This window comes from Platichthys flesus, chromosome 18 (genome assembly GCF_949316205.1).
Source record: "Platichthys flesus chromosome 18, fPlaFle2.1, whole genome shotgun sequence".
NCBI lineage: Eukaryota > Metazoa > Chordata > Actinopteri > Pleuronectiformes > Pleuronectidae > Platichthys > Platichthys flesus.
Genome location: NC_084962.1, coordinates 11,232,919 through 11,506,977, shown reverse-complemented (window position 1 = coordinate 11,506,977; position 274,059 = coordinate 11,232,919). Strand labels below are relative to the sequence as shown.

General features: G+C 42.2%; 12 protein-coding genes and 2 long non-coding RNA genes across 26 annotated transcripts; 7 read left to right on the top strand and 7 right to left on the bottom strand.

The window, feature by feature from the left end:
* Nucleotides 1–25,962: 25,962 nt before the first annotated feature.
* Nucleotides 25,963–48,034, bottom strand: LOC133973135 (uncharacterized). Its single transcript, XR_009924534.1, has 4 exons — nt 47,858–48,034; nt 47,075–47,165; nt 36,218–36,337; nt 25,963–26,023 (listed from the first exon to the last, which is right to left on the bottom strand). It is a non-coding gene; the product is annotated as an uncharacterized LOC133973135 (long non-coding RNA).
* A 12,034-nt stretch (nt 48,035–60,068) lies between these two features.
* Nucleotides 60,069–64,242, bottom strand: aldh8a1 (aldehyde dehydrogenase 8 family, member A1). The gene is made up of 7 exons (XM_062411742.1): nt 64,013–64,242; nt 62,876–63,023; nt 62,344–62,499; nt 62,098–62,247; nt 61,590–61,846; nt 61,011–61,172; nt 60,069–60,927 (listed from the first exon to the last, which is right to left on the bottom strand). Exons 1-7 carry the CDS (start codon nt 64,151–64,153, stop codon nt 60,475–60,477), a joined length of 1,467 nt encoding a protein of 488 aa, XP_062267726.1. The 5' UTR covers nt 64,154–64,242; the 3' UTR covers nt 60,069–60,474.
* A 1,188-nt stretch (nt 64,243–65,430) lies between these two features.
* Nucleotides 65,431–85,045, bottom strand: hbs1l (HBS1-like translational GTPase). 2 transcript variants are annotated; one of them, XM_062411740.1, is made up of 18 exons: nt 84,878–85,045; nt 84,184–84,252; nt 83,579–83,704; nt 83,189–83,428; nt 74,475–74,583; nt 73,977–74,203; nt 73,112–73,277; nt 72,464–72,581; nt 71,465–71,611; nt 71,037–71,111; nt 69,765–69,882; nt 69,223–69,291; nt 69,019–69,123; nt 68,524–68,614; nt 68,219–68,327; nt 67,981–68,081; nt 67,569–67,713; nt 65,431–67,027 (listed from the first exon to the last, which is right to left on the bottom strand). In XM_062411740.1, the coding sequence occupies exons 1-18, from the start codon at nt 84,918–84,920 to the stop codon at nt 67,016–67,018; spliced, it is 2,070 nt and encodes a 689-aa protein (XP_062267724.1). In that variant the 5' UTR covers nt 84,921–85,045; the 3' UTR covers nt 65,431–67,015. The 2 variants fall into 2 exon arrangements, with proteins under 2 accessions (XP_062267724.1, XP_062267725.1); XM_062411741.1 differs by lacking the exons at nt 65,431–67,027; nt 67,569–67,713; nt 67,981–68,081; ... (9 more) ...; nt 73,977–74,203; nt 74,475–74,583 and adding an exon at nt 80,160–82,722.
* Nucleotides 85,046–90,618: 5,573 nt separating this feature from the next.
* myb (v-myb avian myeloblastosis viral oncogene homolog) lies at nt 90,619–99,252 on the top strand. Of its 2 annotated transcripts, none has more exons than XM_062412129.1 (15): nt 90,619–90,700; nt 92,654–92,771; nt 93,001–93,072; nt 93,336–93,428; nt 94,372–94,592; nt 94,895–95,123; nt 95,222–95,290; nt 95,398–95,502; nt 95,899–96,168; nt 96,800–96,906; nt 97,000–97,114; nt 97,205–97,300; nt 97,461–97,559; nt 97,746–97,829; nt 97,930–99,252. In XM_062412129.1, the coding sequence occupies exons 1-15, from the start codon at nt 90,678–90,680 to the stop codon at nt 98,038–98,040; spliced, it is 1,812 nt and encodes a 603-aa protein (XP_062268113.1). In that variant the 5' UTR covers nt 90,619–90,677; the 3' UTR covers nt 98,041–99,252. The 2 variants fall into 2 exon arrangements, with proteins under 2 accessions (XP_062268113.1, XP_062268112.1); XM_062412128.1 differs by having other exon boundaries at nt 97,927–99,252.
* Nucleotides 99,253–127,061: 27,809 nt separating this feature from the next.
* Nucleotides 127,062–149,855, bottom strand: LOC133973385 (cAMP-specific 3',5'-cyclic phosphodiesterase 7B-like). 2 transcript variants are annotated; one of them, XM_062411207.1, is made up of 15 exons: nt 149,736–149,855; nt 146,064–146,124; nt 144,588–144,671; nt 140,479–144,042; nt 136,024–136,113; nt 134,664–134,827; nt 134,480–134,543; nt 134,267–134,362; nt 134,001–134,101; nt 133,480–133,611; nt 133,227–133,318; nt 132,388–132,532; nt 132,082–132,178; nt 131,457–131,537; nt 127,062–131,308 (listed from the first exon to the last, which is right to left on the bottom strand). In XM_062411207.1, the coding sequence occupies exons 4-15, from the start codon at nt 140,807–140,809 to the stop codon at nt 131,103–131,105; spliced, it is 1,599 nt and encodes a 532-aa protein (XP_062267191.1). In that variant the 5' UTR covers nt 140,810–144,042; nt 144,588–144,671; nt 146,064–146,124; nt 149,736–149,855; the 3' UTR covers nt 127,062–131,102. The 2 variants fall into 2 exon arrangements, with proteins under 2 accessions (XP_062267191.1, XP_062267190.1); XM_062411206.1 differs by having other exon boundaries at nt 140,479–144,671.
* Nucleotides 149,856–152,649: 2,794 nt separating this feature from the next.
* LOC133973384 (uncharacterized) lies at nt 152,650–154,839 on the top strand. The gene is made up of 5 exons (XR_009924570.1): nt 152,650–152,838; nt 153,554–153,649; nt 153,792–153,838; nt 153,924–154,019; nt 154,252–154,839. It is a non-coding gene; the product is annotated as an uncharacterized LOC133973384 (long non-coding RNA).
* Nucleotides 154,840–155,572: 733 nt separating this feature from the next.
* On the bottom strand, nt 155,573–161,398 carry mtfr2 (mitochondrial fission regulator 2). The gene is made up of 8 exons (XM_062411204.1): nt 161,259–161,398; nt 159,906–160,089; nt 159,671–159,775; nt 159,363–159,487; nt 158,684–158,892; nt 158,307–158,586; nt 157,807–157,990; nt 155,573–156,658 (listed from the first exon to the last, which is right to left on the bottom strand). The coding sequence occupies exons 2-8, from the start codon at nt 159,975–159,977 to the stop codon at nt 156,605–156,607; spliced, it is 1,029 nt and encodes a 342-aa protein (XP_062267188.1). The 5' UTR covers nt 159,978–160,089; nt 161,259–161,398; the 3' UTR covers nt 155,573–156,604.
* A 113-nt stretch (nt 161,399–161,511) lies between these two features.
* Nucleotides 161,512–164,076, top strand: armc1l (armadillo repeat containing 1, like). Its single transcript, XM_062412100.1, has 7 exons — nt 161,512–161,589; nt 161,897–162,069; nt 162,370–162,461; nt 162,604–162,787; nt 162,870–162,986; nt 163,319–163,393; nt 163,504–164,076. The coding sequence occupies exons 2-7, from the start codon at nt 161,917–161,919 to the stop codon at nt 163,696–163,698; spliced, it is 816 nt and encodes a 271-aa protein (XP_062268084.1). The 5' UTR covers nt 161,512–161,589; nt 161,897–161,916; the 3' UTR covers nt 163,699–164,076.
* Nucleotides 164,077–164,138: 62 nt separating this feature from the next.
* map7b (microtubule-associated protein 7b) lies at nt 164,139–188,985 on the bottom strand. Of its 8 annotated transcripts, none has more exons than XM_062411145.1 (19): nt 188,829–188,985; nt 176,343–176,504; nt 176,136–176,213; nt 175,349–175,512; nt 174,335–174,452; nt 173,333–173,443; nt 172,699–172,794; nt 171,187–171,306; nt 169,806–169,978; nt 168,742–168,884; nt 168,305–168,555; nt 168,049–168,199; nt 167,793–167,961; nt 167,600–167,704; nt 167,452–167,502; nt 167,327–167,360; nt 167,064–167,169; nt 166,667–166,848; nt 164,139–165,919 (listed from the first exon to the last, which is right to left on the bottom strand). In XM_062411145.1, exons 1-19 carry the CDS (start codon nt 188,872–188,874, stop codon nt 165,909–165,911), a joined length of 2,271 nt encoding a protein of 756 aa, XP_062267129.1. In that variant the 5' UTR covers nt 188,875–188,985; the 3' UTR covers nt 164,139–165,908. The 8 variants fall into 8 exon arrangements, with proteins under 8 accessions (XP_062267129.1, XP_062267124.1, XP_062267125.1 ...); XM_062411140.1 differs by lacking the exon at nt 188,829–188,985 and adding an exon at nt 183,726–183,909; XM_062411141.1 differs by lacking the exon at nt 188,829–188,985 and adding an exon at nt 183,726–183,909 and having other exon boundaries at nt 168,742–168,881.
* Nucleotides 188,986–203,582: 14,597 nt separating this feature from the next.
* Nucleotides 203,583–223,834, bottom strand: ppp1r14c (protein phosphatase 1, regulatory (inhibitor) subunit 14C). The gene is made up of 4 exons (XM_062412012.1): nt 223,510–223,834; nt 208,599–208,682; nt 207,877–207,909; nt 203,583–206,069 (listed from the first exon to the last, which is right to left on the bottom strand). The coding sequence occupies exons 1-4, from the start codon at nt 223,741–223,743 to the stop codon at nt 205,995–205,997; spliced, it is 426 nt and encodes a 141-aa protein (XP_062267996.1). The 5' UTR covers nt 223,744–223,834; the 3' UTR covers nt 203,583–205,994.
* Nucleotides 223,835–225,529: 1,695 nt separating this feature from the next.
* iyd (iodotyrosine deiodinase) lies at nt 225,530–228,538 on the top strand. Its single transcript, XM_062411912.1, has 5 exons — nt 225,530–225,765; nt 227,478–227,675; nt 227,792–227,951; nt 228,060–228,216; nt 228,313–228,538. Exons 1-5 carry the CDS (start codon nt 225,585–225,587, stop codon nt 228,493–228,495), a joined length of 879 nt encoding a protein of 292 aa, XP_062267896.1. The 5' UTR covers nt 225,530–225,584; the 3' UTR covers nt 228,496–228,538.
* A 2,003-nt stretch (nt 228,539–230,541) lies between these two features.
* sec63 (SEC63 homolog, protein translocation regulator) lies at nt 230,542–242,352 on the top strand. The gene is made up of 20 exons (XM_062410918.1): nt 230,542–230,840; nt 231,860–231,959; nt 233,320–233,434; nt 233,619–233,731; nt 233,858–233,919; nt 234,077–234,135; nt 234,256–234,306; nt 234,428–234,536; nt 234,733–234,827; nt 234,950–235,082; nt 235,514–235,606; nt 236,116–236,261; nt 236,349–236,496; nt 236,915–236,997; nt 237,178–237,246; nt 237,389–237,544; nt 237,645–237,857; nt 237,978–238,178; nt 239,401–239,505; nt 239,958–242,352. Exons 1-20 carry the CDS (start codon nt 230,717–230,719, stop codon nt 240,093–240,095), a joined length of 2,313 nt encoding a protein of 770 aa, XP_062266902.1. The 5' UTR covers nt 230,542–230,716; the 3' UTR covers nt 240,096–242,352.
* A 951-nt stretch (nt 242,353–243,303) lies between these two features.
* On the top strand, nt 243,304–257,239 carry scml4 (Scm polycomb group protein like 4). Of its 2 annotated transcripts, XM_062410668.1 has the most exons (8): nt 243,304–243,507; nt 244,205–244,278; nt 247,089–247,336; nt 251,543–251,745; nt 252,375–252,501; nt 254,608–254,820; nt 254,993–255,138; nt 255,323–257,239. In XM_062410668.1, exons 4-8 carry the CDS (start codon nt 251,548–251,550, stop codon nt 255,446–255,448), a joined length of 810 nt encoding a protein of 269 aa, XP_062266652.1. In that variant the 5' UTR covers nt 243,304–243,507; nt 244,205–244,278; nt 247,089–247,336; nt 251,543–251,547; the 3' UTR covers nt 255,449–257,239. The 2 variants fall into 2 exon arrangements, with proteins under 2 accessions (XP_062266652.1, XP_062266653.1); XM_062410669.1 differs by lacking the exons at nt 243,304–243,507; nt 244,205–244,278; nt 247,089–247,336 and adding an exon at nt 250,654–250,774.
* A 334-nt stretch (nt 257,240–257,573) lies between these two features.
* LOC133974025 (mitoregulin-like) lies at nt 257,574–258,618 on the top strand. Of its 2 annotated transcripts, none has more exons than XR_009924633.1 (2): nt 257,574–257,895; nt 258,329–258,618. XR_009924633.1 is itself a non-coding variant. In XM_062412119.1 (2 exons), exon 1 carries the CDS (start codon nt 257,659–257,661, stop codon nt 257,827–257,829), a length of 171 nt encoding a protein of 56 aa, XP_062268103.1. In that variant the 5' UTR covers nt 257,581–257,658; the 3' UTR covers nt 257,830–257,832; nt 258,329–258,618. The 2 variants fall into 2 exon arrangements, 1 of the variants encoding a protein (XP_062268103.1); XM_062412119.1 differs by having other exon boundaries at nt 257,581–257,832.
* The last annotated feature ends 15,441 nt before the right edge of the window (nt 258,619–274,059 follow it).

Genomic DNA, 274,059 nt, shown 5'->3' with positions numbered 1-274,059 from the left:
TCAAAGATGGTAATAAAGGGCAAGTGCTTATTCTTTAAGCTCATCAACTAGATTTACCCTGACAGTCTGGGTTCCAATCGGCAAATTCAAAGGTGAGCAGAGGCTAGTGTGTGATTTATAGCATCTGTGCGACAGCTAGCCTCTGTGTAATCATTCTCAGAATGTGATAAGGCAGAGCCAAAGACCAAGGCTCATCCACAAAATCCACAGTCAGGGAAATGGCTGTGTATGAGAGAGAGAGAGAGTTTGTATATATTACCTCCTGACCTCAGGACCCTCTCAGAGAAAACTCTTTGTGAGGCTGAATGTATGACTTTTCAGCTTTTAAATATAGCATCCTTTCCCCCCCACTATTGTCTCTTGTACTCCCTTGATATTCATTGAAAAAAGAAAATATTGTTGGAGCAGCTTAAAAAAATCTTCTTTTCGTCACAAACAAATTAAATTAGTTTGTCACACTTTCAACTTACAAGTTCAACTAACACAATTGCAAACTTTTAAGTTGAAAAAAACATAACTTGTGCATGACTTAAGTTGGTCCGACAATTTCTGACTCAGATTTATCATTGATCTGACCCACACAATCATATGATGCACACACACTCTATGGATACACACATGCAGAGCTGGAGGGCAGAACACACACTCATTCACTCACACACACACACGCACACACACACACACACACACACACACACACTGCTTTATTTAACGGAACAAAAAGGAAGATCAGGTATTTCCCAAACTCCCTAAAGGTCTGAGCGCTGCAATGCTCCAGCAAGCATTTGTTATCTACGATATCCGACCACTGACTCTACAGTGGCAGCCTGGGTGTGACACAAACCGACATCTCTTATCAGCACTTGAAAGCATCATGAGCCAAAACAAGCGAAGACCTTGTCCATGGCATATTGCTTACCCAAAAGAATGCAGTTAGACGGGGTCATGAATCTGTAGCAATGGCGATGAAGAAGATTTTACGTTTCCTCTGCAGGGATGTAATGCATCTGTGGTCATAACCCAGAATTGAATGAAATGAGAGAGGGGTGCTGAGAGATGATCAGAGGAGAGGGAAGAAAGAGAGAAAGAGAGAAAGAAAGAGAGGGAGAGAGACACCAACAAAAGCTTTACTCAGTGTTTTTCCTCTCTGGCCCCATTTCCCTTCTGGATTTAGAGGCTGCTCGAGGCTCGGACCATGAACAAGAGGAGGCTCCACAATACTCTATCTGTGTTAGTGTGTGTGTCTGTGTATGTGTGTGAGTGTGTGTGTGTGTCTTTGTGTGTGTGTGTGTGTGTGTGTGTGTGTGTGTCTGTGTGTGTGTCTGTGTGTGTGTCTGTGTGTGTGTGTGTGTGTGTGTGTGTGTGTGTGTGTGTGTGTGTGTGTCTGTGTGTGTGTGTGTGAGAGAGCGAAAGAGAGAGCGAAAGAGAGACATGACATTTCATACGTTATGTAACCTCCTAGTGGCACTGCCATGATGCCAAAGACAGCACTGACTCATACACACACACACACACACAGGCACTCCAGGGGCCATTTTACTATTCCATAAAAGTACAGGGGTAGAATTGCAGGATATTAGAGTTGTAGTATAAACACATACAAACAAACACAAACACACTCCCTCAGCCCCCTCACCTGCAGTGTACCCACACACACACAAAGACCAACGCATGCCCATTTCCACGCTGTCTCCGGCAGATGATATCCATCCATTAGGTCCGTCCAGGTCTGCCGTCCCTCTATGTTTTAGTGTCCATTCTCTGTGGCGGCGCTGATGCGTGTGTTTGCTGCCAAAGTTGATCTGGTGATGAATGTGAATGAGCCTCTGTAAGTGAGGAGCCAAATGACGGCGTTACATAAAGGCCTCGGCTATTCAGAGAGGACAGCCGGCCTTTCATTTATCAGTGTGGCCTGCTTGGCGAGCGAGGCTGGGCCTACAAGTGACACACTTCTAGAGAAGTGGAGAGAAAAAAGACAAATTGCATTCTGAAATCCAATCATCTTCTCTATGGCAGCCCGAATGGGAAACTTACAGCCCACCGTGTTGTCAAACTAAAGTGAGTAAGTGCACTGTTCAGAAGAGCTTCATCTGATGTGGCAGCAGGATGGGGCAGGTGCAGACAGAATAAGCATGGACAACAAGGATATCATGCAAATATGGACTTTATGACATGCCCATAAGGTGAATTAGTTTTCCATTTGTTTAGAAGTCGAGCAGAAGTCAGTGTTGTGAAACCAGTTGTGGCTCGTTCCCTATTACGTAGATGAGGTTCTGGTCTTGTTTTCCAAAATAACGAAATGGTGCCAGATGATAAGATCTCTGATTCTTATCCCTTCATCTACCTCTTTACCCAGTCATATAGAGAAATGGAAGTGTGAGGCCAACCTGAACGAGTTGCAATGTAAGAAGGTTCTTTGGTAGTTTGTGTGACCAACAACTGGGCAAACAAAAATTGTGCATTGTGTCCAAGAACAGCCGTCCTTCCAGGTTTCAAGGACATGACAACTAAACAAAGGAACCAAACAAGTTTAATAAGCCGTTTAATGAGGAACCAGCTGATGTGTCAAACAACCAACTACATGAAATCATTGAGCTGCGAAACGACCACAAACTCAGAGCCGAGCACAACAACCCTCGGCTCCCGTTCAACAAACTGTACAACCACTGAGTACTAAAGTTTGCATCTGATCATCATCATCATCATCATCTCTACCATCTGACTTCGTCTGACTCTCGAAGGCCCTCCAAGGATGTTATTATATGATAATAATATTTTTGGTCTCTGTCATTTTCTCATGAATGAATTCTGAATTTCCGATCGTCCAATGAAACACCACAGGTTTTAGTGATTTTAGGATTCAGGGGTTTTGAAGATGAAGAATGACAAGCAACAGATGAATGAATGAACTTTATATTCACAACACATACAGCTTCACAAACACACAATGCTGCATGGTCAACAGAGTCAAGTACATATCTGAATAAATCTGTCTTGTTTTTCCTAGAATATCATTGTGAGAAATGTGTTTTTTAATTGTGTAAAAAACTGTTTATCTCAAAAACCTTTACTCAGGTAAATCCGATTTCGAGATGGAGTGGTGATTACCGGGAGAGGAGAGCTCTAAACTCTGTGTTACAGTTGTGGTCTGGAAAGGGTTAAAGGGAAATGTCAGATCCTGGGGAGGAATTTCTAATGAGGAGTTTATTTAAAGACATTGAATGAAAAGTGGTGTTGAAAAGGTCAGCTGGGATCCGGTCAGGAGAGCAGGAGGAGGGTTTCATTCTGGATTATGTCAAAGAGGAGGAGGGGTGGCCATTGTTTCCCGTTAAATGTTCAGCATAATATTACGTTTCTCTTTAAAGAACAAAGCAAGTTGTTTGATTTTAGTGGAAGAGGCTTGGACTAGTGGACGTCTGTATTGAAGGTTATAATGCTATTTATTTGTTTTATTTATTAGGTATTAGGTATTAATGCAGAAAACGAATGGACCCGTTCATTATGCTAATTTCATTGCTACTGTGATGTTACAACCAGCATCACCAGCTTCAGACACGTTACTATTGAATGCACCAGATGAACATCCTCATGGTTCAAACATCACATCTGCAGAGATAAGAACTACAAGAAACCCTGCAAGCCGAGAGAACTCAGTTTCTGGAGAGACCATTAAGGCTTCTGCTTCCTTTTCTTCTTCTGTCGTTCAACGCTGTGGTTGGTCCAACTTAATTTCAATCTGAGGCTCATTTAATACCCGTTGTTTTGGCTTGGACTAAACGGGAGAGTCAGAAAGTCAGGACCAAACGAAGTAGGTGGACTTCTAGGTTGTGTATGCATGTATGCAGTTGCGTGTCTTTGCTAAGGTGTGTTTGTCCGTTAAGCTCTGAAGGGCAGGTTGGCACAGGTGAGGATGACGATCAGGATGTTTGGATCCCATTTATTTTCTCTGAGAACAAAAGGATGAAGTTTGACACACATGCACGGACACAAGCAAACCGAGGCTAATCAGATGTTCACATAAAGCTGTTGGCATCTGAGGGAAAGAACAGCTGAAGAAGTCAGTGTGTAAATGCTGTTTAGTGGCACTGTGGCAAACAGATGATCTTGCTAATGTAATGTAATCAGAGAATCCGCAGCAGATGCTTTGTTAAGAAAGGCCATCCTTTACTTTTTTCTGAAGGAACACAGACATCCTTTGCTGTTTGTTGTTCTGTGAAATGAAATGGTCAAACTCTGCTCCATACCATTATTGTTAGGGGATCCACACATCGCTCTCTACTGCTCCCTGTGTCGCACACAGCTCACTGCATCACTGTGAACGACTGCGAGCCACATTATCTGCTCCTGAAGCCAGTAATTGCTGAACTTGGAGCAACGGGGTGTAGCAGCCAAGGCTACAGGAACAGCTTGTCACCAGCACGGCTAATTGCTCTGATTTCTCTCCCCCGAAAACTCCCATAATTAACGGGGGCAGACTACTCCCAGTGAAAAGCACGTTTGCCAGTAAAAGGGTTCCTGTCACTTTTGTCTCTTGGCTATGCTCCAGCAGCCATCAGGTACCTGCACAGCTGCCAAGTGTCCAACTGTGTCCAGCAATTCAGTACTTTGAATATGTCCACTTAATGCCTGTATTTTACACATAAGCTGTGTCACAAACACATCGATAAGTCACAGAGGCATTTTACTTGTTTTTTACTTGTTAAGGATGAGTCAAGGATTTCTGAATACTTCCTCAACCACTAATCCATCGGACTTGTACATAAGAAATGAATGGTTTCTATGTGAAAAAAGCAAACTAATATTGAACTAAAGTTGTTAAATGTTAGTTTCCATTTGCAAAATGGGGTTTTAATTTTACAGTTTTTGCTAAAAATGAAAAGTGATCTCTCACACACTCTGACATATATTCATGGCGCACACACACACACACACACACACACACACACACACACACACACACACACACCACATTGTGCCAATATCGGACACATAAAGTATTATCTTATCTTATACAGTCATGAGAAGACCTCATGTCTGCAAGGTGCCTTGCAAAGGTAAAGGTACCAATAAAAATGCTGCAGATAGGCTTGCTGCCAAAATTTCACACACACACACACACACACACACGCACACACACACACACACACACACACACACACACACACGCACACACACACACACACACACACACACACACACACACACACACACACTGTGCCAATTGGATTGGACTCTGGTTTGTTGAACAAATCATGAGCATGATGGAAAATTAAAGTACAGTCGTGTTGGCTATAAATCCATTCTGACCTCTCACCCAGTGCCACACACAAACACACACACACACACACACACACACACACACACACACACACACACACACACACACACTCACACACACGTAAACAAGTACAGAAACATACAAATGATCAGTCCCGTGTTTTCTGCTTGTAACCACTGTTTTACTGGTTTCTTCATAACAACAAATAGTAATATTGGTTTAGGACACTGGTCGTTATCCTGTGATAAGGTGGGATTAGAGGCCCCTGTGGTGAGGTAAGTGTGTGTGATTCATTTCTGCTCCCACGGCCATCAGCTTTATACGGCAAAGGAAACGACAAACAAGAGTAATAGAGGAATAAACGGCAGAGGATAAATTTGAATTGATGTGGAAAAAATAAACAAAGGAGCAGATAATGAAGAGAAATACGACCCGGCAGTGACGTAGGGACGTGACGGAGACTGAGTGAGCAGAGGACTCTCAATGTAAAGTAGAAGGAGAAACAAGAGGAAGTGGAGAAATACAAAAACAACCAGCTTAGTTAGGCGGTGACTTACTGTTGTCGCCGGGGCAACAGTAGCTGTCTGGGTCTGACTCATTGTGGTAGTACAGGTCCATCGCCTGGGAAAGAAACACAGTATTACTTAGTCAAAACAGGTCACACTCTCAAACAACAAAAACAAATGAAAACTTTAATTCCATTTCCCACTGTTAAATTGTATCCCCTCCTTAACTTCCCGGTGTTCTGCCGTCTCCTAAACTCAGGAGTTATGTTCACTTAAATACAAACCAATATAAAATAAACACAATATAATTAAAAACTATACGAATTGTAGAAACCTACATAAATCATTTATTGATTCATTTTACAACGACATTAGAGTGCATCCAAACCTACAAATTCAGTTTGTGCAATTTCCTGTTTGAATGCAGTTAAATGGTCGAATGGACTTCTTGTGCAAACTGTAAAAACCCTTTGGCTTTTAAGATTTGTTCAATTACATAGCCATTAAATGATAAAGGCTAAACACAAGACACAAACAAATCTGATGTGAATTAAAAAACATACCTTTGCTGCACTAAATTATATTGGATTAACTTGGTTTAAATTACTTCTATCTATTACTTCTCAAAGACAAAGTTTGAAAAGCACGAATCTAAGCTGCTCATTCTCAGCTCCTTCAAAGTTTTGGTGTCCCAGTGACAACATGAGACCTTTTTGGACAGAAGAACCCTAAATCAGCATTTCCCGACCCGGACTGGTCCGTGCCCCATTTTCGGTCGGTTCACCAGAGTGACGCGTTTTCATGTGACCGAGTTTCCAGGGTGAGTCTGTATTAAATCACTCGGGCCACTGGGCTGAGAGCGGTGAGAACCCTCTGCTCTATAACATGACGACACCGTGTGAGACCTAGCGCCAGATTGAAAGATCAGCTCGGGCCAAATGTTGAAGAGGATCATCAGCCACAATGTGCTCTTTTACACCTGTATACTAAATGTGGAGAGTACATTATGAATCCATCAGACATCTTTAACATCACAAATAATATAAATAATTCTGTTTTCTATTATCATACTGCTTTTGTTTAAATGTTTGATTTCTGGATTGTTTTATTCCCTGATCTTATTAACCTTAGTCCTGAAATGTCTACAAACGTCTGAAGCACTTTTTTTTTAAAACCCTAACCCTTGATTTTTATTTTATTGTTCTGTATGTTACATTTTAGATTTAGACTGCAGCTGTTAAGTAGATGAAATGGACTACAAATAAATATTTCTCTTGACATATAATGGACCAGAAGTATCAACTCAAAATGTGCACTTGAGTGAATGTATATACTTTGGATGAATGCATGTATGTGTGTAGTTGTGTGTATGTGTGTGTGTTTGTGTGTGTGTGTGTTTGTTTGTGTTTGAGAGTTGATCTTATACATGTGGTCATAATAATCAATCCATTGCTCTTTCCGTGGCTAATTGACTCAGGAGCATTCAAGCAAACATGTCTCAACAGGAACTACTTCAGGTTGCTCCACTTTTTCACTTCACAAACAGGCACAGCGTGTTTTGGCAGCTGTCACAGGACCCGCAGCATTAGCATCTCAGGACACTCACATGGAAATGCTCAGTCGTGTCAAACATTTTATCATTTTTTCAGGCGTTTCGTTGTCAGGCGTCAACTTTTCTAAGTGGCTCTGTCAAATACAGTCTTAGCCTAGTTTGCCGTTCCCCGTTGTAGCTCGGGAAAACTTATCGCAGCCCTCCGTGTTCTCCCAAGGGTGTTTACTGAGAGTGGTTCAAGCTGAGGCATGAGCGTGTACGCCTGCGTTTGTCGGTTGTTTATTCATTGGGAATCGTTGTCAATAATCTGCCCATCATTTTGGTCATTCAATCTCTGTGTAAGTCCAATAGCTAACAGTGGCCTTGTCTGTCTGTCTTTTCCTCTCAGTTACCCTCACATAAACACACACACAAACACACACGCACACAAACACACACACTCACTAAAAATCGTTTGTCCTTTCCCATTGACTTTGCCTCTCCTCCGTCACTGCCTTCCTCTCTCTTACTTCAGGATGTTTATCGATTCAGTCCAGAGACTGGTTGAAGTTTTGATGGTGAATCTGTTCATTAATATTTCATGACGGATTTATTTTCCCAAAAGAAGAAGAAAGGACAGTTTGGGTTTTTCGTCAGAGGCAAAGAGAGACAGAGGGAGGAATGGTTTAATTTTGTCTTTGTAAAGGTCAAGAGGAGGCAGAGGCCTGAATGACTGGACTGTGAGTCATAATATGAAGACGAAGCTCTTTCAATTTAACCATAAAAGAAATTTGAACATTTCTCTGAGTGATTTTCATTGGCTTTTGTCGATGGAAGCACAAGTTTAAAGAAATAAAAAAAGGTGCAAATTTACAAAGGAAGAGACAGGAAGGAAAGTAAGAAAAAACTTTGTTTTAAACTATCAATGTGGAAATGTTCTTTTTTTTATTAAGATCTTAAGATATTTAGGTTTCTTACTTTGCATATATTGGCATTATATTTTCGTGAATAGTTTAATCACCATTCAAAGTGATTACACTTGACTTAATGATTTCTAATTTAATGATGCAAGAAAGTATTTATGCTGTAATTTTGTTAAGAGAGCGACAGATGATTTATATTACTCAGTCCATCTGTTAGTCTGTCACACCTCATTTGCCTGCATTGTACTTAAAATGAACATTTTCTTTGATTTGCCATAATCAAGTCATTTTCTGATGCAATGTTAAAGAGTTGTGTTAAGTTAGGTTGAATGTCAGTGAACACTTATCAACTGATCTGTGGTGAAATCGTGGGTGAAACAGACAAAAACTGCCTTTAAAGAAGCATTCTCTAAAACCAGGACACACTAACTGTACCACGCAAGAGGATCATGAGCTGAAACCAGTGTTTGGACATAAACAAACAAAGTGTATAGTATTTGCGATAATTACAAAGTTGCTTCAAACTTATCATCCCGTGACGTGTTGTCATCTGAAACGTACCTTTAGTATTTTGTCAACTGTCAATTTGTGTTATTATATAAATGTTTACTCAACACAACTCAGAGAAAAAAAGAGTAACAGCCCTGTTTTATTTTATTGTTATTGTTTTAATGGTTTATTATGCAATGTATCTGATTTTTAATATTCATGCAACCAGACACGATAATGAGATCATTTCTCTGTGGATTCCCTGAAGTCCCCTGCTTCCCTGGGCTGTTTACAGTTAGGAACGAGTAGTTGCTACCTGTGATTGAATTAGCAGCAGAGGGGGCGAACTTGCCTGTGTGCGTTGGCGCGGCTGCCAGATGTCCTCCATGGTGTAGCTGATGTAGGGTCCGCTGCAGACGGAGCACTCCAGCATGACGGGGCTGGCCAGGCGGGGCGAGGCGTGGAGCCCCCAGGACTGACAACCCCCCAGGTGGCTGTCCGACTCGGCCTCCCTCTGCCTGGCTGTGCCGTCCTCGTGGTGGCGACCCAGCATCTTCCACTTCCTGACCTGTGAGGACGCAGATGTGTGGAGAACACGACTCAATATCGCTGAGAAAGTTATCCCTACGAAATGATTCGCAATCACATAAGCACACAGCCATGATCCACAGTGCTACTTCCAACACAAATCCCCAAATGGGAGTTTAGATTGAATGTAAGGACGAGCTCAAACTGTTTAACACTTACAACAAGCATCTTAATTATTATCATTATCCATCTGCAGAACTGGAATCAGATCTCAACTTGCTATCGAGGGAAACACGTACAGATAAACTTCCTCCTGTATTTATTGTCACAACATGTCCTTGAGCTGATTATGGTCTGTTTTCCTCATGAAAAAGTTAGCGTCAATCCTAATTTTAATTATGTCAGTTTATTCCAACAAGAACCCCAATCCGAGAGGATTCTCCCTACCCTGTCTAGTGCCCCTGAGCAAGGCACCTTACTCCCCCAGCATCGGCTCCCCGTGCGCCGTACATGGCTGCTCACTGCTCTGTGTTTCCTTTACCAGATGGGTTAAAAAGCAGAGGTTCGATTTGCCTACCTGCATGAGTGTGCCTGTGCATGTCTGTGCATGTGTTTGGAACAAATAAATGTATCTTAAAAAGAAAAAAAAAAAAGTTTTATAATCTTAAAATACAGCAATACCCAATCCAGCTGTGTATTGTTAAAACAAAAACTGATCTTACTCTACTTTACACTGATCTGAAGGCCTCTGGCTTAGTTTACAATTACCATTACATTACCATGAATCAAATATGGCTTAAACAACCTCCCACCAATCTCCCCAATAATCATACCGTCACACTGAATGAAAACACTCAACTGTTAAAACATTTCTCTCTTCAATTTAATTTGCAATTTTATTGTAGCTGCTTTGACCACAAGCTAGTTGCTATTATCTGGTGAGTATGGTGTTTTAAATAGTATATTGGTGTATCAATATGAATTGGCTCTGTATTTCTCAACCCCCTCAAAAATTGTTGAAGTCAGATGTGAAGCCGACTTTAAATTTATATTTAAGCACCCACAAAGGTCTTATTTGATTTGAAGCAGAAATCAAGATCAGCAGACAAAATAACTAGCTTCAGTCAACATCATCACTTTATGAGGAAGATAAAGGAGGCTCATTGTTAAAGTGCACAGGAGGCAGAGAGTGAGTCAGTCTGAGCCTCAGCAGTAATCTCCTCTCATGTGACACACATATACACACACACACACACACACACACAAACATAGTCTTAATCATTATTTAGCATATGACTTGCATAACTGACAAAATCTTTATCGCAAGCATAACAGCACCCTCAAAGCATACACACACAAACATATGCACACAGAGAGAGAAGATAAGGAACAGGGAATAATGGAAGATAAGGTCAAGATGCACATCGTTCCTCAGGGAAGCCAGTTGCACAGATGGATGTGTTAGTGACCCAGAATGGCTGTTTGGAAGGTAATTGGTGTCCTTGGCTCACCGAGCGGACAGGTTCATTGTCTGCAGCCATTTTAAATGACTCGTATCAAGGCCTCTATCAGCGGCTGCTGCTCTTCCGGGCCTCCACATTACCAGAACGCAGAGTGCATGGGGAGAGGTTGTGTGTATTTTAAGATCGCGTGTGTGTAATTGAAATTGTGTCGCTCGTGCACGTGTTTGCATTTGAGTCCAAACCTGCAACTTGGCAAAAAGCTGTGTGAATAGTTGTTCACTTGACTATAATTATAGCTCAGTGCTAGAAGTCAGAACCTGATTCAAGCAATTATAGATGGTGTCAAGTACAACGTGACACAAGAACAGTGTGCGGTGAAAATCAAATTGTCTTTGACATTCAGCCAAAGTTGAATACGTTTTCATAATATAAATACATTAAACAATTCACGTGTTTAAAGGGTAGCGCTGTTTTTTTCATTATTTGTATGTTGGTTTTTGAATGAGAGAGGAGTAGCAATCCAAATTTCATTGTTTAAAGCAGTTACATGTAATAACATGTCATGCCTTGGCTTATAAAAAAAGTTTATTTGTTTAAGCTTTATGTAACTAGTAAAAGTGAAAGGTTAACGCCTACAACCGGTAAACACAGATCAAAAAAATCCATGACAACAATTAGAAAGTGGCAGTCAGAAAGTATGTGGTTGTGCTGCACCCCTTCACACACAAAAACACCAAAAAACATATCCTCCTCATTGCAGGTAAGTACAGAAGAGGAAGTCCTCAGGGCAGAGTGATGGTGTCTGTGTGTGTTTATGTATACAGGTCATAAATGTACTTTTCCCTAGGCAACATTTCGTCACAGTAACGTATGTACAGAGCCATAAACTGTTCTTTATTAAGATGAACTGCAGCTCCAATACATCATCCTTTAGTCTGAGGCCTCTTTCTGAACCTTGCTCCAAAGAGGGAGCCATGTATTCTTTCAGTGGGTAAGAAATATGTCCACAGGAAGTACAACTCTCATCCATTAACACACACACACATATATTTGCAAGCCATGTCCAGACTCCCCTTCCTCTTAACCCCCTTCCCTGCCCTTTGACCTAGTTTCCTGCGGGGTATTATTTAGATTACCTAAGACCTCTCCTCAAGATCTGTCCTCTCCCCTCATTAAATCCGGATGTAATATAGTGCAGGGAAATTCTCATACCCAGGCCAGGATGTACACATCAGCCACAGAGTCCCATAAATCAAGGAATGAAAACATCACATGCTCCGGATCCAGACCTAAACAGACCCCTGTATTATGTCGTCTCCTCACTGACCTCTTTAACAGCCGTGTGGCTTTTTGATAACAGTGTTATAGTCAGCAACAAAGTTATGTAAAGCATGTAAAGAGTTGCACTTTGCTCTTATACAGTAGATTATAAACCGTAGGATAAAGCTAAACAGTGTAATCCTGTTTAACAGGGTTTTCTGTGGAATTAGGCACGAACCACAAAACAAAGTAGATTAACATATGAAATCATCAAGTCTAAATATTTGATATAGAATCAGTTGAGTATGCCATTAAAGCAGTTTGTCAATTTGAATTTACCTTTATTGTACTGAATAACACTTCCCTTATTTGTACCATGACACACGAGCAACACCCCTGCATGAGGCCTTAATACAATAAACAGCACATAAGGAAATCCTCCATGCAGAATGGCCCTCTATCCTGGTAACCTCATATCATTCTTGAAATCCCTGCCCTCCACCTGCTCCCCTCGATGCATAACTCTCCACCTCCAACGCGATGTGTGATGTCCCACATATGTCTGAGCATCAAAGGGTGATGCAATGTGGGGGGGAAAGCGAGAGAGAGTATCTGTGGGGATTGATGCAGTAAAATGAGGGAATAGGGAGCGAGCGGAGACGTGAGACGTGAGAGACAAAGAAAAAATTGTTTCAGAGACAAAAAGATAAACGGAGAGAATGGAAGAGCAAGATAGTCTTACACGCGCCGTCCTGTTTTCTGTCAGAGATAAGACCTGTTCATTAACACCCAGGTCAGTCAGCTCCGGTCGCTTTCTTTCCTGCTCTGCCTCTGTTCCTAGATCCCAAACGCAGCTCTTAAAATGAATGAGCAAGGGGAAAAGTCGGATTGCAAAGGTGGCGAGGCAAAGTGCTATGATGCTGTGCAAATGGAATACAAACACCAAGTGTACAGTATCTCCTGTGAGAGATTAAGGGCCCGTCTCCATTCACCCCTTCGCCCTGCCACTTAACCCTACCTCTTCTTTTAAGCGTGGCCATGAGTGTTGTCCAAGTTCTCTATTTGATGTAGGGGTATTGACCATCTAGCCCAACAAACACCTCTTCAACTGTAGTGTATTCAGGACCAACCTTTTAAACAAGGGGGTGGGGGGAAATTCCTGAATGCTTCACGACAAGGTAAATCAACATAGCGACTGCTGCGGGCGAATTGCTCATCAAATACTTATGACATAAGTAATACATCTTGCAAAATAACCCTGAAAGAATCTTGAAATCCAGCAGAAAATCTGATTTTAATCCAGAACTGGATGTGTCACTATGTAATGTTGGTTGATAATGGTTTTTAATATAAAAATATCCATCATTTCATAATAATAATATCTATTTGTCACTGTAATAACATTGGTTGGTTGCCGATGACATAGCGAGTGGTGTCCGGACTCCTAGGGGAAGATTTTCCAGCCCTTCCCCTCATTGGTCCATTTGTAGGGGACACTACCCTGACTGGGGCACTTCATATAGGGGTACAGCAAAGGGAGAGGAATATCGTATTAATCATATTGGGATATGGACCCTAAGCTGCTTTTGGTTTTGCAGATACATTCACCCTCCGCTGTCAGACTCTGACCGTATTCATCTTCAAACCTTGACTTTCTAGAGAAACATTAATATTCATGACCGGCCACTGTGCCTCAACCCATGCAAGTCCTATTAGAAATGAAAAAGCCTCTGCCCTCTCCCTGGACTTCTTTTCCTCCATCCTCTCACACATTTCCCTCTCATCTCTATAAATAGTAAATGACTATATCTGCGTGGCACGGAGCCTATTTACTCGCTGCAGGGGCTATTATGAGGTTTGTTTCGCTCTCCTTTGTTTTGACACTAAACCCTCGTCTTCCTGTCTCACTGAGATAGTCATAACAACCCATACATTTCAAATGGTACTAGCACAGTTTGACTAAATAAAACCATTACAAAATATGCACACAGACCAGGCATTTGAGGATGTTTGAGGTTAAATTGATTTGTTACAGGAAATTAAACTTTCTCTTGAATTATAAAATTGTGTGCTAATGTCACAGATTTGCGATTGAGCTAAGAAATCAACAAGTCATTGATCTGATGATGGCGCAAGAGGAAGTCAGCCAAGTGAAGAGTCCAATGGTTGTTGATTCAAAACCAGGGGATCTCCTGCAGGTAATGAGCTATTTCAGTCTGGACCAAAGTGGAGAAGCAACCACTGGACCTAAAAGACCGAATCTAAACTTGAACCAAATCATGTATTTCAACAATTAACAGATATATTTGTTTCATCACATCTTAAAACACTGATTTTAACATATTTGTTACCTATGTTATGATAATTTCTCCTTTTTTTTTGCTACATTGTAACTTGTTCATGGTCCTGCCAAGAATTTGTGACCACATTATATGTATCTATTATTTTACTGGAAATGGAATCCCAGTAAGTATCAACAGAGCCTTTTTACAGGACCACAGAATGCAGTGTGCAGAAACTCAACCATAGTAGCCTTGTTGTTGTGCTTATTATGAGTAAGCATATTATCCACGTGGAAGCAGATCAGGTCAGCTTAAAGCTCGATTGTCAAGTGTGTTCCATAAGCCTGAAAACCACAATGCACAAAGCAGTTTCAACAGAGACGAGTATGAGCATATGCACTGCGGACTCCGGCTGCTGCTGAAGCTCCAACTGTGGTGCAGCGGTTTCAGAGGTTTTGCTTCAGCTCAGGAACATCAAGATGGAGGATGGGATTAGCCGGGTTCTCAGGGTAGATTAGAGCGACAATAATTCCCAAATTCCCTCCGAATGAGACTTGGGACAGAGGATGAGAGAGGGTGAGAGAGAGAGAGAGAGAGAGAGAGAGAGAGTATAACGTCCATTTTTCATCAGTTAATATAACGTGTTTCTCTAATGTTTAATCGGTGTTTCTCTAATGTTTAACCGGATTCTTCAATGACTCTGGCTTTGAATTCTGAAATAATTGAAACCAAATTGACATATTTCCCTTAAAAAAAACATATCTTATATTTCAATGTACAGCCATGCAGACGCGAACCTCAGATACCTTCTATATCCCTAACACAAATTATTTATGAATTAATAATTGTTTTTTATCATCTAAAAAAAAATAAAAACCCTGTCTTACTTTGCCCTCCTCCGCTCTCCTCTTTTTTTCTCCCAGCTAATTCACACATCCGGCTGCATAACCATAATAATCCGAAATAATCTGAGAAACTGCTTGCAGTACAAAGAACCTGTGTAATCCTGTGGGAGCAATTTTGAAAAACAAAGGCACTGTGGCGTTTTGAGATGTATACGTAGACAGTATATCGACTGTGAGCAGAGAGGAGAGCTCCTGAAAGAGAAACAATTCCAAGTGTATAACTCCAAACCACATTCTTCCACTGCCAGAGCACTTGGCTTCGAAACAAAAGCATAGTTAAAGGATTAGCGGTTCCCCTTTGCTAAGTGTATGCTAAACAGTGGTAGCTTAGATCAGCTTTCCAGACCAGAGCAGAGTTTCCTCATGAAAAAATGTTTAATCAGAGAAAGGTTGGAACAATAAAGCGGAAAAACAGCTGATTGCAGGAAAATGTCAATATTGTGAAGGATTCCGGCATCTACATGGAGAGAATGTGAACACCTGCTGAGGCCTTCAACAAAGAGAGAAGAAAGTTTGAAGTCAATTAGCTGATGGATCAAATGAGCACAAACAGACGTTAAGAGTGAGAGGCTTTCCTCCCTGGTATTGCTACAGTATGCATGACAAGCCTGGGAAGGGATTTTGGCTCCCTGTGCGCTCTGTGTAACTCTTTGTATAATTGGATCTTGTGGGTGGTTCCTCTTAATTCCGTTTCATTCCCAGTACTGGCTAAAAAGCTGTTCTGACAGTCATGCGATTCATGGCAGATACTTTTTTGCAAGGCTGTGTTACATGTTTAGCATTTTAAGTGCTCTCCACTTTATCAGCTATTCTGTTGACTGCAACTTGTGGTGTTGCACTAGATGTCATTATATTGAAATATCTTTCCACAATCTTGACCTAAACATTGACTGATGCGTTTTGCTGATCAAGATCCTTCCTCTAGTGTCCAACAGTTCAGATTTAAACAATCCATGTGGGTCCAAAGTTCGTGGCCTTGCCTTGAGAACGTCACCGGTAACCCGGCGCAATCTTTGACTCTGACACGCAAGTCATTAACCATTAGCTCCATCAAGAGTTGAACTCCCCGAGATCTGCTGCTTCTCAGAAGACATCAGTCAGATAAGGCGACATCAGGGGGTCAAAGACTGGAGAAGCCAAGGTCCAGCCTCTATGTCATTCCAACAGAAGAAAAACTGAAGCGCCTTGTGAGATGTATTTTCATAAGAACACAAAAGCTCAAATGTTAAGTTGTCTTAAGGTGTGGGCATTTCCACTCAGGGATTTTGCAACTAGGTAGGCGAAGCAGACAATTGCTTGAGACCCAAAGCTGAGAGCTCCCCCCCCACCCCCCCCCCCACCCCCCCCCCCCCCCCCCACGGACAATAAATCTGTTCCACGGCAACAACAATTATGTAAGAACCGCTTTCAAATCCACAATCGGCTTTTTACTGGCGATTGCAACAACACCAACATCTCTCTCGCCTTCTGTTATGATGCACGTGACCTGTGTTTTGTATTTGTAATGGTCACACCCCCCCTTCACCAACTCAGACAGACAGGTCGTCTCCTCCTGTTTTCTTTCAGTGGCGAACTCAAGAGAGGCATTTAAAAACACCGCTGACCCACTGATCATCTGAGCCGTGGCCACTTTTACTGTCTGGACAAAGGTTTGATCGCCCTTTCAGATGAGGTGAAAGGTTGTTCTCTGCGTACAAACTAATTTCCCAAGAATTCAGACTCCCTTTTTTCGTGCCACTCCTTTGAGCTGAGGTCTAATCAATAGTCGGCCACGTCTCGCAGGCTGCAGGGGGAGTAAGTAAAACTGACTGTTCTTCTTGGACACGCTTGGCTTCTCCCGTCTCTTTGGATTGCTTCACTCATCGTCTCCTCTGATTCACTTCCTGCCGTCCCTCCTCCCTCTGTCCTAGCCCTTTTTCTGTCCTTTTTCTCAGTAAACACACATAGGACCAGAGAGGGCAGCTAAAGTTGGTGTTTAAACTAACACAGAAAACATTGACTGATTAACACTATCACCTGATCCGCTTGTTTTAGAGTTAGGGTTTATGCATGTGTGTGTATTTGTTAACTGCTTTGACGGCATGATGAGAATGAGTTATGTATCATTTACTTTTTAATCTATGAAGAGCTTAAAGGGGTCAGAGGGAAAACCTTTAGGCAAATATCCTGTCTGAAAAGTACAGGTGCACACGGGTGTTCTTGCGACATCAGGAAGTTAATAATTGTAGTTTGGTGGTTTTTCAGCACATCAACCCGGTCAGTGAGTTGGAGCAAGGCCTCCACTCCCTCTCCTACTCCCAACTCATTCAAATCCGAGCAGACGTCATGAGAAACAAACTCAAATGTGTTTTGAGTCAGAGTGTTTTAGACCTCTGGAGGTTATCAGGGTCAGAGTAATCTAATCTGAGATGTCTGAGTCCAAACAGGACCGGCTGTAAACTTCCTGTTTAGAGCCGGCAGATGGCAAAATGATGGGTGTAGTTTTAAAACTGGGATTGGGTTTAACCCCCAAACTAAAATAAGACGGATAATAATTAAAAACTTTTTATACAAAATATACTTTTTAACGTAGGGGTCAGTTACCTCAGTTTTGCCTCGTACAAAATGATGTTTCTATATCTATTAGGTGTATGTGCATGTCATTTTCTGTGTTCTCTGTGAATAATGTCTCTACATGCAGCAAGCCCAGCTCAGGTAAAGGATATTACCCTTGAGTTCTTTAGGAGGAAGGCAGCGAGTGTGTCACGCCGCTCCGCACTCTGCATGCGGTGAAACAACAAATGTGAAAGTGAGTGGTGTGTGGGTGGGCTGAAAAATAAAGCTGTAATTTTGGCACCATTTTTAGCTCATGTTGGTATTTCGTTGGTACCATTTGAGTACAAAATAACCCTGGTGGCCTGGGAGGGTTAACGAAGGTCCGGTAAGATTGAAGGAAAAAAAAATATAATGTATGACGGCATATCTTGACAAGCAGCCAGCAGTCAGCAAAAGTTCATGTCCTTTTTTCATTTTCGATTAAGTAGAACAAGAACAGAACAGGCTTGATGGGTGAGATTAGTGGCAAGTTTATGTTTGCATTAGCCATATGTGTGTGTGTGTGTGTGTGTGTGTGTGTGTGTGTGTGCGTGTGTGTGTGTGTGTGTGTGGTTTGGGTGTCTGACAGTGTGTGGCAGGGTACAGGACGTCCTTATCCAGAGGATTTATATGCTTTTGATTTCTGGCCACGCTCAGCCAAGGGGGGGGGGGGGGCAGATGCTCTCACCTCATCTCCTCTATCTTCTAATAAAACTGTCCTGTCAGCTCTTCTCCTCTCTGTCTCTCTTCCCCCACTGCTGCTGTACCCTCTATTTATGTCTCTTCCCCCTCAGCTCTATCACTCCCTAATTTCTCATGTCAAGCCATAATGTTTTTAATTATAATTTCCCCAAAACACTCCTGCCCTGTCCACCTGAACTTACGGTAGACCACTCTGTACACAGCACCGTTATCATCCCCCCCAGGATTAAAAAAAAAGATGGTGTCATAAATGGGATACACCGATTTCATCACGAAAATGACCAGTGCTATAAAGCTTGGCAAATACAGGCCTATATTTAGCTGTGGCTCTGATAGACTTATCGAAAGTGGCGGCGAGGTGAAGGCTGTGCAAAGCGCTGGGTCAAGGCTAAGCCAAAAGAAGAGGTGCTGTGATAGATTTTTAATAAGGCGACGGTGGCAGAGGAGGAGGAGGAGGAGGAGGAGGAGGAGGAGGAGGAGGAGGTGGGCAATCTGTCAAGGACTTTTTGGAAGGAGGACAACACTCAAGTGTCCACGAGGGTTGAGCAAATGTCCTTGTATTAATTCAAGTATTGCCGAGTTCATATTTTATGCATGGCGCGCCTCGCAGGGAAAACTTTAATTTCAGTTCCGATGCAGCTCCTCTGGCAGCGAGCGACTGCAACGACGTTTCGCTGCCGAGTACAGATTAACAGTGTCTTGAACAAAAGCCCCTGCGCTCTGCGAGTGTAACGCAGTAACGCTACAGAGAGCAGGACAAAAAGCTGAAGGCTCAACAACACAGGGGCACTTAGGGCGACATGATATGCCTCTGCTTTAAACGACAGTGAGGAAGGGAAAGAATGAAGAGCAACACATGAGACTGGGACAAATATCCCCAGAGCTTTCAGCGTCTGACGCTGTCTGTCATCATCTGACGTCTTCGTCATCTCCCCCTCCTCTACGACGCGACAGCATCATCCCCGACTCTTGCAAGTCCGGGACGCTTGCTTGGCAGCGGCTGATGCTCCTCACTTTGACGCGGCTGACATATATCCCAGTTTGGAGCATTGCTCATTTGCATTCCAGTCGGGTCGGGGCCTCCTCCTTCGGCGTGCAATGCGAGGGGAAAGTGTTTGTGCGGCTGATCCATTTGTCGAACAAGCGTCAAGCCTGTTCGACAAACCGGAGTTGGGAGCTGTGAAGTGTTTGGACAGAGTGTGCCGAGATATGGTTCAGCACTGTGTGTAGGGGGGGGGGGGGAACACTGCAGAACATGACGTCTGTGTGCTGAACTTTGTCGTATTTTGCAACGCCACACGAAATGAAACACGGGAGGAATGTGTTACTGTCTCTGGTGTTGTAAGTTTCCACTTTAATCATTCATGGAGCCTTGGTTCACAGAACGTCAGTGAAATGAGTAAGCTACTGAAATCAAGTCTGTTTAACTCCACATCGGATTTGCATTGACACACACACACACACACACACACTCTGCAGTGAAAAGCAGCTGTGACTCACCGCTGAGCCCCCACCTCTTTAACCCGTCAGCCTGCTCCCACCGCACCACAACGCCCATTAATTCCACACACACACACACACACACACACACATCGGTTGTCTCTACCGAGACATTGGTGACAGATCTATTGGTTGAGAGGGCAAGAGGTGGAATTGATGGAGAGATAGAGCGAGGCGGAGCGGCAGGGAAGAAAAGCCAGAGTCATAATAACATGGAGGGAAAACTAAAAGGCTGCAGGGGAGAAAACAGAGGGACGGGTAACTACACGTCCCTGTTCTACATTCGCACACACCTCAGTGTCGTTTCTCAGCACAAACACCCGCATGCAAACACACTGAGTAGTCCGTGTGGCATTGTCTTGCCGGGGGCTGGTGATGACTCATTCTCTTCTGATGGCAGATTGGGACGGGATAAGTAAACACACAACCACACACACACACACACGCAAACACGAGTGGGGAACAGAAGGGTGTGATGATTGATAAGGAGTGGGATAGCTATTGTGTTTGCAGTTGCATAACCAAGGACAACTTGGGACACCTGCAGCATTAGTTAGACTCTAGCGTGTGTTTGTGTGTTTGTGTGTGTGTGTGTGTAACAGCTCCGTCTTCCTTCCAGGCTATGTTTTCTTTATTTCTCATGTTTCATTTTTAATACAAACTTTCAAAGTCGAGTTGTCTGCTGACGATCTGCCTCCGTCTTGAATTTCAAAAACACCAGCTCATGCTGAGCAGCAGCGACAAGGGGATCTTTAATATTGTTACGCAACAACAGCGAGGACGGGCTTAGAGGCAAAAAGGACACCCGTGTTTACAGAGTCCTTTTTATACCTTATATACTTGGTGTGGATGTGATTAAGGGTGGATCCAGGCTTTGTTTACTGTCAGAATGAAATCTGAGATCCCTGGGGTGAGGATTTATTGGATAGGAAAACATTAAGCTACTCAAAATTGTGTCGGTTGTTGATCTTTGAGCTTTTGTAGGCATCAAAATTAGAACGTAGGACATAGGTAGTAACACTCATCAACATGCACATATTCTCTGTTGGTTTCTCCTTTTACCTTGCAGCCCTTGCTCTTGTCATGGCCGCTCGTTTGGCCACCGGCAGGGCACGGCGAGCTCGGCTCATGGTGGTGGTACTGGCCACCCTGCAGTCCGGCGTAGTGACAGCAGCCGTACGGCGAGGGAGTGTGCGTGTACCACAGGTCCTCGGCCAGCGGACCCTTGGCACAGGGGTAGAAGTGGCCTTTCCCCTGGGCCTTCTCCACGCTCACCTTGGGGTTCCGCATCCATCTTCGTACCTGCGCGGGAAAGAGCAGTTAACGTCAAGAAATATCTCTGGAAAGATTTGATCTCATTGTTTCTCTTCTATTTAGGTTCTCAGCAAACACACGTGCACAAACACACAGCAGACTGTCAGCCCTGCCATCTGCAACCTTTGATCTGAGAAGGAGCAGGAGTTTCTGTTATCCCTAATTACCTGTGAGTTTAAGTGGGGCACTCGCACACACACACAAACACACACACAAACACACACACACAGTCGTGCACTTCATAGACCCGCACACTTTGCTCTGCCACACTTTCAACACATGAATCCGAGGGGGGAACACGCGCAGCATGACACACACACACTTGTCACATATGTTGATGACACAATAAAACGCTGATGGCACCTTCAAGACTGAGAGCAAAGTCTGTGTCATCTCACCTGACGTAAGTTCCTGTGAAAAATATTACACTTTGACTGACTTTAATGTCAACGACACCACTTGTGGAAACTGGTGCAGAGAGCAGGCAGATCAATCTATATCTTTACCATGATGATAAATGATCACAGAGTAAACCCCTCTACGGCGTCGATGCTATAGCAGATGTTCACATTATGCAGCCATGATGCAATAACAGTGAGTGAGACGTTGTATTTAATGGTGTAATTTCCCCCACACAGACACAAGCTGATGCATGCAGAGCACAATTCGAACTGTATGCACATCACTCCTGTGGTGACTAAGACTCCCCAGTCACTCCCTACTGGCACAAACAGTATAACTGAGCGTGTGAGTGTGTCTGTGTTTGCCTGTGTGTGTGTGTGTGTGTTGGGAAAATGCAGGTACACGCGCAAACAGGTTTGCACCGCTTTGTTCAGTTAATTATTTCTATTGAAATGTTATTATTGATAATAACTGTTGTTTATAATAAATGGTCATATTAATGGCCTCATGTTTTAGGCCTGCAAGGGGAGAGGCCTCGGTGGTTGGGAGTATTTTTATAAGAAACAAAGCAAACCTAAGCCCAACCCTGATCCCTCCTAACTGGTCCAACCCTGAACCCTCTTAACTAGTCCAACCCTCACCCTAAAAGGAAGTCTCAACCCTCAAACAACCCTTTGACCTCGTCACTTTCTCAAAATGTCTGAACTCCATAATGAGAATCCTCACTATTGTCATCACAGAGATATAAGTACAAGAACACGCACGCACACTGAGATTAACTGCCTGAATCGAAGGGCAGCCTGACAACACGTCGAGGCATGAAAAAGCACACTTGTAAAAATGCTCCGACAGCTCAATACAAAAACAAACCAGTCAGTGTCAACATCACATTGGCTCGGTGACACACACCTCAAATGAACCAACAATACTTCCACAGATAGAACATGAACCGAATGTGTGAATGTGTGATCGACGTGTGATCCAATTAGACAACTTTTCCTCCGGTTGTTTATCATCCGATTTTAAAGAGGGTGAACTATGGCGTCATTATCTCGTGGATCAAACAGTGTGCCGTCACACAACTTGTTCATCAGGTTGGCCCAGCAATAAAACAAACGACAAAAAGCTCAACACTTACTCACCTCCTGAACAACCACACAAGCCACGCTGAGCTCGCAGCAGCGCTAGTGTGTTTTCTTTCTATCTGGCCCACTCTCAAATTCAGGTAGCATATTTTACCTCTGTGATTTCCTTTAAGGAGGTCTGTTGCTTCCTTTTTATTTCTAACTACGCAGTTGTGCGTCTTCTAATGAGGCGCAGGCAGAAGTAAGCGATTGCCCTCGCGGAGCCATAGATTTTATATTTCCTCTCGTCGTTTCCTTCAGTCATTTGTATGACACAGAGCTCGGTCTGGTCCCGAGCGCTCCCCATTATGTGATTAGGTTTATTTAGACACAAGTAGAGAGAAGAATAAACCTTGAAGAGCAGCACACATTCACTCAGATTTAAGTCTGTGTGCTGCTGTTCTATTGTGTTTTCCTCACAAGGGAGAAAAGTGAAGGGTAAGACGGATTTATATTGAGGAAGAATGGATGGATAGTGTGAAGGATGAATGGATGGATAGTAACAGAGGTAGGTAGGTAGGATCGATTGGTTGTTTGGTTGGTCGATGGATTGATTGATTGATGGATTGATTGATACATAGAAGGATAGACCATAGTGAGATAGATAGATGGACAAATATAAAAAACAGAGTGTGCCTGTGGAGAGCATGTGTGTATTTGTTTGTGTTTGTGTGTCTCTTTGTGTGTGTGTTTGTACGAGTGGGCGTTCACAGTCTGCTCATATCCACCAGGCGCCTCATCGGCGATCCACACCATACTGTACGCCATCTGAGACCGACACTCGCACACACTCTGCACAACACACATGTAACACAACGCACACTGAAGACATCCATACTGTGAGCAGCAACATATGGTGATACATCCACACTCTAAAACAGTTTTTTAAATCTGCCCAGCATCCCCTAAAGCAAAGAATGTTTATCAAGTCCGAACTGAAAGCGATCGTTGGTTGTTGCCAGTTTGTTTTTATCGGGGAACATTTTCACTCCGCAAGGCGGAAAATGTGTTTGCATGGACCTGTGCAATTAAACCCTTTATTTATTATCTGCTTTGTTTTATTAAATGTGTTTGTGTGTGTGTGTTAACAGAAAATTAATGCTCTGCTATACCTTCCAAGCATATATAGTGACCAGATATTGAACACATCAATCCGCCCTCTCCTCAACAAGCTGGAGGTTATGTTACTCACTTCCTCTCTGTTAAACCCTGCAGTCTTAATGCTCTGTTTGTCGTAAATCTTGTTTCACTGAGCATTACCAATTATGTGCTATAATAATAGAGTAAACTCTTCGTACATAAAGTATTTAACAGTCTCGTATTAATTGCTTGTGTTTTTATGGATTTGTGTCTATTGATAATGTTAGGGTTTGCCCAACCCTTTTTTACAAATTATTCTATTGTATTATATTCTATTTGCAATTCTACTTTAAGAAAGACGTAATCCCTAATTCGATCAGACTTTATTTGTATAGCCTATATTTGCAAATAACAATTTTTCTCAGGTGCATTGTGCTCAATATGGTGCAACATCCCCTGCCCTTAACAAAATAGTTAAGCATCAATTTACTTTTGAATGTATCAATGTATTTTACATATGAATACTCTCAATAAAAGCTCCTCAATAAAATACTGTATGTGAACATATTATTGAGACATACAATACTCTTGAAAGACTTTGCAAATTGCATTTAATGACCTTTACCTATGTTGGTTATTTATTAGTTGCTTTTCAGAGCAGAAATAAGCAATTATTGATAACAACTTTTTTATGCCTGCCAGTTGAAACCTCCATATTGCTGCTGTCTATCATTCACCGGCAACGCTTACCTTTCCCTCTTTGCTCACTCTTTGGCGTCTCATTTAAAAGAATGGAAGCCATCAATTACCCTTTATCTGAGACTTGAAAATAGCTGCCCCCCTGATGGGATGTTGGAAAGTGAGTAAGTCATTAATAAGGATTAATGAGTGTCTCGCTCAGAAATAAGCCCCCAGGCGTGCAGTTTGAAAGGTTATTTGATCAATAAAGAAAGTGTTATTCCACTATAACAGTTCAGGAAGACTGGAGTTTTATAATTTAGCCGTAACTCTTCAACAGAATCATCCCGGATTCATATACACTGCAAAACTGATTATAATATTAAAACTATCAAAAAGTATTGAATGAAAATTCATCTTTCAAACAGTGTGATAAGCGACAACAAACTCTGCTTCTGTTAAGAATATACTTTGCTTAAATCTTCTGCAGCAATAAGTCAACTGCCTATTGATGAGATTTGATAACCAAATAATATTTTGTAATAAATTATACATTTGCCACTGATAAAGCTGTAAGTTATAACTCCTACATCATTGTAAAGTATGTTAAAAGTGGCACTTAACGAAACCTCAAGTGCAGTTTTGTCGTCCAGTTCATTTCTGCATTATGGCTTTGTTTTGGAAAAGGCTGCACACACACACATCTATCACACCAACTAAGGAATCCATTTAATGCAAACTATTAACATTACAGGGGAAATGAGCCTTGTGACAGCAATGCAGCATAATGCAGGATGTGCTGAGAAGATCCTGAACTAAAATGATGTCATGCTTTCTGCACAAGAGACACTTGTAGGTCTTGTATTGTAAGTGCGCACACACGCACACACACCCACACACGCACACACAAAGAGACAGTAAACACAGATTCACAGGCAGATCCACAGGGAGCCGATTCTTGCGCCTGATTAGTGCAGCTTAGCTTCTAATGCGATGACATCATCTCTGGCACACGCACGCACAAACATGCACACACATACAAATACACACACACACACACACACACACACACACACACACACAGAAAGAGAGAGGGAACACTCCGGCTGTGTCACCTTCTCTCTCAGCCAATATATCTCACCATCTGTGTGTGTAGGTGCATGTGTAGGCACAGATGCACAGATGCACCCATTGAATATTGTGAGTGTGCTTCTGTGTGTGTGTTCGTGTGTGTGTGTGTGTGTGTGTGTGTGTGTGTGTGTGTGTGTGTGTGTGTGTGAATGTGCGTGTGTGTGTGTCCCAAACTCACCTTCCTCTTGACAAACTGGAAAGCAGAGCACTTCTTAAAGGAAAAGGCAGTCTTCTCGCCACCTCCTCCCACTCCTCCTCCCCCTCCTCCTCCTCCTCCTCCTCCTCCGTTCACCAGCTTCATGGCCGACACCGGCACTCCGCTTGCCTCTGTAGATCCCAGGATGACGGACAGACTGGTGGGGAGTTAAAAGAAGAAAAGAGGTGGAGAGTTTTGTCTAAGGCATGAGGAGAAGGTCCTGGCTCCAGTGGAGACAAGTGCTGGAGTGCGAATGAGGGAGGGTGCTGCTTCTGTGTGGCAAAAAAAGTGATGCAAGGAGGAGAGCGGGAGAGTGAGAAGAGGTGGAGTTGGAGGAGGCAGATGGACCCAAAATGTGCGGGAGAGAGAGGGAGGATGCTGCAACGAGAATGAGTCTACTGGAGTGACGAGGTGCCAGGGCAGGGATAAGGGTAAAGTAAGGAAGGAAGTGAGAGAGAGACAGTAGAGAGCGAGAAAGATGCTCTTAAAATATGAAGAGAGGAGGAGGAGGAGGAGGAGGAGGAGGAGGAGGAGGAGGAGGAGGAGCAGGAGGCAGATGGAGGTAGGTGCTCGCTCCTGTTGCTGTGAGGAGGAGAGAGCTCTGTTTACAGCTCAGAGGTCTCAGAAGGCATCTCTTTGAAGTTACTCTATTTTGAATTTACTCTATTATGAAACATTTATGGAGTTCAGGGGTAAACAGCGTTAGACCCTAATCCGATCTGATTAAAGTAAATGGCCACCACTTCTTCAAATGTAAATGCTTTTAGTTCTGAGTGACTAGGAGGAAGACAACATGGTGTAAATGATAACATTTCGAGTAAACATTTTGCGTAAACTAGGGTTAGGGTTAGGCAATTCGTTTTGATGGTTTAGGTTAGGGTGGGGGGCTAGGGAATGCATTATGACAATGAGTGTCATGATTAAGATAGAAGTATAATGCGTGTGTATGAACTCCTGCACTGTATGCACACATGCTCGCCTCCATCTGTACCTTTATGCCGGTGAGATGGTTGGTTCCACTGATCCTGCTGCAGCCGCTTTTTGTCCAAGCGCTGATCCCGGATCAGAAGCGCCAAACTGCTCAGTTACAGGTGTCCCCTTCCAAGTTGGCACTGAACTAAGCCCACGTTAGTTGCTGGTAGGGATGATGCTGTTATTGTGGTTTTCCGAGAGCATGTCACCGTGTGATTGTTGTGTGTGTGTCTGAGAGCCGTTGTTTTGCGAGTGAATGCTCTGTTGCCTCCTTGGTGTCAGCCTGTAAACAAACCAATGACTTCTGTGTGTGCATGTGTGTGTGTCTGTGAGAGAGCATGATGAGGCATGTGTGCATGTGTCCAGTTCCAGCACCACTTTATCAATGAAAGGCTCTGCAGTGAGCTGTTGCTGCCTCCTCTCCCCTCCCCTTCTCTCCTCTCTCCTTCCATCTTTCTCTCCGGCTGCCTCTCCGTCCCTCATCACCACTCTGCCCTCCCCCTTATCCTCCGCTTGCTCATTTTTCTGCTGCAGATGATGGTGGCTCCTCCCTCCATCTCTCTCCCTCTCTCTCTGTCTCCCTCCTTTAATCTAATAACACAGCTCACCCCTCCTATGATTTCCTTCGCAGTTCAGTTGTCCCTATGAGGATGGCAGAAGACAGGGAACCCCAGGATGTGTCTTGTCTACTCATTACACTGTGTTTATTGTAGTGAACCGTTCCTGACAGCTTTAGTCCACCTGGAGTTGACACACGGACACACACACACAGACACACACACACACACACACACACACACACACACACACACACACACACACACGCACACACACACACACACACGCCTCATCATATCTGTGTGTGCCCTTGCCTCAGTATACCTATAACACTGGGGCAGTTTAATTTCCTGATGTGACACCCAAACACGATAAAGCTGAGTCATGATCCTGTTATCTATCCCGGCACATCACATGGGCAGTAAATGTGGCAACAAAAATAGAACAAATCTTCCATTTGCGAGCTAAAGGCTATATATCCTTGAAAATAAAAGATAATAAATGAAATTTGAAGCCAAAGGAAATGACAGTTTACTTTTGGTTACAATACTTCCGTCCTTTTTTAGTCTTTTCCATCGAGAATAAATATAATAGAGTTGATAGATGGACGGATGATAAAACAATTGAAAGAACTGCAGCTGTTGTTCTCGTATCATCTGTCCGTCTTTATTAGAAGATTTGTTTATGCTTCTTCTCAGCTAGATTTGACCTTGTTTAAGGAGATGTCTGGTTCATTGAAATATATCTGGTCCATGGCCAGATGTACCACTGTAACATGCCACTTTATCTTACTCAGCATCATACAACTGTGCAGAAATGACATGTGCACAATCTGTCTGAAAAACATGTTGATGTCATTCAAGAAATCTGTTTGCTAGACTCTTTTATTTGTCGGAGAACAGTAGCACAATAGTGCAACTACACAGACTGGCTGTGTATTGATCACGCCAGAATCCAAAGTAAAGGTCAAGAAGCTGATAATTCAATGATAACAATAGACACAGTGCAAATTAAAAGGCATAGATAAGAATGCTCTGCTGCACATGTGTTGAACACCCAGTGAAATGAAAGTCTCATCACACAGCAAGCGAGGCAGTTTGCCCCATTCTCAAACAATCACTGTGCTGTATCCACTGTAATCGGAATCAGTAAGAGGCCCAATCATCTGTGACTCAGCGGTAATGGCATGGGACAATGATTGGTGAAATCAGCTCTGCACGCAGCTTCTTGAAAACAGAGTGGAGGCTGTAATTTGCAAGAGGAAAGAAAAACGGTGCATTTGCATCTGCGGGAAACCACAAGATCTGTTCTTGGGCTTAGCAGCATCTCTTATGCTTTACGCCTCCAAACTATTATTTCAAACGAATTGTTTTTATCCAAGACGATGACCAAGAACTCCATCCTCAGAGTAGTTTCATTTGTTGCCCTCAAAGGCTTTTTGTACAGAATATAGACCTACTGCAGGAATAGCAAAAAAAGACATAGGTTTGAGCTTTTTGAGTACATTATTTATATTTCCCTCACTGCTCCTTGTAAATACAATAAAGGACGTCAAAGTCCATTTTGACTGTTTGCATTTAAGCACCAGTGGCATGCTGCATTGAATCCAGTAAGAAGAGTGAAAGAAGAAGATAAAGAATATTTTTCCTCCAAAACAATCTCGTCATCGAGCTGTGAGGGCTCCAGGGTGCGATTACATTGTGTGACACTGGTAACGCTTCTTACATAACCACAAAGAATTCCTGTCTTGAATATATAGCTCCACATCACATGAATTATTCTGTGATCTCCCAAAAGACCGCAAAGATTCTCCGCTGCTGCTCGTGTAAAAATCCAAATGCAGCCAATAAATAATTAATTACAAAGTTTCTTAAATGGTTCAGAGAATCGCCAAAATGATCCGAGAGTCAATAAATTATGGATTTTCTTCTGGCAGCCGGCCACAGCGGAGTATTATATGGAACAAGCCCCCCTCATAAAAACACAACCTCCAACTGAAATGAGATGTAGGGGTCGTTGTGTTTATGTATTTCCATGCTTTACATGTACATCAGAGACTGAGAACTTTTCATTTGGAGCCAAGTGAGGCTGTATTACGCCTTTGTGATGGTCAGAGATGATGTGCTCTTACCATCTCAGACTGCTAATGAGGTCCACTGGGCATGTTTGGATCATATACCAAACAAGACCTGGAAAAAAAAAGTTAGATTGAAAAGACAGCTCATTACTTGACTCCACTCTAATATAATCCAGTGCATCTGAGAGATGATACAAAACTAATTTTACAGAGTGCATACATCTACATCCAACATTTCCCTTATACAACCACATTTAAATTCCCTTCATCCAGATTTTTAAAGCAAATAGCCCAAACTTAAAAACACCAGTCCCCTAAATATACCAGATTTGCATCAAGATCCATGGATTATTCTCTGAGAAATCAATGAAAATGTTTGAAAAAATGCCAAAAGAAAAAAAGTTTGCCTCTATCTGCAAAACCATTAAAAAGTATTTCCCATGACCCATATTGCATCCATCCACCAAGTTTTGTGGTAATCCATTAAGTCGTTTTTGTGTAATCTTGCATCAAAACAAACACAAGGACAGGGTGGAATACACAAACGCCTTGCCGGAGGAAAAAATACAAAAAAAAACTCTACTTTTCTATTCACAACTTAAACGGTTCATTGTTATACATGGACTCCTCTTTGCAGCCAAAAGTTGAATGGCAGTGTAAAGGGCAGTGAAAACTCATCCATCGCTCATGGTTCTGTTCATCCTGAGTCTGAATACTGCTAAAAAGTATATTATTCAGATTTTCCCCTTTGCAAGAAAGGAGCTAATCAACATTGCAGATGTGAAGACAACGAGAAGATGTCTTTTTTCCCACTGTCTCTCTCTATTTTCGACTTCGCCCTCTGCCTCCATTGTATCAAACACGATTGATTTCCACTGTCCTCCCCTGGTGCTGTCTCAGGGACAGGCCGGCGACTTACGACCCAAATGTTTGCCACCATATGCGTCTGACTGCGTAGTGGGAAAGCGGCTCTCTGAGACACCTTCACACCCGCAGCCTCTTCTCGCTCGCTTCCACTTTAAGGAACCTGCTCTTCACTCCGAGTCACTTTCATAAATTAACCATAATCCTGCTCTGCCTCCACCGGCTGCAGCAAAGAGCAGCTATAGGGGGAAAAGTGATTCTTGCTCGCGGCTCCAACTTCTCTCCCACACTGAAAATAGTAACTCTGACATGCAGACGTGTTGCCGCAAAGCTCCGGATTTCTTCAAGCGTGGTTCACTGGGATAGAAAGTGTCCATGTCTGTGTGTGTACAGGTGTGACGCATTGTGCTTGTGTGTATTTGCATGTAGGATTATTTGCATAGAAGCACTGATTGTTGATGAGAAGGGTTAGGTGTGTTAGGTGTATCTGTCATACTTTCTCATTTGGTGCAGTTTACCTCAAGGCTCTCCCAGGACTCCTTAAAGTCAAGCTCCCTGAATCTATCAGCGCCTAATGAGCACCACACACAGCCACATGCCTACTGTTGGTGTGTGTGTGTGTGTGTGTGTGTGTGTGTGCGTGTGCCTGCGTGAGTGTGTGTGTATGGGTGTGATAGATGCGTGGGAGTTTGCAACAAGGAGGGAGGAGCAGTTCGAATTTAATGGGGCGCATTTGTGTGAGGTACTTTACTTGTGTATTTCTGTTTGCCAGGGTACAGTATTTTGCTGGTGTGTGGGTGTGTGTGTGTGGGTGTGTGTGGTAGGGAGTGCAGCCACGACACAACTCCCAGTGGGACTGACGACTCTTCACTGCTGAGCTACGGAGACAGAGGGAAAGAAGTGGAGAGCAGAGAACCAATTACAAAGGCTCAGTGGCCGACTCTCATCACTGTGCTCAGTCAGCTGAACCGGGAGCAGCGATTGCGCCGCGCGGCGATCGAGGCTCACCCGCACGGGGCTTATTCTACACGTCTCATTTGGCGTGACGCTTCAGAGTAAACATTTTAGCTTCGGAACTTACCGGAGGCATGGTGATGAGCCTCTTGACTTGGACTTGAGTCACAAATCAAAAAATGAAATGCAATTCAAATTTCAAGGTTAGGGATTGTGAAATATCCTCACACACTGAGAAATGTGAGTAAAACTATATTTTTGTCTTTACTGCCCCCTGTGGCTGGCTTCAGTATAGGTCATAATCCCTGCCTCATCCACGTTAGTTGATGGGACAGGAACCTGGAAAAAAATTAAAGTGCTATTTTTCTTAAAGACGATTTCTTTCACTTTGTATCACATTGATTTATGTTCCAGTGTTTCCAGTGTGTTTGATCTAAGTTATTTGATGCCATAAAAACCGGGTGAACGTTATGATTGACAGCTGAGCCTAGCTTGCTATTGGCCGAATGTGTGTATCGATACCGCAGCTCCATATCCAGAATATTTAAGCTCAAACTTTCGTGTGATAGAAGAAAGTGGAGATGCGATGCCGATCTTTATATACAGTCTAGAGTTATTTTATGTATGAATGGACATATCAATGCATTTCATACTATTTACACTTCAAAGCTTCCCTTGCAGAGCCTTGTGTACAATGTCAAACCAAACTCAACCCAGATAGAACTGGGGCAAGTGAGAAAAAAGTTAAAAGAAGAGAAGCATTACAGATCCATGGCAGTGAGGTACGCTGTGAAGCCTTGGATGGGTTGACAGAAGTGTCAAGGTTGAGTCACCTGACGCCGACATACCTCGGGAATGTGACTTGGTTTAAAATATGTGGCGTGATCAACAGAGCTGACATTCCACAGGGTTGACATTGTCATACAGAGGGCGTCTGAAAAAGGTTTTCATTGATAAGTACTTTCATATCTCCAATTACACGGAACACCTGGCTCCTCTTCCTCCTTTAATTCTGCATGTGTGTAAAGTACCTGCCTGTTTGTTACCTCCCCCGTCACCAACACGGGAATCTCGTGGCCAAATGGAGGCAAGACATTGGCGGCGCTCGGCTGGTGCCACATAGCTGCACACAGGTGACTCACCTTGTGGGCGGCCTGGGTAGACATCCAAAAAGGTACATTCTGTTCTCGGCAGACGCGATGTTACACAAGCCAGGAATGTGGAGAAGCAGCTTGTGAAATGTCGTCCGATGATTTACAGTCAGGAACTGTTGGGTTTCTCTTTCAATTTTAGGGTCTTGATCTTATGTTTAGATTTGGCATTTAAAATTGAACTGAAGTAAATACCTTTTATTTTACCTTAACTTATACTTTTATTATTAAACTAAGCCTAAATGTTGACTGTTATCTTCCAAAAAAGAAACGTGCGCAGGTGGATACCAGCGGACAAGATAAATTAGTAGATGATGAGTGAATTTTTATTTTTGGGTGAGCTATCCCTTCAAGACGTGGTTGGACGAACTCAAGAAAGGAACTTTGTAATTCTGGAAAAAAATGAAATGGGTTTGATTTATTTATTCTTCTTTTGGTTGAAGGCGTTCATTTCTTTTTCTTGTCTGTCTAATTAGGTTGCAAAGATATCTGAACAGTTCTCTCAGCTTCTCCCTGACTGTGTTTAGCAGACACCATGTGACCTTTTCACTAATGCAGTCTTCAATTGATGATTGACAGGAATGAGCCAGGGGACACAGGGACATATTAACCTGTTTGTGCACACACAGACACACACACACACACACACAGACACACACACACACTCAAGTCTGTAAACCTGAGTCACATGTCTCCAAGGACACGGTGTAAAGGGCATTTTATCATATCCTTTCATCTTTTGCTCGATACAGATCATATTTTGCCCAGAAAATACAAAAGAAGGAATGCGGTTATATATAAACACCTGTTGGTTGCACAACATGCAACTCCAGATTTGGGTCTTGAATCTTAACTGTGAAAAGTTAAGATTCAAGTTTATTTTTTCATCATTTTTAACTTCTTGTGTAGTCTGGAAACAAGGCAAGGGCAGGAAAAAATCAGGGAGATATAGAGTTCGCAGGAGTCAGAAAACACACCAGCTCTGCTCCTCCTTTGTAAGAGCAGCAGACTACTTCCTAATGAGTTGAGGAGAGGCTCCAGACTTTATATTACAGCCATCTTTATAACAGACCCTCTGAACCTTTGAAAAAGTTATGAGGCTAGACAAGTTTCTCACCAGACATGAACAAGTGTCTTTACTCAAATGGCAGGGGAGAAATACTCAGCCTGCGTAGTCTTCTTTTACAGTGAATATTAAATCGATGCATCACAAGTTCACTGCTCAGTAGTGTCATGTGATTTATAAATAGGTGTGAAGTAAAATGATTATAAGATGATTAATAATATTTTAAATACATCTCTTTACATAATTGTTTTTGGCTTGTTTGATTTCAAAACAGGAATAGAATTATCATTTCATGTATTTCTTATTTCTCATAGTGGATTCAGGTAAGTGTACACACACGCGCGCAGACTGTCTAATGAAACTTAACCTTTACTATAACCACATTCACATGTTACCTCTAACCTAAAGGACTTCAGAAAAGAGGTTTTGCCTCATTAGGACCAGGATTTGGTCCCCCTAAAGAGGTAACAAAACGAGTACACACACACATACGCCCATCTGGCTCATAGCTTGCTAAATATGGACCACACAACATGGCTACAATAAAACGTATTGAGCACTCAATACTTCCCCTGTTGTCTGCTCTCCCACCATATAAGGCCCATATCAAACCTTAACTTTGCCCCATGTCCCTGCTCTGTCAGTCCCATTGTACCCGCAGTGGAATTCCAGTCTTTCCAGGAACAATGGGAAGCGTTGACTTCTGAGGAGCAATCCACGCGATGCCTCTCAGATAAGGAAGTCTGCAGGAGCCACGGGGAGCACACAGACGTACGGCAGCACTATTTACAGACGCGCTTTGTTTCTGTCTTTTGTCTCTTGGGCGGCTCATGGCATGCCAACCGTTTCCCTGAGCCCGCTTTGAGTTTCGGGTGAGAAATCCCAGCGGGTATTTACTCTGTTTCCTCTCAGTTCATCTGTGAAACTCATATGCACTCGTAAAAACGCCTATGTTGATTGACAACTGATGTTAGTTAAATGGAAGTCAGGTTAAAATATTATGTTATAGGTTTATGGTCATTCTTAGCAGTTAAGATGCACATTGTGACGAAAAGGCAACACCATGTTGTGATTCTTCCTATTAGTATTTAAGCCCTATATGTACTTAAACCTACTAAAATATAATTCAGGAAAAAAAATCTGGATACAGGAACAAATCATTAGTTTGTTACCATTAAGGTTGTGTTATTAGTTGTTTATACTCCTAATAATATATGATATATAATTAATTATTAATGAATCAAGAGACCTTTTGCTGTCAAATACATCAATAAAATAAAAATGTAAATGTCCTAATCAATGTATTTATTGTAATTACACTATAACCATATATTATTTTATCTAATGAAATGTAATAATGTGGAGGTTATAAAATTTAGTTAGTTACTGCCCTTCACTTACTCCATAAATGGCACCAAAGAAAATAATGGTCTGCATATTAACACAATGTGACTCTCTCTCTCTAACACACACACACACACACACACTTCTCTTCTAGCCTGAGGTTCAGTGTGTCCTTCATTGTCCACTCCCTGCACAGCGGTCAGCTGCTTCCTATCTGGCGCCAGACCAATGAGCAACTGCCGACCCCCCATCGCCACAGTAACACCATGAGGAGGTGGGGGGGACCAGATGAGAATGTCGACAGGAAGTGAGGAGGGACATTCCCTCATTCAAAGTTGTGTAAGTTGCAGATATCGCCGGGGGATTTATCATTGCAGCAGGTGCTTTGGCCCTGAAAGTTATTAGATCATGTCCGAGGATAGAAAATCCACACAAATTGGTGATTGTTTTGAGAATTTCCCTTTGTTAGTAGAAACAGCATCATTCATTGATTCACCAGTCACACTTGGTGCCATCATTTATTAAAGCACACAGGCTATTAACTCATCTTCTCCTTTCTGGTGTGATTTTTATTCGGCGTGAAAGATAAATCACAAGTCAGCGCATCTGTTCTAGCCACGGGGCAAGAATTTCAATTTCATCATGAATACCACAGACATGTGCGGAGGGAGAGGGGAAACCAGTTCAAAGTGAATCCTGATAGAGTCGGCGGGAGCGATGCGGAGAGCCAGATGAGTGAAATACAGGAGAGTGTGCTGGAGGGGCGAGTAGATGTGAAAGAAAATGAAAAAAAAAGACAAATATAAAGAGGAGAGCGAGATGAAGGCATGGGGGAGAAGAGAGATACAGAGATCTGACAGGGGAGACAAGCCTCTTTCATAAAGAGCATTGAATATGAGCCTCGGTCTGTCTCCCCGGGGGATGAAGCCTGGTTTTTCCCTTCACACACACACACACACACACACACACACACACACACACACGCACACACACAGACACACACACACACACATATGTAGTGAGCTGTCAGCTGAAGCCAACACTATATTAACTAAGAGAACACAGACAAAACATTTGTTGAGAACCTTCTGATTAATTCATGTATTTAAGCCCGGAGCCAAATTAGTTTCTCTTGTGCTTCTATACCCCACCTGACATATGGCTTAACCAAACACTTCTACAAACTTAAGGCAGACAGACAAGCACCAACAGAAAGTGTCTCCCTTTTGTGCCAGTTGCTCAGCGTCAGGGGCTTCACCAATTCAATGGGATGGAGGTCGAGGTTGGGTGATGGTGGTGGAGGGTCAATGACACACACTTGGCTTGTTCCCGTTATCCTTCATTTATGTTTGTTACTTTTCTTACCTTCTCATAACTCTGACAAAGAACTTTGTGATGCTCTTCCTCAGCGACAGCATCTGAGAAAAACTCCTCATTGTCCTCTCCGATTCCAGTGTCTCCATTTCATCCAGAGAATCTGCAAAACTGAATTAAAAACACATTGCTCAATATACAGGTTCCAACTTCAGTCTTAAAAGGAAAAGATATACAGCATATGTATATGCAGACGTAATATATGTGTACCTTGACGACACATCAGCACAGTAAACTATAGGGATCACATATTTGTGTACTGCAACAAACGGCTGCACCATTTATCCAGGGACCATCCTCCCTTGTAGCACTTAACAAATCACCTACTGAGATCGACAACCCACATTGTCACATGTACAAGTAGTGTGCTGTTATCAGTTCTCTCTCTTCATGGTCCGAATGACCCTTAAGAGTCGACCTAAAAGTTAATCCTTTTTTTTGTTCTGGTATTTCCTGTCAGGCTAAAAATTCTAGCTGAGCAGGACAGATCCACTGCCTGTTCCCCCCGGGGGTCGACCGGACTGATTTATTATTGGGAGGTACCAGGGAGGTACATCCTGTAAAGTGCAAGGATTTCAGCCGTTTCTTCTCTTTCTTCATCGCACTTCAACTGAATTATTCATTCCAAAATAAAACACAGAGGATGAATACACAGTCCACTCAGGGAATGGCATCTACCACAATTAATAACATAAGCCGAAAAGATAAACACAATTTTTTTTTTCTGGGAAAAATTCAAGACGGACTGAGTTGAGCTGCAGCCCCCAGCGGAAAACACTTCATCTCTTCCTGCTTCCGTATTCTCTCTCATCTTTCAGGATCACTGTTTTACTCCCTCTGTTGTACATGCATTTCTTATGTATGCAGTTTTTTGGGGTAGTGTGTGTGTGTGTGTGTGTGTGTGGGGGGGGGGTCTTATATAACACACACTCCTACCTCCAATTCTCACACGTGTATTTCTTCTTCTGCCTCAGATCACACACACACATTCATATTTATTTTAAACACCTTCACCATTCAATCGTGTGTATTTACATATTTCAGCTGATGGAAAGAGAAACCTAAACTCAAAGAAGTACAGGATCATTCCCCATAAAGTTTGTTTTGTCAACCGAATAAAAAAAAAATAAGCCATATATATTTACATATATTTATTCATTTATTTGAATCATTAAACTCTTGCTGCATTTACAACAAGCAATTGGGCTCATGACATCGTGAAATGTGAATGTGATATGGACTTTTAACCCTAAATAAACCTTACTGGTTTTCAACAGACAGACAGATAGATATTTCCAAATCATGCTCGTATACCTCCACCAATCAGGAAATATGATCTCACACAAACAACGTATTGTTTTATACGCAAAATTAGCTGAAGCCTTACCAACAGGCAGAACAGGTCTTACTTTAACATGGACGATGTAAAAAGGTCACTGAAGCTGCTTTCAGACGAGCACTGAACTTCCTTGAAGCTCCCAGGTCTGGAGGTGAGAATGCACATGTCGATGAGAGAAAACAACAGGAGATTCTCCACAGGATTCACGAGCCAGTGGCTGTTTCGATGACGGGTCTAACGTGTGGAAAAACTCAATTCTGTGGACATCCTCCAGAATTCATGTCTGTAAATGGCTTAATTTAAATAGATAAAGCAGTAAATCAAGCTTCCAGCTCTTTCTGATGGTTTCACTGCAAGAAAAGAAAAGCTGACTTAAAGAAAACTTTTTTTAAAGTCGGGAGAATAAGTTGCTTGGGAGTAATGAAATAAATAAGTATGGCAGAAAAACATGAACAAAAGCAGGTTCATGACTTTGAACCAAACATTTTATTTCCAGGGCATGTCTTATTTGTGTCATTAGCGCATAATCAGTTCATGGCTGAGAACATAACCTTCTGCATTAGCCTTGGCCAGGTCATATAATGTGTATTTAAAACACTTATTTCATGACCATTCATACTCATGGTTTGTTCTAAGGCCATGAACGCATGCAGCACCACTCACCTACAAAGCTCCCGCAATTATCTTTTACCTCTTCACCTTATTGACTCTCTCTCTCTGGGGGGAAAAGTGCATTTCCTCCTCCTGTTTCTTTGAAGAGTGCATGAAAGAAAACAGTTTTTCTTTTGGGGTAAGAGGCAAACAGAGATGCCACTTAACATTTGAGCAGGATATTTTTCCGAAAGCTGTCCTCGTCACGGAGTTCAGCCGTCTGACACACATGCATACTCGAGCACAGATGAGCACACACACACAGACACACACAGACTCACACAGACTAACACAGACACAACGATATAGACACTCCAGCAAGGCTTTGAAATGGAAATGTTTCGGCCGTGTTCTAGTGAATACGGAGCCGAGCGGGAGAAAAACACTCCCCTGACACAAGCGCTGGAAAACAAAAATACACAGAAAAAAAAGGGAAATTAAATGACATGAGAAATTCTGGCACATGCAAAACAACTCCTGAAGTCACTTTGTGAATTTGTAAGATTTGCAAGATTTGTTTGTCAAAGAACAGTACGCATCAGGTTTGCGAGGAATCATCGGGATATTTTGCAGGATCTGTTGGATTGTAATAAATAACTGAAAACGTCCGTGAGCCCTGAAGTGTCAATACAAACTCCACAGCTGGTCATCCTCTCATTTTTCAAGCCGCTAATAGATGAGTGGGCAGTGCACTCTCCTGTGGTGGCAGAGACATTTGGTGTGGTTGTCTCCACACAGCGTGAATAAAGTGAGAGTGCGACAGTTGTGTAACGCTGTCGACCTCTCGCATTGTGAGAGAACTTTGAACAGAGCAGTCGAGACGTTGCCCTCATCTTGACCCAAACTCTGCTATTGGGACATTTCTTATGATGTTGACTTGAATTGAAATGCACTTTTAGTCCCTTAGCATTTCAACGATGCCTGAACAATTGAGACTCTCTGTGGCTTTATATACACAGTACACAATTTGAGTAGTTATTATATTGTCATGATCAAGAGATTACAGGCACTGTCCCTCAACAATATATGTATAGTGTAAATTACTTTAATTGTCAATTGGTTTAGAAAAGTACTTTTGAGGGAGCACACACAACACAACTGCTGAAATCTTTGAAGAGATTGGTTATTCCAACAGATTATCACCACCCTGACATGAACTAAGTGTACTGTGTACTTTGACTTTTTGGTTTGGTCCAAGTCCCATCCACCAACATGGAGGATGTTCATTACGTCTACTGCAAAGGCGACTTTGAACGCACTTTAGAGGAGTCGTAATGTTGTCCATATTTACATATAGTCTATGGTCTGAACAGCTCAATGATGTGAATGTAAGCACACTATAATAAAACTTCCACGAAGAGCAATTAGGAACTGATAGCTGATAACATTCATATCTGTTGCATTCAACCGATTTTATATTTCATCCATTTGTTAAATTAATTTCTTGGAACCTGCAGAAACCATGTTTTAATTTGTAGTCCTGTACTGATAAGACTGCAAGGTGTATCAATCCAGCAAAACCATACTAACCACTGTGTATATAACATCTGCTCACCTTATCGTACTGGCACAATTCTTAAGGTCTGCACTGGAAGAGTATTTGCCCCCCATTAACCCACAGAATACCACAGTAATCCACAGAGTACCCACAAGTACAGTGAACAAAGCACCAGATACTGCCGACGTCTTTAACCCCCGAGGTCAGTGGGACTCCGGAGGAGATTCTTTCTTCTCCTTCCACCATTAATAAGGAGGGATGAGGAGGAGGTAGAGAGTCGGACACAACTGCATGCTGATTGTTCCCGGTGCCTCAGTGGAAGCATTACATTGCTTCTAATGTCTCATCATGCAGAATATTATCTTTCTCACTCCGAGTGTCCACGGTAACACAACAGAACATTTTGTACAAAGACAGACCGGTTTAATATTGTTTGGACCATTGTACTCTCCAGGCACTCTCTCTCTCTTTCCACACGCCTAACTCGACTGCTAACACACACACACACACACACACACACACACACCAATGTGGCCATAAAATCCTTCTGCAGTGTCATTGGCTGAGGCAGTACATCCCTGCAACCAATGAGTGGGCTGAACAGGTCTGTGTACCGGTGGCCTGGTGAAACTCCTCGGCGACTGAATCATCCTGGTATGCTGATGTGTGTCCATGTACACAGCGCACGCACGCACGCACACACGCACACACACACACACACACACACACACACACACACACACACACAGGGAGGATGAGGGGAGGTGGGATATACGTCTTGCATGCAGATCAGCCACATTCATCTGAAAGAGGAAAAGCAATACAGATATTTAAAAAAGGATGAAGGAAATGTGGACATCACTGTTATTACTTATGACTTCTTGACTCTATCTGCATGTGTGTGCCCCCGGTCTCCTGTCTGCTCCGTCTCCTCCCATTTTCCTCCTCCTCTCATCCCCCCTGACTAATTGACTCCTCAATGTCAGCAGCCATTTCTCTCCTTCCCCCTGCGTCGATCCCTATATTTCTCTCTCCCGGCCTCATTTTTCCTCCAAATAGTTTATTATCTTGGCTCAAGTCCTCCCTATGTTCTCCTCCAGCAGCACGCTCCTCCCAATAGTCATTAGCTCCTCAGTCATTAGCTTTTTAACGGTATGATATATTAATTATATCTGATTTATCCTCCCCTATATCTCCTGCCTACAAGTTTCCCTTTTCCCTCTCCTCCTCATACCCTCCTCCTCCTCCTCCCTGCGTCTTGCATGTTGCTTCCAGCCGTCTGAGTAATGAGCGTCTCTGTTCTGGCGATCAGCCCAATGTTCCCAGCGAGGATACACACGTTCATGATTCAGCTTGTGTGCCTAGATCTGCAGAGGAAAGCCAGATAGGGGAGATGAAACTGTAGAGGAGCAGATGTAGGATGTGAGGGAATGATAGAGTGGGAGAGGCTGAACGGGATTAATGTGTGTGTTTTATTTTGCCAAAAGGAAATGATGTAATCTGACTCTTCTTTTATCCATCACCTGTTTTTGCGTTCGTTAAGAATCCGATTGGATGCAAACAAATGCAGAAACACCTCTAAATTATAATGATACTCAAGCGTAATCATTTAGTCACTTTGTCCCTCTCCTTGTCAGCTATCACTGTGGTTTCGAAATGGCTGCAGTTACTGTAGTATTACATCACTGCCCGCAGGGTTGCATCATGGGCACAGGTTGGCTCGTTCTCGGGTCACAGAGAGGCAGCCATGTGTCTACATATGTCTGTGGAAGTCGGAACAGACACAGCGCAACAATTTGGCAATCGTGCCGCCTCCGTCTCCATTTGTCCCAGTCACACGCTGGTACCACTTTGTCATCAGACACCATTTCTGAAATTTTTATAAATGTCAAAGCTCTTAACATTTACATGAAAACAGTTTTTAATCTATTTATCGATGTCAAGTTTCAACAATAGCCAGAACATGCACTCTGATTCTAACATTAACACCATTTGCATATTATTCCTGAGCTGAGATCAGGTTTTTTACCTTTAATGGAAACTGGACAATACATTTATTGCAGACTATGTAGAAAACATTTCATTTTGTTTTCGACTATCCATTTTGTTAAGACCTGTGTAATGTGTAATGTTTTGTAAGATAAAAAAAAAGTTTTGTGCTGCAAGGATTGAGTTGGCTGTTAATAATAATACTAATGTTCTAGTCAGTTATCTGGAGAAAACCTGGGTGAAGAGAAACAAAAGCTTTTATATGTAAGAGTAAGTTTTTCTTTCTTTTAGTGGGTGTCTTTTTCACATATTTGGTATGGAGTAAGTAATATGGGAAGTTTCCAGTTATTATGAATTAGGGATGTCCGGTAATTCCAAGGTGAGACGGGCCAAATGCATTGGCATGACACAGAACTAAAAATATTATATGCAGACAAAAACATATCTTCTTTAGCGAAGGTGAAATTGATGTATGTTCTTCACCCATAATGTTTGCTTTGCCTCAGTCATATCACAGTATTTTTCCTCAATATTAAAGATATCATATCATCAATAATTTATGAAGCAGTCACATGACACACAATCTATGTTTCATTTCCTGCTTAATAACATTCAATCTATTGAACCAGTCACTAATTATTATCAACATCTCTCATGTTTGTTCAATCGTATCAGTCAAACAGCTAAAAAAGAATTTCCTCCTGATAGGCCCGTCCTGTTCCGTGTGCATGTGTGAACGACTGTTTGACTACTGAGGTCATTTTTTAAACCGGCTGCCAAAATCGGCACAGATGCTTTTTTCACATTCTTTTAAAGCTTCTATTAATCCTCCTCATGGTGCAGGTGGGGGACAGTTTGCTTCTCGGACATTAACAATGAGTCATAAAGACGAGACAATCGCAGGAAAGCGCTCAATAGTCGATTTATTTATCACACCTTTCTTTGTGCCGGCACTCAGAGGAGATTTGAAAAAGACCCTGAAATCAGTATTTCAAGTGGAGCTCGGTTCAGGTTTGAGTGGCTGGTTTTAAATTGCAGGATGACACTTCTGTCCGGCCGGTTTCCTTTTTATCTAATCTCAGAGTGGGCGACAGGCTTCTGGATGAAAACACACTTTTGTAACTCAGTCATCCCCCAACATTTTCTTTTTGGTATCTGCTGCTGCTTATAGAAAGTTTGAAATGGTGGCAGACACACACACACACACACACACACACACACACACACACACACACACACACACACACACACACACACGCACACGCACACGAACACGCACATTCACACACGCACACACAAGAACTGCATTTCGGATAGTGTGTGTGTTCTCCAAAATCTTGCCACTTTAACCTCTCACTCCATTCTGCTATCTGCTTTTATGCAAAGATATAGAGCTGCAGCCACAGACTGCACAGTCACTGGACCTATGATCTATTAGTTTTATCAGACCTGGGTCATATGAGTGTCAGTGTCTAGGTAAATCTTCGGGCTCAGAAAACTCTGCCCGGCTGAATTTTGAGTTGAGTTTTCTGCAACATGAAAAAACAACAACATCTCTGGCTGCTGCTGCTTTCGTCAAAAAAACTTTTTGACACAAACTTGTTCGTGGCCCCAGGGCCGTACAAGAGAGAACAGATTCCGAGACAAACGTACACAGATTCTAAAGGGAGAGAGAGAAAAGTCAGAAAGCCGTCAGCACTTCTTCTCCATCCGTCACAAATGTCAGACGGAGAGCTGCAATATCTCAGCCGCTCGAAACTCAGAGCCTCTGATGGACAGAGGGTATTTTAAGGATTTACAGCTTCACAGGCGAACCAATGGGCCGGTGTCCTGCAGGTGTTTATATATATTGTGTTGTGCTCAAAAACGAATTTCAGATTTGAAGAATTCAACTTAGGTAATATGATATGTATCACTGAGGCCCTATAAGAATATTAAGTTGCCTATGAAACCTCTACCAAGTTCACTTTTGGAAGAATTTGACACCAACATTGTTCGCTCCACTTCCCCACCACTTGCTTGGTTTGTGTGTTTGTTTGTAAGAAAGTTTATGCAAAAACTATTGGAGGGATTATTACAAAACTTGGTGGATGGATCAGTAATGATCCCAACAAATGTTGGTGCCGATCACGATCAGGGGCCGTTTTTTTTCCTTTTTTTGCCAGGTATATTAATAGCAGCTAATATCTACGAGTGTGGGAAATTTGAGTTTTTTTAGGACATTGTTGGGCGTTGGCTTAGGTGTGCCCATAGCGTGCCATTCTAGTTTTAATCTGTGTATGCTTAGTCGTTTTCCTCTGCCATGCCTTGTGCGTCTGATGAGATTAGCGAGTATGTGCTTGAGATTCAAACAAAACTCACGGTAAATCTCAGCGGACAAACACAGAGGACGTCTCATTATTTGAGCACTACGACTTAAAAAACGCATGTCCATTACGGGGGAAATGTGTGTGAGTACCGACAGTCAGGACTGTGACCGAGACACAAATCCTCTAACCTGCCGTATCGAAAGTTACAAAATAGTTTTGAGGCTGCAAATCTGTTTTTGTGCATGTGCTGTGTGTGCAGGTGATGTAAGCACTGACAATCCATGATGACTGCCGTGTGGAAGGTTCCAACTTCAAGTAGGAAAGGTCATTAGCATTCCTAACATTCCCCTGCTGATGATTCATCGTCAATGCTCCACGGGGAGAAGGGGTCAAACTTTGGACTGATGCTGAAAAAAGATAGTGGATGTTGCACTTGTAATACACTTTTGCAGCACAGTTGAATGAAACAACACAGTTATGAAGACTATATGTACAATAACTACAGAGACTATATACTAGTTTGCATGATTTGAAACCTATTAAACATTATAAAAGACAACAGAAATATTGAGGTAGATACAGACTAAGGAAGAGTCAATGAAGAAAACTGTCTACAAATTGAATCAGCCTCCTATTGTCCCTTTGCCAATGGCTAATAACAATAGCCGTCCTGAAAGAATAGCGCGCAGCACAATAGCTTCCTCCCTTGGTGCCTGTGTGTCTGCTGTCCACTCGGTGTACTGCAGGGGTGTGGCGAGCAGGGGAGGGCGCAGGAAAAGAACAGACACTGGAACGGCTCAAACAATGGCTTTGGCCTGCATTTGCTATTTCGAGAGGCTTCCTCCACCTTTAGCCTCGCCCCAAACTTCACCCAGCCTCCGATGCTCGACTCGGGCGCTATCGCTTTTTGGTCTCGTGCGAGCAAGGGGTCTAATCTCGACATGTGGGTGAGTCACAGAGCGGCCTGTGGATTGAAACGGCTTCCCGGATGCTGTTTTCTGTGTCCCCGACCTGCTGCCACGCGAACAATAGGGTGAAGAACTGACGGGGTGGTTTCTTGGATCAGATTATCTATTTAATCTGCTGATGCATACTCTCCTTAATCACATTTTAGTCCCATATTAAATTTATTTTCTTTTTTTATTATTTATATATGCGCACATTTCCCTTCTCTGGTTCTGCAGTGTCTCAAATGGGAGAAATTTACTGTACACACACCAACTGTAATGGCACCCTCGGCACAGGAAGCCCAGCTTTTCCGATGACAGGAAGCAGCCCTCGCCATGGAGACAGCAGTCTGAGCTGGTGTCCTGCAGGTCAAACACGAGCACACACATACACACGCAATCTGATGCCTTGTATGGTCCACGCAGCGAGGTAGAAATCTATGGAGCGAGAAGGACTCAGGAAAGGACTGATGCACAAATCCCTTCCCTGTTTATACAGACCATAACCTTTAACCACTGGAGAACACACACACACACACACACACACACACACACACACACACACACACACACACTTTCACTCTGACACACCCTCAACCCTGTGGTCAAAGCCGGCACTTTAAATAGACAGGAAGCACAGAGCCTCTGTCCGAGTATGAGGAGGTGATGACCCGCTCTCCATCCTCTACTGTCTCATTGTCTTTTGATCTTTACTCTGTTGATCCTCACTTCTTTTTTATTACATTTCAAACTGACTGCATGAGGCCATGTGGCTTCTGTTGTTAGTCACATGACACTGCAGCCGTGTGCAGAACACGGACATGTTTCCCTCAGCATCTGGGAGGACCCGTCAATTAAATTACGGACGTGTAAAACTCAATTAACAAAGTCAGTAGTGTGTACCTCCAATATTAAGATTTAATTAATGAGATATAAGCTGAGGTTGATATTACATTACCAGCCAGCAACACAACAGTACACTATACCATGTTCTACCACAAGTCTGTTGTGGCGAGCACCATCTTCTTTACTGTGGTGTCCTGGGGTGCGGGCATCAAGGCAAAGGATACCAACAGACTGAGAAAACTCATCAGGAAGGCAGAGTCTGTGGTTGGCTCTAAGCTTGTCACCCTGGAGGAGGTGGTGGAGGACAAGATGCTGGCAAAACTGCTGGCAATCATGGACAATCCCTCTCACCCCCTCCAAAAAACATTGGACAAGCTAAGGAGCAGCTTCAGCCACAGACTCATTCAACCCCGCTGCTCTAAGGAACGATATAGGAAATCCCAACCGCAATAAGACTACATATTCTTACACTCATAGTATATTATATTATCTATTGTATAGTCAAATACTTTATATTTATACCGCTACTATTTATCATATCATATTCTTTGTATAGTCTTTGTATATATAAGTCTATATACACATATTTATACATGTGTACATGTTATTATTATTATTATTATTATATATACTGTTGCTGCAATTACTACTATATACTGCTATTATATTGGTATAATTACTATCAAATATAAATATATATTATGTTATATTATATTATATACTATATATACTGTACTATTTTTATATACTGTCTAACAATAACATCACAATCATATCATCAGTACTATTACCATCATCTTGCCACTGCACCTTATCTACCTATTTATCTTGTGTTTCTGTTTTTATTCTTTCTACCTACCTCAATATGTTTTTATTTTTATTTTTTTCTATTGTATTGTATTTTATTGTATTCAAATATGCCGGCTGCTATAGCGACTTAATTTCCCTTCTGGATGAATAAAGTAGTCAATCTATCTATCTATTCTGTACAATGCTTCTATATAAAGATTATATTATATTAAATTAATACAAGAGTTATTATGCTACTAAGGATTACACAATATAGTAGAAAGCAGGAACAAAAGAAGGAAGGAAGAAAAGAAAGAACTAGGTTGACACTCGGTAGAGTCTACCTCCTCTAAGGCTGAAGAATCCTACGTATGATTGTTTAATTATTATAGTGGAAAAATTTAAGTAAAAAGAAAGTGACAACATAAATGACAGATTTGTCATTAAACCTATAAAAAATAAATCATTCTTGATCTTTACCTTATTCCATCTGCACCCATATTGTACGGTTCTTCTCAGGCCGAGGCCTCATCCCTCCACCAGGCTTAGTCAGAAGTCTGTTTGCATAATCCTGCAAACAGATGAACCAACAAACAGACATGGGGGAACCATAACTTGGATAGAGGTGGTGATACAGGTGACTGAGCTCCAGATTAATGTCATATTCCTCATATTACAGTAAACCCTCACAGCTCCTTCAAGCTACAGAATAGCTGCGATATCATAGTAAATCATTTCGCTGTCATTAGATGCAACACCACACTAAAGTTCTTCATGCCACACCACTTTAATAGTGTATGATAACATATATTTAATTTGCCTATACTGTACTTACTTACTGTGAATACAAATTTATGATCTAGAGCCATCAATTTGGAAGCACAACTCACAACTTATTATTATGCAACTTGTGATGAGAGAGTGACTTGTGATGTTGCAGTAAACTTTCATTCTTTCTCTCTGCTGCCTTAAGCACTTTTACTTATGTGACAAAGTCAATAACTTGTTGGAACATTAGGCTTTAAATTAGCGTAAATGATTGTGAGTGTGTGTGTGTGTGTGTGTGTGTGTGTGTGTGTGTATGTGTGTGGGTGTGTGTGTGTTTGCATTTGCACTATAGTAAACTCAGCCCGGCGTTCATTCATCCCTAAATAAGGGCGTACACACATCGTTTCCTCCGGCATGTTTATGCTCATGGCTCCACGCTGACCACCGAACCGCACACACACTTTCCTCACACTCCCTCCAAACCAAAACACTTACCTCGTTCTCCTCCTCCTCCTCTTCCTCCACTCCTCCCTGTTCACCTCCATCCAGCTGAATCCTCCCCTTCCACCTTGAAACTGTTCTCCCGCAGAGTGACGTCAGGGCTGTTATTTGACTTCTTCAGGGGAGTTCTGGGTTGTTTGCGATGCAACAGCATGTAGCAGACGCAACAAGTTAATAATCGACTTGGTGTCGGGGAGGAAAAGCCAGGATTTGGACACATTAAGTCGTATAAATAAACACAAACTAATACCCAAACGTGGGCATTTATTTGGGGATCAAATCAATTCCCGACCTCGCTTCAATTAGAAAACACATGATCATGAAAACAAGCATGGGTTCAAAGCATGGGAACCTCCCTTTCGGTTGTTATTGGTCAACTCCAGCCAATCAGAGCGGAGCAGTGAGGGGGAGTCAGTCAGAAGCAATAAGGTCAATTGATTGTAACCTGTGTGTGGAAAAACACGTTTAATGCTGTGTCACTGATGACTGGAACACTGTGGATATAACAAAGTAGTATAAACGGACATGATGTGACAGCACAACACTGTGGCATCAGGTCCACCTTGAGGGAGAAAAATATCATGTGACGTGTGTTTGTCACGGAGCTGCACCTCACGCTTGTTATGTGAAACAACCAATTTCCAGACTTAACTACACACTTGTAATAGAAGCGAGTGGTTGATTTGACCTTCACTTTTCATTCTCTTCCCTTTCTTACTCCGTCTCTGTGTTCGTTGCCCACACATCCCTCCATCATGCTCAACAGTGACATTAGGACCAAAGCAGCTTTGTTCATCTCGGCCTCCAACAAGTAGAGAGTGACACAGCATCACACCACAGTGCAGCAACTGGCTACACAAAGTTTCTTTTTGTGCTCTGAGACACTGATAAGTCAAAGATGTATGTAGAAAAACAAACAAATTAATAAATATGACTTAAGGCCTCTGAAAACTTTGTATTGTTTATCCTTTGAGGGTCACTCTGGACGGATAGCCAGTCCATTACAAGGCCAACATTCCGAGACATACAACCATACCACCTGCAGTTAATTTAGAGCAGTGGATCCTGAACTAGGGGTCTCGGACCACCTGAGCAGTCGCAAGACTCGGTGCCCAGATGGCATACGGATGTGGGCCACTTCAGGCAATCATACAGCATTTCTGGCCTCTTGTGGCCTGGACCAAATGGATGTGAGCCTAAAGTGTCCCTCTTGTATAACAGCAGATTTGGACCCACACAGAAAGACCCTGGACGACCAGCAGGTCTGCACCCAGTACCTTGATTCTGTGCCTCCCCCCCAACAACAACAATCCAAGTTATCATGTGAAAAGCTATTACGTAAACTGTGTAAGTGTGATTTGATCAGATTTGATTACAGTGACCTGGAACGCAAACCACTCTGAGACTCGACACATGAAATATGTTCAAAAATACTTTAAGCTTCTTTACGCATTCCTTGAATCCAATAGGCTCTTAGACGAAACAAAAAATATATTGAAAATTGTGACCGTTAGCTGTTAATGAGGTTTAAGCAGAATGTTATGTTGTTGTGATCAGTCTAACATGAGGTCTCATTACAATGGGACCGTAATACTGACGTGTGGATAGCTGGATATGCAGCCCAGTTTAAAACAACAGGCTGACCAAGGTACGGAAATGCATATACACCATCCATCCGTCCATCCGTCCATCCGTCCATCCGTCCATCCGTCCATCCATCCATCCATCCATCCTATTATCTGAGATCGGGTCACGGAGGCAGCCAGTTCAGTAGGATATTCTGGACATCCCGCTCCTTGGCCACTCTTTCCACCTCCTCCGAGGGGATCCCTCTGTGTTTCCAGACCAGATGGGATATTTAGACCCTCCAGCTACTTTTGGGTTTACCCTGGGGTCTCCTCACAGTGAGGTACGCCTAGTAAACCTCCAACAGACGGTACCTAGGAGGTATCTTGATTAGATGCCCGAACTACCTCATCAGTCCCCTTTGGACGTGAAGGAGTAGCGGTTCTATGTCCAAAATCCTCACCCAATGTCAAAGGATGGGCCCAGCTGAGAGAGAAAATGGCTTCTTTTATATGCAATCTGGTTCTTTTGGTCAATACCCAGAGCCTGTGACCATGCATCAGTAAATCGAAAGCATTGCCTTACATCTCAGCTCCTTCTTTACACAACAAATTTCAAGAAAACGACTTTAGGCTGCTCTGCCACGTGAGATCTCATTATAAAGGACGTCACTAATACTCCAGGTATGAAATGTAAACCTTGTAGCTCCTCTTATCTACAGCTAACATAAATAATCCAATCCCAACAAGTCTAATGTCATATCAGTGATATTTAACATGTATCTCCCTCCAGTTGGTCCGTGAACCCTGCAGTGACTGTCACACAACACATTGTGGACTAGAGGTTGATTCTAATGAACCTCTGTTGGAAAAAGACCCAGACTTCAGATCGTCACTCCTCTGTGTGTCTCTGCCACTTCCTCCCTCCCTCCCTGCCTTCCTCTTCCTCTCCTCGTCTCCCCAGCTGCTCCTGCTGTATCCTGAGCTCAGCATCCCGGTGGGCCGATGCACTGGCAGGCCTATGGGTGTTGTGACGACCTGCTGTGCATTAACACAGCCTTTTGGTCTTTCTGCATCTCTCTATGGATCGTCTCTTTCTCTTTTTCTGTCCTTATTTAATCCCAGAGTTGGTTTCAGTGGCAGGACTGAAACTGGCTGTTTTCAAGCTCTCCTCGAACAGAGGGTTACGCAATGAACACCCACAAAGTCAATGAGGACCAAGACACATCCACATGTCCAACTAGCTGCAGAGAGGAGAAGAGATGATTACAATTTTTTATTTTATAGTAATCCACGGATGAGAATAGTCTGCAGTTCATTATTTAATCCTGTTTGAGTACTGCAGTGCCTGGCTGTTTAGAAAATTATGTTATCTTAATAATTATGAAAGAATGGGCTATTTTCTGATATTAAAGATTTCAGTTTTGAGGAATTACTAGAAGCATTGAAAAATATGTAAGAGTGAAATATAGAGTAACAGACTATTTCTTTAGAAGTGCTATGCAACAACATCAGAAATGGGTTGCGTTATAGTCGTTCTGAACAGCCACAGCAGAGGGGGAGGATAAAAGTTGGCCGTTATAAAGAGTAGGGGAGAAGCAAAATTGACAACAGAGCATATTTACTCTTCAGGGCAAACAAACACGTAGTTGAGTAACACATTTTAAATAGAGAGCTAGAAAGAAAAAGCCATCCCTGACTCTTCTCTCTTCTTCAGCACAGGTAACCAATAAATGTATCATGGTGTTAATTTTCACCCTCCAGCCATCATCAAGAGTTGTACCAGTGAATAGTATTATAATTTTAGATGAATCAATTAAGGCACCTAAACTAATATCAGAATGTAGAACCCAACTAAATTGTTAGAGAGCTGCTGTGACACCAAAGGAAAACTAGAGTTGAGTGAGCATGGAACACGAAGAGGCTCTTTGTCCATCTACAAAGCATCTGTGACGTCATATGAATCTACAGTGAAATTTAATCAAACCATTTTATAGTCCCATGGGGGTGTTCAGTTGTGGGCCGAGAACAAATGTGTGTGCGTGTAGGTGTATTCATGTGTATGTTTCAAGGCCAATGCAGCTGAAGAATCCCCGGAAAGTGTCCCTTTCTCTCCTCAGCGAGTCAGGAAACACACAAGACGAGGAGCTATTGTCACGAAAAGACGCTTTAACAAGCTGGCGAGGTGTGTGTGCGCATGTGTGTGCGTGTGTATGTGTGTGTAAGAACAATGCACTTGAAATAATATTATGAACTGACTTTGGGTGCAAACCATCTCCTGTGATCCTGTACCAATATGGTGTTTTTTATGGGTTACATAATAAAGAGATAATATGTAACAAATCTTCAGCAAAAAGTCTACAAACAACCCGACCTATATGTTATGTATTTTGTTGACTTGTGATATTACATAATCTATAATCATTCCATCAATTCACCCACAGAAACCTTAAATATTATTCAAAGTAACAAGAAACTAGGTCCTTTGTTATTGTTTGATTCTAAGACCACCTGTGGCCTAAGTTACATATTGTCGATTAGGTAACGGGGTGGACACGATTTTAAATTGATAAATGCGCAATCATTTACTTGTGCGCTTGTATAGTTGACTCGAGTTATGTTAGGAATTTCCAGTATGTTCCTCTGCCTGCGTCACCCGTGTGAACAAGGATCGATCTTGTCAGACGGAGCCCCGATCGTACTGTCGGTCATGGACGAGAAGCAAATGTAAACAGACGGCGAGATCACCCAGTGCTTCTCTTGTCATGTGTCGGGATGGGTCAGGAGTTTTTTTGTGTGTGTGTGGGGATAGGCACGTGTTCGATCTCTTATGGCTGCGTTCCCAGGGGTGGTGTGTCGCCGGCTATCCAATGAAATGGCAGGAAGGATGTGCAAGCCACAAAAACAAAGGACAGGAGTGGGGTGAACTAACCTGTAGAGGTAATATCAGGGAAAAAGAGGAAGGGGGGGGGGGGGTGACAGGCACAGAACAGTTACTGTTTATTTGATAGGAGAGAGACAGAGAAGGTCAGGCAAAGGCTACAAATCAGAGCTCTGACCACACCAGTGTATTGGCTCAGTTTCAGTTTTAAACCCCATCCAGACTAGCACACCTAAAAAAAGGATATTATTAATGTTGCGTCCTTCACTGGCAGCTGAGGCTAATGCTGTTGGTTTCTTCCAGATGGGTGTCATGTGATAGGAGACTGACAAATGAGTGAAGGCTAAGTATCGACCAATCAGCAAACGGTTGTGGGTGTTTACGTCGGACTAAAATGCAGCGCCGGAGTTTTCAAACAGTGTGTCTAAACTTCTCAGTTTTAGTGCTTCTAAAACTCCAGAGAAGTTTTCAAATGAAAATGTCATAATGTGGATGTAGCCTGAAAACAGCACTTGAACACACTGAACCCTATACTATTGATTATGTGGCACCATGTTTTCACATTACTAAACACTTGACCAGCTAAGTCGGGCAAAGAGGATCAATAGTTAGAAATTAACTAGTGGCAGGAATTTACAGGCAGCACCCACTAAACATTTTTGCCCAGAAAAGATATTTAGCCCAACAAGGTCTCAAGCCCGGGCCTCGGTGCCACATGAGGATGTATGGTTTCCTTTCTCCACAATGGCTTCTTTATAAATATACTTCAAGGCACTGGTGTCTCTCTAGAAATAGACTCGCAAAGCTTGATTTGATTTTCCATGCACAGGGAGAAGGATGACACCGAGTCCTCGCCTGAAAGTAGAAATAACGAAGCCAGCATGTCACGGTGGAACAGTGCGCTGGGCATGTCGCCTCCAGCATGGCTGCCTCACAAAGGCCATCAGAGCTCCACTGAGACCGAACAGAGCCGAGGCCTGTCTGTCAGCGCGTGGGTGGATGACTGGATGCAAAAGGCAGCGGAGAAGGGGGGGGGGAGTTGCCGACTTAATGCTGACTGGTCGGTTACTGGCTGCGGTACCATATGGCCCAGTTTGTCCTCAGATTCCCTCCGGCCATGGTCCAGGTGGACATTCGTCTGCAAACACACACTCGGTGGAAATGTTTAGAAACGCACTTTATCCCAGAGCTAATGTTTATTTTGTTCAGATTGACTGTTCAGATTAATCATGGTGAATAAAGAGATCAAAAGAATAACCGAAAATTGAACTTTAAAGGGCAAAAGAGCTTCATGTCAATATGTGTGTGTGTTTGTGTAAGAGAGTTCAAAGCTCATAGGATACTGAAAGTAGATGGACTATCTGAGGTCTAAAACTAATAAAGATTGGTAACATTTTACTTTGAACCTGCAATTTATTATTTATAAGCTGAATTCAATCAATACTTTTTATGTCACACTATAACGTAGTTACATGCATATATATAAAATTACCTTTTAAAGTGTTCTATTGATGTTCAATGATAACGATTCCTGTGAAGCATCTATAAAGATTTAAGAAATGATTGATTAGTCAGTATAATGTGATTTATCATAGTCCTATGTAATTAAACACATACCACAAAAAGTGTTACTAATAAGTAAGTACATATAATTATATTCGTATAAGTACACAAGTCAAACAAATGAAAAACAAAGGTCTGTTTGTTTCTAGCCATTTTAATGAAGAATTGTTACATATTATATATTTAATGTCGTTATGCCTCTCTCTTTAATTAGTTTGGATCTAGGAAGAGCGGGTACAAAGTTACTGGGGTCATGTCGGTGTAGCATAATAAAAGAGGTACATCTCAAAACATCTTCAAATCAGTGTAAAAGAAATTAAAGTATTTTCGGTGTTCATAATAAATCCTTTTTTCTTATCATCTTATATCATCCTCATCAACTCTTGTATCTTTCATCTGCTTTCACCTTTAAAGACCGAGTTACTCCCAAGTGAAAAGACCACCGAAGCAAATATACTCACCTGAAAGGTCAGTCGTCTGCTTCTATTCACACTCTTTAATTAAGGCTCGATAAATCTAGGTCACGCAGGCACTCAGGGCCACGGTCTCAGCGCTGAATAGATCCAACTGGGTTTGACGGATAAGAGACCCTGATTATTGAGAGACTGAAACTGAGCCTCAATGGTATTCTTTTATACACAAATGACATATGCTGGGACTAACAAAGACAGGACCCTCAAAAACTAGAGGGTTTTTAGTCCATGACACATTTGTCCAACTCCTCCATCGTCTTATGTGAGCCTTTCATGCACGGTTATGAAAGCACTAAAAAATCAGGAGTATCAACCATAAGGGTTTTGTGACAACCTGTACTGACATAATAGTATAAAAAGCAAAATATAGGAAACTAGTTTATGGAATTTTGAAAAAGGCCTGGAACATGAGAAATCTGCAGCAGACCATCCCACGCTGAGAGCTCACAAACACACATACATACTTTTGTTACATATAAAAAATATTAATAATATCCATAACTCTGCATCTGTATATTATCAAATGGCAAAACACTGTGATGTCACAGAGTTGTTTGTGAGCTGACGTTTAGAAGCCTATTTTGTCCAGCTCCATCTTGGTTGCAAGGACACTGCACGCCCACCTACACCTGCGACCTGCACCTATTGGACGGTACTACCCATCAATCATGTGGTGTCCACACCCCAGTTAGAGAGCGGATGGGTCCAAATGAGCCAGAGAGAAAACTAACTACACCCGATCTGAACCCAACGAATGGTGAATACAGGCATGTGCGCTGATAAATAAATAGATAGCCAACGTAACCTGACCTGACCCAGGCTTAAATATCATCTAAAGTTTATTGTCCAAATTCTGCCCGAATTATCAGGTCCCAAAATGTCTGGACAGCTCCTGACCGGGTTGAGTCAGGTATCCACACTCGACCCAATGGATACCATGAATCAAATAGGACCCGCATTTTCTAATTGTTAAAAATCAAGGGTGAAGATTTTTCTTGTAAAGTTCTCTAGAAAATGACATATTTTTGCAACCAGTGAAGATGCCCTCTACTGGTAAACTGAGAGAATACAGGTTTTAAGGCACTTGTGCATAGGTTTCACTCTGTGGAACTGGAGTCCATGTCCCTTTTTATAAACAGTCGACTCAAAATCTGTTTAGTTTTGTATTTAACTTTTGTAAGTTCATATGTGAGACTCTTCTTGTGTTACCAGACTTTTCACAAAAGTAAGAAAACCTGTTCTCGTCTTTTAGATTGGACCGAGCATTTTAAAAGCTCTTTTGTGCTTCCTCGTTTCTGGACTCTTCTCTTATTTCAGACTGAGCCTTGTGTCAATAAACGCCCTCGTGTAAACATCTAATATTTCCATGCTGACCTGGTTTCTCTCTATTGTTTACTCTGCTGTGGCTGACCAATGCTTTTGTGTCCCCTTGTTACCCGATGCTATGAAAACTTGTCTCAGACATCCTTTGCACTGGAAATTAGACAACATGGCTGCAAATGGACAGTCTGTGCAGTGAGTGTACAGACCAGGGTCAGGTCATTCTCCCTTTGTGTGATGTATGACAAGGATGAATATGGGAGCATGAGGGCGATCAGAGCCCGAGCTGCACCACAGCTTAGATCAATCTCGTATAGCTTCCTCTACCTGTTCCTCTATTATGGTATTGAGAGAATGAGATATGAAAAAGCTCCTCCTAAAGGGCTGTGGAAAATTCCCAAAGGCAAAATGCTTGAAAAGATAATGAGCGGGGGAACCTTTAAGATACAGGAACTATTTATTCAAGCATGAATCATTGCCGCCTGAGGACTCCAAATGAAATGCCTGAAAATGTGCTGTGAGTTCTTGGGGCATATTTAAACATTAGGGAAACACATTGTTATCTCTGCAAACTACCTGGACCAGTAACTTTCTTTTAATATCCTCCTTATTGATGAAAATAAAAATGTTTTTTTTTTTTTTATATATACAATCCTGAGGCTTGTTTGTCTCTATGATCAAACCTTGTGTTATATCTTAATGTCACATTGCCGCCCAGAGTTCTAAACTGGATTGGCAACAAGAGCTGTTACCAAAATAAAAGCCTCAACCCTTTGCTCTTTTCTGTTTGACTAACAATCTGGCACAGACAAAAGGCCAGTATTGACAGGCCTTTTGTTTTTATTGTTTGGAGCATGGAGGTAAAAAGAGGCAAAGTCCTGCCCCACTTCTGAGCTGATCCTCCGGCTTCCCATGAGCCTTTGGCACACATGCACTGTCCAACCTGCCAGTGTAGTTATTGAATGCTGAAAAATAATCCTGGCACCTATTATCAAAATAACAAAGCGGTTATATAATTTCGTTAAAACAGACGAGAAGAAAAAACTTCTGCAGAGTCGCGTGATGTCATTTCACAATATGTGTACAATGTGGACCTCAGCCCGGAGGTAAAAAAGGGAGTTTTCTATTAAATATACAGTCCAGATGGCATGAAGCACAACACTGTAATTGAAGTATAATCAGGGTAAACACACAGTTCACTCAGTTTGTCGGGGAGAGTAGATCTAGGCCACAGTGTTCTGGCGACTGCAGGAAGGTGAAGCAGTTCAGGAGGAATTTAGCATGTTAGCGTTAAAAAAGTTAAGGATTTCGGTTCCTATTACATGGAATACTTTACAGACTGATTTTCAGACTCAAACACCAGTATCATTGGTAAAACCTCTCGAGTCCACGTTGTCTTATCTTTGTCTCGCTGCAGTTCTTCACCAGGTCTTCCTTGTAAAAGAGATGATTAATCTCAATGGGATAAATAAAGGCTGAAAACAAAAACTGAAATAACAGCCAAAGCAATTTAGGGTATGGGTCAAAATAATAATGTAATGCTGACTCTGATATGTACGTATTTCCATGTTGACGTCAACCAATAGCAAATAAATGTTTATACATGTTGAATCTTCTATTTATATTCAACACGTCATATTCTTAAAGCAAATAAGAGATATTTACATAAAATAACCTATGTCACTGTTTCTATGTTCCACCTGTAGGCAATATTTTTATATATATTTTCAAATATTTGTATCAGTTTGAATAAATTGGATTCCTCTTCTCTGTATAAGTATTGTCGGATTCATGTGAATGCAGCGACAATCAAGGAATTAAAAAAAAAACTCAGTGTCCTTCTCCTTTACAAGCCATTGTAACATCATTAAGTTCAACATCATTAACTCCTGAACAAGTCACCAGAGTTGTTGCAGTCACAGCAGCAGCCTGTTCAAAACCAACGGTAAAGTTAGTTTAACATTTATTAGCCAAAGAGATGTCCCTGAGGTTGTAGGTGTGTGGGGGGGGGGGGGGGGGTCACGCTGGACTTACATTCAGCAGGTGGACAGAAACACAACATCACACATTTGCTTATGAGCCTACATGTGTGCTCTTCTTTGTCTCTTACAATTTGTTCCCACTGCCCTGAAGTGGACAAGTAAGAAGCTAATGTATGAAAATGAAGTACAATTCAACTTAACAAATGCAGCCTGTTCCTGAAAAACTGGTTTTAGAAAAAAGAAGAAAGACTTGACTGTTCCTTGAGGTCTCTGTAAGAAAACTATGTGACGGAACAATGTACAGAATGCTGAGGTTGCAGATACTCCGGGTGGCTTTCCGGTGGCTCCAAGCCAAAAACAAGTCTTTACGCAATACAATAAAAATACCTGCAATAATTCGATTTATGCAGTCTCCTCTTTTTCTTATCATAGGAAGCAACAACTGCAACCAGTGCAATTTCTCTTTCTAATCAAATGATCTTGATTATTTACTCATCTTTCATCCATGTCCCATTTTTCACATTCTGTGTGTCTCCAGCTTCAGCCATCATCTTACCTTTCTGGTAAATACACAGACATGACAGCTGCAAACATTTGGCTCGCTGCTGCCAAGTAACACAGACCCAGGGAACACTGGGTTTTCTTGGCTGAGTTTGCTTAGCCTGCTTGATCTGAAGTGTTTTCTCAGGATTCAGCTTCGTGCAGGGCTTATCTGCTCAGGCCGTCCCTGCAGTGGAAAATTCCCTGAACCCTGAATGCGAGACAGGGGCTTGGTGGTAAGGGAGAAAGTCTGCGATACGTGACATTCAAAGAGACATGAAGGGAGAAGCAGAAGTGACTCAGACGGGATAAAGGAAAGAGAAAGGACGACTGGTTTGGTCTTTGCTGCTTTATAGAATTCTCAACTAACATAATGTGTTTTTTCCTTTTTGTTTCAGGTACTGACCTACTAGCCCCACCTGATATCCTATTCACCCCTGAAGTGCCCCTGTAGTCTTTTACTAATAATACCATCAATAAATATGACAGGTTGTTGAGTTCACAATGTGCTCGAACAAGGAACAAATTTCTTAATATATTCAACAACGCTTGGCTTTGCTTAAAGCTATAGCACTAACAAGGAATGACTTAAATGTGAACCTTACTAAATCAGGAATCGTGAACATATGTTGGACATATAATTGGCCCCCCTGAAAAAAAAGGAAATCCTTCATCCGCCCCTGGAACTTGCTCATGCTTTCTCTGTCTTACTTTCTTTCTCTTGTTATCTTTACTCCACCTTTGTTGCTCTCTCTCACACGCACCCACACTTTCTTTCACATTCCTCCAAACGTTCCAGCACACCCATACGATTAAAACGAAGATAACATTTCACTTATTGCACTTGGCCATAGGGAGAGAGGAAACGTCTGTTGACTGTGGCCGTTCTCTCCACATGCATATCAATGAGACAACCCTCTGCAGGAGTAGCAGCCCTGCAGCCAGCATGAGAACAGATACTGATATGTGCCAGTGTGCTGATGGATAGAAAATGGAAGGATGCTCTACTACAATTCCTCCCTGTGCCCGATAAACGAGGTGAAAGCGAAATGCTTGGTTTGGCCGAAGCCCCTGGCGGCGTCCTGACAGTCACGTAGAGCCGGGAGGGAGAGACCTTCTCAATGAAACACTGTGGACGTTTCATTGAGAAGGAAAAGAGATGAAAGATAAATGAAGAAAAAGGGCGGAAACGGCGGAAAATGAGAGAACTGCTGAGTTGCTTTGTTCCTGTTCCGAACGATTTTAACTTTGTGAGTGGGCTGCTGCAACAGAGCACGTTTCTTCAGACCTGCCCAACCTGCCATTTGGGTGGTATCCATTTCATCACACGCTATCATAAGAGGAAGGCACAGGAAAGTAAAAGTGTGTGTGTGTGTGTGTGTGTGTGTGTGTGTGTGTGTGTGAGTGTGTGAGTGTGTGAGTGTGTGCAGCTTAACACAGCACAATACCCAGTCCCTAGCCAAAACACAGAGGGTGGGACACACACACTGGCTCTGTGGTAAATGTTGCCTAAAGCACAGATCCACCGGGGGGGACGTGATTTCACACACTCGCTCGACACACACACACTCGCCTCCCCAGGTACCCTTGGTTTCCTTAACTGGCTCAGTGGCTCACATGAGGCAGGGTGACATGTGCTCATCTGCATGCAGGGTCCGTCGGCCACATCAGTCTCGTCTCACACTGCATTAATTCATGATCAGATGTTTAGCAGGGAGAGGAGGCCTGTTTAATAAGAGAGCCAAGGGAGGGGGGCTGTAGCAGGATGCAAGAAACACTTCATCATGAGATGATGAACAAGCTGTTTGTGTTGACATAATTAAAATGTAAAAAAAAGTTCTGATTATTTCTACTTAAATACTTTACAAATGATATTTTGGGGACTATTGAAAAAGATTTTTATTAAACCACAACGTCATCCATCAACCTGTTGGTCACCACCTTGGTCCATTCTGATAAACATCAACATCTATTTCATTGTTTACAATGAAGTCCAGTTGTTCAAGGGTCTCAGACAAAGACAGTAAGTAAAGCTGGGCAACATTATGCAAAAGTAAAGCCAAAGGAACTTTATCGCCCTCTGCTGGCTGGCTGATGTATCTGCTACTTTTTTTTGTGTCCAGTGTTTCATGTCACTCTGCCATGTTGTCCAATCTTTATATACAGTCTTTGGTTAATACTTTTTTAATAGTTATAATATTTAAAACCATGCATTTCCTCTTTGCTAAACATTTCTTTGGATCTTTACTCGTCTGTGTAATTTCTTTAAAATCTCTTGTTTGATCGATCAGTGTTTGATCGTGACGCTCTTCACCTCCGTGAAGAAATGGTAGGAATCCTTCCCTCCCTCCCTCCCCACACCAGAGTTCTTCATCCCTCCGAAGGGCAGGTTCAGATCTCTCACCAGCCAGCAGTTGGTCCACACTAAACCCGCCTGTATCCGCTTGGCCATCCGGTGAACCCTGCCCACGTCCTGGGACCACACCGTGGCGGCCAGGCCGTAACGCACGCCGTTGCCCTTCGAGACAGCCTCGTCCTCGGTGTCGAAGGGGCTGACGCAGGTGACGGGGCCAAAGATCTCCTCCTGCATGACGCGAGAACTCTCGGCTATGCCTGAGATGACGGTGGCCGGCATGAAGTAGCCAGATTTGTTTTTTTCGGGCAGGTGCAGCTGGTCAACTCCCTCACCACAGTGGACGACCCCACCTTCGCTTTTGGCGAGCGCTACAAAGCCTCGCACCTGGGAATCAAAGCAAAGATGGATTTCATCTCAAAGGACATAAAACTGTGTCTTTCACTGTGTCTGAAACTTCATGCAACCACCTTCTCCAGGTGCTCTTTGCTGATGAGAGCCCCGTTGTGGCTGCTGGGGTCAGAGGGCACGCCGGTCTTCCACTTCTTAGCTGCAGCCACAAATCTTTCCAGGAACTCAGAGTAGATGCTCCGCTCTACGTAGATCCTGCTGGTGCACAGGCAGATTTCTCCCTGAAAGCAGAAGAACGAGGAGGGAGGATGAATCAGGACAGTGAGTCCATGCATGTTTCACGATGAGATATGGGGTATAGTGCCCCCATGTGGATAATCCCGCCACTGCAGCCTATTCGCATGCAGCTACTGTATATACTGCAAATTATTCTTCTGTAAAATGATTTCTATTTATGTATCACTTTCAAAATACACGTTTATAAAGAGATACATTGGTTAAAACAGAAAAAAAATTGACATTATTATTGTTATAGAAAAGGTCTATAATGAAAAATCTATTATGAGGATCATCAATTTCACTATTTCATGTTTATTTCCAAAAAAAGAAACAGGAACCAGTTGAGACCTGGAGCTTCAGCACTTTACGAAATAATCCATTCTTTAATGTTGTGTTTTTAAGTCTTCTTTCTTTCTCACCTGGTTGGAGAAGCTGGAGCGAACCGTGGTCTCGATACACTTGTCCAGGTCTGCGTCGGCAAAAATGATGGCGGGGTTTTTACCCCCCAGCTCCAGTGAGAGCTTCTTACAGTAGGGGGCGCTGCGCTCTGTGATGTGCTGGGCGGTTGCTGTGGAGCCAGTGAAGGAGACCAATGGGACGTCCGGATGGCCCACGAGGGCGTCGCCCGCTCTCGGGCCAGTGCCAAACACCATGTTGACGACTCCTGGAGGAACGCCTGCAGAGACAAACCACATTTATGCATCAATTATTCATTACTTATAACCAATTTAAATAGAGGTAACTTTATGGATATTTAAACAAAAGTGTATAGTAATGCTTTAAAGTGAGTTTTATTATTTGCGGAAACAGTTTAATGGCCTTTTATGAATGATCAATCTGTACAGTAATGCATGTGAGAATTCTTCTAACTTCAGTGTGTATGTGTGTGAGTGGGTTGCTGTTGCATTGTGGGTATTGCGGTCCTACCAGCCTCCTGCATCAACTTGCACAGCATCCAGGCCGTCACAGAGGTCATCTCACTGGGTTTGGCCACCACCGTGTTTCCCATGGCGATCGCCGGGGCAATTTTCCACGTCAGCAGGTACAAGGGGAGGTTCCAGGGGCTGATCAGACCCGCTACACACACACGCACACAAAGACACACACAGTTTCAAAAACACAACTATAAAATGAAGCAGGCTATAGTTACAGGTTATAGATTATAGCTCTCACCCACTCCCACTGGACAGCGGATGGTGTAGTTGAGGCAGCCCATGTGGTCCATCTGGCTGCAGTCAGTGGTGTGGTGCTGCACCGACGACGCAAAGAAGCGGAAGTTGTGCGCTGATCTGGGAATGTCCACAGTCCGAGCAAATGTTACTGTTTTACCTGTCAAAATATGAATGCGGCAGGTGTTTTACACTTTACTGTCCACTGGGAAGAATTTGATATACAATGCATTGTGCTCTTTGCTTGTGTAATGTTCAGGTTATCAAGATTATTATTGGGTTTCATTATGTTTCTCTTAAATTGGACTGTGCGTTTAAATATAAAATATACACAAAACAAAGAAAATTAAAGAAATGGGGGAATGAGGGCATAATCAGTTTAAGCAAGTGAAAAGTGATGACTTCTCATATTGACCAAACGACTGTAAAAAATATTTTATCAGCCTGTGGTGATTACTGCGCTGGAAGATAAACTAAAGTATTTTGTTCTGATGGTCTGGCTGAATCTTGGGTTGTTGCAACAAGTGTTAAAGCACCTTGGTCTCTGGACTCCGCCTGGGCGAACTCCTCCAGATGGGAATCGAGCAGGTCGGCCAGCTTGTTGAGGACCTGCACGCGCTGCTCCACGCTGCGGGCGGACCAGTCGGGGAAAGCATCTTTAGCTGCTGCCACCGCTGCCTCCACCTGCACAGGGTCATACACATGGGACAGGGTGGGACCATTTTGGCATATTCCTCAACCTTAGTCACCAAATAAAGAAGGAAGTTACATTTAAGCCTTATAAAGGCCTTTAAATATGTAATTCTGGGGAACAAAGCAACATTTTAGGTTGTATAATAAGCTGCTAGAGGAGGACTATTAGTATGGAGTGTGCTGCACTACACATCAGACCCACCAGGGGGGTCTCAAGTAAAATTTGTGAAAGTAATGAGTGAAAGTGCACAGACATTTTAAATGTTGCTCTCTGATGACACACTGGATACCTTAAGCTCTTACTACCTCGTAAAAATTATGAATGAAACATGAATTTAAAAAACTCACTTTGCTCTGTGGTCACAAGTAGAAGTACACACATTCCCTCTATATGTACATACTGAGTGTGTATGTTTGTGGCTGAAAAGTTTGATTTCACAATTTCCTCCCCACAACGGCCACACTCACATAGTAACACCACCTAAAATATAGTCAGGGTAAGTGAGGTGTGGATGTGCACTGTGCTCATACTTGGTGGTTCTGACAGAACTGTAGAAAGCGGTGCATCTACTGTGTTTGCTGTGTTTTGTAAGCCTGTGCAGGTTTAATGATTTCTAGACTGTGGACTCTGCGAAGGGCAAAGGTGCTTCGGGCAGAAACTGCTTCGAATACCTGAATACGACAGGAAACCACTTTAATGCTGCACTACTTTAGCCACGTGCTGATTTGAATAAACAGTCTGCATCATAAAAACCATAGACAATATAACACCTTGAAAAAATGTATGATTCCAATGGAAATTAAATAAAAGAAATAATTGAAAACGTTAAATATATTAACTTAATAGCAGCTGCACACGAGTCCTAGTGTCATTCAATGCTCTCAAATATTAAATCAAGTGCATAACCTCATGTCACTATGAATAGAGTGAGTGCAGGCTGCAGTATAGGACAAATAGATTCATGATATCCAGGTCCCACCTCCTCCTTGCCGCTGTCCGGGACTTTGCTGTACACCTCCCCGGTGGACGGGTCGAAGGAGTCGATGTGGCTCCGACAGGACACGAACTTCCCTCCGATGAAGTTCTCCAAGACCAGGTGCTGCCCCGATGCCTTCGCCATGACCGACCGCTGCAGCTCACTCTTCTGACCGAGCACGGACCGTCAGCACACCGCTGCATGCACAAAGTCCAGAGGAGCAGGAAGGTAAAAGGAGATGTTACCTTGGCCCCTTGCACTGAACCTCCCACTGCACATTTCACAGTAGCACACACTGGTGCACAGAGGTCATTATTCTCCCAGGAACAAGTGCCCATGGCTACGGGCAGGATAAATAGAAGTTCCAAAGCAGTTTTAATTTACTTAACTAAAATTAAATATACTTTAGTGGCCTGTTTCAAAAGCATCTCCAGTTATGTTTGTTGGGACGTTTTCTGTTCATTGTGTTCAGAAGGTGTAACACTCTCCAACTTGGCCCTATCCATATTGTGTTAAACTGAAGCGATGACCATGGATCCACAAGTGGACGACACGTCACAATAATATGTCTGTGATATGTCTGAAAGCGCCACTGAGTAATGCATTCCCAACATGCAAGAACAGTGGAAAGCCAAGAACTCCACAGGCAATGGTGGCTACATTTACATGGACATAAATAATAACAGCTGATAAAAAAAACAGTAGAAAAGGCGGTTCACATGACAGTCTCGTATTCAGACTATTTTCATGTAAACATTTTCTGCTCACCTTATAACCAAATGAGATCATACTTGAAGCGATAATTAAACTTAGACGCAATAAACTGGAAGTGCACTTGAAAGGCACATACCTCCACTGATTAACAAAAGTTGAAGAGTACTTCCTTGACCCCTTACCTTATTCTCTCAGTAGTTTTAGCGTAATCCTGCTAAAAGACAAACAAATAAAAAATGCACGTGTCCAATCAGTGTGTGGAAATTGACACACAAAAATCTGTGTGAATGGGAGGTATGTGGAAAATATATAATTGTGATTAAAAGCATAGGTTTGAAGGGTTTATACCTGAAGCTCCGGCAGTTCAGGCATTCATTCATCAAATAATACAGAAACTCTTGTGTGAAAACCACCACCTCATAACACTACTTCACACTTAGCACCATTTGCATTCGGGAAGTGAAGAGGTTGCACTTTGTTTATCAGATCTGATACCTACGTCAAACATTTGTAACCGACTACCACGTAAACGATATCTGAGAAACACACAACTGCAAACACACATCTGTATCATAGACTAAATTAAGATGGACGACATGACAAAGTGAATCCAGTGTCTTGATCATCCCCTGACGGTTGGCGGCAGTACGCCATAAATCTCCTCCTCCACGTTAACAGAATGGACATGGGCCTAAATAAAGTCGAAATTCATAAAAAAAATTTCCTACGATTTTAATTATTGCACTTACACATGCTGTACAAATGGGGAGAAAAGTAATTATTGACAGCTGAGACTGACTCACGATTGGTCGATTGCCTGTAATGAAAGGATCCCGATTACAATGATCTGTCTCCTGATCGCTATAGTGCAGATATCTGGCTCCAAATGACATCGCCGTAAGAAGGCAGCATTCGTATCGGGGACATTGGTGAATATGATCAATATAAACATCTGTACCCGTTCATTATAATGTCTCTTTACCTCTACGTGTGTGTTTCTCCGATACAGGAGTGTGTGTTTTGGATTCATTTATTTTCAATGATCTTTCATGTTTTTCTCACTCGACCTAAACTGAAAACTAGAAACACTCACCTCTGCATTTTCACTGTCCACTTACTTTCTGATTGGGATTGAAAAATTGAAAAAACCCAGTTGGTGTTCACTGTAGCGCCAGAGATTTTAGTGGCATTTAAAGATTCTTATTTTCACCGACCGCGTTTTAAGGATTTTCACGGGGTGGGCACACACGGGATCCTTCAAAGTGCTGAAATCAAAACTCAAACCACAGATTTCTGATGTACTGTTCATTTCGCATCATCTTTCTTCACCAACATGTCCAGTTTAACACAAGAACAAACACACATACAGCTCCTTTGACCTCCCAGCTCAATTCAGCAGTTCCTTTGTCAGAAAAAAAAACCATCAGCCCTTCCGACAGCATGTAGCTGCTTTCCTGAAACTCTCCTTTATATGAGCATTTCAAGTAATTATCTATTGTTAGCATAAATCATTATTCCGTCTCTTGATTTCAGACGGAATTAAAAAATTGAGTTTCCCTTTTTTGTTCGCAAACTACTCTACGTCATTTAGAGTAAACATTTAAATGTGTTTGTAGACCTTTTCCCTCAAGCTATGGAATTTGAAGTGAATACATTTAATGATTTAAAAAAAATAGTTTGCCCTCAACTCTCACATGACCTCGCATTCTTTAATTTCTAACATTAAAATGAATTTCTTGAGCTTGCAGTTTTGATTAACTGAAAAAAGTTTCCTGAAACTGAATCCTCCTTCTTTAACTTTACATACAGAGAGGGAGAAAGGTGGACTTTTAAATTACTTAAATATAGCAGAAACACAGCTCATTTACTTGTCCTTGCTTCGTATCCTTCAGCCAAATTCATAACAGCTCCTCCAAAGAAACAGTGAAAATAGCCACTGTGGAAGTCTCAGTGTGGTCAGATTGTCTTCCAGGGTCCGATCAAATTATCGATTTGGTTTGATCAGACTGAGATTTGGGAGCAATCGAATTTCACTTTCACGTGCAGGGGGGGCGGGGGGGTTGTTAGCTGGCTGCTTAGCGTCACTGTGTGAGGACCTTGGGCCCCTCGCCTCAGGGTCGCTGTCTGATCGGCGCGGTCGGGTGAGCAGCTGCTGCGCTGGATGGAGAGATGGAGGGATCGGTGTGATGCTCTGAGTCCATGAGTGACATGACTTTGAGGAATTGCACTTTGTCTCTGGCTGCATGCAGGCTCCAGAGCGAGGCCTGAGCAGCTCTGTGTGTTCACAGCTCTTCATTCTTTGATCTGAAAAACAAAAAGACAGGGCAGGGACACGTGAGCTAAGACGCTAGTGACATCTAGTGGCAGTTCTTGATAACACGAGATACAGTGAACAGTATTGTCTGACAAATATGGGTTTGATGCAAACGTAGGTATTTAAAAATTAAATATATAGTCAATATTGCATTTTTATTATTATATTTTGCATCTTTCAATAAAAATTACAAAATTTAATTAACATTAATTTAACATTATTATAAATATTCAGTTTAACAGTTTACAACGAACTATGATAGGTGTGAGTTGTGCCTCAGACGAAAAAAGTGTCCGACCGTTAAGGGTGGTCTCGGTCTGTCTGAAAGTTCATACTTTGTAAGTTTTCCATTCAAACTGAAAGACTATTATTAAACAGGTCATACCCACCCGTCTACAAACCTGTTAATGTCAAGTGTAGGCAGACGCAGGAGTTTTTGTATCTAGTCATTTAAAACACCAACTCGTTCTGTGGCGTAACATATCTACACAACAATGTGTTGGCTTTATCCTCCTTCATGTTGCTCTTTACCTCGGTGACGACCCCCGCAGCAATGGTGGAGCCCACGTATCGCAGCATGAAGCGCCCCAGCTCCTTGTAGTCCTTGTACAGCTCTAATGACACCGGCCGCTGGGTCTGGACCTCCACGATAGCGTTCATACCTTTACTCAAACACCTTAACGAAAACAATGTGGATTCTTACTAAGTAAACAATCTGAATAACATGAAGCACTTCTTGAAAAGGAACTACCGACTGTTCTACGTGTTTAGATGACTTTTCCATTTAAGACAAAATATATATAAACTGTGATTCATTTGCCAGCTTCATTTGTTTTTAAGACACAACAAATCATAAACACAGTATACATGAAGGGAGATGCTGACGTATATATATTCATTCTAACACCATGTAAAAAATGTGTCCCCCCCTCCTAACACTCACTTTGGTTTCTTCTTGAGGACTTCACCGCTGCTCTTGTGTAGAACACTGATCAGTTTCCTAATGGTGGCTGGTTCACTCACTGTCTGGTAATGCAACAACACCTAAACCGAGCAAACACACACACACACAGCACCCTAATTAACAAACATAGACATACAACAAAAAACCTGCGTGCAGTTATCATGAAAAAGTCTTTATGTAATAGTTTGAGTGTCAGAGTGTGTTTGCCTGAACTCACTGGGAAGCCTTTTGTGATGGGCACCTCGATGTTGAAAAGGAGGATTCGGGCTTTGAATCGAGTACAGACGCGAATCGGCTCCTTGGGATTACAGAACACGCAGCCCACGCTGGAAGGAAGCACACATCAGAACATATAGCAGATAAACAACATCTAAACAAAAACAAAACACTAGTTTTTGGTAAAGGTTACTTATACAGTAATACTGAGTGATGTGTAATTAGTAGCATTCATCATCACCATGTTTTAACAGAGAGTAAAGTAATTTTTTAAAATTACAATACTGTCATTTGTCACTTGTTTACTTCATCTTGATGATATCCATGCCGGTGACCGTCAGACTGACATGGTCTCCTGCTGCAGCCCAGTCCAGAGGCTCGTCATGGAGAGTGATACCTGCAGTGGAAGAAACTCAGTTACTACAAGTGTTAACAACATACTGAGGTGTTTTATTGTAGCCTAGCTTAGTCTTTGTTTAACATCCTGTCTAATGAAATGCACAAATAAAAATAGAGCTTTATTTCAGACTCAGGTCTATGTATTATGAAAAACTAAAGTAAATAAAGGACAAAATGCAGAAAAATATTATAGAAGTACAATCATCACGCTTTACAAATCCACAGGGATGAAAACTGTTTGTTCCAGTTTTGTAAACTACTCTCATTAATGACACTCTGAAATCATGGCTTTAGAAACCTCATTGGCTTCTATAAAGAAAATGCGCTACATAGATATTAAAACTGTAGTACCAAAGCCTGCCTCAACAGGAGAAAGGGCAGCAGAGACACACGGGTGTTTACCTTTGACAGTGCAGGTTTCATTGGGAGGCATGGCCAGTATTCTGTCCCCAGTCTGAACATAACCCGCCTCAATCTTCCCCGTGACACAGAAGCCTGAACCCTGGTCTGAGGGAGAGAAGGCAACATCAGTTATGACTTGAATTTAAAAGAAAAAGAGAAATGAGAAGGGACATGATCAAAAATCGTATGCGTCAGTGACTTTACCTTTGAACACGTCCGAGACGCACAGTCTGAAAGGTTTGTCTACAGACCTCTGAGGAGCTTTGAATGCATCTGAAGAAGAGGAAGAAAACAGTGAGAAGAGCAAAGGCCAGTACATTTTCTGAGAAGTCAAGTGAAGGGCGTGATGAATCATTTTCACTGGTACAGGATGAATTAATCTATATTCGTCTTCCTGGTAATGAGTCTAGATGATCAGCACTTTAGTGCTGAGTGAAATACAGAAATACAGAAATACAGTGCATTAAACTAAACTAAAGAAACTAAAATCAGTTTGTTTACAATTATCCACCTGTCACTCTGTGCCCTAGTGGGATGTGGGATTATCTGCAGCATTTTTAATGCAAGTAAACATAGTTTAGTTAAATTAACCTTTGTTTATTTAATATCCATCGCTGGGACCAAATTGTAGAAAACCCTCTTGAGTTTGCCAAAAAAAGGCAGAGATTGTCCTTTATTTCCCCTCAAAGAAAAGTGTCAAAGGGTTAAACACTTTGGGCAGTGTCATCCATGCCAGTGTGCATTACCAATCTGCTCCATCAGGCTGAAACCAGAGTACCAGGAGGTGAGCTGGGAAACTGAACTCCTGGTGGCAAGGTTTTCTCCTGATAGGCCGCTGGTGGGGACGTAGAAAACATCAGACTCCTGCAAAAACAGATAAACACCAGTTTAGGCCAAGAGTCGTCTCCTCAAATATATAACAGACACAGTTAAAACACGTGAATATCATAAGACTGAAATGGAGCGAACGCTGGCGAGCTAGTTCTGGCAGGCAACTTGAGCTGCGCTGCTTCAATCATGTGACATACATCATGTGACATACTTCCCTCGCCACAACCATCCACACTACTCATTGACTTCATTAGGCCGTCTATTTAAGCACAGGAAAATCCCATCACTCTCTCGGCTTCCTAAGTGCTACGCAGTACCGCAGACATTTGCCACAGCCCCTCCACCACCCCAGCATCCACCTCTAGGCTCAGACGGGGGGGTTCCAAGTATTTGCTCATCACTCCCATCATTCCTGTGTAATCATATGGGGGAGAGATTAAGTTGGAGCCTAGACGCCAAACACTAAAACCTGTTCTACTGTTGAATAAACATTCGAACGCGAGTTGTCTGACTGAACTACTTTTCCTTCCAGGGAAAGGCTCTCCCACCCACGAGCTGACTATTACCTTTGACAGCCCCCACCCAGACTGCTAGGAACCTGGGTGTGACACTCGACAGTCAGCCCTCCCTTACTGCCAACATTACTGCAACAACCCGTTCGTGTAGATAGATGCTGCATAATATCAGGAGAACACATCCCCTTCTCAATCAGAAGGGGGCACAGGTTCTGGTCCAGGCTCTGGTCATCTCACACATAGACTACTGTTACTCCCTCCTGGCAGGTCTACCTGCTAGTGCCATCCGACCTCTGCAGCTCATCCAGAATGCAGCAGTTTGAGTTTGACAATCAACAAAATCACGACTCTTTAATGTCACCATTGACATCAGGACAGCAGAAAGTCTAAACATACTAAGTCGCAAACTAAAAACATCTCCTCCGACTATACCTTGATATAAAAAAATAAAATAAAATATATATAAAATAGTAAATTTGCGATTTAGTAGCAGTTATATGGCACTTACATATAGCACTTTATAGTTTCGCTTTCTTGAAGAAAATGTATTTATTCTTGTTGTTCTGGGTTTGTACACTCATGGTTGAATGCACTTACTGTAAGTCGCTTTGGATAAAGTGTCAGCTAAATGAAATGTAATAAGAAGTCAATATGTTGTGTGACCCGACTCACCTTGAATCCAGCCTGCTTGAGAAAGTGGCCGAGTTTGGAGATGATATCTTGGAAACGCTCTTGTTGCCAGTTTACCTGAGGATTGTACACAAAAAGAAGAAAAATGTTCCCCTTAAGAAACGCTTTGAAATGGAAATGTGTCAGCAACAAGCCAGCGTAGAAAAACATACACAATCACATTGGGTCACATTCTCTACTTATTTAGGTGTATTCAGTCATGGATCTATTCTATGTGAAATTCAGGACCTCACTTGATTTTAACAGCAAATCCTAAATTCTTAGATCTAAGGTTAATATATCTAAAATACTGCCCTTAAATGATTCAATACTATATTTTTTTTCAAATTAACCAAACAGCATACTGTATGTGTAGCATTAACAATACATTGCCCTCCCTCTATGAGTCAGTATAGTGTAGCAGGTCTGACCTGGTCCATCTTGTTGACGGCGACAGCCAGCTGAGTGACGCCCAGCGAACGCACCAGCAGGGCATGTTCTCTGGTCTGACCACCCGACTCAAATCCGGCCTCAAACTCTCCTCTGCTGGCATCCACCACGAGCACGGCCACGTCCGCCTGGAGACCGAGCAGACATAAGGGAAAGATTAGGGGGTTTCCTCCTCAGGAAGTGAAATGCTGTTCTTCGTGCATTAAACCTTTATCTAGGCTGAGATAATCTGCGGACACATTTTTTGCTCTGCTTTGATGATGATGGGTATTTTAACTTGTAATATGTGCAGCAGTGAAGAGAAAGATTGGAATTCAGTTCTTCTTAAATGAATGAACAAGTTTTACTTACTAATTACAGGCATATAAATATACCTCTTTACCTTCAGCGCGTATGTCTGACTGTTACACGTTTATTTGCCTACAATAGAAACCCCTTAGTCACTACATGAGGAGATTGAAGGTGATACAGTCATATGGTAAAAAGAGAAATTACATTTGTGTCCCAAAAAAGGAGACAGACGCACACGCCCATGTCGATAAAGACACGTTCCGACACCAACACCCAAAACCACAAATGTAACTTCAAATAATGCCGATGGGTGTGTCAGGCTGAAGGTACAGTGAAGCAGGGAGAGGATTATTATCAGCTAACTAAAACAAGTATATGCAGAGGTTCTAGAGGAGTCTCAATGTTTTATAAACTATTGTATCGGCCGATATCGATAACTATCACGATAAATGTCACAATATAATTTTTGTTTAAAGTTGTGGAGAGTGGAGGTTGTACTTTAAACTTTTTTATATGAGCAACTCCTACACTATCCAGTTCATGTATTAGGTCAACGTAAATTCTCTTGTGTGGTTAAAAAAAGTTTTTAAAAAAAATGTCTTCATGCAATTAGCATTTCACTCTAATTTCTATCACTTCATTTAATCCTGTTTGAACAGTGCAAGCTGCTGGACTTTGACATAGTGCACCTGTGCAGCTCCAGTGATCATGTTGGGGATGAAGTCTTTGTGTCCGGGTGCATCCATCAGAGTCACCACCTTAGAGTTGGTCTCAAACTTGGTCATGCCGACATCCATCGTCACACCTCTGGAGAAAACAAACAAAACTAAGATAAGTGTTCGGCCACGTAAAATGTGAAAATACATCATCTTTAGAGTAAACAATAGTAAAACAAAATATAATATTTTACTGTGAACATATATCTGGTGGACGGTGAACTGAGTACTGCCCAATCAGAGGATATAAATATGAAGCTTTGGTCAATTTAGGGGCAAAGCTCTCAGTCTGTCTTTGTGCTGTGCATTTGCTTTAGAAGACGCAGATAAGTGAATTTACAGTAGATTCCCACCAGTGACTTTCTGCTTCTGGCATTTCTCCCTTCTTTTTCACTATGGTGACAACAAAGAGGGGGATAAGGGACATGTATTCTTAGATGTGAAAATGTATACAGTTACTAATCAGCCTAACACATAAGAACTAGTGTAGGCATTATTTGATTCCACTCAAGAGGAAACTAGCTCGGGCAAACCATTAATTGGAGAAAAGCAGGAAGAGATCATGAATTTCCCCTCATGCGTGTTTTTCTGTTTGTCTGTGGCTTCACACTCAAATTGTACCTGTCCCTCTCCTCGCCAGTTTCATCCAGAACCCAAGCGTAGGCGAAGGAGGCTTTCCCCGCCTTCTTCGACTCCTGCTCATACTTGTGCATGGTGCGTTTGTTGACGTTGCCCAGCAGATAGAGCAGGTGGCCCATCAGCGTGCTTTTACCTGCGTCCACGTGACCTGCAGAAAAGGGAATGATGAAACTCAGGTTTATCAGGATGTAAAAAGAAAGAAACCAATGAGAAAAGGGAGCTTGGAGGGTGGGGAGGACAGGAAGACTGTAACAAGAATGATAAGACAGGTATGGAGGAGAGATAATGTAAGATATGGCAAAGGGAAGCAACAGATGGAAGAGCGAAAGAGGCAGAAGTAATCAAGTGGAGGGAGGCAGACGGAAATGGGGGAAAAGGATGGAGCGTGAGATGGGGGAGGGGGAGGTAACATGAAAAGGTTTCACAGGCTGTGGGAAACTAGAATCATCTGCAATCCTGAAACTAGCAAGTCACTTTTTCTAGTGTAACTGAGAATGAGTGAATATGATTGAGCAACTTTCAACTCATTCAACTCGTGCTCCTCAAGTGTATTCGTACCAAGCAGGGAGACTCAAAATGATTCAACATTACGTCTTAATATCAGAGCAATTTCTCCAAAAAAAAGGATATTTAATATGTTGTCTGAGGCTGCAAGGAGCAAAACTTAATATAAATTTAAAAAAGAGCTTCGGAAAAAACATTATTATAACAAACTTACAAACTTGCTGATGGTAAATAAAATGAAGTGCAATACATCCTCAATGAATTTTACTGTAAGCCAATGTGTCACTGTAGAAAACCCCTAAACTGCTATCACATGTTGAAGTGCTGTGAACTTTCTTCCTACCTATAACCACCAAATTTAACAGAGGCTTGCCGCCCTGCCTCTTCTCCAGCTCAACCTTAACGTTGATGGATTGCCGGGACTTTCCAGTTGAGCGGCCTGGCGTGGAGGTCTCGTCTCCATTGGACCCTTTGGACGGGGTCTCGGGACGTTTGGGGGTGCCCTCTGTTGCGTTTTCCGGACTGCCGCGGCGGCGAACTGAGGCGGTGACCACGCCGTTCTCGGTTGTGCTGAGGAGAGAGAATGGACGAGTTTAATCACAACGAAACACGACAGATGATAACAACTCACGAAATTATTAGCAGCACTGATGTATTTCTAAAACAAGATAGATGCTTATCTAAACTACTCCCACTCTGGGTGAGGTGTCAGAAATGTTGAATAGAAGTTTATCCTAGTTTATCAACTATTTTAACAAAGGCTAAAAGATTATCAGTGTATGTAGATGAAGCCATTTTTATTAGATCACTGAGTATTTGAATGTAGCAAAGCTTTAAATACCTGGGAACGTCGAAGCCCATGGTCTGCTTCTTGCCAGAGACGGTCATGCGAGCAACTTTAGGAACCACTTCAGGGTCCAGTTTACTCTGAGACACGTCTCTGCTTTTAGCTGAGGAGGAGAGAGGAACAAAACGCACAGTTGCTCACAAACAAGGCAAGTCATCATTCACCCTGCCCTCTAAAAACAGACAAATATTGGATTGTTTATTTAAAATTGGCATAGAGGGGACCTGATACACACGTCTGAAAGGTCCCTTCAACTTTTGACACTAGCAAGACGATTTTTTATAGATTTGTAGGCGACACCCGCTTAGACAAGGTTTTCTGATTTAAGATCGTGCAGATGTAGAAGTTCACTTTTCAATAATCACATTACAGTTAAGTTGATGAAGCAGCAGATTGAGCATGAGCCTCAACTTTTTCATAACTCTTCTGTTTTAAAATGCCACATCTAACACTTCTAACTTTCTTTCCTGGTGATAGTTGCCAATTACTGGCATGCAAAAGCATTTGTTCATTCTTCAGTGTTAGCATATGATCCAATCAGTTTCACTCTCACATGCTGCAGCAGTGAGATCTGCTGAGGTCACTGCTTTGTCATCCCTGTCCAAGTGACCACAAGTCACAGTCATATAGACCTGCTACTGATTCATTTAGACTGGGTTGCATAGCTCAGCCTGCTGCACCCTGTGTACGCCTGTGTGTGTGCGACGCCGTCGTCCTGGCTCACGAAGGGTTAATTTCTGAAGTGGCAGTTACATCCCATCTCCACGTAACGAGAGCGGTGTGACGCAGCGTTTTGCAAAATGAATCTTCCAAGCAGGTGCTGCCTCAGCTGAGTGCAGGGCTGACAGTGAGCGTGTGCGTCCTCTCGCACAACCGATTAAAAGAAAGTTGCAATTATAGGAACTAGGAGGCGTACAAATACCCCTAAATGGTTGATATGTAACAAGTTGAAATTGTTGTCAAATGTAATTTCCATAGGTTTTCTGTTGGATGGTATGAAAACAGAACAAACTCCCACACACTACAAACCACATTTCAACCTTAAAGCAAATAAATAAAGTCAATCTACCACTTGTTAAGGTTTACAGATATGCAGTCGTGGTGTTAAAGGTTTGGTTAAGCATGCAATTTTATGCTTAGCATAATAATGCCCCTGCAGGCTTCATGCAGTTTATTCATCTTTTTAAAAAAATACCCTGGGGGAAAACGAGAGGAAATGGAGGTATGAATCAACAGAATTATTAATGGACTTTCTCTAGCAGAGCTCTTCTCTGAATGACTGGCTTTGCAGTAAAAAAAAAAAAAAAAAGTCCCTGTCATTCTGAAACACTGATATACAAGCCTGGCAGCTCACTGCACTCTGAAGAGGCTTTAGCGCCATTTGAAGACAGTTTATTTTCCATGCACTGATCCAGACCAGTTAGAAAAGCTGGGAAACAGGGAAAATAAATGCAAAGCTGCGTAAAATATATTCTCCTTATTTTTGAACTAAGGTTAAACCTTTGAAGCTGCACATCATAAACGGTGACGGATAAATACATTTCTACACAGAGAGTTTTGAAAACTACCTGTGCTTGTAAATGATGGACCCACGCAGACAGGCACTTAAAAACAGCTACAGATCTTCAACATCATCACTGAATTCTTCATCTGATGGCGTTCCTTTCTGCTGTAGGCCACAGCATGAAGGGCAGCGGCAGTAAGAACCCAAACTCCTCGTCCCTACGACACTGATGTTCAAGATTCTACCATCTCTGTTAAATGGGACACCAGCTGCCAGCTTTTGAATATATATTATGTTATATATAACATATTAATATAACATAATAAAGCAGTTGGGATCAGCGAATCAATATTTTAACCTGGGGTGAAACAGACAGGTGCTTTATTACACCCCGGCTGAGATCTTCAGTGATTGACACCTAGCTTTTGAACCAAAGGAAAAGGCTGCTCTGTAATAACACTGGAATACATTTGCAAACAAGAGACATGCAAGATAATCTTTCTTCGGTCCTGCCTGGGGGCAACGTTAACAGTGGGGGTAGCCTCAGAACCACTTAACAGGGCAATCCGGTAGTAAGGCCCGGAGCAGGATCGCTGCACTGTTTAGATTGGCAGGTAAACAGTTAACGTCCTCCCATCCAGGATTTCTCCAGCATGGTGGACCCTTGCAGTGACAGGCAGTGAGTGAGTCATTTGTACACCTTAGCCCGAGGGCCCAACTGAGCACAAAATAAGGAGTCCGCCCAGGATATGCAAATACGAACACTTCCACCACTACCCCCCCAAATACAAACAAGTGTCTTTTAATCTCTACTTCACTGTTTCAACAGCATCGACTACACATGCTCCGGAATTTGCGGGGAAACACACTTTCCTAAAACAATATTCAACACACAAATTGAACACTAATCTGTTAATTAAAAATTTGATGTCTTGGATTGTGAGACTCCCCACCACTTGAGGCCGCTAAAGGCTGTGAAAGGTAAGGTTTATGATCATGGTAACTTCAGACGTCACAGTCCCCATGTTGGGGAAAAAAAAGGGGAAAACATTTCAATTGGTTCAAGAATTGTATCTGAGCCAAAGCGTTGCAACATGACTGTGTTAGAATAATCTCAAGTTCAAGATTAGTTTTGTTTCATTATTACTAAGAATCGTCTGGTTCAGTATAAGGGGAAAAATGCACCAAATAAAGCTTTGACAAGAAGTAGACCTCAGCCAAGGCACCAACAGTCCTGTTGTGAAAGCCCTACTTGCCATTCCACAGTCCCGACTGAGGACCAAAGGAGATCGAGCCTTTTCTGTCAGGACGCCCACTCTTTGGATCAATCTCCCTGAGGAGATGGCAAACTCCTTATACTATTTTAAACCTCTCTTAAAGACACATATTATAAGTCTGCTTTCTCTTAGTTATGATCTTACAATTTGGTTTATTCTATCATGTTGTAGGAGGGACAAAGTAGCATTGCCTTTTAGAGAACTAAAAGACACATTATACCACTCCATTGCACATTAGAGCTTATTTTCTTTTGAATTATCCAAATACCAGTCAACCCGAAATAGTAGTTAAGATTCCATCATTTTCTTTAAATCATGTCATGAATGAAAATGACTTTAAAAGGAATTGATAGTGCTGGCTGAGGGAAAATCTCACAGTAGGACCCACCAGACCACTGTCAGTGCCACCACTCCCCATTTCATAAAGTATCGTCTCATGCTCTAAAAACACCCACTCAGCCGTCTTGACTCACTACAGCTTCCAAAGAACTCTCACCTACTGTTGTGTTCTCAGACACGCTACTATTTCAAAACACAGCTATACTGAAGTCTCCGGTCACCCAACCAAAGCACACATTTCTATCATGTAAAGGCACATTTGGATTTATATTGTCCAGCAATCTAATTAAACAAGTCAACCGGTTGTATTTGACACTATGGTGCAATCACTTTGCTTTACTTTAAGATTGGCGGTGGATTTTAAGAGTGACACATCCAGAGCCTCCAAAAAAAGCTAAATGACTGGTATAAGCCCAAAAGATGATGCTATATCCATTAATAATCTTTAACGCTTGTCCTCTCACACAGAGCCGACTGCATTCTGGAAACTCAATACAGATTTATCAACCAGTGAACTACATTTCCCATAAGGCACAGCAATCATACCGTGAGATTTTACTTTTAGTAGCTCTGCAGAAATATACTCTTCTCATGTACAGCACGGCTGCAAGGTCAGTGCTACTGAGATCTCAGTTTTTGACTCATACCTCTGTGTAATCTCATTTGTACAGAGCCGCGTCTCAGCGGCAAGAAGCATCAGAAAATCCCTCTAGCCTGGGGAATTTTACCCTTTCCAATTCACGGGGGGACAAAGGAAGACATCAGCTGCTTGTATTTTAAAGACCAGGCTTAAAAATTCCGTAACAAGTCCTGCGATAAATATTACAATAGGGACTTTGCAAGATTAAACTTCAGCTGAAACTTCAGAATAAGATTTTTAACGTCTAACAACCTAGAGCTATATCTTTACTCAACCCAATTTCATTGTATTCAGGTCAGATATGTCGTAGTACAGAAAAATCCCCAACACAAAACTTATAATCTAATTTACTCTCCCTGCTTAGTCTTGGCTAGAAATTAACATCATGCGCTAATGGGGCGTTCAAATAATGATGCAAATGAATCAGATGGTGACCAAAATCTCAAATTATTATCGCTGTATTATTATTGCTGTACCCAACTCTACATGTCGGGTGTGTACAACGTAGGGGAAAGCGAACAAGTGACTAAGTGAACAAGGAAGCATGTCTCTTTTAATCTGACTGAAAAGCGACAGAATTGCTATTCACACAAAAATGTAAGTAAAGCTACAACTACTGGGCCTCTAGTGACTCAGGTAATAATTCAATGAGAATTATCTCTTAAGAAAATGTGCAAAAGGCACCTATTTAGATAAAGAGCTATATCTCTTTATTTCCCTATAAACATATGATAGACTCAAAGCAGTCATACTATTGACTGTCCTTATGCCTTATGCCCCTGCTTTCATTTGACCACTTGCTGTGACTAAAGATGGTATTTTCCAGTGTCTGCACCTCTTTACAAAAAATAAAAAAGTTGGTGTAACAAGTAGGCCTTGTTAAAGACACAAAACTATTTGATCTGTCAAGGCCTCTGACAAAGCTGTGAAAGTTGAGATGTGATCAGATTTTTCCTACGTAGGTGGTGTCAAAGAGACGCGGGGAGTAAGATGATCGACGTGTGTGTCGAGTCGACGTGTGTGCTTGGGGTGACATTTTCTCCAAGAGTGCAGCTTCCTGCTCAAACCCACATGCTGGCTCCCCTAAAGAGAAAAGGGACAAAACTGTTTATGGGCAAAACCACAAGATAATAAGAGTATGTGATCATTTCTAGATTTTCCCCAATGCCTAATCCAAAAATACTCCGGATGATATATTCATTCTGAAAACAGAACCACAGCATCCCTAATGCATCTGATTATTTCCAAATATCATGATGCTCCCAGCACTACACAGAGAAACCTGTTTGACTTCTAATATTTGACTTGCCATTATTACTACAGTCTGCCCTTTGTTAACTAGCACTTCCTCAGGCTCTTCAGACTTTGTTTGACACCCTGAGGGTCCACTTCACTCTCCTTTCTACACCTGAATTAGGTTTGCAAACATCCGACTCCAACCTCGTCACTCAAAAAGTATTCTCCGTAAAACAATTTGAATTGCTCTATTCTTCTTCTGCTGCCTTGTAACTATAGTACACACCAGCATCCTAATATAATGGTACTTTATTAAAAATATGTATACATTTATAAAAAGTCACTTCTTTAGGGGCTAAATTCTACATTCAAACCAAAACCAATGACTCACACCAGAAATATGAGATGACTTAAGAAGCTCTGGACTCACCTATAAAGTGAAAACACTGCACCAGATACATAATGCAGGATTTTAATCTTAAAAATACCCTCAACTCAACCCTCTAAAATAATAGCTGTCATAGATATTCTGTGCGTGAGTTTAACAAGTAAGAAAGAGAGTGCTAATTTGACTGTAGGATCCCTTTAACATAAAACTATATGCTTTCACACTATTGACACACAAATGCAGACTGACACACAACCGGGGGTGGGACGGGGGGGACACCCAGACAGAGAGTACATAAATTCAGTCATCTTTATTTCAAAATTAACAAATTAACCTCTGGCAGCAAGTGATGACAAACCCAGTGTAAATCAAACAAATATGTACATTGTATATGAAAAGCTTTGAAGAGCAAAAAAAATACCGCAGCTCTGAAGGTATTTAATTTGACTCATTCTGTACACTCTTTATTCATAGTGCTTGAATTCATATTCAACACAGTCTATTCCAAGCAATAAAAACATGCCTGTGTGCAAGTGTGTGTGTGTGCGTGTGTGTGTGTTTGTGTTCTCACTCTCTCATGGGAAAATCTCCAGGTGTTCTCTAAACCAAAAAGTCAACCCCATGATCTCAAACACATGCAGCAGTAAACCAGTACAATGGTTAACTGATCCATATTCCAATCGCTGCAGTGCACCTGCAAACAAAAATCAACCTCTTTTTCTCTTGTGAGGGTTCATGCAGCTCAGAGCGAGAAAAAAAGAGGCTTTAAGAAAAAACACATACATTTTCTTTCATTTCTGCAGATTAAGCTTAAACTAGTTTACTATCATACAAACATTTAAAAGCCAATTGGCCATTTAAGGATACAAAATAAGACTCAGTGTTTAAAATATAAAAAAGAGAAAAAAAGGTTAACTAAAGTAAATTAAGAAAATCTCTCTAAAAGTTGTTAAAACACTAAAAAAATATTAGCTGCAATTCATTTGAAGCTGCCAAACTGGTTCGGAGGAGTTCCACTATTAACCATAACATTGTTGTTCTATGTGTAATACAATAGTAAAAATTTGTTTCTGCGCCTCTATAAAAAAATGCATATATTCTAAAATAATACGGTTTGTATCAGTTTTTTTGTGTTTGTGTCTCACAGTTGATCACAAAAGTTTGTACACAACACATGACTGATTGAGGGACACAGTTACAAAGACTGATGACCCAGAGTTTAGTTCAGTTCAGGAGCAAAAGATGCCAGAAAGTTTTAGGTTTTTCATCCCAAGTGCGTCAGTTTACACCAGCCACTAATACATCTCAGTTAGGTATTTTTTTATTACCGCTCCTCTACCTGGTGAAAGCCTTTTGCTGATTGGCACGGACGATGTCGTCAGGAGACAACGTGTCAAAGCGGAACGGTACAACTGGTGAAAGTGGGGTGAGATGCTCTTTGGAGTCTTCCTGCGGTTTACAGAGGAATGCCTGGTAAGCAATTCCTGTCCGATGACATCCTATTTTTCCCTTTAATACGTTCCTCGTCCTCTTCTGTTGTCTGCGTCTCTGAGTCGACATTGTGATCGCAAACACTGAAGGTGTTGCAAAAACAGACGGATTTAAACCCAAGGCAACTGGAGATGAGGATGGTGAAGGGAGATTGTTGTCGAAGAGACTAGGGCCCACATCATGTGATTGAGCCATGAGTGTGCTTAAATCAATGGACTCGCCCGGTTTATGCGGCCTGGAGTTCTGGTGGTATGGTTTGTGGTCGAGCGTACACTTGACGCCACCTTCTAAAGTGCTTTCTCTGCTCTCTGGTTTTGCTGGTGAAAAGAGGGAGCTGAGGGAGTACTGTGACCCATATGAGGTGGTTGAGGTTTTGTCTCTGTGTTCAGACGCCAAACATGAGAAAGAGAGCAGCTCGGAGAGGCCAGGTGGTTGTTTCTGTGCATTTGCAGGAGATTCAGTGCTGATGGGTTGAGGGGAGGTTGAGGAACTGTTAGTTTGATGCGGAAAAGCTAGCTGCGACCGAGACACTGTCCCACCCAGGAATGTTGGAGTATTGTTGGTTGGTTTAGAAAAGCTAAGTGTGTATGCCAGTCGTTCAGTATTCTTAGATGGACAGTGAATGTGTGTACTCATGTTTTGGTGCTGAGAAGCTAGCTCAGACAGTGACGTACCCGCACAGTTTCCAGAAACAATACTACTGTGTGGAGTAGGGAAAGAGTCACCGATTCTTGGGCTGTGATTTGAGTGCTCCTGGATTAAATCCGCCAATGAAGGGCTTCCCTTAGGATCAGCCCTTGTGACTTTGCCTCCAGTCCCTGATGCCCCTAAGAGCGGATTGTTCTGGAGGACAGAACTGAGAGTCCCAAACCCAGGAGGAACAGCCATAGAAGAGCTAGACGTTGTTAGTTTAGGAAAGTTTAGTGACAGACTACTAAGTGAACCTGAAAGGAGCGAGGGAGCTGAGCTGTTAGATGCTGAAGACGTATTTAAAGACGCCAAAGTTCCCAGTGAAAGACCACTGGGATTTAACATGCTGGATGGAGGGGAATTAGGTCCCATGCCGAGAGCACTTAATGAGGGGACACCCAAACCTTGCTTTGTGTCAACAACTGCTGTTCCCTTACTCTTCTGCTCATACTCAGACATGAGCAGTGCCAGACTGCTAACACCTAAAGCAACAGTTTGACGGGTGACATTTTGATTTTCAGAACTGCTCAACACTAGGTCAGGCTTATGTTGCGATATGAGGTCATGCAAGCTAGGAAAACTTGCTGGCACGCTTGGTGTTGTACGTTTGCACCCATCAAACTGAGATTTGTGTTCCTTGGGTGTAATGTCAGTGTGAGAAGCAGACAAAAAGGCTCCTTACCTTACAAAAGCCAATTTCATGTGTCGTAGAGGAGAGACAGGAGGCCAAATGAATCACATTATAAAAGTGAGAAGGGAAAAAAACAGAAAGAAGGCACTTTGTTAATTAATTGCATTTGAGTGACTTAAATTCATCATCCCACACATTTGTGAGTAGAGAACAGTGGTAGCTACACTTTCATATACACAATGCTAATGAATGCAAGTTTAAATGTTTTTTCTTCAAGTTTCAAGAAGCCAACAATATTCAGTCAAAATATCATGATACTGCATTAAGATTTCAACAAGAAAATACATTTATTATGAGCCAACTAGCTGTGAAATATCTAAATAATTTTTAAGATTGAAATGTTCTGTAGAACCTGTGCCGAGTTTGGAAATTCTCTGACCAACATCGAAACAACCATTCCCTAATATAAAACTATTTTAGACAAGTCAGGGACCAATAAACTCCAGGTGTACCTTTCTCAGCCGTGGCCGCTTGTTTGGTTCTTTGTGGAAGTGGAGATTTCTCCTGGCCAACTCTTGCTACCACTTCCGTCTCATCCTTAACTGGGGCTGTTTTAACGTCTTCAGACAGGACTGCATCCAGGGCCTTCTGTGGGTCAAATCCATGTCTTATGGCGGCCTGGCTCAGGACTGAATCTGGTACTGCTTCTCCCAGCACTGTCCGCATATGGTCCAGACACGAATATAACTTGGCTACAAAGTCACAGACATAAAATTTGTTATCAAGAAATGCATTACAGGGTAAACAAGCATTATTGATTTATTAAACCAAGAAAAATAAAAAGATCGAATTAAATGATCTTTGTCATTTTTCAAATCCTCGCATGAACTCAATAACATTACCTTGATCAAGAGGGTCAAGGTTGTGGATGACAGTAGGGGAGATAAGAGCCTCTTCATCTTCTTCCTCTTCTAGAGGCTCCTCCTTTGGCCCTTGCTTCTCTTGACGTGAGTAGATGAACTGATTTGCTGAATAAACCAAAAACTTTCTTACTTATTTGACAAACTATGGGATGTGAAGTCAGATTAACACAGTCAGACAAGATTGCATTATTTACATTAATATGTATTGTAGTTGTTTCTAACTTTGAAAATTATACTGACACCTTAATATTGGTTGTTTATCAGTGAAGAAATGTACATGCTCATATTCTAGTTTATATTATTAGCTGTTCCTTTTACTGGGAGGGAAAAAACATCCTCTTGTGTATGAATGTTGCCAGTTCATCAGAGAACATTCATACTTGTTGACTTCAATAAGGATTATCACACACTGCAATTGAGCTAGCAGAAATATCATCCGATTCTAAAAAGATTGTTTTCACTTTAGTTAATGATGTGTCTATAATATGTAAAGTGTTTTGAAGTGCCCTGTAACATAATTAATTCTTGTTTAATTACTAAAGCTGTATAAGTTCACCAAGAGCTCTGCATTCACGGACACCAACCTGTTGCTGGGGATATGCAGCAGTAGTCATCGTCCACAGACTGTCCGTACACATCGTCATCATCAAGGTCTGGAAAAAATAAATTAATCAGGGCATCAAATGTGTTTCTTCTCCTGTGTCTGACACAAATATTCACGTGTACAAATGTATTAGTGGTAAGACAAAGACTCCTTTGTGCCAGCTGTAACTTTGCCTTGTCAGCAGTTTTACAGAATGCACAACATAGAGTAAAGGGGGAGCTAGGTGATTATCTATATCCAATAATTGTACAAAATAGGAGGCTTAATAAGTTATTGAAAAGAGGGAGTGTCTATATATATTATCCTGCAATGAATCAGAACCTACCACAACACTGGAAAGTTATCTAGTTAGCTGGCTAGCTCTCATTTACGTTAGTAAACAAATACACAATAATACAATAATGACTAGCTTATTATGCTATTTTGAGTGCTTACATAAATACGTTAGCCTCACAGCTTAGATATTTCAATGTATTCTAGGATAACAGAGAACATTATCTCGTGCCAGGTGCCAGAAGGGACGCGACAGCAACATTATGTAAACCAGCTAGGGTTAGCCGCTAATGCTACAATTGCCGAACAGCGTACTGTAGCTTAGCGGCTAACGGGCTAAGCACTTGGAGGCCTAGCCGTGGCGCTCAGCACGTCACCAACAGCTCGCTCAGGTCGTCTACCTTCATCGTAGTTGTAACCTCGGACATTTCTGTGCCGAGACATGTTGGCTGTGTGTCCTCTCTGGGCTCCAGTGACAGTGTGGGGCTCACAGACTCTGGGGACATGTGTCTCACTGCCCGGCTGCCTGAGCTACTGCGGCTACTGCGGCTTCTGCTACTGCTGTTTGTTTGACGGCAGCAGCCAGGAAAGGGTTAAACTCCGCAGCCTCGGACAATAATGCATTAAATAAATAAATATTTTAAATTGATTCCTTTTTGATTTGTATCTTTGTGCTTGGTGGACAGTATAATTATTAATACAATTTTTAAAACTTTTTTCTTCTTCGATTACATCACTTCCGGTTGAAGTTCCACCAATGTGGCCTGGGTCTTTACTTACATCCATCCATCCTCAATCTATCTATCTACCTATTTATCTATCTATCTATCTATCTATCTATCTATCTATCTATCTATCTATCTATCTATCTATCTATCTATCTATCGCCTATTCCCATTGTTTGTACATTGTAAGAAATAGTTTGTAACTAAATTGGATTTCAATAGTACATACATAGAATCCTTAAAGACTACGTGAATTAACTGTATGTAACCAAATGTGACGTGTAGAGTGTCAGTTGACTTCTGATGAATAAAGTGTCTATATTTTGATACTGTTACTCTTGGGTTAAATCCGTGCAGAAGCAGGGTGAGCGCGAGGAGTGCAGCGAATCCGTCCGACCAACTTAATATTTGAGTGCAAGCGCTCAGTCTGAGCACAAGCAGAGTCAATCTGAGGTGTTGAGTGAGATCATTACAAAACCTGAAATTGAAATCATTAAGTCCTGATCTCAACCACGCTTTAGATAGAAAAAAAAAAACTCAAACAAACAAACTCAAACAAACACTGCTCCTTCTTATGAGGAGACAGTTGAATTTCATATTTGTGACCAGGTGTTATTAATGTGTCAGTGGAAGCACAATATCACAGGTGAACACTGAGACGTGTCCCCTCTGCACAAACCGTATTTCAGTTAAATTGTTCACAATCAGGACTGAAAGACAGCTACAGGTTAAAATCCTGCCAGTGATCTTGGATTGTGAATGTCTCAACCATTTTGTGTTAAAGGTTATGCCCTATGGTTAGAGACCAGCCCATCTGAGCCCACACTCTACACCTCACACACGCACACAATGAGTGACATCATGATTTCCTCCTATCTTTGTACCACAAGAAAACTATAGCCCATCTACCAGAAAGAGGAAATAAACAAGATGTGTGTGCTTGTGCATTCACACAAATGTTTGTGTACACATGTTTTCAACTCTTTGCACATACATGCACCTTTTAGTCACACATAAGAGTGCAGATGTACAAAAGTAGGATTTTGGATCCATTGTGTCATACTGAGCTCATTTACAGTGGCTCATGTGCCAGTGAAACAGAAGAAGATGAAAATGTCAAACATTAATCTGATACCAGTGACACAGGTGAAGCAGACTTACGTATCTTCATGGGGAAATTAAATATGAGGTTTGGTGTGTCTCCCCGAGCTAAAAATAGAGCAGTATAAAGAAACGCAAGTGCTTAGGTAATTGTAAAGACCTTTTCAAGATGAATGGCTCATATTGCAGGTGGCAGTTTGACGGGGAGCAACTTGAATTGAAAACAGAAGGGTATATCATTCGTATCAGGAAGGAGGGACGTTAATTGGGGAGCTTCTTTATTTATTGTGCCTTAAGTTTGACTTTTGGGTAAGCGTGTGCATGCCTGTGTGTCTGCGCGTGCACAGAATGAGTGGGTGGAGGTTTCCCCTCCAAAATTCCACTTCCTGCGTTTTGAAGTCTATGTTGCACATCTACATTTCAAAACAAACAACTGCACATGTACACATGGAACCCACACACACACTGAAACACACAAACACACACACACACACACACATATACACACACACACATACATAAAGATGCTCATGTTACAGGGTCACACAGGTGACAGAGAGGGAACTCTTTCTCTGCATCACTCAAATGTTTCTGGGACATTTTAAAACCAGAGGCCTCAAACGGCATCTGATCTGTAATGGAAATGGAACATTTAGCTTAAAGTACAAACAGTCTTATAAATTGTTACAGGGTTAGTAAATTTTCCCTTTCACTGTTCTCTTTAGTCTCAAGTGACCAAAATAACTTTTTTTCTGTTTTTTTTGTTTGTTTTGTCTATTGAAGAAGTCTCTCTGCTTTCTTTATGCTGTCAATTGTCGAGATGAATTGAAATTGTGTTTGTGCAGGCGGAGGGCTGACGTGTGATTTTTCACACCTCTACTCAGGATCTGAACATTTGTTTCCTCTGAACATCTTTGAAGCACACTCTGGTCAAATCTGTGCTGTGGCCGCAGAGTATGCATAAAAAGTCTGTTCTAGAGCGGAATTGGTGGCAGGCAAGACGGATTTAAGAGAGATTTAATGTCCGACTGATTAGATGGATTAAACAGATGGATGGACAGATTGGTAGAAGAATGACCGGATCAGTGGATAGACGTTTTTAAAAATAATATGTATTATATGAATGTATGATTAATAAACTTGCTAGTTTTTAACAATCACATTTTCTTTGTAACTGAAGTCTATGCAGTTCAAGGAGATGTCAAAACATGGTTGCCAGCAGTTGGATGGTGATGGTATCTATGGAAACAAGTGAAAGCAAAGGATTGTAAATCCGTCAACAACAGCATGTAAATTTGAAAAAAAAAACAGATTAATCCTGGGGTAATTGTAGGAGACAAAGCATTGAGTACAAAAGGGGGTGAGGGGTGAGCTCCTGTCCCAAAAGTTGGCAATGGGTATGAGGTAATGCTTTACATAATTTTCCAAAGGCACAAGGCATCATGGGAAGAGGAACTCACCTCCGGGGGGAAAATGCAAAACCTACAGCCTGGGTAGTCTTGGACAGGTGGTTCACACAACTGTAGCCAATAAAGAAACTCATGTGAGGTATTTACAGTAACATGTTGTTAAATTAAATTGAATCAAAACCAAAATAATCAAACTAGATTTATATCAGTAGTGATTTGTTTGAAATCTTTTCACATGTTTACTTAAGAATAACTGAACATTAAAAATGCACATAACCAGACAGGATCACATTTACTTTGTTTACTATTCAGGGGTTCAGGTTTTTCTCAGTGCAGGCCTTTACATACACACTCACAAGCAAATACGCACAGCACACGCACCGAGGGCCTTCCCTGGATTTGAGAGCCTGAAGGTGGGACGACATATCTCAAAAACCCAGGGGCCGTCATTAAGAATCATTCAAATGAACCAACCTGTGCACACAAAGCTCTACAAAGGGGGCAGCTTTCCCAGTGCCTGCCCTTAACCTGTCCAATCGCGCCCATGCAAATGTCCCCCCTCTGGAGTCAATGGGTCTCAGGCTTCCTACTACAACCTAGTATGAGGGTATTTGCATACGCTGACTCCCTACCTTTTATTTGGTTTCAGATAACCTGGTGTTTTAATGCTCTCCTCGAGGGAAAACACACATGTGGGGCCTGTGGAGAAAACTAAAGACCAATATGAAAATACTGATCACATGTGAAGTATGTTCTATTACATGGACCTATTTTACTCTCTACATGGGTCCACTTTTATTGCAATGCTGTCACGTTTGATAAAATAAAGATAAAAATGACTGCAACAACGTCTGCATGCATAGTTTTGTATAGGATTTGTAGGCGCAGGTTTGCAGGCAACCATAACATCTCGGGCCAGCAGTTGTAGAAGTAGCACTTTAAGAATAACAGTTGAAAAAGTGTGTCAAAAATGAGCAGCCTTAGAAAACTAATATGGAAATTACACATTTTACAGCTATATTCTTAAAACTGCTATTATCGTTAGACAGATATAAGTATCCATCTTTTTATGCCGTGTCCAGTCCTGACAATCTTCCTTTTCCTTTCTAATTGCTTCACTCCAGTGATCACCCTGTCCATGCTGTGGCATAAAATAGGGAAATGTGCAGTGTGTGTATGAGTATGTGTGTGTTTGTGTGTGTGTGTATGTGTGTTTCTTTATTAGGCCACTATTATGATGACTGCCCAGGGACAATAGGCTGGTCTGGGGCGATAGTAATTACAAGTGACCAGGACAATACGGTCGCGTATGGAGGAACTAATACAATAAGAAGACACATTTATAAAGTATTAGCCCCCCTCCTCCTCCTCCTCCTCCTCCTCCTTCCTGCAATGAATGGTTCATCGACTACAGTCTCGGCACAGGGAGGATGGAGAACTCAACCAAAACAAAATAATAATGGTAACAAGCTGCACAGTTCCCTAAATACAAGACAGGGGAGCAGTTTTAACTTCTCATCTTTAGAAGAGAGATGCTGGGAAAAAGCAGGTTGAACTTGTTCCTGATTTCTATGTGGCGTGTTAAGAATGAATTCATCGGGGGCGATTAAAGAAAGACAAAATGAAACTTGAGGAACAAGTTGGATGTACTCAACTTGCCCTTTATCATTAGTGCAATAAATCCACTCACACAGAAAGAGCTGGAGTGCCCGTGCGCATTTCTTTAACTGTCTTTGTCTGGACGAGCACAAAGGCTCTCTTGGACGATAAGGGAACGATAAGGCAAAGTCTTGTTGTGTGTGCTTTTATTATCACTTGGACACATCTGTATGTTATCTGGAACACCAGCAGGGAGTCCACGCGCAGCACAATTTCGCTTTCACCCTCACGTGTAAAAAAAAAAAGAGAAAAATTCCGCAATTGATAGATTGTCCAGACACAGGCTGCGTTTCCTTCTGCTTTTTACCGCAGAAGAAGTTACTCACGAAAAGTGTTTAGCGCGGACGGACGGGCAATACGCGCCCTCAGCGTGGAGGACACTGTGGAGTGTTTATGCTGCGTTCATGGACGCCTCGTTCAATTTTCGTTGCATGCACTTCGAAAGAATCAGCTCTGTACAGTGCAATACTTAAAGCAACTAAAATAATCTAACCACTTTTAACTGATTCATAGCCATTTACCATATATAACACCATTGCATCAGATAGTTCTTTCAAGTCAATTCCATTTTGTTTGCTTTGCCTTTTATTATATAGAATATTACTAATTACATACACTGCACAGTTACTTTCACTCTTTCCTGTACTTACTTTTTTAAGTCTATAATATAATAATAATAATAAACTTTATTTACGCAGAAGTTTAAAAAAAACACGTCTACAAAGTGCTCGGCCACATACAATATTCTGGACATTTACACATTTGAACACAATTCTTTTTTTAAATGATTTTCTTGTATTTTGTTAAATGTTTTCAAGTTGCATTATCTGCTTCTGTGGATTTGTATCTCTTTTAATATTTACAAATATCTGACATTTGTGAAGGAGTTTAAACAGATTTAGGTGGATGTGGTAATTTTCTTTTTTTGGGATATACATCAAGGGTTTGGTTTCATACTTGCCTTAAAATTTGTATTTGACTCTGTTTATATTAAGTTCTACTAAATCATGGCTCTAGTCGCACTGCTGAACTTATCTGTCCTCCTCGTCCAACAATTGTCAATAACTTCCATGTGAGAAATAAAACTCTTCTCAGACATCAACCAAAACGCTGGCGTCCGACGCTTTTGAACCGCTCCAACCTCGCGCAGGCGCACACGAGGAGCGCCAAATTGACCGGGATGCTGGAGGAGGGCGGAGCAGCGGCTCAGGCTCCGCAGTTTAAATGAATGTCAACCTGCTGCTGCCGGGACAAGTCACTCAGAGCTCTAACCTGCACACACATACACACACACACACTTCTTCAACATGGCCCGGCGGCCGAGAAACAGGTACGTTCCCACACACGCAACTTTATCTGTCTCATCCGCTGTGGATCTACTTTGTTCCTCTCGTTGCTCCTGGAGACGCGGGGTGGACGCGTTAAAGCCGCATGTTGTTGACAGTGTGCGTTTCATTGGTTGCGTTTCTTATTTGTTTCGTGTTGTTGTTGTTGCGGTTGTTTTTGTGTTTGCGGAGTGGTGTTGCTTGGTCCCGTTAAAGCGGAGCGGCGGAGCGGGTGTCCTCGCTCGCGCGCTCATGACAGGTGGTGGTCATCTGGCATGTGCGCCGCTCGCTGCTGTCAGTGCACAGAGAGAAAGGAGCCGCACACACACGCATGCATACACACACACACACACACAGACACATGCATATACACACACATGCATATACTTACATGCACACGCATTACTATCATTAGGCGGGTGGACAGGCGCGTGCCGCGTTTGTGCGCTTCCAAGGCGCGTGGACCCTGGTTTTAATAGGAGCCTATAATAAACCCAAACTAAGCGCAAGAACACAGTCGTGCACTTTTGCAACAAGCGATCTCACATCGTAGAATTCAGGTTTGTTAAGGTTTAGAAAAATATCAGTATTTCATTATGTCCTCTGAAGGAACCACATCCTCAGTGGTCCACAGTGAAACAGTTTTTATTTGGACTTTTTAAAGTGAGATTTGATCTCAAACAAGAATGTGAATGGCTCATCTAGATGGTATCGGGGCTGAATGTTGTCCCAGATGGACGCTCGCACTTATTTGGGAAACTGCGCTCTCCCCGCGTCCTCAGTGTGCACTTGACTTGAGGGGAGGCTGCACGGGCGTCCTCCTCTTCGTGGACTTTACTGGAGGGGAATCGCTTCGTTTTTACGTCCTCACCCTGAAAAAACATCTTAAAGTCTCTAAAGGACGCATCAGGTTGGACTGTAGTTGTAGCACCAGTTGGGTTTTTGGTTTATCCTCATGCTTTGACGCAGGAAACCTGACTAGAGTTTGAGTGAAATGTCTCAACTGAAGTGGTCATGATGATTTCATTTCATGGGTCACACTTTAGAGTTGAGTTTGTTGTATTCAACGTGTTTTATTTCCTCATATGTACACACTACAATGGCTTATTCTGTAAGTAACTTTTTTTGGGGATGTCATAGTTATTATAAAATAAATATGTATATATATATATACGTAAGTGTATCTTTTTAATTCGGAAATACACAAGGGTGGTGTGGTGATTTAACATTTATTTTTACATTTGAATCTTCTTTGCTGCTTTTATTCTCCTTATGGTCATGGCATTGGTGTTGCTGAGTTAATTTACAAAAAATAAGGAAGATAATCCACATTAAATATCATCTTGAACACACTCACACACACACACACAGACACAAACACACTCACACGTACACACCTCAGTGGGGTTCCTGTTCACCTGTTGCACTGAACCCTACCTAACTTCCACCTTGCGCACACTCTACATTACCTTTGTTTAAAAAAACTGTGTGTGTGTGTTTGTGTGTGTGTGTGTGTGTGTGCGCGACTGTGCATGTGCCTGACTGTGCTGTACAATGCCACTGCAGGTCTGAACACGCAAGGGTCATGAAATTATGATTGCATGTGCCAATCCCAGTATCTGTGGAAACTAAAAACATTGGAACCTGTTCATCCGTACCCCCCCTCCCTCCCACTAGTTCTCTCGCTCATTCGCTCCCTCTCTCTCCTTCTCTCTCTCTCCCCTTGTGGGTGTTTTGGCGAACAGCCCGCCTGCACCCAAACCTTCAAGAATGACTGGTTCTGTCTGTGTTGACACCTGATGAGTTAAAGAGTAGGCAGAGTTCTTTATGCACTCTGCAAAGAGATGATTAGGGAGTAGTTATTGTGCTTTTATTTGCCTTTCACTGTTCTTTTTTACACAGCCACCACCTCTTTTTAAAAATGCTCTCTCTCTCTCTCTCTCTCTGTGTGCGTGCAGTGTTTACAGCAGTGAGGAGGATGAGGAAGAGACCGAGATGTATGAACATGATTACGATGGATCAATGGCCAAGGCAGGGAAACGCCACCTCGGCAAAACGCGCTGGACACGAGAAGAGGTACACACACATTCAATATGTCACACAACACGCCTCAAGTGTTAAACACAGATGACGTCACAGGTGAGATCAGTCCCCACCAACTTGGCAACCATATTTTTTTTATTAATGTCTGGTCAAACCACATTTGCTGACTGTTATACTCCTTTTTAAAAGTGCTGCCGGCGATCTATTTCTTCGCAGCAACATATTTTATATCTAACAAAGTGCAACATCTGCTTTTTTTCAGGATGAGAAGTTGAAGAAACTTGTTGAGCTTCACGGATCAGAAGACTGGAAGCTAATCGCAAGCTTGTTAACTGTAAGTAACAGATCTGTGGGTACACACGGCCTTGCACATACTACAGACACACAGGCTCACAGACAAGGGGAAGTTAACACAAATGTAAACAAAAGACAGTCTTGCGGTGACGAACTGGGATGTTTTGCTTCATTTCGGCCAGTTCTCTGTGAGCACCAAGCTTCTGCTGATTTATAGTATTTATATATTCACACATACATGTGCGTTTTGTCCTCCCAAAGGATACGAATGATTATTAATTCCCTTGTTCTCTGACATACCAGAATCGAACAGATGTGCAGTGTCAGCATCGGTGGCAGAAGGTGCTGAACCCAGAACTCATCAAGGGGCCATGGACTAAAGAGGAGGACCAGAGGGTAAGAAAACCTTCTTTTAGAAACAGGCCACACTGTACTGTAGTAGACACATGAAATTGTGAACATCCATGCAAAAAGTATATGTTAGAGTTAGGGAGCACAGTAAGTGTGTTCCTCCACCGAGGCCGAACAATCGATTCATGGTTCTTGTAGCAGGAGGGGAAAAGAAAGTATTGTTAAAGAAAGTGAAAGAATAAAAGTGTTTACTTGAAGGTGCTTCTCTCTGGAGTGCCGCCAGTGGTGACCTTTAACACCAGGGTTAGTTAACTTTAGTGTAACAGAGTTGAAGACAAACACAGGAAACAATCAAGTCCACATTTCTATATGTTCCTTGGTGATTAAGGCAACTATTCTGAAGCAAGTGCTTTGCCGCTGTTTCACATTTTTTGGTTTCCTGACAAGTTGCCCTTACCCAACGAGAAATGTGTTTAGTCTCCTGCAAGCTGTGCAGTGTATTTATTGAACTAGTCTGAAGGAGTTGTATTTCCATCCAGATGCCGCTGTAATGATTAGCAGAGCGGCTAACGTTCCACTGGAAACTCCCTCGGTGCTCACCAAGCAGGTGTTCTCAATCACCTCCTCAAAGGGGAGAGATAAAGAAAGAGGGAAGGAGGGAGAAAAGGAAAGACAAGAAGGAGAGGGGATGTGTCCAGTGTTGCAACGTATGGAGAAACTAATGAGTCTTACTTTGGTTTTCTCCCTATCCCATCTATTCTACCTCACATTTACCTTTCACTTCTCTACCTTATTCTCTTTCTTTCTTTGTACTTCTCCCTCTCCTCACTGTTATTGCTCCTTCCTTCCTCTTTGCTCATGTCTCTCTGCCATCATTCACTTCTCTTCCCTTTCAACACTCTTCCTCCTCCCCTCGTGCCTTTCCTCTTTTACCCCCCCCCCCCCACACACCCCCCTCCGAACACACACACAAACATTTCCACCCCAGGTGATCGAGTTGGTCCAGAAGTATGGAGCCAAGCGCTGGTCGGTGATCGCCAAGCACCTGAAGGGGCGGATAGGCAAGCAGTGCCGCGAGCGCTGGCACAACCACCTGAACCCGGAGGTGAAGAAGACGTCGTGGACGGAGGAGGAGGACAGAATCATCTACCAGGCGCACGAGAAGCTGGGCAATCGCTGGGCGGAGATCGCGAAGCTGCTCCCTGGCAGGTGAGGCCGAGAAAAAGATTGAAAGATTAGAAGCTAGCTAGGCGAGGACACAAGTAAAGCGCCAAAAGCACTGAACATGAAATAAGATGGATTAATACAGGAAATATTACCCTTATTTTGAAAGATAGGACTGAATAGGATTACAGAATAAAGGGAGTAAAAATATCAGAACTGGATGGGGTTTTTGTTTAGAGGAAACCTAGAATCAAACCTGGCAAACAGATGCTGTCGTTACGATTGTAATAACTCAGTCCTGATCAATTGTATAATCAATAACCTGTAAGTTGTTATGTGCCATGCAGGACTGACAATGCCATAAAGAACCACTGGAACTCCACTATGAGGCGAAAGGTGGAGCAGGAGGGCTACCTCCAGAGCGCAGCCAAGAACGGCACCTCTGCCCTCTCCCTCGGTCACGGCTACATCAAGGCCGGGAATCACATCATGGGTTTCCCTAATCACTCGTCCAGTCAAGCGCAGCTGCCTCCCCTGTCACCACACAACTACCCCTACATCTCCAACACACACAGGGTGAGTGGGCTATTAAAGTCGGAATGGCGGCAGGAAAACTGAACGACGTAGCGGCAGGAGATTCATTCATGTGGTTTGTTTCTGATTGGGTTTAACAGGTGCCTTTCCCCATGGCCTTGCATCTGAACATCATGAACATTCCCCCGCATGGGACCGCTGCTATACAGGTAAAAGACAAGCAAATGAACGCAATGTAATCGATCCCTATGAGGGGACAAGCGAAGATTGATTGACGATGAGTGAATAGGCACTAAAATTTGGCTTCCACTCGTAGAGACACTATGGTGAGGAGGATCCTGAGAAGGAGCAGAGGGTGAAAGAGATCGAACTGCTGCTCATGTCTACAGAAAATGAGCTGAGAGGCCAGCCATCACTACCAGTGAGTCATGTGAGCGTGCGTTTGTATGTGTTTCTGCGTGTGCGTGTGCTTGTGTGTGTGTGTGTGTGTGACCCTGGCTTTAAGGACAGTGGTTAGATGTGTATGTGTGAATAAGGAGGAGGAAACATCTGGGGGGTCTGTTTCTGCTGAAGTGATGAAATAGGACCTTATCACCACTTTAGTGTGTGTGCGTGTGTGTGTGTGTGTCTGTGACCCTTTGTGGAACCTTCGACATTTCTGTCACCCACCCCTGAGATTAAAGTTCCCTTTCTCCTTCCTGTACGATTTGACTTGCATTTTCTCACTTGTCCTCCTATGCTGCTCATATTCTCAGAAGATTATTGCTCGTCAGTTATTTCCGGCGTCTCAACCTTTCTCTTCATTTTTCTCCCCCAGATGACTTTGCCCTATCCAAGCTGGGCTAGCCAGAGCTGCCTGACAAACAGCCCGGACGGTGTGGCTTTGTTGCTACCTCATCACCAGGCTGCTGCCCCAGCGCTGCCCCTCGACCAGAGCTGCCTGCCGGAGGAGAGCGCCTCGGCAGCACGTGCCCATACCAACAACAGCAGCAGCAACAATAACAACAACAACAACAGCAACAGTCATCACAGCAGCCCAACGTTCTCGAATGCTCTTCCAGAGTTCATGGAATCTGTCATTGATTCAGTAAGTATCTGCATGTTTTCAAAGTGAGTTTTAATCTGTCCTCAGGCTTTAAGTTAATTATTTTCATATTTGTGAAACATGTATCCAGATGAAAAAAAGAAAAAAAAAAGCTCAGCAGGTAGTAAGGTAAATCGTTCCCAGCGGTCGGCCTTGACCCTATTTTCCACGCCCTTTCCCCCAGAGCCTCTCCTCATTGGGTGAGGCCACTGCCAGTGAGCTCATGGATAGGAGCACTCTCAGAACAGACAGGGTCTCGCCCAATCAGGGCTCCAGAACTGCTCACGATGCATGGGCTGGTTTCATCTGCTCCACTCCCAAGCCTTCGCCAGTCAGACATCTTCCCTTTTCGCCCTCGCAGGTAGTTCACGTGGCCGAATGTGGTTAGAATCCATCCAATCACCAAACTGCCATCCAATGACAACAACCAATCATTCAGAATTAGTGTTTCTGCTCCTAACTTCAATCATTCCATCCATAAATCATCTTTTGATGGACCACTCTTTTCTCCCTCTCCATCTCTTTCGTGCTCAACTTGAGAGTCCTTGTATGATCTGCCCGATTATTATTATTCTCTAAAACTCAGCCTGTCTGACCTCGTTGACTGATCATCTCCCGTCCTTTCTTTTCACAGTTTCTCAGCCAGTCGATGAGCCCAGGACACTCGGACAACGACAGCTTACCGATGGAGTCCAAGCCTCAGATCGACCCCTCGCTCAGGCCACAGAAAGAGAATGAAATGTAAGCGGCTCTGTCTCTAACCTTTTGAAATTATATGAGTCAGATTTTTCCTCTCTAAAAGGTTTTAACAGCTCTCTCTCTCTCTTCTCTCAGGTTCAGAACGCCAAACATTTGCCGTTCTATCATGGAGTCGTCACCTCGCACACCCACGCCGTTCAGGTCGGCTCTGGCCCTGCATGAAGCAAAGTACGGACCCCTCAAACTACTGGTAAGAGAAACCTATAAAGTAGACTTCTAAACCACTGCTCTTCTTGCTGTTGTTTGGCTGAGACTTACTGGGGGCTTGTCTCTTTTCCAGAATACCCATTTGGAACATCAGATGGTCAACTCCATCAAGCAGGAGCCGATGGAGTGTTCCATCGAGCAGCCTCCTCTGAAGAAGATAAAACAAGAGGTAATTATCCATGACACATGCACGTACAATAGAAGATATCTGACGTAGGAAGTTTGACTTTTTCATGTCGCGAAAGCAAAATAAATAACTTCAGTATACTTCAGTTTAAATAATGTTAGTTTTAATTTCGTAAGTAACCATGATGTGTTTTGGCTTCTAGGTGGAGTCCCCGTGTGAGAGGAGCCCGTGTATGCAGTGGGAAGCACAAGACCTTCACACGCAGCTCTTCTCCCCCAACGGCCCCGCACAGGAAGTACCTGTAAGTTTAAATCTGACCTTTAACACCACAGTGCATGTTTGCTAATGTGAAACCATCCCTGGTCACACATTTCCTCAAAACTTGATATTTGCCTAGATTAACAATAAACGGCTTCAAATTACATTAAATACATCCCCCTTTGCAAGTTTGACTTGTTGCTGATGTGTGTTTTGCATTTTAATTCAGGACCTACTTTCCAGCTCAATATTAAGTGAGGAAGGACACAAAACCTACACCGTCCCTCGCAGAACCCTGGGCAGCCCACTACAGGTATGTGTATTATTTTTTTAGCATATATAACTACTTATTCATGTGATTGCACATTTGCTAGAAAAACTCATCTTCATCTTTCATCCTTTGCCAACAGCAGCTCAGTACCTGGGAACATGCGACCTGCGGGAAAACAGAGGAGCACGTTCTGGCGTCAGAGCAGAGCCACAAGTACATTAACACTTATCCTACAAGGACACTGGTCATGTAGACACATGTGACACGTGTTGATCCGGAAACATCAACACTCAGCGCGCTGGACGCAGCGTGGCAGGGTTTCGTATTTGTTGTGGTACAACAGTTGGGAGAGGCTCTATGCCACTGGTGTTTTTACACTCACACTTGTTGGATTTCAACCAACCAAAGACTATAACTCCTTTTTTTTGTCTTTTACATAGAATTTGATTTGGGTTTCTTTTTTTCTTTTTTTTTATATATAAATGTTCATCCTATCTCTTTTGGTCTCGTCATTGTATCATTATGGATGTTATGTATCATAAATGGGATATGGTGACTATATAATTTGCGTTGGGCTGTATTAATAATTCTGAATTTTTATATTAATATAAAGAACAAGTTAATTAATTTATTTCTTTTGTTTTTATGATGACTTTCTAATGTTTTTTTTTCTTTTCCAATTGGCCGACAGAGCAGTGTTGTAAGTTAAGTATTTAAAGCCCTATTAGCATTATCGCATATCTAAAGGCATAAAACTGACCTCTGAAACTTCTCTGTTGCTTTTTATCTTTGTCGTTAAATAGGATATAATGGGTCTACTGAAAATTTCAAGTGTTTGCTCTGTGCCACCTCTTTTTTAACCCCGAACTACTGAGCGAGAGAAGCTACGTCTGTTGTTACGTCATTATTAAATTATGAATTATAATGAGTCGCAATAAAGGGGCCAGACTTATTAGTATTACCTGATTACCACGATGGCACCTTTTATTTCTATATATATATATATATACATATATATAAATACATAGTATAATTATGAATTCAAACTATGTTAAATTAATACTGTTTGAAATGAGCTTTTACCCTGTAAAAGTAAGACCAACCTGCACTTGAGTTTTATGTTCTCTATATAAACAAGCCAAGACTACTAAACACTGATGTTTTATATGATGCTACAAACAAAAGCCCGATTGAAACCTATGTGCTGTTGTCGTGTCTTTGAATAGTTTTGTACTTTTTTTTTATATAATGCATATTCAATCCGCATTGTGTTTTCATACTAAGACTGCAGTAGCCCATTTCAGACACTGAGCAGACAATCCTTTTTTTCTACATGTTTTTGATGCCTTGTTTTTATACTAGCTTTTGAGCAAAAGTGATTTTATAAAAAAGCATGCCAAGTTTTTATGTTTTTTTTATACTTTTCTATCCTGCCTATTAAATAAAGTGTGTTGTTTTAATACAGCCTCGTTTTCAGTGTCATATCATTTTCAAGAACACAATGCAGGTTGAAGCTGTAAGCCCAAAGCTGTCCCTCTAAGACAAACACGGTCACATATCTTTAGGCTTTAATTAGTCAAAACTTGCACAAATATCCCACAGTGGTTTGAGTTGCAATGTAAATAGCACACAGAAGCTGCACTATTGGCTGGAAACATTTACTGTTTGAAGTGAATGAAGTTGTTTGCTCTCTTGTGTGTAATAAAGTTGTACCCACCACTCCCGCCCTCATACACACACCGCTCTACAACACATGCATACAAAGGATTGTGTGTATTGTGCAGAGTAAATCATAAAACTTTCTTCCTGATCTGTCAATTACTATGCCTGTGGCATTTTATCAGCCAGTGAAGGTTTTAGGCAAATGTTTTCAACCGTTCCCCTTTTACACGTGTGCCTTCTTTTATTCTTCTTTTATACATGCAAACATATATACATTTGCGACAACATCGAAAACTGTGGCTGTTGCAAAAGGCATAATGTCCTCGATGGTTTACTTCAACTCATAGAGGCTCAAGGCCAAAATGGTCTCAAATCCTTTTCTTGATCATCTTTGAAAAAGTTCTCCAAGCAAGAAAATATTAAAAGCCATAACTTCGACCATTATGGATTTAGTGAGAGAAGTGATAGACTTCCAAAAACCCAAAGCCAAAATGTTCCTTCTCCTGTTTTGGATCTTTGACAGTTTGGTGAATGATCTTTGGAAATTGTATGCACCTTCATGGGAATGAGATCAGATGTATGAATAAGCTTGAAGTTTGCTTCTTTCACTTTATAATGTTAACATGTATCCTTTCACAACGAGCTTGACACTTAACTTCAGAGCCGTGCACAGTTCTAAAAGTCATTATTCTCCAAAAACACACATGTGTATGAGCTCCATGTTCGGTCTCTTGAGGGACACTTGTTTTCCTGTGAGGCTGTGAAAGCCAAGGGGCCCAGACTTTGAGTTATATTTAACCCCCCCTCATCTCCAGCCTGCACCCCCACCTCACATATATCCACCACAGTGCCCTCAAACATAGATCCCCATCTGAAGTGGGGGCCTCAGGGGGACATATACACAGAAATGATGGTCATTGGGACAGAAATAGTTTCCTGAGGGATTGCAGTTGCTTATTGAAAGTGAAACTCATACAGTATAAAATCCTATTCTTATATTGCAACATTAATAGTGTAAACTGATGAGTTGATAGATGATAATGAAGATTCTATGTGTGTGTGTGTGTGTGTGTTTGTGTGTGTGGTTGTGTTTGTGTGTGTATGGGAGTCAGTGGGGTCGTCTTGTGGACAGAAGCCAGAACAAGCAGCAGACTTTCACATTGGGAATTTCATCATCTTCTACTACACCCAAAGAAAAAAAAGAGAAAACCCCAAACCCCACGAGATTCACAGACACCTGCTTCCACTGAGTGTGAAGGCAGCTGCCCGAGTGTGTGTGTGTTTGTGTGTGTGTGTGTGTGTGTGTGTGTGTTTGTATGTGTGTGTTTTTTTTTATTGGAAAAAAACAATATAGAGCCAGATGAATATTTTAAGACAAAACATGCTGAAGTGTAAAAAGTGATGGATGTGTGTATCAGGGTATTGCAGGATTTAAACTGAACCATTAAACTCACAGCTCTTCACTATTCGCTGCTTTTCTATCAAGAGACAAATGGAGCAAAGTTTACAAGGAGCGTGTTCATGTTATTAACAGCAGTGCAGCAAACAGTTGTTTTGGGCTCTGTAGTGTTTTCCTTAGTGCTGATGAGATGCCGCCACTTGAATCCCCGGATTCACTCAGATTCTGGTTTAGCTTTTGGTCCAGGCTGCCATGGCATGAAAAAGGTATACACTTTATAATGATGTAAGTTTTTTAATGCAATCCTTTATGTCAGCTGCAGGAATGGCGTCTTTCAATGTGGTCTTTTGAGAAACATTCAGCTCCAAATGTCACTCTCACTTCAATTTGTTTTCCCTTTTCAAATCAAAGATGTCTGTCGCAAGCAGATTGGCTCATAAATTCAGTTTGACGTGTCACAATAGATTTATAGCCGGATGTTGCAGAAGTGGCGGGCTTGTGAACATGCGCGTGCATACTCACAAAAAACACACACACACACACACACGCACGAGCACGCTCCATGCACTCACATGGTGGCCAGCGTTCTCTGGGCCCGCATAGATTACTCTTGCCTGATTTCCCCATTCCCTGGGTGATGTTGTGGTTGGAGATACTCGGGCAAGAGCAGCCGCTCCCTGCTGGCAGCGGTCAGGTAGGAGGGCTGGGCTGGGCTGTCCGGGCCTGATAACTACCCTACCCATCCGTGATGAGAGGAGCCGGGGGCAGAGGAGAGGAAAAGTGGCGAAGAGACATAGAGACAAAGAGAAAAACAAAGGGGTTCACCGGGTTTGACACGGGGTAAACCTCGACAAACCCAGAGCCGCCTGGTGTCCCCTCCACATAGTATTCTGAACCAACAGAAACTGAACCAGAAGTTATGCATTCAAAATAGAAGTAGAAATATAGGGTTGTGGGTCTAAAAGGTGCTTTTGATGTAACACAGCAAATAATACAGCTTGTTTTAATGGTGTAGATTGATGACATCTTGAGAAATACAACTATGCACAAAGAAGATTTATTCCACTTTTGTGACTTTGCAAATAATGGATTTAAGAATTACATATTCTAACATATAACTTATTTAATGCTCAAATATGCATATTATATATTTTTAGATATTTGCTATCTTCATCTTATTTTTTATCTATGGGAGGATTTTTCTAAACACTCAATCAAATGTATTATTATTTTTGGATTATATCCAACATGCCATTACAAAATTTGGTTTACATTCAAATAAACTATTTTATTTAAAGTTATACAAAAAAGTTAATAATACTATTGTTAACAATCCAAAAATATGACCCCATGCCCAGATACGGGGAGTCTCGGCCCAAAGTTAAAAGATTTGGCAAATTTCACCAGCAAAGCTCACGTTGAACACAAACATTTACCTGAGTAATTCTCAGTAAACAGCAGGTGCCAAACCTTCTGGAGTCTTGTTGACTCTGCGAGGATAGATCGCTGTAAAATTACAAATTGACATTGTTATGGCTCCGTCTGTGTACGAATTAAACAAAAGACATGAATCATGCTTAGTAGAGAGATTTAGAATTCATTTTTTTTACTTTTAAGAGAGCCAGACTAAGGTTCCATTCCAGCTCTACAGCTTTATTCTCATGGCAGTGGTTTCAAACGTCTCACCTAACTCTTGGCAAGAAAGCAAATCAGACAATTTCCCAGTGTATGTAAAGTATGAGAAAAGCTTACAATGTGAAAATGAAGAACAAATGAAGACCTGCTAATTATAATCCCTGTAGGCTAACACACATAATAATTTCAAATACCATCTCAATAGCTACACAACTTGAGTAAATGAGTGTATTCATTGAAGATAATTCCTCTTGTTAGTTCTATTGAAGTGACCAAGTATAGGCCAGATGTCGTCTGGCACATCTGGACGGGCGCCAACTTGGGCAGCTATGGCTCAGGAGGTAACTCCTCCAGTAACCAGAAGGTTGGCGGTTCGATCCCAGTCCGTTCTAAGTGCCTGAGTGTCCTTGGGCCAAACAATTAACCAGAAAATGCTCCTGACGGATTGACCGGCATTGTGTGAGAGTGATGTGTGACAGATGCACTGTGGGAATGGTTTTTTTGAAGGTTCATATGCATATGGAGTGAAATGGTTCCATTGAAGTCTGGGTAAATAGAATAAGACTATACCAGATAAACAAGGAGTAGCTCCCACAGTAGCTGATATGGTGTGAATAAAGATCAAGAAGATGAACCTTCTAAAGTTTTGGGTTGGAAATAAGTGAGAAAACAAAAAAATGGCTTAGAGGACTTAAAAGAGAAGGACCATGGACAGTTGTCTCTGGCTCCATATGCAGCATGTTGTAAATACGATATGATCTTGATCTTGATTGCAGAAACGTATAATGTTAAAAATAAATAAATAAAACGTGCTGTAGATAAACAATAATGTGCAAGGCTGCTTTCCGAGGGCTCAGTCAGACACACCTTATAACCGGAGTCAAACTTATTTGTCCAATGAGACCAATTCTGATTCTATATGTAGAAGTGTGTGTTTGTGTGTGTGTGTGTGTGTGTGTGTATATGTGTGTAAGGGTGTTGTTCATCCACAGTAACAAAGAAATGGGTTTAGAACATTGTTTTCTGTTGTCAGTTGTCCGTTTGCAGATAGAGGTGAAGGTGCAGGACCCCCCCCCCCCCCCCCCCACAAAACGTCCAAGTTTGTCTGCAGCCACGTGACGACCATAACACACGGACGGCGTGCAACAGGAGACGCAGGCGGCCATTGGCAATCACAAAACGCACATACATACACACATGCAGCGACTCGCACTCAACCAGAACACACAGATTGAGCAGATAGACCCCTGCCGTGTGGAAAAGAGAGACTGAGGGTGGAGAGATAAGTGGTGAGCACATCGAGAGAGAGAGAGAGAGGGAGAGGGAGAGAGAGAGCCACAGAGAGATGGGGACTGTTAGAGCTGCTGCTGCTGAGGTGATTAGACTCGTCGCTAACAGTTACTGTGTCCCCAGATTTGGCTGCCAATCGTTTGGCCGTTTGTTTGTTGTTCTTCGGCACCGAAATGTATAGAGCAATGTGCCTGCCGCAGATAGCCCATAACAATAACTGTACACATTTGAAAAAAAAAAAAAATGGGTCAGGGCTGCTGAAGTAATGCCAACGGTGTCAAAGAGCAAAGAAAAAGAAAAACAACAACCGTTTGGACATGTGACAAAAGGCTGACCGAGAGGGTAATTACCAACGAATAAGTGTGGAGGAGAAAACAAGATAAATACTTGGATTGTTTGAATACCTACAAAACAACACAATCAGATTCCTACTCATGGTTGAACAAATGGTGATGGCATATGTAATTGTTGAGTAGAACCTAGACAGACTTCTACCTCAAGTTTCCTTGAAAGATTTCCAAAGTAATTTTTTGGAAGTAACAGGTTTTGGATGAAGAATAAAATTAAAACAACAGTCTAATCCTCATCATTTAATGCAATTGTTTCCTTTTTTTAATCCTAGTTTAACCCTTTGGTCCAAAAAATGTATATCAATTCTTGAAATTCAGTCTGAACACTAAAGATAATCAATCAACGAGCTTCAGAGACAATTAAAATCAACATTAGTCAATCAGACCAATGTTCAGATTTTGTGCTTTGATTAAACGTCTAAACTAAAGTGGAAAAATTTGCAATACATACACGTATACGACGTAATATATATTGATATGAGTAATTATATATGAAGCGAAAAAGCCAACTACATTAATGATTCAAGATAATTTCATATTGTGGAAATGTATTTAGGGCTCTCATTTATTTGCATTCCTTTATATAATTTAACTGGATTACAGCATAATATCTTGTGATTGGAATAGTCATCACCAGGGCACAAAGTAAAACTGAATTCCACTATCTTTTACATGCAAATTTGCTACGATATGCATGTATATTATTCTATTCATATCCTCTGATGATAATTCACCTGGAGTTATCTGGCACCTTTTTAAATCCCAGTTAGATTAATGTTTGTATGTGACCGAAAATCCGGAGAGACTTCAGAAACATGATGCTTCTTCTACAACTTTCTCTTCATGAATAGAAAAGGGAGATTCAACAATGCTGCAAGTAAATCTAATTCTTGGAGGCAGGTGTCGTGAGCTCAACAGGATTAATAACCACAAACACACACGTACACTGAAAACTTAGCGCACACACAGCAGGTATCCCCCCAGCCGTCTGGTGCTGAATGTGTGGTCAGGTTTATCACCCATAGTTTCCTGGCTCGCTGGGGCCTTTTCCCTGCAGCACCACACCACACACACACACACACACACACACCCAAACACACACATGGCTGACACTATAACCTAGACCTCTTTCTGTCTATTTCACATCTCAGTTTTCTTCGTTACGCGCATGAAAACAGAAAGACAAAGAGAGAGGAAGAGAAGGAAAAAGAATGGCACTGAAATGTAGTTTCATGGATCTAAAACATGTCTGGGAATTTCTGTGATTCTCATGTTTATGTGTGTGTGTGGTGTGTTTGTGTGTGTGTGTGTGTGTGCCTGTGCATGCAATTGTTTGTGTGTGATTCTGGGTTCAACATTGGAAGTGGGGGGTATGGGGTCATATGGCTCGCTTTTTGTCTTGAGAACTTGTGCTTACATACAGTCACAAGTGCTTAACCATTCTCCCACACAATCACACTCTCACACACACACGCACACACACACAACCACACACACACACACACACACACACACACACACACGCACACACACTATGTTTTTCCCGCTCAGGCTTGGTGCAGCTTCCCTATTCACCTGGGTAAATAGAGCAGAAGGAAAGGAAGGGCCTTTCAGCGGAGCACACACCACACACACACACACACACACAAAAACATTCACTTACGCACACATACACTTACACACACACATATCCCCTAATTCCACCACTTACCAACACTCCAAATACATTGAAATACTTAAAGTTCTTACTCAATCTGGCATCTAAATAGCACTCACATTCATTTCCTAAACCAACTCTCTCCTTTCCTTTCCTTTCCTCTCTCCTCTCCTCTCCTCTCCTCTCCTCCCATTCGTCCACTCCATTGTTTTCACTAAGTGATGCTGACAGGTCGATTCACATGGCACGATCACGCCTGACCGCCCCGATTTAGGACACTTGTCACCGGGCTCCCCCAGCCGTCAATAAATCTGCCCTCCACCCCTCCAAAACACCCCTGCACACCCCGTTAAGATACACCCCCTACTGCCCTTGAACTCATTTGGAGGGTGGGTGTGGTTGGAGGTAACGGGGTGAAAGTTGTGTGCATGTGTGTGTGTGTGTGTGTGCGTATAATTGCACCAATAAGATAACAATACTCAGACCTCAGGCTTGTTTGTGGTCTGTAGTTCAAAACACAGACAGCCTGGTAAAGGCAAACACATATTCACACACCGATAGGCGCAGACACTTGCTCTTTGTATGTATGACACCTGTTGTGAAATAAACGGGTGAGCAGAGCCGTGACCGTCCCGTTCAGGCATCATCGTGGTTCCAAGTTGGACAGCTGAGGCAGACAAGTGCTCCTCTGTGTGGCCACGTTACCCTTTTCCTCTGTTGGAGAGGACATATGGGAGGACAGTGCACCAGGAGGCAAACAAAAACAAAACACAAAAACACAGTACAGCTGGCAGTGAATGCATCACGCAGCTTTATGGGACAGTACGGGAGTATTCAATGTCATTGTTAAAGGGTCATTATGAATACACACTTTGTTACACAAGCATAAAACAACATACTGTATATCACACAATTTTGTGTATGAATATATAAAAAGTTGTGTGTATATATACATATGATGCTTGATACAAACTACGGCAGATCATGAAGCATTGAATATGGCCATAATGACTCATCCTTCCATCGAGAATAAACTGTAATGATGAATATTTTTGACAGCCAATTTTATTCAGGTCAATCTAAACATATTTCTACAATCTGTTGTTTTGTTTAAGGATGCTGATGTTCAATATTTATGTCACTGTCAAATAATCATACATGAAGAAAAACCAACAATTTCTTGGTTCTTCTCTATAAACGTTGTGACTTCCCCTTTCTGTCTGTGGCTAACGGTGCCAAATCCATTCTGCCTACTGAAGATGTCAATCTATGAAAGCCATGAATCACTTGATTGTATTGGTCAGTGGCTTCTTTCAACGTTTAATACACACGCTTAATGATGAGGATGTGGGACAAGGATAGGATCTCAGTGATCTGGATTGAGGCGTGATGAGTCGACTTAACGGTCTCTTTAGAATGTTGATGGGAGAGGTCGGAGACTGGTTGAGGCTGACAGAAGAGGCTGCAGTAACTCAGACGACAATGCTTTACAACCCTGATGAGCACACAACTTTAACCATGTTGTGCCATAGTACGTTTTTACAGCTTTAGGATGGTTTATGTTGAGTTGTCGTACAGTGGCCGTGTTGCTCAATGGCAACCCTCAAAGTGTATATTGAACGGATGGATGGACAACGCACACCCAATTCCTCACCTCTCACCATGTCTGCTGATGTAATTTAATTTCGATCATGCCATTTCTATGGAAACTAAGAGGAAGAAGAGCAAATGCTGACAATGTACAAACTGGCAATAGTGTGAGTGTGTCAGTGGGTACAAGTGGTACATGCCAATGATGTTTTGGTCCATGTGTAACATAAGAAGAAAAGAGGAAGAGTAAATTGAAGTCAATAAAGAAGCTTATTGCAATAAACATATTTTCCGTGTCAAAAATTGTGCCTGAAAGAGCTTCGGAATGTAGTCAAATACATTTAATCTTTTTAGCCGCATGTTTGTTAAAATGTAGGGAACAGGAACGAACAACAACTTGCATATGGAAAATTATCTAAATTACTATATCTCAAGCATTGTTCCCTGCGCGTGTTATCAGTACCACTCCCGCGCAGAAATTATGTTATCAATGGCGGGAACTTCTGACCAAACAATTCTGCATGTGATTGTGTGTATGTGTGTATGCGTTTATGATAAATAAACTGAGTGATGCAGACGGCAGGTTTTTTTGCGGCACCTGTCCCCCTTAAGATAAGAGCGTCAGATATTAGCGAGGTGTGTTTCGGAGGTCTTATCTCTGCCCGTGTAGTGATAGTGCCGACACATATTTGTACACACGCAACGCACGAAAGATGATGCAACATGGGGATCTACCTATCCATCTATGAATGAGCAGCTGACAAATGGTGGAAAGGTTTTAGACGTGTTGCAGAAACCATGAGACAACAACCCAAGGCTGTTCTGAGAGGAGAGGGAGGAGCCATCCACAACTGCATGGTGTTCCTAATAAAATGCTCAATGTATATAATTTACACTGGCTTATGGGGAGGTTAGTGTAGACTGAGAAAACTTTTTAGGGCTGTTTATATAAACCCCTACATATTATGGACACTTTAAATATGACAAATATTATTTTCTACAGATAATACCAATACATCAGTGCTCAATAGCCGATAACTTGACTATCATTGAGAACTGTATTTTATGGATTTGATGTGTGAAAATGTCCCGTATCAAATTGCTCTGAAACGGATGTGCTTCGTCAGCATTCATTCTTCAGCCTGATGAAAAAAGATGAAGAGAAGTAAAACAAAAATCTCAACAAAGTTTTATATTCAAATCCGTTTATTAAGGTCGCAAATTAACAGCATCAGCAAATTGGTTTTCTCTCTCTCTTTCTCTCGAACTTATACCCACAAACACACAAACACACACACAAACACACACGGAGAGAGAAAACCACAGGCTTCACAGTGTAGTTATCTGGAAGCAACATTGGGGTAATGTGACCAAGCAGAGGCATCTTAGCTCATCAGCAGAATAAGAGGGGTTTGAGGTGTACAAGTGCACGTGTGTGTGTGTGTGTGCGTGCGTGGAGTGTGTGAGGGCAGGGGGGTGGGGGGCAGGAGCACAGCCGTGTAGTGAGATAAGAAGTTGTGGGATTGTAAAGTCGAGGAGGAGAGAAAAAAAAGTAGCAGAGACAACAGATGGATGAAGAAATGTGTGTGTCAAATGGATGCGTGTGCAAGAGAGAGAGAGCGAGAGAGAGAGAGAGAATCCATACCACAACTTCGAGGTCCCATTTTGAGCACTCAGGTATAATAACCAACTTATTCCTGGTATAAAAAAAATTGTTATTGTTGGACACAGTTACACTTGAGATTCTTTAATGATTCCGGTGTTGCTTTTATAAACAGAAAATGATTGTTTACAGTCAACACGAAGCTCAGAAATGATTTTTGTTGCGTATACAGAACGGGAACACTTTGTAGTGGCTCTGCACATCGATGAAAATAAAAGGACAAAAGAAGATCCACATGCCACTCCAATAAATGTTTCGAGCCTTTTATTCTGCAGAGCACGAGTTAATAATGTACAACTGTCAGCCTCACCACGTACCATCTGCTGAGTGGGTGCAGCCCTCTACCTTTCCTTTATCACAAAAGCCGTTAGCAGGGGGTTCCCAATTCCTGCCAGAGTCTTATTCCCGTGATTTCTAAGGAGGAGAAGTCCAGTAAAGCTTGATGGTGGTTAAAGATGGTGGTGGTGGTTGGCGTTGCCGAGTATTCCTCGTGGAAGAGACGGTGTTAGAGAGCTGGAAGCAGAGCCTGATTGCAGCTCCACATGGCGCTGATATCCAAATGAGCGGTGAGGCTTATGGTGCAGGTAGCGCATGCGTGTTCGCACTGTTTCTACAATTACATGGACACACATCGGTGTGGGGAAGCTCACGCAGGACGCGGCATGTGTATTCGCACACGCACACGCGCACACAACAGGCGAACAGTCTCCCACCTGCTGATCGTGTTCATGTACAGTGATGCTGTAAAACCAAAATGTGATAAACAGCACAGCAGAAACAGTGGCGTGCGTTCACACGTAATCCTCACCAAACCGAGGACCCGCAGCACGCCTCAGCTGATGTAAGCACTTTTTGTCTTTGCTGACAGCCTCCTCACACCCCACAGCACACACACACACTGACACACACACAGAGTACCTTTCATTTTCTGTCCTCCGGAAGATACAAAAGCTGAGTTTACCCCTGAAGGATGGTCCACACTGTCGCACACACAGCGGACACTCGGGCAGCGGACGCCACGAGGAGCGAGACGAGAGCATGAGTGAGGAAAAGAGAAGCAGGAGTTATGCAAAACCAGGCACGCGGCACAAATTCGTCACACAATCAGCATGCCACTATTTGAATGAGCTAAATTGGCAAACAGTACTTTTGGGATTGTGATTTTAAGTGTGTGTTTACTATGAATGTGCATTTGTCCAAAAATGTATAACGACACACATTTAATTTTGTGTCCAGCACAAGAAGTCAAATCATATTCTGAAAATGTACAAGCTTACATGAGATACATGGGCCAAATGTAATATAGAGATTAACAGTATACACACATACACTGTACACACAAACACACACACACACAATCTGTCATAAACAAATAGTCCTGTGGGAGGAAGTGCGACGGAGGGAAAGTACCTCTTCAAGACAACAACAACAGCAGAGGTGCAGGGAGTGACAGCTGCTCTCTGAGAGATGGAACCCCTCTGCACCATAACAACAAACCCGGCGCTGCATAGCATGGCGACCATGCACAACTCCTGGTGACAGGCAGAGGACCAAAATGTGTGGGACAACCTCCTGTTGTTGAGGGGTGGCCTCTTCCACATGATGCACAGCAATTTAGGTTATTTTCCAAATCGTGATTGGGATGAGAAATGAAAAAACAACAACCTTTGAACGGTTTTAATGCAGAAGTTCCATTCTGCTCATGTTCAGCTTTTTACATTTTTCGCAGTTTCGACCTCACTCCTCCTCTGGTCGAGCTCAATCTTGCTGGGTTGAAGTGAGGGAGGGCGAACCCGGAGATGCTAATTAGCCAAATTACACTGTAGCTTAAACATGAGTAGCCTACATCTGCACTGAAGGCCGAAAGGCAGAGAAAGTCATGTTTCACTCGGGCCTTTGCCCTCACACATCCACCTCCTGACACACACTGAGGAGGTGCAAAGTTCAGACAAAGCACACGCCACAGACTCTCTGCACTTTCTTTTTCGCGACATCACGTTGCTGCTTTGACCTTTCACTTTTGATTTCTCAGTAAAGAAGCCCCAGTCTTTTGTGGGTATGATAGGAGCAAGAAGCCCTGCCCTGCCACACCCATCCTGAGCACAAACCACACACGCACACGCACACACTTACACTATCTGACTACAGTAGGTACATCTCTTGGCCACAATTGACCACAATCAAACCTAGCCCACCGTGGGCCATGGCCACACCTATAACCCCCCCCATCCCTGCTATTATGCAAGACAAAGGTACTGCCTATTTAGAAGTGACATTTCATTTCAATGAGGGTACATGTTTTGTTGTTACAATGGGAATCCCTGACTTGGTGTTTAGCTGCATGGACATTCTGTGTGTTGCATAGTCATTTGGTCATTCATAAATGGGGACTATTGATAAGCGAAAGTTGTAAACTACTTACCTCTGGGGAACTCATGAGTCAGTCTCACACACATATGCAAACAGGCGCACATCTGCCTCCAGGGGAAACCACCTCAACGTGCGTCGCCTTAGATAAATTGACTACTCATTGTAATACACAAAATGGCTCCAATAAACATGGACAGGACCCCCCCCCCCCCCCTTGCCCAGTAGTACATCCAACAGTGGCCCCCGCGTAGAGGTATTTGATCTGACTCAGTGTTATTGTTTGATGCGTTAGTCATGTGAGTTATAAAGTTCTGATCCGCAGCCTTCTGGACAGATAACTTCAGGGCACGGAGGAGTTTTTCATATGCAAACACACACACGCTCATTCTCATGCACAGGTGCTTCCAGGTAGATAACACAGTGCCTGGCAATTTTATCATCTAGGACGTTACAGTTTCTCACCTGCCAGTGTGTGAAACTACTTTCCTCCCCATTCTTTAGAGCAATAAAAAGGAAAATGCACGATTCAGACCTCTTCCTTTAAAGGGAAGTCTCATTAATGCAGAGTCATATCATTATGAGCACATTAACTACAGATTTGTTTTTATTGAAGCCTGACACTACTTGATGAAACAAACTGATTTGAATGATAATACCTGTCTGTCGCCAGAGAAAATGCACTGTGGCCTCGAAGCATATTATTAAAATGTTTTCGTGTGAAACCTTTTGTTAAAAGATGGACGTTTAAGGAAGCTGCATAAATACAGTCCATGTATCATAGTGCTAAATGTCCCCTCTGAGGGGGGCAGAAAAACACACTGTTCCTGAAGCAGCTAGAGGCAGACGTTTTCTGGAAGGACATGGTGAGGATTGCAAAACAGGAAACACAGGGCACACACACACACACACACACATTGAGGGCACATACAAAAAGTGTGTGGGGATGTTGCATAGGGCATTTGGAAGGAGAGTGAAAAAAGTGTGTATATGTGTCACAGGGGGGCCCTATCTGACACTCCACTCTACACACCTCAGTAAGTATAGTGTGTGTGTGTGTGTGTGTGTGTGTGTGTGTTTGTGTGTGTGTCTGTGTGTGTGTGTCTGTGTGTGTTTAAGATGTGTTCAGGGCCTACGGTCGGTGCCAAGATGATCACCCGTCCTGCAGGAAGAACATGTATCAAAGGAGGGAGGCCTGTGGGTTAAAACAGAAAAACGAAAGAAAGTAATATGAGTATCTCATTAAGATGGATGAGTACCTCCTCTTCGTCTCTGTGGAGTTATACATATGAACATGCACATTTGACAGGACCTTGTCTTTTCTCTGAATCGTGGACAAGTTTGAACACGCAGCCGTCGGCCCGTGATGACACAGTACACACAGATGCTGAACCGGTCAGGCAGCACTTAGAGCCGCGGTAACACTTCATCAGAAATATGATATGGTTGTGTCATGAGCGAATTATTGTTGTTTGTTGTGAAAAAGGATCCTAAATCCATGTTCCATGTTAGCATAAAAACTAAATTATTGTACATAACTCCATCACATTTTGGAGGTTTCCTCTTTCTTATGGCATTTTTCCTGGCTCATTTCTTTCATCCCATAGGAATCAATGTTTGTTGGAATGTATTTTGCTAATTTGTTATTGTTCGTGTAACATGCAGCAGCCTTTCTGATCTGCTTCTCTTGCTGTATTTCAGTGGAGCTTTTAGCTTATAATCTGGTCCCTATTCAAATGTTGGTAGTTGTTTTGATGAAAATAAAAAGGTAACCCCAAACTTGGATTCATAATAAACTCAAATTGTCACATAAAGACCTGAGCAGATAACTCATTACATGCTGCAGCTGCTTCACAGTCAAACACCCTTAGACATAAAAAAAACACACAACAGTAAAATAAATGGCATTTTGTCCTTCAGATATTGCTATCTGCTGTGTAATTGTTTGTTATGACTTCATCCAGACACGACAATACAGATTCCAGAAAGAGCCACACCGCTCATGTGATGTTTGGCACATGTTTGAGGGAGTGGTGTCACTGCTGGAAAACAGCTGTGATGAAGAATGATTTATTTTTTCTCTCAGGGTTGAAATTAGGTGTGAAAATGTACAGCCAAAACAGTCAGACTGGTACTGCTTTCAACTTGTGACTCATCATGGCCAAACGTGGTCCTGGAGACACCGACTGTAGCTGTAGCTGCTACAAAGGAGGGTACAAGAAGTACAAGTGCACGTACAGGTGTGAAGCTGAGATCAAAATGAAGTCAGGAGTTTGAACAAAGGTGTGGTCCACTCGTGCAATAATGTAGAAATGTCTACTGATATCTATGAGGCTGTTCCATTGGTGGAGATCCAGACAAAATTCTGGATCTAGAGAATGCAAATGTGGTTTTATAAGGGGACTATTGTGTCTTGGCAGAGGTATGACCGCTATGGAGTGCCATTCTAGTTAAGTGTTTTATCAAAAACAACATGCTGTGTATATTGTCAGAAAGATATCTGTAAACTGGCTTGTGTCTGGTGAAAGGCAGTGGGTAAGGGAGAGGTTAATTTGAGTTATTGCAGAAAATTGCTGCTGCTTTTAAATCAGCTGCAAAGTATACAAAAGAATAACTTCATAAGCTGGACCTCGCAACAGTATTGATATGGCCACTGTTACTTAAGAGAAACACTATAAGCAAATTTTGGGTTTTGTCTTACAGTATGCTGTGGTATGGATCCATGAATATGTGAGAGTGTGCTTGTGTGTGTGTGTGTGTGTGTGTGTGTGTGTGTGTGTGTGTGTGTGTGTGTGTGTGTGTGTGTGTGTGTGTGTGTGTGTGTGTGTGTGTGTGTGTGTGTGTGTGTGTGGGGGGAGAGGGGGTTCTTTGGAACAGGATGTAGCTGTGCAAACACCTAAATGACTCTTTTGCTTGTGTTTGCACAAGAGATGAAGCAGCAAAAACAGCAGTTCCTTCACTGTGAGCCTCAGGTCCACAGTGTACCCAGGAGAGGGACTTTACCACAACCTGTCAGTCTGAGGACCAGGAGATACAAATCTGAGTTTGGGATTTACCTTATCATAAGATAAACCTCCAGGCACACGTTAAAATAGGGTTAAATCATTTTACAAAAATAAAACTTAATGGATAAGTTGGCAAGCAAATAAAGCAGAATGCAAAACTATGCAAATAAGATGCAAAGGGTGAGTCACTGCTGAAGATGGAAAATTTCTTTTTGGCCCAGAGACACATAGGGTGATACTTAGAAATCATTCTAAATGTGACTGATCTTAATGTTTCCATTATGATTATGATGAATGTTATGACAGTTACTAAGTAACGTGATGAGTAACTAAGTAACTTTACTCAAATGCTGTTTCAGTACGGTTTTCATGCAGTGTACTTGCTTTTGTACTTCACAATACTCTACTCCACTACATGCCACCACATGAATTTAGACAGCATGTGAACCCTGACCCTTATTTTGGGAGATACTTCTTAAATATTGACGAATCACTATCAGTCCTAGGGGCACTTTTTCTGAAAAACTTTTTATATCTTAACCCTCCAGTTATTCTCAAATTTACTAACACTGTTTATCCTGGGGGTCATTTTGATTGGTATCTTATTTTTCAGCACAACGTTCACCATATGACAAATCAATTAGTTTTTTTCACTTTGATGAAGTGTATCAACACATTGCACCCAAAACCTAATATCAGATTTTTTTTTAGATTATGTGGCTTTTTTCTTTGTAAAAGAACCAAACATTTTGAAAGTTACCTTTTTTTTAAGGTTTTATATTAGAAAATATATTTGTAAAATTGATTAAGTAAACTATTTACTATTCAAAATAACTAAGCAGGGGTAATCAAACTCATTTATGATGTCCTGAACTAGTCATTTGATCACAGAGGCCTAATCTGCGACCCCTGAGAGTTAATCACACATCACGGGTAGTTTTGTACATCTCTTACACATAGCTTCACTCGTATTTCTACTCCAGCGTTTTTGTTTCAGTTGTTCCCTCCAGAGAGGTCAAAGGTCAGGGTCAGTCACAGTAAGGAACCTCGCTGTAGGACATGTCGGCTGTGCACGTATGCGTTTCATCAGCTCAACCCCTTGAAGGGTGCACATGAATTATAGTACTCACAGGGATTAAAGATCTAATCAACTTGTTGTGCTCCCACTCAGCTCATGACTCCGCTGTTCGTTCCTCAAAAGAGGAGGAAGAGGCGATGGAGGAAATACATCCCTTCAGATCCAGCTGATAAATGGTGACAAAGAACAGGTTTGGCAGCTATGACTTTATCCCCGCAGCCAGGCATGGATGGATGGAGGCGTTGGTAGGAAGACAGGAAGATGAGAAAAAGAAAAAAGAATTCACGTGACTGGCAAGTCCAAGTACTTGAGTGGGTCACATGAGATTCAGCCGGCGAACCACACCTTGGCATTTTGTACAAATATGCGTTTCCACATGAAGCGAGGGTGCATTTAAGCTTTCGTGCGGAGTCAGTTGTTTTCTTGGCATTAAGGTCCTGTCTCCAAGCTGAACACAGTAGACAGTTATGGAAAGAGGTGGCCAGCCGATGCCTATCTGGCCTTTTTTCTCATGAATCCCAATCTTAATCTCTCTGACTATCAGTTTCTAGATGTAAGGCTGCCAAACACCCACCCTACCCACCTGCAATTCATCGAAACATGCCCCTAGTGTTCTCATGGCGCTCCATACAGTATGTATCTATATATCCATCTCCCCGTCTCCCTCACCTGTGCCGTTCTTTCTTTTTTTCCTGGACCGAAAAACGCCTGAGGTTTTTCTCGTGGGAAACTCTCGGCGAGGTATGTTGCTCCGTGAGCAGGGAGTGAGAGTGGAATCCCGTTTTTCCGGGTTTAAACTCATCACTCCCTGTTCCGTGATCCCATCCCAAGCTCGGTGTCACAACCGGCATCGTGTCAGGACTCGCCGCGGTGTTAGGAAACTCTCGCCCTGTTCTCGCTCAGCCGGATCGCGTGGTTTTGGTTGCACACAGTAACCTAAGCACTATTTCCCTCAACTCTGATCAACTTCTTAATCCCTTCGTGTTTTTCTTCTCCATAATACAGCGGAATTTCTGATCTGCACTTCCATGGAAGGAACATATTGGCATTTTTTAACATTCCAACTATCCGATTTGTTTAATTCATGCAAAGGTTTTACTGTCTGGGAAGCAGTTTACAAGGATTTTTAAGAAATAAAAGTTTGTATTGATGAATATTAAATAACTTAAGCTGTACTTTTAACAGACAATAAGAATCATAACTTTAATAACTGAGATCCTTCCCTCTGTTGTTAGACCAACTTATCAAACTCCCCATTCAAGTCAAACAAGGACTTTTCCAGAAGTCACATGGTTTCCAGTAAGGAAGTTTATTACTAAGGAGAACAAACAACTCTGCCGCACTGTACGGATTTAGATATGGATTTATTTCAAATGTAGAAAAGATGGTTAAGGTCACATAGTTTTCACAAAGTCCATGTAATGATGTTTTTCAAGGGATATTGTCAAATAGGTAAACAATTTAAAAAAAATGTAATGCACATGTAACCACCCACTATGAAGAATAACATATTGTATTCATTTCATGGTTCATGACCACATAGTGTCAGCAGATAATACAGGTTGTGGCAGAATTGAAAAGATTAATTGTCGGATGAACAAATTTGAATCTATACCACGTTTATTGTTGATCAAAAGAAATGGCCACAGTCAGAAGAAGATAATCTAATTTTTGCTCAAAGGATCTTGGTGTGCTTACTTACTAACACTGAAGAAAGTCAGTGTGTCAATGAAACCTTTTTACACCAGGCCAATCACTGCGTCAAATGGTTGTGCTCTGCTTATTGTCGATTTTTCTAAAGTTACAAATATCGTTGAGATGCGCCTCCTACAGTAACTACCTGAGGGAGGTTTAGGGGGGAACGTTTTACACCTTGTGCAGAATTATGACATGCACACTTGAAATCTTCACACAACCTTTTCTTCTACATCCGCTAATTCCACTTTCAAAATCTTCAGGGCAGATTGCACTGAAATGTATTTTTACCATTTGAATTCCTGTCTGCATTCAGAAGTCACATGTGTTAAATGTGGATGCAACAGTTGAGTGATTGAACCAATCTGGATTAGGGGATTAGATTCACACAATCATTTAATAGTGCCTGCTCCTACAAATGGGACCTTTCTGATAGTTGATTAAATCAGACAGGTCAGTGTCTGAAAAGATTAAGATCTGCAAAACAAGACTTGGACACGTCATGATATAAAAAAATATGGAAAAAAAGATGATAGTCTTTCCAGCTAACTTCCTCATTCCTTGACTCCTCTTGTTTCCCAGAAACAGAAACGAGGATAAATGGTAGAGGAGGATCCCTTGTGTATGTGTGTGTGTGTGTGTGTGTGTGTGTATGTGTGTGTGTGTATATGTGTCTTTCTGTCTGTCTCGCTCTCTTTTTTAAAAAGATTTGTTTGTGCATTTAATTATAATCAACCTTGAATACGAAGGTTGAATACCTAGGTTGATTATAAACTTTGTAATTGTTCTGGATTTTTAGAATAATATTTATCACAAAAGGTCACTGTAAGTTTAACACAACTGAAAGGAGACCGCAGACGTTAGCCACTGATGTATTATGAAATATATTCAATCGAAATTTATTTTTAAGAAGCAGAGCCGGTTCACATCCCCATACTACTTTCAGAATCCAATTGTGTGTACGCAGATATACTATTAGTTTCTGTTTAGCATCAAAATTATATTAGCCATGATAGCAAGGAGATAAACAACCAATCAGAGAGCTAAACACAGAGACAGAGACAGGTGGAGCGGCAAGCCAGCTGAACAGCCACATGGAAAGTGGGACACTGAAAACTCAAAAAGAAAACGAAGAAAGGAGCCAAAAGTGAGGACGAGGATGAGAGGAATGAAAGAAGCGAACGCGACACAGACTCACACTGAGATGACACAACAGCAGCCGACGTCCTCATGCTTCGTAGTGCCGAGATGGAAAAACGGCAGGAAACCGAAATATTACTCCCTGGCCTTGAGTAGAGCTGCGGATGAACGGACGAGTAGAGAGTGGACCAGAGTAGACAGCAGGAAGTGATTGAAATCCGCTGGGGGAAGAGTATGACGGAGCAGCGCTTCCTAGGTCACTCACACAAACACACGCGTGGGCATACATGCACGTTTTGTAGACTAACACGACCGATGATGCAAGCGACGCCGTGGTGACATAACCGCAGTTACACATCCAACTTACATATGATAGGAGGTTGTTTTCTTCTTCTGATATGATTTCACACATTTTGAATATTTGTCATACACTTACATATTTCACGTGCAGACCAGGGCCCATCGAGGGGAAGGTCACAGGAAAGGTCACGTGAAGAGCTCGGGAGCTGCTGGGAAATACAAAATTAAAATCAATTAAGGTTTTATCTGGAGGCAGTTTGCTCAAAAAGAGGGAACTATATTGATTTTATTGTTTAATCAGCTTGTGGAGAAACCCTTATAAGAGGAAGTTTGATACAGTGGGGGGAAGAAAAACTAGACATCCAGCTTTTTTTTTATATGTTTCACATTAGCAACGGAGTACTGGGTGTATCCATCTTAATGCAATACGCACGCAATAACAATACACACACAAGTTCACCCGCCCTGTGGCACATGCACAAAAGAAAAAGAGGAAATTCACTTTCAATGAGGTGAACAATACTTGACATATCTTGACATACTTTTACTACACACTTCCCTTCTTTGTGACAACTTCCCCACAGTTTTCACTACCCGTACTACTACAAGCTGGATATCAATGAAGAAAGACGCACGCACACTCACACACATATGCAGCGGGAGAAAGAACGAGAAGAGTTGTTTTGCAATTGGAAAGAGGAAGGTGCATGTGTCACTCGTTCTTTTGTGATGCAACATGCACAACTCAATGAACGCAAACACACCAACACACAGGCACACATTATCTCCGTCTCTTATCCAATCTCATATGCAAAATTTAATGGATCCCCTGGGTACACTTTCATGACAAAACGCCCTTGTTAGCCCAGGGACAACGAGGAATCTGGGGAGGCATGATGGAGCATGCAAGTAGGAATCCCTCCACACACACACACACACACACACACACACACCTTCGTTTGAGCTGACCCACCCCACTGTGTGTGCACTCAAGTCACACATCTCTGTCTGTGTCCACCTCACGGGCAAGGCAGATTTGCATAGAAATTTGCAAGTGAAATGAGATTCATGGAAAAGGAGGAGTGTAGCTTTGTGGAGAAAACTCCCAGAGAATTCCCCTCATCCACAGGCCATTTCTTTACAAACCAAAAAAAAACACTGACACACACACTAACATCTGGCTTTTGCCTCCATTGTGAGAGGGCACAACCAGCAAGACTGCAGTAAAGTCACTGGTATTTATCAGCTCGAGACTTGACTTGCAGTGAAGTAAACATGACGACCCATGTGATATTAAGCAGGAATTGCAATTATCGAGGAAACTTCAGGTTTAAATCTTTTTTAAAGTTTTCAGTCCCACAAAGCTGTTCCATTTCTTAATGGTGTCAATCTCCACGGTAACTAAGGACATGGTCAGCCATATGCAAATGCTTCAATGGCGAACCCTCCACTCAGCGAGAGCCAAGGGGCAAACAAAACATCTGCTTCCTGCGGCAATGCAAATGTGCAGCATGTCCTTGAGTGGAGTTCAAGTTTGGCGATCTTTGACCTCACTTGCATTCCTGCATCTGTTAACATGCCCTGATGCTATCTATATAAAATAATGACCAATCAGATCACTGGAAAACCAGAGTCATCAATCTACAGGATCCTGTCAGGGATACAAGAGTGTATCTGTCAGTAAAGAGACAAACATTAAAGAGCAGCAGGTATGTTTATAGATCTTTGGACTTGTGTGGCTGTTCAAGACTTGTTTGTGTAACCTTGTAAAACAGAGCTCCAAGCTGACAGAGGGAGAGGCAATCCTACTCATTCAATAAATATGAGATCTTGTATTTAAATTGCACCAACATTTTCTGATTTTGAATCCGATTTGTTTCGATTTCTACTCCATTACTGCAGCTCACAACAACATAAGTGTCAAGTATATTGGTTGGTATCTTTTGTCAGATTCTGAAATAAAATTTACAATGTTTTCCGAAGTAGCACCTCTACTTTTGCGATACTGCTCAGTATATAAACCATAAACATGTTGTTCATACATTTATATTAGCCATGACTATAAATCTCTGCCTGAATAACACAAACAGTCTTGACATTATCTGAACTTTTATTCATAATACTCAAGTAATAGTACTCATTGTAATCAATAATAACCTTAATAAATCAAGGACCACTGCTGCGGTCACATCGTGGTTAATGAGAGCGGATCATGGATCAAGGATCAAGGAGGTATCTAATCATCGACTATGATCACAACAAGACTGCTTGACACACAATACGCCTGCTCATATATTCTACCATTACTGACACAAACTCCTCAATTCATTTGTCCATGCTGCTCCCTTCATCTCTATAAAACACTTTATAATGTATAAATACGTCAAACCTTCACACACTTCTCCATTATTATTACAAACTGTTTCTTCTGACCAATGTTGTAAATACTATTATTTTGTTGATGGTCTCAGTGACATCTGTTGCTCTTCTGTCGGTCCTGGGAGAGGGATCCTCACACGTTTCTCTCTCTTGAGTTTTCTATGTGTCTTCTTCCCCTGTTAATAGGATTGTTTTCCCTACTCTTGTTTTAAGGACACAGGATGTCACATCTTGTTAAACCCTATGACACAAATTGTGATTTGTAAACATGGGCTGTACAATACAAATTTGATTGGTTGATAAAGCTCTAGCAGGATCTACACTTAGCCTAAATGTGGAGTGGTTCTTCTATATTCTAGTCATGTGCTTGTGTTGTTTACCTTTCACTTTGGCCTGGATTGACCTGGAGCCGTCAGGGTTTCTTCTCAAATCACATTAACACATTTATTCATTGTTTTCACTCAAAATGGATGACTCACCTCTTCCTCACGAACCAGCTAGCCTGTGGTCGGGTATTAAGTTGGCGCTAATTATCAAACTTCTTCCGCAATGTCTCCAACACGCGTGTCAACTGCGCACCGTGGTGACGTTAATCTATTCACACCGCCACGACACACCTTCTTTAACCGGCTACACGCCTATGCTAATGACGCTAGCCATGCTAACCAACTGCTAGCCGCAGCATGGGCCTGCAGAGTGTGTGCTATTAAACAAGATTTTTCCTTTAAATGTATCGGCCTATGAACTGCGCATAGTATGGGACCGCTGTGCTAACAATGCTAACTAGCTGCTAGCCGCAAATTGGGCCTGAAGACGAAATGGGACACCTACGCTAACGACGCTAGCCATGCTAACTAGATGCTAGCCGCAATGTTTGCTAAAGTCCTAAATGAAGACCTCACATAAGACAACCTCCCCTGTGTGTCTGTCTGTCTGCCAGCTGCTCACCATCAGTGGGGTTGGGAAGACAAACTGTGTCCATGAGGTCCATCACCTCTTTGCCGCAGGTTTATAAAAACGCATGAGCTCATTTAATTTTTAATAATTAAATAACGGCGATGGTACAAGTTTAGAACTGTCGGGATTTGTCTAATGCATTGCATTTAAACATGCATGGCACCTGCACCCGTGCATGCAGGAGTTGGAAAGATCAACATTGCATCGCAAGCTGCACATGTTTGTTCAGAATCAGTGCAGAATGATTCACTGAATGCATTGAATGTATTGATATGGAGAGGGAAGAGTCAACCTCTTTGATTCCTGCTAATGGATCCTAGTGGGGGTCATTCACTGGCTTTAATTTCACAGACATTAATCCAATAAGATAAGATAAGATCAAACTTTATTGAGCCACGTACTGGGGAAATTGGGTTGTTTAAAATAACATAAAAAGGCAATAGAACAAAAATATAAATAAGGTAAATAAAAAACGCTGAGTATGTACATTATATACACCTTTTCACTGTAGTTGTTTTGTATTAAATGTTATAAGTAAAGTGCAGTGACCCCAGATGATTGTACATATGGTTTGTACATAAGAAAAATGGAAAATAAACAAAATGTGCAAAAATATATTTTCTGTGGTGGTAATTGTAGACTGACCTGACCAGTCTTTTATGTTATTTTATGTCAGTGACTGTGATCATGGTTTTAAAACTCACTCTAGTTTATGCTGTTCAAATTGAATACTGTTTTTTTACTGCATTCCTTTGAAAGTGGATGTTATACGATGATACATGTTAAAAAGGTCAAACTATCATATTGATCAGGCTTTAAGAAAAGGACCAGACTATACTGAATTTAGCGAACTAGTTTAGTTTACAAATGAGTTTGATCCAAATTTGAACATTTAGACATTTTGTCCTCGTTTATCCATTGTGACTTTAACTTTGTTTTATAATAAGCAGATTTTCTCCACAATCGTTCCACATGAACCTGAAGCAACTAAATACCCCTGTTTGTGAATCACGGCAGTAGTCTAATGATGCGCGCCACCTTTTATTGACTCAGATATGTATATAATCAAATGGGTAATTACAATACTGCAAAATATGAAATTATGAAACCACATCATCTAACCATACACCCACGTGTCACAGGAGGAGCTCATCATCATTGTACAACATAATCATTGTAGACATTTTATGATTTTATTGGATCCATATCAGTCTGATGTTGAAAGTGTTTGTGCAGCGGCTGCCGCCTGCTTTCATTTCAACGGAGATCCCTTCGAGTTTAATGGAAACACATGATTCACACCAAGTGGTTCTGCTATTTCAGTCCTTGACCAAGCCATAAACGTGCATTTGACTTTATTATCTGTAGACAGTGAATTGCTGTCGATGACAATAAATGATGGAATTGAGGTTTGTCCCCAGGATAAAAACTACAAACCCAACCACAACTAAAACTTGGCCCTACAAACCACAAACAAACATTACACATCCCCAAATCCCCAGGAATCTAGACAAAATAAACAGAGGCGCTCACAGATGAATCCGAAACTAAGCGCTATGTTTACAGCAGCAACAATTTAACTAAGCCTGCATAATTGTAGGCTTTGATGGCAATATGATTTGAGTGATGATACAGAACTGAAGGAACAGGACGAGCAGGTTGGACTGAACTTGTAATAACAAGCGGTAGTTTGACTTATAGGAAGCTGTAGGTACATTATCCCCTCAACAGGCCTGAAGAGGAACTGCACGTTTGGCTTCATGTACAGTAAGTGGTGAACATCTGCAAAAAAACACTAAAATATCCTCTTTACAATGATTGTTTTGAATCATTGTTTTTAAGATGTAATCTTTGGATGTGATTTGATGGACTAGAAGAGTCAAAGTTTCTTAAATATATAGAAAACAATTTAAGGCATCCTCAATCTGCCCATTTCTAAGATCTTTTCCAAAACTCAGGAATAAGACCTGGAGAATCTCGTCCTTCGAAGTTCTGATTGTAACAGTTTTGAGTATCCCAACTTTATAAAAGTCCAAAAATATATCACAAAGGTTTTCCTTCATTTCACTTTTTATTGATCAAATTTAATATTTATGGCCCTGCTCAACCACACAAAGGGGTCAAGTTCAAATTTGTGAGTTGAACTGTAAAAATCCAAAGTGAATATCAGTGTCTATAATAATAACATTACCTGGGAAATTAAACAATGATTAGTAATTTGTGAAATGCCAAAGCAAAAAATTTATAATTACCTTCCATTGTTTGTTTTGCATTCACCTTTATTCTAAATGTACTTTCGGAAGAATTATTTTATTCAAAAGACCATGTTTGACCCTAGAGAGGAATAGAAAGAGCAGGGTGTGAGGCTAGATCTCATACACCCAGCTTCTATATATGGAGATTGATAGACCTCATTATATAGAGAGCTGAGTATAGAAACTTGTGGGCAGCTGTATGTTGCCTCAGAGGTGAATCTTGGTCCTCTGGCTTGACTTCAGATGCTGTAAGTCTTTCGACAAGCCAGAGAGGATCATATTTGTCTCCTCGTCTGTTCGTCGTGGACCCAACAGTCACACCACAAATAGGTGTGTATAGGTATTTGGACAGATTTGCTGTTAATGTAACAAATGACCAATAACTATGCTAAATGATCAGAGCCTAAAAAGATATTTAGGGTTTGAAGGGAAATGTTAACCACTGCAAGCACATGCACACACACACACACACACACACACACACACACACACACACTGAGCAGGTGAAATGTGACAGGTGTGCTGGGGGTTGTGTATCTTTAGGGTCAGACAGCAGAAGGATAGGGGTTTAGATAGTAAGATAAGAGATCTTTACACAAACACACACACACACACACACACACACACGCACACACACACACTCACACACACAGTGAAAGGACGGCAAACAAGTTCTGCTCCTGGATATTGATAGTGTGCCTATTTGTTTGCAGAGTGTTCGTGAATGTCTGGTTGTTACATGTTACATACTGCATGACTAATTAAACCTTTTATTTCCCCCTACATCAACAATTTAGTCATTCCACTGCATAGCAGCATGGAAACCACCTGCCAAGACGGCCACAGAGACAATCACAGGAATGTAGTGGAGTGTAAACCCTCTCAAATCCATTGAAATGTTGTCAGGGAATTGTAGGTTTTATCATAACAAACTAGTTTGTATGCGATTCAACCTCAACAAAATATTATTAATTGCAATTATTAATTTTTTATTGTATTTCTCACCACTTAAATATACGTCCAACCGAAAGTAACTTAAAATCTGTAGAAAAGATTTCTAAAGTGTCATAACTCACAAATTCACACCATGAGAGCCACAGAACTTATCAAACGATGAGTCTCCAAATCTCCAAAAGAGTATGACATCATTTGGTTTGGTTGGTAGGTGAAGAAGTTCTTGAATTGAAACATTTAAGGTCTATCCAGTCCTGTCATGCTCAAATAAATCAAGAGGACAAAATGTACCTTTGGTGATGAGACACAACACATCGTCAAAGACAGGATTTAACTGCTCGAGTGATGAAGGAACAGTGATCTTGAGCTGAATCTGACTTGGAAAATTGAGTATTGGGGGAGGATGGTCGTACAGCGACTCTTAGGGGCACCAACTGTAAAATACACACACACACACACACACACAGACACACACACACACAGGATGAGGGCTGCACTTAAGTTACAGCTCTTTTTTTTTTCACAAGAGGTCCGAACAGATCATCCTGGAGGGGATCTTTGACGTTTCAACTGCCTCTGCCCCTCTGGCACAACTTGGAGGCGGTGGGGGTCTGTAATAGTTCCTCATTTTCATGAAGTTGAAAATAGAATAGCTGATCTGCTCTATATGGTGACAGACAGTGTGCAGTATGTACTGTGAGTTCCTCCTTAAGAAGAAAAATAGTGTGTTTTTTTCACAGTTTTTTTTGCGGTGGTATGGACAGTGGGTTGCTGTATTTTGACATGAATTATAATTTTTTTCTATCAGACAGAAGGATAGAGATATTATATCAGGCTCACAGACTAACGACAATACGTTAACCCTGTCAGTACAGACCAGGGTTCAGCCAGACAGACAGAGTGAGACAGAACATGAGTTTCATTTTTCACTTTCAAAAACAAACACTCATCACTCTTCATCCATCAGCAGCGAGTCTGGGGCGGCGTCAGAGTTCACTGGACTTTTTGCGGCTCGAATTCTGAAAAAACTAAATCAATAAGTCAATGAAGGTGAGTTCTGTGTAATGCAGCAAATTATTCCTGGCGTTCTCTCACACACTCACGGCACAGCCATGAGAAATAGCTACGTGAAAATAAGAGCGGCCTCTTCCATGGTTTTGCATTTGGAGGGAGATGGTTATCAGCACAAAGGGCTGGTGGAGTGAGTGTTTTCACAGGGGGTGTGGTTGATTTGGATGACTGTCATTTCAGGGGAAAGAGAGGGGGCTTTGTTTGCAGTGTCAATATTTACAGTGACACATGCTGGATGAGTAGTCACCGACATGGGATGAGCTGAGTGTGTGTGTGTGTGTGTGTGGGGGGGTGTGAGAGAGAGGCAGAGAGAAAGTGTTATCTGTATGAATGGATGTCAGATGTCATGCTCTGATGAGCAGGGTCTTAAAAACTTAACTCCTATCTTGTCTAGAGTTACTCATGTGTATATCTGTGTGTGTATATGTGTATGAGTATGTTTATATGAGTTTGTGTATATGCATTTATATATGTGTGTAAATGTGAGTGTGTGTTAATGTGTGCAAGCAAGAGTGTGTACATGTGAGTGTGTATATGTGTAAATGCAAATGTGTGTATATATATTTGTATTCATGTGTGTGTGATTGTGTAATTGTGTACTTGTGTGTGTGTTTATATGTGTGAGTGTCTGCATATGTGTGTTGGCTAAAGTGGCTACTTGTGAGTGTGTGTATGTGTGAGAGTAGGTGTGTGTGTGTGTGTATATAAGTGGTTGAAAAAACGGAGTTGTGGCTTTTTAAACAGGCCCCTGTCAAGATAAAGTTTTTAAAAGTCAATGAGTTCTGTGTAACTTGATTTAATAGGTGACCAATCACAAATGCACTCTGTCACAATCTACAAGCCTCATTTACAATGCAAATCGGAGTCATGCAAATGACGGAGACACAGTGTGTGTGTCTGCAGTCTCTGTATCAGTAGTGTAAGTGGTATCTATTGTATTTACGGCCGTTTCACATTTCTTTATTCGTCTCTTTTGAATACTAAATCCCCCATAACTCCTCCTGACGTTTCCTTTATCTTTCCCCCACTTTTGTCCCTCTCACATCAAATTCCGCTTTATAAACTTTATTGTGTTTAGTGGAAACTACTTCCAGGTGCCTCGAAGAAAAGAAAAACACCTCAGTTTAGAGTTTGATGATTGAACTGTGACTCATTCAGCTCCTCCAATTCTCTTGTTTGTTCTGCAAACTTTACGCCGTGTGATGTGATGTCAGCCTGCGATTCTTCTTACTCTATTATTTTTTGTTTACATGCGAGCCATGGCCCCCGGCTCACTGACATCACTAACACGCACACACACACAGACGCAAACACACACACACAAAGTGGGAGTGCATATGAATGTGTCGCCATCTAGTGGCAATCACTCTCAAAACACAGTATTATGTGTGTGACGTTAATTGAAAAACATTTATTGTGTAGTTCACAGTGCTCAGAGGTTGGTTATCAGAACAGACGCTTAAAGTCAAGACATCAGAGCTTAATTTGAAAGGTTTCATTCAAAAGTTCCATAGTAATTATTAGGCTGATATTACTTTTCCTTCAAAGACTTTAAAGCAACACTATGTAACTTTTTTACTTTAAAATAGCAGCTTTAAAAGTAACGATTTTTCTTAATCTGTGTAACTTTGGTGAGCGGGTATGATCTGTAACTAACAGGTCGTCAGTTACATTCCCAAGAATTGTTAACCAGCAAGTTTGCCGAACTGTAGATCAGTTGATAATACTCAACCCAGAGTTTATCTTTTCAACTTTTAAAACATCTAGAATTCTAAACAAAGTTTAGTGTAATTGTTACAACGGTGGCTCCTCTGGTTCAGGAAGCCGGGGATCATGGGTAATATCCACCATTAAGTTTCAGTGCAGTGAGTGGGACTGTGCGTTTGGAGCCCAACAGAATGAATCCCCACGTGGGGCTGCAGAGGGCGCTGTTGCTCAGTAAAAGTTGCCTAGTGTTGCTTTATGGCCATCAGGTTGTTAACATGTGCATGGAAAGTCACAAACTGCAACTTAAAGCCAACATGGACAAAACAGAATATTAAACCCATTCAGAGAAGATGGAAATAGGGGCACTCATGAAGACCACCTGATATGATGGAGAGCCACTACAGGTGCTGCTTTGTCTCACAGTGACATGCTCAGTGTCTCACATCGGTCTCAGTGTTTTGGCAGCGGGTCGATCACAGTTAAACCACTGAGCAAACTACAGAAAAAAACAAACAAACATTTAAATTAAACTTATCTCAGTAACATTGGCTTTACATTGAGTACAAACCATTTCGATCAAACATGATATTTTCCACTTCCATACTGGGAGCTGTGGTGAAACGTTGATTAGTGGATGACACAGTTCAACCTGGGGTGGAGCAGCACCTCAGACATGGATCACGCTTTGCTCAGGTCATAAAAAAGGAAAGATCTCAGTGCACATGCATAAAAATGGTCATAGTTTACAGACAAGTTGATATTTCAGTTGAGTTATTTGTGTCTGATCTCATAATGGCACTGTTATATATATATATATACCAGTTGAATCTCTTTTTGACAATCACAGTCAGACTTCTTATTAATAAGACGCTACTTATCTGATATAGAATTAATAATAATCCCTCTGGTATAAAAACACTTAATAAAGAGTTTCAGTACATATTTGTTCTTGATATTACATTACATGTCTTTTTTTTTTCATTTATTATTTATTTATTAAATTAAATTTATTTATTAAAACCAGTATGGCTTAGACACCCTGTATCGTCGCAGAATCGGAGAGGTATTCAAATACAAGGCAGCCCATGCTTATCTAGAGGTCTACACTACAGCGGAGACGTGTAAAAGTGGCGTAGAGTACAAGTACTGCAGTTTTAGGTAGCATTTAGTGACGTTTCACGCCGTTCACAGGTTAGCTCTCGACACTGAAAGCTGAATAGGTCAGTAGGTAACTACAAGTGGGTGTGTATCTTACAGTAAATGTTCTCAGAGAGTGTCTGTGACCTGGTTACAGCAGAGTCATCAGAAACAGTGACAGCACTTCAGACGTGCATGTGGCTTTACGTATACTGGGAGTTTCAGTGAGTCAGGAGGGAGGCATCACTCAAACAACCAGAGCCATAGATAGATATGAACATGGCCTCTTTCTTACAACTTGGCCAGTGACTTAACTTTATTGCACCACACTTCATAGAAAAGGTGAATATTAGTTAGTGTAATGTTTTTTTCTCTTTTTAAAAGCTCAGGGTTATTCTTCTGTCGTAGCTGAGGGAAGACGTGTGGGCCACTGCTGGCACCGTGCACTCAGCCTCCACCAAGGCAAAAACCTTACGTGTACACATTTCAAGCCGAGAGGCAAAACACTACTGTTTTATATCAGTACGTCTTACAAGTAAAGCAACAAATATTTACAAGTACCCTGTTTCAAGTTGCATCAGCTCCACAGGGACCAGTTTCACCACTCAGATTATACATTTAAGTACCATTTTAGGCAATGAATCATTGCTTCAATATTACATATTGAAGCAATGATTACATATTACATATTTGAACAATCACCGACAGTAGAGACTTATCTGTATTATTGACTCGATACTAAGATGTTAGAATTAAAAGTATCATTAGTTAACAATAGGCCCAAGATACAGTGCATACAGTGCTGCCAGTGTAAAAAGACAGTGATGTAGAACAGCCTTAGAGAGGTAACAGAGCAGTGGGTGAGTGTATTAGAATAGTACGTTGGCACCTTGGTACTGAGTGTGCGACCCAGTAGGACTCAAACACTGGCTGAGAGATCAGACGAGAAACAAACAGTGTTCCATTCTGCTGGTATGGCTGAAGAAAAAACAGGCAATCACGACTTAACCCTGTTAGAAAAGCTTTGCCTGGATTTCAAAAAACAGAATTTTCACAGAGAGACCACGAGTTAAGGCTCGTAAAAGTGAGGTTATTGGATTAATAAGTGCAACCATCGAGTCGTTAGAAAGGTAGGAGAGAGTTGTGTTTCACGATATCCATACCCAGTAAAAAGGGTTATACGGGGCTGAATATTTTGGCATGTGAAGAGCTGTGGTCGTACATCACAGTAGGTACAGATGGCTCTCACTTGGATAAAAAAGAAAAAAAGGCCTGTGTTGTCCACAACTGTGAGTCCGACGACATCCTGGTGACGATTAGGTTGAGCGGCTCGGCTGAAGCCTCTTTGTGTCAGTGAGGATAAAACAGAATACAACTTTACAATACCTTGACATACCAATTCAGTGCTCAGAGTTAAAACGCACTTCAGTGAAACGTGGAGCATCCAACCAAAGTGCGAGCTGTACAAAAAGAGAGAAGTGAAAAGAGGTGACTATGTGTCATCTTAAAGATTAAAAAGCACATTATAGTCGATATATGCATATGTTTCATGACACCGGTGATAGAGCAGTCCAGCTGACTTGTTAGAGTCATATATACTTTTGGCTTTTCTTTATTGTTCTGGCAGCAATGTGCAAATTTGTCTCTGCTGATCCCTCTTCTGTCATCGGCCGTTACCTTTCACTTCTACGACCACGTCTCGGTAAATGTGAAGCAGATTTCACACGGTTTCAGAGCGTGACGTTCATTTGTCAATTGGCATCTATTCACCAAAATAATCCGTCCTTTTTTCCTCAATCGTGGATTCGTCCCAGTCTTTTTTTCCCCTGCAGTGCGATAATCCTCTGCACCAGCAGAGGGAGCCAAATCTCACTAATCCCGGCCAGACTCCCATCCTGTGCTCCCACTCAGAACACCCAGGAGTGGGAGGAAATACGCTGGAGGACAAACAAGGAGGTTTGCCAAACACTCCTCTGCTCCACTGACAAAGGAAGATGAAAACACCCCGAGAAACAGGAAGAAGATTAAGGGATGTTCTCTCCACCTCCTCCTTCGGGCTCGTCGTCAGAAGGGTGCGTCTGTGTGTCTGATGTTGTCTGTGCGTGTCGCAGGCGGCTCCAGCGGGCTTTGTTCTTCTGCAGGTGACCCATCATGGTCTGGCTGAGCAGGCTGGGCTCAGTGAAACGCTGCCACTCCTCAAACAGAGGCTCCACGATGTAGGAGATAAAACCTAGGACACAGCAAAGGCAGGGAGGGTGAGACCTAAGTGCTGGACTTGAGTTCACCTGCAGCCAACTCTCTGTGAGTCCTAAACATCAGGGACATGCATTCACATAATGACCTTGGTGTGTGTGTGTGTGTGTGTCTTTTGTTCTCACCTGTCTGTATGGCTGAGACAGAGTCCACCTGCTGGTTACACAGAGGACTGATTTCCAAATCAAACTTTCTCTCCAGGTCACCTGTTATTAAATACAATAATAAATTATGATTTACCAGGAAAATGTGCAAAGAGAAAAGACAAAGCAAGTAAAATTGAACTCTACCTCACCAGCACCAAAGGGCCAATGCACAAATTTAGCAACTACCATGTGAACATAGTGAACATAAAGTTTTCCATCTGTATAATAGTATTAAATGGACTAGACATATCATTATAAATAACTGCACCCTGTCTGTTTACATTTCTATGTGACTTTTTGCCACGTCACACATCTTGTTGCTTTGATTGGTTGAAGAACTGTGAATATTCATAACAACCATTCAAAATTGAAAAAGAACTCAGAGGTTCCATATACACAGATGTATGAATTGGTCTGGTGATTCCATGCAAGGTGATTGAGGGTTGAGATAGAAATGCCAAAGATCCCAGTATTGGCTTTATACTTTACAAAACAAAAGTATTCAGTTTCTCATTTGTAGCTTCAAGTGTCTTAAAAGGTATCACAATTTATAGTTCTAAATTATTGTTTTTTATCTTGATTTGGAAGAAGACACTTTACTCACCCTGTCTGTAGAACTCCTCACACACTCTCTCACTCCACTGTCTGCTAAGGTCCCAAACCCGACACGGGTTACAGATGTCTGCACACTTCAGCGCAATCTGAGGGCAGAGAGATAGACAGAGAGATAACTTACTATAATAATTAGAAATTGTTTGGAAAGTGGTTGGGTAAACTCTGTAGAATATTTAGTTTTAGCATGTTTTCCAAATTGCAAATAAAAAAATAAATGACGGCTGAATATCTGATTCACTTTCAGATTCCTCCTGCGGTGAAAATGGGCGTATTGTGAGGTGGGCGTGCAGTATACCTGCAGCATAAAATGCCTGTGTGACGCCAGCTGAAGGTCCAGGTCCTGGTTGTCCAGATGTTCTCTGAAGGTCGACAGGAACTCATTCTGCCGGCTGATGTCTGTCGCCAGAATGAGAGAGCCCAGCTGCTGCTCCATGTCCAGCCTGCAGAGCAGAAGGGGTCACACTGAGGCCTGTGCTAAAGTTCAACTCTAATTGTACAACAGCAAAAATAAATTAAAAAATATATAGGTAAGTGAAGTATAGTTGTAATTTTTCATGTCCTTGTGTAAACTCTACTCTTTCTACTGCTTCCTGCAGGGATATGGTAAATGGAGAGCTCCTGTGTCGGTGTCTGTAACTGACCCTGACCTCTGACATTCCTACAGAGATAATACATTACTGGATATATAATTGTATATGTTGGCAAATATACGTTTTTGAGTATTTGCCGTACAGGATTACAAAATATGTGTCATAATAGTCATCTTCTCTTAAGATTTAAATCGAAACTGACTACTTAATGCAACTAGTGGAGTCGCCCTCTGCTGGTCTTTTGATAGAATTAAAGTTTCAAGCACTTGTACATTAGATTCACTTTCTGGAACCCAAGTCTATATCCAGTTTTATGTCCAGTTTATAGTTTGCATGGAGTAAAAAACAGTGCACAGCAATCGGCCAAAAATGTCCCAATCTATTTGCATCTTGTCACAATTCCTCAATCAAGTGAGATATAAAATGTTGTTAAAGATTTGTTTATATTGTGCTTCTTAGGCTTATTATGCTGCACAGTGTGTGTGTGTGTGTGTGTGTGTGTGTGTGTGTGTGTGTGTGTGTGTGTCTGTGTGTGTGTTCTTACGACATGTCAGCAGGCAGGTGAGACAGCAGTCCAGACTCTCGCAGCATGCCCACCGTCGACCTCCAGTGGTGACTCTCCAGCACAGACGTGTTCTGTTCAGGACGAGTACGATTAAAAATGGGTTTTCAAACAGACTCAGTTGAAACTTTGAGATTTTGCTTGGCTTGCAAGCGCACTTATTACTTGAACGTGATTTGATTGGCTGATGCTTAATGAAACATACTGATGCACAGCACCCCCCTGTGGTGTGTACCTGGTAGAGAGAGGCCAGGTGGTGTCTGGTCTTGATGAGGAAGGGCTGGTTGACTCCGGGATGGTCGACATCGTGGGCGGCTGCTGCCACCAGACCCAGGAACACGTCCTGGAGGCTCAGCTGCTCTGCCAGCTGCAACACAGACACGCGCCATCATTTCAAATGAAACATGATAATCTGCTAATCTAAGATTCTGGAGAGCACAGTATGGGGATTATGTTTTTATGTTTTCATTGTTTTGGCTGCGGCTCAACACACGGGGTTTTCAATCTAACACTCTCAGAATAAAAATTAAAATAAGACCTTCAACCTAAAATCTAGGTGCTTGATTCCACAGCCTCAACGAGTGTCTACTTACATCCAGACTGAGGATCCATGTTGCTGGTTAAAGTGAGCAGGAATTACCCTCAGGGAGAGAAGCTAATAGAATGTGTCCAAAGAAGAAGCTCGGGCCTGGGGAATCAGTGACATGGTGGCACAAGGTGTGTGTGTGCGTGGGTGAATACAGTCGTGTTCATTACCCTGGGCTCCTTCAGGTAGCAGTACATGGCTTGAGTGACGTCAGCAGCATGAACGGCGTTATGATAGGGATTCTGGGAGTGGTAGTCTTCCTGCACCATACCTGGCAAAACAGGAGATGAGGTCAAAACAAAGACGGTTTATAAAGATGGACGACAGGAGAGTTCCTCTAAAAGTGAAGGGTGACCATTGTGTCAAAATCACAAGACGGCGAAATCCGTGTCCGAGATATTTGAGCTCCATCATGGCCACGTTTCTCGCAGCTTACCCAGAAACCTGTGCAGCTTGACCATGTCCAGCTGGAAGTGATGAACGAGACCGTACACATTGAAGAGATGGCACATCAGAGTCACCAGGCTGTTTCCTATACAACACACACGCACACACACACACACACAAACACAAATACTCAGATATTAAAACACAGGAGTTACAACATGATTTGGAAAATGAAATAAAGTCAGTAGCATGGTCATTTTACCATTTGTTAGACGATCGAAGAGGAAAATGTCAAAGGTCCATGTGCCGACCTTTGACAACATGTGCTGTAACCAAACAAAGACAGTTGTTAGAGCACATGTGTGATTCCCACGTGGTGCGTATGAGCTGGGGACTCCTGGACCCCTGTACCACTGCGCGTGCATGTGAGCGGGCGTCCGTCTTACCTCAGCCTGTCCCAGGTAGTCGTCGTCCAGCAGGTGTAGGGTCCCGGGGGTGGGGGGCACCAATCCCCTGAGCAGCCGGGAGGCGTGGCAGTACCTCTGGAAGCTCAGCTGACGCATGACTTTCTTCCTGGTGCCGGACTCCACCTCCCCCCGCTGGAGACTGGCTGGAATAACACAGACGCGGTTTGTTTTGAGCAGATCTCACATGGCACCTGATAAATGTTGGACACACCTGGGTGAGTGGTGCAGTGGTGACAGATACACGTCGGATTATTGCATTTATAATTTTTCTTAAAGTCTCCATCAGGTAAGTAAACAACTGTGTGACCCACTTCTGAAAAACACTCACCACACGTAACCTACATTTAATGCACAATAACACTGATTCTGTTTATGAGCTTTATTCAGACACAAACTCATCACAGTCAACCCTCAGTAATAAGTAACACAAAGGGTACTGCTTTAATATAATCAAATGCTGAATGACAACAGCTGGATAACTGTGTCATAAATAAATATTGTCATTATATCTGTTGTAGAAATAAAGACTGTATCTTATTATTTAAGTTTTATGCTTTTATTTTGACAATGAAAACACTGAATATCTTTTCGAGTCTCTTTAAACTTGTGTTTATGTGAAAAAGCATCAGAGCTGGTGCGACTCATATCCTCCTGTTTGTGTGACCTCATTAACTACGTGTTTGCCCGTGTTCTCAGAAAATCCTCCACATTTAAAATCGGAGTGTTTGATGTCACATTTTCCACACGTGCGTCACAGTCTGTCTGACTGAGAGACGAATGGAGAGTGAACAAAGAACGAAATGAATATTCATTTATTAGAAACAATAACAAGAAGGAAAAGAAAGATTAGGGGAAGATGAAGAAAATAATTTAAAACTGACAGTAATAAGGGGATTGAGGAAATAAATATTAAGAAAATAAGAAGCATAAGAGGATAAATAAAGAGAAGAAGAAGATGAAAAAGATAAATTATAAGAGGGGAAAAAAATAAGGCGATAAATGATAATGAGGAGAAGAGGAAAAATCTTTATTTCTACAGCACTTTTTTAAAGCCATGTTACAAGGTGTTTCACACTGTCGGTACTTACATGCAGGTATCACATTTACACAAGCACATATCAAAGTGTTATTGGCTTTCACTATAAATAATTTAGCTTTGTGTGTCCCTGTATAAGCAGATACAAATAAACATTTCTATAAACACTTTAAAGTTTGCGGAAATTTGGAAATACTAGAAAATTAAACAGTTTACTTTAACCACATTTTGTGTGAGTGGACTGACCAGCCCTGATATTGTTTGCAGAGGTTTTTTTTTTATTTGAGTGGGGGGGGGCCTTACTTTTCAGGCAGCGGAGGTCGATCAGAGGGTAGGAGCCTCGTCTCTCAGCCAGCAACACACCAGCATGACCAGTGCCCAGTCTGCCATCAGCTAAAGAGAGGAAAGAGACAAAAATGGGGCAAGAAATATCAATATTTGATGTTTTTTTGGGATGTTTTTGTTTTGCCCATTTCTTTTGGAAGAGATTCGACTGGGATCCATTAATCAAACAATCAAGGGGGAGTGAGTTCAGAGGAGGAGAGTGAAGGGACTGACCAGAGCGGGGAAAAAAAGGAGGGGGAAAAGTGCAAAGCTGATGGCTGCGGCCTGCGCAGTGACCCGAGGACAACAGAGCAGAGTGTTCCCTGATTTCCAGCATCATCACACTCATAAAACTAGACTGAGGGTCGTCTTCTAAATCAGCTGCTGCGAAACAAGAGGATCTTTGACTTCTCGGAATCACCCGGAGATTCACGCATCTGGTGCGACTTTGACCACGGAGAATAGATTTCACGCCACGCTGCAGCTGTTGTGCTGCGTCTCTGGACATTTTATTATTTTATCGAATCGCTGCGGCGATGTCCTGCGTATGTTCTGTTCCTGCGATGATTATTCTTGTTTTCGCTGCGGTGTCACACAGCAGCGTGATCGTTGGATTCGCTTCATGTCAAACAAAGATTATCTGTGTGCACTCTAAAAGTAGTTTTCTGCTACAAAACAAGACTTTTCCTGTTTAAAGAGTTTGACTGTATGACGTGAAATCCACAATTTAAACCGCTGATGAATGTTTTCTACAAATATAAGAGGAAATGTGTGTCACTCGCTTGTGATGCCAATGTACTGTGGTCCCCGACACGCTGACAACGCATTTTCTCCTGAAAGGATATTAAGTATTTTAGTCTAGTATACGAATTCTTTCCACGGGAAACGTCTCGAGTCCCTGAGGTGACCTTGTGGGTTCTAATCCTCGCTTTGTGAGCAGCATTCAGATGGAGAGGGGGAGCACAGCAGAAACAACAGATCCTTGAGCCTCTGTTCAAAATGCACCCTCCACACACCGTGAGGCCAGCCAGCAGCGAGACAAAACTAAATCTACACTGTAAAGAAAAGTACACCAAGTCCCTATTTTTTTCTTTATCCGTCATCTTCACGCACAGAAACCTTGCACACTGAGTCAGAAGCGTTTTCTTATTCTATTTGTTCGGAGTCGAGCAGTGAGGATAACTTTGTGGCTCTTTCACTTCTTGAAAAAAGAGAAAGAAAACATTGGGTCCATCCAATCCTGAAAAGCCGTCAGACACTAGGACAATTTTATCTTCTGACCAAGGAACTGGGAATATCATCCCGATCACTCCTAAGTCTATTTCAGGATGTAAGTGTTCCACTTCATGGGGCTACTGGCAACACTGGGAAAACACATTTCTGTGAACCAATTGATCCTGAACAGCAGCTAGCAGTGTGTCTAAGGTAAGGACAGACACACACAGGCTCAAACAACTCACAGGAGTGCCTTTGCCTTTTATCATATATGTACTGTATTTTAAACTTGATTCACTAGTCACTTTAAGTAACTTTTGTTTTTACAGTGTAGGCCCCCCAAGTCACAGCAAACAGCATTACATTTTACGCTTGAATAAACTAAAAACTATGGGAATACTAAATAATTTACAGATCAGATGTGAGGAACTGGAGCATATTATGTCCCGGAGGTTGCCACATCACATCAGGACTAACCTACCTGTTAATGGGGCTGGAGGCATGGCAGTTACTCCACCAGGGGTTACCAGACCTTGCTGTACAAGTGTGGGTTTTACAGGCAGGTGCCGTGGTTCTGGTTAATGCATGTGCCCGTGTGCTGTGTGGGGACACGGAGGCTATACATAAAAGATATGGTGGAGAAGTGGCATCATTCCCTATTTATGTATTTCATAGTCTGACAAACAAATATAAACCGTTCGGGGCGAGTGACTCAGGCTGTGGGAGCGAGGCAGCAGAAGACCCCTGCCGGTCTAGTCCGAGCAAATAAAAAGGAGAAAAAGCCTTGTTACTTTTTTTTTGTATGTATCCCGTGAGCTGGCGAGGAAGGAGAGGAGGAAATACATCATCTGGAAAAAACACTGCAGTAACACACACATCGCCCTCATCTCTCTATCTCCCTCTCCACCCTCTGGCTCACTTCCCTCACTCCAGCTATCTCTCCATATTTCTCTTTAATGTGTCACTCCATCCCTCATTCCTCCTGAACTGGATCCCGTCTCTACATCCTCCGCACTCTCTCTCTCTCTCTCTCTCTCTCTGTCTCTCTCTACATTACGATCCCCCTTCATCCTTTGTTCCTTCCTGTTCAACAACAACAATCCCTCTCCCCATCTGAACCATCTTTTCGTCTTCCCCTCCTCTCCCTCTCTTCTCCTCCTCTTTCCCTTCCTCTTCTTTTAACTCTCGGTGCGGTAAATAGGTCATTGTCTCCATGCTGAGCAGAACTGGGTCATTTAGGATGAAGACATGAATCAGTTAAAGGGTGTTTAAAGAAGCAGGGATGCACACACACCACTCCGTGTACTTGCACTCACACACAGACACACACCCACACAGACACTTGCAAATGAGCCATAATCCCTGATTCCAAATGCGCAAACACGATCGCACACTTGGCACACAGCCCTCCCACCACCACACACACACACACACACACACACACACACACACACACACACACACACACACACACACACACACACACACACACACACACACACACACACACACACACACACACACACACACACACACACACACACACACACACACACAAACACAAACACACACAAACACACACACACACACACACACAGAGTTTCACTGAATCTTTGGGTGTTTACGGCACAAATCGGGCTTTGCAGCTGTTTTCCTTCGCTGCCTTATGTAGCTCCAACACTTCATGTTTTCTGGTGCCTGCAGCTGCTGCTTTATCTGGATGTATGAAAACATACAGTGCATCCAGCTGTCAGGGAACTCCAGACACAGTTAACTCACTCTCCATGTGTTTGCATTAAAATCCGCTGTTATCCTAGTGATGGACGGTCAGATGCTTGAAAACATCGGACTCCATGTATGTTGGTCTGGTCTTCAATATTTTGTTCACAGACTTTCTTAAAGTCCACGTGTTGGATCTGTTAAGGTGAAATACATAATAATGTAAAATAAACTAAAATATTATTTCATTAGGGGACTGTTCAGACTTGGTGAAGGTAGTAGCTCTAGTCTACACTCTCCTGAGTATCCTTCTAGTTTGGTTGATAAAATTACCAGAAAATAGTAACAAATTAATTGCCGGCCCTAAAGAGCCCTACCCTAACTGCTTTGTTATGATCGATTAAAACCCCCTTTTGTATAAGAAAATATATGATAATAATTTAGATCTTTTCAGTCTTTGTAACATGTCAGAATGAGTCACTATCACCACAGACAAAGTGTCTCTCTGATCTTAAGAGTGAAGCAGACAGACTTTCACCTTCTGTGAAGAGTCGTCAAAGGAATGAGATCATCATGATTCAAGGGGAAGGTCACAGGCAGTGACATCAGCATACGATGTCCATTTCCACCTGATGACTCATGCACAAAGGTAATTCCCGACAGTAAGAATCATCTATTCAACGGAACATTAAAGAATTTCCTTGTAACTTGTTTTAGTTTTTTTGTTTGGGGGGGGGGGGGGGGGGGGGGGGGGGTTGGTCAGCTGGTTACCTGTTTATGAAAGTCAATACTCAAATCACTAAATGAGAAGATCCCAAACCGGTTGACAGTCAGTCATTCTGATATTAACAGTGATAATGATATGAGACAAAGCATCCCTACTTCACAGACGGACAGGGGGTCGACTGATGGCGTCACGTCAGTGTCAAGAGTGCAGATGCGGCTCAGCAGATGGTTACACAGCTTTATTTTAATGGACACACTCTGGCTTCACGGCCCAAATCCCTCATCTCACCATCTACCCTGCCCCAGCCGTCTGATCTCCTCAGGGCTGCGTCGTCTCCACCCCCAGCGCTTAAAACAAACACCTGCGCGTACGACCGGAGCTGCACTGGTCAAAGATAATCTGTCACACACACACACATTTGTCACTTCTGACTCCTGAAAAAAGGTCACCTATTCAAAGGCAAAAACAAAGAACCCGACAAAGAACAAGAACACAACAAAGAGAGGTCAGACACACTTTTCCCAATCTTTCAAGAGACAACTGAAACAACAAATTCGGCACAAAATGTTCCCAAAAACACAGCGTAAAACTGCGCACGCATAAACACACAAACACACACTCTCTCTGCTTCCTGCCATAAATGGGTTTTCATGCAGAAAACAAAGCTGTTAAGTCAAAGTGAAATAAACAATAAACGACACATTCAATTCAATTACTCTCATAAGGTTTACTCTACATGTTTGTGTTCTCGACATGAATTATGTGGCAGTTACCTTTCAGATTTGCGCTCCTGTCTTCTACATCCTGCTTCAACTCCTCGGTCTCCTCCTCCTTATCTGCCTCCACCCAAGAGCTGGCCTCGCTTCTCCCTGACCCCCGGGGGCCTCCCCTGCGTGCCCTCCAGGCCGCCCTGAGCTGCCGTATGAGAGCGGGGAGTTCCAGGGCCAGCGACAGGCCCCCGCAGGTGACCGGAGGAGTCCTGAGAGGACCCCACACTGGCGAGCCGGAATCTTCGTCCGGACAGACCCCGACATCGACCCCAACGCCAAGACCAGAGTCTCGCATCCTGAGATCCGGGCCCCAGAGCCCCTCTAGCACTGGCATCCTCACAGCACACACAGTCAGATGGATCACGGACAAGTGCAAAGGAATTGAAAAATCACGAGAGAAAAAGGAGAATGGAGGTAAACAGGAAGAGGAAGAGAGAGAGCAGAGGTGGAAGCTCGCTGTCAGGTAGTCAGAGGTTAGAAAGAGGAGGGAGAGGAGAGAGCAGCAAGTCTGGATGTAGGACAGAGGAATAAAGACTGCAGGGAGAGAGGGAACCAGCAGCTGGAGGGAGAGAGGCAGGGAGAGATCGAGAGCAAAGGTGTTCAAAGTGATAGAAGCGATGAAACCAAACACACAGGGAGGGGAAGAGCCAGAAGAGAAGAGGAGTGAATCCGTCTGTATCCCTCTCTCCCAGAGTTGTACACTGACAGTCTGCTCGCTCCTTCTGCCGCATTCTCTCTCCCCTCACCGGTCTCTCTCTCGTTGTTGTGGAGTCTGAGAGCCCCTCCTCCCCCCATCCCCGCTCTGAGCTCACCAACACACACTCTCTCTCTCTCTATCTCTCTCTCTCTTTTACTGTGTCGCTTGCTACCCCAACCAACAACAGACCGAGAGCATTTGAGCAAGTGTTTACGGGGCTTTGGGTTCACAGACGCATCCTCTGTCTCACGGTCAGGTCAGCGGGAATGGGGCTGTGTGAGGTGAACACACACACACACACGCACACACAAACACAAACACACCATGTATTTCTGTTCAAAATAGAGAAAGATGTCAATCAGAATGCAACAGAGTCCAAGGTGAGGTTGTCATATGACTTAATTTGTCTTTTAAACCATAAATGCCAATTGTATTATTCACGTGCGTTGTTTATTTGAACTATGATAAAAACAAGCCCAATCTGAGAGAACACAATAATGATGTTGTTGTGCTTGAAGGTAAAACGAGGTGCTCTGTTTGAGTCGGTCTTCATTAAAGCCTCACTGGAATAGAAGCAGATTGTTTTGATGGATTTGTTCAGGTGACTAACTAAGCAGCCTTGGGCTTAAACACGATGGGTATTTCAGAGGATACAAGCAGAACAAAGGGATTTGAAGAAGAAATATCAAGGAAAACACCAAGATTGTTGAAATCAAGTAAAGATGTGTATGGTTTTCTGTAGAGGTTTTCCCATACCGGTACCAGGTACAGTCTTTTATGTTGCTGAAAACGCCAGGTCAGGTATCTACGAGTACACAAATCGAATCACCAATCTGATGCCACTTCTTTAAAAGAAATAGGTTTCACCAAGATAAGAGCTGGAATTTTATTTTCTCAGATATCACTTCTTCAGGCTGGTCCACATGGAACACGATGTGCGCTACGTTTGACGGTTCAGCACAACATTTTTACAGGAACTAATTGTACTATTACCTATTAAATAATTCTCGGGGGATCCAGACTCACACAACATGTGCTTTTGCTCCATTGCTCATTTTGTGTCTGGCTGGCAGCTTCATTTCTACTGGTCGCATAAGTGGTCTTCACAGTGCACATCGTGGCCCGTCGTGAGCTCGCCAAGCTGCCTGCATGGCGCACAACATGGAAAAGTGCAGCTGTTTGCATCCATTCAGAAACAACCCTTCAGCTTTGCCACGCCAAATCAGTAATTGCATTGAACGGCCGCTGGCAAGTACTGTTTTTACAGCAGTCCTGCAACTTATCACACTGGAAAGTCCCACAAGTAAATCAGTGACATGTGCCGTATGCTGGACTTTAGCTCTGTAACATTCAAGCTATGAAATTCATTATGCATTTGATTTCCAAAGGGTTTAACCAGAGCAAAGCCGTACAACATTGGTAGAAATCACTTCTACACAGTATGCAGCTGTTAAAATACATTATACAAGTTATATCGGATCGGTACTCGATATCGACAAATACACAAAATCCAGTTAATGGGATCGGTATCGGGAAGGTTATCTGGATATGAAATGACCTCCATCCGGAGATACACAGTGACTGCACAGGATTCAATATTCTTTTGGGAGTGAAACCACTTTTTCTTTCGTCCTCAAAATGCCGGTGACTCAAAAGCTTTCCTGTGGCTGCTGTAAACCAGACATTAATTATTGTACTACAATTCAGCGAGGAGAAGCAGATCTATGTGTAATCAAAGAGGATGTAACCATCAACTTATTTACTGAGAAGGAACAGTCACATGCTGACAAAAGCACCCACTCACACATAATGCAGTTTTCATGTACACACACACACACACACACACACACACACGCACACACAATCACACTCACACACAGCCTTGAATGTCACATATCAGACACAAGAAGACGACGGTGAGCAATCAGAAGACAAAGAGCGTTTAGATAAAAGATAGAAGCTGTGGGAAACTGTGGGAGGCGGACAGTGGGGAAATGTACAGCTGTGTGAAACTGCACCGTGGATATGTTCTCAGTGTACAGCTGCTTTGTTGTGGCTGTGATAAGCAGCTGGTAAATTTAGTGTAAAATATTAGATTTTCCTGTCGGGTGTCTTGACATCATGAGACACAAACGACTCTTGATAAATCAACAGCAAGGACCTGATGTTCTCAGACTTGTTGACCAGAGACAGTTGTATAAGTCTTAAGATGAGGTTCACCAACATACACAGATTTACATTATATACAGGACATTAAAAAACATTTCTATTGCTGATTAATGCGCTTTGCACTCAGTAGAGAACAGTAATCTTTGACTCCAACTGTCAACTGATTAACAGGCCAAAAAATCTTATTTTGTGACCTAAACCTAAACCACACAAATCCAATCAGGTACTCAATTAGACCAAGTTTGAAGGTTTGTACCAAATTTGTAGAAACTCCCTCGCTATGTTCACAAGAATGGGAAAAAGGAAATAGCCAGGTTGGCACCAAACCTGGGGCCACTGCAGGAGGACTCAAGCCTCCATCAGCGGGGGGGCCCACACTACCCTGGGAGCATGGGAGAGCCCCATCCCCCCCCACAATTGTATGATTTGCATCTCCTGGACTGTTACTTCATATCTACAGTCCTGATGCTAAATCCTGATTCTAATCAGCCCAACAATAATGTTTTTAAAATTCATTTTTTCAGCCCAATCAATAAGTATGACTGTATAATTGGGAATTGCTGGCGCCTAATAATAACCTATTAAGTCAGTGGGGATTGGGGGTGATTGAGTTCTCCCAGGACTGAAATAGTGACTTTATTTAATGAGAACATGTGAATGAAGCTGCAAAGAGACTGAGAGCAGAAAACAAAGATTTATAACTGCATGAATGTGTGAAAAGGAAGCATGAGACCCGTGGAAACAGTGATTATGTCCCAGAATGAAAGAGAGAGAGAGAGCGAGAGAGAGAGAAATTTGAGAGTCAATGAGGTCAGTGGGCATCTTGACAAGTGCACTTGGAGGTCAGCCAGTAGACTTCTGGCTCCACATTTGTTTCCATTGTGTTTACACATTTGTTTTACTACTTTATGATTTAAATCATCACAATAATACATGTGATGATTTGCGTGGTTCTTGTTTTGGACTGAGGGTTGTAGCACCCACATTAAATGTAAACGACACCCAAGCAATCCTTAGACGCTCAATGAGAACAATGAAAAGCTAAAAAAAGAAGAGACCTTAATATTCAGAGCTCAATCAAATGTAGAATTAACAAACACTATTGTTAACCGCAAGCACTTATAAATCAGCTTGCGACACAAGCAGTGTCCCCAAATTTGCAGGCAGGTGTGAAATTTGTCTGCTTTGTGTGCTTTGTGTTGCGTGCGTGTGCGTCTATGTGTGTGTGAGTGAGCAACACTCTTACTTCTGATTCTCATTATCGATGCCACTGGTCACGTTTTCTGGCAGGTTGCAGTGGAGAAGTGGGTCAGCCACTGAATGAAGCGGCCTGTCCAAAGAAAGAAAATTGGCAAGTGTTTGTGTTGTTTGAGTTAGTGTCCACATTTCTGCTTGTTTGTGTTTGTGCAGGATGTGAACACGTCTGTGGAATTAATCTTAATTTCCTTTTTCCACACTGATGATTTATATGCCTCACATTTCAAACCAAGTTTGGCATTAAAATGAGAAAAGAAAAAACGGGTTCGGCCAAGGACAAATCATATGGTGGGAACTGCTGGGTTTCTCTATACATTTTTAGTTCTTCACATCATTATGTTGTGATTTGGTGCTTAAAATTGAATTGAATTCTTAATTTAGGTCATTTTTTGCCATGTATTTTTGTGAAGCACTTTGTTACCTGGTTTAATTAGTACAAATAAAGTTATTATTATCAATAAAAGGAAAAAAAAAATGTTTTCAAGAATTATATTTTGAGAGCAACATAGCAGTAGTTCTATTTTTTTTATTTGAAAGTTTAAATGATTGAGGTCATTTATAAATACTCAGTACTGCCATTGCTTTTTATTAGAAATTTGAAGAATTCATATTTGACCTGGATAGACCTGTTTGATTTCAAAATATGGATTGTAGAAGCACATTGGACCTCATGATGCAGCAGAGGGAGTTCACTGTCAGCTCGACCTATTACACTGAAATTATACAGTTTTTTTCTACTGAAAAGGGAGGAAGCTAGCAAGCAAAGCCGTACTGAGGAGACAATCATGACAACAAAGCATCTGAGAAGCTGCTCGTGGTAGTCCTTTGGGTTCTGCACCTTGTAGGCAGCAAAGTAACCCTCATAAGGCTGCTTGTCATCTTTGTACCATTCACTCTGTGGGCTCACATGTTAGCTTTCCCTCAGAGCAAGGCAGCCAACGACAAGTGTTCATCCTACATGTGCGGGGAGAGAGTATTCTTATATATTGTTTTTTAGACTAGGCTCCAGCCCTAACATTCAGTGTATTTTACTGATGCACAATTGTGACATCGATAACGAGAGTCTCACCTCCAGCTCTGACTGACTTCCAGCGTCCCTGGCTTTCGCTACATTTCAAGGTGTGAACCATGAAGGTCTGAAACTGTAGCTATGATAAACCGCTACATTTTACTGACTGTAGTCCAAACACTGCTTCCAAAAACATGACTGGGAACAAAAGCAACCCTTCCAGGCTTCTCAACCAGTTGCACTTTTACAGAATTGTAAATCTTAAGTCATTCCACTGGACAGTGTGCAGAGACGGCCGGAATACGCTTCTGTGACACAGAATTGATTTCTGGTCAAAGGTCAGAGAAAGCTCGAAGCTGAGTTACCGAAATTTTTGGAAACCTTCTCCACCAGCTGACTTCATATATGAACAACCCTCTGCAGCGAGCTATTCAGGTCAGTTAGTGTTCTTCTTACCCAGCATGCGAACTTGAATGGCATTCTCCTCCGACCTTTTGAAAGTGACAGCTTCACACCTCTGTGGCAGAGAGAAAGAGGGAGAGAGAGAGAGAAAGAGATTAATATCACGACGCCCGAAAATACCCCCACAGACCCACTCAGCTATGAAAGAGCATTAATGAACCTGGCCAATAAATGGAAACTGTGCCAAAAGTCATAGTGACCCTCTTCGTGAACTCTTTTGCACCGATGTGACAGCCTGCACTGTTTTCCCACAAGCCCTCAGACTTAACTAAGCGTTTAAAATATGAGATGTTCATTCAGATTATTGATTGTGGGTATAAAGCTAATAAAGACATGAATACTGAGACTGTGTGAGTGTAATTGATTGTGTCACATACTCACTGGGTGTAATTCATACTAATATCCAAAACTGAATCATGGATTAATTGGAACAGTATGAGAGGAATCTGTTTCAAGACTGTTCATCGTCCTAGTGAATGAGCGAGTAGGTGGATTCAGCGACGTGTTTGTGCGTTGGCTGACAACAACACTGAAAAAGTGGGTCAGGCAGCAAAACTGGCATAAAATAGCGACAATTTGCACGTTATTACACATGGCTGGTCCTCATGGTCAGTGGGCTTTTTTGTCGTCATTTTCTATCGAAGGTGTTTGTGTCACGTTGAAATCATCTGTTTGGTGTTTTTGTCAATAAAATAGACACATTCTCAGAATTGTTCAAAACATAATAACCTGATCCTATGAAACTTAAAGGTAAGTTTGACAAGTTATTTCTCAATCATGTTTAATCTTATCAGTTGATATCCTCTTCACACACCATCAGTAGATAATGTTCAATAAACTCTGTTGCCAACGCAAGACGACGATAAACACAACCAATTATTTCATTTTTGACCGAATGAAATGATTTGCCGGTGTACCTGCACACAGCCAACGCCCTCAATGACCAGTCTTTACAAGCTGGAGAGACATACATCGCTCATATGTTCTTGAGACGTTGCTTTGAAAAGGATGTGTGTGCACTTGTAACATTTAAACAAATTAGTGTCCAAACAAAGCTTCTTCTTATTATGATTATTGTTGTTTTTTTATGTGTCTGTCTTTAAGATAAGATCAGATAATCCTTTATTAGTTCAACTATGGGGACAGGTTATGTGTTGCTAAGAGGACAGTTAAACATTTTTAAATCAGTTCAGGTAAAAGGTAAACATGCAATATAAATAGAAAGTAAATCTAAAAATATAGAATAGAAATAATATAGCTTCCCCATCTCTGCTGAACCTCCAGGGGAGGGTGAATAGACCTGCTCAATCTAAACAGTGTTCACAGCAGTTAGCCAGAAGTAAACAGATGAGGTGAATAACGATGCAAGCTCGCAGCTGGAGATCACGGAAAGACAAAATGCAGAGGGCGTCCTGTAAACATGCGAGATCCATGTGGGCTGGATGAGCGATCAGTCATCCTGGTGTCTGGTTTGTCTCCACCCGCCCGTTTCCTGCCCGCCAGTAAACAGCAGTGAGCCAATTCAGATGGAAATCCTCCTACTCAAGGTGCATGTTAAGGACCATGTTCCTCCAGAGAGGAAACGATGAATACTTTGTACAACCCGATAACATCAGGTCATCTGAGGTACCTGCTTTCTGTCAAATGTGTACGTGTGTGTCTCATGTTCCCTTAAACCAACACTGCCTGGTGCACTGAGTCAACCCCTACCCTTGTCCTCTCCGCACACAGACAGTGAGCCATCATAACTATTATAGCCATTACTAGCCATTATAAATAGATGACCCCAATTGGAAAATGGAGCGAGCTGAGTCTGCCTGAACTGCACCGTGCCGCTGTGGATCGTAATTGGCTTCAGAACTGAGCTCAGATCAGGGAACAGAGGAAGCTCTATCAGTTTGAAGTAATCAGACGGAGATGGGCGAGGTATTACTGCTGCTGACTCAGAAGAAGCTGTCGATGGAAAATATCTGTCTGTCACCGCTCATGTTACTGTGCGGGGGGTCGGGGTGAGGCTGCCGAAGTCCTCATCAGCCAGGAGTCACAAATAGAGTCTTTAACGTTTCTATTCAGAGGAGGAAGAATTTGTCAGAGAATCTTTAAGTTGATCTTCAGGAAATTATCAGCAGCTTTTTTCGTGATCCGTTATTCAATTAAGTTGTTTTTCAAGCAAACATCAGTTGGTTCAAGCCTCATAAACATCTATGGAACATAAAAGTAAGTGATACACAGTCGTATACAATTATATAATAAGTCCTCATTTAAAATATATAAATATAGATTGAAATGAACAGTAAAAACTGTATATCATATTTCAATATATAAGTGATGACATTGCATGATCTCCATGAAAACCAAACAAACTCTATCCGCTGAAGTCCATGAGACGTCTTAGAAAGCTCAGTTGGTTTTTGTCAAACTGTTTCCAAGTTGAGGAATAAACCCTTTTTCTTACAGACTACTACTTCCAAACTCAGGACTTGGACTGTCATGCTCCAATATGTTCATTAGTTTAAAAGTACAAAAGAAGTCCTACATATAGATGTGGGACTTCTTCTGTACTTTTAAACTTGTTTCTACAATAGAAAAATATCTTATTTAGCATTCAGACCTGTTTCTAACACACATACTGATATATAAAGCCCATAGCTACCTCAACCTACACACACACACACACACACACACACCACAACACACCACCACTTGCACGCACACATGCACGAACACACACACACCTGCTCTTAGTTTATGAGGTCTACAGTACCCAGGCTATAGGTCTACTGCTCTTAATCCGACAATACCCTGACATGACACGATGCATAATGCACACAATAGCAAGGCCTATACTGTGCCTAACACAGCTGCTTGTGGAATACAGTGTATGAACAATTACACACAAATACTAGATTGTAACCATTTGACCCCAAGGTCCCAATGAATCCCGACCCAGAATCAAAACATTTAACCCTTATGGGAGGACGACATATATTTCTATGTTCTATGATATACACAATAAACTCTGTTATGGACACTAAAGACAATCCAGGATTGTGATTGGAGTGTAATGAAATGTGTGTGTGAAGTTTGGATTACTTATGTTGTGGGGACCTAAATCTGTATTCAAGTCACATTATGTGGACTTGTCTTCCTTATGGGGACAAAAGGCAAGTGCCCATTATATAAATCATAAAATTCTGAGGTGATGCAGACATATCTTAAGGTTAAGGTCCGGTTGTGGTTCAGGTTTAAGGGTTAGATTAACATTGGGTTAGAATATGGGGGTGGTTGAGGTTAGGTATAGGGAAGTAGGTTAAGGTCTCATGGAAATGTAATGTACTCTGAAGTAATGGAGAGTGTGTGTTACTGTACTTAAATATTTGTGAGGACCACTTTAAGCGAAGACAGACACGTCCCAACTACAGAGTTGGGACATTTTTGGAAAGTGAGGACATTTTTAGGGTCCTCACTTTTTCATTGGGCTATTTGAGAGTTAAGACTTGGTTTTAGGGTTAAGACTGGGGTTAGGCATTTAGTTTGGAGGGTTGAGGTTAGGGAATTATTCAATATAATATATCAATACATATCTCACTAATTTGGAAGTGAGGTGTGTGTGTGTGTGCGTGTCCGTGTCTTCGTGTGTGTGTGTGTGTGTGTCTGTTTACATACCTCGACCGTCAAACAGGATATTTAACCATCGTGGCTGTGGTGAAAGGAGGCGCGTGCGGCGTGCTGTCACGTCATGGTGACGCGGGACCGGAGCTAAAGGTGACCGTGTCTGACACCTGTTTATTTAAATATGAGTATTAATATTATTAAAAAAGAAATAAAACTGTTTCCTGCCCCGGTTGTGTGTGACCTTACCTGTCCTGTGTGTACGCGTGTGTGTGTGCGCGTGCTGCTGTGTGAGCCGCAGCGAGAGGAGAGGGGAGGGGCTGGCTGTAGCATCACAGGGGCGGGACCTGCAACGGGCTGGACCAATCAGCGCTGGATACAAATTACTTTTATAATTAAATTAGTATTTTAAGTGGGAACGTGTCAAACTTAGAGTGAAGACATAAACTTAAATACCCTGGTGTCAACTCAAAAGTACATTTATAGTATCTTCTTATTTCTACTGGTACAATTCAGTGGCTAATGTATATGTTCTGTTTACACTGTATGTATTATGTCTATTCTTCTATTCTTATAAGTAAGTACGTAAGTAGGTAAGTAATATATCTTCAATATATCTCTTAGACCAAATTCATGAATCGCTTCACATCAATAAAATAACACCAGGAAGTAGTAATACACAGCAAATATATGCAATAAAAGAAAGTTAATATGGGTTTGAATTGTTTTTAAAGACTCCAATAGATACTGCCGTGTGTAAATCTATAGTTTTCCATAATGTCAGGGCCACAACATTAGAAAGAGCGTTGTTGATATAATTCGGCTCAATAGTCTTTTGGTTGTATAATAAATTAAGAAGCATTTATATAGTTTACTAATTGAAGTTGAAGGATGAAGGGTAGCATTTTAAGGAAGGAAGTTAGAAACCTCTTTGTGAATAAATAAACACTTTGAATGTAGACTATCTGATGGTTTTGATGTTCAAGGGCACCATCTTCTGGATGAACGTAGATACAAAAACAAATTAAAGGTCGAACTTGTGACAGAGTTTAAATTTAATGAAAGCGGGACACATCTGTCACTCTGGGCCCCTGTTTGAATGTCGCAGCCTGGTTTCACAGCCATGAGGTCAGTGACCTTCAGGGGCCTCCAGCCACCAGGTCTGAACCCAACAGAACACCTGTGGGATGTGATAGAACAGGCAAGAGCAGAAAAGACGTGATGGAATAATTTAAACGCGGCGCATAAACTGAAAGAATAAAGTTTCTGACATCTTGTAGAATCCAGGACAACAAGACCTGTTATTTTGAAAGCAGAGAGAGAGGAACTCTCCAGTATGAGTGTGTCAATAGATGTGTGTGTGTCTTCCTGTCTGTATCTTTGTGTGAAGATGCACCACTAGACTGTTGCATAGAATGATTCTGCTCTTGCAAAATAAATAATATAATGTCACATTATCAACGTAAACATGATGTAATTTTTGCATCATGCTCAGTTTTCATGTTTTAATTTTCTGTAACTGTGTGACTATGAGGAACAATAAACTGCTCACTCTTTCCCTGAGGTGACTGAAACAATTAATGGTAAAAAAGAAAAGAAGTGTAAATTCATACCATGGAGTCACAAAAATGCAATCAACTGACCCAATGAGTATATGTTTTATTTATGGGAAATGCTGACACCTGCTGCAGGTTAAAAGAGGTTAAAGTTGAGGCTCTAAATATAAGGTCAGGACATCAAGTAGAAGTAGTAGTAGTTAAAAGATAAAAGGAAATAAATTAATAAACAGCACATTTCACTGCTCTATATTGGTCAATAAAGATTTGAATACCTGGTGATTGAAACTATTTTTCACCAATATGCAGTGCCATTAAGTTAATTCAAAAAAAATGTAAGTAGACACAAAAAGTACAATTTAATTTACCTTAACTTTTGTTTGGAGGATTTAGAATAATATTCTGGGTTGTGTGATGTTAAACCAGTTTTAACTCTCATTTTCTGTTTCTTGTTTCCTTTGTTACTCTGAGATCTCAGCATATCTTCTTCGGCAGGATGTGGGTAACAGCAGGCAACTGCAAACGTTGTGCTTCTGTACTTTATAATATATATCTTGTTATGTAAAACGAAAGGCAGTGCTCTACAGTGGGCTTATATAGAGTGAAACCTTTCTTATACATCCATCCACTATATACATGTGTCATGACAGTACTGAAAGAAATGTAACCCTCTCTTGTACGGTGCTTCCTAAATGGAATTACAGGAACTTTACCATAATATCTAAAAGCTATAGTAATTATAGCATATGAATATGAAGGTTAAGTTTGTTAAGATAGCACCAGGTTAGGCACAGATGTAAGATTTGAGCTATACGTTTGGCTTTTATAGACAAAAACCTATGAAGAGGACACTGAAGTCAAGAGACAGTTAGACAATGTGGATGATTATAAATTTTGGCTATAGTCGTTTATTTTTGTGAGAGCTCTAACTCAATCTACAGCAGAACTTTTGACTTCGGCACAGCAGGTCCTTATGTATCCTTAATTCTCAGGTGATTAGTTAATGTCAAGATGTCCACTGCTAACTGTAACTGTCAGGAAAGATGTTGCTGTTTGCTATTTAACACTTACCAACACTTTTATCCTTGCCAAAAATCTTCAAGTGAAATTATGTTTACAACCAATGACACCAGTGCTTCATCGAAAGATGCCTTCTGTGTGTTCATAATCACTTCACTTCATGATAATTGTCTTCAACAGAAGCACAGCATGAAGTTACCATAGCATGCAAAAAGTGATGTTAAAATACAGCCATAAAAAATAAATGTAAAGTGACAACAGCCTTCAGCATAAAGTTAACATCCTTGTTGCTTGTGGGCGAGTTTCACCACACTTGACGAGCTACAGATTCCTCTGACAACGGAAACACTTATTGATATGTGACATTCAAAAGCCAGTTGTGGTTTTACTCTGCTCTGCATCACAGGTAACGCAGTGAACTTTTTGTTTCACAGAAACAGAAAGACGATGAGAAGACCACACACTGGAGCTGCTCTACCCAGCCAACAGGGATGGATGATATGTATCTTATTTCTTATGGTCCGATGTGAATCAACGTGGTACAATGACAAATTCTCGTCCTGTTGAAGAATCTTAACCAGGTATGATTTATTTCTAATGGCTCTGGAGGAAATTAACATATGTATGTGCTGAATTTGTAAATGTAGATTCACACGTTGTCAGCTTACAGGGAACACGTGTCTGGAAATGTGCTAAAAGTTGTCAAGGGTTATGGGGGAATAGAGGTACCTTTATGTTTTTTGTTGGGTTTTAGTTTATAAAGGGTAATTATAGAAAATCATTGTAAAAGAAAAAACAAATATGGTCTCAAAACACAAATAAAAAACAATTGTCAGAAATAAACCTGGCAAAGCAAAGGGTTTCATGTAGTTATTGAAATAGATCATTTTGATTTGCTCAACATTACTGCATGTGTACTGGTATATACATATTAATGAGTAAATGGTCTGAAGACACACACCTCTTGTGACGTATTGTATATGGGCGGAAGAATAGAACGAAAATGGCGATGTACGATGAGTCTGTAAGTTCGATCTTTTCAGAGCTAAAATTTAAATGTACAAATGTACATGTATTTAATATACCTGTATCACACACAAAGTAAGCAGACGTTGTATAAAAACTTGTAGACATACTTTTACTTGTATTTGGAAGTGGGTTGACTTGCTTTGACTGTGCTTGTTTGTTTGATTAGCATTGTTAGCATGCAGCAATGTATGCGATACAAAACGCGAGTTTGGTTTTGTAATGGGGCCATTTGATGATGATATATTTCATTTCTCGTTAATTTGAAAGGATTTGCCGATCTCGATCGAGTGTGTGGACAATGCAGCTGGATGTCCTGGCGTAGTCATTTATGACGATCAAACATTTCCCGTTTCTTCGGATCAGGTGATGAACAAACAGCCGTTTAAAAAGTCACGTATATAAGGAAACAAAAAATCGGAGTTCATGCAATAAATGCATTTTTATGTACAATCGTTTTTGTGAATAGAATTCACTAGAATTGTGGTTTCTCTCGTTGCTTGGCCAGGATGCTGCCAGTGGGACGGCCAGTGGTGATGGACAAGGCCCTGGCAGGTCAATGTAACTTATTTTCAGGTGCACAACGTTTTTCATATTAATCATGGGAACTTTCTAATTTGTAATTTTACTTTTTCTGTAGTTCTGTGATAGTTTTCCAATTAGACTGTTACGCAGCTGAGGACTACACCGTGACGTTGGAGGATCCTCCTGAGATCGTCACTGATTCAGACGCCAGGTAAAAAAGAAATAACATTCTATTGAACATATTTACAATTGTTTAGCATCACTAAACATTTTAATTTGTTTGTTTATGAATTTAATTTTTATATTTACACATCTTTACAAATGTTAATGTTTGTGTATGGTGATTCTAATTCCTAATTATCTAAGACTAGGTACTGTACAACTGCTGAGCATGGCACAATGGTATTACGTCAGTATCAACTTTTTTGTTCCATTTTTTACAGTCTTGAGGACGAGGTCGATGAGGACGAATAACTACGGGAAAAACAGACATCACCATTAATGTTGTTTATTTGAATGGACACTATAGCATTTAAGTAATTATTTAATCCGTTAACTTATCAACATATATAAATATTTGATGTTTAATACGGAAGATATAACAGGTCTAAAAATGAACCTGTGAAACTAATACTAATACATACTAAAGGAAATGTAACTGTGACCAGGGGTGAAGTTGAACATTCAAGTTTGCGTAGGAGTGAAATGACCCGGATGTATTTAAAAGGATGCAAGGCCATACTTACACCTGAGCAGACCCACGTAAATATAAAGAAAACAGGACAGCTGTTTTATTCCAATGACACAATCCAGAACTGATATAAATCCTCACATGACCGTCTAAGCTCCGGATGTCTTCTTTGACCAGTCAGGACTCTCAGTGAAAAGCAAACACGTTGAACTTGAAATGTCGAACAAGAAATCCACACTCGATTATATCGAAGTGTCAGAGGCACCAGAAAACTCTATATCCCTACATCATGTCTGATATGCTTTTGTTCTCTTGCTCATTAAAAAAAAACATTTAAATATTTTGGTCTCGTTTGTTTTATTTTCAATATGTATTTTGTTGTTATGTCCTGAGAAGTTTATGGTTAAATGTAAAATCTGAAAACATATTTTCTACGAGCCGTCACTGTTATGGAGGAGAAACATTTGTTTAATTGGCATACAACAGAGTTTGTCACTGTTTTTTATGTGTGTACATATCAGCAGTTATACTTTCTTAAAAAAATGTGTAGGATTTTTTTTGCACAGCTGTACTCCATTTTTCCATTGGGGTCTGCAAAGCAAGTTAAAGAAAAATCCTGCCTCCTCCATGCGAGTGGATGGGACATGGACCAAACTAAAAAGTCAAATACAAAACATACATTTTGTCCAATATGGTTTGTGTCTGTGTCTCTGTCATGTACAGGTCCTTAATCTGGACAAATCCCAGATTCATGAAGGAGGCCTGGATTTGTTAGAAAGTTTATTACATAGCTGAACACAGAGACATTCATTTACCAAAACTGGAACCACAAAATCCTATGCAAGTCAAGGCTGTTTATATATATATATATATATATATATATATATATATATATATATATATATATATATATATGGTGGGTTGTGGCCTCCTGCGAGAGAACACTGGTGCAGCCGTCGAGAATAATCTCCATTATGACAATGGACACTATTTCAACATATTTTGTAATCATTGTTTAAGCTAAATGTAATCAAACATCAACATCATCTGTAAATTAGAGACTTAAACGATAATTAATCCATGTTATGATTCATTCTGGTTTCTGCTCCTGTGCGATTAAAAAATATTTCCTATTCCTCGTATTATCGTGCCTGGACAACACCAACTCACATATGCTTAAAAACGGCCCAGAACGCAACAGTGTAAAATTACGTCGTCATTTGCACAATGTCCTGCAGCAGTTTGAGCCTCAATTCAAACAATAAAATTATTACATTTACAGGGATTTGGACACACATCAGGAAGCACAACAAATAAACATTAGTGCATTTGAACATTTCTACAAAACAAAAATACCTGAAACTGCGGTTGCATAGAGTAAAGCTACATGAATCTTAAAACACAATGTTGTTTATTTCAATTGGTTGAGATCAAACCCTCATAAAGCGATTTGAGATACTAGAGGGCAGGTAGCTACAAGCTACAGTGTATAACTGTTTAAAGGAGACATGTTATCCTTTCCATAGTGTGTAGGTTTTTTTGTGCACGTAAACGGCCTGTGCCCCCGAACAAAAACAGGTCAAGCATAGTCCTTTCCTACACACGATGGAAACTGTTCACCAATCACAACAGAGTGGGCCATCAGGCCAATCAGAGCAGCCTGGGCTTACTGGAGGGGGTTCTTAAAGAGACAGGAGTTAAAAGCAAGCGTTTCAGACAGAGGCTGAAAAGAGGAGCAGCAGCGATAGACAGTATGAGGAAAGTGATGGGTTTTCTGAGCATTCGAGCATGTGAACCTTTTCAAGTAACAACTCCACTTAGGAGCAAAATATGTCTCCTTTAAATACGTTATCTCCTTTAAAAAGAAGCTCTGCACACAAACATACCAGTATAAAAAACACTGGAAACATAAGAATGGAACTCACAAATAAGACAAAACAACACTATTACCCTTGCTTACAGCATTAACCTTGACAAAGACATACATTCAAACCTCCCAGCAATGAAAAAAACAAGTCAGCATCAAGCGTTTGGTCCAATCTGTGGCAGCTGTGATTGGCTGTTGGGCTGTCTTACTTTTGACCTTTCGGGCTCAGAGGTGATCATTAATGGGACATCAGGTGACGTCGTCCCTGACTGCGTCTGGCGTGGTGAGGGACCTGGAACAGAAATGTCCGGTTAGCAGCCGTTAAAACTCACACGCCCGATGTTTGCCACAACATTCTAAAAGTCCCTTGTAATAACATTACATTACATTACATTTAGCTTTTATCCAAAGCGACTTACAATAAGTGCATTCAACCCCGAGGGTACATACCAATGACGACAAGAATCAAGAAAGTACAATTTCTTCAAAATAAAGAAAAACTACAAAGTGCTATAATTAAGTGCCATTAGAGTGCTACTAAAGTGTTAGCTTCTGAAAGTTGTTAGTTTTTTTTTGTTTTGTTTTTTAATTCAAGGTAAAGTCGGAAGAGGTATGTTTTTAGTTTTCGGCGGAAGATGTGTAAACTTTCTGATGTCCGGATGTCAATGGGGAGCTCATTCCACCATTTAGGAGCCAGGACGGAAAACAGTCGTGTTTTTGATGAGTGTTTAGCTCGCAGTGAAGGAGCAACGAGCCGATTAGCCGAAGCAGAGCGGAGTGAACGGGCTGGGGTGTAACGTTTGACCATGTCCTGGATGTAGACTGGACCGGATCCGTTCACAGCATGGTACGCAAGTACTAGTGTTTTGAACCGGATGCGAGCAGCCACTGGTAACCAGTGAAGGGAGCGGAGGAGAGGAGTAGTGTGAGTGAATTTAGGTTGGTTAAAAACCAGTCGAGCTGCTGCATTCTGGATGAGCTGCAAAGGTCGGATGGCAGTAGCAGGTAGACCTGCCAGGAGGGAGTTACAGTAATCTAGACGTGAGATGACCAGAGCCTGGACCAGAACCTGCACCGCCTTCTGAGTGATAAGAACCTATATGGACCATAAACTGTAAATAAAGATGAACGACACGTGTCCGCTATGTCCAAACATTCAGAAATTAAGCCAAACTATCCAGGACATGAACCAGCCAATGCCGTTGCTGTGGATTGGAGCCAGAGTCTGTGTTTCTGTGATCGGGGATGGAGCCACACTAACGACTGTGCCGATACACATTCTCTGCGAATTACAAGTCAGTCTCAGCTGTCAATCATGATGTGTCACTCCACTTTAGCATCAAACAAACATTAGTGTTATATAACTAAATCTAAAATGACATAAACCTGATACAAACAAAGGCGTGTGTCAGCATGGGGGTGTGTCTGTGGACGACAAACCTTAGGCGTGTCCGGGCTGCCAAAGGGTGAGAGTTCGAGGGAATTCTCTTTGTCGGACGAGTTGTTATGGCGATACTGGGCGAACTTTCTCTTTAGCGCTTCTGCGATAAGAGCTGCTGGGTCATTGAGCAGTGCCCCCCCTCCCTTACTGCGTCTCCTCCTGACTGGTGTGCCCCCTGGTGACCTGGAGGGAAATGAAGAAAAAAGACAAATTATACCACATTCACCCAATTAAATTATTAAAGTAAGGGACTGTGCAAATTCAATGCCTAATGCACAAAGACTGTATACATTTTGCTCTGTGTATATATATATATTGACTTGTGTTTACATTTTATGTTTAATTATTTATTACTTTTATTGATGTTTATTTTTGTTACGGCCGTCTTTGCTGATGCGACAAATGTTCACAAGATTGGGACGGACGGACGGAAAACCCGAACACATAATAAAATAATATAATAAAAATCCCTGACACGCCTACATATTCTGATGCTTACCTCTCCACCGTGCGCAATGTCACTTGGCTTATGTCCTTGAGAACATCCAGCATGGAGGGGATCCCTTTTACTTCCACCCCCCTACTGGGGGCTTTCTCGTTATTCTTTCGTTGGCGGATCAGGTCTACCATAGACAAGGTCTCAGTAGAGGTGCAGGGAGGGGGAGGAGGAGGAGGCGGCGGAGGTGGTGGTGGAGGAGCAGCAGCGCGAGGTGTGGAGGTCAGAGTCGGCTGAGCACACATCTGAGGTGTTCCCGGGGCGTTATGGAACTCGGTCACACCTAAAACATGTCGAGAGGTTGAAAACAAAATGTAAAATGCTTGACGTACTGAGAATAATTGTGAGGAGTTGAGGTCCAAGGATCAAAGACTAAGCACCTGAGGATGGAGCGGCGGTAACAATCATGGCTATCTGAGCTCGAAGCTGAAGCAGCTCGCTCTCCAGTGCTGTGATCTTCTTCAGGGCCACTGGATCAGCGCTCTGTCTCACAGCTCTGCCTCCTCTCTGGGTTTGCCTTGTGGCCGGTCCCGGGTGTCTCACCACATCTCGATTTACAGTGCTTTGCTTCTTCGGAGGTAGATGGTTCCTGCACATGGACATTTCACCGCTTAATACTTGCTGAGCAGATTCAGAAAATACAGTTTTTCCCTGAAGTACACAGACACTCATCAATTAATCATGCAGGAAAAAATGTTTCTGCGTACTAATCTAAATAAATCATAAATAAAGACAGAATCTAGTATTTGCAGCATATTAAAGAGATGCTGCATCTTAAAAGTGTTTTTTTGATCTGCAAACTAAATCACATGACTGTTCTTCAATGAAACACTTAATTGCTGGTTTTAATATGATATTATATATCAAATCTTGAAAAACAATATGTACATTTATGGGTTGAAGATGGCTCAAAACACCATCCAGTGTTTAAAACCATCTTGGAACTTGCAAGGCCAATGCTAACACAAGATGCCCCCTTTTCTCCTTTTGAATGTAACATGTGATTGAGGAGCAGGAGCGTGAAAAGAAAAAACGGTCCATGTCTGTTTATGTGTTTACCTGGTCTTAGCAAAACTTTCCCCTTCGTCCTCAAACACCCACATGACGTCAGCGAATGAGGGGATGGCAGGCGTTTCCACGGGGACGTCAGCATATCCATTGGGCTTATAGCCGAGCAAAGGGACCTGGGGCAAAACATGGAGGTTACACACTAAGATGCTGACAGCTCCAAACAATTGTAGATATTCACATGAGTTTTGAACAAGGCACAGAGCTCGACAGCTGCTTAGTAGAGGTGAAAGTAGGTAATTTTTATATTATAGTTTTATTGGTTTAATACATCACCCAGTTAGAAAGTTGTACAGTACCTGGAAGTGAAGACGAGGTGTCGGTGTAAGTGGGAGATTTGTCCCAATCATCCGCACAATGCTGCGATACTGACCGCACTGCTGACTGTCCCACACTGGGACCAGCTACAGACCAGACGACAAAAGACACAGCAATAAATGGATTAAAATAAAACAACCACTTTTGTGAGTAAACTCTACAGATTTTTCTTGCCCACATAAAACGATCCCAGGGATGCACAGTGGCGGCACTCACCATGTCTGGTTCCACGCCAAAGTACTCCAGCACGGCGCGCAGCACATCCAGAATATCCTCCACTAAAGACATTGGAAGGACTTTGCCCCTTCACAGGCTGACAACTGCAGAGCTCCTCTTTCTGCTGACAGACTTGGTGAGAGGCCAACACAGGGAGGACGTCACTGAGTCACATACTTGGCACCTGGAACACAAGATGCAACACAATTGAAATGTTGTCATGGACATCAACATTAGGACAATTTCTAAACCAGCCTCATGCCACCTTTACACTATTGCAGGAAATTCAATGTCAGCAAGGCTTCGACTGATAAGGAGTGTGTTGGTTAAAATTTCCAAGGGCCACATTTGTGCCAGTGCATGATGGCTGTTTGTGGAGTCCCTTCCTCACTGACTCTGCATTAGACACTGCAGTTTACAGTTTTCTTCCTCTTCTTCAGCGACCCAGTCTCTCTGCCTGCAGGAGAGAGGAGGCCCGCGGGGAGGGAGAGCAAACGACCCGACTCAGACTCCAATGATTTTGAGAGTGCGGGTGCAGGCACAGAGAACGTAGCTGCAGTGTGAGAGGGAGGGAGGGTGGGGGGTGCTATGCTGTGTGTTTATTGTACACAATGTTGCAGACAACTCTGAAACTGCGAGGAGGTACCACAAAAGGAAATCATCCTTGCATTTTCCCAGAGCTCAAGGTAACATCATCAAAAGATTTTCAGTGGATATAACTTTTTCCTCTTTGTAATTTAAAATCCCCAGATACTAGATTTACAACAAATTTAAGACAATTGCATTTTTACTGGAAATGGACTCAAACCAGTAAGTACACCCTGATGGAGGCATAAGCCCGATAACGCACTGGTGTATTGCAGTGCTTGAAACCCATTGAAATAAACCACTTGGAGTGCCTGGACCTGAATTCTTCATCGTATTATTGTTGGACATAAGTTATCCTCCTCCCTCCACCTCTCTCTCTCCTGCACTTGAATAAGTTTGTTATTATTTCAAAGTAAAATCTGTGAATTTACAAACAACGGTCACATCTGCAATCACAGAAAACACTCAGAGGGACAGTCTGTGGCTTGGAGGTGCTTCATTCAACTAAAAGTGATCTCACTCACACACGCACACACACACACAGCTGTCTCCCTCTGAACCTCTGGATGCTGACTCGGCTGATAAATCCCATTGGATCAGCACAATAGATGGTAAACACACGCTCACACGCTCTCTTTCCCTCACACACACACACACAAACAATAATGGAACCCCCCTCGGTTCAACACAATGCAGGTAACACTCCGCACAGGAAACACGCAGCAGCCGAACATGCGGGCTGATCAGAAACACACGTGCACTCACCGTGAACTTGTTTCCTTATTGAAACCCGATCAATACATCGATCAGAATCTCTCTTCATACCGATCGACACACACTCGAAGCTGCAGATAAACACGAACACGCCGAAACAGCCTCGCAGCTCACGCGCTCAACAGCCAGGACTTCTGCAAAGTCAAATAAAGCAGAAGCAGCAACGCCTTCTCTGATTGGCTGTCGATACCGAATCAGTAGGAGAAGCCAATAGGAGCATGCGACCTTGCAGCGTCGGCATCGGTCGGTCGACCAATTGCGTGTCGCGTAAACTCCAGCCCCAAATTTGTACTTTTGTCCCACGAGCGGTTCCTCGTTCTGAGTAAGTAAAACCAGTTCTGTCGCTTTTATGGCTCTTTTGTGACACTTATTACGTTTATATGGGTGTTTATGGTTTTATTTCAACCATTTATTAGTATAAACCCCAAACAATGCGCCAGAAATATATTTATCCTAACGGGGCAAAAGTACTTAGCTCTCCTTTGCTAGCCACAGCGCTAGCGTTAGCAAACAGGCTAACTTCAAGCTAACTTTGACAAATGAGCTCCTCACGGCAAAACTTCCGGGTCCCTTGGAGTTAAATAACTTTTTCCTCCTGTTGATAAAGTGTCTCCCCCCTCCGCCCTCAGGTCGGGTTCGGTCAGCAGACATGATGGACGCTCTGTCAGTGGTGAGTCAGCTCCGGGACCTGGCCTCGGAGCCGCAGAACCGGGAGGTGATCGTCCAGGACCAGGGCTGTCTCCCCGGGCTGGTTCTCTTCCTCGACCACCAGAACCCCGACGTCCTGCTCGCTACTCTGCAGGTGAGCGGAAATAATCTGATCGGTGTGTTTACAAATGTCAAAGGATCAGACTGTGGTTGATAAAAGAAGAATTACTGAACTGTCATATATAAGTCTTTGCTAGTAAGTAAATGGCAGGCTAATATGCTTTACTGGAACACCATACACAAACAATGACATAAAACAAAGAAAGAGGAAAAATAAGAATTGAGAAGATATTGGTGAGTTTGTAAGTCGGGACTTTTCACTTACTTGGTCAAAACAGATTTAACTGCTAAATGTACTTATGTATATATTAATCCGTGTTCTGTGCGTTTTCAGACCCTGCGTTACTTGGCTGATTTGCCTCCCAACATCCCCACCATGAAGAATGAACTGGGTATGATGGTGAGCTTGGAGAATCTCATGGAAAGGTGGGGGGATCATGTTTTTTATACCCTCTCTGGAAAATGTCTACATTTCATTTTACTATACAGAGTTAATGTTTAATTTTCACTTTGTAATTCTACCTTTTGTTGTCGTGTCTGACATGATCAATTATGTTTCTCAATACAGGGAGGCTCTGTCTGTTGACATTACTGCCTTGGCCCAGGAGGTGTTCAACATCCTGCGTACACCTGCTAATCCTGCACCCAGGACACCAGAGAGGGAGAAGAGACAGAAATCCCAGTTCTTCATCAACTCCTCCAACAAGAAGGCCAAGTCGGTCACTCTGCACATTCAGGGACTGGACAGCACTGTGAGTAGACTGGATGACAGTCACACTGTTGCTTTTGGGTCCGGCCTAACCTGAACTAAATACTTCTCCCTCTGTTACCTAGGACCAGCGCGGCTTGTGTGAACAGGCTCTTCTGAAGGTCAGAGGAGTGATCAGCTTCACGTTCCAGATGGCCTCCAAGAGGTGCACTGTCCGTATCCGCGCCGACTTGCCTACTGAGGTAACACACATTTACGGCCAGTGTTTACTTTCGTAAAATTTCTCCTCTAAGTATTCAGCACACGAATCAGGTAGAAGTATGGTGCATCTTGTTTGATTGTCCTGTTGCACTACTGTCTTGAATAGTGTCACTCTATTTTGCACATGGTAAGTTAATTTGTTAGCTTATTTTGTAGTGTGTTTTGATTGTATATCTATCTGTGCAAGAACACTGAGCATAATTAACACCAGAGTCAAATTCTTAGTATGTGCACAAATACATGAGAAGACAAATTGATTCAGATTATTCCATAATCCCTGAAACTACCTTCCCTGATCTCACTCCATTTACAGAGTCTGGCCTCAGCCATCGCTGCCACAAAGGTTCTGTCAGCCCAACAAGTGGTGAAGAATGAAGCAGGAGAAGAGGTTGGGACATATTTTTAAGTATCTGTTGCAAAATTCCAATTGTGGTGTAAAGTTCACATTTAACTTTTAAAACCTACATTTCATCTCCTTTTTATTAATGCTTTATTCAGGTTTTGATTCCTCTGAGCTCCTCGGGAGTGAAGGTCGAACAAAACTCAGCAATACCAGATTACCTCCCGGAGGAAGAGGAGAGCCCAGAGAAGGAAGTCGACCGAGCAATCTCCCGCACTACGGCAAAGGAAGATTCCAACGGGAGCTGGCTCAACGCTGCTGCCGGCTTCCTCACAAAAACCTTCTACTGGTGAAACTGGAGCAGTTTCCCTGAAACTCAGGAGATTGTCATAGTTGAGCTAAACGACTGCCCCCTGCTGCTGTGTTTGTGACATTAGTGGACATAAATGGATGTGAGCATGCCACAGGACTGCATTCTGACTGTTTTCACAGTCAGAACTTCAAATTGCCATCGATCCCTGTGACTAACTCAAAATATCAATTTGCTCCAAAGTCTAGAACTGCTCTGCTCTGAAGTGAATGGAGGCCCTCACACTTGAACAAATGTCGAAGGACTTCAATGCTATTTTCTATCCACTTTTCTCATTGTGTAAATATTTTTCTCATCTTTCCATGTTTATTCTTTGAATTGTCTGTAAAAGTAAATAATAAATATTACTGTTTTAATTTTTCGGGTGTTCTGTCTTCGCTTGAAAAACGAAAAATAATTGTAAGAGCACACCACAATAGGTAATCAATTCAAAAAGTTTTATTTTCCTGCCACAGCTGAACAGTTGTACAAAGATTTCAGTTTTACAGTGGTTCAAAGATCTTATCGCACAGCTCGTCTCCTCTGAAGTAAGGACATGATAGTTTCCAAAACCTCATGGTCAGCCTTAGTAAAATAGATCAACTTTATATGATATATATGTATAATATACTTAAGGAGATGTTGCTCGTGTTAAAGCAGTTTCTTTGCAAGTCAAGTTTCTATGGCCATAACAACATGCTATGTACCACTGGCTGAAACCATAACGTCAGCCAAAGATGTGGATAATCTCTAAAGTTTCCTTCCAGTTTGGTCGTACTGCAAGAGTAAGAACAGCGGGAATGAAGTGCAAAGGTTTGAAAACCAAAAACCGAGAAGTTTTATGAAAAACATGGAAACAGATCACGTTAGTTAACAGCGTTTTACTAGAACCCCCCCTCTCTTTAATCATTTCTCAGTGAAAAGCTGTATTAAAGACCCAGTTACTTGACATTACAGCTCTGACATAACATTTCATCATGATCTCTTAAGACTTCAACATAAATCAAGAAAAGTAAGCTACCAGAGAGTTTGTGGGCAGAATGTCCAAAGATCAAACTGGGAATGCATATTTAGAATTTCAGCTCCAAGTATAGACAAGACACCTCATTCTTCCTATAATGCGGTAAGGCAAAGGAACGTCAAGAATTAGCAGCATTTCATCATAAAAAAAAGATCAAATTAATGAGATTATTTCAAAATTAACATCAGAAGTAAATTGTTTTCCTCTCGTTCAGAATAAACCGCAAACTCATACAATATTTCTGAGCTACCGCGTGCTCATCGGAAGCTGCTCACCGCCTCGGTCGGACAGTGCAACAAGACGGAGAACGCAGCTTTGACGGGGTAATCGGTAGAAAAGAAAAATGGGGCAGTACTTGACGTCAGAGCAGATTTCTTTTTCTCTCAATTTGAACAGAAAGCAAAGATAGGAGGAGGAAACAAAGATTCACATTTTTATCTGTACAGCAATTCAAACTAAACAAAAGAAATCTGTAGTTTACACATTAATCCTCAGTGTTTTCATAATTTAACTTAAACTTCATGATACTCCAACGCTGCCCCAATAATAACCACTAATTTTAAACACTATAGACACAGCAAAATATATATTTTACATTACACAAACCTCTACTGACGTCTTAATGCAACATCATGCACTGATGTCATTCCAGCTCTTGCTCTGATCCTGCTGTGTGAGGTCCAGATATAACTTCACTGCTGATTCAGTCAATGTGATTACAGTATGTTTTACACAAACAACTTCAAGTATCACGACTGATCTCATTTATATCACTATAAGTCTCGCTTACTCGTTCTCTCTCTCACACACACACACACTCGGATGAAACACTCATTGCCCTCCATAGCTTCAGGGCACTCAGGGGTAGTTGGGGCTGTACACAGAACAAATATTATGGCCGAGTCTAAATGTGGTAAGAGAAAGAAAGACTTTTCCCCCAGAGAATCTTGTTGAGGTTAAAAGTGAACTTTTCTCTGGAGATGCCTTTTTATTTTTTATGGGAGATCTTTGGGAGACGCCATCTTTGGGATGGGTGCTCTGCTGTAGCGGGCCAGGTTGAGAAAGTCAAAGCTCCAGCTGCTGCGTGAGCTTCCTTTGGATCAGTCTGGCAGCTCGGTTGTTTCTCCAACTCTCACTCTGACCACCTCCCTGCCTGTCTCTGGGTGCGGAGCCCTCTCGGCCTCACGGTGGATTCAGGCAACATCTGAAAACCAAAGAAATGGGGAAAAACACGTCAGCTGCTGTGTGTTGGGTCACTCATGAAAATGTCAAAATCAAAAGTGTCCAAGCTAATCTACATTACGAAACAGACAGAAAGCTAGTAGGTGAGGCACTAGCTTTTATCTGTTTCAAAATGTAGATTATGTTTTAGCAAAAAATTTGAGTCGAACGCCTCGTCTAGCGATACCTCCATCTAAACATTTTACTGTCGCCTCCCACATACTTCAAGGGTTTGTATATTATGGCATTGTTGTTATGCCTCAAGGTCATCCACTAGAGGGCAGCATAGAGTCAAGGTTCAGACAACAGGAGATATGGATTTGATAATGTACATCTTGAGGAAGAGGCCGAGGGAAGTATCACCAGGGAGACCCATGAGTCTCTCCTAGAAAAGTGAAATCTCTTCCTTGTGTCTAATTTGTATCGCTCGAGCTATCCGCTACAGTGCCCCCCCAAGATTTCCTGTGGTACTGCTCTTCATCTGTTTCATCTGTTTCCGTAAGCTTTCAGAAAACAAAATAAACACAAGGCTTCAACGTTGAAGTATCTAAAGTTGAGCATAATATTGCATTTAGAGTTTTCACAGGATGAGCAGCACCTCTGCAACTATTCTCAGTTGCTGGATCAACACCAACACAAGTACTAACGGTATCAGAGCGAGAGTAGACAACAGTGACTGACAAACAGATGGGAGATCAAGAAAAAGAGCAGAAATAGGATGTTTGTTGACCTGGTCCCTGCTGGGCTGATATTTCCTCTATTCCACTCAGAGGCTTTAGGAGACCATTCTCCCTGAAGGCTATGACAGGAACTCTCTCCTCCTCCATCTGCTGCTGCTGCTCCTCTCCCTCAGGAGGAGACAACCTGGAATGGGAAGGCAGTACGATCACCTCCTCGAAATCGCCATTCTCCCTGAGAAACAGAAAGAAGGATGGAGAACAGAATAAAATAGTGCACTTGTTTTAAACAAAATTTTGTTGTTGTTGACAGAAACAGAATAGAGTAGAGACTCGTAGTAAAGGGTCCAGCCGACCTGGGACAAAATCATGCTGCTGCATATCAATTCTAGATAACAGTAAGACAAGATTTTATTATTAATTATATTTGTCAAGTTGCTTGCGTACAACCTCTGGTCAGGATGGCTCAGTGCTGCGGTACTTGGGTTTGGCTCAGTTTGTTGACCGTTGCTGTTGTGTGTCGGTGATGTCATCACTGCTGAGGGAGCAGGAGAGGCTGATGATGAGAGACAACCAACACAGCAGTCAGACACACCATCATGGCAACAACTACAGATGTTACTCCAGCTAGATGGAACTGTTTATTTAAAATGTTTCTAAATTATAAAAATAAATATGCATAGGTTTGATTATGGAAAAATCTTTTCACTGACCTGCACTGTCTCCGTTCTTGCTCGGGATAACTTTCTAGAGGTGGGACGTGAGAAAAACAGAATTAACGCTCAACAACAATATGGATTCTCCTCAGTTTGTGAGGTGCCACAGTTCAAACCTTTACCTTCTCTGGTCCATCTGAACGTCTCGTTCTCTTCATAATCTCCTCCAGGCGCTGATGATGAGAACAACAACAAGCTTTTACATTGTACAGGAGGAATATTATGATAACCGTGTGTGTGTGTGTGTGTGTGTGTGAGAACCTGCATCACCTTTTTTCTCTCCAGGCGTTCGGCCTCCTCTTTCTGAAAGTGTTTCTCTCTCTCCTGCCTCACGCGCTCTGCCGCCTCTCTCTGTCGAGACTCCTCTTCCTCTTTCTAACACACACAAACCAACACATTTGATGTTGTAGGATCAACAGATTTCTTGGGGATGTCGTAACTTCACTTGTACCTTTTCTCTGACCTGTATCTGGAGTTTCTCTGCCTCTTCTCTCTCTTTCTCAAGCCTCTCTTCATCTGCCTTCCTCTCTTCCTCCTCCTTCATTCTCCTCTCCTCCGCCTGCCGCTGAGACTCCTCCTCTCTCTTTACTCGCTCCTCCGCTTTTCGGCGAGCCATCTCCTCCTTTGCTAACCTGTAACAGAAATGATTCAAAGTCAAGGATGCACATACACACAGCTTCAGTATCCTCCACTGGCTAGAGATCATACACATATGGTACCTGGCTTGCTCCTCCTGTAGCTTGCGCATCTCTTCGTCTCTCTCCCTCTGCCCGCGGGCCAGCCGTCGGTTCTCAGCCAGGATACGACTCGCCTCCTCTGGATCTGTTGTGCCTGCTGAAAGTCTTTGTCCTGGAGGACTGCTTATGCTCTCTAGAGGACATTAATTAAGATTTGATCAGTGTATGTTTCAAAACGTTAACCATCCATGCAGCATGATAATGTGGATGTGAAAGTGGCTGAAGAGTAGCGACGGACCGCTGGGAACTGTTGGTGTCGTTGGCGTCTGCTCATTCGAGCTCCTGTTCTGACCCAGCGGCTGAGGTCGCGGCTGAGGAGGGCTGAGGACCTGTTCCTGCTCCTCTTCTTGGGGTTGGGCTCTCTTTGGTGTCGGGGAGTGGGGTCTGGTGTGTGAGATGATGAAAGGCCGAAGGTTACCGGGGTCGTCTGCCCCCGGGGACTTAAGCAGCTTGGGGGTCGGAGGACGCCCTGCTGGGTTCTGGGGAGGCCTGTGCAGGAAGAAAAGTTGCAATCGTCTACACACTGATAACCATGGTTGAACATTGGACATTGGTGTTGACCCTGATCAAGGAGTTACCCCTTCTTCCTGCTCTAAATAAGCTAAAACTACGATCCGTCACAAAAACTGATTATGGCCCTTGTGCTGTAAGCAGTTATTAAAACAGTTCTCCTACCTGCCAGGAGAAGGTGCTGGCGTTTTACTGATCTTTTTGCCCGCAGAAGAGGAGCGTTTGCTGGGGGGGACCATCACAATGGGGACCAGTGGGAGTGACAGGTTGCTCCAGGACTTCCTGACGTTGTCACAGTGCTTTCGCTGCTGGTGCACAAGATGAATAGGAAACAAATCATTATTTATTTTCACTCAATCAGGAGCCTGGTAAGCCACGACCATCACGTCACTGAAATAGCACTTCAAACAAAATGTCGTTAGCAACCCACACTCAAATTATCAGATGGTACAGACGGTGCTGAGACCCAGGTGCCCCAGTGACAGCAGCAGAAGATGACTAGTTAAAGGATTAGACTCAGAAAATCTTTCTTCAGCCGTGAACCACCGAGCCCGAGCCCAGAAAAACATTTTATATCCATTAAAAATCAACTAGTTCAGATGGTGGACCATCGTCAGTTTGTTATGTCCATTTTTCATTTTTTATGATGGAAGTCTGATGTAAATGTTACCAAAGATTAGCACTGTGTGGACATCATCAGTTGTGTTAAGATACAAATCATTACACGACAAACATACAGCGTCATATGACTGGGGTGTGTCTGTGGGTCAGTGTGTGGGATAAACAGTGCAGAAGATGCCCTCCTTCTAAGACCTTAATGGCATAAGCTGTGAGACAGACAGATGGACCGTGGATGCAGTTGCATTTATCTAAGCGTCTGTGTGTGTGCATGTGTGTGCGTGTTCAACAGATTCTCTGATATATCGTGTCTGACTGATCTGGAACATCATCATAAAATAAAGATGTATTTTATGATGATGTAAGAGGAATTGATATATATATATATAATAGCAGCAATGAAGAAAAAATAAGTTGTATGATCACCAAACGCCTCAATTTTAAGATCAATCACACAGGGCCCTGAATTTCTTCTTGTATTTACCTTGCAGTTGATATAGTGTTTCCATATATTGTAGTTAGTGTCTTGTATGTAATATAGATGAAAGGGATTTTTACTTCCGGAACCAGGCTGTTGAGCTCTATTTGTGAAGGTTAATGACATGACCTACCTGTGTGGTTCCGGTCGTCCTCCGGCGTGGGGTGGTGGAGGAGGACGAGGCCGTCTCCCTGCTGAGGCTCCTCTCCTGGCTGCGGCAGTGAGGCAGCGGCTGCGCCTGCAGGGCCTTGAAGGACATGGAGCCCGTGGGATGGCAAGACACTGAGCGAGGACAAACAGGCATGGCTATGGTGATGTACAGGGTGGGAGTTTGGGGTTTTGAGGACAGTAAAGGATCGGGATGGTGCGGGGAGTCGTGAAACATCGGTGAGGGTTTGATAAATGGCAGTAAAACAGCAGGAAGGAGAGGACGGAGGGAGAAGGATGTCGGATGAATGAATAGAGAGAAGCAGAGCAGGTGTTGGGAAGACGAGCGCAGGTGTGAGAGAAGTGGTGGAGGAAACACAGGAAGAGAAAAAAGACGTCAGTGCTCCCGACTGGAAGAACAGGCTTTAAGAGAATATTAGATTTATAAAGGGCTGAAAAATCTGATTAGACATTGAGACAGAGGAATACAACAACTTGTAAAGCAGAATAAGTTTTGGTGGGATGCACTCTGAGGCAAAGCATTTCCTGCTGTTCTTTTTCTGACTGAATGACATTAAACTCAACACCACACACAGAGCTGAGCAAACAGCCAAACACATGCAGCAGGTGCACCTTCACATGCTGCGGACAATACAGACTGTTTAAATGTTTGCAGTGGAGAGCCTCTGGGTCAGTGGGAGAGGCAGAGTTAAATCAGGACCCACAGGGTGCATGTGCAGAGTGTTCCTGCTTCTTGAAACAGGTACAGGATGTGTTTCAAATAATTATGTTGTTGTCATATTCAATATTGAAGCTGAGGTGATTGATCACTTTCCCATTTTGCAATGAACTGTGTGCGGCACACAGAGAAAATAGTTGACTCTCTAAAAGATCAGCATGGCTTACAGCTTCTACAGCAGCGTGAGTGCTCCCGCGATGTATACGTGTCACACATCCAGTAACGCCTGTGTGTTAGCCCAAGTCAAACCTAACTTGAACCTGAAACCAAGTTAAAAGGCTCAAATAGAATTTTGAAGATGTGCCATCCAAAATGTCCTCACAGTGACACACACAGGAAATATATATTGATATCAAGAGAGGAACACTTCCTACATAGCTAATTTGGTTACTTAACCCTGCATGCATGTGTCTGTGTGTGTGTGTGTGAGCTTTGAGAGCCTGACACAGGCTGGTGAAGAAAGTTTCAGATGGTATAATGCTTTAAGACCCTCCAAATCTGATTAAACAGCATAAAGACTTTGAGCAGAGCTTTAAAGTTTTGTGTATGTTCATGAACGTCCTCTGCACACAACACGAGCCAGGAGGAGGGGTGTCATGTGAGGGATGCATACGTGTGTGTGTGTTACCTGCTTGATCTCCAGACAGACTCATGGCACTGCGACTGCGGGCCAGGTAGGAGTGTGTCGGCTGCTGCAGGCGGTTGACCACATTACTTTCCCACGGCGTCAATGGAAGACGGCGGAGGCCTGAACACACACACACACACACACACACACACACACACACACACACACACACACACACACACACACACACACACACACACACACACACACACACACACACACACACACACACACACACACACACACACACACACACACACACACACACACACACACACACACACACACACACACACACACACACACGTAATGACAACTAAAGCTTTTAACTGCCCACTGATAAACCTGAGAAATCAGTCACGGTAGATTATAAATGATGAGTTATTACTGGCAGCGTCTTCCCTCGCATTGCACAGCAGCGAAGGCAAGCGCTTAAATAAAGACATAAGCATGCACAACAGGCTGTTATGCTACACCTACACCTGCATGCACCACATTGTGCATTAGGAGCGGAAGCCAAGAGCCTGAAGTGGAGCCCCAACCAAGAGCAAACACAAAGGAGAGCATTCAAAATAGGCAGGACAAGTTGCGTCTGCATTTTCACTGCAAATTATTCAAAAAGCACTGAAAGCTTTGATGCAAAAATGATTTAACCAGATTTTCCACTTAACAGAGTCAAAGGAGAGTTTATCAGGCAAAACATAGAGCATTGCTGGTGCTGATAATATAGCAGAGAACAAGGTTGCAGTTGACACAATGAGCAAAGATACAACTGGGCTGGAAACTGTACAAAGGAATTGGATTTTGGTCCTTCATATGTGACCCAGGACACATTTGTGTTCACACAGCGAAAAGAATGTGGCCACATGCGTCCCAGACCACCTCCCAATATGGTTTTTGTGATCGGAACTTAACACTGACCACTTGTGATCTGACCACTCAAGACTTATGTGAGTACCAGGTCTGAATGGGGTCTACCATGCACCACTCAGTAACTGAGCGAGTTTCTCTGAGTGTGCCTCTGAGGTGCCTTTATCTACACGTCCCTGGAAATGTGGGTGCCGATCTTTTCAGCTGGGATGAAAATTGTTCCCACAAAAACAAAAAGATTATCCAACAGAGGATTAGAGAAAGGGGGTCACGCTGGAGGAGGGGAGGGAGGGGGGGGATTCTTGATCCCTCTGATGAAACACACAAGTACAAACACATACACATACAGTACATTTTGCTAGCCGAGTCTGGACATTCAATATAATCTCAGATCACATCCTTCCATAAGAACAGGACTTCAAATTCCAGGTTATTCAGACAAAACGTTATCCATTAAATGGCCCAGGACTGTTCAGCCAAATATTTTCATTTTCATCCATGTTTTCTTGAGAGATTAGGCAGAGAACTCATTGTTTATTTATTTTCGGAATTCCTTGTGTTTCCAGCCCATGATCTATTTGCTTTGTGACATTGTCCGATGGGTCCAAAATACCGCGCTGTAAATTATTTCCCAGAAAACACCTGTGTCTCTGTGTGTGGTGGTCTTTCCTTGATGTAGGCGGAGTTTGGACTGAGCTTTGTTAATGACAGGGGAGGAGGCTGTTCTCATCTGTAAACCTGTCAGCAACATATCAAAGGATACATGACAAACAAATATCACTTCTAATACATACATACTTAAGAGAAAGACATTTTGAATTTTTAATGTTTAATATGAATCTACAGTTGATTATCTGATGACCAGAGTAAAGATTTTGCTTGACTCTATCCAACAGTAACAAATCCCACCCACAAGACCCTCTTAAGTTCAAGCATTTGTGAATGTTTGAAGAAAGTCTGTTAATTTGTGGTGCTAGGCGAAATTCTTACTTTTGGACATAGCCAAGCTAGTTGTTTCTCCCTGTTTCTGGTCTTTATGTTAAGCTAAGCTAGTTAGCCACTGAATATACCTTCATATCATACAGACACTGATCTTGTCATCTAATTATTGGAAAGAGAGCAATGAGAGCAACCAGAAGAAAACAGTAATGAGTGGTTACAAGACGATAAATTAAGAGTCTAGAGTACAACAGACACAAACAATGGCACCAGATGCAGTCGAAGGCAGATAATCACGTGTGGATAATGTGATGAATAACACAGGAGTTTTCATTACCTCGGTCTGGTGAGTGCAGGAGTGTGGCGGAGGAGTAAGAGAGGCGCTTGGTGATCACAGGGTCTGCGTGTTTGGATAAATTCATTGTGGACACTGCCCGCCTGTCACCATCTACCAAAGGAGCAGCATAATGATATCAAATTAATGAAGGACATCAAGACAGAGAGGAGAGAGCTGGAGACAGTTTCACTCTAGTCTAAGAGTTCTAGTTGAGTCGGATTAGATGTGAAAAAACTAGAAATATGTCACTAATGGGGATATTAAATATAATATTAAAACATGAACTAGTGCTCAATGGGTCTTTTTTTTTAATCTAAAATGAGACTAAATGGTTTGAATGAATGAAGATGTGCTTTTGAAAACTTCACGACAAACTGGTCTGCTACACGGAAAATAAAACACACACTAATCGCGCCATTCTTATTGGCCTACATTGACACTAATGCCACTGTGCTGAAAAGTAACCACCTAACACTAGCCAGCTAACGACAGTGCTTTAATATTCACATTGGGAGGTCATTCCGTATCTGTGGTAGAGACTGAAAGCACTCTGCATGTGCTCCAGTCCAGCAAGGTCGAGTGGACAGAGGAAAGCCGACTCGACAAAACCTGGACCAGGAGTTGGGAGGACAATGGCAGAGAGACGAAGAGCGGAGAGGAGAAAGTGAGGCAGGCACAGGTTGAGAATAAGGGAGAAACAGAGAGAGGGGGGGAGAGGCAGAGAGTTGGAGCAGGGTGTGAGTCAGCAGTAACAACAGAGCGCAGTGGATCTGAAAAGTTCAAATATAAACATGGCAGAACAATACTGACACGCAGAGGCAGTCATATTTACACAAGAGGAACACTGCCAGACATCAGGAAGATGAGATACCAACAGTGTTCACTGAAGCTGAAAGAGCTGAAATTCTCACACCACACGAGTCCAAGAAACTCTAATGACTGTGGGAGAGGGATGTGAGTCTGTGCAGGTCATGTGTGTCAGTGTGTGATGTGTTTAAGTACCGGCCGGTGTGCTGGGACTGTTTGTGCTCAGGGCCCCTCCCCACGACCAGCGGGTGGGCTTCGGCCTGGTTCTCTGGCTCCTCTCCAGCGTCCGACGCATCACTGCCTCATTACGAGCCTTCAGTTGGAAGGTAAATGACATTAACAGCATTAAAAAAAAAAACACTGGAACAATTCTGTTCAGTTAGTCTACTGGGATGAGATTTGTTTTGTGTGAACATATAACTAAACAAATTAAATTTCTGATGATTTTTCATGATCGATCACTTGACCACAGGGACTCGATCTTTTAAAGATTTTTTCTCTTTTAAAGATAAACTCTGTAAAGTTGTGGACTTGCACTGCCTCAGAATCATGCTGTAGATTTCTGACTCATCAATGTCTTAGGGTTCATTAAGTCAATGACCTAATAAGAGCATGAATACAACTCACTGTAAAGTTAGACACTTATTACTGAAGAAAAAGCATGCAATTCATTTAATCATTTTTTTTTCTTATATATTAATTAAAGTAAATTCAATACGTCCCAACTTCTCACTGGAAACAAGTGTTTTAAAGTAATTTTTTTAGACCTGAGATTTGCCACATGGTTTGCTCACCTCACCTCCATCCAGGACTTTTAGCCTTTGAAAATATTTTATAGCTTGACTATCAAAATCCAACCCACGCTAAAGCTTTAAAACATCATCTGACAACACTACAGGTGATAACACAACACAGACATTGGGAAACTCCAGTCTATGACCTAGTGTGCGAGTGAAAACAGGAAATAGGGGTGCAGACAGGATATAGCAAAAGAGTTCGAATTCCAACTGAGTAAAGAAGGAAGGGGCACAGATCATGTAAATGTTTTACTTATAATATATATTTAGATATCCAGTGGATTATTCTTGTGGATATATTAGTTGGAGTTGATGCATGGCACCATGTCATACTCAGTGGTTTAGTGTGTTTGTGTGTGTGTGTTTCTATGAGGCGTTGATGCACAGGTGTGTACATGACGTGTGTCAGTACCATGTCCTCTTCCAGTTTCTGCCGTCGATGCTCAGCAACAGCAACCCGTCTATTCATCTCCTTTACCCGCTGCTCCTCGAGTCTTCGCTTCCTCTCCTCCAGGTGCTTCTCATATTGCTGCCGGGCTCGCTCCTCACGTGCCTGCCACTCCGCCTTCTTGACAGCTGAGGCGTGACACCCCCACACAGTAGATAAAGATTTAATGTACATGCATAGGTGCTCACATTATAAAAAAAGAAAAAAATTATACTAGCGCACACAATCACGTGCGCGCTCACACGCACATACATGCCAGATGAACACACACACGGAGGCTTACAGCAGCAGTGTGATGGGTCAGCTGTAGATCATGTGACTCGGCTTTAGCTCTCAACACAAAGCAAATCCCCCGGCCCCTCAGCTGGGGCCAGTGGAATGACCACTGTACACAAACACACTAAAACCAGACAAACTGGCCATGATTCCCGAAAACTGCAGTATGTTGTTCACTTTTACATCAAAGAACACACTTTAGAAAGAAAAAAAAAACCTGTCCCTAAAAGTTACCAAATGGCTTGCCCCATTATCTAACATGGGTGCCATGGCAACGGGGGGAGTGGGCTTTAGCCAAGATTTTATGTAACAACCAGAGAAAAAAGCATTTTGACCATCGCTAACAACCAAGTTTCCAAGTTCAGTTGTGAAAGTTCGCAGGAAAGACAAAAAAATAATGAGGGAGCATTTAAACCCCTACACATTGTAAAGTTTAAACTCTGCCACACACACACACACACACACGCGCACACACCATTCTGTTTCTCACGCTCCTCCCGGCGCTCGCGGGCCAACTTCTGTCTCTCGTCAATCCTGTTGAAGAGTAACGAGTCTGCAGCACAAACAACAATTAATCAGCAGAATAACAACAGCGTACAAAGACTGGTGAAGACAGGCAATCCGGGATTATGACAAATTTTTACATGACAGAAATATTTCCCTGTATACCAGCATGACGTACCCATTTTAGAAGCAGCATTGTTACTGGGGCTGTTGCCAGTGGTTGTGTGACTTGGGGTTGGAGTGGGGACAGGAGTGGGAGTGTAGGTCTGCCTGGAGCCTGAGGAGCTCCGGCGGAAGGTTGAGGACACTGTGCCATCCTCTGATCTATACTGGGAGTAAGCTAGAGAGAAAGAGAACATAGAAAAGTGTCACTGGAGGTAATTCAGCAGGGTTTCCACAGGACAGTGTGCCCATAACAAACTGTGTCCTAAATTCTAATTAAAAAAGGAGTGCTTAATAACACAATGATTAATCAATGGTTATCAAGCCATTGTGTGATGTTGTATAATACAACATCACACAATGGCTTGAATGCATTGCATATACTGCTCAGCACACACACAGAGCATTTAAACAAGCCAATTCTCCAGCACAATACACAGTATCCATAGTGTACCTTACATATTGAGAGAACAGAGAAAACAGTTTGCAAAATGTCTCTCCAACTACATGTCTGTTTTGTTTGAATGAGACTACAAACGAAAATCCCTGTTTCCTTATGTCATTAAAGCAAGATGTTTGTATATTTAGTGATCAAGACTCGAAAGTTGAGGAAGTCGATATGCGCATATCCAGGCAAAATGTATACAGGTGCTACACAAAAAGGTTTTGAATACAAGCTTTACAAAAGAGTAAATCTGCACACACTTAATCTCCCAATAAATAATTTGATTTCCTCTTGAATGTAATGTGATGTCAGGGTGACCTTGATCTTTTTCTATAATTATATCTTTGAGTCCAAGTAAACGATTGTGAAAAATATAATGAATTCCCACTGGGTGTTCGGAATACATTACATTCAAAAGAAGGTAAGTGACCTTGAACTTTGACCTTTGACCACCAAAATCAAAATAAGTTCACTGTTGAGTTCAAGTGAATGTCTTTGCCAAATGGTGATCCTGCATTCACAAGAATGGGTCAGACAGACCAACACATAATGCCCCTGTCCTCGACTGTCATAGTGCGTAAGCATGAAAACAGTACGCAATGAAAAGAGAAGCTGCACATGACAGATGATAGAGACGTAGAAAAGAGGTCTGAATGCCGTATTTTCTATATTTCCAAGCTCTGCAGTTTATTCTGACAGAAAACTAAATGTAGTTAAACTATATATCACGTGTTCTCAAGTGCTCCCAGCGTGTTGCCTTGTTTCTACTCAGCTCAGAGCTAAAGCTATTGATTTATTGCACTGTCAGGCTTAGGGTGACTCAGCACTTTCAGGTCAGCCTCCTGGACACAGACGCACATGCAGCTTAACTTTGGGCTTGATGCAGAAACAGATGGGCCTGTCTTAAATGTGCCAAAATGAAAAAATGCACAAGCCTTTGTGCTTTGGGGAGGAGGCTGGCTTAATTATTCAAGGACCCAGGGTATTACGGTGGCAAATGTTAAAGAGAATTTGTGACAGCTTAATCAATCAAGCATGCAGCAACATACATCATACAGGGGAGCGTACTAGCTGCTCTTTTTACAGTGAGGAGAGAGAGAGGGAGTTGAGTCTCCGCTGAGACCAATGTGTCCTAGAATGTTGAAGACCAAATTAAACAAGTTCCTCTGACCTAGACTAAACTGACAAACTGAAACAGATCAATTATACCTGAAATAGCAGCAGGCAAACACCCTCATCTAAATTTCCCTGTCACTTTGTTTCTACATGGCGTATTTTTTAGTGAGCAGGAGTTATTAACAGAAAACGATGACACTTGGTGATGGACGTATTTAACAGCAAGTGAACAGTCACATCTTGAAGTTGATGTGTTGGACGCAAGACAAATGGGCAAGCATAAGAAATTGAAGGACTTGGACAACATTCAAACTGTGTCAGAACCAAAATGACAATTCTTGTGCAGTGTTCCTAATACGCAGTTTCCAGTGACCACAAACACTAGTCCAAGGAAGGACGTCCGATTAATTGGCTCAGTAATTAACCTGGAGGGCAAAGGCTAGATCCTCGTCATTGGAGGAGCGAGTGCAAAACACTTTGCTGAACACAGCTATGTAAGAAGGCTGCAAGGAGGCAGTGTATCAGAGTTTGCTGTATAAGAGGCTATGTAACCACAGACCAGTTATAGGGCAAATGCTGATCCCTGTATGTCACTTAAAGTGCTTAGAATGGGGTTAAGAGTCAGATCTGATGCTGATGTCTTGTTGGAACAGGAAACCTTCAGATCTCTGATTCAGTCTGTGTCTTTCCAGGTCAGAAGTGTAATGGTGGCATGAAGGGAACCCACAAAATATAATGGCAGATGATATATAATGTATGAGTGTATAATATCTAAAAAAAAACAAAAAAATGATTTACTACTTATAACAGAATTCAATAGGAACAGATAAAGGTCTATGATGGACCAAACTCATGGACCGAAGTCCTTTGATTTAAATCATTAAGAAATGATTTGTTAACTCAATTTCTACTTCCTAGCTTATCCCTGGATTTCAATGTATTTCATTGCCTTCATTGTTGCATGCGGAGCTTGTTCTGTAATGGAGATTTTGTGAGAAAGGCGCGACCATTTTAATTTGTGGTCTGTGAAGTTTACAGAAAATAAATCCCAACTGCTGGTGCTGCCTCCACCCAAACACATTCATATGTCACAAAGGACACGCTGGACAAAGATGTGAGGTCATAGCTGCAGAGGTATTGCATGTCACAGACTGTGGGACAGCCACAGAGGAGTTTAATCAAGTATTAACAAAACTATCCAGCCTCAGGTGCACCGGCCTTGGAACAGGTTTCATAATGGCTATTGTTAAAACAGGAATGGTTCGGCTGGGCCAGGTTACAATAATGTCTAGCCTGTCTATTCCTTCACCTAAATTTATTTTCCAACAAAAGATTAGCTCACCATAACAGATTCAGATAATGTCCTGCAGCCAAAAATCTGAAGTTTGAATTTGTGAATGGGCTTTCGATCAATTACTACAACGGTATAAATGAGATTAACTCTGAATGAGAGTCAAATGGACATTAATTAAATAGACACAATAGGGAGCTCATTTCATGCCACTTAACTTCTGAAGAGTGATGTAGAAGACACTCTGACAGACTGAGAGGGAACTACACAATAAGCTAGGGACGACAGGCTGAGAGCAGAACCACTTCACTTAATTCCACTGCTTGAACTGAAGCACCTCAATGAAAAGAGAAACTCAAAAACACACAAAGAAGAAACTTTTTCCTTCCTTTAAAAAAATCCAGACACAAAAGCACAAAGAAGCAGAGGAGAACAAGATGGAGAGAAGTAATGAGTGATGGAGAGGCAGAAAAAAAGCAGTGAAATGTTTAATGATTGATCAAAGCATTTTAAATAGCCACTTCCACAGTAACTGGCTTTAAAGATTATTGTAGGAAACTTGGAGAAGGAAGCAGTAATGTGATACATTGAGAAAAAACTGTAATAAACAGGTGTGTGTGTATTATGTGTAAATACAGTGCAGTAGGTGCAGTGCAATATAAAAAGTGACCCAATATTCACATAACAGCCAGTTGTTTACTTTTCAAAATATTTCCATATTTGAAACATGCTGAATTCTGAGATAAAGCATTATATGTGAGTTATAGGATGTAAAATGATGCAGTGTCGGGTCTGATGCCTTGTGTGTATCATGCATTCTGTGACTAGCATGTGGTTGTTTTAGAAAGGTTTCACATAATCATGATTTGCATGAGGTGCAAACACGGAATGGGACAGACATTGTTGTTCTTTCTTGACGCCAGCAAGGGAGATGGCAAAAGAGTGGAATCGATCACCAAGGGAATGATGGTGATGGTGGCACAGACGACGCTGTTGTGTTACAAGTATTGCCTCTGATTCCAGAGAACCTGCCTCTGATTCCCACACACCGGTGCAACGATATGCCAACTTGTGTGTGTCAGTGTAAACAAGCAAACTGCATAATATGAGTCTACTTAAAGGCAATGCAGTGGGATAGTGTACTCAATCCTGTGCACATATGCACATACTACATCACAATAAAGATGACAATTCCCAGACATCACAACTCATTAATAACACAACAGCTGTCCCAGCTTAGTTCTTCACATGCAGCACTTAACTTAAAAACAAGTCTATGGACATAGAGCCCGTTTTAGCTTTACATATCCCAGACACAGCAGTTACTGGAAGATGACTCTGCATATAGACAATCAAAGGGCATCCTGCAACTCAGATGAGGATGGTTGCACAATGCACATCTGGACTGCAATGGTTAAGCTATGGGGTTACACGACAGAGAAATGAAGAAAATAAAAAATAAATGCAGATCGGAGGATACTTCACAAACCCTGAACCCTGCAGGAATCTTAAATCCAATTGTAATTCATATCACCGTCATGCAGCAGAAAAGAAATACCTATGTATTTATGTCCACAGCTCCATACAATTCACACAATCCCTCAAATGTTCATCCCTTCTTCTTTTGCCCTCTCACCTGTTCCTACATCGTGTTTTCACAGGCAATATAGCAGCGATATGACAAATAATGCGTTGATCAGTGCAGTTTGCACAAGGTGTCCGTCTGAACTTAATCAAAATAATTTAAATAGGATTGTCATCTATGAATACACTCGGTGACCTGTGAGGTTTCCACCGTTAACTGTGTTTGTTTTATTCCTGCTGCAGTTTTGTCTGCATCTCACAGACTGACCCATCTGTTGTAGAGGTCATTAAACAAACAAACCTTGAATGGCAGCGAATATATTTACTCAAGTACACTAAAAAACAGCTTAAGAGCCTTTGCAAACAGACCAATGCCAATTTATTTTGGGGTTAAGTGTATATAGATCCTAATGATGAAATATAAAATTACCTCCACAGACCCTGAGCACCTTTTTGCCATGCTTGCACACATTTCCAAAACTGTCAACAAAAAAAGCAAGGACAAACTCTAGATCGAAGATATGTTTTTCATTTTTGGCTCTGGTCTGAGTACAGATTGAAAATACAGCAACGGCTTTAAGATCAAATCCCTACTGGGTTAACAATGTAGGTCTTGTAAAGTCAGGATTTTAATCTCATGGTAACCGTCATTTCAAATCCAGTGTGCTGGAGTACAAAGCAAAAGCAAAAGCAGAAGCAAGACTATCCTGATATCTACATACTGGAGCACACCTGAGTTCATTGTCAGCCTGCATTCTGTTCAATCACTGTGATCCACCATTTCCCAGCACAAGTCTTTACCTGGAGTTTGGTTCATGATTCCAAGAGAGTCAATCCCAGGATGGTACCTGCTGAACCCCCGGTTAGTGTCCCACTCCGATAATCAATGTTCCTACTTCCTGACACCATCCTACACAACGCGAGATAAGATCAAATCCAAAGTCCATGGTGCAGTGAGGAGTGGGTGGTGAAGGGAATAGCAAAAAGACCAAATTCCACCAAAACCGAAAAAGTGACCACCCAAAGCTTAACTGTTTCCAGAGTAAAAGGGAAAGCAGAGAGGGAATAGGAGGCAGTGGTCAGTTGTTGTCGGTGTCAGTTATGGGGAGCCGACTTAGGGTGAGACAGGTTGTGGTATATCCACCCCCCATCCTTTTGTCAGTGTGATTGTGTGTGGGTATGTTTGTTTGTGTGTGTAAAAGAGACAGAGAGTGAGACATAGGGAGAGTGTGATTGTTTAATCTGGCCCTCCCTCCACTCCTGCTAGTGTGCGTGTGCGTGTGTGTCTGCACGCTCCCCACCCCCAATCTATCTGCATTCATTGGGAGTCAGATTAAATGGTCAGAGTTAGCGATTAATGCTGTGCTGCCCAGGCCAGTGGGTAGCAGGCAAGCAAGCTGTGTGTCTCCTCCTGCCTCCTCTACAGCCTGAGAGGATTAGCCGCTGCTAATGCTAAGCTAAACGCTAAGCTCCGGTCAGCAGAGGCCCTACAGGCCTAGATAACAGGTGCAAGAGGGGTGGCTGCTACTTTATGACACATCCGTCTGTGTTCGTTGCACATGACACTTCAAAGTTTCAATTCAGATCATTGTGTGAATGTTTGGTGACTTCACTCACTTCTGACAACAGTTTTTTTACAAAAAACAGCCACAAATGATAGACCTGCTGACATCCTATATTGAAAATTTGTAACTTTGGGATATTTTTAAGAAGTTGTAATGTTAATGAAAACTAACTTTATGAACCTTTGATATGATTAACAATATTAATATGAGTTTGCTTCCAAAATTGATTTGTTGATTTGCGAGGACAAATTAGAGAATAAGGACAAATACAAATAACAAATTTCAGTAAAAACTCAATTTGATCCATATGATTGAAATAATTTATCGACAAAACATTTTACACCTTTAAAAGCTCAAAAGAAGTCCTTTGATTTAAATCAATCAATCTGTTATATGAGCTTAAGCTTCTGATATAACTTCAAAGAGAGAAAAGCATACAAATGAAAGGTTCATGAAAGAAATAATCATAAAAATGTCAATTGAATCAAATCTGCCAAGCACAGCTGAGTAAAACAGCATTACTGAGGATATAGGTTTTCTGTTTTCATAGCAGCAGTATTCTGTCCTGTCAGGTTCCTGAAACCAGGTATCATTGGAAATATGCCACAGCATTTTTCCAAAGGATGAAGACGATGAGAGAGGAGTTAAAAGTGAATGTGCCTTTTTTTATCCCAGCAGTTCCTGCAGACACTTGCTCTCCAGTTGACTGACTGATCTCCTTACTGATGCACTAAAACCACACACACACGTGAGAATTGGACTGCACCTTCACTCATCTGCTGCCCTTGTGTTGACCTGATCTTGACCTGTCAGCAGTTTTAAGCATGCACGCACGTACGCACAAACACACGGACACGCACACACAGCTTTCTCATCAGACCTGTCAGACACCTGTCTTTGGATGGCTGAACATCCTCTGCAACAGCAAACCAGACACACACATATAAAAACAGCAAGCAAACAAATACATAAACACACTCACAGATTGAGCATGTAATACAATCATTTCCTTACTATTCAACATATTCACTAAAGCTGTTAAGAAACACACACACACTCTACAATTTCAGATCAGGCTTAATTGTCCTCTGCTGTGACTCTCCAGAGAAACATTCCAGTAGCCTCTCTGTCCCAGATCTCTCACACACACACACACACACACACACACACACACACACACACACACACACACACACACACACACACACACACACACACACACACACACACACACACACACACACACACACACACACACACACACACACACACACACACACACACACACACACACACACACACACACACACACACACACACACACACACACACACACACACACACACACACACACACCTCGAACCTCACAAATTCATCTCTCAGTTTCCCTCTCCGTACCTTTTTTCTTCCTTCTGCAAGCATCTCTCCGCTTCTGTCCCTCGTCTTCCTCAGTGATGGTGAAAAGTGCGGGAATGGCCGAGCGGCTTCCTCCCTTCCTCAGCTTCCACTTGCCCTGCGAGCACCCGCCTGTACCTCCTCCTTGTCCTTTTCTTTTACTCTCTGGCATCACCCACCCTGTTGCTAACCCTCGAGCCCCTGGCTAACTCACCCAGCCCCCTGCCCATAGCACCCTGCACTCGTTGGGAGGATGGGTTAGGGGAGGCTGCAGGTCAGTGATGGACCACAGAGGATGGTTGAAGACTAGGTCACCCCTAAAAGCCTTCCTGTCAGTGAAGATGCAGAGTGCCACGAGCTAATAGCTTACGCTAACTGCTAATTTCCAGGCTGCACACTGCAGCCCTGTCTGTGACAGCAGGAAAGAGACAGAGAGGAAGAGAGAAAGAGAGAAAGAGAGAAAGGGGAGGATGGAACAAAAAGCAGGCGATATGGAAGAAATAGATGATGAAAATGTGGTAGATGACAAAAAAGGATGGTGAACAAAGAATCAAGTATAGTGTGATGCTCAATAAAGAAATGTGAGTGAGACAAACAGAGACGCTCACTGTGCCATATCCTCAGTGCCTGCGATGGCAGTGCCAGGCATGGTGAAAAGAGTGAAAGATTGAGAGAGAGAGAGAGAGAGAGTGCGACAGAGTCTGAGGATGAGCTACTGTAGTCTGGCTTAGTAAAGAAGAGTTAATCCACAGGACTGGCTCGGGCCGAGAGCTGGAAGGATTGTACCTTTCCTGACTCCCTCACTCCTCAGGAGATGCTGCTGCTGCTGCTGCTGCTGTCACTACTGTTGCTGCTGCAGCCCCCCGCCCTCTTATCCCTGCTCGACGCTCTCTTGCTAGATCTGTTCTGTAACTGCAAACTTGTCCGAAGAATTGCATCACACATCCACAGGCTGTACAGTAAATGCAAAAGCGCACATACACTTTAGACAGAGGGCTGAAGGGTTGTTAAAATATTCAGTGAGAATCCAGCAGTGGAAGCTGAGCCGGTACCGGTGACAGGTTTCCCTAACAACAGCAGCACATGGGCCAGTGACGCAATGGGAGAGAGGAAGCCAGAGAGCAGAGGACACACGCTTTAATGAGAGGACACACACACAACTGGAGCATCATCTGTAGAAGGGGTGTGTTCATCGAGCAGCACATGGTACATGTCCCCACCCCATCCCTCTCTTAAAGAGCCACCACAGCTGTATATAAAGCTGTATTCAATATAAAAAAGCTTCAGTGTATGTCTGACTGGTCTTTGCTAAGACAGAGGGATACAAATATAACACGCGTGAAGCAGAAGCAGCAATTTCAGTACACTCGGACAAACTAGAAGATTTAAGATGTCTTAATGTCTGACAATATACTTGTATCAGGCTATATATGCATTCACATGTTTATTTCAATATTTCTTTATAAACAATGCAGAAATACACATCTTCCTGTGCCACTGCACTTCACTCAAGTACATCTGTCTACCTGTTATATTACCCCTGAAGTAAAAGGTTTTTATTGTATTTTATACTTTTCACTCTTGTCATTTTGACTATCTGCTGCTGAAGTGTTTCCCAGGCATGGGAACAATAAAGTTGTATCTTATCTTATGTCAGTCTATACTTCATACAGATAATTAATCAATTTATCATAGACATAATTTACAATTTAAATCATCAATCTTCAGTTGCAGCCCTTTGCTACTATAGTACTCTGACTTATGTTTTACTTTCATTTAAAGTATGTGCAAAACATTACAGTGGATATTAAAGATAAAGACCCTGGTAAAGACATATAAACAAGGCAGCCGCCATCGCAAGGAGGGAGAAATAAAAAGAGGAAGTTATCACACTTTTTGGAGGCCTTATTATTGAAGACCTGTTCAATTACAATGTAAACACCAGCCTGAATAACCTTTGCTAGTGGTGTGTGCTTACGTCCGCTTATCTCACACCTACCAAAGCAAATACACAAGGAGATTAAAAAACCTGCATGACAGCTTGAAAATCTGAGAGAATCTTAGAGGCTGCGGCTCAAAACATCAGAGTGACAAAATGATTAAAGACACAACAAGTGCTGGGCACGTTTGCTCAAACACATGAAAAGTGAACACCATGGAGCTGGCCTTAAAGTAACTTTTGCAAACAAGCAGTCTATGTTTCTAATAATCATTATCAGAGATATTTAATATATAAAGCTCCTCAGGACAAGACGTGTTGCCTCATCTCCTCAGGGAGCACGTGTTGTACAAACACACATATTCACCAAAGAGCAATCTGATCTTTGTCCCTGCAGGACAGAGTAATCCTACACTCGGACTTTAACCGGATAGGCTGGGCTACACGCCCTTCTCACACCTATTGAATGTGTGTGTGAGAGACACAGATAGATGGGAACGAATTAACTATTGTGACGTATATGGTGCGTTTAGAAATAATAAATCTGAATCTACAGGTTAAGATTTGAACAAAACTACTACTCTTTTTCGTACTCACACTCTTTATATAGCATTGTATTTGATTTGATTTATATTGAGCTCTATTCTATTGAAATGCATTTTTTTTTTCAATTTCTATATATTTTTCTTTAACATTTTTAACTCAACAAACTGAAAGTGCTTATTGATCTAGTACCTAAACTGTACTGTTATTGGTTCTTTTTCTTATTTCTTAACATAAAATGAAACAGAAATAACATAGCTTTCTCATATATAATGTAAGCAGAGAAGCTAGTTGAAACAGCACTGTCTTGGCTATATAATGTGATTATTTACATGTTAATTAAATAACACATTTCCACAGCAGTTTTATAGTGCATTAGCTTGCCTTCAGTCCACAAACCACTAAATCAATAGGTGCCCCGAGTTACCTGGAATTACTTTCTCAATGACTGCTTTTATGATACAATTCCGGATGGATTGAATGACCGCAAAACAATCAACTGACTAATGGTCAATGTCAATCATTAACCCATCTTTGTATCGTAGTGAACTGTGTGTGGGCAACATCAAAGAAATACGAGATAGGCAGTAGAAAAATGGCTGGAAGACATAACGTCAGAGTAATATAGTGGTCTTTATCAGGTTCCGTCCCAGTACCTTGTGGGGACCAGATAAACCAACAGAGGGGTCCACCCAACACAAGACACTTCACCAGAGCAGCCCGGTGAAGTCAAGAAAGCTGTATCTCTCCACTAGAGTCAGAGACAGCCAAACAGCCCTCCAGGATGGGTACTATTATCATCATGGCAGATGAACAAAGGCTGCAGGGAAGGCAAGTACAATACCGATAGGACGGCTGCAACAAGGAGCAGAGCACTGGATGGCTCAGTATGGAGAACATCTCAAAGGTGTCTCCGCTGAAGAAAATAAATGTCTGTAGGGCAGATGTCGGCAGGGTGAAATAATAGATGTGTCAATAAAATAAGGGCAAATTGAAAAATAATAAAAAGGTAAACATCCTGATTGAAAGGCGTCAGACAGAATCAAAGTGCAATAGACTTGGCACCTGACAACTTGCTGGCAGGAGAAAACCAGCTGTGGAATTCATTAGTCAGCTGATGGGCAAGGAGATAAAAACTTGTTTTGCCTCGTGGGAGAAGCATTTTTACGCAGGCACATTGCGGGACGATCCCAGAATGTACTTAAGGATACAGTGATCAAACCACATAAGCCAGACTAATTGTTGTGCAGTGAGTGGATTGTGCATCTTGTAGAGCTCACTGCAGCATGGGAACATGAGATAAATAATTCATCTGAAAGGAAGTTGTACGGATACAAAGAGAGCGACAGGATTGCGAAGCCTGAAATCACAATGTGATAGAAAATTGATGCTGAGAGATGCAGCAGTGGAAAATATTGGACGTACAGACTAGATATCAAGGCTTTCATGGGGAAACTGAAGGAGGGTGATAATGGAGGGGGGGGGGTAGAAAGAGACAAATGGCGGCCATGTAAAGGTAACTGGCAAAAAAAGTTATGAGCATATTTCCCAACCTGCAATTTGCTAAATTCTCCGACAGAGCGTCTGATACCAACAAGGGTGTGAGGTTATTTACCTCATAATAAACTATTTTGGGCTTTGCCATCTGGACACCCACAGCCCTGATCAACATTTCAGTGTTTTGTAAGCCCCCAGCATTAAGCTTTGAGAATTAACCATAGAAATGATATATAACAAATTACATCAGAAATAAGCAGGCTGTAGCAGTGAAGTGAGCATCAACAGTTTACGGCCCGATGTAAAACATCTGCTAACTGAGTGGCCACAGAGGAAGCGTGCAAACATCCTTCAAATTTTAAACCAACAGAGAATTGTACAAAAGAAATGTTGCTCCCATTACAATAAAAAACAAATTAAAATCTATGCAAAATAAATACTGAACTATTCTTATTTCTATGATTTTTTTTACCAACACCTCTGGCAATATTTATTTGATGGTTTGTCCCATAACAATGATAGTTGTGTAAATAATCAAGACACATACAAATGTAATAAATAGTCACAGTAATACAATGAATATGTGATGAATATGATAAATACTGACATAAGCTAAACTAAAGAAACTCCATTTTACTTTCGCTTTAACATTTATTTTACAACCCAGGTTATCTGGTGTTTTAAGAAAAGTTGAGGACAACACAGATATATTATATAAAAAGTAAAAGCCATTAACCAAACTAGCTGCTGTCACCCTGAGCCCGTTCTGCTCCCATTCACCTGTCACTTCAGCAGAAGCACAAAATGTCAGCAACAGGTGTTTGTCCGAGGAGCTCGTTCGCCTCCACCATCAACCGTAACGAAGTTTAACTCACAAAATGTTCAGTTTACACAACAGGGACGTGTTTAATGGACGTGAAAGAACCGGTTGGGCGAGTCGGTGGAAAGTTAATCCCACTCCCGTGACCGACACACCGGCTACGAGGACTTGAGTTTCTCGGTAACTCCGCCGTTCAAACGCGGACACAAACAACACGGAGTCCTGATAAAAGCCCGCATCGTTTAAATGGAGCTGGGTGCTGTTTAAAAAGCACTTTACGAGTGTCCGTGGTGGGAGAAGAACTCACCTTGAGAGTCGGGAGAAGATGCGTCGCTGCCGTCCAGGTCCGCCATTTCTCCTGACGTCAGCTGAGAGGGATCAGAGACAGGAACCGGAGCGACCTGCCGCCGCCGCCGGACTGATCCGTCCAGCTCAGCCTGGACTCGCACACCCTCCCCCGGACAGGTGGGGGGGGGGGGGACACCGGTTTACGTGCAAGCTAACCAGCTAACATGCTAGAATGACCCCACGTCACTCGCGAGATACAGAATAAACTTTGCATACCTTTTGTTTTACCCTCACAAAACCCCCACAGGCCTTTATCTGTCCCCATGCACCAGATTCATTCTACTACAAACTTTACTTTAAACCTTTCTTCAAACCTTAAGATGCAAATTTTTGCTCACGTCATGATATTTTTACTAATTGTACACGTGTCTTTTTAATGAACATCACGTGAAGGCAAGGTGTTCAAGGGAAATCACGTGGTCTCAGCTCTGTGAGAAAGTATTGTGCTGACATCTACTGGGAATTAGACTACAACTATATGGTGAAATCATTCAGTTCAATACAATTGTCACTCATCATCAGCTCTCCTTCGTTGTTTTAGTTCATTATTAAGATAATAAAAAAAAAACTAAATATAGTTTTTATTATCTCTTTTTATTCATACATTTTTTGTTTTGTTTTTCCTCTGTAAAGCGGCCCCAAGTGCTGATTACAACGTAATGCTGTTGTTGGTATTATTATTAGATAACTATCTCGTAAAAACAGATTTTTTTTTATTATTCATAAAAAGAGAGTATAAAAACATATATATTTTATATATTTTATAAATAAAAAGAAGAGGTGCGTATTCCACTTCTGCGCAGGAGATGCAGAGTTTACTTCTACGCAGGAGGTAAAGTAAAAACAAATTATTAAATTAAACAAAAACAAAATTAATCAATTAAAAAATGATATTAAATTAAAATTGCTAATACGTACATTTTCACCACAATTTCTGCAAATTTTAGTAAGCATGTTGAAGCCCTCAAAAAGCCAAATCATTTTCCTGAATAATAATAATAGTAATCCTTACAATTCTCAGTGCTCGGGCCCTAAAAACAGATGTTATTTTATTCTCAACTTCAGTATCGTGATGGCTGCAAATTACATCTAAAGGAGAAAGAAGACACCTCAGACCATAACTAGTTTTGAGATGAGTCATAGCTTGTGTTCACCACACCTTCCATTGAAAGCTTCAACGCAGCACGTGATGCAGCTCTTCAGGCTGTCGCTCATGTCAGTTCAAATCTTTTTCTCAGACGACAGGTGCTAACAACAACATTATATGTGGCTCTGTTGTATTCAAGCATCTTTACTATACAACACCAGGAACCTAGAACTAAAGGAGCGAAAGCGAATTCAGCCAGAACTCATTTATTATTATTGCATTTATTTTACACAGTTCTTTTTTCTTACTGTGACATGACAAAACATCCCTTCATGAAATATAATAACAACGATTAGCGTTTATACATTAGGGGCATGTGGGGCACTGCCCCACCAGATCCAGGTGGCGCTGTTGTGCAGAAAGCTGAATAAATCTGTACTTTGTGGCAAAATATATGTTTTTTTATTATATATGCAAAGTAGCGTGAATGTGTGTGTGAATAAACTAGACTCACAAGCATCATAGTCTTGTTTTGGAGTCATTTGATTCGTGTGTGTTTCTGTCTGTGCGCTTGCTCTGTGAAATGAGCTTCGCTCTTGCCGTCCGTCTCTGCTCTGGGGGCAACGGCCATAGATATGTATAAAGGCTAGATGTCTCATCCGCGTTTCTGGTCAAAGGAGTCGAACGTCCGCACATTGCGGCCATCTTACCACAGGCAGCTCGCCCACCCATAACAATCTGTTGGTAATTGTACATTTACTTTAAAAAAATATATAAATCTCATGTGCAGACGTTCGACTCCGTTGGCCGGTACATCTGGACTTTATATATATCTATGGCAACGGCCCAAGCTTAAGACTGTTACCAGGGAAACACCAATGAGCGTGAACCACACAGGCCAAAGCTAACTTTGGGCGGGGGGGCACTTTCAGATGTGCCCCACGAAATCTGCCTAGCAACTTGCCTCCAGCTCCTAGCCTGTTGCCTGCTTGGCTTCACCTGAGCTAACAGGCTAACAGGCTAACAGGCCATCCCCCATCAGTGAACACTGACCGGCGATGTGGAGAGGTTTCACTCACATATCGGATGAATAATACGGTTTGATCTTCGTTTTTTTCTCCTGACAGAGAAGCCAGAGACGTCTGCGCTCCCGTTTCTGTGGTAAGTCAAGGTTAGCATTGTGTTAGTAGTGATGAGCAGGTACCTGTCCATGGCTTGTTAGTTCAGCTAGCCTGCAGACGATGCTAACGGGACCGTACGGAGTTATTTACCCAACATGAACCGACATGATCTGGTCCAGCCAGCAGGAATTTATGCTTCTCCGTTTTGACGGACACGGACCGATAGGACCGCCTTCTTTGCCGTGGAACCTCCTCTCCGGGCTTCACGGAGAGCTTTTCGTGCAGCTCTGATTTTTCTAACTACACGGCTGACGGTGGCTGGTTAGAGCCCTGACGGCATGTGTGTACGATCACATACCGTTATAACTGTTAGGTCTAAGTGAAGGTTCGGACCCCAGAGTAGACAAGGAGTGGTTTGTAGATGGATTAGGAACAGAGTTTATTTCGCTGACGAGGAAAAGGAAGGCAGGAGTAGCAGGGTACTGGCTGGCTGAAGATCCTGGCAACGTGGAGGATGAAGAGCCGAGCAGCAAGGCACACGAGAGTCCTGGGTGAAGAAAGTAACAATGTTAGCCAAAAGACAAGGAAGTCGAGAGTTTCCTGCTCATCTCTTGCTACCGTATTGGACGGAATAATCTGGCGTCGAAGTACTGAGACGCCCAGGCTTAAAATGAGGAGGATGATTAGGAGGATTGGATGCAGGTGTGCCTCGTCCTGCTGCAGCCACCAACCAGCCACAACCCCCTGCCACACACACACAGGGGAACACAGAAGGGAAGGGGAAGAAAACAGCCACAAACTACTGAACACAATCACAAACACCACGATAACAAACTTTCATAACGGCGCTAGCGTCCCAGCCACCATGCTAACTGCGGTGATAACTGTGAAAAAACATGCTGTCACGACTTTAATTCCACAGCCATCATGACACTGTTTCTCCAATACCGACAGGCTAGAACCAAATACTTGGTAATAGTTAGTATCGGGAGTCCCTGCTGACTGTGTGTGTGGAAGCTGGGGGGGAAGCTAGCTGCCTCTGTGTAGCTTCAAGCTGTTGAATTAGCAACGCAGTTCGGAAACAAGACCGGGGAACCGCTGTGCTAAGAAACAATAACATAAGCATTATGACCCGCTGGGTGTCACTTTATTTTATTGAGTTGCCATCGTACACTGTGTGTGTGAAAAGCCAGGAGCAGGTAAATAATGAACGTGGACTTCTGCTGAGAACTCATGAGGTAGGCTTCTCTAAGCTCGTCTTCCGTTGCGCCAACTACTGTTCTGGCGCCCAATTGTTTTCAGCAACGGAGATCTATAAATCAAAAGGTGTCCGTCCAATCCGTCCGTCTGTCTGTCCGTAACAGACTCAGATAAGCATAAATTGGCCTTTAGAGTTGATGAGGATGAGTGTGTTTGGAGAATAAGCTACACCGCATAAGATATCTAATGATATGTAAAGTTGTTTCACTCGCCAACCCATTTGACTTGACTACGTTACACAGATTATTATTCTGCAGAAACAGATTTACTGTGATCAACTGAAACGTGAGTATTTAAAGTCACATCTGCATTTTAAGAGCAGCTGTTTAAAGTAGCATTACGTCTTCTAAAGCTCTTTATTCAGAGTATTGATGTTGACGCTGATGTGAAGCTATGTGTCTGTCCAATCGTTTTACTTTGTTTAACTCTGTTTACTTTAATGCCATATTATAGGCAACATCTTTGTGTCGCGCTGAGCGCTAAAGCATGTGAATTGTAAATGAAATAGGATTTCTGCTCCCTGCTGGCACCTAAAATGCAGCCCATAGTACATCTTACTAGTCTATATAGGACTACTGCTTATAATAATCAGCTACCTCTATTTTTGTGACGGTGACATGACGTCATACAAAATTGCCCCACCAGAAATTTCAGGCTAAAATCGCCAATGGCACCACATATGTGTCCACACAACAATAAATCATAATCCATAGCAGAAATGATCAGTTTCTTAATCAATCAATTGATTGAAAAAAATATTTATTGTTTTAGTTGTCTGGCAAGATTTGAATATTATTTGCCGGACTTCAGACTTTTCTTTCATGGTTGTTTAAAAAGAGGAAAAAAAAGGATGCAAAAATGTGATTTAGACATTTACAAATCTGTGTTAGGATCAGGTAACTGATCACCGCCATCTACTGAGCTGGTGGACAGTTCCTAGAGGTACTGCAATACAAGGTCGATCCAAGTGGAAAGCGCAAGCACACGTATTGTCTGCCTAATAACGGTTACTATGTTACAGTCAAAGTTAGGGGTGTGGCTTATTGTCACATCAGAATTTCCATTGATCTATTAGTCCCATTATATTCCTTTATCCCCCTTTGCTTCAATTACTTTAACCCCTTTTGCTTCTATTCCTTTAACCCCCTTTGCTTCAATTCCTTTAAACTCCTTTGCTTCAATTACTTTAACCCCCTTTGATTCAATTACTTTAACCCCCTTTGCTTCAATTACTTAAACCCCCTTTGCTTCAATTCCTTTAATAAGAACTGAAGAGTCAGTCTGCACAATACAGCCAATTGGTAGAAAAAAGAAGATTAGAGATTTTTCACTATGGAGTTCATTCAGAAAGTTAAACAAATGGACATAAATGCAGAGACTGTCCGCCCGTACTTTGACAACTTCTTTACAAAGCTCACAGCAGAGCAGTGGGAGCTGTTGAAGTCATGCAAACCGGATGAAGCTACAACATTTATGTTGGCAGAACTTCTGCTGAACTTAATGACGTCTGTTTCAAATGCCATTGTAAAGCGACGTCTCCGTTCACCCGTGTCTGAGGATAAAGTTCGGTCCCTTCTGGGCGACACTCTCAAAAACAGTCTTTCACCAGGCAGCACAAGAACGTCTGAGAGTTTGGATAAGCTCACAGACTTGGTTGTAGAGGAGGTGACGGAGACTGTCAACTCCACGTTGTCTGCAAGCTCCATCTGTGTGAGCTCTGAGAAGACTTCACCAACCCGCCTCATTAACCCCGCTAAAGTCCAGAAGATGATCTGTTATGCCTGCGAGTCGTTAAAGACAGACGAACGAATCAAACAATTGGTCAAGTGTCAATCGGGCAAGCAAAGTCGGGCCATTTCTTCAGAGGAACAGGACCCTTCAGATGATCCAATTCTGGTGTCTAGGACTTCTTCAAGCTCCTCCTCTTCACGAGTTAGCTCCAAGTCAGGTAGTTCCTCAGAGGGAGGTTCAACAGCAAGCAGTGTGGACAGTGTGAAGAGGCTTGTCCAGGAAACAATCAACAATAGTTTGACTGACATCACAGACTTCTTTGATGAGTTCAATGACAGCCTCTCTCTCAATTTATCGTTTTCTCCAGAGATTGATTTGGCTTTAGATGAAATAATTGAGTCAATCAATGAGGAAAGCATAAATGGAAAGGAATCTCCAGAGCCAAACTTCTCAATCGGTAAAGGAATGAAAAAGATCAATAGGCTTTTCATAAAGACTTTTGCCACAGCAGGGACGCTCCAAATACTTTCACAGGTCGCGAAAAAATTCAATGAGAATCCCAAAGTCCCTAGCAGGAAGGCGATACAGTCTTTGATTGCTAGTATTGACGCTGTGCTTCTGGAGAAGGAGAAGGAGAAGCCAGGAGGTGGAAATGAAAGTTCTGCATTCCAAACACTGAAAAAGCCTCCATCTAAAAAGGTTATTGTATTCACAAAACGGCTTTCAGATCTCATCTTTTCGCACATCGCACCTGGCAAGAAGTCAGACAAGGGTTCAGGTCCAGGGAAAAAGGTTTTTGTTCCTACTTCACACAGGGCCATATATGCAGACATTCAGACCAGGGTGTTTTGTTTTCTGTCCTTGATAAGCTGGTGGCTGAACAACCAGGTTAACTGCCACACAACCAGAGTGTCAGACGCTTTAATGATCATCGACTCATCGGAGTCATCATCATTAGAGGTCAACAGCATTGAGAAGAAAAGATCAGAGCAGACTTCATCATCAGAGGTCAGCAGCGGAGGGAAGAAAAGATCGAAGCAGTCAACACCGGCAGTGGTCAGCAGCATTGTGGAGAAAAGATCGAACAGTGGGAATAAAAGATCGAAGCAGTCAACACCAACAGTGGTCAGCAGCATTGAGGAAAAAAGATTGAAGCAGACATCATCAAAGGTCACCAGCATTGAGGAGAAAAGATCGAAGCAGTCAACACCAGCAGTGGTCAGCAGCAGAGGGAAGAAAAGATCGGAGCAGACTTCATCATCAGAGATCAGCAACGGAGGGAAGAAAAGTTCGAAGCAGTCAACACCAACAGTGGTCAGCAGCAGATGGAAGAAAAGATCAGAGCAGTCAACACCAACAGTGGTCAGCAGCACTGAGGAAAAAAGATTGAAGCAGATACCATCAAAGGTCACCAGTATTGAGGAGAAAAGATCGAAGCAGTCAACACCAGCAGTGGTCAGCAAAGAACGTGACAACTCAGCATCATTAGACAGGAGCGCCAGAGAGAAGACTGAAAAGATCGGGGCACAGCTCAAATATAAAACGTATGTCGGTGTTCTCTTGGACAAGCTCATCACACAAATCTATAAAAAGGCAAAGGTGACCTGTGCTGATGAAGACACAAGGCATCATCTGCTGGAGAGAATATGGGCCGAGGTCAAAGACATTGACCCAACTTTTATCCCGAAAAGAAGCCTTGACGAGGCCATTTTAAAGGACTTCTGTAAGAAGTGGCCTTGTCCAGAGATGCTAATGTGTTCCCTTCTTGGAAGAGATCCAGCACTTGAGATATCAATAAGCTCCATTTTGAGAAGACACCTTTGCAAAAAGCCTGGCTTCCTCTCCTCTTTCAGAGCAAGCATCTCTTCCTTCTTCGAAAGATAATAGGTGGATGATGTTACTCCGATAGCTTCACTTTCAAATGTCAGTGTGGCAGTGGTGCTTGCCACGGGGCCCTCCCACCCGAAGCCAGAAACGGAATGACTGATTGTGACAGCTCTCCACCTGAGTTGATTAATCCACTGTGGTGCAGGTGAGGGTGCTCTCCCAGCCCCCTCACCTCCACATACCCCCTCCCCACGGACCAGGAGAGGAAGCCAGCCCAGCCCCCCCCCCACTGGCTACCGGACCAAGGCCTTTAGGGCAGGCAGGCGTCGGCCTCTCCGCTAACTAGGGACATGCTGCAGGGGCTGCTGTCTACAGTTGATATCTCATGTTAAAATAATTAGTGCAAATGGAAATAATCTCAATAAATCTCAAGTTGACAGTAAAAAATCCTCAGGAATTAATTTATTATTATGTCCTTTTTGGGAATTATTTCCATGTCTGATGTAGAACTGTAAATATTCCATGTTGTAAACACGGATGGTCTTGACTTCGGAAGAGGTAGGTTTTTAGTTTGCGGCAGAAGATGTGTATACTTTTTGATGTCGGATGTCGATGGGGAGCTCATTCCACCATTTAGAAGCCAGGACAGCAAACAGTCGTGATTTTGATGAGTGTTCAGCTCGCAGTGAAGGAAAATAACACAGTGTAAATTTGGGCCTTCAGCAAACCCAGGCCAGTCGTTGACTTGCAGAGAGAGTCTACATGTCTGATCAGTCTGACCTCTGACCCTTAGGGTTTTCACATGGACAACTTCTCTGCCTCACTTAGAAAGGAGTCAGCTGAGGTGGTTCGGGCATCTGGTAAGGATGCCCACTGGGCGCCTTCCTTGGGAGGTGTTTCAGGCACGTCCAGTGGGGAGGAGACCTCGGGGAAGACCCAGGACTAGGTGGAGAGATTATATCTCAACACTGGCCTGGGAACGCCTCGGGATCCCCCCGTCAGAGTTGGTCAATGTGGCCCGGGAAAGGGAAGTCTGGGGCCCCCTGCTTGAGCTGCTCCCCCCGCGACCCGACCCCGGATAAGCGGATGAAAATGAGATGAGATGAGAACTTCTCTGCCTTAAGGTTGTTCTGATGTAAACAGATCTGTTATTGAGTACTGAAATCTTAATGTATAAATTCTAAACAAACTTCTTAATGTACATTTTTATAGACTTGCTTTCGTGTGATGTCATGTTTTGAATTGTTCATTTGTTTTTATATTGTCATATTACTGTTTTTATGTTCAAGTTTTCACGTGACACAGCTCTACATCTACTCATTTAATCTGAACATGACCACATCTTTTCTTGCTTTGCTGTCAAAGCACTTTGTTAACTCGTTTTTTCTAAAAGTGCTATATAAATTACTATTCGTTTTCTATTCATCAGGCAGAGCTCAGACCTGAAAAACTGGATGCGATCAGCATAATTAGCTAGTGTTAACAGTGAAGTTAAAATAACCTGTAAAATTGTCTATACAGTCACTTTCTAAACTTTCCAAATGAAGTTGATGAGTCATGCGATGTCCCTGAAAAAACTGATGATCCGGTCCAGCCAGCGGGGAAAAGTGTTAGAGTTGATGGAGTTGAGGATTAGTGTGTTTGGAGAATAAGCTCCACCGCATAAGATATCTAAAGGTATGTAAAGTTGTTTCACTCGCCAACCCATTTTACTTGACTACGTTACACAGATTATTATTCTGCAAAAACAGATTTACTGTGATCAACTGATACATGAGTATTTAAAGTCACATCTGCATTTTAAGAGCAGCTGTTTAAAGTAGCATTACGTCTCCTAAAGCTCTTTATTCAGAGTATGGATGTTGACGTTGATGTGAAGCTATTTGTCTGGCTAATTGTTTTACTCTGTTTACTTAAATGCTGTATTAAAGGCAACATCTTTGTGTCGCGCTGAGCGCTAAAGCATGTGAATTGTATTTGAAATAGGATTTCTGCTCCCTGCTGGCACTCAAAATGCAGCCCATAGTATGTGTTTCTGTTCTATATAGGCCTACTGCTTATAATAATCAGCTACTTCTATTTTTGTGACGGTGACATGATTTCATACAAAATTGCCCCACCAGAAATTCCAGCCTAAAATCGCCACTGATAACAACACTTATGTTTATTAAGTTTAAGAAGTAGGGGGTATTTGCAATAGTAGTTGCAAGAGGTTTTCGAATTTACAAGTCACAAGTCGTTCATGTTGATTGTATTGCTGTTATGTTACAGCACCAGCAGAGGGAGCCATCTTCTTACGTTGAAAATATTTGACTCATCAAAACTCCATTCAACCTTCATGGGGAGCTTTTTGCCTTCCTCAACATGTTTCAATTATACATCAATACGATTTTAAATGAAAAGATTCAGATTATTTCAGGACAGTTGATTGTTTAAGTGTGATGACATTTCCGGGGAAATGTATAGTTTACAGCTGCAGCGGGCACCACGAATCAATACAAATTTCTCAGTTTAACACTGAACGCAGATGAATAACAGAGTGAAAGAGAGATTACGGGCGTTCCACCTCAGATTCAACCTTTAGTGACCAAGAAAGAGACGCAAGACAAAAAATAAAAGATGTCGCCGTTGTTTCAACTAACCCATGATATTTGAGACAGGATTTACTGGTGCTGGCTGAATGTTTGCTAATCTCCACTCATATCGTTTATATTTCCCAGACTGTGCAGGCATGCACCCCCCCCCCCCTCCCCCCAAAGACCCCCAGTAAAATGTCTGCTGATTGGTGATTGGTTCACAGGAAACTGCAGCCATGGCAACCAGCTGTTTGGCAATTCCTCTGATGGGAGAAGTGGAGCAAAGAGATACTGGCCTGTAGGTAATACTCACATACTGAAAGACAGACACACACCCACACACTCCTGGACATCACTGGAATGATTTATTTATTTTCAGACGAAACCCCCCCCAGACAATGCCACCCCCCCACGTCTCCTCTTTAACGTCTGTTTGTGCTCGATGTCTGTGTTTGTTTTTCTTTTTGGTGCTTGCGTCAGAAGCCTTGAATGTTAGCCATGAAGGTTAGCACAGGGTTAAGTCAGTAGTTGGTGGTTAAGCCGAAGGGGAAGCGAAGTTCAGGGTCATGCGTGTTTGAGTGTGTCCACATGTGTTTGATGAAAGCCGCCCCAAACTGTCTGTAATTGGTTCCCAAGGGAATAAGATCTAAGGATTCTCCCCGCTCATCAACGAATGCTAACCATGAAAATATACACATTCAGAGCGTCTGCATGGCTTCGAGTTAGTGAGGGACGACACTAAAAAGTCTCTTTGCTTGACCTAAATGTGTAAAAGAGTCGAAAAGGATGGATGTCAGCCATTTCCACATATGCTGATCCTCTTTTGATTAACGCTCACGGCTCCTCATGGAAGACTATAATCAACTCAGAGTGTGCGTGTGTGTGTGTGGGGGGGGGGGGGGCTGCAGAGGAGTAATCAGATCGAGGAAAGGATTGATTTTGAGGACAAGCGCCCCTCTTGTGCTCACTGATTCATTTGGTTTCATTTGAAGCCGGAGCAGAGGCCGGCGAACATCATGGTGGAGGTCAGATGAGTTTCTAGGCTGGTTTAACAAGCTGGATCAACAGTGCAGGGAAAAATCATGTTTTCCTAACTCTGTAAAGGGGCCCCAGGAAAATGCTATTTAGATACAATGTATTGTTGTTGTTATTATTATTATGAATCCATAAATAATCATCCAAGACAAAATGAGCAACAAAATGGAAAAATAAACCTGACTCTCATGTAAAATCCGACTTCCTCTTGTATTCAAATGTCTTCAAGGTCATGATCGTATGTCTGTATCTGTAATCGCAGTATTTCAAATGGCATTTGCAACTGGCGGAGCTGAACAATATTTAAAGGAGAGATAACCAAGGAGATAATGATGTAAACAAAACATCATCAGCAAAAAAATTCTACAACCGAGGCCAACCAATCACTGTTTCGTTGTAAGAAAATATACAGTATGTAAGTCGAGTTTTTAACGAGACAATCATTGGACTGATTAATGATTGATCGAGTATTTAATATTGCATTCAACCTGTTTCTCTCCTGTTAAACATGTCTGTTGTTGTTTGTACACATGTGAGACACTGGAGCGTTGTTGTGGCAGCACGTTGCTAATAGCCTCTTTAATTATCTCGATCTCTACATAATTCACTATACGCAGATGGTATAATGGAAAATGATCTGTACTCACCCCCTGTAGATATAACCATCCCCCCCCCACCCCCATTTTGTCTACATAGACTTGCCCTGCCTTGAGCACACAGACACACACACACACACACACACACACACACACACACACACACACACACACCGCTGCATGCTGTATCTAGGTATGAGACCGTTCACAGCTGACCAATCTCAGCCCTCTGGGTATGCACAGAAAGGACCAATCACAGCAAAGACAACAAAGCTAAAAAACAATGACTTCACACACAAACAGGCCAGCCGACATATGGCTATGTGACTCAAGTAAATAGTGCTATTAATTCTAAATCCCTGCAATTAATCCCCCCGGGTAGTTCCAGTGGTATTGTCCACATAGTGTTTATAACAGCAGTGTTTACAGCCTGATATCCAGACATGTATTGTGTTGGACAAGCTTAGGAGGTGACTTAACTGTACTGCATTAAATCCACAACGTAAAGGCTCTGCATACATCCCTGCTATTTTTGTCTAAAACCTGTCTGTCATGAAAATATTTAAAAACAAAACAAGATAGACCCTAATGATTACTTCTTCCAACATTCTGGTACACAGAAGATACACTCTTCTTTTGCCCAACATATCTTACCATTACCATTAGAAGCACGTGACTACTACTACATTTTATTCTGAAAGTTTTTACTTGTCCTAACTAAAACTGCCTCACACAGCAGCACGTTTATAGTGAAATGTCTGTGTGGCTGTATATGAGTAAAAGTAGTCGTAGTAAAATGGTCACAAAGTTGGCAGCAAAGGCTGCGTGATAATGTACACGCCTACATGTTTTTATGCTTGAAGAGCAAAGTTGTAACATTTATGTCTGGAGTGCTGAAAAATTGAATGGGCTCAGTGTAGCGAAATTAAAGAGATTTCCCACGAGATGCTTTGTGGGTTAGAGCTGCACAGACACACACACACGCACGCACACACACACACACACACACACACACATTTTACATACTCACACATATTCCAGCAGAACACATGCATGAACATTATATAGTATTTATAATGTTGAAGAAAGAAGGGTTGTTCCCAGGCATGTGATTGCACTTAAGGTTACAATAAAATATTCAGCGAGTTTCCAAAACGCATAATCTCACTAGGAGTTAAAGGCTAACTTCTTCAGCCCCTTCCACATGTCTTACATTGTATCCATTTCTAGTCACTGCAATTAAGTTTATGATGGAAATGCTGGACAGCTCTGTACCAGGGAGATGACAGAGTAAGAAACATCTTCTCCCTTCCTCTTTTCCTTGCTGTCAGGGTAATAAGTGATGCTGTCAGGTGAATGGATGGTCAGGCTACAGCACCGTGACACGTCTCCACAAAATTTGTCTGATGCTGCACTTGGGTTCCACAGCAGCGGAGACAAGATGGGATCTCTCTTCAGGCTGAAGGGAACAAGGGGGGGGGGGAGACTGGAAGATGCTGCTGGTATCCCCTCATCTCTCATCTCTACCACCCTGGTTATGTACAGAATCCTGCCTGTCTTTTTATATTCTCAAGCTGCCAGCCCCCTGCTCTCTGACGTACTGGCATGATGGATCTCCTCACCGACAAGGGAGAGGGGGGACCACAGAGGGAGCTATGAAGAGTAGGGGGGTTGGAGAAGAGCTTGTAGGATCAAGAGAGGGAAAGGCAAAATGAAGAGGGGGGGATGGGAAGACATTCAATTTACAGTAGGATCTGCCGGGCTGTATCACATAAGGAAATGTGATCTATTGCTATTGGACATATTGAACATTTCCAGTGGCTGTATATCACTATCACTAATTCCACTCCAATTTAATTTCATACATCCATACACTTCCCTGTCTTCTGTCAGACAGCTGAATTCTTTCACATCAGTGTTAATATTCTGAAAAGGCATGACCGACAGCAGCTCGGGGACTGGGCTGGTGTTAGACTTGCTGGTTTGCAACCAGCTGACTGAACCCGGCCCACTGGCTGGCTGGGGAGGGAGGGTTACAGCTCCCATCCTCAACCATTCTCCTCACATTCACCTTGCAGTCCCAATTATTCAAGGCAGCGTGCACGAGCGCTCCCTGCCAGCCAGCCCCAGCTGTGAAAAGTGGGTCATGGAATTTAAAGGAACACACAGCCTTGTCATGCAGCACGGTTGCACTGGCACTGTTTTGGCTTTCCGATTCCTTCCTACACAAGGCAGCAGCAGCAACAGCAGCGGCACTTTGTGTGTGTGTGTGTGCAATTGTGTTTCCTGCAGTGAAATCCACAAGGCTGTTTGGGAATATGTGTCAGTGAATCAGGAGACATTCATTACCACGTTCTCTGCGGGAATTAAACCAGTGGCGCATTCACTGAGTGTGTCTCTCTCTCTGTCTGTCTCCTCTGTAAACTGGCCTATATTCTTCCACATGACTTGCCTTCACAAATAAAAATATATGAGCTTTGATTTGCACTGAGGTTTACTTACGTTTCTTTATGGCTATTCCTTTTTATGAAGCCCACACAGTGGCCTCTTAAACAACCCTGTGGAATCTTCCTCAGAGATCAGTGAAGACTTTCTACCTAGCAACAGTGTACAGTAGGGCAGTAGGTTGTTCCATATGGGGCTAGACGTGCTGCAGAGGAAGGCTACTCATGCGCACGTTGAGCAATAATGTCACACCCTGATGAGCTCTGTACAGAATCACTCAGTGCACAGGAGTGTCCTACTAAACCGCTGCCCCACAGTGTGGCACTGAGAGGGAACACACTGGCAACCATCATGCGCTAATGTGCCCCCTACGCAGAATCCCAGGCACGTGAGAGCACATGCACACCAAGGACGACTCTCTCTCACACACACACAAATCGCAACACGTTTGAATAATTAAACACATTCAGCCACACACATGCATATGTATGAATTAACAAAAACACTTTCCTGCCTTGTTTGGAGAAATAGTTTTGACATTTAGTAAAAATATTATTTACTCACTACTATTATTATTACTTATTTTCTTCTTGCTGAGAATTAGACGAGAGGATCGACACCAAACTTAGGTATTTGCTGGGGATATATGGTTACAGCTAGCAAACAGTTTAGCGATAGCTTAGCATGAAAACTGGAACTGGAACTGTTTTACATTTCACACTTTCACAAATTCACAAAACTGGATACAAAGTGTTTATTAATGAGCGTAAGAAGTGCTGGTAGGTGGATGTTGTGCTACAGACAAGGCTAACCTCTTCATCCAGTCGTTATGCTGGGCTACCATTCGCTCTTAGCTTAGCTTAATTTAGCCACATTGCATTTACCCGTCCTTATCAAGCGTAGTAATGCTCTTCTCATATTACTCTTGGCAATAAAGCAAACAAGCTCATTTTCTCAAAATGTCTTCCTCTAATTAAACACAGAGGACATCATCCTTTATCCATTAAAAATTTAAAACAAAATACACGGGGGATATACGTTTAAACAGTACAGAGTCGTTCTGCATTTTTATTATCAGCAAAAACAAACCACACAACACATTACATTTTAAAAACAAGGACGCTTATTGTGGATGTACAGAAAAACAAAAGAGAAAAAAAACAGAATATTTTTTTTCTGAATAATAATTGTAATGATAATAATAAAAGGTATAAAAAGGAAAGTGTTTATTTTATGAAATAAAAACCTTTGGGCCAACAAAATGTTCCCTTCAACATGCTACTTTAAAAATACATGCAAATGTAAAGCTTTCTAGTATGGACACTTCCAAAATACATGAAATCCCATAAATTATAAAATATCAGCCTTCTGAACTGAACCACTTCTTGACAGAGAAAATCCTATGGAGGACCTTGACACAAATCCTGGATGCTTCTCAGCTGCCTGAAATGGCTTCCTCTTTGACTTCTTCTTCCTGTTCATCTGATCCAGAAAACACATGACGTTTTATAAATAAATCCACCATAGCTAGTGTGGTGACACTGATCCATCCCAGCTCAGGCTGAGGAGAGGAAATAGAGAGAGGATGCTATACTTCAGACTGAATGCACTCCATCCATAGAGACAGACATATTTATTTCAGACACATTTCTCTGGCATCAATCGGACAGTGAAAACCCCTCTTATTACAACCTAAACCTGGGAAGAACATCAAAAACAGCACCATTTTAAAATTTCCTGGATTCTCTCCAACGTGACGGTCACGTTGTTTCAACACAAAAAGTTCTACAAAGTCATATATGGTAGTTAAGTCTAAAAAGTATTTTTTTGCTCGATTACAAGTTTATAATATATATACTCTTCATTAATGTTTTTCTCTGTTGTTAGCATGCAAGACGGGTGGCTTGGAAGTGTTATGTTAAAGTCAAACATTGCCCTGCTTTTGTCTGTGGCAGCTGAGGGTATAAACTGTATATATATATATATATATATATATATATATATATCATATGGCAGGTTTAGCTCAGCTCCATTCCAGTTGGTTCACGATTGACTGCCCTGAAATGAAACTGGGCCCAACCCCTTAACAGAGCACGATTGTACCAGAGCTTACAGCTTTTTGAGAAGTGGGTTGGTGCAAATAAACAGCGAGTAACTTTTAAACCTGGGATTATGTGATTACAACTCATTTTCTGCAACTTGGGGGGAAAAGTTTTGAAACATCCAAACAAATTTGACAAACAGTCTGTGAAAATGTTGTGTCCCCCTAACGCCTCGTGACGTGTAACATTTAGGATGTAAGAACCCCAGGTTTGGCACACCTTCCCTTGCAGGACCCACAGGTTTAAGTGTCAACAGTTTCAAGTTGTCTTCAGGTTCTGATTCCACCAAATTTATTGTTTAGGTGGTCAGTAGTTAAGGTTCAGTGCTTCGTAAAATGTGAACTGATCCTGAATGTCCTTAAAGGCAACATCGACCACTATTCGAGAGGCTAGTTAGTAGAGTTAAGTGAAACCGGCTATGACAATTGATGTTTGGGCTTTGTGCTTAAACCTATACAATCAACTGATATGTATTCTGATGAGGGACAAGCAATGAGCAACACCGCGTAATGTGATAAGTGAAAGACTGCCAATCATATAGGCGTTGCAGAGAGAACTGCAACACCCATCATGCCTTGCTGTGGTGGAAAGTGCATGAGAAACGGTGGGTAGAAAGCAAAACTCTCCGCTAAATTGTCACCACTCTTTACCAGAATATAAACTGACAGAATTGATGTATTCACACCTTGTGCCTAAAATAAAACTGCAGAGCTCCCTTACATTTGCAAGAATTGACAGAGGAAGGATAAAGAGGTCGACTTTAAAGAAGGACAAAAAAAACTAACTGAAGACCACATATGAATCTTGTGAACAACATACAGTACTTTTTGAAAAAAAGAAGTAACAGCAAAACACCTCAGTAAAAAAGACAAAATCATCAAGCACTGGGTTAACATAGTGCTACAGCTAATTTAACACCTACGTCAGTACAAACCTTTTTTTATTTTTACCACCTCCCTTTTTGAGATTCATCGGTGTCTTACGTCTGTATGGCTGTTGGAATTACAGCAGTGGTTTTAACATGGCTCTGACATGTAAGGTCAGGTGGAATTCATGGTAAAGCACAGTTGCAGTTCTGGCACGTTGCGGGGTTTAACATTTTCTTGCGGCTGTATGTATGCGATTACACTATGTGGCCTCGGTTTGGCTAACGTGCCTTTCAACAGTCAAATATTATAATAAACCTTGTGGTACTATATGCATGGATTTGATGGTGCAGGATTGCATTGGCTAATGTTTCGACAACTTATTTTTCGTGTGATGACAGTCCATAGTGGAATGCAGGTAAGCAGGTGGTGCTAAGATGATGTAGTTGATGTCTGATTGATGGCCGACACGGCGGCGATTATAGGCCCTTCTTGGAGGGAGCGCTGAGTTTCCTCATTCCCCTTATCCTGCCCAGCAACTCACGGACAAAAACCTGCAGGGACGAAAGGGAAGAATGAGTGAGATAGACAGCTGCATACACACACAAACACATAGACACACACACACACACACACACACACACACACACACACACACACATCACACACACAAACACACACACATAGCTAAAACATTTCTTTCTTTAATGGACAATCAATGATCACAAGGCAAAAAGTGCTGCACACACCAGGTTAAAGTATTATTATTATATTATGAGAGGTGTAATAAAAAAATTGGCGGGAACAAATTAGAATAACGCAGGCCGCCACAGTCTAGAAAATTAATGTGAATTCATGTTTTAAGGGGAAACACTCTAGGCATCCGTTCAGGTTGTTAAATGGGAAATTGGCAGACTTCCCACCCTATAAAACTAATTCCTGGGAGATCCCCTCATCTTATTCTCAGTTAATTAGCCGTTTAGGAAAGTGTATTTCCTAAAATATTAAACCATTTTTTTCAAAATCAGACACATTTGATGCAATTTTACAAAATTTGACTGTCAACCTCTCATTCATTCTGATCCGACCGAGCTAGACTTTTTGGAATCGCTAGTGCCGCAGGGAGTTATGAGAGAGAAGAAGCCCAAGATGTTCAATCTGATTCAGAAATATCCACGTTTTGCTGCATGGATGTAAAAGCAGCCAGAGGTAATACTGAGGGGAGGGGGAATGAACACTGAGAAACAAACTGAACACATGTCATCTTCTAAACGAGAAATACATAAATACTGGATTATGAGACAAAATTAAGGAAGTGGGGCCAAGACATTTCCTACATTGGGTCTAAATCCATGATAGTGTGACTGTGGTGGAGAATATGCTGGAATATAATCTCTGTCATTACATCAGGGGTGACACTGCTCATGACCTAATTACTAATGCCTCCCCCTCCGCGTGTACCTCTCCCCCTCCTCCTCCTCTTCCTCTGGTCTGCTTTTCTCCCTCCAGCTGTCTTGTCATATACCCCTCTCTTCCCATCTCTTTGTACAGGCTTCTATCTCTTCATCATCTAATGTGCTGTGCTTCTTTCTTCCATCCCTCCCCCATCCCTCTCTCCTTTTGTCACCTTCACCTTTTCCCTCTATTATCTGTCACTTTTCTCTTTCGCTGCTGATGGTGTTTTTGTGGGAGCGTGTTCAAAATGGCATCTTTGCTGCTCCATACTCACGGGATTACAATGTGTGTGTGTGTGTGTGTGTGTGTGTGTGTGTGACACATATCAGCGGCTGTTCACTACTGTTGCTTTGAATATCATATTGACCTTGTAATAGCTGTAACAGGCTGACCTAATGACACACACACACACACGCACACACACATACGTACAGATGACAGATGGGGAGTCCTGGCATCACCACCTATTATCACCAAAATAGCCTAACCTCGCCTCACCTCAAAACAAACAGTTAACACCTTTACACACACGCAGACACACACCCAAATAAATCGTAAACACACACTACACACACTGAGTAAACGGACACAGAGTGTGTATACAGTATGGCAAACACACACCAGAGTGACAAACAGTGTTCTTTGTGTTTATGTGTGTTTTTTAAGTCTTTTTAAGCCTTTGTTGTACTATAGTCAGGGTGTCAATGAAAAGAAAGAATGATTTGTGTGAGTGTGTGTGTGTGTGTCATCACACGTTAATTAACTACAAACATACATCTGGGACATGGTTGTTTAACATACTCTTTTCTATACGGAGCAAATTGTATAGAGCATGTGACCATCAATAGTGTCTAGGTCACTGATATTGACTATTTTAGTGTTTGTGTGGATGGACAACATACTAACCTCTGTTGGTTTGTAGCAGTCTGTTAATGATTCCTGTTCAGAGAGGAAAAAGAGTGTTCCAGGATCGTCATCAGTTCACTGCACCACCACAATTCACATAAATGTACGTTTTGGGGTCTGTTTGTTGGTGGTATTGTGAGCTTTGGATCATGTGGATGGCTATTTCAAATGTAGACTAAATATAGTCACTTTCTAGTAGGTAAAATGCTTTGATAGTCTAAAACTTGATGGCTATGGTATCAGAGCCAGATCAAAACAACAATTGTGTCTTTCAGTACGCAATTATTAAGAATCACATCAGGAAGAATCTACACAAACTGCACAAAATGTCTAGCACTCAAACTTATGAATTGAACACTGTGATTACTTGCTTTATGTTTTTTCCTGAACCATAGACTCTATATAAAGATGCACTACAACGTCCCCCAAAAGTGAAGCCAAAACATTTTAATCCCCCCTGGTGGCTGGCTGCAGTATATGTCATACACCCAACAAACACATTTTTTTTTAAAGATGTTTGCAGTTTTCAACTAAATTTGTTTTTAATGAGTTATTGGCATCTCCTGGATATTTTAGCTTCATTTGTACAATGAGGGGGAGAGGACATGTGTCATATATCTTTATATACAGTCCATGGTTTGTATGCTTGTATTCTTTATTATAGGGCTGTTTGCTCAATGAGACATACGTACAAGGACAAACATTTACACAGGGTAACATACCAGCAGTTTGCTAGCTCTCTCATCATCACTGGTGACATCCAGCAGGTCATCTATATCTATCTCCACCTCAGGCATCTCCTCCTCCTGGAACAAAGAGATGCTCTTGGTTAACGAGCGGCTGACACAGAGGCTCGTCTGGCAAACAGGGACATTGAAGACGATAAGATGTGAATGGGAAACAGAATGAAATTGAAAAAACTATCAACAAAACCAATCACAAACCATCTCTCACTCTCATTTCCTTCTCCCCACCTCTCAGCACAAACGCAAGCCTTAATTCAAAACACTGTTTCCACATCTCTGCACTCCAAACAGCCCAGACATCTATTTGCCTATTAGGAACAGGCATCACATGGAAATGTCATTGTGCTGGGGCAGGGCCATTTAGTGGCTTGGTGGTTAGAGGCTGCATTCAGCTCAGCACGACTTCAAAGGTCCTGTGCTCCTTCGGTTCATTTTACTCCACCACAAGGCTTGTGCAGAAGAGCCTTGCAGGGAGGATCAACCCTTCCCTCCCAGCTACCGCTCCATCTCCAAAACGCTCCCTTCTGGGAATTAAAGCCTCTGCAACTATGTGCAAGTGCAGGTTCTTCGTCCAAGTGGTGGCCTGCACCAACAGCGAACTGCTCACTGACATCATACTGCAATAAAATGGACTCCACTGCTGCTGCTGTCCCACCCCAGTTTACCTTGGAAAAATGTCTATGATTACAAGCTTCACGATTTAAGTCCAACGACAACATTAAGTGCCAAAGTGAGGGTGTGAAGGTCTTTTATGCAGGGAACCACAGTTTGAGTCACAGGCCTGTAATTTATGTTTTTCTTTTTATTAACAGCTGTCACAGTCCTTTCCCAAATGTTTACAAAGCTTTTTAGTTGCGCAACATTAACCGCAGTTTGTACGTGGGCAAAAGGGAGGGAGAGAGCTTTTACCTCATGTCAAATTAAACTTCAGTGATTCCTCCCCGAAAAAACGACACCCTCTTGATTTAGCATTCCTGGACCAGCCAGGATGCTACAAGACTAAAGCTGATTCTAGTTGTATTTGTAGTCAAGCCTCTCTGAAGACTGCTGTATGCTTTAGCCTGGAGCTTGCACTGGTATTTCTACACAGGAACATGGACGTTGGAAGGATGATTTGATTTTTGCTCTCAGCGTAGAAGTTCAGTCACTGTGATTCCAGTTTTGCACGGGTGGGTTGATGTGCACAGAATGAAATTAGCTCATGATTACAGTACCGACAGAGGAAAGCACAGCACATTAAGAGCTGTGTGCTTGAAAACATGACTACCGCAGATTCGCTGTACATAGTGAAGATGTGCAACGTGGCGACCTAACCTCACAAGTCTTAAGATATCCTCTCAAAATCAGTGACACATGCTCAAATCTCATCTGAATTTGCTCACTCGCACACATACGGCTGGCGCACCTTCATCCTTATTCCTGAGCCGTTAAGATGCATTTACATCTGCAGCATTTTAAGCATCTCCGCGTCTCCACAGGCTAGCCAAGCGTCCCCTTCGACCTCCAGCTCTGAAATCTCTCTCCATGTCTTAACGAGAGGGTCTCGCTCTGAAATCCCCCCCCGCATTAAGGAAGCAGAGAGAAGGGGGAATGTGGCAGGACATTTGGAAGCCTGTCATCATTAGAATTGGTGCGCGTGTGTGTGTGTGCCGTGGAACTGAGGAAATATGCAAATGTTCAAACATCATAGTAGGGATACATGGATGAGGGGATGGAGAGAGAGGTTCAAGAAAGGAGAGGAAATTATTATAATAATGTTATTACATTTCTCTACTACTTTTTTTTATTTATTATTATTAATATATAATATTTATTTTGACAATAGATTGGTTTGGAATTACTGTATCAAAGAAATCTGCATTTAAAAATCAAATTAATCATTATTCGCAATAATAAGAACAGAGGCCTATGAATGCACTCTAGCTCGTATAGCTCTTCGCTGATTTGCTAACCACTGCCTCCTGCAACTGAAAACTTAATTTGATTCAACAATATCTGACTAATTTAGTTTTACGACATTAATAAGGAAGTAGCAAAGTCTAATCATTAAATTCGATAAACTGGTCCTGCTAAATGGTAATTAACCTAGCTTGGCAGAGAAGCAGTAATTGCCGTCTCAGTGCTTCTGGCTGTGTGGAAATTCACGTGAATCGTGGTGGTTTAGCTAATGATACCTTAAAATAACACATCAAATGCATCAACATACGTTTATTAAACTAGTTTGTTGGTTCGAGCTGACAAGAAAGCTAGGAAAAAAGATCACTATGAGTCTTAGAAGTATGCCATAGGTTTTCCAGAGTTCTAGACTGCAGTCATTTCAATGCTAATCCTAAACAGGCATAAACTTAAGATTTAACTACCTATTTTCTCTCAGCCTCACTATTTTATTTTGTAGTCACCGCTCTTTTGCAAGGGGTTAGATGGCGAAATAGAAAAACTGTATTCTTAATTTAGATTCTGAAAAGCTGACTCACGAGTACGTTTCATGCCTTCAGGACAGATGAAACCCATAAACTAGAATTTCAAGAAAACACGGATGCTTCAGCTTGTTGACTGCACCTGACTGAGATCAGGGATCATGGCCTCAGTCATTTATGGTAAAGACCAACAGTGAGTGGTGTTCTATTTGCACACTGTGGTATGTTGTTTTTCATTCAGAGAGCGGACCTAACCTAATAATAGAGATGGATAAGTGAATAAGAATGAGCAACAGAGTGAAGTGAAAGTCAGCCAGGAGGGAGAAGTTCATAAACTGACCTACTTCTATCTATCTATCTAACCATCCATCTATGCACAGTTGTCATTCAGGCTGCCTATAGAGTTTGTGTGTTGTGTGTGTTTGTGTGTGTGTGTCAGACTATTCCACTTGTCAGCATGCAGTCCATCACCCTCTGTCACAGGGATTGGTGATGACTAGGGCAAGTATGGCATGTGTGTGAAGCATGACTGCAGGCAACAGTGGACGACATGCAAATCTTTACACACACGCACAGAGGCACACACACGCACGCAGCTTTTTTGCAACCATCAATCCTTTGCAAAGAGACGCTCACCACTGGGACTCGTCTTTCTCTGAGGTGTATGATAAGTCTGTTAAATATCCAACGACAAGAATGGAAACACACTTACACACTAACACTAACATTCCGATAAACACTGGGGTTGCTGTTGTCCGGCTTGCGATTGAGAGAGAGCCTAAAATAGTTTGAGATCACAGCCATTACCCGGGGGAAAATTATTTTCCATCTCGCCAGCAGTGGAAGGATGACAACAATAACAGCGTGCGATGTCAGGAGAGATAGACTTGCATAAACACACAAAAAAAATACATTCACAATAATGCACATACAAAATCGGACTTTTCTAAGATTTCTTAGACACTAGGTAGCGGCATGGATTAAAAAGTGGTTCATTCAAATCACACAGTCCTCTCCCAAAAAATGTTTTTTTGTGAAGTACACAGTACTTTGTTTAGTTCAGCCCCTTATTTATGCCACCATGTACATGAAATAAGGTTAAACAGTTCCTATGATGTCTCCTATAACATCCTAAACAAAACACCACAACACCCCATTCGCAATGGCAACACAACTGAGAGACTATATTTAAAAAATGCTGGCATGAAGTTATCCCACACTATTTTTGCCACACTGCTGTTTATTAAAGAAATAAAGAGGCTACTCCCAGGTAAAATCTAGAGAGAGTAGAATAAAATTGTGTTCTATGACTACTCTTTGTCACTAACTACACATATTGAAATTACCGCTTAGTTTTACGATGTGTATCATGTGTGAAGTCAAGCAATAAGTAGTTCTTTGTTGTGAGCGTAGAAGCAAGTTTTGCCGCAGATGTGTTTGCACATGCAGGAGAAAGACATAGTAAAATCAGGAAAATAGAGTTAGTGTGTAAATCATGTGTCGGGGATAGTGTATGCAGGAGAGATGACAAGGAGCTAAGTGTTTGTTTGCGATGAAGGCGACTTTGTTTCGACGAAGCCCGCGGGCCAGTGAGCAAAATAGAGTCTGAGGGAAACAGAGAGCGAGACACCCGTCCAGTGTGTTGCTGTTGTTGTGCGCAGAGAAAGTGTGTGAGTGTGTGTCGGACCTGTTTTCGCCCACAGTTAAGCAGCTGCAGTGTTTTCAGTCTCATTGGTCTGATGAAGTGAATCAAAGCTAATGGAATTAGCCCGACCCCGTGACTCACCACAAACTCTTTTCAGGCTCAATGTAAACACACAACTCGGAACAAAGAGTCAAAGCCCTGGTGACAGGGCATCACATCACTCGGCCTGTGATTCATTATTATTTCCGTATGAACCAGAACTACCAGTTATCAATGTTTCTTCCATGGAGTTAATATCCAGCTAAGGTTCACCATTGTTTTATATCGGTTTCTGTCACGCTCCGTCTTCCCGGTTGTTTTTGTTTTGCCCCGGTAGAGTTTCCACAGTTACTCCGATCATTCAGCTGCCAACCATTTCCGCCACCTCAAAGCTAACGATAGCTAGCGGGGAAAGGCAACATCCAATTTGTTTGCACAGTGGCAGACATACATTTAGCCTCAATCGTTTCATCAACTTTTATTCCTGGCTGCAGAAAGATTTATTTCTCGTGCACCTAGTTGTATCATTAAAGTGAGAAATTATGCCATTAGTTTAGCTCTATTCAGTAGCATTACCGCATTTGACAAGTGAGGCGTGAGGCTGGAGCTAAAAGGTTTATCTGAAAGGATCATGGCAGCTGTCAAGTGCGGATGCTGAATATGGGAGGCATAGCAGTTGACATCGTTGTCTATCAGCTGTCATTTCCTCTCTGGTCACTTTCTGTGTGTGTGTGTGTATAGCTGCTTTTAGACACACTCCGAACTCTGGATATATTATTTGGTGGGGGTGTATGTTAGAATCCAAAGGATTTACAGTGATTAAGTGGGCATGTTGATGAAAAAATCAAAGAAAACAAATTTCTCCAGGGTAAAAGGTTGTAATTTGCAACGACAGCGAGATTCAAGAGCTTTTGGCGATAAAGGCCGAACGCTGGTGTCATTGTGTTGTAAATAAACAAATAGTTATTGTCGGGAACGCATCTAACTTAGAGAATCTACTCTTGATCATTTATGAAAGGCAAGTTGTCTGAAAATGGCTGATGTTTGTGTATTTAAATGGTTATAATGCTCAGAATGTGAAAAAAGTACAGGATGGAAAAGTACTGGAAGTACAGGCTGACATTGACAGTTCCCCCACACAACATGGATAATACTGTCTTATCCGCTTTCAAAGAAAAGTTAACTAGTAAATAAGATCATGACACCTACGCTCCTTTAATCACAGCTCAAGTTATAAGATGCTGTGGGGAGAGAGTGAGAAAAGGTACATAGCAAAAGGAAGAAGGCTTTAATAAGTCATATAATGAAATAACAAGAGATGTGCATTAACGTAGGAACGGTGTAAAGATTGAGAGTTACCGAGAGGAGAAAAAGGGAAATGAGGAGTAAGTATAAGGGCAGTAATAACAAAACATTAGAGGATAGAATAAAGATAGAGGGAAACAGGGAGTGTTCTGATAACTGGGTCACTGTAGTGATGAGGCAGAGGGGAAGGAAGGAGGAGGATTGTGCAATTAATAACATCGTCACAGCTCAGTTCTCTACCTCTCTCCACACTGCCATGCTGTGTCACATCAAAGCGCCGAGGAGGAGCTCAGGGTTGGATGAATTCATCTTATGAGACAGAGTGAGACGAGGGAGAGAAAACTACCGCACAAGGAGAAATACATGGGGAGGGACGGGACAAGACAAAAAATGAAAAGACGGGAAGCCCAGAGGATGAAGGTGAACAAGAGGACAAAGGCAGGAGACAGGATTTACAAATCATGGAGAGGGGGGATGAAAATACCTGGAACAGTAACGACAGATTAGAGCGACTGTAGAAACATGTGTTTCATCAGCTCCTCATCCACCCCCCTGCTGTCTCACAGCACCTCCCTATTGCCCCTCCAGCGATGCAATTTGCTGAAACCATGCAGCACAGATGAAGTGACTTCACTGGGTAAAGTTAGCTGCTGCAGCAGGCGCTTTCCCACGCTGATTCAGCTGTACTCTAGAGGACACACTGCCGCATATCAGAGGGAGAAGTGGTTGGAAGAAAAAATGGGCTTGAGGGAGAAATTAACCCTCAAAGGAACATTTTGGTTTAAAATAAGAGTGATTATGCAGGATGGTTATGGGAAGTTAATTGTGGTGTAAATTAATAATTTGTTCCCTTCTCATTGCTCACTCTATCTAAATAAGGATACCTCCACAACAATACATTTTAACATATCACTTTTCTACATTTACATCCGCTGCCCACACTACTCTGGAGACGCTTGGAAACACTGATTGTAAACTCTGAACACCTCATGTAAATTCCAGGTTTTAGTCCAGAAACAATGAATCCCATCTTGCTTTGTGATTGGATCCTATTGTCACATATCCACTAAAACTAAATAATCCAAATCATTGCTCCCATTTACTTCCAGGAATAGTTCAATCTCCTCATCGGCCCAAGCCAAGAAAACCTTACTTACTTTCGCCGTTTTTGTTCATGTTATTATGCAACTTAGCTACCAATAGTGATAGTAAATAGTATTGATGTCTACTATTTCTGAAAGGTAGCTAAAGCACTCGTCTGGACAGATATTCTGTGGATGTCGCCCAAAAGGTCACCTATTCTGGGGAGATAACCAGCTCAAACTCAAACTATTGGCTCGTGATGTACAGTTAATTGTTGTATTTCCTGCATTATAACTACATGGTAAACCTTACTGTGCTTTAATTATATATTATGAAAGCGCATTATGCACCTTTAGATGCCTCAGAAGTGCAGGACGGTCAAGTAGCCTCAGAGACCCTCACACCCTTCTCCCATCAGATGGTGGGAGGTTGTGCCTCAACATTTCTGAAACTTAATGAAACCAACAATCCAACATTCACACCAAGTTTACTAAAACAACAGCTAGAGTTACATCAACTTCCATTTCATCGTGTCTCCTATAATTGAGACTATCATCTTTTGGGTTCTCCAGCTTCCTCCCACAATGAGGTTAGGTTAAATAACTTTAAATTGTCTCACAGCGTGAATGTGAGATTAAATGGTTGTTTGTTTCTGTATGCAGGTGTTGTGATGGTGACCTGTCGAGGATGTCCCCGCCTCTCGCACAATGTCAGCTGCGATTGGCTTCATCCCCCCATGACCCTCAGAAAAGCATAGCAATATAGATGGCTGGAAGGTACAAAAGGCTTGGAATCATCACATCTTCCTTTGGGAAGAAAATCCTGATTTAAAACCCACACTAACTATTAGGTTGAACTGATTCATGTCCAAGTATTAACCAGACCAACAGTTTCTCCCTCTGGCTGATGTATTGACAGCTGAGGCCCATTAGGTCATTTACCCTCAGAGCAAAAACAGCAGCTCCAGCCAAACCGGACAAAAACGTCAATAGTATCAAGGTCACAAGCAGTCAGCCAATCAGCAAACTAGCATATCAAGACCTAAATGGATTTATTCAAATTACAGCCACGATTAGAAAAACCCTTTGTGGTGAAGGCAAAGAGACTAGGCAGAGCTGCAGCAGCAATAAATCAAAGCTGACTAGGTCTTTTCAGTCTCTATTTCCATTTTCTATGAAGTGATTTGACTGTGCCACTTCGAAAATGTGCTGAGTCATCCCGCACATGCAAAGGTAAGATATCGAATAAGCAGCACACCCTCAGCTGAACACACCTCTGACTTTGAAAGTCAAAACAACAATCTTCCCTCTTCTCCCTCCCTCTCGGGCACGTGTGAATGATGACAGTGTCTTACATCTGTTCACAGCGCCAACCATAGAGAGTGAGTCAGTGTTTTGTACACAGCCAGTTTATAAACGGCGACAGTGAAACCAGTGATTAAGGGGATCAGCGCGGGATGGGGCGGAGATGTCATAGGAAGACACGAAAGTCCGTGTGTGAGTGCGAAAAGTCAACATCTCTTCACTTTCACAAGCTCGGCGGCTTTCCATTCTGCAGTTGGTTCTCCGTTTGTCCATCAAAGTAAAAATCACTTTGAAGCTGACATCCCCAAATGAAAGATGGCTGGAGAATTACTCAAACCCTAAAAAATCGAAATGGTTAAAATGGGAAGTATGTCGCCTGACTACGATTGCACCTGCCGTTTCTCTTGTACCACTTTGTCTTTGGACTCCAGGGGCTATATATGCAAGAACCATAATTCAAGTTTATAACCTACAGACATTTTGTTCTTTTCCAATCTTTTTTTTTTTTTGCCAGATCCATCTTTATTTCCTTCAGCAGGCAGACTGACATGCCTCCCAAGGGTTAGCGGTAATATCCACCACCACTATGACAGCATCGTGCCATCACAGCTCAGCCCATAAACACCGAGTACGGGGTTAATAGAGTGGGAAACCACAAAGGACGAGGAGGAAAGGGGAGAGGAAAGAAGAGAAAGATGGAAGCTGACAGCAAGAACAAAAAGAACGGTTTCATTTCATCAGTATTATTTTATTTTTATCATAATCTTTTTCAGAACATTAGCTTCTCTGGCAATGGAGATGCTTTGGCTTCACTTCATGGGACCCGTCATGTTGTTCACCATTATAAACGCTTAACTGTCTGGTGTCTTCAAGCCTTTAACCTTTAAAGAAATAACACTTTAACATTTATGATGATAATTAGTGATATAGACCAATATAGACATTTTTGATGATATTGTCCTGACCTATTTGGAACCACTCCTATGATTATGAGTTGTCAGCAACAGAACTATGGTGACTAATCCACATTTATGTGAAAGCCACACCGGCGGTACGACAAACACTGGAGGGAAAAATCACAGAGAAAGAAGCGGAGGAGGATAAAAAGCAGGTGGGTGGGAGTCTTGACGGATCTGAAGTTGAGACAAGGGAGAGAAGTAAAGGAGGAGAGAGTGACAACAGGATGTGAGGAAAAAGGGAACAAACACATTGCAACCTTTGCCCTTGGTTTTGCATTTGCGAAAAGAGATTTGACACCTCTCTGCTTGCCGGTGTGTTTATAACCGTTTCAGCAGCTGGTGGCTATCTGCTCTCTAAACGGCGTCCATGTCAACACCCCCGATTTGTTTGGCAGCAGACGCATGTGTCTGCAGGTGTTGTATGAAACGTGTCAACGCTTGCTTGGACACAGACGCTAAGCGAGAGTCTAATTTAGTCTGTGCAATTTAAATAGCTGATAGATGAAATATGTGCCTTCCCACACACAACCAACAACTGTGACCTTCTCCCAACCGGATCCATTAACGCATCAGGGACATTTATTCAAACAAACATCCTCTGTATCATATTCCTCTACCTGCTTGTTTGCAGTGTGTTTACTTACCCCTGACAAATGTACAATAATATATATTAATATGCACTTATATAGAATAAACCTGTCACTCTGTAGTAAGCTCTATTTTACTTTATTTTATTTAAAAGTATCTTATTTAAATGTCCCATTCTTCTTCCCACAGCACATAAGTGTAGCCACAATTTCCCCAAAACGGGTGCCACCATAATGTGCTTTTGACTTAATTTGGAGCCAGAGTCTGAGCAGTAGTGTTTGTGGTGTGGAGCTGCAGTATCAAGGTCCCCTAGATACATGCTTTCATATTACAAGAAAAATATTGATCCCCCCCCCCAATGGTGGCTGGCTGCGGTACAGGTCATAAACCCTACCTCCTCTTTCTGAGTGGATGGGACCAGGACCAAAGTTAAAGGTCAAACTTTAAATTAGCTTTTTTTTAGAGATAGTAATATAAGTGTTGATTCCACTCCAAAATTTTGTTTCAATTAGTCAGTTATTGCTATATAAATGGGTCGAGATGTCCCGACTGACAGCTGAGACTGACTCGTGATTGGTCGAGTGCATTTATCGGCTGGACCTATACCACAGTTTCATCATTTGATCGCTACGTAATAGACACTGACTCCAAACACCGTCTGTATGCAGAAAATCCTCTTTTTTTCTATTTTCTATACTTATCCACACCTTCCATAATGTCTTTCACTTTTTGTATGATTTCGACCGTTACACATTTTGAGGGCAAGGGTCTTGAAAACGAATTAGGTAATCACGCTTACCTCACTTCCTGCTATCAGTCAAAGTGAGATGTGCTCCATTGATCTCATCCATCAGCTGTCAGCGGTGATGGATGCACATTAGAAAGGGACAGTAATGAAGACGCCTCCTATATACCCGCAGCATGACCTACACTATAAAACGTAGTCTTCTTCCACCTTTATCTCTGTAGTATGTGTACGTACAGTATATCCAGTAGCATCATGTTTCCGTCTTTGTGTGTCATTATGTGTGTGTTTCCCCCCAGCGTGCTATTCCTAAACCTATTGAACATCGATAATGACTTGGCTTGAATTGCCCTGTTTACTCCTCCTCTGCTTTCCTACGAGGTTCACATGATACAGGGCCGCTCTCCTTCCCAGCAAGAAAAAAAAGATGTGAAAGGCGAGGATGGGGGAAGGTTATTGACAAGGTCGCAGGACAAAAGGGGTGGGGGGTGGTGAGGAGGCCTGATTCTTTCTTCTCATTTTGACGCCGAGGGGGAACAGAATTCAGCCACAAGACCAACATTTCATTGTCCATGACATACATGTACAAACATCGCCTTGAGACAGACCCTTCAACACAAAAGAGTGGGAAACAACCCACCCCCACTTCTGGTGGTGATCATTATCCAGAAGGAAAGAGAGCAACTGACAGAGGAGTTAGTAGTATCCGCGAGAAGATGCTCTTGATGATCTCCTACTTTCCCCTTTGCTCCACTTGCTCCCAATATGTACGCTGACCTGTGCATGTGTGTGCACTCATGCATTTATGGAAAAAGACCCCCGACCGCTCACCACCCCGTATCTGACAAACAAGAGCATATATAAACACGCATGGCCTTATCCACACACACACAAGGCCTCCGGGCAGGGCACTGTGTCTGCGCTTGCACACATGAATAAGCTTCATTGAGTGGGGCTCTATTGAAGGCCGACGCCGGTGAAAAGTAGGGCACTACAGTGGCTCTCTCCCCTCACTCTGCAGCATGCACCCCAACAACACACAGAAAAACTGCAGAGTCCGCGAGCCGACATCAGATTTTCCACTCTTCATCAGTTTGTGTTCGCTCTGTGATTCTCTCTCTCTCTCTCTCACACACAGGAAGCAAAGGTCTTTTCCCCGGCGGCCTCCATCGATCGTGTCGCGGTGCTCTCAGACAGACTGACACAGCTCTGCCTTTTAATCACCTGGACGTGACCTCAGCATTTAACTGCAATCCTCAACAGCCCAGTCTGGGACAGTGGGGGGGGGGGGGGGGGGGGGGGGGATTCTTTAGAGTGTGCAAAGGAGAGAGAAATGAGGACTGTGCCTCGAACTAGGCGAGATTTAATGTAAGATTTACACAGTGCATGAGCGGAGATTATGAACGAAGAGTACCTGGGCACAGTCAGGTAATGAGCCCACCTTCCTACCTTTGTAGGACCTCAAGAGAGTGAACATTATTGTGTGGTTTATAGTCATTTTTGTTTCTCTTTCTGTTTTTATGTGTCTTGTTTTTATTCATTTATTGTCCCTTTGCGGTTGTCTAGTTTCTTTTAACAAAGCTCTGTAAAATTCAAACAAGATCTTTAAAGAGAGGCTCCGGCAAATGAGTCTGCTGCGTTCTCACGCTCCTGGTCCTGTGTTATGTAGCTAGACCCACTTGACCATCCATTGATGGCCCAAATCTAACAAGTCTTATATAATAATCAGTCAATCAATGAGACGATGAAAAATGTATCTGTAACATTTTGGGTAAATCTATTAATTTACCTAAATTTTTATGTTCCCAGTCGAATTTTAGGGTTCACTACTGTTCTCTGCTAAAAAAAAATCAGCAAATCCTCACATTTGATAATATATTTAGATAATTCAACTTTCACAATACAGTTACCTGATTTTTTGTATTGTTTAATTAGTCAATTTGATGTTGCTCTAGCCAGGAGTAGAGCTGCACTGGGGGCACTCGGATGTTTCGGGATCTCTCCCTCCCTCCCTCCCTCTCTTCAAGTCACCCCCTCCTCTACGCTCTTTGCCTCTTCTCCCCCCTGTCCTCTGAACAGAGAAATGAACAGAGGCTACATTTCTCAGGAGAGCAGAGAGGGATCCGTCTCTGACAGATCTCACCCTCTGTCATCCTATAGCCCAGAGAGAGAGAGAGAGAGAGAGAGAGAGAGAGAGAGAGAGAGAGAGACCTTCAAAAGCTCTCTCCCCCCCCACACACACACACAAAAACACTGCGATGTCCTCAACTATAAGGTTTTCTTATGAAACAGAGGCTGACCTTTATGCCAGGTGACTTCAGCCAAATCCCTCTCCCTTTCGTGTGAAGAGACATCACCAGTGAAGCAGCGTTCAGATGAAAGAAAGCTTCCACAATGCACCACAGCAGCGTTTCACAATAATGATCTCCACATTTCATCACCTGTCTTCCTCTGAAATCCTGCCATGCCTTTCTACGGCCATTCAGCACTGAGCTCGTTCCAGCATCCAGAGTGATATCAGATTTTAATCATCCTGGCAACAACGCCATGGAGCTGGAGGATTATCATATGATATCGTCCCATTTGATGTGCGAAAGTCATAATGTGAGGGGGTGTCATGCTGCTGGGACTATCTACAAGGAAATGTGGGAAAAGGGAAGTCGAGACAAGGGGGAGGACTGCAGATAATGGAGTGAAGGCTTTCTCCTTCACGGGAGCCATGATAGGTGAATCAAGATTGATTTCTGTACATCAAGAAATCACAGCAGGGAACGCAGAGGCATGACAAAGGCGAATGTTGCCAGGCCGAGACGTGACTGTCTGAGATCAACACTGGGACGGTGCACGCCTGCTCTCTTAGAAAACATCAAATAGACTGGTCGAGGAGTGTGTGGGGAGGCAACGTTCAACTTGTAGATCAAGCGCACCTGCTGACAACGGACAGACGTGCAGCCAAGAGCTCGTCCTGCTTTGAAATGTAAACCAGTCCACCCTTAGACAGACTGCGCAGCTCTTTTTTTACTAAGTGAAAACCACAGCAGGGCTATAAAGAGAGGAGGAGGCTCACAAACAAGACGAAGACATCAGCTGAGTGTTAGACGGCTGAAGGAAGATTCACCTTTACTGATGTCTTAGACAGAAGCAGATTGGAGCTGCAGGAGACCACACAGGCTCCATTTGAGAAGTCTATTTGCCTTCCGCATTTGCATTGGAATACTCAATGTTTCCTGATGACAAGCAGTGACTTGCTGTGATTTGTGCACGTGTTTCTCCTCTGCACATTCCCACACTTTGCAATCAATCTTTGGAATAACCTGAAATTCAGCATGCTGCACAAATGAATAACCACATGTGCACAACTGAGTATACAAAGCTTGACACACACACACACACACGGGCACACAAATGCATAAAAATCAAACCCATCCCCTCAGCTATTAGTCTGACAGGTTCATGTGAGCTCGCACGTGTTGTGTGTTCAAGCGCTCACACCGCCTTTCCGTCTCCAATTGGCTGAGTTGGATGTGACAGACACACCGAGGCTGTGCCCGTGGCGTGCACGCGTGCATTTGTGCGTGTCTGCGTATGGCCCCTCTGCTGTGAAGAAGCGGGTCAGAGCCCGAGGAGGCGATTGGCTGGCGAGGAGAGTCACAGCATCAGCAACATCCTTAACCCACTGCCCTTCTTCCCTCCTCTCCAGCCCAACACCTCCTCCCACTTGGCTCTGGCAGCATACTGTTTATGTGTGTGTGTGTGTGTGTGTGTGTGTGTGTGTGTGTGTGTGTGCGTGTGTCTGTGTGTATGTGTGTGTGTGTGTGTGTGCGTGGTATCGGGCACGCGCACGCACATTTGAGCTATCCAGCTCTCTCTCCCTCTCTCACTCTCCCCCTCTGTCCCCTCCTCCTCTTCCAAACGCAACCCCCCCCATACCCCTTCAAATGTTAAAGAATGCGACTTGTGGACGTGAGAGCGCAAATTAAATGGACTATCAATATCGTCTGGCGACAGATCCACCCTCTAAAGGGGCAAAGGGTTTGAGAGGTCAAATCTCTGCAACAGCAAGGATGCAGGGAATCCTTCCATTGCGCTCCTTATATCCATCATGCGTTTAAGATACATTTGACTCGAAAGGACATCTATATAGAGAGATTAATTTGGGTCAGGGAATAAAATTACAACCAATGCATGCAAAAAAAAAAAAAAATACCGCATCTTCTCAATCTAGTCAAATTAGATCGAGTTTGATAAATGGCACGTTTTCGGTGAAACACTGGTGCGTAAAAGGCGCAAACCGTGCGCTTTCTCTCGCCCTCGACCTCGTTTACACCAGCCGTCCCTCTCTCTCTTTCCCTTCGCGACAGAGACGCTCAGAGATGAGACAATGCATCGTCAAGCAGCAAGGAGCCACCCCATCAAACCAGACAGCTTTGTGTCGCTTAGACTCTGCAGCAGCGACTCAGTGGGGCTGCAGGTATCAATGTAGACAAAGACACATACACCAAGGCTATTCACTGGAGGGGGTTAAGGAGATGCATTGCACAGCTTGGGACATATAACAAATCACAGATGAGATAACAGCTGTAGTCTGGTCCAGAAAACCCAATACTTGCATCGAACAAAGGAAGAATCATCGATCCTGTATCAGAGTGATAGTGGAAATGGATTTCCGGTTAGATTTGGGTCATACATTGATAGATTTGAGAGATCAGGAACCCAGGAGCAGCATTTCTCCACCTGTCTCCATGTGCATCTGAGGGTGTCTGTGCCACGCGCTGAGCTGAAGATGTGCGCTCCACACTCACCTCGCAGTCATACAACTCGCTGAGCTGCTCGATGATCCACTCCTCCAGCACGAGTCTTTTCCGCAGCTCCTTCCTGTCGTACTTCACCGTCACTTTGCCCTGCCGCTTCTGCACCGGGTCGTCCCCGGTGATGGGGCCGGAGCCCACGCAGCTCACCCCGGACGCACCTTGGAAGAAGACGCGGCTGCCGGCGGTGGGCAGAGGGGCACTAGTCTCGGTGCTGGCGGCCGACATTGCGGGATGCAGGGGGGGGCGTTATTATAACGGAGAAGTGTGTGTCTGTGTGGCTGAGAGGGGGGCTGCTGTGCTGGGAGGCTGTGGGTGCTGCACGGCAAACAGGAGACTGGTGCGGGGCTTTTAAACAGCTGCTATTTAAAGCGCAGCGCCGGAGACAGTCGAGGAGGCGGAGCCACACTGTAAGAAATGAGGTGCCTGTCTTGTTTTAAGATAGATGTTAATATTTCCATAATAAAGATAAACAAATGTTCATACCCAGAGTGGAATGAAATAACTGGGTTATAACAGTGTTAAGGTGAATTTCATGTAATAAAACATGACATAAAAATGTCCATTCCAACACCTAAAATGGCAAAAATGTGAAGGAAGTTCAGCAAAGAAAATAAGTAAAATCTCTCTAATTACCCTTAAAGATATATTCAGCAGTTTGTGATTTAAATAACATTATTAAAGCTCACAATGTTTGCAGTGTGCCAGCTAAATTCCCTACACGGTGCTCCTCATGTGCTCCAGCGCGCACTGGAGAGTTCAGCTCCTCTATAACCATGTGTTTTTGATGTCATTATTTACTAAAATATTCATGTTGGGTATGTAGGTCTTGTTGTTTGATGCGCAGATGAGAACAGGATTGGATATGCACACCTGAAACTGGATCACCAACATGTATTGATATGCTGATCGTGTCTGAACCCAAACACAACCAGACACTGAAGGACGCCTTTGCGCCACCTTTTGGTCATATGGAGTATTTTTCCTAATAAAATAAATATATAAATCAGGCTACTCGATCAGTTTGTCACACAGTTCTCTCGACAAAAAAACTCACTGACACATGCCATGCAATAAATTATGCAATGGGGTATTTAATTTAAGATTTCTTCTAAGATTGTGCAAAATAAGGTCCTGGGTAACACCTGGCCTATAGGGGTTCTCTCTTTCAACCAAGTGTGGGTAACTCTGGACTGCGGGGCATACATTGCACATTAAACTATTCATAAATTAAAATCATATAAGAAAATAACCAATATATTGTACACTAAATTTTCCTTTAAGTTTGTCCCTGATTTACATCTCTCAGTCATGTAGATGTTACGTGTCATCGCTGACACTGACAATCATCATGCTCGGTGACGATCAAGAAAAGTACCTGCAGGCTGTTGTTATTCAAAGAAAAAGTTTATTGTGACAAAATCATTTCTTTTGTGAAAAGTAGATATGGAGTTGATTCATTATCATGTCCTGTTCAGGCATGATGATATCTGACTATACTGAGACGTATGAAAAACTCCTCCAGGCATTTGACAAGAAATGCAGGACATGAAAAGTGAACAAAAATAATTGAATATCTTTAAACAGCAAAAACAAAGAAAGAGCAAATGACCTGCCTCTGCTCAAATTCTATTATCTGAACATAAAAGCAGGCATGTGCTGGAGTAATCTAATGTAAACTTTATACTTAAGATCATGAAAACAAGGTGAATAATTAACACAGATGGAATTTATAGCACAGTAAAGGAATTTATGATAATGTTTCTTTTATGGTGGCCATGCATAAGATATATATATATATATATATATACATATATAAGCTATACATCAGTCATGTGATTTAGCACCTTAACCAGCATCAGAGTTGCTGATAAATGTGTTCAAAGTCACACCACAGGGAAATGACAAACAACCCGTTTGACCTCATGGCAGCCGCATGCACTCAATTCAGATAACAGCAACAGTGTTTCATAACATCAGGTCAGCTGTGCCTGACCGGAAAAAGAAAAAAGAAAAACAATGATCAACTCCCCGTATTTTCTTCTCTGCACTCTGCCAGGTAGCTAGTCATGGCTCTCCTGTCCATCCTCACGCCTGCTCTGGTTGTGCTCCTGTGCCTGGTTATAGGCTTCATCCTGTTCAAGCCACAGGAGACCACGCGGACCTCTCCGCCACAAACCACAGCGGGGTCCAGACCTTGGGTGGACCAGGACCTACAGGATGATACAGAGATCACAGCAGCGGAGGACGGTAAGAGAAGAAGCTGGGCAGGGCTGAACTTTCCTTTCCAGTCCCAAGAATACATTCAAGTTTACATTGGTTCCATTAAAGTTTCACAATGATAGAAAATGTATTTTATACAACATACCTGATTTAATGATCTGTTTTGTTGCTTTATCCTAAAACTGTGATGTCTTCTATTAAACAAATTGCCAAACATTGGTAAATATTTAACATGATTATACATTAACGTCTGAGCTCATCACACATTAACTACCTCTCTTTCTTTCTCTTTGCTTTGGCAGCAGAAACAGTTGCTTATGTTTGGCTAACCGTCTAAAACCTTGTAATATTCAATGCACTGTCACATATGACAATGATGAAACAAGACCTATGGAGAGCTTGGTGGGCTCGATTCAATTTAAGGGGATTGTGGGATCTTAACGGAGGTATAGTGGCATTCTAGTTTAGCCCTTTGCTTTAGTTTTACTCCACAACACCTCACACTACACGTCATAATCCCACACGAACACTGCTGATGTCACTAAACACATCTTCTGCTTGTCCTTCTGGTACAGTAGCTTCTCTAGTGGCCTTTTGGCCCCTTTCCTGTATTTGATCCTGGCCTGAGGGCCTGGTTGTGACTGCTGCACTCACAGAGTTCATCCTATTAGCTAACGATTTTAGCATGAATAAAAATCAGACATAGCTTTAATACGACAGTGACAAAACTATCGTGGTCTCTCTCCTCCAATGTAAGTGATTTGGGGCTATACAAATTCATTTAAATTGTAGGAGGTGGAGGACCGATTGTTTTCAAGGTGGAAAACAATTGAATTATTGTGTTATTGGAGAAGGCCGTTTTGCACCACTGATGCCGGAGAGAAATGTGCTGAGAGGATGTAAGGGAGCAAGGACGAGTGGGTGAGAGAGGTCCCAGACGATGCAGTGGTTGTTGAGTGGGAACAGGTGGAATGAAGGGCTGTTCCACCACAGACACATGCAGTGAAGTGAGCATACTCAGAGTACTCTGGTCGGATCATATGTCAGTTCATGGCACAATTCGGGGTGGAGAATCCCTCCACCCTCCTATTCATCCCAATCTGCTCCCAACATGGACTTCGCACTTTGCTCTGATCATAATTTCTATAGTTGGCACGGGGTCACTTCATAACAAATGATAACTATGGGTTGTAATGAGCTGCTCCACAGAGAACCAATGCTATATATCACAGGAGGACACACTAAGTTTTTCATTTTGTGACAGAAATGTTTTATGGCAGACTGTTGCAACCATTATTTTTGCATTATTCGAGATGACTTTAACTCATCAGAACAAATCGAAGAAGTCTTTGCAGATGCCCTCCTATTAATGCCTCTCTTTCACCCAAATAAATATCAGAATTATTGACCTGGTGTGCTCTTGAATGCTAAAAACCGTGGATGAAGCCCATGATGGTTACTCACTTGGTGTCAAACAGGGATGGGATGTTATATATCAGAGCCCCCATATGGATTTTGCTATCTATTAGGACCGATTGGTTCTATTCTAGTTATTCCTTTTAAATTGCTCCTTAAACATACACATAATCCTATTTATGTATTTTTATCCATTATATTCTCTTTTCTCTGCTCATGTCTCCTTGTCTACTTATCTGGTGGAATTTCATCCTAGTAAAGCACTTTGTAACAGTAACCAATTTGGTACATTTATATCAGAATCTTTTCTGTCATTGTTTTAGAGGATGTTGATTTGGCGGACAGCCATGAGGAGGAGGAGCTTCCACATGTGGCCTTCTCCCTGCCGCGTTATCCCGAGGAAACAGCTCTGAAGAGAAGCAAAGATTTCTACAGTCTGATGAACCAGCGGAGGTCCGTCCGATTCATCAGCCCAGAGCCGGTCCCAAGAAAGGTCATCGACAATGTCATACGCACTGCAGGCATGTGAAAAAAATGACCACTGTCAATCTGCCATTCAGTAAGTTAGATGCTGCTATGTAATGTATTGTCTTTCTAATATTTTCTGTGTATTGGCACCTCTTTTCACTCTGGGCAGGTACGGCCCCGAGTGGCGCACACACGGAGCCCTGGACATTCGTTGTGGTCTCAGACACAGAGATGAAGCATCAGGTCAGACTGCTGGTGGAGGAGGAGGAGGAGATGAACTACCGTCAGAGGATGGGGGACAAGTGGGTGCAAGATTTGGCCAAAATAAGGTGAACACCAACACTTGCTCCATAGTGAGCTCTATACCAAAATGATTATTAGGACCATTGTAAAGTTAAACCTCATCTCATTTCACCATTTCCTCTTTTCTCCTGTAGGACGAACTGGGTAAAGGAGTATTTGGATGTGGCACCATACCTGATCCTCATCTTCAAACAGACCTACGGGGCTCTGCCCAACGGCAAGAAAAAGACACACTACTACAATGAAATCAGTGTCTCCATATCCTGTGGAATCCTGCTGGCAGCACTGCAGGTAAAAGGATTGAATCAAACCTCCATCTGTTGTCGCGGGCAAAATAGAACTGCCCAGCAACTGACTACATTTTGTGTCTGTCCATTTGCTCATCAGAATGTGGGTCTCGTTACCGTCACATCCACTCCCCTCAACTGCGGCCCCCGGCTCAGGCTGCTCCTCAAAAGGCCGGCCAATGAGAAGCTGCTGTTGCTGCTGCCAGTAGGTTACCCTGCATCTGATGCCACCGTGCCGGATTTGAAACGCAAGCCTCTGGAGGAAATTATGGTGCACGTATGACAGGATCAATCTGCAGAGGAAATAAAGTGAAAAAAGCAAATTATATGTTTTCTCCATCTTCTTTAACAAGGCATGTTTGATATGACCCTCAAATGTTTGAATTCTGCTTTGAGTCTTAAAATCAAGCATTCAGTTCACAATCAAATGTTTATTTAAGAATGGGATAGATTTATTTCCTAATATTTATAATAACTGAACTACAGAGACCACTGAGAAACAACACATACATTAACATAAATAGCCTTGGGCAATTATGTAATGTATAGGCAGCATACTTACCAAAGAGAGATTCTATCGCAACCTCCAATAGACAGCACCGTGTTAGCACACTGATGAGCCTTCAACTTACACTGCCAGGACAAACAAGTCTACACCCTGTTCAAGTGACCACCAGCCTTCAGACCTACCATGCAAAGTGGTGTACATCCCACGACTACTCCCTGCAGGTCTTCCTACTGCCTAAAGAAAAATTTAAAAGAGAAAGAAACAAATGTTATAACGAGACTCAGTTTGTTCAGAGTCACAATAAAATATTTTGAAAAGCATTAAATACAATTATAAAAGGTCGTAGAAGAATCTGCAAAGAGGGGGAAACATAGACGGTGATCAACTGGCATCCAAACACATTGGAGGGAACAACCCTCTGACATTCAGGCAGTGTTGTGCATGAAGGAACACAAAATAATGCGTTCATTGAACACGTTCACTTTACTTTTATGAGAAAGATGAACTGAACGCAACTCAATGACTGGCACTCAGTAGAGCTCAACAGAGCCATATAGGTTCATCTCTGATCCGTGCAGCTTCCTCTACCAAGTTGTGTGGTTATTGGTCCATTATTACATAAACCTGTTGACCTGTTTTTTTTGTGCACTGATTGCTGATTGTACATCAAATTTCCCTTGAAGGATATTAAAGATTTTCTTTTATGGACAATTAAAGTTAATCACAAGTTGCACAAACCAAGCTAGAGCAGCAGAGGAACCCAGCAGCCAGCAGGGGGCAGCCTCAGGACATCACAGCAGACTGTGATTCTTGTAAGGCGTCTGAAGACAAGATTAGAAAGTACTGGGTTATTATCTAACAATAGGTTTTTAAAGTATGTTAAATCATCCTAGAGTGCTTAGTTCATCAGGGCAAACATCAGGTGTTGTGGCCTAGTTGGTAAAGTGTTCTGTCTTCAAAACGAAGGATCTGTTTTCGAATCCCACTCCTGCCCATCTTTGGGCTGGCAAAATACTGAGCTCTTCAGATTGGCAGGATTTGTCCTATTAATTGCAAAATATCTTACACTATTTAAATTTATTAAATATGAAAACAGTTACAAATTAAATAAAAAAAAAACTAAAAAAAAACTGCGCGCGCAATTCCTGCGCAATGGGCTTCTGCGCAGGATGTGCGCGAGCGCAGTTTTTTTTTTTTTTACACACTGTCTGATAAAGATTCTGACAGTAAAGGCAAGGGGTAGTGATGGATAAGGTTATCTTTAACAAGTTAAGTCTTTCATTCTCACTTTCCACCTTAAATCTATGAAACGAACTGAACTATGAACTAGTTCAGAATTTAAATGGTGTACAATGAACGTGAACTATTCATGTTTACTTGCATTCAGGACACAGCCACACAACAACTGGATGTAGAAGAATTCTCATTAGATGTCCTGCAGAAAAATAAAACCCATCTTTACCTCCACAGCAGTCGCCATCAACCGGGGGGGGGGGGGGGGGGGGAGCTCTCCAATCTGCACCTACCAGGGCAGTGCTCTAATTCCAAACAGTCACCCACACATAAGTAATGATTGTGTGTGTATGGGAAACACAAACTCTCTCTCTCTCTCTCTCTCTCTCTCTCTCTCTCTCTCTCTCTCTCTTCTCTCTCTCTTCTCTCTCTCTTCTCTCTCTCTTCTCTCTCTCTCTCTCTCTCTCTCTCTCTCTCTCTCTCATGCACCCACATTAAGCAGCTCCGTTCTGTCTCCCTCACCGCCGCTAGGTGTCAGTAGCGCTCCCAGACGTCGTCGGGTCGGTCGCAGTAGAAGAAGATGGGAGGCTTCAGTGCGCGTGCGTAAACCACGTACACCGATGATCAGACAGTCTCTGCTGGATGCTAGCTGGCTAGCAGGCTAGCTTACGGTCTGTCAAGTCGCACACATTGAGTCAGGAGGGGAAGCGCGGCGGCGGAGAAGAAGAAGCAGAAGCAGGGCGACCCCAGCGCCTGCGACGAAATGGCCGGCCAGCAGTTCCAGTACGATGACAGCGGCAACACCTTTTTCTATTTCCTGACGTCCTTCGTGGGACTCATTGTGATCCCGGCCACATACTACCTCTGGCCCCGGGATCAGAATGCTGGTAAGGCCCCATGTCTGGCTCTGTGCTAACTTAGCTAACTAACTAAATAACCTCGTAGCGTGTGTGGGCAGCGGCTTGACTCGGACTAAGTCACCGCCTGGCCGTCTGTTATCCAGGCTTAGCTTACTAGCTGCTACATGCACAAGCAGCCACGACCAGGCGATGCAGGGACTTCACGTTAGCCAGAGTTCACAGCCCGGCACAAGTCGAGCAGTGTTGACACGGGGACTACCCATCCTTCTTTACCAATTACCAGCCCATTAGCTGTCCCCCTGTCTTCCCTCGGCCACAATTAGCTGCTGCTGCTCCTCCTGCTGTGGGGGAACGTGGATGCTGACGTGCAGTTCGAGCTACATCAGCGTCCTGTGTCTTTATCGCCCTTCCCCTGGTGCAAGCTTATCTCCGTATCTGTTGTCAACAATACAGCTAATCACACACGAGTTGTGTAACATATGCTAACACACGTTACACAGCTGCTCCACCGGGAATGGCTGTATCGCCACTGAGAGTGTGGCTAGTTCTGATAGCAAACCACGATAGGAGACTACACGTAGATATTCGGTTATCCAAGATCAAAGCATGGCATTAACACAATCATCCTTCATCCATTTTGCATTGCAGTGATTTAAATATCATTTCAGTCCTTGTATCCCTTCCTGAATCCAGCATACACAATCCATAATAGTGCGATTTTCTCTCTCTCCCTTGATTTCAAAGTCAAAGTGTGTACAAGACATGGACAAGATTGAAATGCCGTTTCTCTCTAATCCCCGGTGTATACAAGTAGACAGAACAGTAGACAAACGAAACATACAAGTACGCAACACAATAAGTACTGCAAACACAGCACAGCATAGAATGCAGTCAGAAGGGACGAGGTGGATAGGATGAGAGCAGTGCAAGCTGGATTGAGAATTTCAAGCACTTCCAAATAACTGTGCAATCCCCAGTACTGATCGAGACTGGTTAAACCATACTTATGTGTCAGTAATCCCTTTTGCGTCCGTCCGTCCTCACAGAACAACTGCGTCTGAAGAGCCTGAGGAGGGTCCACGGCCGGTGCCTGTGGTACCGGCTCCGGCTGATGAAGTCCCAGCAGAGCATCGTCCCAACACTAAAGTGAGTTTCATCAAATTGGGTTTCTAGTTTGTAGTAGAAATAAAATGTGATGCCGACAAAGTCAGGGAGAGTGAACGCAACACACAGTTGGTGGGGGATGAATCGACATAACAGCTGATCACTCTTCTTAGTTAAAGTTGGCACCTGAACTATTTAATTGTGGAAATATTGTTGTCTCTAAACCAAGTTCTGCTTCATGTTGATTACAAGGTACTTCCATGTTTGGCCTAAACTTGTTCTGGCGTTTTAATAAAGGGTTAGGTTCCGTCTCCTTTGTTGCCAAATGTCACGTAACCTCTGAGTTTGAGATGTGACTCGCCTGAGCTGAAATGTGTTCCTCATAACTCAAGCTTCAATTGAGTGTAGCTGGACAGAGATGTTGCAACAGCAGTGTGAAGCAGGGACATAGGCTTCTCTCCTTGGTTTGTAGACAGACTCAGGTTGGCAGTAAATGCACATATGGACGTTTTGTTTTGGTTCTCTTTTGGCCCAAGTTCGGTTGATGTTGTTTTCCTGCGTAAACCTCTCAGTGATGTGTGCAGCTTGTGTAAACGCTGTGTTGCACAGATTAACATTTATCTTAACAAGTCCCTGTTTTTCCTTAGTGTTGTTTACCCGTGCTGTGTGTGTGGGTTAATGGGAAGACGTGTGTTCGAGTGCTTCCCGCTCCGCTTTTCTCTCCTTGCTCATTAGATTCCTCCTCACAGAGCGTCTGTCTGAGTATCTCCTCTTTGTTCTGTCTCTGCCGTCTCATCTGTTCAGCTTCATACTTTCCACTCTCGCTCTGTCACTTGACTAGACCAAAATCTATATTCTTAATTTGCACCTTTGCGTTTTGGACTGAAGCTGGTGGAACAGTTTTTTTCAGGGGCATGAATGACAACGGTTTTCTCTTATCTCAAGATCGTTGCACTCAGTTCCTCTTCACAACTGTATCATGAAGATGGTGTTGATGATTGAAATCTATCTTGTATTTTTCTGGTTGAGCTGCTCAGACAACTCTTGAGGCTTGTGAGTGGTTGGCATGGCAACAGATGCTGCAGCGCAGGCCATAGGGTTTTGCCATTGTCATGGAAACAAGTTCAACTCCATGCATAAATACTAAACAACAATAATGTCAGGCCCGGTCCTGTCTCTTATGCTCGTATTCAGCATGTTAAGATGAGATGTGTTTGAGAAACAATTGTGTTTCTAGCTGTAATATAGCGAGAGCCTGTTTACATTGTAGCCAGATTCTGCAGAATTATAATATAAAGTCTTAATAACCTGATCTCCAGTGGGATCGTAAAAATGAGACTGGGACTGAGGATTTATATGTTTGGGTGTAACATTTTCTCTTTGTGTGTGTTGCCATTTTCAGGAAAGCGGCCTTATTATTTGGGTGGGCTGTGTTCCTGCTGCTAGCCTACAAGGTATCCAAGCTGGACAGAGAGTACCAGGAGTACAATCCTTATGAAGTCCTCAGCTTGGACCCGGTAAAGACGCACAAAACATATTGTATGCTTTAATCAACAGAACCACAGAGGTCTTCAAGTTTATGTATTTTTATCTCCCCTGAAGATATTGGATCCATATTTGGAACAAGATATACAAAAAAAGTATCTCTCGCATTTGACTGAATCTGTAATGTGTGACTAATGGTTCTATTTCTGTCTCCAGGGTGCGTCTGTGTCAGAAATCAAGAAGCAGTACCGTGTACTGTCACTCAAGTTCCACCCTGACAAAGGTGGTGATGAGGCCACATTCATGAGAATTGCCAAAGCCTACGCTGCGTGAGTGTCATTCATAACCCAGACAGCCAAACCGCATCTGCGATCAATAATGAAAGTAATCATCTTCTTCTGCTTGGCATTCGGTTTCCATTGATTACTTGTGTCTACTTGTTTTTCCCCTCACAGTCTGACCAATGAACAGTCGCGAAAGAACATGGAATTGTGGGGTAACCCAGATGGACCAGGAGGTGAGTTTAAACACGGAGTGGATGGTTTTAAATTTTGTCGATTTAGAACGGTAACAGTGGAGCAGTACCAAGAAGTTCTCAACTTTTCTTGAACAGCAGTATGTAAATAGGGGTTTCTGCCATTTTGGTCCATCGTCTCTTATGTCTCTCTTTCCAGCTACGAGCTTTGGTATTGCCCTGCCTGCCTGGATCGTTGACTCGAAGAACTCAATGCTGGTAAATTTATTCATTGATTATGTCAATCTAGTTAAGAAATTGTTTAACTTATCTTAATTATGCTAATCAGGTCTTATTTAAGACAAACTTTGGTCTGATGGTTTTTGTTTTCCTTTGCAGGTGCTATTGGTTTATGGACTGGCCTTTATGGTCATCCTTCCTGTCGTTGTGGTAAGTGGTCATGATTTAATGCCACTGTCTGTAGAATAATGTGGGTCCCATTTCTTCTCATACCCTGGATGTTCCATTTTAATTTCCTCTGCCCTGCTTTGTTTTTCCCTCTGTATCTCAGGGCACGTGGTGGTACCGCTCCATTCGCTACAGTGGAGACCAGATCCTCATCAACACTACCCAACTCTTCATGCATTTTATGTACAAGACGCCAAACATGAACATGAAGCGTGAGTTTAAAACTTCTCACTTTTATACCCACAAATTAGCTTCACCAAACAATCTTGAAATACAGTGTGTCCCTGTAGTTAATACTGTTTTTTGGTTGAAGACTGCTATCGCCACTGGTCATCTTCAATGGGGGCCATCATTTCTTGTCAACTTCTTTTTCACAAGTATTTATTCTTGACTATACTCGACCTCCAGGGTTGGCCATGGTGTTGACGGCGGCGTTTGAGTTTGACCCTCGCAGCAATAAAGAAGCTACGATACGACCAACAGACAACATAGAAGTGCCACAGGTATTTACAGACATCCACACAGCGTGCTTTGACTTGTGTGTGGATAAAGATAGATTGTCTAGAATGGAAAAGGAACATTCTTTAAGTGTTTGGAAAAAGCAACCTGCCCCTTGTCCTTCCAGTTGATCCGTGAATTAGGAAACATAAACGTGAAGAAGAAGGAGCCTCCGTTCTGCTATCCCTACAGTTTAAAGGCCAGGGTCCTGGTGCTCGCTCACCTGGCTCGTATGGATGTATCAGAGGAGTTGGATGAAGGTAGGACACTGAACATTTAAACACTTTGCATTTGATCGATTGATTACATTTGATGATTTGGTACTGGCTTATCAGGCATTACGTTTTCAATAGCAGATCAAGAGAGAGATGCTAAACTGTTTGTTTACACGGCTATACAGGTTAATGTGCAAGCGTCGCTTTCGCAAGCTGTCTGGGAGAGACTTGTTTTGCTGTTTTTACATGTTTAATAAAACACAATGGAGAAAGCTGATCTTAACACGTTAACACGATAGTGAGTAATGTAGGTTCATGGAAAAAACATTTAGTCTGTCATTGTGATTGATAACACGCGTCATGTGTTTGGACAGCTTTCCGGAATGATCTGCATCATAGTGTTCGTCTCTATTTTTGTAAGAAACATGACCCAGGTCAGGAACATGTTATTCAGAACATGTTTATTCTGTTTCCAGATCAGAGGTTTGTGGTGAGAAAGAGTCCGCCCCTCCTGCAAGAGATGATCAACGTCGGCTGTCAGCTCACTATGATGGCCAACAGCAGAGGAGGTATATGTTATAATATATATGTGTTAATGTGGTCAAAAGTAGCACATTGAACTATTTAAGAAATGGTTCAGTCAGTCATTGCTCTTTATCTCGTGCTGTTTGGTAGAAATTACAAGCCTGAGCCACATTTTCCAGTGTTAAATAACCATAGTCTGTCAATGTTTAAAAGCAGTCAAGCTGTGTATCTATACAACTAAACAATGTCAAAGTAAACAGTTTGTTGTATAAATACATATATTTTTTATTTCTGTGTCATGCCCATGCATTTGGCACATCCTTTTTTGGGGATAAGAAGACACCCCTAATTACAAACCCCCTTCTTCAGGGATTACATATTCAGAACGTGGGGGAAAAGTCAGTAAAGAAAAATTAAATGTAGTAAAATTATTATTTATAATTTGTATCTTGTAAGCAAACGCATCTCTTTAATGGATAAATTGATATATTGTGATGCAGTGATACGTTTTTCAAGAATGCTGACATGTGCACACCGTCATGTCTCTGTGCAGGTTTCCACGCTCCTCGACTGGTAACCATAGAGAACTGCATGAAGCTGACCCAGATGTGCGTGCAGGGCCTGCAGGAGTCCAAGTCACCACTCCTGCAGCTGCCCCACTTTGAGGAGGAGCACCTCCGCTACTGCATCTCCAAGAAGGTACCTACCACCTGTCTGTACGTGCCCACATGCACTGCGGTGGAGCGGCTTTTAAAGTAACTACATTATGTGTCCTTGACTCTTCAGTATAAAGTCCGGAGCCTTCAGGACCTGGTGAGTCTGAAGGACTCGGACAGACGCAGCATGTTGCGTTTCCTGGGGGAGGAGAAGTACGATGAGGTCATGTCTGTGCTGGGCAGCTTCCCTCACATCACCATGGATACCAAACTGCAGGGTCAGTCCTAAAATCCACACACAGAAAAAAAAAAGGAACAGTTTGTTTGAGATCGTTTTGACTTGAAACACTCCCATCAGCTGTCAATGCTTTTCTTTTGTCGCCTGAGGAGAATTTACTGCGGTACAGTTTTTGTTACTGTGAATGTAGATATGCTCCTGCTACTGATTAACTGCAGAGTACAGTGAGATGGCATCAATACATAGCAAAAGATGTAGGACATGAATAAAACTGCTGGAAAATAATCTTTTTCTAGGAATGCTTCGGCAATAACTGAAAGAATTAAGCAAACTTGTGATGAGGTTTGAGCGAAAGCTTGAATTGAATTAACTCTCTGCATAGTGTCAGACAAACCAGATGTTAGATGTTGTCTCTGTCTATTTTAAGACATTTCAAGCTGCTTTTATTCTCTCCCCAGTCCTTGATGATGAAGACAGCAATAACATCACCGCAGGCTCTATCGTCACAGTCACTGTCACCTTAACCAGAAAACGGATGGTGGTAAGGAATGAGGGCATTAGGTTAAACACTGACATAATTGTGAGTTAACAGAAAGACATTGCTGTGAATAAAATGTACTTAGTATGTCGCATGCATGCATTTCCATGGAAGACCACTAGAGTGTGCTGTTCACTTGGTGCATGGTTGAAATTTGAACGCTGTGTGTGTTTGCCTTCATAGGACATGTTTGAAAAAGAGCAGGATTCTACACCATGTCCAGGAGAGGAGGTTGCCACTACAGAGGAAGCAGTAAGGAAAACACACACAAACACCAACTCACACTGATTTATTAAGTGTTCATTAGACTAAGCGATAAATACAAGTTTTATTTTACAGACATCTTGTGTTCACCTAACCTTCCTTTTGTGATTGTGTCTCTGTGTATATAAAGCAAGCAGACGCAAGTAAAGCCAAAACCAAAGTGTGGCAGAACAAGAGTAAAGGAGCCAAGAAAACAGCCAAGTCCAAGAAGAAAAAATTAACGAAGAAGAAGCCGACTCCTGTGCCTGCCAAAACCAAACAGGCCAACGGCAACGTGGCAGGAAACGTATGTCTGCAGCGACCGCTGACTTGGAATGTCATATGAATATATAATATAAACATGCTGCCTATTTAATATATTCCTGTCGCCCGTGTTGATGTTGCAGGAAGTCGTAGCAGCAGCAGCAGCAGCAGTAACAGCAGCAGCAGCAGCAACAACAACACCAGCAGCAGTAAAGGAGGAAGAGGACGAGGCATCCGACAAGGGCAGCGAATCAGACGAGGGCGAAGCCACCAAGGACTCTCCCAGTGAGCGAGACGAGGACAGCGACAAGCAAAGCGACACAGAGGTGGACGAGATTGCTGGAGACGACGAAGAGGTCAGAGAACTTCACATGGGTTCATCTGCTAGTGATGACTCAATTGACACATTTAAAGTAATTTACAATGTAAAGGAAACATCGCCTGCATCCTCCACTGTCCACATCTCCCCCCCTCAGGAGTGGGAGGCGCTGCAGCAAAGCATCCAGCGGCGGGAGCGGGCCCTGCTCGAGACCAAGTCGAAGGTGACGCACCCCGTGTACAGCCTCTACTTCCCAGAGGAAAAGCAGGAGTGGTGGTGGCTGTACATCGCCGACCGGCGAGATCAGACCCTCGTCTCCGTGCCCTACCACGTGTGCACGCTACAAGACACAGAAGAGGTTAGCATGTGTGTGAGATTCCTTATGGGGACTTTTTACTGAATATACAGCTGTTCATGGAGACTATTATAAATGTAAGTCCAGATTACAGTTAGGTTGAGTGTGTGTGTGTGTGTGTGAGTTTACTGGCAATTCTTGCAAAACCAGCAGCCCACAGGAGGTGTTTCTGATGAAACTTTCAGTTCATAAAATGAGCATTATATTTTCGGAGAGCCCAAGGTGACTTCTACAAATCACTTGGGTTCTCCAAAATCCTTGAGGAGCACAAAGTAAAGGTGTGTGTATGTGTTCACACCTTATTAATTTAAAGTGTGCGCTTCACCGTACCCCCTCACACACACCCTGTTGCTAGGCAACCATTTGCACTTGTGTCGCTGTTTCTTCAAGGGGTGTGCGAGTGTGTGTGTGTGTGTGTATGTGTGTTTATTTTGCACAACCTGCACCTCTGCTCCTGCTGTCCTCCGGCAGCAGCACGGATCGTCGGTGAGGTAAAAGCTTAATGAGGTTGCTCTGCGTGACCGGCTGTCACCGCTCTGAAGGGATGTCAGAGCCAGAGGTGACCCCCCCCACGTGCCGAACAGTCCAACCAATTATTGTCACTTCAACGACCTCCTGTTGTCGGTGCTGTGGGAACGCTGATTCGCCGCGTGCGTGTCTGACAGACGTGTTGTCTTCCTCTGGATAGCGAGGGCAGAAGGGCCGCGTACATCCTCATGGCAGAGCTGCGGATTTGCCGTCGTTGTTCACAGCTCATTCTCACACACTGAATAATGATTAGCCTGTGCTGATAATTAGATGTTTGCCGTATGTAATTGTACGACATGGTAATCACAGCTTGAGGTAATGCCGGTCTAATATTTACAGTAGGACCCCATCATCGGGTGATTGATGGTGTGTGATTACCTCCCGCACTGCAACCCGGTGCCGCTTGATGATTAGATAGACCCGTCATGAGTAACCGCAGTTATGTGTTGAGTTGGTAATGTTTAGCCGTGTTGGCGTGTGTGCCGCCCCTGGAAGTGTTTCTGGTTTTGATGAATAAAAGACGTTGAAGCCTCGTTAAAGGCTGACACCCACTTTGTTTTCTACGTGATTCTGTCAGGAACAAGTGTAACGTGGTACTTAAAATGTCAAGTTATCATGTTTCCTGTTGGATGATTACATGTTGAGTGATTCTGTGATTAGATTAAACAAAGGTGTGTGTGTGTGTGTTGTTTTCCAGGTGGAGCTGAAGTTCCCAGCTCCTTCCAAAACGGGGAACTACCAGTATTCAGTCATCCTCCGCTCTGATTCCTACCTGGGACTGGACCAGATCAAACCACTAAAGGTATCAGTAAAGCTCTGTGTGTGTGTGTGTGTGTGTGTGTGTGTGTGGTTCATTAGTGGATCCAGTAGTTTGCTCGTCCGTTTCATCAGCCAAATCAGTGTTAACTGTCCTGGATGTGATGGTTGTTTTTCTGCCAAAACAGCCGAGACAATAGCTGAACAACACTGGTGTTGATTCCTACCAAGGTGTTGTGAATACGTGGAAACTGTTACAAGCCAAACCAGTGCATTTATTCTTCTATTGCCGTATTTGATTTTAGAACCTTTTAGACATTTAGTGCAGTGCATCTGTGAATCAATACATTTTCATAACTTATCTGGAATTATAATAAAATAGTGCATCTGTCATGCTATGACCACACCAGTCTTAAATAATCTCTGACTGAAGCACAGCACGTTTCAAGTTCTGTGGAACTGGAGCTTCAACTTTCCGTGTCCCTCGTCCTTTCTCAGCTGGAGGTTCACGAGGCCAAGGCCATGATGGACAACCACCCCCAGTGGGACATCCCCGACACGGAGGAGGAGGACGAGGAGCAGGAGGACAGCGACGGCATCGAGGAGAGTGAAGACGACGACGAGGACAACGACTGAGCGGGGACACACACACACACACACGTTCGCGTACACACACACGCTGAGCCTTCTCCCGTGGACTGGCCACACACCCACCCCTGACACCATGAAGGGCAGAGAGAGAGAGAGAGAGAAAGCAGCGAGGGGCAGCGATGCCCTGCCTGACACACAGACACACACACACACACACACACAGATCCATTAGGGCAATTCATACACACAGAGCCCTCCTGCTCTTCCTCATCTATGTTACCCTTACAATGACATGGACTGTGACCATTTTCTCTTTTCTACAGAGACTCGTTCCTTCGCTTTCCGTCGCCGGCGGAAGAGAAATCTGTGAATACTTAACCAGGCCCATGTGTGCGAGTGGGTGTGCATGTGAGGCGGTGTGCGTGTCTGCTGCGCTGTTTGTAGCCTTGTATGTGTTTGTACAGGTATGAAAGGTTGACACACTGTGGACTGGAGGACCTATTAATCTGGGCTCTTTTCTCGAAGGGGGCCAGAGGGGATGTGTAACAGCTAATTCCGTTTTTTTGCAACATCGACGAGAAGAAAACGACAACAAAAAAAAACACCCGACCTCATGACGTAACTCGCGCTCCAAACTTAAAAAAAAAATCACTCACGCGCCGATGTTTTCCACGTCAGTGATACCTTCTATTGTACACTGAGACTGCAGGAGTGTGAGCTTTAGCCCTGTTCGTCGGGGCTCACGTCCAAGTCAACACTTTGGCAGGGGGCACGGTTAAACCTTTTTTTTTTTTCTTCTTCTTCTTTTTATTTGGTCACACTAGCCAGCCAGTCACGTGTATGTACTTGTAATTACTGTGTGTTGAAGGGGATGGATACTGGTCTCCTGTCAGTTCTGTCCATGATCCACATCTAATAATGAATTCTAACCTGAAGTTAAATGAGGCGATAATGACAAAACTTGCAGTGTTATGATTTTTTTTTGTCTCCTCCTTCTTCATAAACTACATACAAGTTGTGACGGATAATGATATGATATAATATATAGATACATACTCGTGGCTTTTCGGAGAAGAGACTTCCTTTCTCCTCCATCTTGTTTGCTGCACATTCCAGTGTATACTCATTGTCCAAAAAGGCCTTACGAATACAACTGAAATACCACGAGATAGACGTCTTTGGGTGCTAATGCCCCGGTGAATCTTGGGAGAGCAGAAAAAATATTTTTGTTTGTGCGTTTGTTAAATAACCGAGAGTGTTTTCCCTTTTTGTTACAGTTTAGAATGCGTCTTCGTAGGAACCTGTAGCTCCGCAGTCTTCATGCATATCTGTGATCTCTCCACGAGTACAGTTTTGTCTGGTAAAAGGGGGTTAGTGGTCGAGTGGTTCCCTGACACACACACGCATACACACAGACACACACACACACAAACAACACGATCAGAAATGTGTCTCGGACAAAAACCGGTTGAAAGCACGAGACATTTCCGTGCAGCACCTTCTCTCTTGAGTCATTCAAGCAGAACAAGCTTAGTTTTGTGATTACAGCCATTTCAGGTGGAAAATTCCCCTCCACCAAATCTCCTGGTGTACTTTTTCTTTTTGTCTCGGTTTTTTGTCTCCGTTAAACTGTAGTTATAACACATGTAACACATAGGTATTTTTCCCTGTTTTCTGCCATTCTAACCTTTTTTTTAGTTTTTCCCCCCCCCCCATCTCTTTGACTCATGAGTGGAGAGAAAAAAACAAATCTGAGCTTCCTCATGCTGCTCTGTTGGCTCTCGCCGTATGTTGACAACCTGACAGACCAGTTTTCAAACCATATATATAAAAAAATGTCTCATCATGATTGAATATTCAACAACATTATGGCATAGTCATGTTAGTGTGGGAGCGATGAAGGTTTGAATATCTGTGGGAACGCGCCCCCCGACAGACACACACTCTCACACAAACAAACGGACATTTCGCGCACTATAGCCTCCTGTAATTATCTTCAAAGCAGGTGTACCCTAACAGGTTATATTGGACTCTGAGTATTTATCGCTCTGCAATAGAATGTAGCATCAGTGATTTTTACGCTGTGTGGAAAAAAACCCAACTGCAGTGAGGTTAAATACGCCACCATCTCTCCCCATGACAGACCTCGTCCGGGCGACTGGCCACCAGGCCGCCTCCGCTGGGACAAACGACCCAATGACTATCTATCTGCCACTTTTGTTTACAAAGGAACTGTCATTGTAAATGGAAAAATATATTATTTGTATTTAAAATCATTTCAAATAAAAAACTTTTAAATGAAGCGGTTTTGTTTGGCTTTCCATACGCACTGTGGGAAGCTGATTCAACACAGGCTTTTTTGGGGGGAGTTGGGGGGTGCGGGGGAAAAAACGTGGACCAAGGTCAAATTTCAAAGTACACGCCAAAGATGGTTTCAGAAGTTCTCACACAGTTGATGTTTGTTCAAATGCAAAATGTCTAATAAATATGGTTTTCATTACTTATTTGATGCTATGGAAACGAGGCGAGACCTCATGATTGACAGCCGAGATGGAAACGTGATTGGTCGGGTACATGTATCGGCCGTGGCTCCATTCCTCTAATCACTACTGGGCCGACTTCTTAAGTGGACATGTGATCAGATGTGGTGCACACCAGCAAAGCTTCCTTCTGGTGTTTTACTGTATTTGCCAGGGAGCTTGCATCACATCAGTTTGGAAGAATTAGACATGAGGCACCCTTCACATCTGATATTTTGATATTCGGAATGAGAAGAATAGTGAAGGTCAAACGTGGGCTATTTGAAGAGGTGGGTAAGTTAAGCAAAGTTTAATTTTTGCAGGTTTGGACTAAATTCCTCAAGATAACTTCACAAGAAAGCAAATGTCTTTCACAGATAATACCCACTTTCTAAAATAGGGAAAATAAAATGAAAGGAGAAATGGCACACTTGTAACGCAGGTAAAACCCCATGTGAACATGTACACAAGGTTGTGAGTTATAAAAGAAGTAGCAGTATTGCACCAAACTTCATTATTTCATCTGGTTCCAGCTCAAACAACCGCCTCACCTTTATGATGGGTGTTTTCAAAAGGATTGCACCTCTTCAGCTTTATCTACCGCTCCCTCTCTTTGTAATAAACCAGCAGCAGTCACATGGAAACATGATCCAAACTGGGAGCCCCACTCCCCCCTTCTCCTCCTCTACCTGCGCCCCTGAGGAAGCTCCTGCCCCTAAAATATAAAACCTCCGGACAGAAGCGTGAAGGTGAAACTGCGGCTGCTCTGCCTCCAGCAGCAAGCGGCTCCGTGAGCGCCGCGGTGCCGCATCCGCAGGGGAGGAACCCGGACTGAGCTGCTCCCCGCACCGGGAGTCACTGGGAGTCACTGGGAGCCACCGGGAGTCACCGGGCTCACGGTCCGAACGAAACCCGCCAGGGAGCAACAGATCCAATCGGTAAAGGCACCGGCAATGTGATTATATAACTAATCCTTGGCTGTTTATATCGATGTTCTAGTCTGACCTAGAATCAGGTCATAATAATCTCACCCTAAATGATCTGTTAAATACAACAAGGTCAGTTTAGACTCACTTTAAACGTGACTATGCTGAGCTTCAGGACACTGGTCCCTTCTTACTTGAAACTGTGTTTTTAAGACTACACGAAAGCAGTGGTAGACCTAGGATTTGTATAAGGGGCTGAAATTGGGGGGGGGGGGGGGGGATACATGTCCGACATCTGTGCACAATTCCTGACTGTGTAAGGTGCGCTGTCTCATTCCTTTACTGTTAGATCTGAAGCTTTGAGCAAAGCCACACATCAGTGAATATATTTTGGAAATGTTTCCTTTATCAAGAACTCGTCAGGGTTACTTTGGTTACTTTAGTTACTTTAGTTACTTTTTTTCTATTCTTACTGATTATCTTGTTTTTTTTTATCACATTTTGCATGTTGGGCTCAGCTCAGCTTCCCATTTATAGGTTAACTGGTGAACTTCCTCTCTCACCAAATCACTCGTTGGTCTCCAGAAGAGAAATCAGAAAACATCAATGATCATGTGATATAAAGTGTTAAATGTGACTTCAGTAAAAATACTACAGTCAGTGTTGTTATGAAATAGTATGACTGTGCCATTTTGTTTTTGTTTCCAAGGCGACCGAACATGTTGATCTCATAATAATCCAGCTGTGCAACGTCAGCTCCCTGATGATGTCACCATCACTTTGGTAACAACTGACCACACCGACCATGTACACACAGCCAATCAAATCTCCTTTTTTTTTACTGCACTGCAGATACGAAAAAAATCTGTTTTTGTTGTCAACTCGTCAGATGTCAGAACATTTTTCATTGGCATTATCATAATTTTTTTTAATAATAAATATTCCTGTTTTAACCCAAGCTTGAAATTAACACAAAGACTGTTTAAAGTGACCAAAGTCTCATGCAGACGCCATATATCGGATTTTCTTTCAAACCTCTCCAGTGATCTCTCCTTATAGCTGCTTGGGGGAATAATGAACAGCATGTGTGTGTGTCTGTGAATGTCTCTGAGTGTGCATGGTTGTGTGTGGTTGTGTATGTGTGTGTGTGTTTTAGTTTGGTAAAGTGGAAAGATAAAGTATTTTGTTCTTTTCTAAGGGGATCCAGAGCCTGTCTGTGTCTGAGTGTGTGTGTGTGTGTGTGTGAGAGAGAGAGAGAACAGTCTGTTTCATGTGTTTTACTGTTTGATTTTTCAGATTTTTGGTATATATGACTTATCGGGGTTGAGGGCAGTCCGCAGATGAAAGTGTTTTATTTTCTCTTCACTCCTTTCTCTTATTGACCCATTTCCTTCTTTTCTGTCCTTATATCTCTCCTTTGATTATATTTAGTCACACACACACACACACACACATACACACACACACACACACACACACACACACACACACACACACACACACAAACACACACACATAGAATGCTAATAAACAAAAAAACACTGCATCTCTTTCAAACAGAAAACAATTAGAATTTCCCTCCGTTGTCATTTACGCTTACCATTTTCTGGTGCTTTCTTTTTAACCAATAACTCAACCCTCTCTTCTCCGACTCTATTACTTTCTCTCTTAAGGCCTTTTTATTTATTCCATAGCTAATCTCATTTCATCTCTCTGTCTCAATCTCTTCATTCTTTCCTTCCCAGGATTAGAGACAAGTTAGAGACAGTGGCTTTTGGTCTGCTTGTGCTTTTTGAGTCGTTCTAAGTCACGCTAGTGGAAATGCTAACCTTCCAACAGTAACTGTCCATGAATTTGAATTAATTACCTTCGTATTTGCTGCATGGTTCTCAGGGGATAAACCCTAATGACTTTGTTTTTTTGTGGTTTTCAAGACTTGCTAAGCTAATGTCACTTTGCTTTAATTCATTTTTGTTGATTATAATTGTAAATACTAGCACAATAACACAATAAACTACGATGGTAAATATGTTGCCCCTATGCATAATGGTTTGCATTCACTGGTTAGAATTCATTCCAACTACAAAGTCACTATAATGACTGCAGTAACTACAATGGCTGTGTTCTTGTTTTTATTGATTTACACTGACATGACTATAACAAATACTACCTACCACATTACATTACCTCCACCAAGGCCCAACAGTGTCATTATTATCAAGTTCCCAAAATATGCATAATATGTTTCATCCAGATCCATTAATTACTCCCTTGGGAAATGGGGAACATGTTAATAAATATGACTTCTTTTCGTTAATATTTCTTTATGTTAGAAGCAGTGAAAAAATATACTGGAACGGCACTTAAATTGAGTCCCCTCTTCCCTGTTATCGATCACATCCTTCCACCAAGTTTCGTGGAATTCCCTCCAGTTGTTTTTGTGTAATCTTGTTCACAAACAAACAAACAAACCAACACTAATAGATTCTCACATGCATTCACCTGAAACGGAAGCCCTCTCTCTCTATCCTCTCCTCACTGCTGCGCTGCATGAAGAACACTTAATGGGAGTGTGTGTATTTAGGAAATCACATCACTATCAGGTTACGTTTTAAATAAATTAATTTTGTCAGAGGAGCAATTATGTCTCGCGATAAGATTCCTTCCCTCTCGTCAAACTGCATTTGCTAACAATCCATAAAGATCTGGAATGAAGAAGTCTTCCCCTCGACATTAGTTCCAGCAGGACCAACTGCCGCCCGGCAGAAAACAAGATGGGCTCGTTCAGCAGTGTAACAGGGTGATAATGTGAACGTTTCCATCAGCTCCAACAAGCCTCACCGCTTCCCTCTCTCTCATCATCACCCTCCTTTGTTCCATCCAATTCAGAGGAGACTGCGAGTGCAGTTAGTTCAAGTTAATCAGTGAGTCCAGAACCCTAGAGGCCAATTTGAATTCACTTTACAGCACAATAGACACATTGTCCCCAACACTTTTATCATTAGTGAAGCCATATTCTCCCATTAGCTCTCGGTTTATTTCTCTGACCTCTGAACAGGCACGCGCTGCTGTAATTAGACAACCGCCAATTTATTTTGCTGATTAAATATTCCTCTATACCCTCCCTGTTCTTTCTTTCTTTCGTTTTTTACTTTCGTTTCTTTCTTTCTTTCTTTCTTTCTTTCTTTCTTTCTTTCTTCGCAGTGATCAGGGGATGGAGCAGTATTAGGTCCCTCTGACACTAATGCACTCAACCAATCAGGAGTCGGTCTCAGCTGTCAATCTTACCCCACTTTCACATAATCAAATAACCAAATAAAACCAAACTAACATGAAGAAGTAAGAGTTGGACAAACATCGACTTTACTACAGTATCTAAAAATGACAGGAACCATCTTCGAGAGAAAGTTATTTGATTTTTATTTCGACTCATTATTTTGTTTCTGTGTCTCCTCCACAATAAGGAGGAGGTGGGATTTATGACCTTTTCTGCAACCAGCCTGACATTTTGGATTTCTTTAGGGGAGCAGTCATGTCCTCCATCTTTTGGATCCGAATTATGGTTGTCGATAGTTTTCTCTCATTTTTTCCAGTGTGATGTATTTTGCTCTGTGCTGGTGGGCTGCGAGGATATGAGCCTGAGAGGAAGTTTGAATTTCAAACCTGACTCCCAATTGGATCTGCCTCGCCACCTGTTTCCTGGTTTCCGGGCATCCTCGGCGAAGGCGTGCGGCTCCTGGATCACCGGGACCAGCGGGACGAGGCTGCTGGCACCTGGTCAACGTGGAGGCAGAGCCAGGGCCAGCTGTGCAGAGAGCAAGGAGCGGGGCCCCTGAACAGAGTAAATATTTATTCCTAGTGAATCTCAGCACTTTATTTTGAAGTGATTTGGTTAAAAAATTCTTTTGTATTTTTTAGCCATTTATATAATAATTATTATTATTAACAACAATTATAAATATATAATATATTGAACTATTATGACCAGCATATTAAAGCATACTAAAATAAACTGTAGTTGTATCCAGAGTTGTACATTTTATGTTGAAATTGTAAAAAACTAATTCTGTAAAGTCAATACAATACACGGATTCAAGTAAAATACATTTATCTTAAAAATTCAAAATTCCTGCACAGTACTTGAGTAAATATACCACCTATGTTAAACATCATTATAAGGCCAAGAAAAAAAAGGAAGGATGAATTTGATAATGTCAATTTCAACCGGTAAATGTGTGCACGTGTGTGTGTGTCTGAGGACAAGGTCATTTAAGGATTCTTGGATGATATCTATCACATTTTCCTTTTTGTATCTCGTCCTAGCCATTTCTTTTATTATTTTTTTTAACAACAATAATAAATATATAACATATTGAATTATTACGACCAGCATATAATAGCATACTAAAATAAACTGTATTTGTATCCAGAGTTGTACATTTTATGTTGAAATTGTAAAAAACTAATTCTGTTAAGTCACTACAATACAAGGACTCAGGTAATGTATTCAAAATTCCTGCACAGTACTTGAGTAAATATACCACCTATGTTAAAAATCATTATATGGCCAAGAAAAAGGAAGATGAATTTGATATTGTGTATTTCAACACATTTTCCTTATTGTATCCCTGAGAAGAAAAGAGCAACACTCCTCACCTTCCCTTTCCTGTGGAGTGTGTTGTGTTATTAATGGCCTCAGCAGAGATAAGGCGGGACAATGTGTGTGTGTGTGTGTGTGTGTGTGTGTGAGTGTGTGTGTGTGTGTGTGTGTGTGTGTGAATGTGTGAATGTGTGATTTCGCCTCTTTAATACACACATAGCTGTTTATGTGTTTATTTATTCCCACCTTATCACATGACTTTGGTGCAAAATCCGATTCTACTGTCTGTTACCATGGAGACGCCCTGCCTGAGCTGTAAATAAATTCGCGGGGGGGGGTTGTTACATTGATTGGAGAACACACACACTCACACACATCCACACAAGCGCACACACACACGCACACTAAAGAAAGGATGTATAGTTTTTTGTTTGAACGCAGCGGTGTCAAGCATGCATCTTGGTGTGTGAGTGTGTGTCTGTGTGTGAGTGTGTGAGACGGTGTTCACACAGTTTGTCCCTGTGTGTGTAGGTGTGGAGACGCATTAGCATAACTCACTTCATTGCAATTTGGCCCCTTCACAAGTGAAAACAGATACAAAATTCATGCCCTGCAACCAGTGATTAAGTTATGCTAATCAGGGCTGATCATTGTTACTGCGGCCGCCACCACACCAAGTGCCTTCCTCTTCCGTTCAGCAGGCGGAGGCAGTGGAGGACAGTATCTAATGACACTGGTTTCACTGGTCTGTTAATTGCCCTAACTGGCCTTAAACAAATGAAGCTGCGATCCCAAAACGTCTTGGTGCAGCCGTGCAAAGCTTTTTTCTTCTCGTCCGCCCCCCCACCCCCCACAAACATTTTTTGAGGGAAAGAAAATGTGGGTGTTAATCGCAACCCCGCCCCCCCCCCCCCCCCCCCCCCCTGTTCCCATCCCCCACCCGCCCCCCCATCCCCCACGTCCAATTCTTTCTAAGTAAAAGATGATTATCTGCTCTCTCTCTCTCTGCGTCTGTAATGTGATGCACCGTAATGGGACAGGACCGACTGAGGAGGGACATCAGGACTAATCTCACTGTGTAATTACTTTATGATTTATGGGCCGCCCACACACACACACACACACACACACACACACACACACACACTCAATTCGAGGTCCCTGTAGATTAAGTGTGTGACTGTTTGCCAACACTCTGTATCATAGCCTTATTGTCCCCACACCTTTATTGTCCCTTTATTTTATCACCACGTTCTGGGCTCCGAGCTAAGAAACAATAAATTGAGCCTGGCCTGTCACATTCAGTGTCGAAACATCTTGTGAGTCAACCCTTCACGTCCCACTCCTTTACAAATCTCTTCACTCGCTGGCAGCGGCTGTGCGAGCATAGCGAGGCCAAGCAGGCGTTTGATCCCCCCCCCCCCCCCCCCCCCCCCGCCATTTGAAAGGTTAACCGGATTTTGACTGAGTGTTAAAACCCCACAAACGCGGGCTTCAAATGGAAAATCGGCATAGCAACCTGAGCGTAGCTAATCGATATGTGGCGGCAGGCGGGTCAAAGCCTGAGTTGTACCCCACGCTTGTGGCCTATGAGAGCATTCAGGCACCTGCGAGGCTGCGTTTCTCTTTTCAATGGGAAACCAATCGCACACAACCTTTTATTCCGTCCACGTGTTCTTTTTATTAGACATAAAACAAAAGCCACCTACGTGAGGTGACACAAAGACAGAGGAAGTCTATAAATAAAAGGGAAGGCTCTGCAGAAATATATATATTTGATCCCAAACAACATCAGCGAAATGATAATCCTGACGAGTTTCGGCTTGAAGCTTTTGACAAAAGAATTCATACTACTTATACTTATATATTATATATTCAAATTTTGGTGCAATCTTTTTTTGTTGTTGATGAGAACCGGCTTCTCGGGTAGAACATTCCTGAGAAATGATTTCACTTCTCAGTTTGTAATCCCCGAACGCGTGTAGTGCAAAAACTCTGCACAGCTTGAATCCCCTGTCACTTGTTCTGAGCCGTTTTTTGAAAACAGACAGGGAAGATCCTGAGCTGCTGTAATTACATTACGATCCCCTACACACACACACACACACACACACACAAATTTTAGGTCCCATTTTGGGAATTTACATAGACTTTCATTCATTTCCTGGAGAACTATTTTAATAATAGTCATAACCACTTCTTACCCAACCCTAACTCTAACCCTCACCTTAACATTTGTCCCCAAAGGCAGCCTATGACAGAAACACACACACGCACACACATATAGACGTTGCTCTGAGCTCAGCACGTCTGCCGGCTACCGCGGGATGTTAGAAGCATGTTGCCATGGCAACCCAAAGGGGACACACAGGGAAAAGGGGGTTAGGGTAGAAGGGAAGGGGGGTAGGAGGGGGATGCTTTAGAGGAAGGTGGTCGGAGATTGAGGAACAGACAGGGGGGGGGGGGGGGGGGGGGAAGGGGAGGCAGAGTGTGTGTGAGAGAGAGAGAGAGGTGTGCAGAGTTGCTGGTGTCTTGAAAGTGTGCAGCAGCAGCAGCAGCAGCAGCAGAGAACAGTGTAGAGGCAGACGGGTTGGAGATCCATCGGGGGAATATATCCAGAAAGCCGCTGCTGGGGTGAAGCATCACGCAGGCAGTGATTACCAGACGGCTGTGTGCATGGTAGGCAATGCAGCACTCACGTTGATTCATGTCTGTGTGTGTGCTTGTGTGTGTGTGTGTGTGTGTGTGTGTGTGTGTGTGTGTGTGTGTGTGTGTTCATGTTGAGGTTTTTCTCTGTGTGATCTGACGTGAGGCGGAGGACGGTGGGGACACCGCATGTTCACATGCTCCCTCTGTCTCCGTTCCTGCTTCTCTTGCTTTCTGCAAAGGACCCGAGTGTTCTTCATCACAGGAAGATGATTTCATTATCCACCGCTCTGCGACGAGGCAAAACCATGTGTGTGTGTTAATTAGCCAAACAGAGACAAAAGAATAATGGGTACGAGACAGACAATTAGTGAAACATCCTCTGCTGAACTTCTGCGGTGCTGCTCAGCTGGCAACTCACATGCTCGCTCCTAACACAGGCAAGGGGTGTGTGTGTGTGTGTGTTGTGTGTGTGTGTCTTTGTCTGTCCCTCTCTGTGCAGTAATGATATTTATTGCAATCTTTGCAGCTGCAGAGGGGGAGGGGTGTGGCAGAGTACAAAGCTTTATGTTGCTTTGTTTCTATTTCCTATATTTTCTGGGCGGGTGGGTGTGCACATGTGTGTTTGCATGTGTGTGTATGTGTGTGTATGTGTGTGTGTGCGTGTGTGTTTCTGGGGGAAATAGTCTGACATGTACAGCTCAGCTTCCGCTCCACTTTGACACAGAGGCAGTGGTGCGCGCAGTTTGAAGCCGCCACTTCCTGTTACTCTCAGTTTAATAATCTCTCTGTCTCTGTCAGGTCTGATGAGTGCCCTTTCTGTCGGCTCCGAAATGCAGTCTCCAGGCCCCGGCCCACAGTTTACAGTGGGGCCGCCGGGGAAGGTGCCCGGCAGGAAGAGAGGACGCCCTCCCATCCGTAAGCTGGAGTTCCAGAGTCACTATGTCGAGCCTCTGTCCCAACTCAAAGTCCCGAAGAAGAGAGGCAGGAAACCTGGCTTCAAGGTAACTTTCACTTTACTAAGCTTCCAGGAATCTGTCTGTGTCTGCACAGGATGTGTTCAGGGCATTAAGTTGAGTGTACGTCACAATGTGGTGCTGGAATCGGCTCTGGTTTTGGCATCTCTAGTAGTATTGGTGCTGATTGTTATTGATATTTGATATGGTGGTTCTGTTGATAGTGGAATTACTTTGAGAGCCTCCATTTTTATTTAAAGGGGGATTCCGGTGTTTTTCAACCTGGGCCCAATGTTTATAAATATGAATATGAATTATGCTGATCGGCTTAGTAGATTGTTTACGCCAGCAGCTGCAACACAGTAGTTGTGGCTACAATCTAATCTTATGGGGCAACTGCTATGGAATATCCACTTAAACAGCTTTGTTTTATTCAATATTCTGATTCCCAAAGTTTTTGTTCGTACCATTTGGTTACACACGCTCATTTATAAAATACCAGAATCCCCTTTAAACCCTAGTTTTTCCCCTAATGGACCATAGAATATATTTTATACCCTATGGCCAAAGACCCAAGTATGTTCCTCATTACAAAATATTGTTTTCTTTTGTTCTATCAGAATCACAGCTATAATAAGTACTGATTTTTGTGTGTGTGTGTGTGTTTGTGTGTGTAGCTGAAGCCCAGGATGGTGATGTCCTTGGCCAACTCTTCTCCAAACAGCACACCAGAACCGGAGATGGGCTCAGTCCCACAGGATGCTGCCATCGTCCCCCACTCTACCACACCACAGGTCCTAACAGGTAACACTACACACTCGAACACACACACAGTTTGACTTCTACAAGGCAATTAACTGTGTGATTAATTAAATGAGGGATACGATGTCAGAAAGGTTAAGAGGTCGAATTTTCTTTTTAGCTTCAGACCTGGGACTCTTCAGTCTGAGGAAGGTGGTCTTAACATTTCTACACGTATTTCACACCCGGCTTGACTTGTTAGCGACTCTCTGGTATGAAATGTGCCCTCCCTTCCTCTCTTTTATGTTTATATCTTATCTTTTTCAATCCCAGCTGACTTCTTTATTCCGCTCAGCCAGTGTGTCCTCTTTGTTCCCTCAGTACATCAGTCCCCCCTTCTCTGTGAGGAGATATTCTTTAAGATGTAGAACATTGACTCTTCTGCATGTCTGCATGTTAAATCAAAACCCCCACGAGTGTCTGTGGGTTTACTTTGTATGTTTACATGCTTTCAAATGAGAAACGCATGCCTTCCAATAGAACCCAAACACATCATATTTCATATTCTCGTCTGTCTCACCACTTTGCTTCCCTCTTCTGCGTTGCCTCTGGAGAGTTTTTTTAATCTTTCACTTTCACATACAACCATCATTTCTGTCTTGCTCTTTTTTTCTCTCTCTCTCTCTCCTCCCCCCACAAGGTCTGTCCTGCTCAGAAATAGCAAATATTTAAAGATTGCATTCAACGTATTTGAGGTGGGAATGGGAATCTCAAAAGGACCAGCAGTTTGCTCTTTGTTCCAAATCATAAAAAGTGTTTGATGTCACACTGTAGACGTACAGAAGCAAAGCGCTAAAAGACACACGCACACACGTGCATGCACACACACACACACACACACACCCACACACACACACATCAAAATCAGTTTACTCCCTGTGGTGTATGTCGCTTCTCTGGTAGAATTGGAGGTGCCCTTCAAAGACAGTCCCTGCATTGCAAGCATACTATTTGGGATACTGTCTATGTTGAGCGCATTCCTTTATAGATTCAGATTCATATATTCCCAAACAATGTTTATACAAGAATAATTGAAGGATTAGGATTCTAAAAATGAGAGAAACTAATGGAATTCTATTAATATATGAAGGTTTACTATAAGATTTAAAGGCTTGTCTCTAAATAACCCTCCACCGTCACATCACAAGCATAAACACACACAAGCAGGTCTTATCACTCAAACAACCTTTTCGAGGGAAAAAAAATACATTTGACTTTTGTGTAGCACAATGTTGATTCAACTAATTAGAGTATTTCCAGCTTATAAATCTGTTACCAGTTAAACCTGTAACTGCTCAGCTTTGGTGAGCCGAAAAACAGAACTTGAACAAAGAAAGGGGATTCATTATAATTCCTTAAAACGTTTCATCTTTTTCACAACCACACAGTAGCAGACTGAGGGGCTTCAAGATGTAGCTCATAATTATTAATAGCTTTTATCAGTATTCAAACTGCTCTCTATTGCAACATTCAAGACTGCAGATGTCATATTGGTTTGACAGAAATGGAAATTGTTTGTGCTTAAATCTTAGACTATACTGTATTTTTAAAGATGACCAGAGATGAAGCAGAAATATCCCAGATATTACATATGGAACCCAAATCTACCTGAAATGGCAGAAAGAGCGATCATGTCGTCCAGCTTTGTGTGTAGTCTATAATGTGGCTTCTATACATTTTATGGTAATTTGTTTTACAAAGTTGTTTAGTGCTAAACGGAAGATGCATCTTCATGGTTTTACACACTATCTCCATTTTAGAGTCTCTCAGACTGTTAACATTAGTATGCTAACACAGTCACAAACATAATGCTAACAAGTTGATTTAAAGTAGATACAACTCATTCATCCAATAATGCCATTGTCATCAGCTTTACAGGTATTAAGGTATTATGTTATAAACTAAAGTTCGGGACAAACGGCAAATTTGATCTGATAACTGAAGGGCTAACTCAAATGTTAGGTGATTTATCGTCATCCTCGAGGGGGACGTGGATTTGTTCTCCTGATTTCATCCAGATATGTCCTTTGAGTAGCTTGACAATATTATATACAAAGACAATATTCTCCACGTGGTCTTTAATGATGTCACTTCCTGTTGTTTCTCTAGCAGAGACACCAATGCCTGACGACTTCTTGTGTGACCCACCAGTGGACTCCAAGCGCTACGCCATCGATCCCAGTGACTCGGCTTTCAATGTCATGACGTCGCAGTACCAGACAAAGCACTCGTATGGTTACCGTGGCAGTAGTTGCTCTACCCCGATGGCTTTGTGCAGACAGGCGTCAAGCCCAGCAAGCTTCCAGGAGTCAAACAGAAATGGTGAGGCTGCGGGGGAAACCCTTAAAAAGATGAATTGACCATGAACAATGCAAATTCCTTGGTATTGCTTCCACAGAAGAAGGACTAAAGATAAATATGAAAGAATTTTCTAGACATCTCTTCCCATGATGTTAAGCATTTGGTCATGAAATCCTCTCTCTGTGGAGCACAGGTTGCAGCTCAATGCCGGACTCTGGAGAGTGCAAACGTCCTGCTGGTAAGGACCCGTCGAGCTGGGGTGTGGAGGAGGTGGTTTGGTTTATCAAAGACGCCGACCCCCAAGCCCTGGGACCTCACGCCGATGCCTTCAGGAAGCATGTGAGTCCTAGTGACTTTATACTTTAGTCCATTGCCATCGGCTGATAATGTCACACAAAATGTATTGCAACAGATTAAATATTTGTACGATTTTACTGTTCCACATGTCAAGTTAACTGCGTAACCAGGTCAAGTGTGTGTTAAAGTGTAGATTCTCAGTAAAGTGGCTCTGCATGTGTTTCAGGAGATAGACGGAGACGCTCTGCTCCTGCTGAAAAGCGAGATGATGATGAAGTACCTGGGACTGAAGCTGGGCCCCGCGGTCAAACTCTGCTACCACATCGACAGGCTCAAACAGAATCGGATTTGACTTTCTGCAAAAGGGCCAAACACCTCAGCAGCTTTCACTAAAACTGAACCAGTACTTAATCTCTCAGACTTTCTCAACCATCAGCATCAGCTCATGAACGCCTTCGGCCTGGGATTGCACACTTGACGGCTTTTACTGCATCTGCACCACATTCTGTTGACAAATTGGACAAATTAACTGTAAATAATGAGACAATTTGCAGCTGACGCTTTTAAGTGTTTATTTTTAACCATTGTTTACTGGTTATCTGATTGGATTTACATTGTAAATAGTTCAGCTCCACGCAGATGGCAGCTATTGTTTTTTTCAGATGTGACTCCATGTGAATGTGAATCATGGTCATTGCAGCTACACATCCGGAGACCAACACAGACGTCGTTCTGACCTGGTATTAACTTCTATCCTGTGTGATCTGATCACAAGCATTCATCGCTAACTATAGACCTGATGGCATCCAAATGTATGCTCAACGCGTCCTGACAACCGAACACTCAGAGGAGGTCTGTGAGGCATGTGGCCACATGAGAAAAAAATATTTTTACGAGGAGTGACGGACGTGATTAGGAGGCACATTCAGGACCCATGTCATCCAGTCAACCATGTGACTAGATCTCTAAGGACGGATGTTAGTACCAGGTCTGAACAGGGCCAAAGACAGAGATCTTAAAAAACGTGGTGCTTCTTTACCTCAGTAGCATGTTGTTTCTTCAAGACGTCTTGCTGCTGATTATCTATTTTGTTCTATATTGATAGCGATGGTTATGCAGGTTACTCTCAATCTCTTTATGAAGTTGATGAGCAGTAAGTAAAAGCTGCTGTCTTCGGAAATCAAAAAGAAAGCTGCACAATGTCAAACCTGTATCATCTGGTAAAATAGAAGTCCTTACACCCATTCTCTGTTTTAGACAAATAACAAATAACATAAAACTCCAGAAAGAAACAACTTATCTCATCTCTTAGAAAAGTGAAACAAAGTGATTGGGACAAACCACAGCCAAGTGCAGAGTGAATAAACAGTGAAGCCATGATGTCTTTCACTCTGCTGGTGAGCTGCTTATAGGATCACTCCCTGTTTATAAACATGACAGGAAGAAAAGAAGATGGACTTTCCATATGTTCTCATATAAATTGCAAATCGTGTCACACTCGTTGGTTTCAATATTGAGTTACAACCTTGCATCTGTGTCAGAAGGCTGCAAAGTGATGTGAGCCATAGCAACTGGTAGCAAACCCATACAAGTTGATGCTCAATGAAACCACTCCTGCCACAACACTGAATCACTCTTCTCATACACTGTCTATGTGTGACTTCCTGATGAGGCCAGTTTATATTCCCCTCATGCAACTTCTCTCCAGTTTTGTTTTGCATTAATTCATCTTCACACTGTAAAATGTGTGAAGTAAAAAAACCTGAGCATTAAGAGTATGTATGTACAGTTCTCAATACTAGATATTTTGTGTTTAAGACATTTTTGTTAATTTGCAAAAAAAAATGTGTGCCACAAAACAGACTAATGTGAATTACAGCATGTATGTATGTATGATTCTTTGTGTATTCCACGAGTGTCTACAGCTATGGACTACTGTCATCTTCAGAATAACTCGATCTGATAACTGGAATTCAATGATTTGTAAGAACCGTTGTTTCCTAAAACCAAAATATTTTTAAAATGTCTTTATTATTATTTGACTCATGTTTAATAATTTTGACTCCCTATTAACCTTTCCTTCCTTTTAACAGGAATGTTTTTTTTTATAAAGCGCTCTTTTCCCAGAAAAAAATAAAATGTTTTTAAATGAACTCTGGATACATTTCAATTTTTATCAACCGTTTGTAGTGTGGATCAAACGTGTGGGTTATTGTTATTATTATTAGTAGTAGTAGTAGTGTAGTAGAAGCAGGGTGGTAATAATAATACAAATAATAATAATACAGTATTTATTCATATAGTATTATTAGTAGTAGTAGAAGTAATATCAGGGTGGTAGTAGTAGTAGTAGTAGTAGTTGTAATAGTAGTAGTAGTAGAAGTAGTAGTAGTAATACTATATTGACAGTGTGTAAATGGTTTCCGGACTTTTATTTTGGAGATCACGATATTATCGTTGGCGTAGTATCGCGGGATTTGAGCGGATCTCTTCCTGGTTGACTGTTTTCATGCCGCCGCCTCCAACGTGCGCTCCCCCGCCGTACGCGCTCCAGAGGTGAACATGGCAGTCGTCTCGGACAGGTCGCTGCAAGTGGCCGTGGTGGTGTCGTTCGCCGCCGGCTTCGTGGCGGGCTGGCAGGCCAACAGGATGAGGAGGAGGTTCCTGGACTGGAGGAAGAAGCGGCTGCAAGACCAACTGTCAGCGACTCAGAAGAAGCTGGATCTGGCCTGAGAGGTCAGGACAAGTACTCAGCTGCTGTGGGACTACAGGCCTGTACTCATAGAAGTACTAGTACAAGTAATAGTCAGTTTACATAACAGACCATATGTGTACTATTATACACAGCAATATACTCTTATATAACCTGTTTCAGATCGAATGCTTTAGTCCATTTACTTTCATACATTCTTTTCAATCAATTCTTAAAACCCACTTTTATAGACTTGCATTCATGTGACGTTTGGTTTCTTTTCACCTTTTCTTTAACTTTTTTGTTTTCACATCACAGCTGTATATTTATTCATTTAATTTTAACACTTTTTACAAACGCTGCACATTGTTAGTTCTCTTTTCTTTACTATTGGTGCTTTGCTGTCTAAGCGCTTTGTAAACGTATTAAAAAGTACTATATAATTTAAGTGTATTATTATTATTATTGTATTATTTCCCTACTGTCATTGTTTCCCTGATGATCAGTGTCTCATCACTGTGCTTGTCCTTCGTTTGTCAGATCCGTGGCTTTGATCCGGAAGAAGCTGCTGTTTCCTGGATGTTTGGAGAAGACGCCTCAACGTGATCGACCTGCTCTACCATCTGTTCCTGCCACACCTTCCAGATCAAGACTGGACTTGATATTTACTATATGGAAACACAACCATACACACCTACACATGGCAGCTTCCTGCCTGCTCTCAGACTCTAGTACGATCAAATACATGAACTGTGTCTACAGGGATTTTCCTTCTCCGCGTGTCTCTTGTCTACATCTGGTCCAATAAATTATTGTGTTTTTCATTTTAATCTTTTGTTGTTTTACTTTTCATTTGGATGAATAGTGACTTCGGCCTCGTTGAGGGGACCAAGTGGGTTTTACAGGTTCGCTCATGCTGGCAGGGCAGGCAACACATTAGTGAATAAGTATAATGTTTTGTTTCATTTTTGGATTACACTGAAATTAATTAAACCAAATCAATAACACTTTTGAGGTGATTCCAGATTCAGAGACTTTAAATGCATAAAACAATGTTATTAAGTAAATACGTAATATTTCCTCATAGTGGTGGTAGTTTAGTTCCCTTATGCTTAACCTGAAAGTGCATCGCAGTGCTGCTGCCTCACCACTGGTGTATAAATCTGCGTTTGTGACACATGCATCTTGTGGAGAATGTGAGAAACTGTAAATAATTAAATAAACTGTATAACTATAAATGCAGTTTATATACCAGCAAACTTTTCCTCGCCTAGTCTTCGTTACAGGTGGGCGTGAACCTGATCGGTTCCACTTTATTAGTGTTACTAATATTAAAAGCTCAATTCACAGTTTCCTCTCAAAACAAACTCAACACAAAACTCAAGCTACACTCACAAAACCTTTGGCTAGTCTGGCGAAATCGACAATCGACTCAAAACTATTGGACTTTTTTACAAAACCAAACACTGCCATCACACACAGCCAGCCTATGCATAAACACTAAAGCGCATTTATAGATGCATAACACTGGACTCTGAGCCTAGCAGGAAAACACAAACAAATGTATTTACTCTAGGATATTTGCACTATCCTGCAACTTACATGCAAACAAGAAAACCTGCAGCAAATAAAACTAAAAACACAGTAAATCATTGTGTCAATCATTCATTCTGCCTCAGCATCGAGCCTCAGGGGCCGAGTCGGGCCATAGGACTTCATCTTCACCACAGGCAATCCTGAATGCGACATTAAAGAACCTGATTGGTCATGTGTGTGCTCAGCTATGAGTGGTTGTGTGTTAACAATAACAACAGGGTGTTAGCTGGGTTTAACCTTTGGGAGTTCTGGGTTTCATTCTGAGCTTTATTTACAGTCAGTGGTTCAGAGCAGACATTATAGGTTTTACTTTGAGCGAGGGCTCCACCTGCTGGCTGAAAGTGGAAAGCACAGCCTAACTCCGCTCTGTCACACCAATCACATTGCTGCGTCAGATCAGCATAGACACAACAGTTTGTCAGTAGTATTACCTGTGTTGCTTATATTATCAGAACTATTAAAAATCTGTGATTTTAAATGTTAAACCATGTCATAAAGCAAGACATGTGGGGGATTAAATATATAAAGGTTCAGTGTGAAGAGTCTAGTGATGAAGGTGCATGTTGCAGCTGAACGTCCCTCACCTCCCCCTCCCCTTCCAATCAGGAAAGAGAAGCTGCAGTTGCCTTCAATTGTCATAAGAACTTAAAAGGTATACGGTTTGTCCAGTCTGGGCTACTGTAAAAAACAAAACATGCCGGCCTCCGTAGAGAGTTGACGCTCCAGATGTAAATATAAAGTTTTTAAATAAGGTAAAGAAAACAACAATTCATCAAATTTAGATGAAACACACTAGAGAAAACATCACAGGATTATTTTATAATTAATTCATGCCAGTACATCCATTTCACCTAAATCTTACACACTGGACCTTTAGGTTGAGGGACGACTGTAGAATTCTCTGTAACTATGATGTATCATCAACTTAATAAATTGAATAAAAATCCACTCACAGTCCACTCACAACGTTTTAATTTATCCACATCTGACTGAGATGCTGCTGATAAACATTTGGTCAAAACATCTTAGATAAACAACAGTTTAGTGTAACGGATTAGCTATAGGTGCAAATTTATAGTTTAGGTAAATAAGGTTGAGTGTGTACATATTCACACAGTGGGTTTTTATTCTCATGATTTTTATTTGCAGAATTGTACACATACAGTTATTGTCAATAGGTGGCGCTAGTGCACTTTAATACTTTGTGCACACAGAACAAGTTTTTGCCTACAGCATTCTCCTCAGTGGCGCTGAAATTAGATCCTGTGAGCAGATCTCTGTCTTTCATCATCAGCTGTGTAGCAGCCCTATACGACCCCTCAGCCAGCTAAAGATGTCCTTGTTCCTATAGCTTTCCCTCAGCGGTGCGATGACACTAGAGACGGATCAGGAGACGTTGACTGATAGATCCTCCTAGAATTGTCCGTCTCCATTTATTTAGTGGGTGGCACAGTGGTGCGGTGGTTAGAGTCACGGCTCGAACCTGGCCTTTCTCAGTGGAGTTTGCATTATGTCCCTGCTGGTCTTGAGCTCTCCAGCTTCCTCCCACACTCCAGAGAGATAAAAGACACTCATTGGGTTTAGTGGGAGTGTGGATGGTAGTTGGTCCCTGTTTGTTGGCTCCTGTGATGGTCAGGGGACCTCTCGCCCAACGTCGGCTTGGACTGGCTCCAGACCTGCTCAATCCTAAAAGGATGAGTGGCTTAGATAATGCGTGGATGGAATACATTTCAGTTTTAAGTGCACAGAACAAAGTGCAAAAAGGCCATATGTCAGACCATAACTATTTTGTCCTTTGCTAGAATATATAATAGAGGAAACAGCAACATGAATTTTTTAAAGGTAACTAAACTTAATAGTTGAGCTCTCTAACTATTTGCCCAATAAACTAAATCTCAGATGTCACCGACCCCAACCAGGACCTCAGAAATTACTTTTTGTCCCAGAAGGACATGGCTGTGTAGTCCCCATGTGATCTACTGGTCCTGACAAGGGCAATGCTCACACTGGGAAAGGTCCACAAGAGGTAACAAAAACAATTACACCCCCCCAGTAAGGCAAAGCTAATAACAAAACCCCCTATGTGTAAACTTATTTTATGCCATTTTCATTATGCCTGAATACAGAAAACATATCATCACTTAAACTAACACAGGAAAAACAGATTACAGAACACAGTACAAAACATGTAAACAGACCGATTATGGCAACAATTTGTCATCTGGATATATAGAACATGGATTATTGTTACAAAACAGCTTTCATAGGCATTTTTTCAGTTTCACCAACGTTCTCTTTCAACTCACTTTAATGTCAGAGCCCAGTTTTTTAAGGGGAGAAAAAAAGAGGGATGACAGACAGCTTAGCAGGAATTAAAAAAATGCGATAGGGTGGGATGACAAATGGAGGGGGAAATGAGTGTCATGGGAGGAGAAGTGTGTAGCTGTTTGTGTTTTGGATGCTAGAGAGGGTGTTTTCTTTGGTCCCTCGGCGTCTAATGCTTCGGCTAAATTGTGATGAATAGCTCGCTGAAGTGTGTGCAGCGCGCGTGTGTGTGGATGGCGACTGTCTACTCTCTGTTTACTTTGCAACAAGCTGTGCCCGCGAATGTGTTCAACAGCCGCGCTGGTGCTCATGACTTGGAAGTGTTTTCAAAAGCGGACGAGAGGGATGGTGACTAGAGGAGATAATGTATGAGAGACGAGGAAAAGGGAGAGACAGAGAGAGAGAGAGAGATAGAGAGAGAGAGAGAGAGAAAGAGAGAGAGAGAGAGAGATCCACATTGACTGCTATGATGGATCCGATTTTTCCTAATTGGCACGTAGACCTCAGAGCCTATATGTCCTTCGCCTATATTGAGTGTGCTCAGTGAGTGTCATGTTTAATAAGCTTCGCGATTGGCTTTCTGGTTGTGTGATTGTGCCCTCCGGCTGTTGGGTGACTGCTAAAGGAGAGGAAAACGAGAGGAAAAGGAGAGGAGAGGAGAGGAGAGGAGAGGAGAGGAGAGGAGAGGAGAGGAGAGGAGAAGAGAAGAGAAGAGCAAGAGACAATTTACACAAAGATAGGGGGTGAGCAGAGGAATAATGAAAGGCCTCTGCTTGTAATGGTGGAATACAAGACCAGATGTTCCATTAGCGGCTCAGTGAGTGGCCACCGTTGACAACATGTCTCCAGTTTCACTATCCAGGGATAAAGCTAAAATATCCCAAATACGAACGCCACCATCTCTCGCATTCGCAACCAGAGTCTGCACAGTATCAACCAGGGGGATGTGGCCGAGGCAGCGAGGTCCCATTGATACACGTTTTCCACCAATCCAGTGTTTATAGCTTCGAATAACAAACGAAAACTACAATTACTACAAAAACAGAGGCCATCTTTGAGAAAGATTGATTTAACGGCACTGCTAAGAGCTAACTGCATACATGAAAATCCTCACAGCGACAATGTTGAGCACGTAAACTGTTCACCCTGTTCACCCACGTATTTGTATGTTAGTTTAGCAACCAGCAAAACGTATTCGAAAATATTCCTGTATGGGTCAAAATGCAGGTTCACTGGAAATACTCCACGATTATTTGCAATCTTTCTAATGCTTTCCATATTGCAGCAAAAGTAAATATTCCATCAGTACACACAAGGTTGAAACACACACAAACAAACACACACACCTGAGCTACGATCCAATACACACGGGCCGAGCGCTCACATGTTTATGGATGACTAGGACCATGTCTCAGATAAGTACTGTGGACTGTGGCTTTGGAGGAACATGCTGCAAGACTTCCATTCAAAGTGATGTGATTATGTTTCACTCGGTTTGATCGAGGCTCATTTTGTCAAACGTTCTCCAGAAGCAGAGCGACGTCAACAGCAGGGAATCTGTCTTAGAACCACTGAAAGAAATGTCTTCTGAAAATATTCAGTCTCCTAGATAATTATATGTAGTGGACAGCAAGAAGAACGTGTTTTTCTTTTGTCTCACACTTTTAGAGTTGTTTCAATGCCACCTTGTTATACTAAAGTCAACTTTATAAGCTGGCAATAAGGTCTTATTAATTGTAGATAAATACGCATTCTGTAATGCATATTTAATCAATTACATTAAATTGCAAGGTGTTTTTGTCCAAAGAGGCGTGAATCTCCCCGAGACACTTAGACATCAGGAGCCATTTGGAGTTAATTGACTTGGCAGCGGACACTTTGACATGGGAAAGCTGCTCATACTTATGAACCAGTAATATAAGAATTATGGCTCATTCATTAGCTGCTAACAAAGAAACCATTTGGGTGGCCAGTTTGTGATTTTAAAACCTGCACTTGACTTAGAACCACCTCCACCATGACACTTGCTTCATTGTTTTTTCTGAAACCAATGATCCCCGGCAACCCAAAACTTTTATTGACCTTTAAAGCTTTTGTATATGTGTACTTTTAATATTGATAATGTTATATCTTAAATATGCCTAGTTAGATATTAACCGACATTATCAACCATTTAACAAATAGTTCCCCATTTACAACGTTAGACAACTTGTCAACTCACCAAGAGTGAAGCCAAATCACCAAGTGTTTATTCTTCATGTTAGTTTTTTCCTAAGTAGTTATTTGATGCTACATAAACAATGATGAAACCTTCTGATTGACAGCTGAGACTGACTTGGGATCGGTCAAGCTCATTAAGCGACTGGACCTCGCTACCGTGGCTCCATCTCCTGATAGCTACTGTGCAGACTCTGGTTCCAAAATAAATCAAAAGCAGCTGCAAGATGGCGGTCACCATATCTGGATCTCTTGGCTTTATCTTAGCAAAACGAGATTCTGTGAAGACCTGTTGTCCATCTTATTATACGGACTATGATTCACATCTCCCATAGACATCTTGTGAGCAAATGATTTCGGTTGGTTTCTGGCCTTTATTATTCGCATCAAACCGTTTTTTTTTCTCCATTGAGCTGGACATTTTGCTTTCCTGTCAACCTGCTATTATGTGAGCGTGTTCTCAGTGGTGTAATGGTGTGGTGGCGGCGGCTTCGGCGGCGGCGGGGGGCGGTGGCGGCGGCACTTCAGGGTTACAGCCTCATTTCCCACTCGGAGCGTTCATGCTAAATTGATGCTCTCAAGATGCTGTGTATGAAAGCACCAAATGAATGACAGATGTGGCATTAAGCTGGAGCACACACACACAGCCCCCGCACACATCCTCTTATCTCTCGGTTTTTAGTCTACTTCAACAATCTGGGCTCATTCAAGTGGGTGTTTATTGTTTAGGCTCCTCAGTTATGAGGACGTAAAGACATATGTACTTACTGCTCTGTAAATACTAAATTAAAGCAAGAACCACAAGATGTACATTTCATACACTGTTCTTAAACCTGGAAAGTTAATGATTTGTATCTGACCAACATGTTTTTCATCCATAGCAATATAATAAATGTCCAATATATATGGATTTATTGCTAATGCATTGTTTAAGCACAGTGAGATGATTTATAAAAGGTTTTACTGTTTGTAAAGTGTTGGTCGTTCTCTGCCCATAAAGAAAAGTTTAAAGGTACAACCTTCACGCAGGAGCAAGAATATTCAAACTTTAAAGAAAATATAATATATATCGACTGATATAATATAAAAAATCGTGATATTATTTTACGTTGTGTTCTTGCAGCGTCGACTGAGGCGAGCCAGAAGGGAGAAAGCAGCTGACACTTTGAACTACGAATTCTTGAGAAATACTGAAGAGCCGCTTGAAGGACACAGTTTTGAAGTTCACATCATATGGTCCAAGTAAATGTAAACTGACATCAAGGGGACTACTTTTGAAAGCAGGGTTAGGGTTAGGGCCGCAGTGCTGGTTTCACTCCTTGAATCCTCAACACTAGAGGTGCATTGACGAGGGCCACTGTTGGAGGACGACGGCAAATATAAAGATGGACGACATGACTGCTACTCAAGAAGCTAAAGCGTCTTAATCGCCCCCTGGTGGCTGGCTGCAGTGTAGATCATAAACCCAGCTTCCTCCATGTTGGTGGATGGATCAAGTATGCTCTTCTCAATTATGGTTCTGTTATTCTAGTCAGTTCTGTTTTTTTTGGGGGGGTTATTTGATTATATAAAAACGGGGTGAAATGTCATGATTGACAACTGAGACCGACTCGCGATTGTCAAGCATGTGTGTGGGCGGGACCTAACAGTGCTACTGCATAGACTTCAAATGAGCAAGATGGCGGTGTTCATTTCGGAAGTATTTTAGAATCATTTCTGGATAGTGAGAGGAAGAAGAGACATGTCGACGGCCGTAATATACAGTCAATGAGTGGTGCTCAAATCAAGTGTTTAGATTTGCATGATTTTATTGTTTTAAGTGGTGGAAGAGGAAATGAGACGTCTTCTTTCACATGCCTCCGAAGTCTCATGCACAGTTCACGTGATCCAATCACAACCTAACCTGTTTGCTCGTAAGCTCAATTTAAAATGTTCTCTCTCCCTCTTGTCTTTGTAATATGCCACAAACTTCTGTATTCTGTTAAACAGGTCGTGTCACCTCCAGGTCTTTATGACGTGGACGATGGCCCTTTTACTCAAGATGCCTTCAGGGACTCCGGACTCCTGATATGTGGTTTGTTGTAAGATTCCCATTTTTATTTTGCTATAATTCAACTGGTTACGCCGAAAGTTATGTTGCTACATGATGTTTTGAAAACTTGTCCCATTAGCCGTTTTATGACATTGGCCATCCGCCCCTCTATAGTCTCTGCACGGCCCTGCTGCACACTCAATCTGAAGCTGCAGTACAGCTGGCAGCTTGTTCACTGTTTCATTAATGTATGGAAATATCATTAAAAGTATAACAATGTCTTTTTTATTTGTGACCATACATGCAAATAAGATATGTGGACATGTTGACAGTGTCATTTAAACACAGCTGGCCTGGGACAGAGACAATCTGAGTGCGGTGTCTAACTTTGCTTTAATTTAAATTAACGTAGCAGGATCTAAATGCACGCTCGCTCCCAAAGGAAAATCCATCACATTTAACGTATTCTGTATTCACTGGATGTCAGGTAGCACATTTTTTGCACAGTTGGCAATTATGCCTTTTTGAGCAAGGTGCATTTTGACATGGGCAATAACCTTGGTAAAATTACCATAGTCCCAAAATAAAAGTAAAAAACAAAGCAGATGTACAGTGTGTGCGAAAGCTAAGATTGTTGTTTTTTCTCTCATAAACATGCGAGACACACACACACACACACACACACACACACACACACACACACACACACACACACACACTCACGCACACACAGTTCCAACAAGTGCAGTACGCTCGCAAAATCAGCTCGTCAGTGAAAACTGCTTATTCCAGCTGATGGAGTGTATAATTCCAACATTGGAATAATAATGACCGCATTGTTATTCAGATGGGTAGAATAGAAATTAGATTCTGGGGCCTTTTTTGCATATTGTCATTATTGAGTTCTTCCCCGTTCTCCTCCTGAAAGTAAAATGAATAGAGAGACGGGATGAGTCTTGTCTGACTCGCTGAGTGGACCCACAAGTCTCGCCGAGCAGCAAACTTGAGGGACCGGAGGGAATCTAAAAGTGCATCTTAATTATGTCCCAGAAGACAAACAGTATCGCGCACCCACAGAGAGCCATCCTGTTGGTATATGCGACCGGGAAGTAAACGGCTGCAATCACATTAAAACACCCTGGTAATTACAGTGAGAACAAACAACCTTTCTATGCAGCATTTTCTCATAATGCCACTTCACCGGGTGGAGTGGCCTAATTGTGCTCCGTTTGCCGCAGAAACAATCCGTGTCACTCTCGCTCGGCTTCAAACGGGAACCCAAACACTAATCAAAGTGCTAAATGTCCCCGTCCCTCCTTCCCTCAGGGCTGTCGAGTGCCTGGGAATGAATACGGAGGAGGAACGAGAGGTTCCTGCTTTCCCTTTCACTTCTGCAGTCTTTTGCTCGAGGCGGCGGGATCGCCCGGGTAGAGGGGCTAGCTAAAGGAGAATCTCTCAGTGCGGATCAATAAAGTATTGTGTTGTGATTATTATTACTTGAGGGAGTCTGCTGCCTTTTTTTCTCCACATGATTTACTTATCTTGCTCTTAAGGAAATTTGGAACTAGGGAAGTTAGGTACAAGTATGCTGAGCAAAGCTAAAGAAAATACTTACTAGAACCAGTAGGCATGCACTATTGTAGAAGGATTTCTATTGGCCAGGTTGATTAAGGTAAAAAAAAAAGGGAAATAAATGTCTGTTGAGCTTTTAAATCTTTTGCCATATTTAAGACAGATGAGTAAAACTGGACAGCAGCAAATATTACACTCAAAAACTGAGGTCTTTGAAAAGTTTTTTACTCGTGACCCAGGAGAAAAATTACATTATAAAAAAAAGCCACAGAAAGTAAAAAAAAAAAAATCTGTGGGTAGAAAAGGAAAAAGTTATCTTTGGTCAAGTCTGTGTGATATTAAAAGGTTTCCCAAGGAACATTTTAATTGTCTCACTTTTTCCTTTTCCCCTTTTACTCAAACTATTATGACTTCATTCCTTATTAAATTATGACTTTTTTCTTGAAAAATCTGATATTATTTCTTCAACACATCTCTTCAACTCAATTTTTGCTGAAACTTCCTCTTGTGTCAGTTGGGCATATGACAGGAGCAGATGAGGAAATCAAGCCACAGAGTATCGGGGCAGCAATCACAAACAAAACGCGTTTATGCAAGATATCTTTGTTTAATGTGTAAGACTCTTTGTTTAGGATCAGCTGGATATCAAATGATTAAACAGTCATTCCATCCAATTTCAATCCTGCGCCGTTCACTCCTTATGTAATAAGCATGATGCAGGTGTTAATTAAAAAGGCTCAGAGGTCAATTTAACAAGCAGAATAAACACAATGGTATCAGGAGCTTTCGAAGATGTCTCACAGGCTGAGATATGGTTGGGTCACAGGTGTATTGGCAGATGAATAAAGGGGAGGATTGCTCCAGGTTTTTCCTACAGTGACAGGCTCTGTTTTTCTCGTCAGTGTGAGCTACAGGCAAAGATCAAATCAAATCACATTGACTTATTCTAACACTTGCAGCTGTTGTAAGAAGTAAATTACTTTTAAGTGAACTTTAGGGAGAAATTTGTTCATCATCAAACTTGGCCAAATCACCTCTCACTTAAATCCCACTGATGGTAGCTGGACATTTATTTATCCTCCTTAGAGGAATTTCACGAATGACACAGACAGCGGCACAAGAAAATAGCATTAAAAGGAGAAAGTATAGTAAGAGTAAAAGACTGATTACAAATATTATATTAAATTGTTGTAATATAATAATTAGGTGTCTGCAAATGCTTGAAAATAAATGAAACCCTTCTGATAAAAGAGATTAAAACAGGTGAAAATAAAATAAAGCAATTATTCTATTCTCATTTTCATAGTTACCCTCCACATCCCACTGTGCCTCTTTTTTTTTGTCTTGCCTCTTGTTTTCATCACAGTTTAGCTGGTTCACTGGTGCATATAGAAGGAGAAAATAGAATTAATGAGCGTCTCGGTAAAAAAATTGATTTGGGCGTTCAGCTCCCTCTTTTCCTTGCTCCCGCTTTCACTGCAGTCGTGACAGTTTAATCAGTCCTTTGCTCAATGATTTAATAAACCTTTAAGAAGGTATTTCCTCCTCCCTAACTGCTTCACTTGATAGCCCTCTGTTCCGATCGTAATAAAATAAGTTCTGCTTAATGGGGAAATAGGTTAAAATAACTTGAAGAGAAAAAAAATTTGAGAAAGTGATTAATTGTCCCAATCTAATGAAATCCTTACGGAACCATTTGTGTCCCCTGTGTGGTTCCCAGCCCATTCACAGGCACTCACAGGGGAAACCACTATACCTAACACGATACTTCAACTTGATCCAGGTCATCTGTGAAGACAAAACAATCTCAACTGGGACAAAGAGAGTAATAGTGACCGGACACTATTCAAATTCTCTGGTTCCTGAAGTAAATTTCCTCATTTTTTTTTACCATTGACGTTTCGATAAGTGTTTTAAAAAGAGTTTTAAATCTTGAGCCAGATCGACTAACTACCAGATGAACAAAAATGTTATTGGAAAATCTGAAATAAAAAGCTAAATGTAAAAGACTGTGTACATAAATATTTGAAGAGTGAAAAAACTACATATCCCATAAAACATTGTGAATGACAATTTTTTTCCCCTAATCTCTAAAACATCATGGTTGCACTGTGGTAAATCTCATGAACGTAATAAAACATGCATCGTACAGACTTGTTGCTTCTACAGGAGCATTTAAAATCATTTCACAATCTCATGGCTTGTGGTAAGTGCAACTTGGATGGTTAAAACATTACGGGTCATAATCTAAATTTCTATTCAGAAAATGAACGTCTTTTTCATTGGAACCATGCTGTTGAACTGATTTGTATTGTGGATTATGTAACGTTTTTGAGAGATAAAAAGGTTGAACATAATCACGTTTATCCTCAAATGTGACCGAGCTGCAGTTTAATCAAATGTGTAATCACAGTCAGACACGATGTTTGTCAGGGGGATGAACAGACTTTGCACCCACACCGGCTTTTTTAGCACATGCACAAATCCAAGCTCTTAATTGTCTATTGCAAAATGTCCGATAGTCACAGATGGATGAGGAACATTGACGCCAAAATGTGACAATACCTACCCGTGAACACAGCAGGTGGAAACCCACTCGTCTCAGCTGTGCCCAGCCATATTGCCCTCTCTCATCTGCTGTCCCCTCGTCCCGTTTTGACTTTGATCTTACATGCTGCGACTCTGCGAACCCGCTCCGCCGCCGCACTTACACCTGTAGACAAAGAGGGACGAGGGAGAAAGTGTCGGGCTTTTAGTGAAAAATTGTAGAGAGGCACAGACACGCACGCACACACACACACATATTCAAGGGCGCATATATCTGACATCTGCACAACAGCTGTTCGCCATCAAATTTGACATAGAAGGCCGCTTGTTACTTGGACTAGATTAGCTTCCTGATGTTTCGGCTTTGATAAGGCGCAGCAACACTTCAGCCTGCTGACACATCCTCCTGCACCAGGGTGTGTGTGTGTGTGTGGTGTATATACACCACACACACACAAACACACACACACTTAGTCCTTCATGTCCAAACAATGGGAGCATCTTTCTGGCTGTCTGCATAATCAAATGAAGACAGATGACACGCCAGAACTCCGGCAAACATCATCTCTCATCGAAAAAAAACTCCACTAAAGTTAAGGCCGGATCACTGCGCTGTAACATCGCAGGCTATTACAATTTGTCCTGATTTTCCATAAGAGAGAAGGTGAGCTCAGGCCCGCTTATCAGTACTGTCACTAGAGCGGCAGACATTTTATTTTTCTCCTCACTCAAGGAGCTTAAAGGTGTTTGAGCGAGATAAGTGGAGCCGTCTCTTCATGTTCGGCACATTAGCAATCTGCTGCCGTTCTCGACTAGTCGCCATTATCTAAATTAATTTGAGTGTTTATATATTTTATAAGAAATTAGGAAGTGATACCACTTTTCATTACGCTGAATGGCAGCGGGTGCCCATTCGATTCTGGAAAGTCTTTCATAATGTATATGCACATGGATAATATATAGATGCAAAGAGGCTGTTTATCTGTATCTGTGATTATGGATTTTTCTCAGTCTTCATGTGTCTGGGGAGAGGGAGATACTCTGGTGATATAGAGAAGTGTTGATCTCGAAGGAAGGACACATTGCTTCTAAATCGTTTTGTAATCAAAGAGGTAAAACGTCTCAATTTCTGCAGAGGCCGACTTTCTATACATAAGTACGTCAACTTGACACATGTCAAATATCTTCAGTTATTTCCCTGATTGAAATCACTTTTAATGTCCTTAATTTTGCTAAGTGTGCCATCACCCTAATGGACTCACACTCCTGATCGCCGTCATGTATTTTCATACACATTTACCACAGTCATGGGCATTCATTTATGTGATGTAATCAATATGAAAGCCAATTGACTTATTCTTGAGATTTAAGGGCTCCGATAAAAGTTTTATTGAAACTATACTGAGTTCAGTTTTTAGTCAGAACACGTCTATTCTGACCAGATACTTTCAAGGCTAAAAACAAGTAGGGTGTGACTTAAGCTTTCATACAGCGTGGGCACCTACACAGTGACACAGTGGCTTGAGAAACTGGTCAGAGCAGAGCTGGTGGTTTTCCCATTTCAAGCCTTCATGCTAACAGAGGCCTTGTCCACACTACTGCTAATATTTTGCAAAACTTGAAATAGATATTTCTCGGCTTCTACAGTGCAGTTCTAAAAAAAAACTCAGTGTATCACAAGTCAGATGTCAAATAATGGATAGCAAGAAAACATAAGTGAAAAAGTTAGGAGCTACTATTGTTTTGGTTTCAATGTTACAGTCGCCAAAGGTGAATAAGCTCACTGAGCAAACTCCCAATGTTCTTCTCTGGTATTTGATAGATAGTTGATGTAGTCTTTATCTTCATCTACTGGCCCGTCATGCTTTAGTCGTGTTTTTGTGTTCTCATCAGGATGTAGATATTTTGTAAAAAGAACAACAATTGGATGGTGATTATTTTTTAACTCTGGGAAAATATCAGTTCAAAAACATCCACAGTAGTGTTGACAAGTCTTTAAAGCAACACTACGCAACTTTTTCAACTTAAAATAGCAACTTCAAAATCAGTTAGAAGGTTCACTGACTGAGAATAGGGGCCATGCTGCCATTTTCATTCTGCCTCCTCACCCTGAAGGTCTGTTCATGCTCTATGTAACTTGATAAGTGGGTACGATCTACTGTGAGAAGTGTGGAACTGACTTATAGTCACAGCTTCAATTGTCACAATCAGGTCCAGCAAGTTCAAGAGTGATGCTGAACTGCAGTTAAAAAAATACCTAGAAGCCATTAAAACCAGCGTTTATCTACAATATTCTGAGAGGAAACCTTCAAAATATCAATAATCTTCAACAATTAGGTGTATTAGTACCAGGGGCAGTTCTTCTGCATCAGGAACCCGGGGATCTTCAGTAATATCCACTGTTCAGTTGTGTAAGACTAAGCAGTCAGAATCCAAGATAATTAATCCCAACATGTGGCTGAAGAGGGCGCTGTTGCTCAGTAAACATCACATAGTGTTGCTTTAAGTTCATCAGCTGTTGGACAAGAAAAAAGCAAATAAGTCTGATTATATTTATGGAGGAAAAACACTAATAATTTCGTGACTAGTCTCAGAGACAAGGACTTGTTTATTTGACTAACCTCCATTCTTCTCCGCTCCGGATGAATCATTTTGAATTAGATTGCGGTATTTGCCACTTGGTCCCTTCCGACCAGATTGCCTTGATTTTCTTCTCTTTTCTTTAAGTCTTTGTTTATATTGATCCGTGCTCTCCGGCTAATCACAAATACCACCATTCACTGAGCACGTGTATGAAGAGTAACCAATATACACACACAAAGCACTTCAAAATGCCAGTGCCTGCTGGGGTTTGGCTGGCGACCGCTGCGTGTGAAGTTATGCATGGTAATTACATGGCTCGCTGTGCCCTTTACCGGCTTGTTCGCTTTTACATTTCTATTTCAATATTGACACGAGCATAGAGGCCGCAGCCGGAATGGGTTTGCTCCGAGGCGGCCAAACCGGGATTAGCAGGATGTCTTCGCTCTAATATGTGAGCCGTCCATTAGCTGTCACATTCCGGCTGTTGACTCTGTGACAGCGCTGCCACCGGTGCATGTGTGGGTTGAGGTAATAACGGTAGCAAGAACATTAATAATGTGGAAGAGCTCAAAAGTTTTTATTCCTCATTCCCCATTTTTTCCTGTATTGCCTCTAAAATGTTCACCTTAATATAGTTTCAAATGACCCAACATATACATTTATGATATAAAAAAAATAGTTTCTCATTCTTTGGTACATCGTCTTCATCAGAAAGGTTTCAAACAATAGTTTTACTGTTTTATTTATTTATTTGTGCTCCTAAAAGTAGTCAATATTTCAATAGGCCCTTGTTGGTTTCTGTACTGATGAGGCAGAACAAAATATTCACCAACACACAGCGGACTGTGGAGGTGTGTGTGTGTGTGTGTGCGTGCTTGCGTGCGTGCGTGCGTGTGTTTCTCCTGCGACATCAAGCACCGGAACAGCAGAAGAACAGACAAAGGCGAAAATGATGAATGCACCACAGAAGTGGAGGTCTAATTTCCCCCAGTATGCAGTTTGTTTGCCTAATTAATTTGCTTTGGTTCAGGCACTTTGCCCAAATGCAGTTAGATAAAAAACACCCGCACACACACAGTGAGGGAGAGAGAACGAGAGAGAGAGAGAGACTACTATCTTGCTTTCTTGTCTGTATTTGAATATTCGGCCATGTGTGTCTGTGTTTATACTCTGGAGAGTTGACTGGGTTTTTCCCTCCGGTCCAATAATTCACTGACAATTACACACGCAGATTCATTGATAACTCATTTTGCAGGCTTTGGTCCAGACTTAAAATAAACAGGCGCCACCACAGTGAGGGGCTCTGTCAGGATTTATGCTGTTTGATTCTCTGTGAGAAAGGGCGGATTGATTGAAACTTAAAAGCCAGGCTGAACTGAATTAAAATCAAAATTAAAAT

Excerpts from the sequence above, each read along its gene's own strand:
- LOC133973385 (XM_062411206.1), bottom strand. The coding sequence starts at position 140,809 with ATGCCAGTGCTAGAGGGGCTCTGGGGCCCGGATCTCAGGATGCGAGAC. Across the intron at positions 134,828-136,023 it reads CGACCTCCGCTGCCTGAAAA|CCAGTCTCCAGCGGGGGGAG; the intron begins GTAAGGCCCCCC and ends GTGTTATTCCAG. Across the intron at positions 134,544-134,663 it reads ACTACCTGGGACAGGCTGAG|CACATGTTGTCAAAGGTCGG; the intron begins GTAAGACGGACG and ends GTTTGGTTACAG.
- aldh8a1 (XM_062411742.1), bottom strand. The coding sequence starts at position 64,153 with ATGGCGAAGGCATCGGGGCAGCACCTGGTCTTGGAGAACTTCATCGGA. Across the intron at positions 62,500-62,875 it reads GGCGGAGTCCAGAGACCAAG|GTAAAACAGTAACATTTGCT; the intron begins GTGCTTTAACAC and ends ATATTTTGACAG. Across the intron at positions 61,847-62,097 it reads CAAGTTGATGCAGGAGGCTG|GCGTTCCTCCAGGAGTCGTC; the intron begins GTAGGACCGCAA and ends TTGTCTCTGCAG.
- myb (XM_062412128.1), top strand. The coding sequence starts at position 90,678 with ATGGCCCGGCGGCCGAGAAACAG. Across the intron at positions 94,593-94,894 it reads GCGAAGCTGCTCCCTGGCAG|GACTGACAATGCCATAAAGA; the intron begins GTGAGGCCGAGA and ends TGTGCCATGCAG. Across the intron at positions 97,301-97,460 it reads TGAAGAAGATAAAACAAGAG|GTGGAGTCCCCGTGTGAGAG; the intron begins GTAATTATCCAT and ends TTTGGCTTCTAG.
- map7b (XM_062411140.1), bottom strand. The coding sequence starts at position 183,894 with ATGCCAGAGAGTAAAAGAAAAGGACAAGGAGGAGGTACAGGCGGGTGC. Across the intron at positions 167,705-167,792 it reads CAGAGAAACTCCAGATACAG|AAAGAGGAAGAGGAGTCTCG; the intron begins GTCAGAGAAAAG and ends TGTGTGTGTTAG. Across the intron at positions 167,170-167,326 it reads CAAGAACGGAGACAGTGCAG|CCTCTCCTGCTCCCTCAGCA; the intron begins GTCAGTGAAAAG and ends TCTCATCATCAG.
- hbs1l (XM_062411740.1), bottom strand. The coding sequence starts at position 84,920 with ATGTCTCGGCACAGAAATGTCCGAGGTTACAACTACGATGAAG. Across the intron at positions 71,612-72,463 it reads TGATCACTGGAGCTGCACAG|GCGGACGTGGCCGTGCTCGT; the intron begins GTGCACTATGTC and ends CTCGGTCTCCAG. Across the intron at positions 69,883-71,036 it reads TCAAGCAGGCTGGATTCAAG|GAGTCTGATGTTTTCTACGT; the intron begins GTGAGTCGGGTC and ends CTGTTTTTGCAG.
- ppp1r14c (XM_062412012.1), bottom strand. The coding sequence starts at position 223,743 with ATGTCGGCCGCCAGCACCGAGACTAGTGCCCCTCTGCCCACCGCCGGC. Across the intron at positions 208,683-223,509 it reads GCGAGTTGTATGACTGCGAG|GAGGAGGAGATGCCTGAGGT; the intron begins GTGAGTGTGGAG and ends TCTTTGTTCCAG. Across the intron at positions 206,070-207,876 it reads ACTGCTACAAACCAACAGAG|GTTTTTGTCCGTGAGTTGCT; the intron begins GTTAGTATGTTG and ends TCGTCCCTGCAG.
- mtfr2 (XM_062411204.1), bottom strand. The coding sequence starts at position 159,977 with ATGTCTTTAGTGGAGGATATTCTGGATGTGCTGCGCGCCGTGCTGGAG. Across the intron at positions 158,893-159,362 it reads GAAAGTTTTGCTAAGACCAG|GAACCATCTACCTCCGAAGA; the intron begins GTAAACACATAA and ends GTCCATGTGCAG. Across the intron at positions 158,587-158,683 it reads TACCGCCGCTCCATCCTCAG|GTGTGACCGAGTTCCATAAC; the intron begins GTGCTTAGTCTT and ends GACATGTTTTAG.
- armc1l (XM_062412100.1), top strand. The coding sequence starts at position 161,917 with ATGATGGACGCTCTGTCAGTGGTGAGTCAGCTCCGGGACCTGGCCTCG. Across the intron at positions 162,070-162,369 it reads TCCTGCTCGCTACTCTGCAG|ACCCTGCGTTACTTGGCTGA; the intron begins GTGAGCGGAAAT and ends GTGCGTTTTCAG. Across the intron at positions 163,394-163,503 it reads AGAATGAAGCAGGAGAAGAG|GTTTTGATTCCTCTGAGCTC; the intron begins GTTGGGACATAT and ends TGCTTTATTCAG.
- LOC133974025 (XM_062412119.1), top strand. The coding sequence starts at position 257,659 with ATGGCAGTCGTCTCGGACAGGTCGCTGCAAGTGGCCGTGGTGGTGTCG.
- iyd (XM_062411912.1), top strand. The coding sequence starts at position 225,585 with ATGGCTCTCCTGTCCATCCTCACGCCTGCTCTGGTTGTGCTCCTGTGC. Across the intron at positions 225,766-227,477 it reads GATCACAGCAGCGGAGGACG|AGGATGTTGATTTGGCGGAC; the intron begins GTAAGAGAAGAA and ends TCATTGTTTTAG. Across the intron at positions 228,217-228,312 it reads TCCTGCTGGCAGCACTGCAG|AATGTGGGTCTCGTTACCGT; the intron begins GTAAAAGGATTG and ends TTTGCTCATCAG.
- sec63 (XM_062410918.1), top strand. The coding sequence starts at position 230,717 with ATGGCCGGCCAGCAGTTCCAGTACGATGACAGCGGCAACACCTTTTTC. Across the intron at positions 236,262-236,348 it reads GCTACTGCATCTCCAAGAAG|TATAAAGTCCGGAGCCTTCA; the intron begins GTACCTACCACC and ends TTGACTCTTCAG. Across the intron at positions 239,506-239,957 it reads ACCAGATCAAACCACTAAAG|CTGGAGGTTCACGAGGCCAA; the intron begins GTATCAGTAAAG and ends GTCCTTTCTCAG.
- scml4 (XM_062410668.1), top strand. The coding sequence starts at position 251,548 with ATGAGTGCCCTTTCTGTCGGCTCCGAAATGCAGTCTCCAGGCCCCGGC. Across the intron at positions 252,502-254,607 it reads CACACCACAGGTCCTAACAG|CAGAGACACCAATGCCTGAC; the intron begins GTAACACTACAC and ends TTGTTTCTCTAG. Across the intron at positions 255,139-255,322 it reads CCGATGCCTTCAGGAAGCAT|GAGATAGACGGAGACGCTCT; the intron begins GTGAGTCCTAGT and ends CATGTGTTTCAG.